We start from the raw sequence: 244,307 nt of genomic DNA on the forward strand, positions 1-244,307 counted from the left end.
CATTGCAGTGAGATGTGAGTGCTGTTCAGAAGGATTTTACTGGATGGTCTGCTGCCTCCTACAGGTGAATCGCGAATGTGTGCGTGGGCTCTGGGCGGGGCAGCAGCAGGAGCTGGTCTTCCTGCGCAACCGTAACCCGGAGCGAGGAAGCATTCAGAACGCCAAGCAGGCCCTGAGGAACATGATCAACTCCTCCTGTGACCAGCCTATTGGGTACCCCATCTACGTCTCCCCCCTCACCACCTCCTACGCTGGGGGACACAGCCAGCTGCGGTCGGTGTGGGGCGGACCAGTGAGCCCACACAACATTTACAACTGGCTCATCAGCAGCTGGGACAGGTGTGTGTTCCGTACTTGACGTGACAGTGAGAAGCGCCAGCTCACACGTGTGTGTCCGCAGGCTCCAGAAGGGCTGCGGCGCTGGTTGTAACAGTGGCGGGAACATCGAGGACTCGGACTGCGGCGGTGGCTCCACGTCTGTCTCTGCCAACCCTGCTGTTTACACTTCTCACAGCACGCCAGCCTCCAGCCTTCCACAGCCACATATCACCACCGTCCAGCCTCCCCTGGGTAAGTTGATGCACTCTGGCCACCGGTAAAGCCAATTACTATGCAGATTTAACTTTTATCTGGTTCTCTGGGGCTTGTGTGTGACTGTTGCCAGCCTTTCTAGTGTCCTCCTTTCCTAAATGTATTCATGTTTTCAATCCAAAAAGGATAAAACACAGCATAAATGTGACTAAGAACCCTCCACCACTCTGCTGTGATTGGTCAGGAGGAAGCCTTCAGCCTGCCTCTGCTCTCAAACAGGAGCCTCTCACTGCACAGTTAAAGGCCATTTAAACTCCATACTTGGAAGTTCAAATGTCTCGCAGCTAAAGCCCCACTTCCCTCCCTTGCACCGTCCTGTCTACGCGCTTGGTTGTTTACAGATGAAAATACACGGAGCTCCTGCTTTGGTGGACAGGAGGACTTGAACTCTAAATAAAGTGATCACCGTGAGCGAGGGACTGAGACAGCAGCATCAATGATACTCTGTCTCCTGAATGGTGAAATGACTGAGACTTGTCTCGGTCTGGTCGCTCACTTCCGTGTCTACCTGCGAGGACAGACACGTTGGACTTATGGGAGATTACTTCTCCACAGAGTATGTTGGTGGAGGCGGAGTCGACAGAGTCCGTTTTTTGTCAGTCCGACTCTTGTAGCGTCTTGTTCGCTGAGATTTCAGATGGGAGAACACAATAACTGATATCCCCTTTTTCACAACATTTAAATTATTTTGAAACTTGTTTCATCTCCATATTACCGTCTTCGTTCATTCATTGTACATTTCTCTTTATTCTTGCTGTTAGCAACCTCAAAATGAAATGGTATGAATTGATTTTTTTTTGTCTCTTTCAGGTACAGATAATCCGGTTGGTCCCACCCACAACTGGCCTCACCACCCTCAACCCCTCCCTCTCGCCCTGTTCAGCCAGTCAGAGGGCCGAATGGAGGCTGGGCTGCTCACGTCACTGCAGCGGACCTCCTCCATCCAGGGCTTGCTCGGCCAGCAGCTCTCCAACTCCCAGCTCTCGTTCAGCGGCTCCGTAGCGCCGCCTCCTCTGCTGGGCCCGGAGCGCTTCTGTTCAGCCAGCCTCCTGGAGAGCTCGGGGCTCAGAGTGGGCCAGCGGGCTGGCCTGGGCCCGGGCGGCGGACTGCACTTTGAAAGCCATTTTGGCAAGTGGAGTTTCTCGGGGAGAAAGGGCTTCAACGGACCGGCCTCGGTCGACGAAGGCGCACCGGTCCAGACCACACGAACCCAGGTGAGTTGGTGGCGACTTGATCTTGGAGAAGGAAACTTAGTGAGCAGAGACACCAGGCGCTGCGCAGGACCCTGTATTGCTCTTAATAAAATCGAGTCTGGGCCGACACGCAGAAGCCAAGGCTTCCTCGCTGCTGCAAGGACTCATTCTGCTGCTAAAAGCCTGTTTGTGTGTTCAGAGAGCCTCTTTAGAGCGCAGACATGATAACCAGGTTACACAACTGCTCCTTGGTGCAGACAGCGCTGCCATATGAAAGGCCTGTGTACAGTGGAGGCACTTGAAGTTCAGGTCGCTCGCTCGTCCTGATGATGCTCTGTCTGTGTTGCAGCTGGTCCCACCAGCCCCTCTGCCAGAGACCAGCGTGTCACAGGATCCACTCGGAGTCACTCAGACAACAGAGCCCACCCCGGCCCCAGTAGGGGACCCCCCCACCCCGAGAGAGGAATCCACAGAGCTGCCTTTACTTGAGCACCTGCGCTGAGTCTGCACTATCAAACCTCCTGATGCTCTCCTGAAGCGAAAGCACACGGCTGTCGACTCCTCTCCGTCTCTCTCGACGGCAGCCCAAGCTGGAGCGACACCGGAGCGGAGCGACTGGCGGCATGTTGCCCGTCAGATCCACCCAAAGGCCGGCGAGGTCGGCGCGTCACGACGGACCTGCAGGATGTGACACTAGCGACAGGCCCGGAAGGCCGGTGCAATGAAAAGGGATTTCTCCCCGACCCCGCAACACGTCGCTTATTTTTCTATTCTGGGATCCAGAGCGACTTGTCCCCAACACTTTTGCAGCAGCAGTTCAGTTTTGGTTTGAACCCCAGGCAACTATAGCGTTGTGAATGTGCGGGTGAATGATTGTGGATTTCACAACAAGCCTTGTTTTGCGCTAACCTCACCCGAGCTCACCCCCCAAGAGGGCTGTCATTGATCCAGAATGTTCTGATGCCCTCAGTTCACTCTCACTCTACCCCCCTGTTAGACTACTGCTTCTGCCCCTCCTCACCCCCCCAACACTGCTGCTGCTCCGTTTGATCCAGCGTTTTAGTTGGAATTAAATATTGAAAGCAAATATTTATTGTCTTACAGATCTCTCTACTGGGTATGTTTATATGGTGTGTGCTCCCCTCCACCCTCCTCTCCCCACCACAGGTTGTGTGTCATGACGCCATCTCACTTTTAGGTAAAACTGGAACTCCTCCTGCAGGTCACAGGAGTGGCTTTGTTTCCCCTACTATGAGGCACTTGAGGTCTTTAAAAAAAAAGAAATTGGACTGAATTATTTCCTCCTCTTGTTGATGCTCATGAGCGCCAGTCATCTTTGCCCCCGACAGTCTCTCAGATAGCATCTCGCGCTCTCAGGGTCCAGTCACTGGGGAAGAAACTGACATGCCAACTTTTACATTTTGCTTTAAGGGAGGAAACTGTAGAAGAAGGGGGGAAGCAAAGATCTCAGTGGAAGTCAAGCTCTGTCCTGCTGTAAAAGCCTTGTGAATGGGGAAAGCCGACCGTTTAAAAGGGACAAACAACTGGAGCCGGATGAGATTCTGCTGGCTTCTCCACCGTCATCAGGCCTTCCTCCTCTGAGCTGCAGGGAGATCCGATATTTTATTTTTAGGGGGCAAGCACAAGTTCAGACCTGGGTCTCACTAAAAAGGGATGTCTTTATCTGGAATGATGTACAGCGTATATGACTTTATATTTAAAATACAGATCTATTTTAGTATTGGAATTGGGCTTAAGGAACATGCAGGACACTAAGTGGAGGTGAGGAGGAGGAACAACACTGTAGGAGGACGAGGCTGAGTCGTGCAGGTTTGATGGTCTGAGGTTTGCACAAATGTATCATATACGCCATCCCACTTGAGCTTTTTTATTTTAGCTGTCCTTGAACAGGGGTCTTTTATTTATGAACTTTGTCAATGTTCAATGTTCTGTACAGTTTTTTTATGTGATCTCCCCCCCCCCACCCCCCTTCTATTTAAATTAAAGGTTTTTGTGTCTTTGTTTGCAACTTGGTCTGAGTCATTTGAAAATATTTGCACTTTATTTGACGCATTTTGCCTTAAAACATTTGGTCGCCTCAAGGATGTCGGATGGATGGGTGCTGGATATTTTCCCATATTTGCATTCGGCGCTATGCATTAGCAGCAAAAGTACCGCTTCCTCACAATTTTCCTTGAACTGCAGGTTCCAGACCATGACAGCTAGCCACACAGCTTATCTTTCGCTGGGTCGCAGGAGGATCACTTTTATCAGGGGCAGACAGGATTTGGTTTTCTATTGCTGCTTCAGTTGACACGATGAAAAAGGTTACTCACACCAGAACGGAGGTCCATTGGGGATGTCATTTTATTATTAAGATTTCTTTTTATTTATAGAACATGCGACAGCCCATACCCCAATTTTAAAGGCCAAAAATATATATGTATGTGTATATATATGTATATGTGTGTGTGTATATATATATATATATATATATATATATATATATATATATATATATATATATACACACAGCAAGCACAACAGAAGCTTTGCCTGTGCTACTGCACCACCATCTAGCGTGCAGCCATGGGTACTGCATCTGGCTTCCGGCGTTTCGTTTTCCTACATACATCTTCAGTGAGCCACCGTTTGTCCTGTTAAAAGGCACATTTACGAAGAAGTGGGGATGGACAAAACTTAATCACAAAATTTCCCACGAAGCGAGGTACAATGTGACGTCACATCTTACCATATATTTAAGTAAAACGTCGTTTCGTTGAACACTAAACTAAACAGTCAAAATGACACTATGTTATTTTATTTTCAAGATCAAACAAATAGATCAGGGTTGGGGAATTCAGTAAACATAGGAATATAAATTATACTTATGTTAACCAACATCCGGTTCCATGTGCCACAGATGAAGCCACACCGCCCTCTAAAGGTAAAGGAGCAGAACAACATTACAGCGGATGTGTCGTGCAGCAGTGTTGAACCGCTTGTCAACTTCCCAGAGGGACAGTGCACCTCGTTTACTCAGTCTCCCGAGACCTTCAAAGTCATCGCTCACATTACATGAGATACATTTAGCAGCAGAGAAAAAGATGATAATAAAACTTGTAATATACAAAGTCATGAATCCACAAAAGGCTTTTCACAGAGGTGTGTTTATTATTTCATACACTGATGAGAAGTGAAGAGAAATGTTGAAAAGTTGAAGTACAATTGTGGAAGAACGTAATACAGATAGCAGTGCGGAGACACCACGCAGCTCAAGGTGTGATCTCGTCATCTATGAATTCAATACGGTGCCACCAAACTGTGAAACAAAAGAGCAGGAAAGAACGCAAAAGGTTTCATTGAAAACTGGAGCAGGATTCAGGAAGTCCAAGACAAACACTGAAGCAGGAGAGTTGTGTGTGGAGCCTTTTCCTTACTGAAGTTACAAATGAGATTAAAGTAGAAATAAATGTTGATAGAACTGCGTGTAAAATGTGAACACTGCTGCTGTGTGAAGTGAATGAATGAATGAGTTAGCTCCTTCAGTGAAGGCGGTTAGAAGAAGGATGAGTCGAGGACGGGACTCACTGAGAGGCTCCGTATGGAAAGTGAAGGAAGGACTGGTCTCACTCCAGCCCACGGCGCTCCTCAGGGCCAGCTTGACCTCATAGGTGGCCCCCGGCGTGAGGTCATCAATGATGAGCTGGGTCAAGTCTGAGAGGTACAGTGATGTTATTCCACCTGTCATCTATAGCCATTCATGAGTACTTACGGCGCTCAGTTCTCCCTGGAAAAAAAAAGCTAAAACCAAAAGACCGTGAAAGTGGGTGTGATGTCTGCATCATCTGCTTGATACCTGGAGACAGAACTAGGAACCTTTACGTTTAAATGATGAGTTTGCTTGACTTTACAGTGATACCACTTTTCTGTGGATGTGCTTCGAAATCGTTCCGTTGCTGCTGTTTCATTAACACATTCTTTTGAAAAGTTGTGCAAGGGAGATGCTTATTCTGGCGGTGGGTGTTTATCTTGTGCTTCTGAAGAGGAGATTCCGCCTTCATCTCACTGTGTAAACATTGACACTACACACAGAATTTCAGTACTTTATGCCAACAGCTTTAAAATCTCCAGAACATACTCAGTTTACTTTATCTAGACGGAACAGCTTCATGTTGGATGTCAACAACTCACTTTCTTCGGTGGTGTATTCTCTGCTGTACCAGTCCTGGCTACCCGGGGTACGCCACAGCAGTTTGTACTGGATGATCGGCTGACCTCCAGAGTACCCGGGGTCACTGAAGACGACCTTGGCTGTGGTGGTCGTGGCCTTCACCTGCAGAATTTCGGGTGTTGATGGCAAAGCTGGAGGAAACGCAGGTTACTTCAACATCGTGCAAGTCAGGGATCAAAAGCTGATACTTCCTCAGATGCAGCAGGAGAGATTCTTCGTGGGAGCTGGTTTACGTAACCAACATGCCACGACTTTCAGCCAGGACGACCATCGACCACATGTTATTCTAGTGTCTATAATCCTCCATAGCTATACTGAGAGCGCTAACATGTTAGCACATGGCTGCCAAATCTCTTGTTATCAGCATAAAACTCTCACAGGCCACAATTCACATTTGTCTCATCTTTCAACCAAGTGAGTTGACTATGAATTCAGCTCGTAATGCGCTCACGAAACAGTTAGCAGCTCTGAGTCTTTGGTAGACACTTGACAATAGTTGTTGTTTGAAAGTAAAAGTATTAAACTTGTCTTTTGGATCGGATATGACGTCGTGTCTCTGTCATTATATGAAAAAATAAATCCATTCAGGTCAGAAATGTCAACATTTTAAAACAATGTATACAATATATTTTGACATTTACTCATAAAAAAGTCGGCCATCAGTCATGCATGTAGCCCATTTAATGCCTAGTGACTTCTGCTTTTTGGCGCAAAAGTCCACTCGTGAGTCGTCGATATTTGATGCTTAGGGATACTTTTGATGCTCATGGCGATGTGGTATTGGCACCAGATTACTAGGCAAAACACAATATTGCAGATGTTCTGTGATAACAGAAGAAGAGTGAGGATGTTGGTACAGTACTCACTGATGGCCTTCATCTTGAAAGTGGTGGCTGGGCTCCTCTCACTGGTGCCCACGGCGTTGCTAGCAGACATCTTGACCTGATAGCTGGTGTCTGGCTTCAGGTCATCCATAGTGATCCGGGTCATGTCTGAGGTGAAACAGCGTTATTCCATAGACACTTAAGTCAGTCGTGTCCAACGATCACTGGTTCAAATCACAACAGCTGAAAACAGTATTTTTTTCTCTATGAGAAGAAAGTCTTATAAAGCACATGTTCATCTTTCATCATCCACTGTCAAGTTTGGATTCAACGCTGTTGATTTTTGGATGCAAAAATATATCTATGAATTTGATAAAAGAAAAAATCTAGTTTCTAAACTAAAGCTCTTTTAATGTCTTGCAAATATTAGTATAAGAATTTCAATGTTATAAGAATTTCAAGTCCATTCAGAGTAGTGGAAACTCTGGCCATTGTGTAGTGAAAAACCTCCCTGAATCCCTGCTGCCTGCAGAGCAAACTGTATTTTTTTTCTTCATTATCATAATGAAATAAAATGAAATTTATGTGTTAAAGTCCCACCACTACTATAAATATGTTTTTAAAATATCTATAGTAAAGCACTGTTGCACTGCTGAGCCACCCGTTCCCCATCAAATTCATGCAACGTTGCTGTTTATGCCAATAAATTCCTTTGAAAAGTGGAGGCAGGGAGATGTTTGTTCTGGCAGCTGAGGTTCATCTTGAACTTTTGGAGGGAAGATATCTGGCTCTGTAAACAGGAGGCAGCTGGAAGCTATCATCCCTTTTCAATCACGAATGGACTTTGACTCACTTTCTTGAGCCACGTAGAGCCTGCTGACCCAGCTCCCGTCCGGTAGAAGCCATTCCAGTGTGTAGTGGATGATCGGCAGTCCACCAGAGGATTCAGGCGGCGTAAACACCACCACCGCGTCGCTGAAGAACGGATCCACCAGCTGAATTGTAGGTGAAGACGGCACACTTGGAGGAGATGCACCTTATTGCCAGTGAAGAATCAATGCATTACAAAGAGCAGCTCTTGAGAGAAGCGTCTGAATGCGATTGAATTCACTCGTCGCTAGCTGTAAATAACCCAGTACAGTGGGACCTCAGTTCTCGGCCACAATCCGTTCCAGACAGCTGTTCGAGAAGCGATTTGTTCAAAATGTGAATCGATTTTTCCCATTACAATGAATTGAAAAAGAACTAATGCGTTCCAAGCCTTAAAACAGGCTTTTGTAGGAGTGAATGTAGAGTGTCTGCTGCAGGTGCGCTGTTCCTCTATGTGTGTGGCCGCTGCATGTGGGAGGGGTTGCCGAGTGAGTGGCGTCTCTCCAGAAGTGAAGAGGTGCCCGGTGCGTGTCCAGCTCTGAATGTGCGCTTCTGTGCAGTTTGGCTGTGACAGAGTCATAAACCAAATAACTTAGCTCTGTCCCAGACTCGCCTCATCCCTGTCCCAGCTCCAGCCCACAACAGGACATCAAACCCTGGAGTGAGCGCTCCAGCCTCGGAGGTGTGGAGAGCGAGCACCTCCCCTGTGACACTCTACCACGGTCCAGTGTGGAGACAGGAAAGGTTTTACACCTCAATATGAAGAAAACACAGTCAGTAAATGTAGCTAACGGGACACGTCTGCATACAGAGGCTGCGTTATACACAATAACAAAGCGTGTCGTGGGTCAGCTGATCGGTCCGCGCACGTTTTTTCCGGCTTTTTTCGGGGGCGTTCCAGTTCTGGATTTTCGTTCGAAATCAGAAGCAAAAAAATCTCAAACATTTTGAGTCCAATTCCGATTTGTTCGAAGTCCAGAACGTTCGAAAGCCGAGGTACCACTGTACACTGATACTTCTTCCTCGTCTCTCCTCCTTGACCATCAGGGGTCGCCACTGCTGCGGGTTAGCAGAGCACCTCTGGTAGAGTCACGTGAGAATGGAAACGGTTGACTCTGAAACACCTATGCGTCAACATGCAATAACAAAGGCTGATGTTTGGGTCAAATGTGGACACAAGGTTGTGCGAGCAAGTATTTTGACACCTTGGCTGTGACAATGTGGGTCTCCCAATGGGAGTCAGGGTGTTGGAATGTGGAGTCAGAGATTGGATGAGACAGCTGCCAGAATATTCCCCATCGGGCAGTTTTCTTTGCGCTGCCAAGGGGAGAACTGAGTGTTTCCATTGGACCAGAGCCTGCTTTCTGTGTTCCAAGGGCTGCGGCAGTAAATGTGTTTTTATAAATGAACATCACTTCAGACATGGGTCGGCCAAGTGGACATTTGTACCAGTCGGTCCACGGGTCGCCTGGAGAAGAAACAAGGTGTTTCATTCCCCTAGACATGACTTGCTTGGTTTTCTCCCAATGTTTTTTTTTTTCTTTTTTACCTGGCAGAAATGAGCTTCCATACTAATTCAACAGTAAAGATACCAGATTATACATTTTTACATAAACTTCCATTTCATCTTAATCTGCTCCACTTTTATTTTGATGTATATATAAAAAAAAAAGCATATAAAATGAAACATTTGTATAGGTTTTATGGCATATTTACACTACTTAACAACCCTTATATTCAATCTTTTTAGGTCCATTTTAAACTTGCTAGTTCAATATAAATATTGCATTTTTCCCGTCATTTTCCAATGTCATCGCTGTCTTTCTCTGGTATGATGGCACCTCACAAGCGTCACTGTTTATAAGTCAATTTATTTGCCTACCTTTGCGTTAATGTTAGCTTAACAACTGAGCAACGGTACTCACTGACTGACTTTGTCTTGAAGGTGGTGGGCGGGCTCATCTCACTCGCGCCTCTGATGTTGATAGCAGACATCTTCACCTCATAGGTGGTCTCCGGCGCCAGGTCATTGATGGTGACTCGGGTCATGTCTGTCAGGTGAAGAGACATACACATCTCGCTGTGGAAAGAGGGCTCAAGTATCCACCATTCCAATGGTTTCCAACTCACTTTCTTCAAAGCTGTGGACGCTGCTGACCCAGTGCTTGCCTGGCAGACGCCATCGCACTCTGTATAACAGGATGGGCGGGCCAGAGGAGTCCGGCTCCGTGAACACCACCGCGGCTTTTTCGGCAAACGGTTCCACGAGCTGAATTTTGGGTGGCGACGGCATACCTGGAGGAAATAAATACTTCAAACTCAAAATGAGCGGCTCATGTTTATATCCGAGTCAGGCCTGTGGGGGGCGTTCTAACATTCAGCTTTCACCACCTGACAACTTTAGCATAATAAACACATTTGGTTTAGATAAAAAACAAACCTGCGACAGTGAGGAGGAATTCCTTGGACTTTTTTCCCATCATGTTGGATGCAGTGCAGGTGTAGTTCCCAAAGCCACTCTGAGAATCTGGGGTGACCTGTTTGTTGATCACAAGACAGAAGCCAGTGAACAAGATCTGAATAATTCTGTGGCTTTTTGACAAGTAAAGTACTCAGACACAAGGTGATAGCATGTTTTCTTTTATATTTATATCATTTTCTTCTTACTTGTCAGTATTGTTTTCTTCCTACAATAATATTTTACTTTGAAAATACAGGGGTTGGACAAAATATCTAATATTATAATATACACATTTATAATATTTTGTCCAGCCCCTGTACATATGATGAATTTTATTTTCTTTTTTTTTTAACTGCATTTATTTTCAGAATACTTTAAACAGCATCATTTATTATTCTTGTTTTTTATTTTTATTTTTTTTTATTCCGTGCGGTGCTTGACATGCAACACACCTCCAGGTAGCTGACATCCGGTGTGTTGTAGATCTTGATGTTGGTCATGTTGCTGCTGGGCAGCTGCACGCCATCCCTGGACCAGACCACCAGCGCAGCAGGGAAAGCATCCACCTCACAACTGATGTTGGCTGGGTTTCCCTCCCAGGTGTAAACAGTCGTCTCTCCCGAAATCTTGGGAGCATCTGAAAAAAAAAACAGAGAAAAATAAACATCACACAGACTCCAACTTCAAGGGAGTAGAGTATAAATGATTCATTTCTCTGAGGTATGAAAGGAAAGCCATCGTTCTTTCAGTACCATCGTCAGTTTATATACACATAGACGTAAGTTTGTGGTAAATGGAGACAGATTCCCTCCTCCTCCTCCTCCAGTGGTCCTCAGGGAATTGCAAGTCCAACCAGGTGACACATTCACCACTGGACCTATACGTTTGAAGCATCTCACCTCAGAAATGTTTTGCAACTAGTGTGACCGTTTTGTCTGCAAACAGTTAGTCACGTAAAAAGCAATAAATAAAAGGCCATTGGCCCACAGGGCCTGCGTCCTACTGCAGTCCAACTCTTCAAGCCAGATGAGGTTTCATGACACAGTATGGAAGGGTTAATAAGGTTTCATGAAACAGTGCCCTCAGTTTCAGAAGCCACCAGAGGGTGCTGTTTTTTTCAATGAAACCTCACGTCATTTCTAAACCATGAGCGCCATCTAGTGGCCTCTGAAAATCAGGGCACTGTTTCACCAACCCTGCAACACTGTCTCACCGGCCCGTCGCTCCCCTATGTGCTTCCCATTACTCATGAACAAGTCTCAACTGGGCCACTCCCAACCGAAGGAATACCATCCATCCTGGACGCTCAAGTGCGGTCACTCACACTCAAATGCCAGGTGCACGCTCTCGCTGCTCCGAGCACCGGGCTTGCTGGGGATGCACAGGTACTGGCCGGCGTTGGCGAACTGGAAATTCTTAAAGACAAGGGAGGACAGCCTGGCCTGGCTCTGTCAGGTGAAGCATGAAAACGTGACTCACACAAATGAAGGAAAAGCTTCACAGAGGTTTTTTGAAAATGTACAAATCGGTGCAATATTCCCAATAACAACACAATATCAAACATTGAATATGAATGACAGATGGTTTCCAGGAAGCTTAAATCAAAGCTGATAGGAGCAGATGGAGGCAAAAGATTTTTGAACATATATTACAATGAAAGTCAAGCAAGCGGGAACGTCACCTGTCATGTTTCCTGGCCAAATGTTTCAACAAACCTGGGCAAAATTCAGACAATAACACCAATAATTTAGAGAAATATAGTTTACATTCTCCTTTTTGGAAGAATATATGATAACATGACTTAAATATGAAGTCAGATTTGTCTTGCTCAAGGGCATTTGCTACTATGTTGCGTAACAGTTGGATTTAAAAGAGAAAAAGGCTCATCGCAGATTGAGGGCTGAGCGATTTTCTGCTGTGTTCAGTGATGTTATCAATGCAATGTTTCATTTTATCTCGCGCTGCCGAAGCATTTGACTACGGACAGGAGGCGAACGGGAACAGCTAACTGTGAAGGTCAAGCTGTAAACACATTCTTCAATGGGCAGTGATGTGCCGACACTCAGCTACATGAAAAGGCAAAACGTGGCGAGGAAAAGAATCACTCCATATTGGAACCAGATCAGAAGTCAACAAGTGGGACTAGTCACTTTAATATGTGTCGAGACAACAGCACGTTCTACTGGACTGTTGACGGTCTGAACGCCTCTTGACTGACAGTGGTTGAATAAAATATAAAATGGAGTCGACCTGCCCGTGGATACCTGTGCTCCGTCTGAGAACTCCACGTTGCCGAGGTTGCAGGAGGTGCACATGCGTGCCGGGTCCACAGAGGCCGCGCAGGTCATGGTGACTGCATCATCCACCTTGGTCTCGGCGGGTTTGGCCTGATCTGAACATGCACAGATGTTCAGGCGTCACATGACGGCAAGGGATTTTCTGTTCACACTCACCGGTCACTCTGACCTCGACCTGTTTGAAGGCAAGTTCTCCCAGTCTCGGGATCCGAGCCTCACAGGTGTACCTGCCCTCGTCTTTCTTCTTGATGCCACGGATCTGCAGGTGGTGGTTGCTCAACTGGCGGAACCTCGCTGCAAAACAAAAAATAGCATACAGGAAATTAAATTCATATAGTGTGTGGTGAAGCCTGCGAACAACAGATGCTGGATAAGGTTAAAAACTCATTTGAATTCAAGGTGAAGTGGTGATTCACAGGATAATATCATTATCAAAATATCAACAAAACTAATAAATAACCCCCTCAAAAATCCCTACAAACTTTTTGTCTTTCTTAGCAACAATGTTTTGAACTTTTAGGAGAGGAATTTTGGATCATAATAGAGCAGTGATTCATTGGGCCGTGAGCGCCCCCTTAGAGGGCCGCTAAAAGTTTTATGTTCTACACCTCTGGGCTTTTGAGACGCTCAGTTTTAATCCATTAACCACTTATGGTCGCAGTAGTGTGTCACTAAATTGACTTGACAACTGCAAATCTGTGATAGTTACCAACTATGGAGAAGAAAAAATAATAAAGAAAGTGATGCCACCTCCACAAGAGTAAAAACTGTTCATGAAAGCACCCGTCGAAGCAGTTTTTAAAATCAAATCTAGAATTTTGTGGCGATACTTTGATTTACACTTCACTTATATCTTCTTTAGACTTTATTTTTCAAATAAAATGTATTATTTTATGATGTTTTGACATTGTTTTATTATATAAATATTATTCAGAATTTTATTCATGATGTACAATTTTCTCAACAGTTTGCATCAAGTGTATTTTTTTTTCTTTTTTTCTTTTGTAAATTTGATGAATATGACTTGCACCTGGTTCTGCTGCTGGTTGAACTTTTCAATGACAAATAAATCTTTGCCATGATCACATGGTTTCATGTCATTTCCCACAAAGGTTTTGGTTTGTTTACATGTTAAGTAGATTAAATATGGTTTACTTGAATGGGCCCCGGTCCCATTAAGGTTACGAACCCCTGCAATAGAACATTAAAGAATGGTAACAACAGCAGATGGTCTTGCTGTTTCCAAGGTCGTTCCACCAGCAGTTTTACCATTCTCTTCCACGAATGTTCCACTTCTGCAAAGCACGGTGGTTTTAGGTATCACAGAGGAAGCAAGTCAGAGTTCATCTTGTTTTCTCCTCGTGAGAGTGAGTAATAAAGACATGATGCCTGCAGCGCCACCAAGCACGTTCTGACTGGGTCTTCTTCAGAAGATCTGGATTGGAACATATAAGAGCAAAGACACAAAATGCCAGCAGCAGCAGCAGCATCTTTCACTATTCTGTCTGATGCATTTCAGTTTCAGTTGTCGAACTCCAACTCTGAAGCCTTGAAAACCTTGTCTTAGTTTATAGATAGACAGGCTCATGTAGAAGACTTTTCATTGGGTGACAGAAGACGGGGCAGTGCGTGCAGGTTCATTTGATTCGGATGGGCTCACTCTGGTTGTCGTAGTTGATCATGGCGTCCTGATAGCGCCAGAAGACGTTTGGAGGTGGCGTGCTGACCACGTTGCAGATGATCTCAGCGTCCTCCCCCTCATTGAACGTCTGTGGACTGGGAACATCCTGGAAGGTGATCTTTTCTGTGAGGAGATGAGGTATTGTCACACACATCTTTCCAGCATGGAGTCTAGAACATGGTGACGCAGAGAGGACCTGAACTTCATCACAAATGCTGATGCCAATTTGGTTAAAAGTTTAGAGGACGATCATGCCGTAAATGAATTGGGACTTCTCTTCACTTAAGTACGTGTGCAGATCACTGTTTCCCAGATAAGGTTTCACGAAACAAGGCTGTTATTTTCAGTGCTCAGGAGGTGGCGCTCTTGTTTCATTGTGGTTGAAGTCCAAACATTACGTGGCTGACAGTGCCATCTGGTGGCCTCTGAAAATCAGGACACTGTTTCACGAAGCCTCACCAGCCCATTACTATCTTTCACTTGTTAGACCAACAATAAATAAAGCGCTAACTTACGGAAGACTTCCAACGTGGCCGCTGCTACTTTTTCCTCGACATCATTCTTTGCCACGCACTTGTATAAGCCAGTGTCATCCAGGGTGATGCGCTGTATCACGATGTCCGACGTGAGTCCGTCGCGGGTCACATAAAGATCTGGATCATGAGGTTCGATGGTCCTCCCTCTAGGGTCGTACCAGGTTATGTCTTTAGCGTCACCTCCGTCCACTGCCAAAGAAGAGATGCACACCATCCAAAACTGTGAGACCAAACCTGACCAACAACAAGGGAAATGTTGCGGTATCTAGGTAGCTACGCATCACTTACCGCTGCAGCGGAAATATGTGGTCTCTCCCACATGCTTGCTGCCTCGAGTGGGGTGTATGTTGACCTGCAGGGCAGCTGGACACAGGCAAGCAGACGGCATTATATGCTTCATCTCAACTGAAATTAAATCCACTAAGTTTCGAGCAGAGTTTTTAGAACTTCAGGGAGGCAGTAACGGACAAAAGAAAGTATCAAAGGAACTGCGTCTCGTGCATGGTGAACTGAACCGCTTGTCATCCTAAATGAACGCATGGTTAGTGACATTAATAGTGGGTGAAAAATGAAGCCATTACTGCACTTGGCGCGGAGGAAGTACAAACGTTACCATGGTGACGAACTTGCTTTGTCTCAGCGCCTCCACATCAGACGCACTGTTCAAAAGGCCTGTCACGACAATAAATTCAACTCTGAATTTGGCCTGAGAAAAGAGGACTCACAGTCACCGGGGGGACGAAGAGAAAAACAAACTAGATGGAGACGAAACATTTTGGGGCCTTTGGTGAAAACCAGCCCTTCAAAAAGGTCCAGTTTTATTCCACAACGTTAGGTGGATTTTGAGCTGTAAATTTTCACCTCAGCTTTTTATTCATCAATATAGCAACACTGTATCTGTGTTTAACAATTATTACTTACAATAAAGTTTCATTTTTAATACATTTCCTGAACTTTAATACGTTTAATATGTTTAAATCTGCATTCAGGTAACTTTAATAGAGAGTTTAATAGAGAGTCAGCGTTACTATGGTTATTACAGAGTGGCTTTTATAGTGCTGGCAGAAACACCAGTGAATCCTCCCTGCGTGACAAAACTGTCCTTTTCACTGGAGCCCATTACTTTCCTCATCCAGGGCTCACACCTGGGTTTCTTTCTCATGAAGTAGTTTGGCATCTGGCGGCGCATTTACTCGAGTTCTTGTGAAAATCGCTCCCCGACCTGCATCATGGTTTTCACCGGCCCCCCGCGACTATCACCTCATGCAGTACTGAGCAACTGTGTTGCTGGACACTGTGTTTTTGGATCAAAGTTAGACAAGTTAACAACAATAATAATAGTTATTATTATTATTATTATTATACATTTAAAAATAATAACACTATTTGTCAATAATGATCACTGAATTTTTCAGGATTTAGCAGCTGGTTACATTCCGACCTTGAACAACCCTGTTCCTGCTGTAAATTCAGACCAACTTACCTGCACAGCCGATTAAAACCAACCCCCAGATGAGGCCCCTTGTGTGAAGCATTGTCGCTGATATTCTCCTCAACCTTTCCAGGAGGAACTGCGCACTCGGCTGGACTTCCTTGTCCTTGTCGCTGGAGGACACACTTGCACAGACTGAGGCTGACACAGACCTGCAACCCCAGCTTGAGAGAGCAGCCCCCCACATGGGGCGGGTTCAAGCCAGCACTGTCAGCAGGAGAGAGAGAACACAGAACAGAAAACATGCACGCACATCTGAAAACACAAGTAGGAATACAAGGAAAACACAAGTAGATATTACGTGTCATGTACACTGAGGCAAAACATGTGGGAAAATGGTTGAGACACTGAGAGCTTTGTACACGGTTGTGTAGCAATGAGGGAATGAAGCTGCAGTTTGGCTGGAAATGGCTGAGAAAGGAAACAGCACAAGCTGTAAGTCGTGGCCACCTGCAGCTCCTGAGAGACGCACTTTATCAAAAATGACTGAGACGTCCTCCAGGTGTGTGGATGTGAAAGACATTATTAGCAGAATTCAAGGCGCTTTTCATCCGCCATGAACAGGCTTTTTTGGGAGGCAACGACTCAACTGTGTACAGCCCTCAAGTACCTGCTGCATTACTGACTTTTGAATAAGCAGCATAATATTTCATCAATACTAGTCATAGTGCATGTCAAACTCTATTATCTGTCTTTTGTAGAAATTCTAACAAAACAATTTCCTCTATTTATTGAATATAATTTTCTGACGGAGCTCAGTCATTGTCTGTGTTACGTACCAGTTTACACTACCCAGAACTGTTCACATCTTTCTCAGAATATGACCAATTGATTTATTTGCCATTAAAAGAAATGCAAGGACAGAGAGTGGTTCTGATAAATTCTCCATTAAATACTGCAGACATGTGTTCAATGAAGTAAATCAATAAATAAATAAGAGTTGACTAGGGTCAGGGCAGCACTATTTCTTTTCTCAAGAAACGACAGTAACAAAATTAGACTGTGGCTTCTACCTAGTCACATGCAGAGAGGGATAAATACGTTGTAAACGCTGACATGATCCAGGAGAGGAAGCAGCACCATCTAGTGAGCCTATGTGAAAACAGCATATATATATATATATATATATATATATATATATATATATATATATATATATATATATATATATATATAATTTTTTTTTCTGTTTTTTGGTTTAAAATGCACTTGTATTGAATCATTTTTCAATAGTTTAAACCTATTGAAGGCTCAACATTTTATGACGTTGAAGACGCTGATTTGGGGCTAAAGCTGTGTATGATTCTAGGGCTCTCAATTGTTGACGTTTATAATCTAAGATATTACATGAATGAAAGTTTCCCAGCGATTCAAAATATGTGGGGGAAACCTCCTGCTGGGTCGCAACAGTGCCAACACTACCATCTAGTGGTTGTATGGAACAACACACTGGAGCTGTTTCCTGCTGCCGTATAAACCAGGCATGGAGGACAGAGTACGGAGGGCTGTGTCTGCTTTAATAAAACGGGCTGTTGAGCTGAGGCTGTAATAAGAGCTTCCATTATAGTCTACTGATATGATTTAGGTCATTTGAATGTGATCTTGGACAGCGTACTGTGGCCGACTCTTCTGTCCTGCAATTTAAATTTTATATTTTCTAAGTGTTGAAATGACTATGGGTGAAATATTCAATTTAATTTTTGAGAGATTTTTTTTTTTTTTTTTTTTAATGACTAGACAAAAGGAAAGTCACTGTAAAGTCATAAAGACCGTGTATCACTATGTTTCAGTTGGTACGTGTCAATGATCCAAACAGGTTCATTCCGGTTCTTCTGTGAGACGCTCAGCTCCTCCAGACCGTAATGAACCTCTGCAGGGATAATAAGATGCTCAAGTCAGAAATTCATTTCACCTGAATCTTCCGCCTAAACGATAATGGCTCCCTGGAGACTGCCATTTAATTCTTTAATGATGACTCTGACCATTACCGTCCACCAGGCCGCTGCTGCCATCACACTTGAATGCTGCTGCTGCTAGAGCCTGGCTTCACTATTCCCTCCTCCAGTGTGATCTGTGGCTGTCTGACATGCAGTACACTACCAGTACCACGAAAGAGATGCAACAGATTTAGAAAAACTCACAAAATAAACTACACTTTAACTCAAATCTTCAATAATAATTTGCAACTGAGCAGTTTCATATGGATTTATGAGGCTGTTTGCTGCGGTCGGAGGTAGAGCACACAAACAAAGAAACACTTTCACCTCAGCCCCAAGAGTGTCAAGTGAAGTCCACGAGCCCACGGAGCGAAATATCACCACCTTTGCTCGTAAATAACCTGCATGTGCTTCCTGATGGGCAGCTCACTGCGTGTCAGCCTCTTGATGTTGAAAAATAGAGGGAGGTTGAGCGAGGAGTCTGGCGACGCCTCGACAGAGCAAGAGAAGGAAAAGGCAGGGTGATGCTGCCACTGACTTTGTGAGTCCAACAATATCCTCTGTTGCAAACAGTTGTGTTCTGTCAAAAACATTATTAAATTCGCTTTTTTCTAAGCATGTATTTTACACTTGTTCTGGCTAGTATCTTTGGATTTATTCATCCTCCTCCCGGGCCATTGGGAGTCATTGTCCTCCACCTCAGTCACACCGATCCTCTCTTCATGTCCCTGAATTCATTTACCTCATTGGTTGAGTTCCTCACCTAGTATCTGAAATGTTCTTCATCCAATAGGTCTATTGTTTCTCCCCCCCCCCCATGTGCTGAAACTTCTCCACTTGCTCACTGATAAAAGTCAGTAAAGATAGAAAGAAACGATCCAATGGCATAAACACAGGAGAAACAAGCTCATCCACCTGGCTACAAAATATAGACCCAACCAGAGTTTGCAGTGAGGACCTGTCAATGGGTGCAGTCACATTTTGGCAATGGAAGTATGGTGGAATACAGTCGTCAGTCAAGCTACAAAACATAGTGATACTTTTTTATGACATCGACACTAAGTCGGTCTATAGTCTGTTTACTGCTGAAATAACCCATACTACGTATACAGGTTGACAAACACGGCATCACTTCTTATTGTCAACAGGTCACAATATATGTTGTCATAAAAAGTTATATGACGTAATATGTTGACTTTTACTTGCTCGATATGTGGCTGGAAAAGGTCAAATATGTTTTGTTGAGTCCATGGTGATGTTCCTCTGCTTCCGACATTTTGAGTTGTGATGCTTCACCCCATCCTCACTCCCGTGAAAATACATTGATGTTAGGAAAGTGGAATTTTGCGTCCAGGAGCTGTTCTGAACCTCTCTTTACACCTCTTTAAATACATTGGACGCCACTACAAGTAACATCCGACTTACGACTGGGATCGGTTTCGACCAAGTGGTCGTAAGTCAGATTGGACGTAAGTGAAATGCCATTCAAAATGGCCGACGCGAGGGTTATCGGTACTGCTGTAGTGGTAGATGGCTGTGTGAGAGTGAGATGCTGGGATACTGTGCTGCCGTAACTGTCGTACGTGATGCCGGGCTGCTATGTGCTGCAGTGCCAGACATTGACTAAAAAATTAAAAAAAAAAAATCTTGGCCTTGGTCGTAAGTCGAGCAGGTTGTAAATCGGGTGTTACTTCTATTTATAACTCCTAACATGGCTCTCTGGTGAGTGAAACACACCGGTGTCTGAGGAGCTTTAAACGGACATGTTGCTAGACATAGAGTGAAAGGAGCACCATCCCATACCTAACGCCGGCCTCCATCTTTTTCTTCACATGACACACTGCCCACAGCGTCTGGATATGACATGTGCTTCTATTGAAAGCATGATGCGTCAACATGCAACGTTGAAGTCTGCCTTCACAGCATCATGACTCTCTTTTTCTTCTCCGACAGTCACCTCCACCTCGCCTGCACTTGCTTCTTCACCTCCCTTCATCCCATCATCCATGACACAGAATATGATGAAGTATTCCAAATCATTCATGTTTTAAATGCTTGACCATATTGAAGCAACTCAATCATGGCGGAAAACACCATTCAGGGAGTCTACAGTCCGGAGTTCTTCATTCAATCGTCCTGCAATAATGTCGACTGCCACAGAAATGTACGTACAAAGAACTGTCTCCCATTGGAAACAGAATTGTATTCAATATGCTGCATAAATTTTGTTATCAGAAACGTATTCTTCTTTCTCCCGGGGGTTCAAGCACTGTCCCCGCTCCTCCAGAATAGGAGCCTGCTATCATGCCCTCCGAACTCTTCATCCTGCCTTGAATTTTCAACACTGGCTTTGTCTGCATTAAATATAATAGAACAACTGGACATACGCTGATCAAAAACAGATTGATATGCAGAGCTTTCCCTCGGCTTATGAATTAAATTTCACTTTCAGGGAGCAGTTTTGGTTTTCTGCTGACGTGTCAAATTTATTGAGCATTCATATACACTGATGTCCTCGCTCACCTCCCGTGGTGCCTTCAACTAGACTTTGAATCTAAATCAACAGTGACAGCACCAAACATTTCTCTGGCTTCACAGTTTGTTTGGCTTTTACTGAGCACAAATAACCAACAACGCACACGGAAACACTGAAGTCAGGCGGCGAGCAGGATATAGAATTTACAGTTAGTCTCCTGAAACTTTTTGTTTTCAGGCAGATGTGCACAATTAGAAACTTTCCAGTTGGAGAATCTGGTGCTTGTTTGGAGGCCCAATTACGGAATGTATGTCAGACCTGAAATCTCCATGATTTGTTTGCCACCTCATGGAGTTCAGCAGCCACGCTGCAGTTGCACCATACGGAGAAGACGCAGCAGAGAGGCTCGCGTTGCTGCGACTGGTGAACGTTAACAGGGGTGTAAAACGGCAAAGATTAAAGCCAGCAAAGCTCCAGAGGAGACACAGACGCTCTTTCAACATGGACGCATCATGCAAAAATAAAAACAAACTCAAGGTCTGGAGGCCACAGCTCGCCCACCAAGTCATCTCATGTGGCTCGCTGTCGATACAGCTTGCACATTCAACACCAAATAAAAGTGTACCATTAACTTCATCGCTAGCCAACACATACCGAGTTATAGCTAGGTTTCTAACAGTGATGCCTACATGAGGTTTCATGAAACAGTGTTTTATCAACCCTGCAATACTGCAACATGTTGGCGTTCTAGCGGGTCATAAATGTCAAAAATTTATTGGATTAGAATTCAACCAAATCCATGAAATATGGTGATGTCCTTTGTTTTCGGATTCTCAGAACCTCTGTGCTTTCTGTTGAACAAACCAGTGTTCATACAAGTTTAAGCGGGACTTAAGTGAGAGCGTGCATGAATCTTTCCTTAGAGCGGTACAGCTCTTGAAACCTGTTGATGTTGCGCTTTGGGTTCTATTAAAGATTTTCCTGTTTATCACTCCCAATGTGTGAAATAGAAAACTACTTTCAAGTGGACTTTTGCATCCAGTATTGACTCCATAGACAGCCTTCTGTGTGTTGACTCATTGCTCTTTCACTGGAGAAGTGTTTCCCCTCATATTCCCCAAAACATAAACTCTGTTTCTTTTTATTTGTTTCCTTTTTTTACTATCTATTGAGTAAATAAATACTATGTTCCTTTCGTCACTTCAGCTTGTTTCTCTGCAACAAGACGGTACCATCTGGGAGTGATGTAGACGACCGCGATAAATGCATGCTTCAAGTACGAAACTGTCCTCTTCTTGGAAGTCGTAGGCTCTTCCATCTCTTCGCTGAACCTTTTCCCCTTTGCAAAGAAATGGCTGTTTCCCCCTCATTTTGATAGCATTTGGGTTACATTTTGGCGCTCAAGTGACTGAGGCTTAACCGAGAGAAGCTGGTCATTTTTCAAAATAAAACGTTTTTTTCTAAATATAAGATCCTTCATACTCGGATCATACACAAAACGGAAAGAATGAATTATTTCTTGTGCGGCCCGGTACCAATTGATCCACGGACCGGTACCAGTCCACGGCCCAGTGGTTGGGCACCACTTCTGTAATAGACCGTTCCAGCAAATATAAATTCTGTTCTGTTCGATTTGACCACACCAAGTTCAAAAGTTGTCCGTAACCTGAGGTGAAAAGACAGAAATAAGTTACAAGATGGTCATTACAATACTGTATCCCAACCTTTCAAACTCATCTTGACATAATAGCCATGGAAAGCCTCACCTGAGGATGACTGCTTATGAACACTATCAAGATCGTGTGCATAAACAGCGCTCCTGAGATAAACTTCACTGATGCCACAGTGACATGATGTAGCTGGAAGCAACAGCAGCAGATGCAGATGAAGATAATCAATTAAAGCTGCAAAGGGTCAATGAAGGGCCAAAGAGTGAAACGGGAGAAGCAAGTGAACAGATTGGAGTCCAGGCCAGATGATCCGTGGCTTCTCCCAGGGGTGATTAGTAAGTAAGGTAGTCGAACCCGTATCGGCTTCTCTCTCTTCGCCTGATGTCACTTGATTTACAGCCTGTTTGTACTGCAGCTTCTGGATGTTTATGAAAATGTGCATTCAGTGCACGGAGGAACTGCATCACAGTTTTGCCTGAGATGGTATGTGCGTGTGTCTCTCTCTCTCTCTCTCTCTCTATATATATATATATATATAGAGAGAGAGAGAGAGAGAGAGACAGCCGGACACAGGAGAACACATTAGAGAAATTGTTTGCGATGAGCATTGAAAAAAAATGAAACACACAGAAGAGCTCACCATGAATGAGTCATTTACTCGCACATATTCCTTATGTCCTGGGGTCTCGCGGACAAATCTCAGCTGTCAGTCATGGCACAAAAGACAAGATAAGATATTAGTAATCCTATTGTGAGGTGACGCAGCTCAGTGGGATGCGAGTATGTGCTAGCTATAGATGTGTAAAGGTGTTAGTCATAAGTTGGAATCCAGACATTCGACAGAATCAAATAGAAACATTGAGGAGTGTTGCTCAGTCCCGGTCAATGGGGTGACAAGTCTCTGACTGAAGGTGCTTTCCATCTGCCTCAGTTCATCAGAGGGAGGTGGTGATGCGTAGGTCGTGAGACTCTCAACTGGTCTCCAGCACCCCTCCACACAGTCCGGTTTCCTTCTGCTTATTTCAATACAGTTCTCGTGCATCTCATTTTTACAGACCAAATATCATCAGGGTGAAGAACAATCTTTGTTATTTTCTCCGTTCCATCTTAAACATGTTGGTCTTTTGTTTGTTAGTTTGTCATCTGTTTTCCTCAGTTTAATCTTCCATTGAACCTCACTTGTGTTCAGTCGCTCCTGCAACTGACCGTTGAAGTTTCTGCTCCAGAGTAGTGTGAAAGTTTTTGCCTCACATTTGCGGGACTTTCCATTTCTGTTGAGAGTGAGTTGCACATTTCGACTGCTCAATTGTAGTCTTATTTTTCCTCCCGGAAATTCAAACTATTCTTCTCTGGTCCTCTTCATCTGATGTGAGTTTGAATAGTCTATTTTAACATTTGCCTCTATCATAAAGCAGAAAGGTTTTCACTCCTAACACTCAGTCACAGGCACCAGAGAAAGCCTGTTCCTGATTGGCTGTTTAAGTGCCAATGACATAGGTCATTGCACGATGCAGGAAAAACCGTTGCAATGAAGTCTGTGGGAATAAAATCTTGTATTAGTCAAGTGCAAAATCTCTTCATACAAGCTCAAACTGCTTGCTCTGGGTAACTACAAGAACATAAAGCTATTTAATATACATACAAGTATTTCAACTCACACATTTTAGTTCAAACTTCAAGGGCCTTCAATGAGGTCTTGTAACAATGGCTTCACAAGCTGTGAGTTATGTCCAATGATCGAGATTGTTCAGGCCGTTTTGCTGAATTTTCACCAAATAAAATGAATATTGCTTTTAAAGGCAAAGGTTTCAGCTTACACTAAGCTTTTAGAATTTCTGTGTGGATATTCAACACCAACAAGATAATTTTTTAAAAATGTAACAACAACAACAACAACAACAACAATAATAATAACAACAACAATGATAATAATTATAATATAACAACAACAATAACAACAACAATGATAATGATAATAATAATAACAACAACAATAACAACAACAATGATAACAATAATAATAATAATACATGAAGTCTTTTCTTTAATCTCTACACAGACATATGCAACCACAACACAAGAACAAATGTTGAGACGGTGCCACTGGCGAGTGATTGACTCTAAAAAAAATGTATTCTAGTATTTACCAAATCAAAAGTGTGAAAGATATAAACCTGCATACTCATGTCTAGCCTGTAACTTCAGTGAAAAGACCACCCTTGTAACAATAATATCACACGAACTTCAAGCGTGGGAGCAGCCCTGCTTCGTGGAGGAGCTTTTAACCAATTATATCAGACATAACAGCATCAGGTGCAATCCAATAACCAGAAGATCTACTTCCTACTGTGATTCCTTCCTCTTACCATCGGTCAGTACGGAGCAGCAAATTGGCACTTGAGCCAACCTACACTTCTGACAGTTCTATAAGGTGTAGATTTGCGTCTGCTTCCATTTCTGTCGTAGTTTTAGAGGCAGTCTTTTTCTTTTTATCTGCCAGAGTCTCGAACAAGTCTCGACGCCTGTGGAAGAGTCGTATTCACACACACACACGTGTGGATGAGCTCATTCTCTAAGTGTCAGTCAAGTTTTTTCTTATCTCTTCTGTGAAGGAAACACATTTGACATCCATTGTAGCTCCGCAGTCATTGTGTGCAAAAGCAAGTTTTATTGTCTTAGTTAAGCTGGCGTCTGAAATAAAGGATAAATATGTCCAAAAGTCTGGGAAGCCCAGTTTGCTGTCAGAAGAAATAACTGACTGGATTTTGTTTAATTTTTTATAATTCTAAACAGGCATTTGACTGCGATGCATAGATTTTTCTGTGGTTCTGATGTTGGAGTTCACACAAGCTTTTTTCGTCATTTTTACATCTTCTACATTTGAGTGCGTCTTGTTTTTAGAGACCAAAAATCATCAGGGTGAACAACAATCACCTTATCCACACTTCTCCTTTCCACCTTAAACAAGTTGGTCCTTTATTTGTTAGTTTGTCATCTGGTTTCCTCAGTTTAATCTTCCATTGATCCTAAAATTGGGTGTGTTTGCATTGTCTCATTTGTGTTCAGTCGCTCCTGCAACTGACCTTTGAAGTTTCTGCTCCTGAGTAGTGTGAAACATTTTGCCTCTAACACATTGTTTTGAACTTGCTCACGTTCACGGGACTTTCCATTTCTGTTGAGAATGAGTTGCACACTTCGACTGCACAATTGTAGTATTATTTTCCTCCCTGTAATTCCAACTATTCTTCTATGGTCCTCTTCATCTGATGTGAGTTTGAATAGTCTTTGTACAGTTTTTGGAGGTTATTTACTTCAACGTTTGCCTCTATCCTAAAGCAGAAAGTTTCAGAGGTCACTCCTTTGATCATAAAACTTCTACATTTGAGTGCTCTTTCTGCGTCTCTGCAGCGTGATGAAGGAGCGCTTGGTTTGATCACCCCTGTCTCAGGTTGTTCTTATGCATTTATCCACTTCCAAATAATCATTGGTTTTCAAAACATCGCCAACAAGCAGCTATCACCGCTGTTGTGACTCAGAACGCTGGAGGAGCGTCTGCATCTCGGAGGTTCTGTCACCGAAAAAACTTTCGCCACTTTAAAGATGACTGAGTCGGGCGCTAACAGAAGCTAATATTAGCGTAAACAGAGGCTAGAGCTCCCTTGCTGACAGGCAGAGCTTCGAACTGAGTGGCTCACTCTTTGTAGCGCTCTTTCACTGCACCTTCCTGTGCAGCTTCCCACTGGGCAACTAGGTGTGGTGCACTGTTTGGGTGCATCGGGACAGAATGAGAGAAGCAGGGGAGACAGGTACTAAATAATGACCATTATCACATTTTCACAATTGTAGGATGACAGAATCATAATCCCGATAAAAAAATGTCATTATTTGACCAGTCCTACTATCCACCTACCTTATCAAAGAAAGCATATATGTTTATATCCTGGGATGAAAACGGACCAAACTAGACAGAGAAACAGAGCCAGAATCATCAACTGAAAGCAAGAGGAGAGATTGAAAATCCTGTTAAACACATTTTCATTTTGACTCCGTTGTTGACAGAGACGAGATGGCACCGATCAATGTTGTGCAGATTTCCATCAAATAAACCTTTTCCTCTCAGTTAATCTTGCAGAGGCAGTAATGGGCAGAACTCTACGGTAGCCAGCAGTTGGCAGAAGAACCGCAGTCATTATCACTCCAGAACCAGAGCCGGCAGCCCCAGATCATGAAGTTGGCCCCGCACGCCGACATTAAACCAGCTGAGACTGGAAGGTGGTCGATGCCTCCAGGGCCTTATTTCTGTTTCTCACTCAGACTTACCAGCTGGATGAAGAAAAACTTTTTTTGCGACGTGGAACGTGATGTTGAGCAACAAGAGGGGAAAACTTGAGCAGTCAGATGAAGCATTTTGAGGTTTACTTTGGTGCATTATGAGTCTGTATTGGTTTTGTTTTCAATTCTACTATTGTTAATTCAGCCGAACGATTCTCCCCACTTTTATAAGAAAGAATATAAAATATTAAAAGCCAATATGGAAAATACTGCTTTTGCTTTGAGTTGAATATTTCAAACTGGCACTTTTCTTTCAATAATTTTCTTTCAATGAAGTAAGTAAACAAAAAGCTTCAGCCCAGCTTGTCTTCTGAAATCCAGGCCTCCTGATATATTTTTGGAGCCCTCAATAAGCATCTCTATCACTTCACTTATGAGTCAGCTCTAAAAAATGTCAGTCGTGTACAAGACACCTCATCTTCCAATCATCTTCGGAGTGAAGCATGAAGCCACTTGAATAGGCTTCTGATGTGTCTCTAATGACATGACTCTGGTAGTGATGGGTGCTATGAAACAGTATTGCAAGGATGATGAAACTGTCTCCTACTTGTCACTTTTCACAAGATGGTACTCTTTGTTTAAAAGTGAAGTGAGGATTCGGACTTCGAACAAATCGAATTTCGAAAAAAAACTTTGAGATTTTTTTGCTTCTGATTTCGAACGAAAATCCAGATCTCAAACGCCCCCGTAAAAAGCCGGAGTGCACGGACCGATCAGCTGACCCACGACGCGCTTTGTTATTGTGTATAACGCAGCCTCTGTATGCAGACGTGTCCCGTTAGCTACATTTACTGACTGTTTTTTCTTCATATTGAGGTGTAAAACCTTTCCTGTCTCCACACTGGACCGTGGTAGAGTGTCACAGGGGAGGTGCTCGCTCTCCACACCTCCACTCCAGGGTTTGATGTCCTGTTGTGGGCTGGAGCTGGGACAGGGATGAGGCGAGTCTGGGACAGAGCTAAGTGACTTGGTTTATGACTTTGTCACAGCCAAACTGCACAGAAGCGCACATTCAGAGCTGGACACGCACCGGGCACCTCTTCACTTCTGGAGAGACGTCACTCACTCGGCAACCCCTCCCACATGCAGCGGCCACACACATAGAGGAACAGCGCACCTGCAGCAGACACTCTACATTCACTCCTACAAAAGACTGTTTTAAGGCTTGGAACGCATTATTTCTTTTTCCATTCATTGTAATGGGAAAAATCGATTCAGATTTCGAACAATTCGCTTCTCGATTGGCTGCCTGAAACGGTACCAAGTACCACTGTACTTGTTCAAATCCAATAATTTTACAGCAGACAGTGCCATCTGGTGGCACAGGACAAAGATCAGAAGGCATCTAACTCCTGTGGCGCCAGGAACACAGTGGGAGGGGAAACGTTGGATTCAGTTGTAAGCCTACGATGCATCCTGGGATGAAGACATCACCTTGACAGCACATGACACCATCGGGGTGGTGTTGACAGGACTCACCCAGTCAGGCTGATGGTACCTGTGCCAGCTGTCCCTCACCCGCCCCTCTGTCGCCCTAATAGGCCCCATAAATGAGAGTCACGCTTTGAAAACATCATCTGCTGTTCTGCAGAAAGGGACAGAAGAGTGAACTGACAGATGTATTTTATAAACTATACTGCTTGATGTGCGTCATCAACACATATTCAGAACAGTGTGGATTCTCCCTCATTAATATCTGAAATAGAAACACATCTACTCTCATTCTTCACATCATGCTTGTTCCCTCTGGCCACTTCATCTTCCTTGAATATCAAGAACTGAAACACATTTAATTACAATGTGTTATCCTCCACAGCAACACCTGCGCTCCTCGCTGTAGACCACACCTGGGCAAAGTGCGGCCCGGGGGCCATATGCAGCCCGATGCTTGTATTTTCGTGGCCCGTTTGACGTCAGACTAAAACTAATGTCCTACTTTTTCTGCCTTTTTCTTCTTTCTCTTTAAGTCACCCCCACTTCAGTGCTAGCATGTTCTTGTTTTTTCATTGGCCATTTTTGTGTTTTTCTCTGTTGAAAGAATACGGAATATGTATACAGTTTCTAATGTGGCCCATTGCTGTAGACCAATGGGTGGTGTAGCAACAGGTCCAACCCCTGGTTCAATCCCAAAACTCACATTGGTTAAGCTTCGAAAAAAAAAGCCAAGATAGAACCCACCACCCCACATGGTGCTTTGTTATTAACCTAATGTTCCATTTGGTTACTTACATAAATGAAGTTTAAAATCTCCACGTGAACTTGCCGTAGTTGTGCTTCATGCTGGCTCTGGACGTCTATGACTGGCCAGGTTTGATCCCTGGGGGCGGAGTTGGGCCTGGGGCAGTGGGGTTGGATCTGGTTGTTCTGCAGCGAGGAACCTCTCCTGCTAGAGGCAAACCAGCAATAAAATATTCATAAATAGGCTGCCCTTTTTTTGTTTTCAAGGCTCAGCGCCTTGTTTCCAGAGATAAATCTATTTTTACGATTGGTCCATTCTCATCATAAACCATTACGAATAAAGCTGTGGTTATTGCTAGTGTCATCATCATCACCCTAAAGCCACCCCGGGGAATTCTCCAGCGCTGTGTTCCGCCAGAGCTGTAAAGATCAATACAAACTCACACCAATGCTGCTTCGCTCTTATGGCCCAGCAGATTAAAGCTCGGGTTGATACTCTCCAACAAGTGCGCTGTAATATCACTGGCGGGGGCTTTTTGAGGACAGCCAAAGAAGCCTGAACAATACGTGGCATTTTCCCATCATTTTTGAGTGAGTTCGGTTTTATGGGCCGTGCTGCGAGAGCCTTCTGACGGCAGGATGTAGCTGTCGAGTGCGGCTTGTCATCTGCAAACCTGAATGCAGACGCACAGCTGCTTCACCTTTATGACATCATAATCTCTTCAACACCATGGAATGGAGAGTGAAGCAGGGCTTTCCTTCGCACTAGTTATAGCAGCCATCGAGGAAGTGACAGTGGCCTCACCTGCTGTTCCAGTGTGCAACTTAATTGGACACCTGGGATATAAAGAGAAAAAAACACCCCCCACTGAGGCCGTGTTCTGTGGGCGAATCTTTTGAGTAAGTCCGATGTGCTTGTTACAAGCGCTGCGAAAACAGCACAGAGGACAATAGAAAAATTCCTTCCACCGTTCTTTAATATTCTAAATGGCCTTGCAACCAGTGAATGTTCTTGCAGACTTATAATTGTGTTTTATACCAGTGAAAAAGACAAGAGGATGTTATCGGGAATAAGAAATTATAGCGTTCAATTTTGAATAAACCTTCAGGCAAATTATTTCACTCCACACCTTCGCTAGACAATGAAAGGAATAAAAATGAATTTGGAGAAGTTGGGAACAGGCATGACATTGAAATACATTTTAAAGAGAAATGTTCATATTTGGTTCCTTGGTTTCCCGGGGTGTACTCTAGGTTTGGTAACTATGGTAACAAACTGCTTTTTTTTTTAGGAATTCAAATGGTATATGGCAAAAATGATTTACTTAAGGGTGAGGATGAAGCAGAGTCAGAACCTTGGGGTGAAGGAAGTGGGGACAGTTTGGGATCGATGAAGAAGAGCGTGGTGAAAGGATTTCCAGGCAGTGGTGTCCAACACAGAAGGCAATTTCAGAGGCAACAAACAGTCCGCTAGCAAACAGTAGGTAAGTTTGGAATGACTCTGAACGGTTTTCATCCTTTTGTTGTAGAAAAAAATCTTACACTTGCAAACATAGATTCAAACTGTGGAGACAGTTCACCTCCTAGTCATGTCACGAGAGATTCAGGTCTGCTGCACATGCTGCTCGCACCTTTGCTGCGTGCCGCTCCACTCACCATCTCCAATTTTCCAGTTGCTCAAGTCACCCTCCACCATCTCTCAATCTTCTCCCACACTGAGATGACAGCATCTGTAACTCTCCTAAGGCGGCCTGGCGTCGTCTGATGATACCTCTCTCTTCCCTCGTGGACTGTCACACCTTTCCTCGTGGTAGCGGCAGATGTTGACTTAAATTGTAGACAGCTGTGGTGGCGCAGCAGAGAGACCACCCAGACCTCAGACATACATTTAAAGCTACATCTGGCAAACACTGTTGTCCAGAACGGGACCAGATCCCTTTACTGGAATCCCCTGCACATTCTTTCTTAAAGCACTCATCTGTCGGTGTGAAATGAAATTTACAGGCCAAACAGGAGTAACATTTGTTTCCGGTTTAAAACAAAAAAAAAAAAAAATGACACGCACACACTTGTGCACACACACACGTTTGTCTTCCTACTTTAGTGAGGACCATCATTGATATAATGCTTTCCTCAGCTTCTCCCCCTAAACCTAACCATCCAAAGCAAATGGCTCAACCTAACCTTTACTCTTAACCAAACTAATACCCTATTATATTTTGTAGTGGTAACCCTCAGAATAAGACTTGAAAATGCCCTCACTTTGCAAAAATGTTCTCACTCCGTTGATTAAAAAGGCTCTTGCAAAGATAGAAATACCAGAACATACACACACACACTTGTGTTTGTATTTGTGGGGACCGGCAAAAGGTCCCCACGAAGACATAAGGTGAGGATAGTGCTTTGTCAAGAATTGGTCCCCTATGAAGCAGCATAAACAACACACACACACACACACACACACACACACACACATATACATATACATTTATATATATATATATATATATGCCTGTTCTTTTCAGCAGTATTTTCTTCATTTCTGCATTTTCATACGCTGCGTGACCTGTGCCCGTGGCGACATCCCTCCGATGTACTTTCCAAATGAAGCACTGGTACAAACCATATAGTCATTATTTTAATCCAGCATTTTGTCTCCACCTGTCTTCTTTTTGAGTCCTCCTGCTCTGCAACACAACCATTACTGACCTCACCGCACCGGCACATAATTATAAATGGTTGCAATGTTCTTCAGAAATGATAATTATAATTGTGTTTTTTTTTGGTCTCTCGATTGTTCTTCTGTTTTGTAATGGCACAAGGCTTGAATATAATATTTGCCTATTTACCTTTCCTCTGTGAAGCCATGAACATGCCTCCCGTGACCAACCACTCTCCATGTACAAAAATAAACATGCTACATGGCAGAAAATGCTCGTGAATTTTAAATCACTAGGTTGATGTCATCTTTTTATGCCTCATAGAACTGTGTTTAAATATACATGTTCCTCCTCTGTGCCAGATTTATGTCCGTGGTAGAGTGTCACAGGGGAGGTGCTCGCTCTCCACACCTCCGAGGCTGGAGCGCTCACTCCAGGGTTTGATGTCCTGTTGTGGGCTGGAGCTGGGACAGGGATGAGGCGAGTCTGGGACAGAGCTAAGTGACTTGGTTTATGACTTTGTCACAGCCAAACTGCACAGAAGCGCACATTCAGAGCTGGACACGCACCGGGCACCTCTTCACTTCTGGAGAGACCTCACTCACTCGGCAACCCCTCCCACATGCAGCGGAAAAATCGATTCAGATTTCGAACAAATCACTTCACGAACGGCCGTCTGGACCGGATTGTGGTCGAGAACTGAGGTACCACTGTACTCCCATTCACCTAAAGAACTGTCTCATCTTTTAGAGTCTTCCAGTGACGCGGTGACAAGCGTGTGTTTCCGAGGAAAAAACCACAGATGCTAAACACCTGCTGTTGATTATGAATAATCAGCAAATGTTGTTTAGTCTCCAGTATTTCCTGCCTCCGTCGCTCAGAGGTGAATACCACAATCTCAGTGGAGTCGTGCCAATAGTGACTGCACTTTCTGTTACCCTCAGTAGTTAACGCAAATGACTTCCTAATGACTTCCTTGCAGAAGGTTAAGCGCCAGTGTAATGTTAATCCAGTTAGATGCTCTGTGTTTACTTGTTTTGTTTCTGACTGAAATAATAAAAAAAAAAGATAATCGTGGCAGTATCACAATGTGGTCGCTGCCATCTTGCAACAGTGCAGGTGCATTATTTTCTCAACTACTCACATTTTCTAGAGGCGAGACTACTGAGCACTTTATTTATTTATTATAATTTTTTTTATATATATTTGTAAGTCCTATGCATTAATGCTTTTCAAATCTAATTCAGCAACAAGTGCTGCTTTGAACACAACAATACTTGTTACTGAATTATTTTCATTTTTTCTCTTGTCCATTTTATTATTGAGGCCATTTGTAGTTTGTTTTTAATGTTGTAGCTTATAACAAGTCAGAGAAGCTGAAAAATAGTTAGCCACCTTTAAAGTACAATTAAACTTGTTTTGAGACTCTATTGTTGATGTCTTTCTTTGTCACTATTGTTGCCATCTATTGTGCCTTTGCTATAGTATATTAATTTAACTTATACTTCATTTAAGTGAAACATTTATTTTAAAAATGCTGCTCTCTTTAGAAATAGTCGAGCATAATATAATACATTACTCCGCATGCTTTATGATAATGACACCAGCAAATGACTCCCGACAAAACGCACTGCACCATTAATGAATCGCTGTGATATGATCTTCTATCTGAGCGCAATCTTCATCATTCTCTTACAACAGCCATATTTCTCAAAGCATCCCTTCTGAAAGAATCATGTTTCGCAGTTTCATTTTGCACATGAAAGCGTGATATTTATATCTCTGTTTCTGCATGTCAGGAGTCGGACGCCTAGTTCAAATATTGCCTCTGACGCGTCTTTTAACAATTAATCTGTCCAGAAAAGAGAAGGAATATTTTTGCAGCCCACTTCTTTGAGCTGTCTTGGAAGAGTTTGCTTTGGCCGTCAAACTCACGACACAAGCTGGTATTTTTAATGTTGTTTGGTGTTTTTGTTTTTTCCTTCACTGTTGTCAAATTTGCTATCCAAAAACAGCAGTAGGAACCCACCGAGCCCTGGAAGTGACATGCATGTGTTTATTTTTTTGGATGTGTCATGCATGACTTTATTTTTTTTTTTTTAGCCCGAGATAACAGTTATCTCGAGATAATTTTGATCTCAAGAAACGATTACTTCCTGTAACCACTATCTCTCCCATGGCTTCGTAACTGTTGTCAGTCTCTGTCTGCAAGTCAGAATATTGCCGACGGCAAAGTCTGTGCGCTTTTAACACTCTGATCAAGTGGCTTCTACTCATAATAATACCACATGTGGCATGCATGACTATATTTTTTTCTCCCGACATAACAGTTATCTCAAGATAATTTGTATCCCGACATAATTTTTATCTCGGGATAAAAAAAAATAAAGTCATGCATGTCGCTTCCAACGACGCGTAAAACATGTAGCTTAGCCACTTATGGTATTATTTTGAGAAGAAGCCACTTGATCAGAGTGTTAAAAGCGCACAGACTTGCAGACAGTGACTGACAACGTTGGCGAACAGTTACAAAGCCATGGGAGACGTAGTGGTTCCAGGAGGACGTATACAAAAAGCTTTGCCAGAGAGGCAGCTACGCATGCGCTGACATTTACCATTGTATCTTGATATAAAATTATCACGAGATAAAAATTAATAATTGTTATCTCGGGCAAAAAAATATAAAGTCATGCATGCCACACCCAGGGCCTCGTAGGAACCGGCTTGTTGCAGTGTATTATTTTACAACTATGTCTACCATTGACGTTTAGCACCCAGTTTTCTGAAACACATTTTCTATCAACAACAAAAATTATTAAAAAGTAAATAACAAATTTGCGTTGTAAATCCTTGTATTTTTTTTAGAGCACTAGAAAATGCATATTTATTCTTAACTTTGAAGCATTTCTGAAACCATTTCTTTCACCCCATAGCCTACAGTAACTCCGCCCACCGTCTAGCTCCGCCCTCTTCACCCGCTGTAATATGCTTCAACCAATCGGCTTAGAAGAGGCGTGGTCGAATGCTTTGAATAAAGCGTGATATGAGCATCATGGAGTATTTCTTAATGCCTATATTATAGTAGCTTCCGCATTAATGCTGGTGTATTATACTTATACCCACTTAAATTTATGTAATAAATTATAAATACTTAAAATATAGCCTGAATCTTTCACAGTTTTTTACTTAATGGGAGTTAATAGATCCAGTGTCTGTTTTGGTTTTTAATTTCTGACACATTTCCCTTTAGGCATTGTAGCAAAGGAAGCATTTAGTTGAAGGCAAAACAGGAATTAGGGTCAAAAGCAGTTATCTAAACTCCCTGTTCGCGTGTCGGTGGCTCCAGCAGATACTTCAGGGCACTACACAGGTGAGTCGTTGGCTCCCAAAAAGCCTGTAAAGTCGTTCATAGAGGATGAAGAGAGCCTTGAATTCCGCTAATTATGCCTTTCACATCCACACACCTGGAGGATGTCTCAGTCATTTTTGATAAAATGCGTCTCTCAGGAGCTGCAGGCGACGACGACTTACAGCTTGCTGACAAGCAATTGCACTAATTCCTTTTTCTGCAATTTCCAGCCGAACTGCCCCTTCATTGGAATGCATTTTCCTCATTGCCGTGCTTTATACACAACCATTAGCAGATGAAAATGTGCCGTCTCCAGCGTTTACGCAGCGATATCTGCCTTTCAACCTTCCCAGAAAATATGAATTTCTGCTGTGAGTTGTGTTTACATTTGTGAAACGCTCAAAAGAAAAATAAATCAAACAAGCACGGTACCAGTTTGGTTACACATTCACATCCATTTTTTCTGTATGTTTACTACTGTCTATAGTGTAGATAACACATATGTGAAGCACAATACATGGAATTATGTAGCAAAGAAGACTAAATATGTTTGATATTTTACACGAGTTCGCTGCAAAACTTTTCAGTTTCCATTTCAGTTACGACCATAGGTGTGGCTACTTTGAAGAATATAAAATATAGAACATGTTTACTACATAAATCATCATCATGTTTTCATTCATAGCTTTGATGCCTTCTCTGAGAATCTGCAATGTGAAAATAAAGACGGACCGTGAAGTGAGAAGGAACATCCTGGTTATCGACTGGCGGTCACATGTTTAAACCTCAAAAATTCTGTAATCTCTGGACTATAAGCTGCTACTTTTTTCTTGCGGTCTGAACCCTGAACAACAACGTTGCAAATATGTGGATTTTTCCGGAGCTCCGCCAACAGAGCCGATCTCCTGGAGGACCGGAGAAGCAGCAGCTGAGACCGACTGTGGTGTTGCAACTTCGGACTCGTGGCAAAAAACAGCGCATTTCGTGCACTTTAATATAAATAAATGATATGAGGAGTTCATGGAGTTCAAGTACAGAACGTTGCTGAGTTTGTTTCATGAGTCAGTCTCAATGCTGGTGTCAAAACTAGTTTAGAAGTGATCATGCATTTTTAAGCCAGATGCACCAATGACCTTTCTACGGTGCAGACAGCACCACTGCCCCTGCAGCTTATGTATGAACAAGATCTGTGTTTCTTCTTAAATTTAGCGAGTGGGGCTAATATTCTGGTGCACTACTGGAGCCTACTACAATAAATGATAGGCCCTTGCTGAATTGACTATGGCTTCACAGAGTACGGATGGGAAAGAAACCACTGAATATTTAAGTTTCCAAAAATATAACAAGATCGCTACTTTGAAAACACAGGGATCTTGACTAAGGAACCAGTTCTGAGGCGTGTGGCCACTTTGGTGTTCAGATAATACTATTTTATATGAAACTGGTGGATGTTCTCTGAAGGAAAATGAAACGCTCAAAACATACTTCATGTTGTATTTTACAAGCGAGCGGGACCTTGTGTCTGTCAACCACATACTTCTACTTTGCCGATGACTATTTGGAGCAAATTAGTGGATAGATGGAGCAGTTGAAATGAATTTTTAATACTCGCTTGTTAAGTCCTCCTCTGGTCAATTTAAAAAATAAAACTTTCTTTTCATGATTTTCACAATTTACAAAAACCTCAGCTCAAAAGGAATGAAGGAAGCTCTGACACGCGTCTTTGAGTTGTTGGAAATAGTGATTTCCAATGAACCACACAAGAGGAAAGAATGGGCTTTTCAAGTGCGTGCAGCCACAACAGCATTCTGGTTCTGAGTTTAGCTTCCCGATATTGACATGTTCAAGCACTGCACATACTTAACCACTAGTATGAAGGCATTCAAAACCAAAGTGGAACATGGTGTCAATCATTCTGGTGAGACACCTGACAGAGACACCTCAGATCTGTGTTCAAACCTGCAACAGTTATTTAATGTCTTGTAGTAACAGGTAGATGAGGCATCATGAAACAGCGTTGCAGTTGATGAAACAGTGTTCTGATTTTCAGAGGCCGCTAGATGGCGCTCTTGGTTTAGAAACTATGTGAGGCTTCATTGAAGTTATTCAAGTCCAAACATTTCACGTCAGACAGCACCATCTGGTGACCTCTGAAAATCAGGACACTGATTCTTGAAACCTCGTCTACCCATCACTACTGTTTAGTCTTAATCTGAGCTCAACAAAACCAAGGCATCATGATTTATATGTCCAGAAAATGTAGAATGGATGGGAGCCGCTACCGTGTGTTTGTTTGAAACATCCACGCCTCTTGGCATTTCTTACTTCATATGACATTTCCCGGCAAAACTGGAGAGGTGGTCCTGAGAAAAGGTGTCTCAGTTCTTTGTTCTTTGCAGGAAAGTAGTGACTTCATTCCAAATATCGAATACATGACCCCAGCCACCAGTCAACTGAAATCATCTTCTACTTTTTGTATTCATGACCTGGAACTGTTAACAGATAAAAATGCTAGATCGGGTCTTCCTCACAGTTAACCTCTATTAGGCTGGTTCTTCTTCCATCCATGTTCAAACTCTCATATGAGCATTCTTCACTTGTAAAAACAGTACGAACAAAAACATATCTTATATAAATGAGACAGGTTTTTGAGTGTCCAAAGCTAATTGTGGTCCAATCCAGTAATGAAGTACTGTAAAAGGTTATTTTACTCTGAGATGCGGCACAGACCCAGTCGCGCTGACCCCTGACCACTGCTGAGACCATTGATGGTGTGTTGAGCACCTCGTTGGAGTCTGTGTGAAATGACTCCATATATATATATATACAGGGGTACCTCGGTTCTCGACCACAATCTGTTCAGGACGGCCGTTCGAGAAGCGAATTGTTCGAAATCTGAATCGATTTTTCCTATTACAATGAATGGAAAAAGAAATAATGCGTTCCAAGCCTTAAAATAGACTTTTGTAGGAGTGAATGTAGAGTGTCTGCTGCAGGTGCGCTGTTCCTCTATGTGTGTGGCCGCTGCATGTGGGAGGGGTTGCCGAGTGAGTGACGTCTCTCCAGAAGTGAAGAGGTGCCCGGTGCGTGTCCAGCTCTGAATGTGCGCTTCTGTGCAGTTTGGCTGTGACAAAGTCATAAACCAAGTCACTTAGCTCTGTCCCAGACTCGCCTCATCCCTGTCCCAGCTCCAGCCCACAACAGGACATCAAACCCTGGAGTGAGCGCTCCAGCCTCGGAGGTGTGGAGAGCGAGCACCTCCCCTGTGACACTCTACCACGGTCCAGTGTGGAGACAGGAAAGGTTTTACACCTCAATATGAAGAAAAAACAGTCAGTAAATGTACGGGACACGTCTGCATACAGAGGCTGCGTTATACACAATAACAAAGCGTGTCGTGGGTCAGCTGATCGGTCCGCGCGCGTTATGTTTTTCCGCCTTTTTTCGGGGGCGTTCGAGTTCTGGATTTTCGTTCGAAATTCGAAGCAAAAAAATCTCAAAATCTTTGTTTGAACTCCGATTTGTTTGAAGTCCAAGACAACGAAAAACGAGGTACCACTGTATATATATATATATATATATATATATATATATATATATATATATATACAGTGTCAATACTGTATATATATACAGTATATATATATATATACAATACTGTATGTATATATATATATATATATATATCATTTCAGACATATATATGTGTATATATATACACATACATATGTATATATATCATGCGAGGGTACTTCATTGTACTTCATTCGCTCATTGATAAAGCTACGCTCTTTAACTCGGGTAAAAATGTACATTTGCGACTTTACTACTTGTTAATCACTGGTCTCCATCATACACGGGACCCTGCCCTCGCTCCCTGCGTTGGTAAACCACCAGCAGCTCCGTTATAAACTCAATAATCCGAATTAGTTGGCCATCTGCTGTCTACTCAGCCTCCTCCGCGCACTACTTTGTTCCTGCGCTCGGTTAAACCCGCCCCCGTGTGGGTGCTGCTCTGTGCGCTGGGGGTTCGGAGACTACCGGGCGGAGTAATTCGCGTCAGTGTCCTCTCAGTCAGTGCGTGTGTGCGAGCGCCTTCTCCGGCTGCAGCCTGTCCAACACGGGGAGCGACAAGGACCAAAAACCCATCCGACAGCGCAGTTCCTCCTGGAGAGGCTCGTATCTATATAGAGGAGAGACACCTCGCTCGAGCGCGGAGAATATCGGTGACTCATTACAATGCTTCAAACAAGGGACATCATCTGGGGATTGCTTTTAATCGGCTGTGCAGGTAAGTTGCAGTTTTAAGGGGAAACAAGTGAGACGCCAGGCCGGTCAGTGTTGATGGTGCAGCAGCATCCTCTGGTCCCGTTGGCGGCTCCACTCTCTCTGTCTCCGGACAGTTCAGCTCCGCTGTTGGAGTGGACGCGTGTCAACTTTCTCGCGTGAAATAGTCCGCCCGAATGTAAAATGTGAGTTTTAAAACGCGTCATCTCGCTTATCTGTGACACCTGAAGTACCGCTCACTCACCCGCGTCTCTGTTTTCCTCGCGCAAATGTGACAGAATCGCTTGGAAAATACAAGGAAAACTGACCACAGAAGCGCATGTAATGTGGCCTCTGGAAATTTAAGGTCACGGGGATGCTGACTGCAACGTGGCTTTTTAGTTCTCCCACTTTACTTCCAGTCGCTGATGCGATCTTTCAGCTTTATTTAACGCCGTATTCCAAACTCTGACCGCGTCCTCTGCATACGCGGGTTGAATCGTGACGCACGGATGTGGAGTCGCGACCGACGCGCTCCTCTTTTTTTGCGCAGACGCTTTGTCTCAAACCGACCAACCTGGTTATGAATATACATCTCCACTTTGGTTCCGAGGCGATATGTGGCGCACTGTCGCCCCGGCTTCCCCTCAGACCGCGCAGGCGTCTGGTCCCCACACATTGGCGTAGTTTTCCAAACTTACGCGCTCGGAGGGATCTCAGCGCCAACACGTTTGAATGACGCGTAAAATGATTTGTAGTTTTCTTTTTTCTCCTTTTTCAAATCTGGCTTGTCGCCATGTATTGAGCGCCACCGACCAGCCATTCAGTGTATACAATAGGGGCCAATCCAATCGCTCCCTTGGCTATACAGGGCGGAGGGGACCACCTCCCCCACAGCCACCCCCACCCTGCCGACCACATCTTCCCTCTCCTGGATGCATCTGCCCTCTCTGTGGTCTCTAACTGCGGTGCCACAACTTGCGTTCAAGGACCCCCAAGAGTCTCTGGAGAGGGGAGGAGTGGTTGATTCCATCCTCATTTATTTTGCAGCTTCAACAACAACGCCCAAAGACGATCATTCAAACCACAGGTTTCTGGTGGTGCGCGCTGCTTCTATGGCAGACATTCATGAGTGCCTTTAATTTTTAAACCAATCCCTGAAACCAAATTATCAAGGCTCTCTTTAGACCCTAAAAGCATTTATACAAGTTCCTCTCAATTTACTTTTTTTAAATTTATTTATTTAATTGATTCGCTGTACGAAGAAACATCCTTTTCTTTTCCGCCTGGAGAGAAACACGTGAATGTATTTCCTAAACCCTTTGCTCATTCACCTTAAAAACAGCACCCTGAACCGGCACATTTGCATAAAAGCCCTGAGAGAACGGCTCAAATGACTCGTTCTGATGGGTAAAATGTGCATCCTCAGTCGTCATGACGACCATCTGGCGTCGCGTAATTCAGTAATTGGTTGGAACTAGTCGGTTAAAATGGACCCATCCATCAAGATGTCTTTCTTTTCTTAACATACATGAGAATATAATCCAAAGTGCTCTCTATAATTGAGTTAATGTAATAGAATTAGTCACCATTTCAAGCATATATTCATTGTAACACACCGCCATGTGATGCATTCAAAGCTGGTCAGTAGATATGAAATAAATATATATATTTTTTTATCTTAATCTAATCTAATAGAAGTAAGAGACTGCAAAAATAAATGTAAGATCAAAAGTGCACTGAAAATAAAGTATGCTGCAGGTGTATCTGGGGGCTTAAAATGTGCATAACTAGCTGAGTTTTAAAAGGATCTCAGGAGCAGTGAAAGGTTGTTTTACAAGCTGGAACAAAAATCAAACAGAGCAGAAGGCAACTTCTTTCCCTGCCACTGTGATTTATTTTAAAGGGTGGACCTGAGCTGCAATGCTGGGTTTTTATCTGCTGAAAAAGGAACTTGTTGAAAGTGGATTTTTGAATGTCATCATTCATGATCATGCAGTTGTGGATCTAAAGTTTTGAAAAAACTTGGCACATACTGGAGCTCATTTATTCAAACTACTTGATGTAGTATTTGCTTTGTGGTGTGTCTCGGTATCAATGTTTAAATACCCCAATGACTATCAACAAACACTGGCAACATTGCTTACAAGCTCCACTTTGATGGCTAAGTGAGATTAATGCTGACCTCACGCCGCACGTCTCTAAAGCGTTTTAAGGGTTGTTACCGGATTATCGGGTTGGGCTGCCACTGAAACACACCCATCTGAGTTGACACCTAAGCTTTAGTGATACCATGGGAATAAGAAAATGCCACTTGTTTTGGAAGAAACTAAACGGCGGCTCAAATCTATGCAGTGTCTTTGCCTGCAATGTGGTTCCTTTGATCACCATCTTCCATGTTCTCCTGTGCAGAGTTCATTGATATATGTGATTCATGTTCTAGCACTTAATCACACTGCACACTGGGGTAAAAGTGAACGGACCTAGAAGCAGATAATTGGACATCAGTATGCGGCGGAAGTGCGGAGGGTTGATCACATTACTTGATAGTTCTGCTTTTTATTAAAAGGATAATGACGGCAGGATCAAAGGACTTGATTCTAGATAGATTTAATTCCACACACTGATCGCCACTTCCCCTTCCACTGCAGTATTGAATTAGTTTTTACGCAAGTAAGAGTCATGAACAACTGGCTCCTATGGTTATGAACCTGCATGGTGTCGGCAGTGCAAGTTAGGGATCACATGCCTTTTGTTAAATCAAGGTTTGCAGCTCCATCGTGGCGGTTTCATAATTTGTTTTTCCATTTGTCCGCCTGACGACTGGCAGTCTTCTTTTCTTTAAAGTCTTTAATTGAATGTTGTGGCAGGCAAATTTAACAGGCCGCGGAGCTTCCGAGCTTGATGTGGTTTAGGGGAGATGAGACAATGCAGGTTCATCGCCATGGCAACATTCGTCATTTCATTTGTCAGTATCAAGTTATTTTCTTTCTGCTCCATGATATGCTATTAACATTGGATTATTTGGTTGCTTTTGTTCATATATATATATATATGATCAGAACTGCGCAGTTTCTTCTGATCTGACTCAATGAAGAGCTGTAACCACCTTTGAAATCCAACTACCTCAAGTGAAATGTGATCAAAAGCAGCAATTATTTTAAGATTGGTTGGTTAAAAAAATAAAACAGGATCAGCTTGCGAAGAAGAGTCAGGATATAAATCTCAACAAGATAGCAGTGTATCCAACTACTAGTATCATGTGTAGCCATGTGTTTTTGCCTCACTTATGGTTTTGGATTTCTGAAAGTGTCGCTCAAACGTGACCTGGCTGGATCAGATTCCCGTCCTTGCTGGTACCTGAGGAGGAGGTAGCCCCTGGGATTTCAGCCCCTTTGCATTGTTCTACCAACAGGTACTTTTCAAGCTCAACGCCAACTTTAAAGTCAAATGTACGCGGTGAGCAACCTCAGCAAATTTGGGATTGTTTTTCATGATATTGGAATGAAACACACAAATAGAAGATGAACAAATTCATTTTAATAAAGGCATTGATTCTGTATTTTTTTATATTTGATTTCTGTGAGTTGCTGCATTCAAAAAAAAAAAAAAAAAGTTAAAGTGACCGCCTGATTTATGCACGTGGGAGTCTTGAGATGACTAGTCACGGTTGTGAACGTAAAGCTGTGTTGGTTTCAGGATTCATTCTGAACAGACTGGAGTAGTACGCTGTCCAAAAATAGTACGATCCTGTCGTGAAAAAAAGCAAAAAAAAAAAATAAACGACTAACATATGTGACTTTAACGGCTGTGGTGAGTTCAAAGCCACTATGAAAATAATACAGGCTATTTTTGTCGGAGAGGAACTGGAAAAAGGAGCCAAACAAGGGGAAATTACAAGGTGTTTTCAGCCAGCTCCACGAATAACAGTGCAGTTTGAATTTCCAGAAGTTTGCACTGTGTGCAACTATCAAGTTAAGATAAAGCCTCGGAGAAAGTCAAAACGCCTTTTTTTCTATTTTCCGTCTGTGTGTCAGATCCGCTTTATTTGGGTCTTACTAGATATACACACTTTTTAAACTTGTTTTTCCAACTTTTTTTTTTAGTCTCAGCACTCTCCAGTGACAATTGACTCCATTGTTCAATGAAAACAATATTCCACCAAACACTGTTGATGCGACTGAAAACCTCAGCGTTACAGTGTGTTTTTCTCCCCAAATATTGATGAGAAAACGTGAACATTTTCCACTATTAATGTTTGAACTCGAGCAAAATTTGACACTACTAAATTCCACTTGTCCAAAGCTGCTTGCGCTCACATCTGGTATTCTGTCCTACTTTGTATTGAAATGTGAGCCATTTGTAGGGAACAACTTTTCAAATAAGATGTTAAAATGACCTTTAAAGTTTTCTGTCTTTCCCCAACCAAACTTTTAAATATGTAACTTGTGCTCCATATTTTCTTTTGATATTTCCTATACGAAAGTGCTGAACTGTTCGACAACCCGTTCACGCGTCGCATCAAGCACTGTCGAGTTGCTCTCCCAGCTGTCTGACTATCGCCGGAAGATTGTGCAAATGGCATTGATACATATATTAGAAACTCCGCTGCAGCACGCGGAGGGATACATTATTCATAAGTGTCTGCCATCTTCCAGTGTTTCCTCATTTTGGATGTTATAGTGCAGGTGGTTTCAAACATCATGGCTCAGAAGTGATTTCTGGTGGTGATATTTCTTCTCCACTGACACTGTAAGATGAAGATGGGATGTCTTTGCATATTAATAAGGGCATGTATAAAGGCTGTTTCATCGCGTCAGCTGTGGGGTGTCCGGTTCAGATTTGAATGAATAGTGGGGTGCGCATGAACAGAGGGAAGTTTCTGGTTTGAGACTTGTGAAGTACTTGTTGCTATCAGTAGGTTTTTGTCGCGGATGTGTTTTGAAAAGTAGCTGGTCATGGCCAACACTAGTCTAGTGGGTGCAAATGTTTATATGTATTTGGATGAAAAGTGGTTCCTGCCAGTGTTTTACAAGGCTTTTCACAGCCTCCTCGCTGATCATACAAATAAAGTTTTTTTTTTTGTTTGACACCCCACCGTTGCGACAGTAATGAATACATTCACACTATTTCTCCCATTTTATTCTGCCTCGGTGCCGGAGGTGCTCCGGACAACATTAGAGCGAATCACACTGTGACGTCGCTATTCTCCTTGAACCGCCTGCAGAACTACAAGCGCACATTTTATTCAAGAACGGACGCCTTATGTGTCAATGTTCCAGTTTCCTTTATTATCCGCATGGGGCCCTGCGTTATTTATAGTCTGCCACTTTTCTGACTTACTTCCCCCAGGACTGGCACCAGTGAACAGATGGTATTTCTGTTTTGAAAGTCAAAGATGCTTCTCAGTGGTTTTGTGATCACCTGCTTAAAATTCACACGCATGCATTTTGAACCCCATTAGCAAACCGAGCCATGCACAGTCATATGAAAATGTGAGCTGTACTACTGCGCAGCAGGGGTAGGAAATGTACTGCTATTTTTTTTCCTTTAACTATTGCAAACTATGGAGCCATTTGTCTATTTTTTATTACTTTAGTTTGCATCAAATTACAGCCACTGTTCTTCAACGAAGCAAAATATTCCTAAATATACATAATACAGTGGTACCTCGGTTTTCGAACGTCCCGGACTTTGAACAAATCGGAGTTCAAACAAAAGTTTCGAGATTTTTCTGCTTCGGATTTCGAATGAAAATCCAGAACTCGAACGCCCCCGAAAAAAGCCGGAAAAAACGTGCACGGACCGATCAGCTGACCCATTGTGTATAACGCAGCCTCTGTATGCAGACGTGTCCTGTTAGCTACATTTACTGACTGTTTTTTCTTCATATTGAGGTGTAAAATCTTTCCTGTCTCTGGACCGTGGTAGAGTGTCACAGGGGAGGTGCTCGCTCTCCACACCTGCGAGGCTGGAGCGCTCACTCCAGGGTTTGATGTCCTGTTGTGGGCTGGAGCTGGGACAGGGATGAGGCGAGTCTGGGACAGAGCTAAGTGACTTGGTTTATGACTTTGTCACAGCCAAACTGCACAGAAGCGCACATTCAGAGCTGGACACGCACCGGGCACCTCTTCACTTCTGGAGAGACGTCACTCACTCGGCAACCCCTCCCACATGCAGCGGCCACACACATAGAGGAACAGCGCACCTGCAGCAGACGCTCTACATTCACTCCTACAAAAGCCTGTTTTAAGGCTTGGAACGCATTGTTTCTTTTTCCATTCAATGTAATGGGAAAAATTGATTCAGATTTCAAACAAATCACTTCACGAACGGCCGTCTGGAACGGATTGTGGTCGAGAACCGAGGTACCACTGTATATCTAAAAAAATGTAATTACTCATAATAGAAATATTATTATTGTAGTTTCAATGTTATCAAAAGTGGTGATATTATTGTATTCATAAGCCTGGCTGCGTTCATATTTGTGTGTCAGAATGTATTTGTGTCAAAATTAGGGGAAAGACTCTGAGGAAACTTAAGAATAAAGGACCGTGAAATGTAATTTATTACTTTAATTGATCAAACGACGGGCGTATCGACGGTTACTGTGGAAGTGTTTGCTGAGCTTACGACGATAAAAACAAACGGCTGGAATAAATGAGATGTTGTGCAAACCTGTGGCCGTCTTGAATAAAGTGAGACGCACTTGCAGCGGTGGGACGTCAGCAAATTGGAGAGAATTTGCATCATTTGATAATGCCATCAGCCTGGGTTAGGTATATTGACTTTAGGGCATAACTCATTGCACGTCCGAGTCCATTAGAACCCAGTAAAGTCTAGCAACCAGTGAATGTCTTGGGTCTGGCAGCACACGATCAATCTAAACAGTGAGCACTTTAGCTCCATTAACACTTAAGCCGCGTAAGCATTTTGGCTAACCTTTAACAGGCTCAAACAGTTGGAGTTCAACAGTAAGCACCTGTTGCCTTCGTCCTTATGTTTGCCAGGAGTCCTTTCAAAACCCTCTAGATGTTTAAGCGGTCCTCTCATAGGTTCCTGCTGTGAAGTTTGAACTTGACGCCTTCAATTTTGGTGTCATTTGGAGGCACATTTGAAGAGGCTGGGCCATCCACACTTTCAATGCGAATCTTTTTTTTAGGAAAATGATTTTACTTAAATATATTTTAGGATAGGTTCATGTCATATCAGATTCGTGTCAAGTCATGATGGGCTGGCAAGGCTTCATGAAACAGTGTCCTCATCGTCGGAGTCCGCTAGATGGCAATGACACCTCACATCATTTTTAAACTGAGAGCACCACCATCTGAGACCTGAAGATGAGGACACTGTTTCATGAAGCCTCACCAGCCCATGACTAGTGTCAAGAGCTGAAGTGAGAGAAGTTCTTGGTCACCATGTTAATAGAAGACCTTAAATACTTAACCCTTCAAGCACCACAGTTGCAGAATTACGACAAGCTGAGATTCTTCAGGAGGAATATTTACTCTTACGTTAAGTTGTACTTGAAGGCAGCACATACTTCATTCAATGCTTTGAAAAAGCATGTGCTTATTGTGACGGCAGGGATGTTAAATAGTGGCAGCTGCGGCTAAAAATACAGCGCATAGCAGTGGTGAGTTACCAGTCATGGTGTAAAAGACAATGGAGCAGACGAACATCTGTTAAAGTTATGTTATTCAATATGGACGCCACCTGGTGATGTCATAACGTACGAATTAGATGAGTGAATTTACTCCCCAAACTTTTACCATGTACAGTACGCCTTTATCTCAAGGCGTTTTCAGGCTGAAACCCTTTGAAATTGTGATTTCAAAACCTTAGTTAACTCACGGTTTTGACTGAACTGAAGATTTATGGAGAAAAGCCACTGAAATGAGCCAAACATGAGACCTTTTTTAGTCTTTATATGCTGCGAAGAGCTGGGTGTTGGCTAGTAATGACTGCAACGCGCTCGACAAATTGTTTCCTGACAAACTTGCTCAGGTGTTGATTCTGTCAAAGGGTCTGATTTCTCAGTTAGACAGCAGTTTCTCCATCTCCTACAAAGCCCCGACTTAATTGTAAAGGTCAGAGATATTTGTGCCGGCGTCTCATTTCCTGCTGCGTAAGACTTTTTACTTTTCGTTCCTATCAGCAATGCTGCAGCTTGGGGATGAATTGAGGCAAAAGTGTAGAGAGTCAAAAGCAGATTTGCTTCAGGATCTCTGCTGCCGTGGAGACACACCTGCTCCATTTGTCTTCTATTCAGGAAGGATTTTCTGTTCTTAAATTCAGCTTTTCAAACCACCTGGAGAGGCAGCTCATTTTCTTGTACACCTGGTGTCTACTGGGTCTAAGTGTTTCATTTAACATTCATGAGATGGTGTTTTTTTTCCTCTCTGTCAACACTACTCATTTCTATTGTGGTGCTGAGCTATTGTTTTTAACTAAATGTCTTTTTATTTGGCTGCGTGGTGAAGTTGTTTTGATGGTGCCATTATCTTCTCCTGCTCACATTACAGGAGTACCTCGCCTGTTATTGCCAATGAGTCATAGAAATGTACATCTAAAAGACCATAAATATCTTGTGTGCAATCCTTATATCTATTGGCATTTTTGAGTCATTTTGTCCGGAGACTAATGGATGTCTGAGGCGCCTCAGTTAATGGGTTACTATAAAAGTTCACTCCCAAGAAAATTACGAGATGGGCTATTAGTGTCCCTAACATGACCTTTATTTTTAAAATGGCTGGGCTTTTCAGCCCTATATGTGGGGGTGAAAGGACCACCGCACAGAAAGAATGCAGCGGTACCTCGGTTCACAATCCGTTCCAGACGGCCGTTCCAGAAGCGGTTTGTGTGAAATCTGAATCAATTTTTCCCATTACAATGAATGAAAAAGAAATAATGGGTTCCAAGCCTTAAAACAGTCTTTTGTCGGCGTGAATGTAGAGTGTCTGCTGCAGGTGCGCTGTTCCTCTATGTGTGTGGCCGCTGCATGTGGGAGGGGTTGCCGAGTGAGTGACGTCTCTCCAGAAGTGAAGAGGTGCCCGGTGCGTGTCCAGCTCTGAATGTGCGCTTCTGTGCAGTTTGGCTGTGACAAAGTCATAAACCAAGTCACTTAGCTCTGTCCCAGACTCGCCTCATCCCTGTCCCAGCTCCAGCCCACAACAGGACATCAAACCCTGGAGTGAGCGCTCCAGCCTCGGAGGTGTGGAGAGCGAGCACCTCCCCTGTGACACTCTACCACGGTCCAGTGCAGAGACAGGAAAGGTTTTACACCTCAATATGAAGAAAAAACAGTCAGTAAATGTAGCTAACGGGACACGTCTGCATACAGAGGCTGCGTTACACACAATAACAAAGCGCGTCGTGGCTCAGCAGATCGGTCCGCCCACTGGATTTTAGTTCAAAATCAGAAGCTAAAAAATCTCGAATTTTTTGTTCGAAGTCTGGAACGTTCGAAATCCGAGGTACCACTGCATTTGAGTGTATCTCCAAAATTCAGGACTGAGCTTTACATCTTGCTTTCTATTAAAATCATTTAAGAAAATATATAATCATTGTATTGTAAATTCACTTTCTTTTTCCCCGGCTGGAGTCTCTACCAGCTGCTTGGGTGGGTTGCCAGTTCAAAATACCGACTGACATCTGACAGTGTGAGTGTAGTGAAGAGTAAGGCCAATACTTATGGATCATCAACAAAGAGCACCAATGGGATTTCTGTCAACGCACATGGATAATGTTCATACATTATTCATATGCATTCATTCAAATATCGTTTAGATGCTGTGAGCCGCTTCAAGACTGACCAAGCCCCGAACCCCAGCTTGACCTCTTGTATGGCTGGATTGTAAAGGATGATGGTACGCCCCCCAGCTCCTTCCGTATTAGAGCGATATTACCCAGGAGAAAAGCCTGTGCGCAGCAGAGCTAAAGTTGTCTGACCTGATTAAACTTCTGCTGGTGAATAGCAAAGCGGATGCATTTACATACCACTGTCTCTACCTTAGGTGAGATCAAAAGCCCGCTGTCAGGTTCGCCAATTAAAGAGCACTTTCGATATCTGGCGAAGGCACCCCGGAAAGTTCTGTCTTTAAAATGAGGATGAGAAAAAAAATAAAAAATGATGGAGAGGACTTTGCTTTGATGCTGGAAGATGCTGTCGCTTCCGGAGACACTCCAGTGTTGGTCAGTGGTTTTTCTCTGTGCCACTCATGCAGCTTCCCATTTTGTTCGGCGCGCGTCTTATTGTCTTGTGATGCTGCGGATTGACTGGGTGTTTGTGATGTAATCCCTGCCAGCAATTTAGCTCATCCTGGAGAGCAATCCGTGATTTGGTCTCTTCCTTGGCTGTCAACCTGTCATGTTTTCCAGTGCACACACACACACACACACACATATATAGAAATTGTCTTTTGGGGAAACAAAGGCAGCATCGCATTCCGGAAACTTGTTTACATTCATTGTCAGAGTCTCCTTGATGCGGGTTTCTGCTGTGTTACAAATTATTTACAGATGTATTTGTTGAACAACAATTTTGCGCTAGTCAACATCATTTAATGGTGAATTCTAATTCAGAAATGTGGTTCATCATTGTGGGCTAGTGAATGTGTTCAAGACAGTACAATGTTATTTACATTTTCCAGATTCTTTACTTGACTTGTGTAATTTCATTTTGAAAGAGTCTCAAGTGTAGATCAAGAGTCCAATAACATGAGGCTTATTTCTCCAGTAATTTGATTCATAAACAATAGTTTGATCATTTGTGTTGCTGCAAGATATGGTCAGTATGTTAGAGAGTAATACTGTATATTGATGTTGGGAAAGTGGACTTTTGCTTCCAATACTGACGATAAAAGTAGCCTTTTTGTGTCGCATAGGCGTTTCAATGGAGAAACAAATGTCCTACATACGTGTACAGTTCGAAAGCTCTCTTAACTGAATCACATTGGATGTCAGTTCCTATGTACATGTATAGCCATCCATTTGCTTACTGAAACCGTATTTTTATGTCAGGATATGCCACGGAAGGTGGATCAATTGGAAACTTAGTGTGTCAACATGCAGTGCGAAAGGCTAACGTTGGTGTCAGTATATAGGATGTGGTTCATTTCTCTGGCTAGAGGGAGCAGTCGTTGCTGTAACTCTGGTTGCAGTGTGTTTTTAGGGAGGTCACCGACGGAAAGCACAGTGCTCATTCTCCTCCGAAATGATGCACTGGTATCTCTATGGTGAACACTTTTTGGTGTGTGGGTGAGTCTTAATAGACTATGCAGAAAATTCTTGTAAGTTTTCCTTTGTTGCTGTGATAAATACATGAGTGAACTCCTTGGCTCCAGCACCATTTCCAATGGAGCGTTTACACGATGACAACCTGTCCTCGAATCTTGTCGGATTTATAAACGAAAACTGACTCTAAACAATAACGTATCATTTCTGTAAACGTCACCTTATTCAATCTGACTTAAAATGTTCCACCTTTTACCCATTAGTTGAAACAGTGCACTGTTTTGCATGAGCAAAATGGGATCTTGGTAAATGGACCCCGCAGTGTGCAAGAAGGAGTGGGGGGAAAAAAAGGGTAGAAAAATAAACACTAATAAATGACCAGGCAGTCACAGGGCGTGCAAGCAGCAGTAGAGGAAACAAGAATTAATGACACATTTGTATGGCAGTTTTTGTGTTTAATTTGTGTTCCTCCAAGCACTTTTGTTGTAGCTATATTAACTTATAAAATACTATTTTGTCCGCCACATTTATCATCCGACGATATCAGCAAACAAACCATCACAGTTTATGTCGTAACAACTTGTACTACATAAACTCGAATAGCCAGCCAGGGGTCAGAAGGGATCCGGTTCGGGAGCCACAGAATTTCATCTCTGCTATTTGCATACAATGTTGATCTGCTGGCCTCATCGGACCGGGACCTTCAGCATGTGCTGGGGCGGTTTGCAGTCGAGTGTGAAGCGGCCGGGGTGAGGATCAGCACCTCCAAGTCTGAGGCCATGGTTCGTGGTCATGGTCGGTGGAGAGTTCTTGCTCCAAGTGGTGGAGTTCAAGTATCTCGGGGTCTTGTTCTCGAGTGAGGGAAAAGGGGAGCGTGAGATTGATAGATGGGTTGGTGCAGCACCAGCAGTGATGCGGTCGCTGTGAAGAGGGAGCTGAGTCACAAGACAAAGCTCTAGATTTACCGATCGAGCTTTGGCTGGGCGCACCCTTAGAGATAGGGTGAGGAGTTCGGTCATCCGGGAGGAGCTCGGGGTGGAGCCGCTGCTCCTCCACATCGAGAGGAACCAGCTGAGGTGGCTCGGGCATCTTATCCGGATGCCCCCTGGACGCCTCCCTGGGGAGGTGTTCCGGGCATGTCCTACCGGGAGGAGACCCCGGGGAAGAGCCAGGACTCACTGGAGAGTTTATGTCTCCGGTCTGGACTGGGAACGTTTGGGCTTCCTTGCTCTGAATGCTGCCTCCGCGACCCGACCCCGGATAAGCGGCAGGTGAAGGTGAAGGTATATATATATATATATATATATATATATATATATATATATATATATATATATATATATATATATATATATATATATGATTAAAGAATATGCGTGTCTATTCTATGTTGACTGCGAGTTGACAACAGTTTATATTGGTTATATTATTGATTTATTTTATTTATTGTCAATGATAACATGCAGGAAAAGCTCAAGCGAGCTCCACTACATTCTGTGCTGTTGTCTCGTCTTACTTTTGTATGTCACAGTAGTACTCTAAATTCTGTCAGAGCAAAGCTGGCAGGTGAAAATATCGCAAAGTAGAACGACGTGACATATTGACTCCAGGCTTGTGATGGATCATTGCAGAGCAACACCTCATTTTCACAGCCTATGGATCAAAACTGCATTGCCTTTTAGTGGCCTGGTGTGTTGTATTAAACAAAGAGGGACTTCAAAACCAACTTTGTTAAATGTTCCGAGGTCTGTCACTGTTGTTTCGACGACGGGCTGCTGCAAATTCTCAGCAGAGCGTTCAAACTATTGTGTCAGATATCATCTGATTAAGTGGTAAAATCCTCCCTGCGATCTAATATTGTGGCCCGGCTGCTGCAGGGAAGCACCTGTGAGCAGCGGTGAGGTCAGGCAGATTAAAATAAATGGTGTTTGTGTCTTGAAGCGGTCGCAAGGTAACATCATCATAGGTGCCGAGTGGGAGGGGCCCGTTGTCATAACAGATGTGAGCGATCACGATTACAGTCAGTGGAATTGAATCATACTGCTATTTTAGGAGCAGATCAATCTTTTCAGAATGTTTGGCAAGTGGATTTCAAAATTGAAAACCTTGGTTCTGCTTTGCCAAAACGCTGCTTTGTACGTGAAATCTTGAGCAAATGAATGATGAAGGTTCCTCTTTTGACTCTGACCTGACATCACTGCAGCTGCTTACAGGAACGGGAGGATACGATCGTGTTTTAAGGAATTATTACCCACCTTAGTTGAATAAATACACTGCATATTTCATCACTGGGATCACGTTCTTTTGCTTATATCTCCGTGTATATCTTTCATCTGAGTGAAATATGATGAACATAAACACCTGGTAAGGAACTGTTCGAGGCCACACTTTTTTTTTTTTTTTTTTTACCAGTTTGCAATACTGAAATAAATATAAACTTAGAATTTAACTGATTTAGAATTCATAATTTTTAACTGAGTTAATGTTATTTTGAATCTGCAGCTGCGGTTTGGCAAAAGCAAATGCCCTTTGTGCTGATGAATATTAGAAATGATATCTGCAAACTGAGTGAGAAGTGCTGATCGCTGCTGTACAGAATCACTTAATATCAATGGAAAATAAGACTCGCAAAGTGTGTTTGTCCGTGTGTACAGTATTATTATTCCATCCCATTCCATTGCAGTACAATAGTATTATTCCATTCTATAGCTTTTTACCACCTCAAGTGTGTTTTATCGAACTGTAAGATGTGTTTTTTTTTTATTCATTCTCATTTCTTTCTCATACGCTTGTTGGTTTTACTGAAGTCATTTTTCATGGGCACTTGAAAAGTTGTTCAAGATGTTGAGTTATGATACAAGGTCTAAGCGCCATGGATAATAACCTGAAATGGTGAGGCCATGTTTCTCATCCAAAGAGACTTGAAATGACAGACAACAGAGCCACAACTTAAGATGCTTTTGTTGCCACGTCGAGGGTGGTTTTGTGGGCCAAAAATGTGACAAGCTACACCAACATCTTTGGTGTGAATATGTTGTGAAGGAGGACGGCAACAACTGAATGCATCTCTGAAACACATTTGCTCTCATTAAGATCTTGGATTTAACAGTCATTTTTCTTTATTGGAAGCAGAGCACAGATGCTCAAGGACGTTATATGACTTCATAAGCTTTGTTTCAGTGTGATGTTTTCTCTCTCAGGCGTGTATATTTGTGCCATCTAGAGGAAGAAAAACAGTGACGAACGAGCATCTGTGACTGACAAATTTACATTTTGCCATCAGGGGTATATTGGGGTTTTGTCCAATCTGGTCCATTGAAGACCATTGAAGCTTTCTCAACTTCCACTGCTGAAGAGGAGCTCCAGCAGGGAGTCGCAGCGAGCGCTGGAAGCGAACAAAGGTGACGGGTGAGGAGAGGGGTGCTGGCTGAAGGTGGGAGGTCGGACACAATATAAATTGTCTTCAAGGAGGAGCTTCGGGGTTGGCGGTACCCTTCAACCTCTGAGTTCATTGTTGGCCTTTCAGTCAGTGGCGCTCCATTCTGTGTGCTAAAGCTCTCTGACAGCGGTAATAGTGTTAGACATGGTGGATGTGTTTTATGAAGTCTTTATTCCCTTTTTTTTCCCCGTAGCACTATTATGGAGAGGAGCATTTTTGTCTGTGTTTTTTTTTTTTTTGCTTTATACAGTTCATTTGAGCTGTTGGCAAAAGTGTTTTAACTTTTATTAGATTAGATGACTATTTTGAACAGAAAAGATCAATTGTAATGTCTGGTTATTGAACCCGATTATTAATGGTCCAGCAGCTTTATAATATCTTACTATTTCATTTATTTTCATTTTCTACTAAGTAGACATCATGACTGAAAACAGTTTGCAAGGTAAAACATTTTGTCAACTTGCACTGTGTTAAGGTTTGTTATTTACCGTCTATTGCAATTATTTATGACAGTTTTATGGAGTTTACAAATAAATGTTTCGCGTTCATTCGCTCAGATGTCTTTGTAAAAGTAAAAACTCTTTTAATTCGTTTCAACTCCACGAGTCAGTAAATGTTTCAATTTTGACGTCATGTTAGCTGTTAGCTCTGTTAGCTCCGTTAGCTGCGTTAGCACTGCAGTGCAGTCTTCGGCGTCGCGGGTCAGACACGGTACACTCCATCTCTCTGCTGCGACGGTGAGTGGTCAAGTTAAAGGCACATTCGGTTAAGACAAAAAGCAACTAGAGGACGCGTTTTGACCAGTGTCTGTAAATTATTTTCTCGGGAAGTCATAGTTTCTCGAGGTGGAACTACCAGCCATTTCCGCCGACAGCTAATGACGTCAGACAAAGTTTATTTGTTTTACATTTCGTGTCAAAAAAACAGTAAAAAACATCTGTTGCGACTTGCTGTTGACGGTTCTTCACTGTTGGTTTTTGCAGTGTAATATATGCGCAATAACATTTCGAAGTTTGCTCTCGGCATGTTGCTTTCCGGGGACTACATTATATAAAACCCCGCTGTTCATGTTAATATATTATCATAATATTTGCTTGTTACCTGTTGTATATCAGACATTGTATTCAATGCAGTATTGTTATTATTTAATGTGAAGAAGCTTTGCTGTTTGTGTGTTCAATTTAAATCTTGTCATCTTGTAAATAGTTTCTGCAAAATTGCTTTGTCTCTCAATTGTGACGTCACAAGCAACACACTGTGAGCAAACTTCTAAATATTTATTTTACATTTCTGTGCATATATTACACCCCAGATATTAACACTGAGTTGCAACAAAGTTGTTCTGCTGTTTTCTGACTTTCAAAGATCGAAATAAATGTAGCGTCAGCGCGTCCCCATAAATTTATAGTTTATAGTGGATTTATAGTAGAATAAGACAAAAATGATGCATCATCTTATATTGTCGTATCGCTCACGCCTACTTTCAAGAATCACCTGACGTAATGTAAAATAGAAGGTAGCACAAGCTCTCAATTTGACACTCATTTGTTTGGTGAGTTTTCTGTGAACAGAAATCCACAGCAGTTGTGAGTCAAAGTCAAAAAAAGGCTCGCACTCTCTCGCTCATATTTCCGTGTGGCCTGATTGTGTCTCGAAAGTATCTACCCTTTTTATTGATTGACAGTTGTCTCATTTAGTCGTCTTTTGCCTCGCACCACTCCGCTACTTTAATTGACCATAGTGAAACTGCAATATTCTCTCGGCATGTAATTATCCTGCAGTATTGACAATTTCATAAAATACGCCTCGGCATTCCAATGAGCCGAAAACCATGTTGTCGGAGAAGAGTTGCTACATTTATAACTCACACATGTTGACAAGCGATAAAGAATTTGACTTGGTTTTCTTGGCACTCCGTCTCAGCTGTGTTTTTCTAGTTGACATATTAGATATGCTGTTTGCATTGTTCATATTCATGTCTAATACGAATGTGCAAAATTTAAGTGAGGCCCGAACATAGGAATTCAAATGAGAAATCTTGCGGACCAGGAAGCCTGACTCTCTGGCTTTGTTGCACCGCTGCACGTCGTGAGAAAAAAAAAAAAGTTTTAATTACCAAACTCCCAACTAGACTCGCTGTAGTCATTTAAATTTTAATATTGCCAATTTTCCACTAGCGTACTTCCGGATTGACGACTCCAACTTTCCCATTGTTTAACGGAAGAGAGAGCTGGAGGTTTAAAGAGTTTACCTTTATTGACTTCAGCACAGACTGGATTGTGTTGCGTGTGTTTTACACGTACTGTACTGGTCATGAAAGATTGTGGTCTGTGTAATAATACAGTTATTCTAAGACACCCACCACCCCAAAGTTGGATTTGTGTTTTTCATCTCTGTAATATGGGTTCAGTTTCGCACCATTTGATTCAATAAGAAATGTCCCTGGTGAGTCCTGCATTTGGAAATCCACCAAAAGACTTGTTGTACTAAATAACTATGTATTGTTGATAATGAATTTATGAAGCTGCAGATGTTGGTTTAAGTGGTCATATATTGTCATGGCTTATTAGGCTTCTTGCCTGCTTGCTGATAATAACAGTGTGAAACAGAGTGAGCTCCGTTTCCATAAGTCCACAACATTTATCTGACAAATTTTACAGACAAATCTGATCTTACTTCCGCAGCGCCTGATAAAAGTGATTTCCTGGCTTTCTAACTTCCATTTAGCTCTTAATGTCACTGCAATAACTTTATATTTTTTTCCATCTCAGTTGAAAGAGAAACCACGCTAAGCTGCCATTTTATCAAAATAATATGTTTGGTCGTTCCATATCTAAAATTATCATCAGTTAGGTCCTTTGTTGCTGATGAATGTATCTGAATGGTGATCTGTCTTCCCAGATACAAAGTAAATGTCAAGTGAATGCCAGTAGTCTTTCTCCAATCAACAAAAGGACAAACTTTATTTATCTGTTTTCATTTTTTTCAGGGACAACAGTTTGTGTGTGAAACTCTTTGATGGTTGACAACCATAGAAGCATCCAGACCTGGATAGCTGAGGCCGTGTTTCTGCTCCTATTTCTAAGCCAGGCTTTTAGCTCGGAGGGCGTCTGGGCGTCTGCAAAACATTAAAAAAATGGACGCACGATGCCCAACTGTAGTTTGGTCGACCAAGCTACGATCGAGAATCGGGCCTCCACTTCTAGCTAGAAGCCTGTTTAAGCCCAACAATTCACAAACATTCATACCTCTGAACATCAGTCTAAATCATCACAAGATAAAGTGGTTGGACGAAATAACGGAAACACCTTAAATCTTTTTTAGCTTTAAGGTGTTTCCATTATTTTATCCAACCCCTGTATGACAGGTTGTTTACATGAATAAGCCTCTGCTGAACTCAATGATTGTTTTTAACTTATCTTTAAATATGCATTGATACGATGAGGTGTTTTTATAAAGACACGAACGAGAAAAACGAAATGATCATTGCCTATTTTGAGGGAATATCATCGGTAAAGTAATTACTTTCAGCTTCAGTGTTGTTCAGGCAAGTCTACGGTGCTGTGTTTTTATTAATGGTTGCTGCTGACAACATGCGTGTACAGCCAGATGCTGAATATTAAACCACTTTGGACTGTGTGCAGCTTGGCAGAACTGACTGATATTCATCAGAACAGACTGCTATTTTGTTACGGATATTTACGATGCTTTATTCGATTTTTAACTCTGGACTGTGACATAGTTCTGGATTATGGACCCAAGTGCAGGGAGTGTTGGCCGACAGAAGGCACGAGAGATGGGATTAAAATTTGATCAAAATTTATATATAGACGGACAATAACTACGGGCGCCGGAAGCCAAAAACATGGACCGGGATAAAGACACAAGGAATGGGTTGAAAATCTGCAAAACAAAAGAGAGGCGGATTAAGAAATCAACAACCTACTCTAAACTGGGAGAACAGAAAAGCACACCAGTTAAGCTTTACGCGGTGGCGGCAAATTGAAAGCGCTCGGTGGTGGTGATAACACGCACGCACACGAGGGTTAAACTTGATGGAGATATATAACTAAAAAGTGAGACTTTAAATAACAGCTCACAACGCGGACTGAATTGAAACTGGGAGAGAAAACGGAAGTGGAGCGAGGAAAGTTCAGGGAGGAAAGCGATTACACAGGAGTCCTTAAACGGAGCGGGAAGCAACCATCTAGCAAACGTAACTGGCATCACGGGGAATATGTCCTTGGAAGGACTTGATCAGCGGATGAGCGCCAGCTGCGTTTGCCTGTAAAGCTAGACAGAAGGCGGAAAAACGGAAACAGGAACGACCGGACGTAACCAAAATAAAAGCACACGACAGAACGCGGAGATAAATACAAAAAGTAACAGAAAGAAAGAAAGTGCGGACATAACAGACTGTATTTCCTCTGAGATTTCAACAATATGTTCAGTGCATGTGACTTTGCTGAAGACAAATCCACAGGTAAAATTCTCGGAGTTTGAATGGAGCATGTATTTTGCTTTTCTTTTCACACTCAAAACATTTTTGTTTTTTCAAAATCCGATGACCTGACTGTTTGTTGAGGAAATTTTCATGAGCAAATCTGCCGTCCCGAGGAGGAGGTGCAGATCATGGTCATTTCCATGGGAAATAGAGAACAGAGCGGGGAAACAATGACAATGAGGTGGAGAAGAGAAACCAGCCAGGGGGAACTGACTATGGTTAGAATGGCCTGGTTGTTAGTCCTGAGATGCATGGGACTGGGGTTTTGATACAGTGTTCGCTGACATGGCCGGATTCCCGGGGACAGAGCCCTTTTACAGAAGCATTCGCTCATTAGAGAGAACCTCTTGCTTTGTTAATGGACTTTAATGAGCCATGCCGCAACTGAGGTTAGAAAAACAAAGGCCAGAAAATATGGGCCGGCCAAGTCGCCGTGTCCTTCTGGATGGTACCGGATTCCAAAGAAGAAAAAAATAGACTTTAATACCTGCTCTCGCTGCTTGAATCATCCATCTTTTCTGAGCGCCGCGTCTTCCTGCCCTGCGCACCCTCCGCCCTCCGTCTTTCTGTCTCCTCTTTTCCTCATTACCGCTAATGCAGAGAACAATTTCAGGGCACCGTTTTTCCAGCGACATCAAGGTTCTTAATTAGTTCATTCATGGAAATGGCTCCTCTTACTTGCCCAGAGGCTGAAGTGACTCTGGAGGGCTGTAAATGCCAGCACCTTCTCGCGCAAAACCCCTTAAACTGTAGAAAATAAAACGCCTGTCAGGTTGAAGAGGGAAAGAAACCCCTCACGCACCTGTTCACCGTTCATTTATACAATTTGTTACCGGCATTTCTTAGCAGAAACCTTATCATTTCCACAGATATACTGAAAATAACACAAGAAATGACAGGATAAATATCATTATTGTACTAGCAGGAAAAGCTTATGGTTTTTTTTGCAAACTGGATGGTTCCTCAGTTCGAACTGACCAGTTACCTCTCATGCTGCATCTCGTAGTATGATAAATTACATGACTCATAATTCCATACACATAAAGAAGATTAATGGTGGCATGGGAAATGATTCTGTAGCAGAAGTTTTCCTTTATGACGGTGCAATTATGCCTCCATTTGAAGATGCTGAGGTTCTCTCTGGGAGTGAGCAGGATGGATAGGATCAAGAGGCAGCAGATCTGATGGACAGCACATGTGCTCAGGTGTTTAGGAGACAAGGTCGGAGAGGCTAGATGGAGATGGTTTGGACATGTACAGAGGAGAGAGAGCCAGTACATTGGTAGGAAGATGTTGAGGTTGGAACTGCCAGACAGAAGGTGGAGAGGAAGACCAAAGAGGAGATTTATGGAGGTGGTGAAGGAGGACATGAGGTTTGTAGGTTTGAGAGAAGAGGAAGCAGAGGACAAGGGGAGATGGAGGAAGATGATCCACTGTGGCCACCCCTGAAGAGAGAAGCCAAAAGAGAAAGAAGAAGACTGATATTCACCAATATATCCACCGGCAGCAGAAGTTTTCCTGTATTACAGTGCAATTATGCCTCCATTTCTACTCAGTTCCTTTGAAATCTGAAATGCCATTAAAGCTAGGAGGCTCACAAAGCACAGAAGATGCGTGGAAGCCGTGGTGAGTGCTCAGAATTAAATTGGAAAATCAGGTTTGGAGGCTTAGGGTGGCTACAGTGCTTCCTGTAACGCGATCCGGTTGGTGGAATGGCGGGTATTCCTGAGATGACATCCAGTTTCTGGGCAACAGCGCGGCAGCTGTGCATATCTTTGTATCCAGGGGGGTTGTGGTGCGATAAAAGCCCATTGATGCAGCTGTGTTTGAACAGAGAGATTGCAGTTCGATCATGGCTCAGGGGATTCGCTGACCATCGGAAGGCTGGACAAGAACTTCACTTGAATCTTGTCTAATGATAGAGTCGCACAATGGCATTTTGTGCAAGCTCTTCACTATATCGTCTTCAAAAGACGTCCTGAGAGAAATCGCAAATTAAGATTATAACAATCACGCACCTGCACACCTGTAATTTTGTCAAGCTGTGTAATTTAGTGAATTATACATAATTACATAGCCATTCATGACTAATTATCTGCGAAACAATTAGAGATAGAGCTAAGAAAAGCATTTTCCTGCCGTGGTTTGGTGCCTGTTGAAGTTGTTCAGGCGTCTTGAAAGGACTGACCTGATGGTCTTCTTCTTAGACACGTTGGACTTTGCGTTGGTATTGCTATTCACCAATATAGAGGGAGTCAGGTCGACTGGTGAAGTTAGAGGATGCAGATATAAAGAAGGTGGAGGATCTTAAGTACTTAGGCTCAACTGTCCAGGACGATGGAGAGAGTGAAAAAGAGGTGAAGAAGAGGGTGCAGGCAGGGTGGAATCATTGGAGAAAAGTGTGTGTGTGACAAAAGGGTGTCGGCAAGGATGAAAGGGAAAGTGTACAAAAGGCTGGTGAGGCCAGCAATGTTGTATGGTTTGGAAACAGTGGCACTGAGGAAAAGACATGAGGCAGAGCTGGAGGTAGCAGAGATGAAGATGCTGAGGTTCTCTCTGGGAGTGAGCAGGATGGATAGGATCAGGAAGCAGTAGATCAGAGGGACAGGACATGTGGTCAGGTGTTTAGGAGACAAAGTCAGAGAGGCTAGATGGAGATGGTTTGGACATGTACAGAGGAGAGAGAGCCAGTACATTGGTAGGAAGATGTTGAGGTTGGAACTGCCAGGCAGAAGGTGGAGAGGAGGGCCAAAGAGGAGATTGATGGAGGTGGTGAAGGAGGACATGAGGGTTGTAGGTTTGAGAGAAGAGGAAGCAGAGGACAGGGTGAGACGGAGGAAGACGATCCGCGGTGGCGAGCCCTGAAAGGAGAAGCCAAAAGAGAAATAAGAAGACTGATATTCACCAATATATCCACCGGGGGGCCAGCCCACAGTCCAAGGTTTATGACAATGACAATCTCCCAAACAAACATGGCGACTGTGGAAGAAGTATTGATAATGTAGCTCTTGCACAGAAGAGGAAAATGGAGGCAGCGTTGTGGGAGGTGGTGGTCGGTGAGGCTGGAGAATTTGTCGTTGTTTTGTCATCTTCGTGTCTCAGAGCTACTAGTCAGGTAGTAACAGCAACACTGCCCCCATGGTTTCCAGTCGCATTACTGTTTGGTTCATATCCGTAAGAAACATGCAGAAATACTGACAAATGTACGGACAGAAGGCTCCGTCCGTATCCGGATCTGCACGTAAATGAGCCTTAAACCTGCCAATTCCACCGAGTAGGGATACAGTTTATTCTTTCTTGACATGCCACCACCAGGGACAACAACAAGCCCTTGTCTGAAGTTGCACTTGCCTGTGTGACGTCAAGATCTATCTTGCAGCATCACCTCAATTTGATTTTTGGAGTGTGGGACGTGTGAGCTTTGCCTCAATTTTCTCCACCTATCGCTAAATTCCACATTTCACATCGGTGTGAGACTGATAGGAAATGGAATGCATTTAGGAAATGTGTAACCGAGGACATCTTGGCAGTCATTAGTCGCTTGTTGACACTCTCGCTGCTGAAGCAGAGACAAGAGTGGCGGAGGATAACAGAGCCACTCTCTTCTGGTGTGGCCTCATTACTCACTGTCCTCTCACTGCCATGGGTGGAGGGGGTCCTTTGGCAATGTTTGGAGCATTGTTGGATTGGATGCAGTGCTTAGTAGTGGTGGCCTTCATCCCGCTTGGTGTCCAGAGGAAGATGGCTGGAAACGAAAGAGTGCAGTAGGACGTTTTGTACTCTCCATTTATGGGGCACCAGTCAAATCACAGCCTAAATTTGGGCTTCATTAACCTACATGGAAGCTGTGTCATACCAACTGTGAATACGCAGATGGGTTTTTGACTTGCAGCGCGCTCTGTGTGACATTCACTCATAACCCAATGTTTTAGGAAGCAACACTGGTGTTTAATAATGGTGCGAGGCTTGGTTTCCATAACACCGTCATGGCTGTGTCTGGATTTCAGGACGTGCTGCTTTCAACAAGTTAATAATACAGTAACACAGCTTTTTGAATTTTTATGAGACAAATGCAATATGTCATTATGTACTAAAGTAATAAAACTGGTTTTACAAGCGCCAAAACACATTTTCTATTTCACAGCCCCTTTGCCCATTAAGTATATATACAATTCTCAAAACTTTGTTTTTAGTTTGATAAAATATAAAGGCATTTTAGACATTTTTGTTTCATGTTGCTTTATATTTGCCCCTGGAGTAAAATAATCCCAAACTTTAAGCAGATGCTCAAAGTAGTAACTCAAATTTTACTGACCGAAGGTTAAGAAATATCGTGCATACCTGAAGTTGTGATTCAGTGTCATATTTTAGGGGGATTGCTTGCCGATTTTTTTTAAAAGACCCAACAAGCTGATACCTATTTTTGCAGATGTTTTTTTTTTTCCTTTTTTCACAACTAAATCACACTAAGTCACTATTTTTTAATGAAAAAATACTGAACAAGAGTGTATCGAAAACTTTTAAAGCAAAATAAACTACGAATAAAAACACAAATACAAGGTGTTAAATGTAAAAAAAAGTTTATTCCCTGAACAGTGAGAGCACTGTGAGAGTTGTATGTAGAATGAGGAAATGAAGGAGACTTTACGAGACAAAACTAGCGTAATAGTGTATTAGATAAAAGGTCAGCAAAATACAGAGCTCTGGTCATGACTGGCAAGTATGTATCACCATACAAACTCTAAGAGACTGGTGAGTGCTTCGATCACCCTTGTCTTATATTGCAGAAGTGGAACATACTATGATATGGGTGTCAAAATTCAGAGAAGTAGAGCATCTAGCTTCTGTCTTGTTTCCTTAGCAACAACTGCTGATGTGATAAACAACTTCTGTTTGCTTTCATGATGAACTTCTGCTTAAGAAACCTTACCATACATACAATATTCTAACAGACTACATGCCCAGGGAATTAGTATCTGGGGTCGACCTTTGACAACAGAAACGGCTGCTTGTCCTAAACAATAAGCTCCATTAGCATTGGGTTCACCGGCGGTTAGCTTGCAATCTGTTAGCCTCTTGGTAGCTCTCAATTTTGGTGCTGTGACTTAGAGGCCAAGTGCCTTGTTTTACTGCAGAAGCTGACTCAAATCGTAATTCAGATGTCCTTGATGGAGAATTATTGCTAATATCCGCAGACAAAGTATTGCAAATATCCGCCATCATGGCTGGCTCTCTGCAGCATCAGAGAAACGCCTGTTTTGTTTTGTCATTTTTACGTCATGATGTAAATGTAAAAGAGCAATGACACGACTCATCATGTAAGAATGTCAATAGCATCTTTTTTTTTTAAATAAAGAAATAAAAAAAAGGGCGTGATGATGTTGTGAATACCCATATCGGCACCGATAAATACTAGTGATTCATGATAAACTGCAATGCAATAATTTTCTGTTGCGTCTCTGATAGTTTCAATCATCATTGTTTTGGTTTATGTGGTTGACTGCATCATAATGTATACCACTCAAAGTCTGACTTTAAAGCCCTGAGAGTCAGTAACTGAATAAGTGCTATTGATCAACAGCCCACTTCTGTCCCACTGGGTACATTATGGTCAATCTGTGCACATGATTACAGCGTATGGTTCCCAACAATTCGACAGCGCAAATGCGTACATAATTTCTGCGTGTGTGTCTGTTTCCAACTTATTTCTATTGCTGCTTGCAGTGCGAAAAATACAACAACATCTTTGAATTCATAAAAGACATTTCATTTCGGAGTGAGAAGGTTGAAGATTGAAACTGTCTCCAGAGTTGTTGAATAAATTCTTTGGATTAATGTGGTTAATATAAAGCGGTAATTTATAATTTATCTGCACAGCCGTCCACTAGCGTCCAGTGTCCCAGATGCCCAAAACACAGACATTTTTTTTCATGATATTGGGTTTCATTTCAGTTGATAGCATGTTTCCACGGGCGTCTATTCTCTGTCAGCAACGTTACGTAATTTCATTGATCGCAAATATAGATTTCCAAAGCTTTCTTGGCAACCCTGTCTGTTGAATTGTCATGTTATTGAACCAGGGAAGATTTATTTATCATCCCAGCCTCCCATGTCTGAAATTTCACTCGACGCTGTGTGGGATATCCAAGAGTATGGTATGGTGATTTCATAGAAACGTTTTTGGTGGATGAGGATGGTAAGTGGTGGTAAGTGAAGGCGCCTTCCTGTATCACTGGTCACACCACCCATAAACAAAACCCAATTAGAGATGTGGAAAACCGGATGGAGACAGTGGGATTGATGAAGTGGGCGTCCAGTGTCATAACAGATACGACTTCCCGACTGCTCCTCCCTCGCCATGATAGCTGTTGAATTATTATCATCTATATGAACCAGTGACTGGTAGGCGCTGGCGTCTATGTCTGTCCTCCCCTGGGACTGCTGATGTCAGGCGGCGCGAGGTGTAATCTCGGTATTCCCCGAGCAGACACGATGAAAATACTGGAATCCCAGGAGTCCGACTGGTGAGGTGGGGGGTGGGTGGTGTGTTTATATGTGAGCTGAAGGTGGGGTTCAGGAGGGGCTGGGTCACCAATCTCTTCTGCTTGACTTCACATCAGACAGTGAGTCAGTCTGGCAGATTTGTGCCAAAGGGGATTGGGGAGGGGGGGCAATAGGTGAAACATGCGGCGAATACAGAAAACATCTTGTTTTCTATATGTTCTTAGAGGTACAAATAAACCCATATTCACAAATGGGAGTAACATGATATGTGTTTGGAAATGACTTTATGTGACAGAGCTCAATGGAGTAATTCCTCGCAATGTAATGCAAAGGAGTCTGTCTGCATTACAGGGGTAATATATGGCCACATCCCATCTGGGGCTTTGAGATGCAGTTTGCTATCAGAGCTTGTATAGGTTTACACCAGAAAATATGGCACTTGTCCACTTCCATTTCTAAAAATCATTGCCGTCCACTGGAACTGAAGTTCCACTATCTAAAATAAGTTCTTCAGTGGTGCATGTGACAGGCTGAGAAGAAAGTATATTTAACCAATTTAAAAGGCATTTAACCAAACAGCAGTCAGCAAAAAATACATTTCCCCTGTTTTCACTGACAGACATCAATATGAGCTCTCCCACTATAACAGGGCCCCACCTAGTCATCCGTCTTCTTTCACTCCGTTCCTGCCTTTGTTATTCGCTCCCCACCTACTGCGTTCCATCTGACATTTTTCTTCTGTTACCGTCATCTTTCTCTCAGGATGGTTCCCTCTGGCTACACTTCGTCATGGTTCCCCCCCATGCTTCATTTCTTCATTAGTGGTTCTTCACGTCGGCAAAATAGGTTTTCACTATCAGGGATCCCATGCTGGTTTGGGTGGATGGAAAAAGTCGAGACAGTTGGAATCAAGGCTGCCATTTCACCTTCACATTAAGAGCTGATGTGGGGAGATGAATGACAGTCTCAAATGCAGCGCGTGTTTGCTGCTTTTCTGTGTCCTGACAGATGAATAGGTGTCAGTTTCAATCGCAGTCTCATCACTGGTGAAAGGCATTTTTTGGCTGCTCAATTATTACAACCATTTTTTATAAGAATCTCTACTAGAGTCATGGAGCAGCTGCACCATCATGTTAGACTTGTCCAAACCAATGCAAATGACATTGAATTGGCTAAACTGTCTTTTCTGTCTGATAAATGCAGGCAGACGTCAGCCGCTAGCGCTTATGTTGTAGCTCAGGCATGGGCAAACTACGGCCCGGGGGCCACATGCGGCCCGTTAAACGTTTTAATCCGGCCCGCCGAACTTGAAAAAATTAAATGAATAAACCTTGTTAATGTTTTATTTTCCATACAATTCTGATGTTTTCCCACTTGACGGCGCACTGTGGTTGAGGTGAAGCGTTGGCCTATCACTGTATATATATATGTATGTATATAAAATCTACTTGTTATATATGTATATATATATAAGCAAGGCGGAAAGGAGGAAAATTTATTTTGTTCATAATAGCAAAGGCCAGCAAACGTCTGCCTGGAGGCGAGTTTTTGAAAGAATATATGGTGGAGACAGCAGCAACAAATTTGAGAAAATCAGTTTAGCACGACGGACAGTGACTCGCCGTGTGGAACTAGTAGATGAAGATATCACCTGTAGCTTAAAAAAAAGACAGAGTCATTCACATTGTACTCTTTAGCACTGGATGAAAGCAACTACGTCAAAGACACTGCTCAGCTCCTGCTTTTTATCCGAGGTATCAACCACACTTTTGAAATAATGGAGGAGTTTTTGTCAATGAAGTCCCTGAAAGGACAAACACGCCAAATGTTAGAACCCATTGTGGCCCACGAATCCAAAAGTTTGCCCAGCCCTGTTGTCGCTAACCTGTTAGGCTGCCTATATCTACACTATACGGACACTGACACGTTTGTTAGCATCTCAAAAAGTATGTTCTCCATTGATAGCACGCCATCACAAAGAATGATTTGGAAGTCCGGTACAAACACTGTGGTTTCATCATCTGAGCCTTCACTCGCCCTCAGTCCTCAACAGGGTGCGGTCCGATGTCTCTTGGTCCGGAAACAGTTTCTTCTTCCTCAATCCTTCAATGAATGATCGCAGATGAGTTGACTTAGCTGCTGTAAACTTGCCTGGTGGTCACATGGGGGGCTGTGGTGTTCCTCCCAGGACACGCCCCTTTTTGGGTTACGCTGTCTAGAGGTTTGTCATACTAATAGCTAGAGAACCAGAATGATTTATGTGAAGCCTACCATCACAGAAAATATGAAAATATTATGTCAAGATATGATTTGTTGCTGTTCAAGCGAGCCGATCATTGTATTTCAGTCAAGACAATGATGCATCTATTGCTTTTTTGATTTTCCTGTGTTGTGTTGCTGCTACGACCCCAATTGGGTTGGGTGTGGCACATGCTCCTGTAGGAGCTGCGAGACTCCAGAGACATTAGAAAACCCCAGATGGTTAAATATAAGATGATAATAAATGACCTGACCTGGAACAAGCAACATTGAGAAACCTAATTTCAAATATTATTTTCTTAGAATCTACTTGTTTTCGGTTCCATTTAGTCCGTGAAGACTTTCATTCTTGTCTCTCATTGAATTACAGGCTGCTGTTTGTGGGACTGGCAGCTTGCTGCTAAGAGTAGCATTGATTTCTCCCCCTTGGTGGCACTGAATTTTGATGACTATGACCATGCCAGTTTTTGAGTAGATTTGCTGCATGCAGCAGTCAGAGCCCTCTGTACATAAAAGGGGCTGAATGACTGAACCACAATGCACAGTAGGAATAGTGACATTTATGTGAAACACTGCTTCTTTCTAAGAGATGTTTTCTATTAATGGTACTTTAGACAGCCTGCCGTGTGTGCTGTCGCACAAAAAAGTACAGTAATTGGTTGTTCTTCGAACATCCTCAGACTCATTTCTCTCAAGCAAACTGTGAAAATGTACTGTCTGGGCTTCTGACACAGTCCAGTGAACCCAAAAAGGGATAACAGTTGCATCTTTTTTCTCCATTTATAAAGCATTTAGTGGAAGGCTCAACTGAAATACGAAGCACATGAAAGCAGATGTGCTCTCTCTTTCTTTTTCCTTAACTTTGGAGGCTAGTTAAAACAAGTTTTCCTTGCTATGAATTGAATGTGCAGTCAAATTTAACAGGAGGTTTTCCTCGCACAAACAAAATTCCGCTTCAATATTTCAGTGGAGAGAAGCTCCTGTTGGAAGAGAATGACTGGTGAAATATGTCTGGCCGGTCTGGAAAGCTGTCAAGATTGTAAAAGGAGATCAGATCACCAGTAGGTGGTCCTTACTCCAGTTGATATGGGAATGTCAGGCTTGCTCTGGGAACGTGCTCTCTGTGTACACTAAAAGGGGTGTGAATGCGTCAGTTGTCGTGGCAGGAGCTCAATTTCCCTTTGGAATGCGCCGTCAGTATATTTATGCTGTTATTGAGTCCTAGAGCCGTGACAGCTCGGCCTGCGTCGTCTCAACTGTTGTCCTCAGCTCGTGCCATCAGATAACTTCTCAGTGCTTTAATCTGATTCCACTGTCTCCATTGATGCCTTCATTGGAGGCATGCAAGGAAATCTGCTGCTATTATTTTAGTCATTTATTCTGACCCCGTCGTGCAGCTTAGAATAACAGACTTACACGGCATATATCATATGTAGCCATGAGTCAGTAGCCTTAAGCGCCTAGGTAGCCTGATATACGATGACTGCGCCCCGTACTGAATAGCTAAGTTCACTTTTTCCACTCTTTATTTAACTTACTTGACAGAAGTCAATGTCACTGTGTCGGACTGCAATATAAATAGAGGAGAAACCCAAGATGTTTAAAAAGAGATAAGGAAAGAGCCGCACTCTGTGTGGCAAACTAACGAATGGCCTCACCTTCTCGGTTGTGAACAGGTTTTCTTTGACAGAGAGCTCTATCATTGAAGAGGGCATCTACAGTTACAGTGTGGAGAACAAATGGCATAAGTCCGTTTGAGTTGCTGGGAAATAAAAGGCTCTCGGAGAAGTCTCTTGGGAGTCAAGATAAATGGACTTGTTTCGGTGCAGCTGCTGTCTATTGTCCGACCAGACGACGAGTGGAATTTCAACCCCGATGATGTTTCCTTTCGTGTGGAGCTGCCTGTCCGCAGCACTCTCTTAAATTGGCCTTGAACGTATGGAAGCCTCCCGTCCATTTTTGATGGCAGCCGTTTAAGGCTGCCATAAGTTTTAGGTCACCGCCATTAAAATATGGACTGAGAAATGAATTTAATTTTTCTTGCGTCGAAGCTGCAGCGTGGCTCAAGATTTATGTGCGCTTGAATGTGACTGCATTTCTATAGCAACAAAGTTTGTCTCTCGTGGTTCATTGGCTTTCTATTCCCTCCGTTTCACAGCTGTCTTTGATGGTGTTGCGTGTGTGAATGAAAGTGACCTCCATTGAAATTGTTATGCAAATCATCTTTTTGGAAGGTTTGACTTGTTTTGACCAGAAAAACAGTGGACTTTTTAAGGGTACCAACAACTATGTTGAGCATATATATATATATATATATATATAGTTTTAGTATCATAATAGTTTAGAAATGGAAAAAAGTTTGTATATATTGTAATATATGGCTATGTTTTTGTCACGCTAAACTGAGTCTATTAGAATAATCCATGAATATTTCAATGCATCTTTAACTCTCTGATCTTGGGATATGAGCTCAGGAGCAACAGGCGGGGATCTTTCCTCTGAAATAAAATGGCCTTTGTCATTACTGATAAAGTGAGACTGAAACCTGATGCGGTCTGACTGTTCAAGGCCATTACCATGACCACAGCCACATCCCTGCATCCATCTCCACTTTATTCATACGCGTTTGATGGATGGGGCTTTACTACCTGATGTGGTGCTGTGTCATGGCACGCTGCCGAGGGCAAGGACTCGTGTTGGAGGGAAAGAGGGGGTGGAAAGTGTTGGATGATTCAATGCAACCACAAATCAGCGGACTGAATTTACACCTGAAGGAATGGACGAGAGTAAAGTCGCAGCCCTGGACAACATAATGGTGGAGCAACCAAGTCAATAATATATTAGGGAGTGTGGCCTGAAGTAAATACTGGGCTTAATGAATTTAATCCAAAATGAATCGCTGTGCAACTGGGAGAGACTCAAACTTCCTCTTCCATGAAAGCAATGAGATGTACATATGTTCCTTATTTCCACTGAAAGTTTCTGCTTCTGCCACTGACAGTCTCACATTTTTATTGGTGTCTGACCACATGAAATGGAAGGAGACTACTGCTTCCATTCTGTCTGCACGATGTCTCTGGACAAGAGGGGAAAGTAAGAAAGGAAGTTAAACCTTAACTGGCAAACTGCCCCTTCTGTTAGACTGAAAAAAAGTCATGCAGTTAAGATGTTTAAATTTTCTGCTTGAGTTCTAAGAATTTTCAACGCCAAAACTCTCGCAATGAATGTAAACTATATCTTTTTTTACGAAGAGTACACAAGATATTTAAAACATTATGGTGGTGTGAGACCCAAGTACTAGAAACCTGGAAAAAGAGCTGTTTCACCTGGCAAATCTTTAACGGCTGACGCGTTTTGTCCGCGCTGGCTGTTAGCAAATGATCCCCCATGTGTCTGATGTGGTGCAGAATGGCTATAAAAAAGTGTTCAGAGAGACATGGGCATGCTGTCAGTTTTGTGTCTGCACAGCCCGGTAAACAACACATGTTGATGCGCTGTGTGTTCTGACACCTTTCCATCAGGACAAGCATTCGGTTGTTTTCCATCAAGTCGAGCTTCCCTGTTTGATCAGAGCACACAGGCCAGACATTTGCTTCACCGAACCTTCCTCACCGATAATGCCGTCCGAATCCTTTAGAGACAGGATGAGGGGCTTAGCAAGCTTAGTTAGAAGAGACAATGCCTCATGATAAATAGATTCAACTTCCTTTTTTTGTTTACTTTTTGAAAAATACATGGAGGAATTATTCTATGTTCCCACTCTGCTGCTTAGAGATTACAATGTGTGAGATAATTTTAAACAGTAAATCCAGATTTAGATTTTATGTTTTTTGCTTAAATGCTTCCGTCTTTTCGTTATTGTTCAGTACATACATTGGAAATTGTCTGAGATGCTTAGCTGGGAATGATATTCAGTTCCTCCTGGAGACTGAGTCATTTCTCTCAAGGATGGACCATGGCTGTTGCCTTGGTGACCAGCATGTTGCTCTTTAAACCGATGCTGCAGAACCGCCATCGATACCAGATTGCTTCCTGCTGTGGGTCATGTGACTGATCTGTAAACCTTAATCACATGCAAGCTCTTTTGAGGAGCGCCTCACATGCATCGCTGCTGGGGCCATGTGACTGAACGTCGAAGGTCGCTGGAAAGCCTCCATTTAGATCCTTTATTCATTATTCTAATTCATATTATGGTCTTATAGGCATTATTATTATCGCGCCAGACACAATGACGTATGGATCATATCACACTGATAGTGGTATCAATCCATTCATGTTGTTGTTTTCTTTCATTCACATGAGAAGAGTGCGATAAACAAACAAGGCGTTTTCCCTTTTACCACCAGAGCCTCATACAAGTTGATAGTTTGGGACCATTAATCACGAAGTGCCGCTACTGTAAGTCACTTTCTGCTCCAGGCGACAAGGCACAAACACTTTCCCATTGATAGCCACATGACTCGCTCCCTCAACAACATTATCAGCCTGGCTTCAGATCAAGAAACTGGCTGTGACATTAATCAGAAAACTCATTTGTTAGTCACCAAGGCTTGTCGCTGCGTCTTAATCATTACATCCCTGTACCGTGCTGCTCTTTCTCTACAGAATAAAACAAGAGCTGATGCATGCTTCGGTTGTTTTTGCTCGCCGAACATTTCCTCCGAAGTGCGAGCTCAGGCGGCGAGGTGTTTGTCCCAGTCGTCTATGTTAATAACAGCCGCCCCGAAGCTTTGTTTTCATGGCCCTGATCAAAATATGGCATGTTCAATTTCAGCAGGAGCGCCACTTGAAGTTGACACCCGAGGAGAATAAGTGAAAACAGTTTTCAGGGTCACCCCATGAATGGACCTGAGGAGAAACTCAATCTGCCTGAGCTGTCAAGAATGTGTCAATAGAATTCACGAACTTGATGCTGAAGACTAGGTCTTTCAAGATCAGGAAGAGCGGAGGGTCAAGCTCACTGTTGGTGGTTGTTTCTGATATTTATCATCATTAAATTAGTCAGAGGGATTTCTCCTTTTTTAGCATTTATAGTTTGTGTTTCTGTGTTTTGTGTTTTAGTGTTTTGTGCCCAAAGTGGTGGAGTTTAAGTATCTCGGGGTCTTGTTCTCGAGTGAGGGAAAATGGGAGCGTGAGATTGATAGACGGGTTGGTGCAGCACCAGCAGTGATGCGGTTGCTGTATCGGACCGTCGTGGTGAAGAGGGAGCTGAGTCACAAGACGAAGCTCTGGATTTACCGCTCGATCTACGTTCCCACCCTCACCTACAGTCACAAACTTTGGGTAATGACCGAAAGGATGAGATTGCGGATACAAGCGGCTGAGATGAGTTTCCTCCGCAGGGTGGCTGGGCGCACCCTTAGAGATAGGGTGAGGAGTTCGGTCATCCGGGAGGAGTTCGGGGTGGAGCTGCTGCTCCTCCACATCGAGAGGAACCAGCTGAGGTGGCTCGGGCATCTGATCCGGATGCCCCCTGGACGCCTCCCTGGGGAGGTGTTCCAGGCATGTCCTACCGGGAGGAGACCCCGGGGAAGAGCCAGGACTCACTGGAGAGTTTATGTCTCCGGTCTGGCCTGGGAACATTTGGGCTTCCTTGCTCTGAATGCTGCCTCTGCGACCCGACCCCGGATAAGCGGCAGAAGAAGGTGAAAGTGAAGGAAATTTGTGTTTCATTGCAATGGGTTTCCATGCGCTTTGTTTGGCTTGCTGCTCTCCACTCCATCCTTGTAAGAGACATTTTACAGGCTGTTAGTTTATTATATGCAGCGCTTGTGACAGTAAACAGAATTCTTGGTGCAAACACGGTAGATAATGATTTTTATCACACACCAATGCATTCAATCGCCCTCTTTAAAAGTGGAAATCTAGAGAGACTTGTCAATAAACCTACACCCAAGGTTCACTTGAGCACACGCTCCCACTGTCACATTTCACCAAGGCGCCTTCCCTCGTGTATCGCTTTAAACAATGAAGTCCAAGGCTGCCTCACTATGAAGGGATCAAACTCACCGTCTGCCTGGCCAAGTCACATTCACTGCATTTTGCTTGGTCAAGCTCCGGGCACATGATTTCTGGAGAGAGGGATTACAGCGCTACTAAGCTCCAGATACTTTTTTTCCCATCTTCTATGGCTCTAATTAATCAGGGCAGGCTTCTACCAAGAGGCTTAGCTGGCCCCTTGTCAATTTGCAGCTATCGTCTTGCTGAGACAGGCCCAAACAGCACCAGCATCATCGAAGACGGCACCTTTTAATGAGAAGGCCTTCCGTATTCATTCGGGGTGAGATGCTGAGTTAAGGAAACCTTAGAATGGAAGTGTCATATTTGAATATTTGAAGAAATGCAAGTGATGCTTTTAAATGTTTTGTTGTCAATAATCTTTGTTTTTTTTATTTTCTCATAACTTCAAACTTTAACAGAGAATTCAGGTTGTGTGACTTAGTAACTCAATGCTAGTGTACGTATTAAAAAACTATTCAAGTGAACTCGCCAAGTTGTTGGGATGTACAGTAGGGCTTCAATGTTCTGAGCAACCAACTGTAGAGACTGGACAACTTCAGCCAAGTCGGGCGATGTGGACAAAAAAAGTTATAACGATAAGTGTAGTAATTTCAGCGAGAACGATAATTATCAAGATAAATCCATTTTCTCTTTGGAAACTGTTTCATGATGAAAATTATTACTGGAGTTTGAAAATTATGACTGGAGTTTGTCTCCAGCATCATTATTTGTTGATGTCTAAATACAATAGTTAAGTGTCGAGATGAGAAATTCAATGTTTCATGTTTCGTGGAACCCAGTCGTTTTATTTAGGGGTCAGATCATTTAGTCACATTCTATTCTCAGAATCACGATACAAACTGTCAGTCCTTTCTCTTGTCTGATGAAAAACACTTTCACAAACATTTTTCTTTGCCTTATTTAATATTTCACGAATACTTTTAACGTTTTAGAATTTGTTGATGGTCCCTAACTGATGCCGGGTTGTAGCATTAGCGCTGCCTGTGTGAGTGTGTTCGCGATCAGTGAACCCTAATGGGGACGTGGAAGAGCACGCCGCCACTAGTACCGGTGCGGAGCTCCGTCCAATATCCAACTATTTTCACCATGATGCTTCGCAGAGGCGCTAGCGCAGTGGGAGACCTGTATGTGTTGATATGAACAAAGGCAGACGACCGTGCCAGAGAACCTATGAGGACCACTCCATTGAATAAAATGAACACAGATGGTTAATGGAATAAAGGTTCCCTTCATTAAAAATAACTTAAAAACTATGATCGTGAACCAAAGTCCACCACACTCTCCACAGCTGTCACACGCCGCGCAGCTGGAGAGTGCGGCGCGGCGTCGTGGTCTCATCATGTTCATGTGTTCAAGTATAGTGCAGCGAGTGAGTCACGTGTTTATCGTAAGATGCAGAATTGTCGTCGTGGAGAATGTGTTTGGCGGTATATCGTGTACCATAAGTTATCGCCCATCCCTAGTGTTCAACCGTAAACATTACCCAGGACTTTCATTTATTTCAGCACCTTTCCTCGCTTGCATGTTTTAAATGTCGTGATGGATGAGACACAATTAACCGGGCCTCTGAGAGGCGCCATTAACTTTTGTCACCTATAAAGGTCAATTTAGCTCATTAATAGTCCATTAATTGTTTCTATTTAGCATGGCTTCAAGCTGGAGCCTAAGAAATGTCAGTCATGACGTACTCCCATTACAATTTTAGGGCTTTTGAGCCAACATTAATGTCATAATTTAGTGCTGCTCAAACTACATTTTGAGGCGTGGGGGGTTTGCAGATTAGTTTTATTCACTGTATTTGCAGTTGTGATGGCCAACTCAAACCCTCCCAATAACTAGGTGTCAAAAAAAAAAATCCATCCAAAAATTCAATGTCCAAATGATAAAAAAAAAATAATAATAATACTTGATCCAGATGGTTTCATGTTCCTTTTCTCATATTAAAACGTGGCCACACTTAAGATTACTGTAAAAACATGTCATTTGTTTATAACAGTTAATGTTTTACCAAAAATTTCAGCCACCTCTGACTATAACTTTTTAAGTTATTTTCAACTCAGATACCAGACAAACCAACATCATCGAAAACACCACCTCATTGGCGGATCTGATCATGTTTAGTGTAGAACTCCTTATGGTTACGTTGCGGTCTATGTAGCTGACATGGTTGTTGAAGCCATCAGTTGTGCCATCTCATCGGCAAACATAATATCAACTTACATGATTTTATTTTGAAGGTTTAAATGAACATTAGGGGTCTGTTTTCAATCCCTTGCATGAGATAATTCCTGCTGCATTTATCTGTAGATTTCAGCGGCGTCTTCAGCAGCCAACTGTGATGGTTCATTGCGCATGTCAAGTCAAACCGGCTCGTGTTTTCTTTGGCAGAATCCTTCTCAGGGCTTCGCTCGCTACTGAAAATCCAGTTGTATGTTTCAGATTTGCTGCTTCATGTCGCGCCAGACGTTGTATTTACACAATTTGAGATCGCGGGATTTGAGGCGAAAGAACATCTGTAAGCAATTGAGACTTAAGGACAGGACCTCAAACACCGCTGTCATGAGGCGCCCTTTCTACTGTAGTCCGCCCCTGGCACTGTGGCATTCTCTCGGAAAAACTGTAATGCTGAGCCGCTACCGGAGACATTTAAAGAAAAAGAACTGCAAAGGATTAGTAGAAAGGGTCTCTTTTAAACCTGCGTGAGATTTGAATGCACTCATAGTGTTAAGCCAATATCTATGTAGACAGGAATAGACTCCTGTTATGGCATATTTTAGAATACATTTCCCGGGGGCAGCAAAAAAGTAGTTCTTGTGTTGATGGCAGATTTAGAGAAAAAAAGGTCGGCAAAAGGACCAAAGTACTCATGTGTACCAGATGGGCTAAGATACTGAATGGCTTTAGGCTGCGTCGAAAGATGAAGGGATTATAGGAACCAATCTTGTGTCAATAAATGAAGCTCAGAGTTAAATCAGCTGATGCTTTTATATGTTATTTATATGTTCTTTCTTCAGTAAATATGTAGTACAAGAGGAGTATATCATGTGATACCATGTAATACCTTTGATAAAATACATTCAAGTCGGCACGTACCCGTCGGTACATTTACTTCAGTTAACTGTAAATAAGATGACTCTATGGTCCAGGACAGGTGGGATTTTGCTGTGTATTATACAGAGAAATACGCAACATTATCGGCACTAGGGACAGAAGGCATTCAACCCCCCTTCCTCTTATGTCTTATACATTAGAAACCTTGCCATTGTTTACCAGTCTGGGCAGTGAGGAGAGCGTGCAGGAGAATGGGATGCCTTTATCTAGTAAATGGTAAAATGAAATAGTATTTTAATTTTAGTTCAAATGTATGAATAAGTGACCAGAATAGTTATATTTTCAAGGTGACGCAGAGAGAAGAAATGTAATGGCTACATGTATGGAAATCACGTACAAAAACCAAGGTGACAAACTGTTCTTTCCTGTACAAAGCGATTCATCTTTTTCCTTTCCCCCATTGTGGCTGCACACATGCTGAAGAAAAAGGGGAACACTCTTGACTAGGCAAGCATTAAATGAATATAGAGGTGGAAATACGAATGGAAGGATTGTTAGCATAAAGGAAACTGTGAAATTCCGGAACATTTTGTGACAGCAGTCATGATCATGAGTCAACATGTTTGCCCGGGCTGCCAGTGACTATGTACCTCTAGAGCGGTGTGTCATTATATGTGTCAGGTGAAGTGGAGATGATATTAAATTGAGGTTCCTCAACCGTTCTTCACCGGCGTCTGACAGGTTACTGATGAAAACTCCAAGTATTTCATGTCTTTGCCCAGCAGGAATAGATTCCTCTGGGGGTAAAGGAAAGGAGCATCTATTTCGACCGTTGAAAACAAGGGCTGAGAAATCACAATGGCTCTCTGCTGAGTTAAGTTTTTTTTCATGCCGAGTCCAAAACTTTCTCTTTAAACCGATGCTGTCTTCAGAAGGTACAATTGAATACAGAGTATTAAGCGCCTTTACAATGTTGTAAAAAAAAAAAAAAATGCTAACCACACCATGCCACAAAACTCATTCAGAAAGATGCACACAATATTGTTTTGTAAAGGACTAATCTTCCTCTAATGGATTTCTGGCTAGTACACAATAGTACTTGCATCTTCTTACATATCGAGCTTCACCACCTTTTACAGAGTGCTTCAACTAACAACAGAAACATTTCAAGAGAAAGCAAGTTTACAAAAGAGACATCATCAATCACACTCCTTAGAAAAGAAAAGAAAACAACACCTTAATACCGCATGACATCATGAAGACATTTCTCTCAAAGTACAAAAGCAAGGCAGAAAAACAAGATAAGAACGGAGAGTGTAGTTTGTTATCTATGTAATTACCGCCCAGGGTTGAGACTAGCGCCACAGATTTACACTCCTCATCGTGAAATTGTGAATTGGTAGACAGTGGAAAGACGTATCACTATCGATACTGAGATATGAACATTCATGATGTTCGTATCGTAAAAGCTGAACCAGTGGCAAACGTGACCGTCTTTCTCGGCACAGCAAAGACCAGCCAAGCACAAACAGCGTTTCCTGCTGGCTTCAGCTGCCACTTCTAAATGTTTCCTGCTGGAAATTGTAAAGCAAAGTCTCCATGATGTGTGCACTCTTTGTCATCTGGCCTTGAAATCTTCCTCCAGTAGTTGCGACCGACGCTAAAAGCCAGCCATTGACGGTGTTTATCAGAAGGATATGGCAAAGTGTGTGCAGCCAAACAAAAAAAAGAACATGAAGTAGTTCTATTTTCAACCTCCTTTGCTTGTTGTGTACTTTACCACGGCATCAAACCTGGTGTAAAAGATAACCCTTCCGATCTTGTAAGGATTTATCGGAAGTCACGAAGGTCGGCGGCCCTATAAAAGCCTCTAATGAAATTACAATTGAATACAGGACAAAGGAGAGCGCGGCCGAGATAATACAAGTTACGATTAGGGCATCTGGTCGTCTGATATGTAATGAGATTGGCAAGGTATGAGTTGATTATGCTGTCATATTGATGAGAAATAATTGTGTTTTCACCGTCCCGGAGAGGGCTCCAGTTTCAAGAGATGGAAGCTGATTTAATTGTGCTTACATAAGAATTTAGACGGATGGACTTGGAAAATGCTTTTTCTTCAGTGAGAAAATCGCGGACAGAAAACAGATCTTTGAAAACACGTCGTAACTATGTTATAATGGACTGGAGGTTTTTTCAAGTTCCTTGTGGAAAGTGTGTTTTATTGACATTTGAAAAGATTATTTTTTCCCATTTCCTGTGTTGGATTTCTTGGTTCGGTCTTTTTTACCGAAACATCAAAGGTTGATTTCATGTTTTATTGAGCTGTTCCTCATAAGCTACGTGTCTGCTGAAGCTTTGTTTAGCTGGATAGATTCACAGTTTCACTAGCCCTTGTCTTGTCTGTTGGGAATCAAAAATACACCACCGAATATTGCGCGTGGAATGCTTCAGCATGGCTGTTGAATTTACTTCAATACTCCGCCGTGAGTTAAACAGCAAAGTCATTTGAAACAAACATAATTGGACCGGCTTTGATAATCACTTACAGAATTTCTACGTTGAAAATAGACTTCAGTCAGTCAACAAAAGGAACTAATAGAACAGAGAGAAGTGGGTAATTCATTTAATCTATCGCTGATTGTTTGAAGACTGCAAATGCACTTCTATAAAGTCCTCGCTGCGCTGGGGAGCGTTTTTTTTTTTTTAGCTGCCACATAATTACATTCAATATTGTGACAACATAAACGGCAGCTGTTTGACGTAGATGAAAAACTGTTTGGAAACTTTTAATTAAGCTTTTCAAACACGTTTGGTGAAGCAGTACGAATGTAAGACACTTATAAAGTAAGTGAAGTGCAACACTATAAAGCAGAGGGATTGAGTTTAGTGGAGCTGGAGCTGCTTCATTGCCTTTCTTTTATATTTGTCTGAGACCAAGGAGATATTGAGCGACAGTTAATGTTTAGCACGTCTTTTGGATCTTTATCTGAGCTGTTGTATGAGTTGTGCGCTGTGTATTTTGGCCAAAAATAACAGTAAAAACAAAAAAAAGGTTTCATTTTAATCCGTGGTTTGGTTTTCTTTTGGTAAACTTTTGACCCAGCTGTGTGACAATAACTTCCTGGGATTGAACTGTCTTCCATTATCACAAGAACTCATCTTGTTTTTTGTCTTGAAAGTCAGTCACAACACAGAGAGGGAGAGTCCAGCCTCCAGCCATAATTGTTGGATCCAAAACCCACGTTCTCCCTTTGCAGTTCACTTGCAAAGCAGTTGCATTTCTTTTCAAATGAAGTCCCAGTTTGAGTTGCAAGTGAGATGAAAGAAATACACTTGATTCTTAATTTCCATACTTCCGCCTAGATAACATCTCCACCAGGCTTTTAACTTGCTTTTTGAGAACAGTGTCAGAATCTGGGACTCTTGAAGTCAGTTTGATGTTGAACTGTTTATTCAGTGATGCTTAGGTGTTAATACATTTGTACCGCACTCTTTGTTTTAGGATCAGTGTTGACAGATGTGCTTCCATTATCACTATCATTCTTTTCTGGTGACTCATGACTTACTGATGGATATATGTTTTTACCCTCACAAAGAGTCTTGTCGAAGATGTCTTGACTCTCTCTTAGAAGTGGGTTGAGTGGCTCTGTTATTCCGAAGAGCTTCTGCTCCGTCATATTGTGAAACGTCAAGTCAAGATGCTTCTTGAGTCACTTCCTGAAGAGCTGTTCTAGTCATTTCTGACTAGCGGCGCTCTCAAATATACAACTATTATGCATTGCAAGCAAAATATTTTGTTCAGAATCATTCACCACTTCATCAAAGTTTTGGTACATTGTCGTACCATTCACCAGATCGCCGTAATATGGACTCATATTTCTGACTGAATATCCCTGACATCCTTTAAACAGTCTCTTTTCTGGTGACCCTGAACATGGTGCCATTCAGTGCTGAGCCTTTGGCTTTGCTGGCAGAGCAGTGAAAAAGTTACTTCTTAATACTTCTCAGTCAGTGCCTAAGCCTGTTATCTGTGCCCGCGCGCCATGCCACTGGCACTCACTGTGTTGTGCTTGTTTTGAATGGTAAGCTTGGACACCACCTCACAGTTAGTTAGGGCTGTAAAGAACAGACATGGTAGTGATTCCTTAAAACCTTTAAAGTCGAAAGCCAGGGGCTGTTTGTGTTGCTGGAAGTCTTGTCGGGTTCATACGAGGAAATCATTCATTAAAAATTCTCTTCAAGAGGAGATGCCTTTAGTTTGGTATGACTGTTGTTGGGTCAACACTCCCGGGAAACAAGTCATATACATGTGGAAGCCAAGGGAGCAAACAGTTTCATCCACTGGATGTGAGTCAAGACAAATACATTTTCCACTAAGCGGTGATGATTCCACAGTTGCCATGAGAATCATTCCATGCATGTGATATTTTCACAATATAACTCGAGAAGATAGATATTAGCTGAAGGTCATTTTTCTTTTTTAAATTCTTTATATATATATATATATATATATATATATATATATATATATAGACAATAATCCAACATTGAACACTCAAAGACAAAGAAAGAAGACAACTAGTTTGAGTCAAGTATATTTTGTTTCTCATTTTATAATGTCTAGAATTTACAATTCTATTTTTCATGACACACAAACACGCTGACCAGTGTTTGAACTAGGCATTCAATGTAACTCATCACTGACCTTTCCAGGCACTTCATGTTACTTTTTTATCCCTTCAAAGTAACTCTCCCTCCCCTGTTTGTCCTTTGCCTGACTCCCCCTCTCACTGAGATGATTACCACTTAAGGAATGTAAAAAGGAGAGCACTGCTTTGCTTCAGATAGATTGATAATTTGACCTTGGCGTCACTTCCTCCAACTTCTCTTTCATATTGAGAAACTCGCTGTTGTTACAGGGCATTAACTGAAAGGTAGTTTCGGGTGATCTGGACAAAAAGATAAAAGGCAAACGCATACTTTCCCGCTCAATTGTTGGTCTGTAGCGAAACAATTGTGTGTTTCCGGAAAATAATTAAATCTCTATCAATTATAGGAAAACATCAAACGCTCTTTGGTGGCGATAGCTTGTCTTTTAATGGCTGCCTGTTTGCTTTTTTAAATAAGAAATGGAGAGGCATTTATGAGAGCCATTTATTCTCATTCGTTCAAGCAGGACGACTGACCTTCTAAACAAGACAGAGCGTAGGAGAAAATGCGTTTTTAATGCCCAGCATGGCTGCGATCGCACCACTATCTTGGTCATAAAAAGGCGCCGATATAACCTGAGACAGTGATAATCCTATAAGCGGACTTCATTTAAACAAGCAAACAATACTGGGGCAAACCTCGGGATTTCACAGTTGGGAAAACACGGCGGCGCTATCATCGGCTGCTGTTCAAAGGCGCGGCTTCATGATTTGAACAATGCTTTTGCACCTTCGTTCGCTGGCTGGTGTGTGGTTATCATTAATGCAAAGCCATGATCATCCTTGTGAAGATGAAGTTCAAGAGTATGGACCCGTCGAGCGGAAATTGCAGAGCACTCTGGCTTCTCAGGAAATGATTCAGTGATGTTTGTGAAGCCGTGTCACTAACACCGTCATTACCAGTCTTGTAACTTGTTCTCTTTTTCTGTCTTTTCTCTGCCCTTGGATCCATTGGCTCCCTTTCTCCACTAGGTGAGTTCAGTGTATTTTTTCAGTCAATCTCATTGGTACACTTCACAGTATATACGCTTACACACACAAGGCACTGCAAGTATCATAATGCTATAAGGATGAACGGGTTAGATCATATGAAAGGGAAGTGTTTAGATAAAGCAAGAAGTAAACCTGCGACTGACCTGATACAGATCTTCATTGAACTCCATATAGCCTGTCTGTTTCAAATGATCCTACTGTCACATGCTTGCATGCATTGGTATTGCTGTTCACCAATATATCCACCAGGGGGCACAACCTAGATTCAAAAGATTATGACAACGACAAACTCCAAAACAAACATGGCGACCGTGGAAGTAGAAGGACAAGTGAGACATAGCAAATATATCATGCCGAAATACACACAGCGTCGTGTGTTTATCTTTGAACGATCACCTGCAATATTTAACGGCGGCATCTACAGTTACTCAGACGGGTTTCAATTTATAAAATAATATGAACTTTTCTGGTATACAGCATCACATAGCGCTATCACAGAAGCAGCTCTCGGTCCTGATCATATGAGTTAGGTTGAGGGTGTGTCTTGGTGAGGTGTTTCAGGCAACTCTCTGCTCTGGAAATGCAACCTTGTCATGGGAGCATCGTCCCTGGAAGAGCCCTGAGGAAATGATGAGAGTCAGGTCGTGGTGTCTCCACTTCAAATACGCTCAAGAATGAGTATAGTGTTATAAAAATGGACCATGCACTGGCTCTTTGTAAAGCATTGTTCATTGACAACCTGAAGGTTTTATTCCTCAAATAACCTCACAAAAAGCGTCTGCGGAACATCTCACTTCAATTGTTTTCTTCAAACCCAGAACATTTGCATGAAACTCATCAAAGTCGGTGAGTCCAAGTCGAATGTCAGCATGAATTAGAACATCTGAAATCAATACGACGGCGTGGTGCGGGTAATCGCATCTCTGCACCCGAGTAAATAATGCTGAAATGAGAATGTCATGCTTAAATGGAATAAGAACATGACAGCCAGTGTGGGATACAGGACCAGACAGTAATGACTTTCCTGGAGATAATATTACACACCATAACATTTTACAGGACACACAGAAGTATAGTCATTGGAAGCTCGTGCAGTTGCTGTCTCACCTTCCAAGGACCTCATAAATTTAACAGGCTTTTTCAGTTTTGTTTTCATCCTTAAACTTCCAAATGTGGTTGTGATTAAGCTCCTCAGTGAAAGTCTCTGGCTACTGTCCAAGGCCCTCGCCACAGTGGTCCCTCCTTAAATGCTCCCGTCTGCTGCCGGCTGGTCGCCACTGTGCATTTTTTTTTTTCTTCAGAAAAAGAAGGCCCCCTATCAGCATGCTAAAACCACTGTCCCAGGATCCGTGGGCTCCTCCACAGGGAGTATCCAGTGTCAACCTTCTGCTTTGCAAGGTGATGCATGATGGATTTCTATTTAAAGAAGCAGCTTGGAATCTATCTTTTTTTTTTTCTGAGCCAGCCTCGACTGGTTTCATCTTTGTCACTTGGTAGGGAGACCACTTATGTCTAAAAATGCATTTAAAAAGGGAGGACTTTCTACTTCTTTTTTTTTTACTTAAGCACTTTCACTTTCTAAGATCCTATTCTCATTTTCACAGTGAAGATGTTCTATCAAGGCTCTGCCTACACTCTAATGCCGTGGTGTCTAATGGATTTCGATGGAGAGTGTACTCCACTGTAGCAATGTGTTCAAGTAAAGTGACTCGACTGCAAGATCTCACAGCCCAGTGGTGTGTCTGTAATGGCTGGCAGGAAAAAATAGGGTTTTTAACAAGACTCAAAAGCAGGTGCTGAGTAGAAATAATGAGCTGTGTGGGTTGCCGCCTTTCTACTCTTATGGAAGTTCATCTGTGAAATATCAGTTCACCACAGGCACCCATCTGCATAAAAGACAAACAAATGTGATGTGAAGTGGCTCCGTTTGCCATGTGACTCGGTGTAATATTTCGCCGTTAAACTTCATGGTACGGAAAGGAGTGTGTGAAAAAGTGGTGATCAATAATGTAGTGTCTTTATTACTGTATATATTAGGGGTGTAACAGGACACATACTCGGGCAAAGTCAATTTCAGGGTCTTCAGTGGAGTTTGGTCCAATGAACCGACCCACTTGCAGTGATGTCACACCTGGAAGCTCTGCTCAGATTAAAAATAAAAGTAATAATAAGTTCATGAAACTGAAGAATGAAGAAGATGCTTTTAGCAAAATACAATATTTGTCATCATAAGTCTGCAGAACTTCCCGCTCTGCCGATGATGACGGAGGCTTATATGTATTACTTTATTGCTGGCATTTATTTACCATCGCACAAACATCTGACAACATCAGGAAATTATAGTGAAAAAGGTGCGTCTATAAACCTGGTTTTCTCCCATTTAACTGCATGTTGATGCACGAGGGAGTCACGAAACGTCACTCATTTTTCCCCGGCAGCAACCCTGTGCATATAGTCCATGTGTTTGACCACAAGCAGCCACAACAAATCACGCATAGCTGTTGACATTTGGAGCGTAGCAACCCGCCGTAACCGGCTGTAACCGTGACCGGTTCAGGAACTGGATCGCATGGTTAAATTCAGATTTCAACGGCAACGAAACACGACAGAGATCCCTCATTGTTGCAGCTCTCACTCTGCGTTCACTGCTGCAAAACAGGAGCGATGATTCACACACACACACAACAAACTTGTGAGTGTGGAGGCAGAGCTGTTTACTTTCTCTCCATTACTGGAATCTTTTCCAAAATCAACGAAGGATCATTTTGTGTTTTAATATTGGTCCAATGAAAAGCTTAGGCTGAAATTATCATTTAAGATTGAGTGATATTCAAAGGAAACCATATGATCCTACACTTCGAGAAAGAGAAAATATGGAAATTCTAAATGTCCACATGGATACAAAAGAAGCATGTTACAGTCCTGTCACATAGTGCGCTTTGTGTAGTGCTACACCCCTAGTATTTACAGTACACACATGGTCCACCCGCGAAAATACAGGATTACAGGTCTTTAAAGTGTAATATAACACGCACGACTTGTTGAGTCTCGATTCACAATTTAAAGCAGGAGCAGGAGACATGTCTTAAATGAGAGCTTGCAGGCTTCATAGTTTGCAGCAGGGTGGCTTTGTCAGGCAAAACAGGACAACAAAGACCACTAGACCGTGAATTCTTTCCTCCAGTTCAAAGACCTCCTTGATCCAGAACAGAACAGACAGAAACTCTTCTCATTTTCCGAAATTAGATCAGATAAGAGCAAATTCATTGATCGCACAATGGGATATGAAGAAAAGCAACTCGCCAGCGTACTTACAAATTTGTCAGAGTATCACGATAGTGTAGTTTTGGCCTCTGTCTGAGTTTGTATATGTCGGATTCGATGCCTCTCCTGAGTTGTGACCTCTTTGCCCGAGTGATGTACATGAACAAGCCAACAAACGCAGCCATAATTGAATACTGATCACAGGCCCCTTGCGTCAGTCGGTGCTGTCATCCTTGCTCAGGATTGACAGCTTCCTTTTAGGATCACCTGCGCAGCACATCAGCATGCTCCTTGATGCTCACGGACTCGGCTCACCGCCGGATCATCTGAGGCAACTTAAATTCAAGAAGTAAAAACATCATGAAGAGCAACATGAACTGAACTAACATCTGCTTATTTCCTTTTATGAATCAAGTAGTTTTATCATCCTATGTGGACCATATATATATATATATATATATATATATGGATCTATAGGGACCATCAACAAATTCTTAAACGGTTAAAGTATTAGCGAAATCTTCAATAAGGCAATGGAAAACAACCGTTTTAGGAGAGAGAATTGTGAAAAGGTTTTTCATCACTCAAGACAAAGGACTGACAGTTTGTATAATGGAGAATAGAATATGACTGAATGATCATTTATTCACATTATCTGTAATATTTCTTTAATAGCATCGAGGAAATAAAAAGTTAAAATAAAGTGTTAAGAGACATGATATACAGCAGACAGACAACTCAATTAAACCCCTGAATAAAGCTGGCAGAGCAGTCTGTCAGACACAAGCGGCTTCTACCAGAGACGTGAAACGTTGAATTTCTCATCTGTCTATCTATCTATCTATCTATCTCTCTCTCTCTCTCTCTCTCTCTCTCTCTCTCTCTCTATATATATATATATATATATATATATATATATATATATATCTCCATGGGTTTTGGGGGTTCTCCTCGGACCTCCAGCCAACGTGACAGCATTCAGATCCCTCCGTTATCAGTCAGTCGCAGCGCTGTCTGCAGAATGTGAGCAGTGAAAATGTTTCCTTCTCTTTTCACATAAGCTGATGTTCCCACTTTGCCTGGTATTGCCCGCCCTTGCCCTATCAGGCAGCTGTGAAGGATTGTGCTGGTTGCTCACAACACATGGCTTTTCCCTCCTCCATCTGCTGCGCCTGTACTGAGCCAGTTCCGCAGCGGGGCAACTCAACCAGTTTTGGACCACATGGTGTCCTGAGTGGCCTCTGTATGGCCTCAGTTGGGCAATCCCACCGTGGCATCCCTCCATCCTCCTTGTCTGACTAGCAACAAACGCATATATCTGCCAGGAGCTCCTCCAAAAAGACCACCAATCATCCCTTGACATTTTTAGGGGATTTATTATTAATGTAGAAATAGTTTCCACTTGTTTCTCTGCTTTAAAATGTTCACTGGAGTCTATCATCTTTGTGCCCACAGGCACTGTATGGGTGGGTTAGTTGCATCTTTCAAAGAACAAAGTCAAAGGTAGATGCAGACAGTTTTGCCAAGCTCTTTGTGCCGGTATTCATTTAATGTCATGACAGTGAATGACTTAAGTGACAATGTCAAGTAAATTCCGGAGTATAGAACGCACTGGAATGTTAGTCGCACACAGTAAATTAAAGAGGGAAAATAGATCTTGTTCATACACACTTCATCATGAACTCCTCACGTCTTTTATTTACAATAAATAAAAGAAATTGTACGGTTTTCGCCTGCATGTCCGAAGTTCCGACACCACAGCTGGTCTCAGCTGCTGCTTCCCGTCTCCGGTCCTCTAGGAGATCGGCTCTGTTGGCGGAGCTGCGAACACTCAAGCGAAAACAGCGCATTTTGAGCGCTTTAATGTAAATATAACACCTGTCATTTCATCAGTTTGATGTGACAAGGCGCAATATTTCGGCAAGATGACGCTCTCCAGCCTGTAAAAATCCATCGATTTGCCGCAACGTAACAGCAAAAAAGTAACAGCTTATATCCTGGAAATTATGGTATTCTTTCTTTTTCATTTTCATATAGCCCCCTGTCATTCATGGAAATGTCCAGAATGAAGCTGCCCTGACAATGGCTTCTTGAGTTGAAGGGAGAACTTAAACTGTTCCCTCTTAACCTTCTGGGGTACCATTTCAATTCTGCTCCTTAGAGTATTGTTTGGCACACCATATTTGGCTTTCTGGAGTGATTTCAAGTGACCATCGGAGAGGATTGCTGTCAGTATGGGTTTCAGCAGCTCTGAATACATCACATCAGTTTCCTTCAAGCGTGGGTGTAGACCGCAATTGCATGGAGGCTAATGTCAGGCTAATGGAAAACAGCTGCCCAGGGGGGCTGACTGACAGAACACTGCTACACAAGTGCTGCATCTTCAAAGATACTCCTGATATCAACGCGCGGAAGGGGGTAGGGGGCGATATTAATATTAAGAGTAGATTAGGCTCCTCTTGTCGGCTTATTATTTCATTATTTATGAATCCCCCGCCACTGCTTTCCAGAACATTCACCAGATTAGATGCCTTACTACAGCTACCGAACATTGTTTAATGGCCGACTAATTCAAGATATTTTTGAATATGAATGTGTAATGAAGTGAAATCACATAAATATCCGTAGTGGTTTTTATTCCTTTCACAGTTGGAATCTTCAGGTACACTTATTATAAGAGAATATATATATATATATATATATATATATATATATATATATTTATTGAGCGCATCATTATATAGTACTGAGTAGCGTCTTGTCAACTGAAAGTGCGCTATAAACACTGTAATTACTGAGTATTACCAATAAATAACATAGTCATTGGTTATATTGGGTCATATATTCCAAAATCTGAAGTGCTCCTGAATATTTGTATTGAACAATGTAAATGTACTGCTGTGAGATGTATTCCACTTAAGCAGCTGACACTGGAGTGTGTGAAGTTACTATGGTTTAGGTGAAGACATCAGTGGCAGAACGTCGTCCTCTCTCGCAACAAAAGTGAGCGTAACCTTGCTATAGCAGAATTGCTACTTTCTCAGACTGAAAATAACACAAAAAAATCCCTGGTAACAGCTGAAGATTTCAATCACGGTAAAGGAGAATGAGCCAATCCGTGTGTCTGGTCGATTATTATGGTCTGCCGTGGGGACTGGCTCTACTCAGTGATGCCATATGGTGAGAACGTTTGGACGGTCAGTGTGTTTGCAGGACGCTCCTCTCAGTCTTGTACTTCCACATCACATAGCAGTGGGATAAAGTCGGGAGAGGATGGAAGCAGAGAAGTTGGTGCAGCCATTCCCACCCACATTCATCACTGAAAGCCCCGTGTCTGCATCTAATAAGATTTCTGCTGAGAGCCCCACCAAAACTTGATTAAAGACCTCACTCTTGCCATTTTTACAAGCTTTCCCTGCCACTTAACCAGCCTTTCACCACCTGCCCCTGTAAATGTATCCCTCGCTGTAACGTTTGTTTATGTGTTTATGGGTTTGAAGCCATTAGGAAAGGTCTGTGTCCCCTTCAACCTCTGCTCCCGCCAACCATTTCCCTCTCATAAACGGCACGATTCGTGAAATGGACATGACAGATGTGTTCTCTAAGAGTCCTGGGTTGAACTGTTCAGCTCTTTCACTCTTTCTAAGTTTAGCTTCTAATATTGCTGTTCCTCTACAGACAACTTTGAGGATCGCAATACAGGAGTAATTACACTGTTACTACTTCAGCTCAAGAGTAATAGGCTATAGTAACCTGTTGTATTATTAGCTGTCTGGAAAGAATGCAATTTCTAGGGTCTCTTTAAACAGACGATCTTAGGAATTAATTACGGATATCACGATGGTGATGCTCATCTCTGGTCAGAGGGCCAGTTGGACAGATGGCAGGTAATCAGTGGTTGAAACTGTTGGATAAGCAGGAGGAAGTGCTCCCACGACGGAGGGATCTGCGCCTTCACTTTTATGGACAGGCTGAAGGATCTTCATAATACGGTGGTACTTCCGTTCCCGACCGTTCCAGACGGCCGTTCCAGACGGCCGTTCGAGAAGCGATTTGTTCGAAATCTGGATCGATTTTTCCCATTACAATGAATTGAAAAAGAAGTAATGCGTTCCAAGCCTTAAAATAGTCTTTTGTAGGAGTGAATGTAGAGTGTCTGCTGCAGGTGGCTGTTCCTCTATGTGTGTGGCCGCTGCATGTGGGAGGGGTTGCCGAGTGAGTGACGTCTCTCCAGAAGTGAAGAGGTGCCCGGTGCGTGTCCAGCTCTGAATGTGCGCTTCTGTGCAGTTTGGCTGTGACAAAGTCATAAAGCAAGTAACTTAGCTCTGTCCCAGACTCGCCTCATCCCTGTCCCAGCTCCAGCCCACAACAGGACATCAAACCCTGGAGTGAGCGCTCCAGCCTCGGAGGTGTGGAGAGCGAGCACCTCCCCTGTGACACTCTACCACGGTCCAGTGTGGAGACAGGAAAGGTTTTACACCTCAATATGAAGAAAAAACAGTCAGTAAATGTAGCTAACGGGACACGTCTGCATACAGAGGCTGCGTTACACACAATAACAAAGCGCGTCATGGCTCTGCTGATCGGTCCGCGCACGTTATGTTTTTCCGCCTTTTTTCGGGGGCGTTCCAGTTCTGGATTTTCGTTCGAAATCCGAAGCAAAAAAATCTCAAAATTTTTGTTTGAACTCTGATTTATTCGAATACCGGGACGTTCGAAAACCGAGGTACCACTGTACTGTCGACCACTGTCGTAAATTTATATCTCAGTATCAAAAGCAAGGTCAATTTTGCATTTTGTGATTTTTGGTTAGGGAAATTTTAATGTATACATACACTCATTCGCTTATTTTGTTCAACGCATGAAAGACATTTTCACTTTTTTTAAGCATGAAAGTTATTTCCGGGAAGACAAAAAAAAAGTGGCGTCCTTCACAGCTGTGGAGAAGGGTCGTTCATGAATGAGCGGAACGAAACTGATGAATACATGGGGAAGAGAATAGTTTTTGCCCTTCAATTGTTTTGAACGGCAGTGTTGGAAAGAAAGCCTTCTCAAGATCCAGCTCCCTCCATGGAGACCAAAATCCCATCCTGGTAAAATGAGGGAAATCATTCGATTAAAATGTATTTTACGTTTCGATTAACTTTCAGTACATTCAGCTTTAATTCACCTTTCACTCAGATGTAGCGTCTGTGAGGGTGACCGATCAAACCCCTTCTATAGTGAGGTATTGCAGAGTGTTAAAAGACATTAGCTGTGTGTGTTAGGGCCAGTGCCAGTTCTTAAGTAGGATACCTTTCTTTCTTCAATCTTTCATTCCGCCGTTGATGGTCACCGCCATGGAAATGTGAGTGCGAAAACTCAATTTCTCCAACTCACACGTGCATTCAAGAGGACTCCCTCAATGTCTCAGCTAGAAAAGTTTAGAATGATTGCTATCGACGGATGGAAGAAAGAGCAGGATTCCAGCAGTGACAGCAAATCCCAGGAGCAGCTCAAGTTTGACTCAGACTGCTCCTGAACTCCTGCTGAGCTGCTCGTGGGTGAAGGTGGAAGAGTTCATTTGCGCTGGAAAAACACTTCAAGGGCAATTTTGCACGGACATAGATCACTGTTCTGCATTATGGTTGGAGGTCACTTTATATTATAGAATTGTGGTCAGTGGGATTGACGTGAGCTTCTTCTTCTTCTCTTTTCTATATGTTTCAGGATCAGAATCAAATTTATTGCCATGGTCAGTGTGGATCCCACCAACTAGGAAAGTGCTTTGGAATAAAATAAAATAAAATAAAATAAAATAAAATAAAATAAAATAAAATAAAATAAAATAAAATAAAATAAAATAAAATAAAAACTTTGGTTGTGTTATAACAGTTATCCAGCTGTTGTTATTGTTCGTAATGCCTGCAGCTTCGTGAGTCACCGGGTGACTGGTGGGTTTCGATTTCAGCAAAAGAATGTCACCGTACTGCCCTTGTCAAGTCGGGCACTCAATGAAGATGCCCCATGAGTGGAGTGCTGCAACTTTTACATTTATTTTTATTAGTAGAACTGCAAATCTCAATGATTTCTGTTGGATTAGCTTTCGCATCGAGCTGTTTCCTCCTTTGGCCTCGACCTGATGAGGTGCTCTGCGGATTTGACGGTGAGACTTGGAGAATATTAAGGAGACTCTGTGTCACTCTCTGATGTGGTCGAGCCAAATAACAAGGAAAACACATCCAAACTTGATGCATCATTCAATGCGGTCCAACTGTCCATGTGCGTTTCTGAGGGATTCCACAGGTGCCACTCCGAAGAGATGTTTGTTCTTATTGTGATTCAGTCTTCTGCTGAAGCTATGCTGTTGGTTTCAGCGGATATTTCTGACCAAAGGCCTCGCTGCTTCTTCAGTGAATGCTTGAGCAGAGTAAGTTAGAGCTCTCCTGCGAAGGCTTTGAGACAATATCAAACGCCATGAATCAATGTCTGTCTGGCTTTGGTAGCATGGTCCCTGGTGGCTGGATATGCAGTGACGGTAGCGTACGTTGTCGAAAGCAGCTGAGAAATGATTTCGAAAAATAAGTCAGGATTATTATTATTTTTTTTTTAGAGTAATAAAATTATGGATACTGATTTTTGCCAATTGCTAAAAATAAAACAAAGCCCTTTTGTAACTGGCTACGGAGGTAAAAACAGCTCATATTGAATCAAAATTTGCCTTGTGTCATATCATTTTAGAATCTGTCATTTCAAATTTCTCGCTATAATAACAACATTAAAGAAGCCACGTCGATCTACAAACCATAGGATATGAACCAAAGTTGAAAGACAATTACGAGTGCAGCGATGAACTCATTACTATGCAGTGGAAAGTGTGAAGGAAACGGGTGATTGCTTTTTAGGCCTGTCGGATGTGGTATTGTGGGGGATTTGAGAAAGGCAATCTTTTATTCCATAGTGTGAGGGATTGTTTCATAGACCAACAATCCAGGCTTGCAGCCACAAAAACATAATCTAAGCATCATGATTAAATATTTAGGATCGCAATTGCTTCCGCAGACTGAATTCATTTACACTGCAAACCTTTTCATTCAGTCTTTTGTCTGTATAAACTTGACTTTCCTCTCAAATAACTTTCAGTAACTCTTTTAAAAAGAGGCATGGCCTCCTTTGCTTTACATCAGATGGACTGTGGATGTGAGTCGCTCGACTTTTTAAGACCAAAGGCTGCTCTGTTTATGCTGGCCGTGCGCTGGCTGCAAGCTGGTGCTGTTTATGCGCTGAAAATGATTCCGCAGCGGACTGGACCGTTCGTACCAGATGAGCTGACGGTGCTCATTCCTCAAACCTAAATTTAGATTGTGATTCAGGTGCTTATTTTCTCTCGGCGTTGGGGAAGCGACTAATAAATCTGATCAGTAAGACGCTTAGAAGGCAAACAAGGGGTGGCTGTTGACAGTTCTCCAGTTTGGATGTGAAAGTTTGCTTAAGCACTTTGTGCTAATGGGATAAGTACTTGATGCGTTTAACTCTCAATTCGCCAGGTTTACAATAACATTTAGTGTTGCTGGATGCCTTGCTAAATATTTTCAGAGCACTTGTTTGTTTTCAGTGGGCTCTTGACTTTACACGACTATTTGATGAAAAAAAAAGGTACTCAAAATCCATAACTAATAGGATCAAAAAGATTGTGCTGACTATATGCGTATAAGAGCCCTGAATAATCGAGCTTAAGCACTGAATCACAATGCTCTCATACTCAGTCGAGGCTAAACCACTCCTGTATTGGTCAACAACCGTGACCATAAAGTCTCATAATGTCATTTAAATATAAGGAATGTCTACACAGCTCTTTAAAAATACATGTAATGTCCGACTTAGGACCTGCTCGACTTACGTCCACCCTTACTTACGACCACGGCCTGCAGATGTTTTTTTTTATTTTTAAATTCAATGTCTGGCAATGTGTACGACAGTTACGGCTGCACAGTATCCCAGCATCTCACTCTCACACTACCACTACAGTAGTACCTATAACCCTGGCGTCGGCTATTTTGAATGGCATTCGACCTACGCCCAATCCGATTTATGGCCGGTTGGTCGGAACCGATCCCAGTCATAAGTCGGATGTTTCGTGTACTGTAAATTCCGGACTGTCATGTTTCTGTATTCTGTGCTTTTATTTTGGCATTTCCCGCTTGTGTGTTGTTCTATTTCGTGTGCTCCCTTGTCACACCTCCTCCAGCTTCACAGCAACACACCTGGCACCAATCCTCCAATCAAGCCATGTTGATTTCAACACCTTGGTGCCAGACTGTGTTGCCAGATGGTCCCTTGCATCCACCGATAAGATCTTCCTCTCGAATATTTGTTCCCTTGTCATTTATAATTTTGGATTTTGTGTGTGTGTTTATTATCTGCCACCTTCTTAGTTGCTTCCTTGTTTTACTTTCTGGCATTCGTGTGTGTGTGTCTGCTACTCACCTTTAGTTTTCTCTGGTTAGTTTTCTTCCTCGTGTGTGTGTGTATGTGTCAAATCCACCATTGAGCGCTTTTGGTTATTTGGGCCTGGTGAGTTTATCTGAGTGTGTTTTTGTTGTCCCCATTAGTTAGGCTTGAGTTTCCATTTGCCTATTTTCTTTTTCAGGTTTTTCCGCCTTCCCTGTGTGTTGTCTTCTTCGCTGCACATTTTGGCGTCGACTTCCTTGTTTCTTCGTTCCTGTTCGTGTTTGATTTTTTTGTATTTGTATGAAATTTCTTGCTTTATCTACTCTCATTGTTTTGAGTCATCTGTACACCAGCAGTGATTTTTAGCATTTGGGTCTGTTCCCCTGAGCCACCATAACACGTGCACCAAAATGTTGACAAATTTTAAGAAGATGGTTGTAGATAAGACCCACCAGTCTATAAGCCGCAGGTGCAGTGGTGCTGTTTGCACCGTTGAAAGTTCAGTGGTGCACCCGGATTAAAAATGCACAAGGGTCAATTCTAAACAACTTTTGAAAAGCATCGAGACTGACTCATGAAACAAACTCGGCAATGTTCTGAACCATGAATTCGTCACATCTTTTATTGACAATAAAGCGCTCAAAATGCATTGTTTTCGCCCTTGTGTGTAAAGTTCCAACACCTAAGCCAGTCTCAGCTGCTGCGTCTCATCTCCAGTCCTCCCGGAGAACGGCTCTGTTGGCGGAGCTGCGGACACACGAGCGAAAACAGCGCATTTCGAGCGTTTTAAGGTCAACAACACGCCTGTGATGTCATTCGTATTTTGGCAGCATGACACTTTTTAGCCTGTAAAAATCTGTATATTAGTCACATTGTTGTATAAGCCGCAGGGTTCAGAATGCAAGAAAAAAAGTGGCTTATAGTCCGGAAATTACGGTAGATGTGACCCTTTGATCGTGCCTCATTAGTTCCCCGCCTGCCACGTTGCTCCATGACCAAGTTTCTAGTGCGTGTTGCTGTTTTTCTGTTAGATGCTCAGTAGCCTGTCCAGTGCTTTCCTATTCTCTTTTATGTGCTGCGTTGTTGTTGTTAGCACAGCTTGCCTTGCACCTCGCTCCTCATCAAACCACTCTACTGCCTGTGTAGAGAGGAGCCCACAACCATGTGTCAGAGAATAAGGTTTGCTTTAGGACATCATACAGCCTGTCAGGATTCATTAAAGTTGTTTTTGCTTCATAAGTCAGTGAGGCTTTTGAATTACATTTCGCCCTTCTATCCTGGTGTCCGGCCATTGGCTCATTCCCGCCCAGCCTGTTGGGTATTGTCTTGACAGTTGTGCACCGTTGGCGGGGAGACATCCCATATGCTACCAGCTGCTCGACACATTTGCCTGTAACCTAACCCACCGATGAGAGGTGAAGCCTAGCTTAACCACTCACATAACTACATTAGAAGTCCATAAGAGCCACGACCCTACATTTCCATTTAGAAGTGTCTCGGGCATATAGGGTTCAGGATTGATGGGGTGAAATAGTGAGGAATTCAATAAATTAGTTTTGTATTGATTCATCCGGTGCTTTCGCTTCTTGCTAACAGACAGATCTTGCCTTTGGCCTCATCTATATTCGGTAAGGATGTTTGCGAAAAAACCAGGCTCCATATAAGGTTGCATTAGCCTGTTTGTAGCAAAGATGGCCAGCTGCACCAACCGCACTCCCTTTTAAGAGGCTGCTTTATGGTCAAAGACACCCCTCTAATATATCTCCCACATGGGCCCCTGGAGGAGCATATGAACCTGATACACATGGTGTTGATGGGGCATTGAATCCCTCCCAATAGATTTAAGACCATCCTTATTTGTGGCTTCGGGGAACAGAGCATGAGTCTGGAACGGGTCAAGGACAGTCCCAAACCAAATTAACCAAAGGCCAGAGCCTCACCCTGGATGGAAATAGTTTTTCTTCCAGCAAGTTTTTACTATTGGAAAGCCGTAGTTTGTCTTTGTTTTTTAAAGAAATATTTTTCCGTAGAATGAATGAATATAGTGCTTTTCTTTCAAAGCATTTGCCTGTAGAAATCCCTACTGTAGCCACTTTCTCTGATTGTAATTTTAAAGTCTTATCTCCATAGTGTGGGCGAAGTTGCTGGGAGAAAAATCATTAGCTGTGGATAAGAGTTTTGATGAAATCTGATTTTAATATTTAGTGGCTTGGATCTTAGAGGCAAATTTAAAAATTCAAAAATGTTCCTGCACTGTGGCTCCTCCTCCTTCAAGCACTTCGATATTATATCAATATTGTCAATAAAGTCCTGCCTGACATTCATAATCTCTTCTTTTGGTATATATATATATATATATATATATATATATATATATATATATATATATATATATATATATATATATATATATATATATATATATATTTTTTTTTTTTAATAAAATAATGACAAAGTGAAATAAATGGTCAGAATACATTTCAGTAAGAGTTTCAGTCTCCGAGTTTCAGACTAAAAAGTAAATTTCATAGCAGTGACATTTATTAAAGTGTCGTACATCCTTGAGAGCCATTGTAAAAGCTAATTGAACCTCACTAAATAAAAATTGTGAGACCATGCAAGTGAGAAAAAGAATGATGTCCCACCACTTGAATTATTGCTGTACTTGGGGCTTTGTTTCATAAAGACTATAGAATAGGCTTCGAATATCCTTCATGATCATGCTGTGTTGGCACTGACGCTATTTTGAGGGGACTTGTTTGAGTCATTATTCTGCTGTGTAGTTGTCATGAAAGTCTTTTCATAGACTAGATTTTTTTTATTACATTTTAATAAACCATGGTTAAAAAGAAACTGTGTATTTCAGTGTTTAGTTTAAGTATAATGTCTCAGCAATGAGACATGAAAACGATTTCCTTAGATATCTTTAAGTAAATCAAATAACTGGAGGATCAAAATGAGAATATATCTTGCAGCATTTACACTGTAATGTGTCTCCAACTGATGTATTTTTGTTGTGAAACTTCCCTAAGAAGTTGGTGTTTTTGCGATGGTTTAAAAATAAAAGGAAAGAAACGAATTTAGAGTGCGGAGTACGCCACAGAGCAGTGGGCTTTTGTGTAAAAATAGCTTCACTTGGCTCCTGTTTTGTGACCTCAGCTTCTCCCTACTATCAAAACCAGCTGTGACCACATTCAGTTCTCCTTGATGAAAAAGATTATGGGCCCCCAGCTTTGATGTAAACACACCCGTGACATGTCTGCTCATCTTGAACCCACTGTTCTTTAGCAGTGGCTGGCAACAACAAGAAAAAAACGCTGCCAATCCAAACCCTTCTTATGAGCTTTGGTTCGAGATTATTCTTAGAAAAACACTCCACGCAGCTTCATGAGGCTCATGGAGAACGTCATTTGTTCACCAGACCCTGACACGCTCTGATTTTATATGAGCGAGCCTTGCACTGGATGAGACGCCTCATGAGAATTCCGTCTTAAGAGTTTAACAGATGTCACAGAAGAAATGAAATATATGTCTGCTCCATTGAACCTGCGCGCTCAAAAGTGAGTCGGAGGTGGGGGGAGGAATGGGCTCTGACTTCATCCACACATGCTTGCCTCCAATTTCCATGTGGTTTACACTGAACTGTCATTTGGCCAGTCATGCGCAGACGGCATTCAACCCTGACTGTTGCTCGGCGATGTTTCCTCCCTTGTTAATAAAAGAAAAAAATATGTGTAAAAGAAGAGGAAAAATATAGAATCCAACAATATATTATGGTTGAAATATCAGCTGAAACAGTTCATCTTCAGATAGTTGTGTGGTAATATTTACAGCAAAGAGGAATATTTTTGGTTTGTGTATGAAATGAATTTCTCTGCTCAAGATGTCCCTGTAGTTTAGATTGCATGAGATATATGTCATAAATCAGAGATGTGTTTGGAATTTGCCCTTGTGGATTCAAAGCATTTTCTGAACAATGTTGTGTTTATTTGCTTAGGTTCAGACGTCTTTACGCCACATTCTTGCTTAGAGCATCTTGAATGAATCAATTTGTCTCCTTAGACCCACAGGATTTGAATGCATTGCTAAGGATTTGCTGGAATCTTTTGATAAAAATCTGATAAAGCAGTGGTGAGTCACACTGTAGAAGTGGAATATTCTCGGCGTTGGTTCTCAGGGGAGTGGCTCTCGTGAATAATTCATCGGAAAAATCAGCGCTTGGCACTGTGTGTTGTATTAAACTGTCCAATTGGAATACAGAGAGTGTGAGAAAGTCGCTGCGATATAGAGTCACGTCAACTTCAGATGGTCTCCAGCTGGAAGGAAATTTAAGGGATACCCGGGCAACAATGGCCCAGCCTCGAGGAACAAAGGCTCATCCAGACATCCTTGTAGTTAGCAGGGTTCCCATGGTGATAACACTTAACCTTGTTGTCCTGACAAATTTTCCTGACAGAGCAGTAGCACCCCGCTCCCGGTGAGCTGAATCTGACTTTTGTCTGCTTGGCATAGAAGTGTGAGGCACCCATGTAAAACCGCTCTATGAGTCTGGAGGATGAGGGGTTGTGTGGGGGTCAGCCTGGAAACCTGTGGAGCGAAAGGGCGCCAAACATCTCTGGGAAAGTGCTCCAAGAGAATCGGCCATTTCAGCGGCAGGACAATGGATCCGATTGTCTTCCCACCTCTGACCTTGGCTTCATTAACAACAATGAAGACCATTAAAGGGATCTAGCTGAAAATGATTTCCCTCTCAGCGTCTTCTCCAAGCGCTTGTTTAAGTTGCTCGGCTGAAATTGAGCCACTCCATCAAACGGCTTAATTGGGACTCGGTTTTGTCATTTGGAGATTCTTTTCCAGGCGTCTGTGGGAAGCGATGTCAAAGAAGAACCATCCAGATTTGGTCGACGCTGGATGTTGCGAATGATTGATCAAAAGCAGCACAGATTAGTGTCGCCGAGATGAATGGCTGTATCTGGCCTTGTGATGAAAAATGTGGTAAAATAGCTGATGATAAATCTGCACATGCGGGCTGGAAATATTTTTGGCTCTCCAGCTAATTTGCCTCCTGAACCCTGGCTGGTGGCATTCTGTTTTTGGTTTGTGCATCCATCCGTCCTTCTAATTCGAGTCTTGTGACTGTGGGGGTTTACTTCCTGCCGCTGCTCAAATCTGCTTGAGTCATGGAAATGATCATCTGAAAGATCATTTTTGGACTTTCTCCACCCCCCAAAAAAGAAACTTTGCTTTTATATAAAGCTGCAGCCCTCAGTTTGATGAGTCGAAACTTATTTCTTCTTCTTTTCCCCAAGTTAATATTCTTCTTAAACTCATATCTCCAATTTTGGAGCATTGAAATTTAATGTGTGAGTGATGTAGTTCATATGGTAATATATTTGATTTATCCGTTTCATTGAAAGTAACATAGGGTTCCTTAAAATAAAAAACAAAACAACTAAAAAAATAAAATTAAATAAAAAGAAAATTGCGTCGATTAACTTTTGTTCCTGACATAAATATAACTGAAAAAAAAAATATATATATATATCGATTTTTCAGGTGCGATCCACACTTGTCGTCCATCTGGTAATATTATAAGTAATTCTGGATTCCTGAAAAGAAAATACAGTTACATTAAAATAATAATAAATAATCAATAAAATAATTAAAATAAACAGCTAAATAAATTAAATAAGAATAAATTATGTTGAATAACTTGCCTTTGACATAAATATTATTTTAAACTAAATAAATAAATAATGGATTTTCGAGATCTGCTCCACTGTCACACCTTGTTTTGTGTTTTTCCATCCAAGTTTCCATTGCTTGATCATGGTTTCTTTTGAATTGCATTGGCCATTGACTTAGTGGGTTTGAGGAGAAGAAAACACGTCAATTGCAGTGCGTCATCTTTGTCTGCAGTTCCTTCAAAGAGGTGGTCTTTGTTTTTAGGACTCTGGTCGGCAAAACACAGCACTAGCCCGAGCTTTCTTTCCTCATGTCGAGGTTTGTGAAGAATAAAGTTGACTAGGATATAACCGCGAGTGAATCCAGCGGGGCATTTAGCGAGAATGAACCCGAGACATTTGGCAAGGCTCTCAAATAAACAGGGCATGAAGAAAATACTGAATAACAGCCAGCACTAAACATCCTGAACTTCCATGGCGCTCAATCGCACCGGTGCCAAGAAATGGCTCCACTCCAAGAGAATAGTTTTGCCGCATAGAAAATGAAACTTTTTTTTTTTCTGTCAGTGATCCTCAAATTCTCTCCTGTGGGATCTCTGTGCTTGCCAGTGCTCCGAGTTTCAGCCTATGCTCCTTAGCACACATTATTTTCTTCACGCTTCACAGCATTGTGAGCCTTAGCAGTTGGTTAGTTGTGAAAACTTATCTTGCTTTAACAGGTGAGGCAGGATTCCACAGTCGTGTGCTTGTCTCTGACAAATTTTTCCACAGCCCTGTTTGCGTTCGCTTTCCTTTGTTCAGGACTCCAGCGGTAAATATGGTGCATTGCTGCCTGTTTCAGTTCTGTTAACACCCACTGGTCTGGGCGTTTGTTGTGCATTTGTCATACATGACTAAAAGCTTTGCTCTTCTTGAGTCACTTCCTGCTCCTGGAAGTGTTTATGCCTCAGATGGATGACCTATTCTGAGGAAACCTGAGGGCAAGAGATTCCCATAGCCAGTTGTACTCTTGCTACCTGTCATCAAAAACCATCATTGTAAATGTCAGCGCTAATTGGCAGTGCAGCAACCTTTACAGCGGAAAAAAAGTTTGCCGAGCCACTTGCGACTTATTTAATCCTAAACATGACTGTCTTTCTGTCAGTAGGGTCTTTTAACTGCTCAGTAGAAGCAGAGAATATTATCACTCCAACTGAAATGGCACTCAAGAGAGTGCATACCTCCGCCGAGCCGCTCACTTTTTTTTAACCCTGAGTTTTTGCACTTCATGACTGTGTTTTGTTTGTGCACTACGACCGACTGCTGTGAGCTCACTTGGACCTGTGGAGCCAGACACATGAACACAGGCTGCGTGAAGAAGACTCTGAAGGTGCCGCTTTCACTGGCAACACAGCAGAATAGAAATGAAACTTTTGGAATGTTTGTGAATCCAAATGAATGTGCAAAATAGGCAACACATTCTCACATGCATGGCGCAATATATTGATGTTGGGTAATGTGGGCTTACGTACCATTTACTGACGCTATAGTGGCTGACTTCTAGCGATAGGTTTTCAATTGAGGCACATGTTTCGCCTTATGTGGCTTATCATGACACCATGGGCAGCGTGCCACGTGAAAGAAAGACATTTTGGGTGGGCTTGTCATTCTTCACATAAGAACATGTCCCAAACGGCCATCTGTTTCCGTTGTGGAGGCATCATAAAAAGCAACTGACTCCCAATGCAAGTCTGAACGTCTTCGCCAGGCACCCTCTACCTGGTCAGCAAAAACGTTTGTATGCCATTGAAATCCATATGCGTCAACATGCAAGGCAGAATGCTGCCTTTAGTCCACTTTCCTAATCCGTCACTATATGACAAGGATAGGTTGAGAATAACACCAAAATCAAACGCTAAATTTTGTCCTTTTCCAACCATCCCTAAAAGTACCTATCAGGGTTTTCCGAGATCTTAGTAGTAGGCAGCTCCTGTGGTTCGATTTTGTTCCCCTACGCTGAGATGTTCCCAGTGCAGGCAGAGCTGCTTGTTTATCGATATGTAGTCATGTTGAAGGTGGAAGAGCAAATGGAAGCGACTCCTGATGTTTATCAGAAAGAAATCCTGGGGGAAACCGGGCCACATAACTCCATTACAGCCGTGAATGACTGATCACAGTAAATACATTTTCATTTTATTCCCTGTGTTGGACACACTACAGTCTCTCTTGAAACTGTTTTATGATAAAAACTTATCAGAGGAGTTTGTCTCCAACATCATTAATTGTTTATGTTTAAATATAATAGTTAACTAAGTGCAGAGATGAGAAATTCAATGTTTCACGTCTCTGGTAGAAGCCGCTGGTGTCTGACAGACTGCTCTGCCAGCTTTATTTAGGGGTTAAATTGAGCCATTGACTTTAACTATGGACCAGTCTGGACACATTTCCTCGATGTTTATTCAAGAAATATTAGAAATCATGTGAATAAATGGTCATTTAGTCAGATTCTATTCTCCAAATCATTATACAAACTGTCAGTTCTTTGTCTTGTGTGATGAAAAACCTTTTCACAATTCTCTCTCCCAAAAAAAAAATTGATGACTTCACTAATACTTGAAAAAAGACGGCTTTAGAATTCGTTGATGGTCCCTAACTGATGCCGGGATGTAGCATTAGCGTTGCTTGAGTGTGCCCATGATCAGTGAATCCTTATCGGGGATGTAGTAGCGGATACCGCCACCAACACCAGAGCAGAGCTCCGAACCAAAAGCCCACCACACTCTCCACAAGTGTCACATGCCGGTGTCGGCTGTCAAGCGCCATCATGGTCTCGTCTTGTTCACGCGACGAGTGTGTCACGTGTCTATCGAATTTATCGTGAGATGCAGAATTGTCATCGTGGAGATTGTGTTTGGCCATCGCCCATCCCTAATTCAGAACCTATGATGAAGCACCAAGTTCAATTGCATCTGCTATTATTGATAGCAGCAGCCGGTGGCTGGGGCATCAAACCACATGATCCATGATGTTCATCACGTGGCACCAGCGCGCCAACTGCTCTCTTTGATGTAGCGGATCCATCTTGTGTGACAGGACGTTCTGGATGGCTAAGTCATGACGGTGGGATTCTTAGTGTCCATGGTGCGGGATTGATGGTGTTTGTCCTCAGCTGGCTTCTCTCTGGTTAATGGGTGATTTAGTTGAAGACCGCATGACTGATGGGCCTGCATGACCGAGTTGTCAGTGGTGAGGAGCCTTCGGCACATGAGTCCCGTATACAGTATACCTGAGTTAGTTATTAAGCCCTGTACGTGAGTCAGCATTTTGCTCAGCCACACGAAGCACAAACAAAATGCTAGCAATATAAGTTGGCCAGCTGTGATAAGCTGTTGCATGGAAGTGTTATGTGCGAGCAAGTTCCCTAAAGCTGCTGTTAGTATCATCGGCAGTGCCTGCAAATCTGTTCCATATCTGGCCAGTATGTGCAGGTTTATATCCGTCTAAGTGTTTAAATCTGACCATAAAGGAGGACTTTGATGTTGAATAGAGCATTTGAATCCATGAACCCGTCTACCTTTCACCACATTCCTAATCTTATTCCACAAAAGTCTGCAGGGGAGTGTTTTTCTTACAAAATCTTTCCCCCTTCTGTTTAAAAAAAAAAGAGCGGAGCCAGGCCTCAAGACTGTTTCACAGCTCAAGTGTAGACCCCTTGCTCCCCCCTCAGTCATCTCACTGGAGATATTAGGAAAAATCAATAGCTGACTTCAAAGCCGCCACAATTTACCATAATATTTGTAACACTTTTGCGCAATCAGAGGATATGAAATACGCTGCGTCCGTGCATTCCACCGAGAAAAAACAACAGATCAGGAAGATAACTTCAGATCCGACCTGAATAAAGACAACTTTGCTCTGCGTGAGAGCTGCGTGCAGAAGTGGAGCCAGCTCAGTGGCAGCTGTTTTTGTTACTCCGTCTTCATTTTCACAATAAGCTTGCGATGAGTTTTATCTGCACCATCAGCCCTTTTTAAAAAATGATATCAGATTTATGGTAAAGTGGACTGGTTTCCTCGTGTTTGTCTGTGAGGAGAAATATGATGCTGAAATACGGCACTATATTTATGCCTCAAACTACGGCGTGTGAAAGGGGAATTCATTACCTTTGGACCATTATAGTCGGGAGGGCAGCTCAACTGAAGAAAAAGTGGCGCTGGAATTTGATACGAGTGGCTGCTGGAAAAGTGGGTTATTATATCCTACTACTTGTAAAAGGAATAGAAATGAAATAAATGTGAAGGAACCAATTTTGTGAACATGGTATGACATATTATCGGGGTGTCAAACTGGTCCTGAAAGGACCACAGTGGGTGCAGGCTTTTGTTCCAACCGATCAAGAGGAGTCCTTCTCACCAATGACTGTAATCCATTGATAGTCAGTCTGGCGCTGTTTGTGTCCGCTGACACCTGATTGGCTAACCTGTTGTGCTTGAAGGGTTGGAACAAAAACCTGCGCCCACTGTGGCCCTTTTGTGTTTCAGTTTGACGCCCCTGTATTGTAAGGAAGAAGGGTAGGAATGTTAGTGTTAAGACACACTAGAAAGTACAAGGAAAATGTGTTTATATCACTTGTAATCCAGACTATGTAATATATAATAGTGGTTATCTTAGTTGTAAATAGGGAATGCGCCAACACATATGCTTGTCATCTTGTAAATAGTTATAAAAAAAGAAAAAAAACAGTTGGATATGGTTGAATGTTGATTTTCAATTGCTTTGAATGTTTCCATTGTGGAACTGTTACAAATAGGGACCCAAGTGCAGTGGTGATAGAGTCATTGGAGGCTGGAGCAAGTCAGTACAGTTATTTAATAACAAGTTACAAAAATATACAACAAAAACTGGGAAGAGTCCACAACGGAATTGTGAGAAAGAATGCAAGAAGAGTCTGTAACAGGAGAACAAATATATATATATATATATATATATATATATATACATAGTCAACACATAATTTAACAGTCGATTACAGTTGACTATACTGCAGGGTTCTCCGCAGCGCTTTAGCAGCATAGACTTATGGTAGATGGCTTAGGAGAACCAAGGGTCCACTGACCATTTTACCACCCCTCCACACCCCGCTCATAAAATGAAAAAAAATAATGGAACGCAGCCATCAAGAAGCGATAAGGCAGCGGGAAAAGTTTTGATATTTACTGAATTGGTGACAATAAAAATGGTAGTTTTCAATCATGAGGAGTAAATCTCACACCTGTCCTCCCACGTTATGTCTCTCCATATTTTCAGACGGAATGTGCGCTTGAGTTCTGTGAACATTATTTCTCAATCATTATTTGTCTTTTGGGATTTTTCTGCGACAAACACGCCGAAAACCGCCATGTTTATGTCTGCCTCTATTCCATTTATTTCCATGTCTCCACTTTGTTTTAATACATTTGATCACATATTTTGTATTTAAAAGTACAACTTTTTTCTAAAGGTGTTGTGAAGGTCTCACTGCCACAATTGTTTACATGTAGAGGAAACTCTGGATATGCGACACTTATGACGAGAAAGACATCACACCTCTAAAACTCTCAGGCTCAAACTTGAAGAGTTGACTGGGAATTAAACTATCGATCATCCGTCTCTGTTTGACCTGAAGAGTTTTGTCTTGGTTTTTTTTGCTTTTGCTTTTGTTTCCCTTACATGACACGAGACATTTTAAAGGACTTATTGTCCTGTCTTCTTGCTTACTCTCTCTTTCTGATTTATGACGACCTTATCGGACGCCAAAAAGCCGAGGACAAAAGAAAGGCTGTCGCATGCAAATTGACTTGAAGATTTATAGACTTGCCACCTTTCTGTAATGTCTTGAAAGAATCTGACCACTTCTTAAACTTCTTCATAAAAATCTGTCTGAATGTGTTTTAAATATAAATACCAGTAACATTAGAAATGATAAGTAAAACATTTATTTTTCTTATATGTACCGTGTGACCAAACCCAGGCTAAAATGTAGCTCATTTTTATTTGACCGTGTCTACGGATTGAAGAAACCCTGTAGTGGCACTGAGTTCTGGGTAGAGAAGCCAAAATTGGGGTCACACCAAAGGATTTCCTGAACACCATCAAGGGTCTGACTCCATCATGGAAAAGTGTATTTCACATCCAAGTCTGGAAGAGATACAAATCTCAGAACATGATTAACAGCTAACAATAGGCCGCACTTGTCACAGCTGCTTCGCTCTCAAATTATATTGTTAAACAAAGTGCAATAACTTGGACAGTTCTGGCTCAACTACAAAGTGGAACTTGAAACATTAGCATGGTGTTTTAAAGCCGGTGGAGAAATGGACATGTGTCAGAATGTGCTTTCTTTAAATGCACAACAGGAATGTAAAGTGTGTAATTTGCAGTTAATGGCCTCCACCATTTAAAGTTGTTAAAGTGTTCACCCACCGCGCGTGTTTAAAGTGAACTCCCTGTATGTGTGTGCGGTGCTTCATGAACCATCACTTGCTCTTAAACCCTGCTTAACAGTGATGGATGCAACTGCCCTGCATGGCAGCCAAAGGCTAAAGGAAATCAGTAGCCAGTGTACAAAACAGTGGAAGTCTGCAGTTTAAAATACCAAAAAAAAACTTTTGTGTCATATTGTAACTGTGAGGTGACCCAAGAGCAGATGTTTTTAAAGTACTTTAAAGAGTACTTGAGACAAGCGAGGTTTCTGTTAAACAGTAGACTTATTACACTAAAACACAAATTGTACAGAAAGAACTGAGGGTGGCGACACCAAAGTGGAGAGCGGTGAACGATGGGGGAATAACCTACAACAGAAAACAGCGTGAGATACACTGCGCTGTAAAACGGGGAAAACAGAAAACAATGCACTCAGTATAACTACTTACGAAGCTAAATATAACAAAAGACGCTCGGTAGAGGCACAAAACAAACACTCTAACCGAGGAGAAACTAGCGAACAAGCTAACAGAAAGAGCGAGTAGACAAACACTCGAGGAAGCTAATGCGCCGCTAAGGAGAGAGTAGGCAGACAGTGGCATAGACGAAGAGAGACGCGGATCGAGAACGAGAAACAACAAACCAGGGACAAGAGAATCAGAGTAACTGCAAGAGATCATACCACGTATCGGCAGCGGACCATCTAGCGACAACACAGTGGGCAGCAAGGTACATATCCATGGGAGGATCATCAGCGGAATGAGTCCCAGCTGTGTGTCGCCATTAAGCTGGAGCAGGACAGATGAAAACATGGAAGTGGGGAGACAGGAAGTACCACAATAAAAGCACAGACAAACACGAAACCTAACATTTTGCTTGGTCTACCATCGTTTTTACTTTTCCAAACTACAGGCTGTGTGTTTGGAAAACAGGCTGAGGTCATGCTATAAATCCTTAAGCTGGCACTTCACAGGTGGATTGTAAATTACAGCGTGCGAAGACACACTGGCTGCGATGTCGACATGATTCCAACCCTCTGGCTGATTAAACAGAGGGTATGCAAGGGTTCTAATTCCACTAATGTACTTTCATTTTCTCGCTTCCCTTTCATGTGGTGATTTTCTTGACCCTGAATGGCCTCTTCTGCGTTCAAATCAAGGTAAGAGGAAGCTTTTATTTCCTCTAACGTTCGATATATATTCAGCAAATTCTGAACCACAGTGAACCAAAAGATATATATATATATATATATATATATATATATATATATATATATATATATATATATATATATATATATATATATATATATATATATATGTAGAACTTCACTCTCTAATCTCACTCTTTACATTTGCATTGCATTTACATTTTGTAGAATGTTGGACATGATCCTTCAGGCAGTTGGGGGTACACACTCACAAAAGAAAGCCTTTGTTTCACAAACCATGGAAGCTATTTGTGCCACGGCAGAGACGCAACAAATGCACTTTTCTGGAGTTATGCACAGAGTGTTCTATTAATTGTGCGTGGTCATGATTCCAGTGTAACTGTTGGCAGAAGTCAGATAATTCTATAAGATAAAGTCGTGGTAGAGAGCAGCATCTTGGGGGCTGGGAAGAAGCCTGCGCTTACAGACTTGCTATCCAGTTGATGCCGGCTCACAGAAAACCAAGTTTACATCAACACACAAAAGTCTAAGTGGAAAAGTGCTGTTTTCTAGTGCACCTTGTTTTCCAAGTCCAACATACACAGGGAGCAGAATCACAAATTAGCATTAGCAGTTAGCGGGTCATTGTAGATCTGTTTATGCTAAAGTGAAACCAAAATGGTTCCTATCGCTTCTATGAAGCAGGTGTTTATTTTTAACCGAAGATTTGTTCTTTGGAATTGTATTTCTTTGTTATGGTAGCAGGCGTTGACGTGAGCGATTGAAAGCAGGTGCGTCTTCTAATGGACTTGCTTGACCTAGATGTTTGTCCTCATTCTTGATTCTCCAAAGGTTGGAATTTGGGTTAGGTTATCTCTTGATACATGCCAAGTAAAGATTTATTGTCTCCAAGAAAGGGCAAAGCTTCTGATGAGTTGTTCGTTCTGAAATGCGTGCGGCAGCATGCTACGTTGAAGGCTTGAGAGTTGACATTCTGCCACAGCCTTCATCTTAATGTCAGGTAAGAAAATAACGATTGTTATGTAGAAATGCAGTCATAAACTCTCACCACATCTAGTGCCATATTATCTCCTCTGTCTGGGTTAGTGAGAGAATAAAAGGCAGGTGAGCGAATGCGCTAGCTGTCAATATGACTGCTCACGTCCCTGTGCTCTTGCAGATACAAGTCTGGTTTATGTTTGACATGGAGCAGTAGTAATCCATACCCAGCTCGACCGCTCCTTCTCCAAATATATATTTCATGTCATCCAGGAGCAACAAGATGAAAGAGAGCGGCCATCATTAGTTGTGAGGTCATGTGTAACATGATGTGAAAAATTACTAAGAGAATGGATTGGAAATGAAACGCCGCTCATATTTATCAACTATTACCTTACGCAATGAGTAATTATAATTTAATTACATATTATTATTCTGTTGACAAGGCACAGATGCACCGATAGATAGATAGACAGATAGACAGACAGACAGATAGATAGATAGACAGATAGACAGACAGACAGATAGATAGATAGACAGATAGATAGATGGATAGATAGATAGATAGATAGATAGATAGATAGACAGATAGATAGATGGATAGATAGATAGATAGATAGATAGATAGATAGATAGATAGATAGATACTTTATTAATCTCACAGAGACAAATTCACACTTGAAAATCCAATATATCTTGTAGATGCTGCTGCTTTTCCGTGTGGATCAATACATTTCAAAGCTGGAAGCGCAAGACTTATTGACGCGTGTATCTGTCTGCCTTGTCATCTGCCAATATATTTATGCCATTACTGTATGTGCAATACAGAGTCATACTCAATCTGTATCAGTAAAATTGCTTACCGTGTATACTGAAAATAGGGATGTGGGATACTACGATTCAGATCTAGGCACCGTTGCCTTTGTTTGATTGATTTGATACGCACATTTCTATCCATTGTCTCCAGTGAGTCATTGTTGGCTGCCTTGGAATAAGCTCACACAACTCTGTTTGGCCTCCTGGATAGCGGCATCCCACAGATACTGCTTTCTCTGGTTTTCTAAATTCTTCTTTCTTCGTCGCAAAAAAAAATAAAAATGTTAAGATATCTTCTACAAAAAAATTCAGTGTCAGATTTACTTGGTTGTCAGGTGGAAACAGACAGGAGGGAGCAGACAACTACCAAAACATAAATAAAATAAAATAAAATTTTCAATGAAAGCGCTGGAGCTCAACCCTGGCAAGACTGAGGAACAAACTTGAAGGGTTAAAGAATATGTTTGGTGGATGGAAATCTCTGTGTTTATTGTCAAAATACTGAAACTCAGATGTCATTTTAGGTGATTTGGTTTCTGTTGTGCTTCAGTTCAGTTCCGTATAAACCTTTGAATCAAGCGTATGCAGGTCAAGGTCCACATGAAATGACTGGTTTTACATCCCGGGTCTTGAGCAGTGCACATGTGTCGAAGTTGGTGATTGCATGACAATTAAACGTACTGTATCGTAAAAGAAAATGACTTTTTAAGTTCTTTTAGGAATACAGAGCGATGCTTCCGTGGGATAATGACATTTAGATGAAGACATGGTGTTCTACAAAGAAATTATTTAATAGATTAATTCCTCTGTCTTTAAAGGAAAAGGAACAATTGTGCCGCAAGAGAATCCGAAGGATCTCATCTGTCATGCGACGATAATACTTAAATTTTAATACCTCTAGGTTCACTTTGGCTGGCACTTCTCATCACTAAATTATCGCACGCGGTTATGAAGAAGGAGGCAGAAATGAGGCCAAAGGAAAATATGTTTTCGCCAAGTCGTGCTTTTTTACATGGGTGTATATCAATGGTTCATGTTTCATACATTTGAATGCTATTTTTTCAAGAACTGTATGAGAAATAGGAGTCATAGAGTCAGCGCTGAAGCAGGTTTGGTGGTATCTATGAAACCCGAATGCAAAAGGATGTTCTCGGGTTTTTCGCACAAGAGTCAGGCTTTTCATGGTTGTGGCTGCAGGGCATGGCTTTTGTTCGACTGGATTGAGTTATCGGCTCCTTCTGCCTTGTTGTTCACTGGAGGGAAAGCTGTTTGAAACCCTCCATCACTGGGTGTAAACCTTCAAGGGTGAATTAAGTCCCTGAATTGTTTTTATATTTTGCTTTTGTTGTGTTTTAAAAAGCCTTAAAGTCCCTTCAAACCAGAGAGCAAATCAGGAGTTGTATAGTGAAATGAATCTTTCAACCTGTGGTGAGAAGCAAAATTGGAGTGACTCAGAAGATACACATTTAAATCCATTAGTTCTGGTCGAGGTTGGGTCGCTGGGATGAAAGCTGTGATGGGTTGGTGAGGCTTCATGAAACAGTGTCCTCATTCTCATCGCTCAGAAGGTGGCGCACTTTAAAAATGATGTTATGTGTAATTCCACATTTTCCAACAACAATTCCAATTGTTTAAAGTCAAATATTTTAGAGCAGACAGTGCCACCTAGTGGGCTCTGACGATGGGACACTGTTTCACGAAGCCTCGCCAGCCCGTCACTTGATGAAAGCCTTAGTCACTAGGTCCAGAAAATATCTTCAACATGTCATGGATCATATATAGGGCCACGCTCCCGTTGGACATCGCAACAGCTCAACATTCTCTATCGCTGCCTATGGTGGACAAGGTGTTGTGGCATTACTCTGAGCCTCACTTGGATGACAGAGCTCCTCAACATATATCTATGAAGCGGCAGAGCCTCGCTTTGGCTGCTTATGTCCCTCGCAGTTTAAGACAATAAGAAATGAATAGCCCTTTTTCTGCACCAACTCCTTTCCACTGTGAACAGATTTATGAGGTTTCGAAGGAAGGGGTTTTTTGCCTGAGAGCAACTATAAATTGTGTGCATTATGTTGCTGCATTGTGCCTTTACGTTTGTGTGGCCAAGTGTTTTATGCTACAGAAATTCATATGGCAACACATTGTAAAAACTCCAATATACTCACCCTATACTTGAGAGGAGATGAGAGCGACAAACTAGGAATGGAATGGTTCATTGTCTGCTGCTGTGATCGGCACACGGGTTGGTTCTGAGGAGGCGAGGGAGTTGTCCGTCACATGGCATGCGTTCAATAACTGGCTGCTGTGAAGTCCCCTCCTTGTCAGTCTCCGAACTCTCCAGAGGACATGGATTTTCATTTGGATTCCTGCATTATTGCTAAGCAACCAGGAGTCCAACACAAGTGAAGTCACTGTCCTGGTCCAAAGACCCCCTGCATTTTGAGTTTTGAAAGTTTCTGTCGACAAGCAGAAGTGAAACGGTTTTATCAGTCCCTTGTCATTGGTTTTTAGAGTCAAGCCGACACATTGAACATCCACTGTGGTTGAAGGATCCTATTAAACTGTGGGGATTCCATATGAAATGAATAGCGCTCTCTACTCAAGTAGGCCTTGATGATGTTGACAGCAACATCCACAAGTAAAACCCCTCAGACAAGAGATTGATCGGCGTCTCCGACGTGAAGATTTATTGACGAATTCTCATGGAATACTTGAAAGTTGAATTATTCTGAAACAGTGTGGAAGAAATCAATACAAGCAACTGCACATCATTGTAACGTGAGTTTTAAAAAAGATCATTATTTTCGCCGTTTCATTGGGGTACCAATTTATTTTCAAGTGTATGATGAAGAAGTAGTCTAAAGGCCGCCTTTTTTTATCTTTGTGAATCACTGTTGTCACCCGAATCTTACCGTGAAAGGCGACACAAATGGCCACTTAATTCTCCCCCACTTTATTTCATTTACACCCAAAAGAACATCTGAAGGCCTTGGTTTTCAACATGTATAAAGAGGTGAGATCTGTATTGGAAACAGGTTCCCTGCGTATCCAGCTTAACAAAGGATCGTGGAGAGACCTATGAGACAGAAGAGTGCCATAACCATCTCAAATATGAACATTAATTTTCTGTTGACAGAAGAAACATCTGGCCTTGTCACACATGCCACTGTTTACCTTATCATATCTTACATTTGTAATATCATATGGGTCACTCAAGTTTAGCTAGCTATGAGCGCAATACTCAATAAACATATTCAACAGATCGGTTCAAAATATTGGTACTGGTGTGCAAATAGATTTTCATTCATTAATCTACAGTTGCTAACATGCATGCTAACCCAATCGGTTCCAAAACCGAAACTGGAGAAACCAAACTAACTCTCGCCAGCAAGGCTGCTAAAGTTAAGCTACGTTATTGCTATGACCACAACACGAGTCGGAGCTTGTCCTTTAATCCGCATCCATGGTGACTGTGGGTCTCTCAGGACTCACACAGGTGAATTTGTGTACATTAAGTGATCATCTGGAGCCACTAAGGAGCCCAGGATACGACCAAGTGTATGACAACTGGTGTTGGCGAATATACAATGGATCCATTTTTATAGATGAATTACCGCTAGGAAAAAAGTTGGTTGTGAAAGTGAGGTGCACGACTCTTTTGTGAGTGGACAATTGTGTGTCACTACAAAGACAACATAACTTTGTACCCTTATGTTCTGCTTCTCCCTGGACCTTGGCATCATTTCTCCCTCTGACTGTCCTCCATCTGTGATTTCCTTGATCCTTTAAATGAGTCCTGCGACTCACCGCACTCTTCCCAGGTCTTTGCAAATGTTACGGAAAAATACGGAGGAAAGAAAGCTACATCTGACTCTGCATTCGGGTTCTTTTGTCGTGATTCACAGTCTATCAGCACACCATGTATTCCCTCCCGCCAGTTACTTGGTTTTGTGCCTGCGTATCTTTGTTCTGGCCTTGCTTCTCTGTACTTTAACTCTCACTTTGTTGGGCTCTTTCTTCTGCTTTTCTTGCAGTCTCCTTTTTCCTTTTGCTTCCTCGTCCCTCATTTCCTCTCTCTGGGGGAGTTCTGGATCAGAAGGGCGTCTCGCTGCCAGACTGCGACAATACTTCATGCTAATAAAAAGGGTGCCTGGGAAGCGCAGTGGGAATAGCACGTGACGCTGTTATTCAGTTTGCCACATTTCGGTGCGCTGGGAGAGATCTCGCATCTTAATTCCACCAAAGTGCTTTATAATCTGGAGAATTGTGTTGGTTGGACTTCAGTTAGTGTTGCTGGGGATTTCTTTTAGCAAGATTAGATTTTTAGCTAAACAAACAGACAAACACAAAATAAATGTGTTTCTTCTATGAATAATGTATTTAGCCTTAGCAAGTAGTAATGTGGCTCCTGGAAAGTAACTGTAGTTATTACGCATTGACACGCAACACTAGTTGCACCCTAGATTACGACATTTGCAGCTAATGACTCAGTGAATTTTATCACTCAACGTGAAGGGAACAAGCAAACTCTTTCAGTGGCCTCCCTATTTTTAACCAGCGAATGTTATTGTTCGTCGAGAGTCTCCCACTTGGGGTCCCTCATTATTGAGGTGAACTGAGGACATGAGCAGCGTGTTATGTAAATGAGCTACATTGTCTACTCAACTTCAGGACTACACTACAGCTCGGAGAGGTTTAAGTACGCAACAGGGCGTCTTGACCTTGGAGTGATCCACTTGTGTGGTGGAAAAGATAAACAGATGAGTTCTTTTGAGAAAATATTAAACAGAATTTAGAGTGCAGATTTGAAGTCAGACATGCAGGGATCAGCATTTGTCAACCAAAAAAGGAATGCATTGCTTTTTATGGTATTACACTGCAAGCCTCATAATGCAACATTTGCAGCTTCTGTTAGTGTTGCAACAGTTGCTGGGTGTCCCTTCGCATTTTTTTCCAAAACATAAATAATATTTACTCCGCAAAAATCTGATAGTTTTCAAGACTGAAACATCATGAAGGTGTAAAAACTTTTTTTCTTACAAATCTTTTAAGACTTTTCAAGTTTCAAATGTTTCCATCAACACTATATTATAGTGATATTTGTGTTTTGCATGTTTCCGATAAAAAAAATAAAAATAAAAAAAAACTACAGTGGACCTGGATTGACAAATGGATTCACATAAAAATGACGGTTAAAAATGTCAGTCACCATCATAAATCGATGATGGTGAAGAAGGAGATCCTACCTGCTTTGTCTTAGCTAAAAACTAGAGTTTGGCGTCATGTTTGGGTTTTACAGAATTCCTGAAAACACCAAGCTGGACGATGCAAACAGTGTATTGCAAAACTGAGATCATGCACCTTGGCAGCACATGGGCCTGGGCTCCAATTGCGAGGCATAACCTGTAGAGCACAGTCACACAAGGGTTGAGATGGAGACACTTGTGCCACAGCTTTACCAAAAGACTAAAAGAACAGCTCTGTTTAGCACCCACTAATGGAGATCTTAGCACTCCCAAGAAGGTTTGAAACAAATTTGTTCAATATTGATTCAATATTGTTTGTTGTTCGTGATATTTTATATTATTATAGTATATCTGTTCATTGTCGGAGTCTTGTCTTTATGTACTACTAAGTTCAATAGGCTGAAAAGGGACTTGTTGCTATTGAGATTTATATTTTGTAGGTGCAAAGTTGTGTCTTCTAATACATTTAGAGATACATATTTAGAGAAGCAAATAAAATTGATTTACTATTCGAGGAAACAGACAAGATCTTTATTTTAATCCCGCCTGTATCACCCTTTAATGTCCAGTGTTTCTTGTTTGGATTGTGAAGTTGACGTCTGATCGACCATGTCCAAATCTGACACTGAGGACAGGGTTTCGGCAGGGCTGTGTTTTCAAAGAAGAGATTTCAAAGATACCCTCTCAGAATGCAGAGCAAGAAAAAAACCCTCTCACCATCATTATTTGAAATGAATGATTTGATTTAAGCAAGAGGCCTGGTGGACATGGTCAAAGGCAGAATCGAACCATATTGTTATTCACACTGTGTTTTCAAGTAACTGAAGGAGTCGTCATAGCAACCTGCAGATCTGTTGTTGCTGACGTTTATTGAGACCACTTGTGTGTGTGTGTGTTTGTGGAGTGTGTGTGTGTGTGTGTATACAGTGATGGTTGTGTCTGGTGCTTTAGTATGAAATAGCTTTTGACTGAATCACAGCAGTGCATCACCTCCTTCCTAACCCTAAAATAAAGCATTATTACTACCTCAAATTGTTAGGAAGTAGAAGTGAGGAAAACAGATTTGACACCTGACACTTTAGGAAATCGATTTTCAGATGACATCGCCTCACATCGTCCGTGCAAAAAGTAGCGTGTCTCGCCTCGGCTTACACCCCCAGTGCCTGTGTGAGTGAAGAAGGTGGCGCCGCTGAACAGTTCACCTTTGGTTCTGGTCAGATTGCATTTGAAATGACTTGTTGAATTTATGTTTGTAGGTGTTTGAGGCACTAACAAAATTAAATTACACCCAACATTTTTTTAAGATGGACGAAGGAGACAGGTGTGACACAAAAAAAGAAGAGTGTTCATCATTTTCTCATTGAAAGTGCATTGTTTGGCAGGAATTTCCTCAATTCCCATAGAGAAAAGCTTCACCCCAAACCCCAAAATACAGTTGAGTGCCGCCCGCTCCAGTTGGTGTGCCGTCAGAACAGTTGTCCAAAAAGTTTCCCACCAAGTTGTGAGGGCAGAAAAGTGCATTTGCAGTCCAATTACAATGCTCAAGACCCAAAAGGGAAACATCATATCAAATCAGATGCTTGATATATGTATGAAAAATTGCTTCATCCTCAGGGAGAACAACAAGTGTGAATTTTTTTTTTGAGCTTTCGAGATGCAATTCATCACCTGGCTTCCTTCATGACACCATGTGGATTTTGAGATGGATTGCGATGTGACACAGCCCACTTCTCCCAGATTGTTTTCTGAGAGTAGCAGAAGCTGTTTACTGCTCCCCAAGCCTTGAAATGTGGGGGAAAAAAAGGCTTTAGGACAGAGTGTTGAAAACTGTAAAGGCCCTGTGGCACGGCTCAGCTTGGTCGTGACTTGGATGGAGCGTCGGAGACGATTCGAAGGAAAACAAAATTAAAATTTACTCTCCAATGCTGCTTCTCTATGTGAGGAAAGAGTCTGTCATCACAAGTAAGCTTCAGCTACTAGCTAATGCAACAGTCTCCCCTGTCTCCCAGCAAATAAAGCCAATAGCTCCACAAAAAATGTTGTAAATAAAAGAAAAAAAAGCTCAGAGGCAGATTATGAAGGTCCCAGTTTGTGTGTGCTAGTTACTGTAAACAAGGGTGAGGTACATTGTATATGATTTACTAAGCTTATATGTGTTCAAAATTCAGTATGCCATTGGACACAATAGGCAACTGAAATTGTAATGACAAAAGGTTTAATGCGCCGCTTTAACAACCGTCCTATTGCTACTGTCATTTTACAGTTGGTTAATATACGTGTCAGCCGCACAGATACTGCTGATTCGTTCTCATTTCTCCTCACTGTCCTCTCAAAGGTTGTCCCATGCAACGTCGCCTCAGCTGTCAAAGCAATAATGTCCTGAGCCGAAACAAATAAAAAATGGAGGAGTGTCTCCCAGAGGCGTGTGTCGTGATCGGTGTGTGGTGTGCCTTTGTGCATGGGCAGTTTATGATAGGAGAAGATCCTCCTGACTTTAACCTTCAGCATCGTAGATCTGTCAGCATTCGGTTGCCATGGTCTATTGACCTAAAGCACCATGTAAGGCCTCTGGAGTTTGTGTCTGAAACTGCATTTGTTGAAATTAAAAAGGAACTGGTGGTGGAGGACATCATGTTTGAGATGTTTGGCGAAGTGTTATGAGATTTAATGGACTAGCAGTGGAGTTCAGGTGGCAGCACACGGCTCATAATGAGTCGCCAAGTCCCCCAAATACCCCGATCAATGAGGAACAAGCCGGAGGATCGCTGCAGCTTCAAGCTGCTGTGAAACACTCGCTCAGCTTCGCACACTGCAAAGACGCACTCGCACACAAGCCTTGCGAGCGGCGAGCTGCAGTTATCCACTTTGTCAGATGAATCAATAGCTGCTGATTTGATAGCAAAACGCGGTGCTGATGATCATCCATCCAAAAGAACGCAAACACGCCCACACTGATGCCTCGCTTCAATTCCACTGAGGCCCTGGACGAAGAAGCGAGTGTGTTTCTGTGCGCATGAGAGAAAAATATTAAAAAAAGAACAGGAATAGTTTAAAGCAAAAGCCTTATCGAGGTTAATTCTAAATTGGGTTCTGCATATTTTCACTCTGAAAACGCAGAATAGATGAGGTGATACTTTATATCTTCACACTCTCTGAAGCAACCAGCTAGACATTTGAAGACAATATAAAGAGCTCTTGAGCATCATTTGCTTCTGCCTTGACATGAACACGCTTGGAATCTTGAGTTCTCTACTCTTGGTATCAACACGTGTTGAAACTTTTTCCAAGGTTTCAGGCTAAGTCAGAGTCGTGTATCATAGCTTTCTTTTAGTAAGATGCAGTACCTGTCTGTATCAGTAAAGTGACCCCAAAACTATATGCAATGTTCAGAACAAACCAAAAGGAGGATATAAATGGTGTCCAACACACTTATATGTAAGTACAGTGGTTTGTGTATGTGTGTGGCCGCTGCATGTGGGAGGGGTTGCCGAGTGAGTGACGTCTCTCCAGAAGTGAAGAGGTGCCCGGTGCGTGTCCAGCTCTGAATGTGCGCTTCTGTGCAGTTTGGCTGTGACAAAGTCATAAACCAAGTAACGCTCTGTCCCAGACTCGCCTCATCCCTGTCCCAGCTCCAGCCCACAACAGGACATCAAACCCTGGAGTGAGCGCTCCAGCCTCGGAGGTGTGGAGAGCGAGCGCCTCCCCTGTGACACTCTACCACGGTCCAGTGCAGAGACAGGAAAGGTTTTACACCTCAATATGAAGAAAAAACAGTCAGTAAATGTAGCTAACGGGACACGTCTGCATACAGAGGCTGCGTTATACAGAATATCAAAGCGCATCGTGGGTCAGCTGATCGGTCCGAGCACGTTATGTTTTTTTCCGGCTTTTTTCGGGGGCGTTCGAGTTTTCGTTTGAAATCCAAAGCAAAAAAATCTTGTTTGAACTCCGATTTGTTCGAATTCCGAGACGTTCAAAAACCGAGGTACCACTGTATTAGTCTTTTTATAATACAAGAAAATTGACTTATCAGGGATGAAAAATAATATTCTTTAAGCAATGCAATCTTACCAGACACAGTGGAACACAACACTTCAGGCATGTTGAAATGTTTTGCTTATGCACGGATCCAATTGGCGTTCATTTATTCCAGGTGCAGTCGTGCATCAAAACAGTTCTGATATGAGAAGCAACTACGTTGCCACGATACGAGATTCCAGACAGAGCTCCTGAACCACTGGGGATGTAATGAAAGACGGGTGAAACTAATCACGGAGAGAGGTATTAGGAAGAGTGCGATCATGTGGGAGAACAAGAAATTAAAGCAGGATTCGATAATTGGACAACATTAAAGCGTGTTTAAGGAGGTCTAATGAATCATTACTAGACAACTTTGGCTGCAGTTGTTGGACAGACATGTTGGTAATGACTTGTGTAAGAATACCGACTGATGTGGATTATTAAAAACACAATAAGCAGCATGAATAATAGTGAAAATAAAGGTCAATTGTGCAAATATATAGGAAAAAGCCCCTTTTTTAACAGGTAAAAGCAAGTATTTTAGGTGCATTATTATTTGTTTTTGACAAACCTGGTTGTCAACTTTAGCATATGTTATGTCTCTATTGTCCTGGATAGATGCTTCTCCATCAAACAGTCAAATTTGTAATCTGTAAATCGACGCGCTCGTGAAAATATTCAAAATTAGAAGGACACTGAAGGGAACTCATGCTGCGAGGCGAACTGCTCTGAAGAACATCGGGTATATCAGCGATAAATGAACTCCAGAGCAACCCAGTTGCATATAAAGCAGATCATAAGTATTCAGAATTGGCTTTGCCACTGCTTGAATGTGGAAAGTGATGACACATTAGGCAATTGTTGTTCGGCATGGTTGTCATTTTGAATCTATTTTTTTGTGGACACGCTGTTGCACACTCATGGTGAATCAGAAAATCCATGTGTTTAAGTGTGGCATTCACTTCAATGGCAGTTTTACATTTGTTTTTACCAATGAGTTTAAAGATCAAATTATTTTTATTATAGATTTACAATTTTCCTTCCATCGATCAGAGACGCGGCAGGTACAAACACATGGATATATCATCGTCTTGATACGGTGGAGCCTCCGAGTCGGGAGGAGCATATTAAACAGCAGCTGATTTTGAAATTTAAAACAAAGATTGACGTCATGGCACAAGGTAAACAAATGCTAATGAACAAACCGGACGTCAGGGAGTCAATAAAATATCCACCTCTGGCTGCATTCATCATAATAATATCAATCAATTGATATTTCTTTGGGCTCACTCACCAATAGACTCAGCCATGTTGGAACTTGGAGCGGCATTGACTCGACTGTGACCCACTGTTTCCCCCCTCTTCCTGAATATGGAGCACATCGAATCGATACTCTCCCATTAGTGCGGAGAATGGACGCGTGCCTCGCCACAAGACTCGGCCTGTGGCTGCAGCTACTTTGTTAATCGCGAGGTTTTTGCTATAATTTCACCCCAGAGAATCGCAGGGTGGAGGTGACAAGTCTTTAACAATAGAAATAGCGCTGGAGTCTCAGCTTTTTTAATTGGAGGAAACTCTTGTCCCCTTTTTCTTTTTGCCTTTCAGCACAGTAATTACGCAACGGCATCAGAGAATAGCAGGAATATTCACATGGAATTACACATGGTTATGAAAAACCTGGTGCAAAAACAGCTTGTCTTCATATCCCTGGCTGTGTTTTGTCATTCATTCAATTATTTCAAATTCAATTCTGTTGTAGCCAAGGGAGGACTGAGTTATTGTGGCATCTCAACGCTGTTTATTCTCCAAATTTTTCTAAGTGTTGAAAAGGATTATTCATGCTGATACTGTAAATACACAAAGCAGTTTGTGTGCAGTAACATATTGTTTATACGTCATATCGAGATCTCTGCTGAGACACAGCTGAAGGAAAAAAAAATGACATAGAGTAGAAGCAACTTCTTTATAAACATGCGCTCTGTTTACAACTAGAAAACCAGACAGATGTAGAGGAAACACAAATTTGCTTAATACGTTTATTTATTTCAACGCAGGAAGCCATCCTGGAATGTGTATTGGGGTCGTGAGGATTCTGTCGCTGGGTAAATGGGGTTTTCTCAGGTCCGAGAACAGGGCTACCACAATTGGCATGTGCTAAGTGGCAACAAGTCCTTGCTGTGTATTGACTTGTTTCATTCGTGTTTCAAAAGAAAAGGTTTTTCATTGGCTGCTCTGATACCTTCAAGAGACGTGATCAAGACAGACCTGCTATAAAAGGCTATGGTGGAAAGAGAACTACAAGAAGGGGAAAACCGCAATAGCAAACACAGGAGTGTCGTGGTGGTTTGAAGCTCTAAATGCTGATTTATTTATTTATGTTTCACTTCATCTAACTGCAGAAGAGTATCTAATAATAACCCCACACTACACTAGATGCGCTCAGTTAACTCGATATAGAGACCATAGCCTCATATTCATCTCAGATTTGCGTGCTTTTGTGAGTATTAGAAGGAGATTGCTTACATGCAATAGACAAAAGAAAGAAAGTTTTAGAATATAAGAGGAAGTAGAGTGGTGTATTCATAGAAACTATGGTCTGTGTTTGTAAAGTCGAGGAGTTGTTGAGAGATCAAGAGTAAGGAACACTTTCTAAATACTAAAAAAGACAATAAATTGGTCGTAAGAATTATTGTGGAAAAGACATCTGAATAAGTAGGTAGATCAGCTTGGAGGTCACTGCGAACACACTAAATGCCGCCAACAGTCTGCAGGCAGCGAACACCCATTGACAGATCAGCAACTGCAACTTTAGCTCTGTGTAGTCGATGTTTTCCAGCAGGCTATTGATTAGAGGTCACCTACTTTCCTGCAGCGACCAGACTGTAGCACTACCACTGTCCCACGTGTACTGTGGGAATATCGAAGTATAACTTCTGTAGCCGTCACTCAAAGAGGTCTGTGTTTGGACAACAGCCACTAGTTGGCCCTATAGAGCAATCTGTGGCGCAACCTGCCATTCAGAGAAACCTTATAAACTGGGCAGATGCTTGAACGTAACCATCTGCTTCCTCTTCTTCAGGCCGGAGGAATCTCTTAGGAAGCTTTTTTTTATGTCCACGCAAATAAGCATTGAACAAAAGGTTTCATTCGAAGTAGTTGGTTTTATTCAACATTTCCTTCAGCGGTTGCCACACCAAGTGGACCACCCTTATCTTCATGCCCTCACTGAACACATCCCTCTTCCATCTTTTCTTGGGATCTCCATTCCCATCCCACTTCTTGAAACTCATCTCTCCCTTCCTCCTGCCTAAACCTGGCCTCCTTCATTTTGACTCCTAAGTTCTTTGTGTTCTCCACACTTATATAGCCGCTCAATGTCAAGTCTGAGGATGGCGAGAAGGAGACGTTTGAGTGTGTATCTTCAAAGCAGTAAAGGATGATTTGATGCTTCGTAATAGCAATATAAGTGGGTTTTATTCTTGTATAAAAATCTGAGTGGCTGTTTCAGGTGCAGTAAACTGTTGACGTTTGTGGCGATCATTAATGCCGAACATTTGATATGTTTTATACCGTTTTCTTCTTCAAAGAAAGAGTCATCTTCTTTTCGTCCAATATTACAGCATCATCTTCATATATAGGGCTTTCAATGTACCAAATACGGCACCATAAACATGGATATCTGCATTAAGATGCATGCATTAGATGTGAAAAAATAATCATTTTACAAAAAGTGATGTATCAAGACAGCATGGTGGGCACCTCTGTGTCCTCCAACTGTAAGCGCGTCGACACAGAACTGTCTTTATAGCGCTGCGATGCTGCACCAGATGGAATGATGGCACTAAATGTTTCGCCACGAGACTGATGGTTCGTTGAGAATGAGCTGCTCACGGTGTGGTATTTTAAAATCTGCTCTTTTATTGTCTATGTACAAGCATGGCGGAGGTCTTTTAAATTATGCAGATTGTTTACACATGTTCCAATGGCAGATGCTGAATCTGGCACACGTTCCTGTTTAGTCCACAAACAGTTTCCAACTGCTGTAACTCAGGCTTAATGATATTGTTTTGATGTGCGGAATGTAGTTAATGCACTTTTTTTGGAGAAATGATGCTGTTATGTTAAGAATCTGCTTCCGCGATGAAACATGCTTTCTAATTCTGTTTTTTATTTTGATAAAATTCTGTATTTTTTTGTCCCCTCCACCGAATTCCAGTGGCTTCTACTACATCTGCCGTCCGAACGCATTCACTGGCTCCGTGCCTCACTTCAAATTTGAGAAAATGCTCAATTCATTTGCCGAGTCAGATGGGTACAACTTCCTGGCGCATGTTCAGCGAGGGCTCTGAAAGATTTGCTTAATTTTCCCCCCGATGTGCGCAGGGAAACTGAAAAAGAAATATTAATTCAGAGGCAGTTCCATGCGCTCGAGCTAATTGAGAAAGCAAACACTTTGCCCAGTGAATTTTCTTACTCTAAATACTTGACTGACTTGCCCCAGGAGTCGCCTTAAAAATCATGTATTGATCTTCAAATGATTTGATTCCAAAACAAAAATCGATACTCTCAATGACTTTAGGATTGAAAGTTGTTGATGAATGTTGAATGAAAAAGCGTGGCGAGGTCTCTGCTGTCAAAGAGAGAGCTGTTTGTTATCACGCTGCTTCCTTCCAGCAGTTGCCAGGGTTTATTCTATTTCATCTGCTGCTGACCTCCTGCTCTTGTTGCCTTATTGAGGTCCAAAAGTCCTCACCGCAGCACAGAGGTCCTTCAAAGAGTCCATGACCAAATGAATACAACACCAGACCATCTTCAATATTTACTCTCGGTCAGAACTGTGGGTCACATCAGGTCTGTGCAAATGTGCGCTAAAGCCAGGACTGCAGATCATCCCAAATTCTGATCCTGACTGCCCCCAAAAAATCCACTGACCAAGTCAAGTTATCTGAGAGTCTGCTTTCTAATGTGACAATGAGGGTTTAAAGTTTGCTTAAATGGCATTTTGTGGTGTGAAGCTGTGATCTATTTTTAGAAGTTAATTTTTCACTCCCGAGATACTGATATATTGTCGAGCAGGAGATGTTGCGGGGGGGCATTTAGTGTGTGCTGATGCAAAAATACGCGTTGGCATTTGCTGACAATTGAAAAATCTGGTTGGTTTGATGAGCTATTCTGGGGGAATGAGGGGAAGGCTTGTGTGATTATCTCCCATTCATTCCTCATCTGCCTGCAGGCCTGAATTGAAGTTTGTCATTGAAATATGCAGGACTTGATGTCCCATGGTGTTGCTAAGCAGCATTTCAGCGAGCAGCCCTGGTCTCCTTCGCGTGTTTCTCGCAGTAGACTGTGGAAATAGAGTACGTCGCTCCCAATTGGACGTGTGTTGTCATGTTGGCTGCCGTCGCTGCGACACAAGAGGAAGCCAAAAATATGTCTCAGTCACTCTAGTAAGGAGGTTCTGAGCCAAAGTGAGCTGTTCCAGTACACACTTGGGTGACAATATGGCATAAAGGAACTGATGGAGACGCAGGAGCATCACAAGGGACAAATGAGAAGTATGATTTACTTAAAAAAAAAAAAAAAGCTAACAATAGCAGAATGCAGTTCAAACAAAAGCCTTTAGTGTCCAACTGGGGAGAGGCGTGCACAACCAGTGGGTGGAGCTGAAAATAACAAAGAAAACATTACAGGAAAAAATGATCAAATTCTAGCTAAAAAAATTTTGTAAATTAGTAAAAAAGGCGAGAGACGGCACTTTCATGGGAGGAACGCGTTCTGGGATTTCATCCAAGCATCAGACCGCTGCGATCGAGCGTCAACAGCTGAGCAAAACAGGAAGTGGCCAAACTTATTAAACTAGCACAAAAGGGTACGCAACACCTAAATATGTGTGTGTTGATGCCAAATTTGTTCCCCGTAGAAAGAGTTCCGTCATAAACCCTGAGGTGAGGGAAACCGCTCTTCAGTTCAGATGGTGGCTGCAGGCGGATATAGTTGGAATTAACAATACCAAGTTCATTTAAACACATGTGTACAATGTATGACCAAGAGGTACAATTACCGTTCTACTGAAGCAGCCAGCGTTCAAACAAGCTTAAGTGGAATTAAAGTGTAAGGGTGCCACAAAGTGTTAGACACCACACCACACCAGCCAAATGACCTGTTGCACCATTGGTTGCCGTAAAGCCCATTTATTCTCAACGTTACATACGGATCTGGATACGGATGTAGCTTTCTGTCCCTGCTCTGCATTCATTTCCTCCGTATTTCTGCATGTTTCCACAAAGCTTATGGATACGGGCCAAATGTAGCAGTGCCACCTGAAACCATGGGGGGCAGTGTTGCTGTTAATACCTGATATGTAGCACTGACATGACATGAAGAAGACTCAACAATGGCGGAAATTCGCCACCCTCCAGTTGTGATATACTTAACCAACCACCACCTCCTACAACGCTGCCTCCGTTTTGCTTCTTCGTGCTCCGTCTGTCGCCATGTTTGTTTTTGAGTTTTGTTGTCATAAACGTTTGACTTTGGGCTGCTCCCCCTGGTGGATATATTGCGTTCATCAATAGCAACATGAAGAACACAGCGAAGCACAGAGCCACGCCACTGTGAAAGTGCTGTCTGAGGAATGAAACCACAGTCATGGAAAACGCTGTCAAGCTCAAACACCAGGATCAAATTATATAGTACAGTAGAGAGGCCAACTTCCAAGTGTTGACTGTCTGGCACACAACACTTGAATCTGGAGGCGTATCTACTGCAGGTGGTGATGGACGATTGATTCCAGGTGTCTACCATTATAGTGGCGAACAGAGGAACGGAGAGGGGAAATAAAAATAACACCAAAACAAAATACAAATGACGCCACGTTCTTCTGGCAGCGCTCTCGTTGATGCTCCCTGTAAGATCTCATGTGGCAAGGTGTAGCTATGTTGACGCATTGGTGTATAAAAATGGGCTTAATACATGTTTTCCATGCAAATGAACAGCTTGAGAATAGCTATCTGTATGATGCCGAGTCCCCAGCGAATTTATCTCCACAACCCTCACAATGCCGTTTCAATTACATCCCTGAGCAGACAGCCATATATAATATCTGCTGTCATAGTTGTTGCTTTACATTTACATCCGTGCGAAGCAACAAGTCGCAACATGCATCACGAATGTCAACGAGCCCCTTTTGGTTTGTCATTTTATTTATCCTAGATTATTGGCATGAGAGAAAAACAAAAGTCAACTTTACACTGGGTCTGAACGCAACAAAAAATACATGCAAATATAAATGTCTTAATTCAGACAGTACCTGTAAAACCACACTGTTTTTATGAGCAAATTTGCATGTGGATGACAGTTTGGAGAAGCTTTATGCAGCACCACCTTGAGATATAAACTGAAACACTTTATGGACTTCACTCAAAGCCGTAAACTTCATCTACTATTTCCAAGACCTGTCAGGATCAAGGGTCTCTTTCTGCCTCAGACATTAATATATTTTGAATACAAAGAAAGTAGCGATGAAGGAGAACAAAACCAATCTTGAGACACTTAAAAAGAACCATTATTTACCTGCGAAATCCCAAACATCGTGTGGTATTGAATAATAAATGCCTGCCTACTTCAGAAAGAAGTCAACAGATTCCAAAAGCAGATTTCCCCAGACCCTATTTTGCAGACACTGCGCTAATACAGCCATCTGTTAAAATACTCCTCAGGAAGATAATTTTCTTCCGTACATGTCTGCCTTCTCTGTATAGCTGATCCGTTTCATTAGAAACAAATGGTTGGTCGGATCAGGGGAGGGCAAACGACTTAAACGGAGCCTGTAAAAGTGTGGACTCGGTTGCAAAAGACAGATGACGGCTTTCATTGGATGGGAAAACCTACCTGTGAGCGTTTTTCTTTTTGCGATCATATCCCAGCGGCATTTATTTTTCAAAGTGGGTTGGATCGCCTTTGTTTCCTACTGCTACAAACACATTTTGAGGTGTGTTTATTTGGCGTAGGCCGCCTAGATTTGATCCCCCTCGACTGTTTATCTTGGTTCAGTGTTTCTGCTGCTTAGATTCGTGCGTCCGGGGGAAACCTCTGTGTTACCTTGGCTAGCTAGCACTTAGCCAGTTTAGCGGTTGATAAGCTGTCAAGATGATGAGAAAGAGTTGCTTAAATGGTCGGAGGGATTGAAACCTGAAGCCTCCATGTTAAAATAATAAAACAGTCCTGGCTTCAGATGAATGAACCACTCGGTTTATCCTTATTAGAGACGTCCGTAGAATTAAATGTAGGTATCCGGGTCGGGCTACGATATTAGTGGCTTTCACATGACCAGATTTCCTTTCATTCCTGCTCTTTTAACTAGATTTCCATGACAGGAACAAGCAGCTGAATTGGACATTTGGTGCTCCTGGACCATTTCAGCTGTAAAATAAATATGGTCTTTCTTGAAACTTCAAAGCCCACGTTTTGCTCGGCTGGAAGTAGTCTGTGGCCAAACTTGCGAGCCCTCTGTGGTCCAGATAAAAAAGTGATGCAAAAAGAAAACACTAGGAGTCTGTTGGAAAAAATGGAGATGGTATGTTTCTGCTGGAATTTTCTATTAAATACAGAGCATATTTTTGCTAATGATGTTAGATACATGTGCACAGCCGCATGGGATCAGATTCTAAATTGAATCTTACAGGGAGGCTATTCATGTTGTCCATGTTTGTGAGCGGTACAGTATATGGCCTGAAATTTGCTGTGCTTGTTTTCAGTATGGCAAGAGAGGTTCGGAGCTTAGTTTAATGAAGTGTTACTATGTTTGGAATGTGCTCGGTGCATATTTTAAGAGACAGATATGTTAATACCGCCGGGAAATAAATGTTTGTACTTGTAATCCCCAACATGGAGGCCACATATATTTGGTACCAAATACAAACAGAGGGAGACAAACACTTTCAGATTAATGCTCTGCCGTTTTGTCTCTAAATAACTTGCCAGAACAAAAGCAAATAAATCCTTTCTGCCTCAAAAGTCTGAGTTCAGTTCCAGTCAAAATATTGTCAGATCAAGTTCCAGGATATTGAGAAAGTGTTTTCCTGTTTTCACTGAAGTCCTCCTGAGATCGCACATGAGAGAAACTTTAAAGGACTTTGCTGCGCAGCACGGGGGATTTATGTTCTGGTTTTGAGCGACTTACTCAGATTTGCTTTGCACGTTTTCCCAGGAAGCTGCAGTTGCACTGGGAAGCCTGTGGTGGCAGCACTCTGTGTCTCAGTCATAGGAAACACGTGCGATATGAGACAGCAGAAAGAAATTTGTGGGGGAAAATTATGTGGAAATGCCACATCTTCACATTTTCCCTTTTTCATGCTTTATTGATTTTTCCAGTGGTGGAGGGAGAAAAGTGTGCGCTGAGGAAATCTGAGACCCACAAGTGGTCAAATCTTTCAAGCAGAGCCCTTGTGCTCATCACTCTGCTATGTGGATTTACATAAGGAGATTCTGAATAGAGAACCAGCTGAATCAGCAAAAGAAATATGTCGAGTGACAGTTGTTGAACCGCTTCCTCACACAATCCCTTTCTTCTTTGAACTGCTTCAAGCCTAACCATGCAGGACAGCAGATGAAGTCACATCTTGAGAGTGGAGTAAACAAGCGATGACATCATGCTCATGTTGAGCAGCCTTTTAATGACCCTACGACCACAGTTGTTATCCGCAGCGCCCTCCATCCCTCACCATGTAACCGCATCAACCACTCCTGAGGGACCACATTAGTTACGAGCGGGAATTTGAACCCCTGGCCACCTGTCCACGGCTTGCCTTTTAGTAAAAGCAGCCATGACAATGACGGGTGTCGACATTGATAGTGGCGATGACATCACACTGCAGTATATTTATGTCATGTATTCTTGTTTATTCTTCAGGCATAAGGCACTCTTTTACCTCTTTTACTCAGTGTCCACTCTGCAGTGTTTTCACTTAACAAAAAAGAAAAATATAAATGAGAGAGTTTTTGCTTCTATTCTAGGGAATGCCAGGAGTGCCAGAATGAAATGATAAAGGAGGAATATAGAGATTTACTGGAAACAAAGTAGAAATATATTTGAAAAATGCGTAATGATTGACATAAATATAGTCATCTATGAAGCGCTGGGGACATAAATGCACTCAGATATAAGAATAAAGATAAAGAAATGCATATTTCCGCATTTCCAACAAGTCAATTCCCAACAACTCTTTTACCCACTCCTCTTTTTCCTCCTCACATATTTCCAACAAGCCTATTTCAGGAATTATTGCCAGAATTATATATGTGTTTATGTCCCTATAGGGTAATAAATGACTATATTTATGTAAATATTTATGTATTTCTAAATATATTTCCACTTTGTTTCCAGTTAATGTCTCTTATTTCCAATCCCTTCTTTATTATTGAATTCTGGCACTCCTGGCATTCCATACCATTCAGTACAGTACTGTATTTACAGATCAAATATTCCAGTCCTTCCAGTTCAGCAATGTCTTCAGAGTTGTCGCCCGTGGTGCATTAGAATGTTCAAATGTTTTAGAGAGGCTGTGGTATGTTCAGTTGACAAGTGCGTATCCTCATAAAAAAGCGCGATTGTCCCGTTGTTCTTCGCCAAAAAATCAGTCACTTCGAGTCACTAAAGTATTCACCTAACTAAAGATGCCCTTTTTTGGTTCTCACAGTTTTGTCTTGTAATGTTTATTGCCGTTTACTTGGGAACTCAGCTATCTGTAGGCAGATGTCCACTGGTGTCACTTTGGTAACCTCAGCGCTGGCGAAAATGCTGGACTGCCGTTGTTGCACTTAGGAACATGCACAGATATTGTAGACTCCAGTGGTGCTCGACACCCTGTCTTATTATCCCTGCATGAGAAAAGTGTCCTTTCTGGAGCCCTTTTGCATTTATTTTAATTCTAGAGGGAAAAAAAGTTCTTCCCAAATGTATTGTGGCTGTATCTGAGTTCTTGTGAGAATCATTGTTCCCTCCCACTCCTCCTCATGCCACGCAGCTGAATCAACTTCAGCTATACTGTTGCTACTTTTTTTGTTCCGAACTTTTAGATTGTCCATTTTATTATTTGGTTTTTAAATAGCACACAAAGTGCCCTTGTTATTGAGTTTTATTGTTGGAAATGAACTGAGGCAAACTTTCAGTTTCCAGGGACGTGCTCTGACCAATATTTTTTCAGTAAATCATTTACAGATAGAGTCAAATTTTCTGGCTTGTCAAGTGACCGTAAATAATAGCAATGAATGGCGACATCTTTAGAGCGTTTGTGATCTGGACAACAACAACAATAATGATAAGAGTCCACACCATAAACACAAAATTCTATCATCCATCAATATATTGTTACATATATTTGCTAGTATTTGTCTTGGTTTAAACATGAAAAACACTGCACTCTTAAACACTTTAAGATACTCAATGAAATCTATTGATCTCTCTCTACATTCATCCCTGTGATGGGGGCCACTGTAGCTTGTTGTGTTCAACCCTACTTTCTAACAAGAATGAGAAACACATCAGCCTCTCCTGCCACTGATGGAACATCTTGTCAGGTGAGCAGATTTATGCATAGTCACTGTTGGCACCTACATTCAAAAAATGCTTGGTAAATCCCATTTCTACTGGCAAAAGTTGCCTTCAAATTGCAGTTACTGTGTATACCAACCCAAGTTTTCGCCTGACTTGCTTGGTATCTTATAGAATTCCCATCATGATCATGTAGTTTTCCAATGTGGGATTCTCTGTGTGTTGTGCTGCGTTGCAGTCTGTGCCATTCTCTCTATCTGGGAAGCTCTTCCAAACAAGAACATGGCTGGATTCTTGCCGTTTCTTTCTTAGCAAGAGGCTGAGGAGTTTGTGAAGAGGAATGCAGGCCGAAACATTAAGCAGCCAAAAGCTGCCACATTTTTCTTTCAAAATGAATTACAAGGTAATGACATGCTTGTGGCCATGAGTCTTCATTTGTCTAATTATTAGGCTCCTACATTTTCCCCCCGCATCCAGCACCTCACACCCCCACGAATCGTGAACACCAAGTGCGCTGTTACCAGTGTTTGTTGCATGTCCAATTTGATCCCCTCAGTATATTTGGAATATGTTCTCACCAGCCTGTTTGCATTTGAATGATTCGCCTTCAGCGCTGCTTAATGAATATTCAGCAAACAACGCAGACTCCAGAAAATATAATATTCAACACTGCCAGTGTGTAGCAATATCCTTGATGCACAGTTTAATACATAAGTGGAGACACTGAATGCTTCAAATTTCAGGTTCAGCTAAGCGATTTATTGACATTTACTATCTTAAATAAGTGACATTGAAATCATATTCTCTGTGAATCAACACATTTGTACTCGAAGCATTTGCGTCTGGTGAATCACTTATCTTGCTCCTGTGTTTGTTGTCTGGTACTTTTCACTTTAAGCTTAATATAGTGCCTTAACAGCATCATGGCAGCAATATTTCCCTTTGGAGTCAATGACAGAGTGTTTCCCCCCCGGGCCTCACTCTGTCCTCGATGGCAACTCCCATATTTGAATTGCAATTTATTTGTTGACGCAATCGTTTCTGTGATTTACATTTTACCTCTGGCTATCACTCATGTTTAGCTTTTGCTTATCAAACAGAGATGGTGGGATATATATATATATATATATATATATATATATATATATATATATATATATATATATATATATATATATATATATATATATATATATATATATATGTGTGTGTGTGTGTATATATATATATATATATATATATATATATATATATATATATATTTTTTTTTTTTTTTTTTTTTGTTTTGTTTTTTTTTTTCCTGTTGTCTGGAGAGCAAACTCTTCAATTAAGTTACAAAAAAAAATGTAATTTGAATTTAGTTTAATGTAGCAGTTTGCTCTCCAGACAACAGGGAACCTTTCTAAGTGCAGGAGTTCCTGGTCCACAGATCACACTGACGCACAAGACACGTGGCAGCTAGGATGATAACAACAACAACAAACATGGAGGAATCCCTGAACAAAAGCAAACAAAAGCATCTGTTTGCTTTTGTTCAGGGAGGTTTTTCGCTGCACAATGGCCAGGGTTTCCACTACTCTGAATGGACTTGAAATTCTTATAACATTGAAATTGTTATACTAATATTTTCAAGACATTAATAGAGCTTTAGTTTAAATAAGGTGAGGTGATATAAAAACTTGAATATAGCCACCATCGTGATTTATTGTGCTATTGTCAAACTGATGCAAAATAAACAATAACGAAACGAAATCGAATCCCACCCCTAATTTATATATATATATATATATATATATATATATATATATATATATATATATATATATATATATATAATTGTAAAAGGCTAACTGCCCTCATCTTAGACGTGAGCAAACAGACCCTGAAAATCAGATTTATCTCTGCATAATCAGGAAGGTGAGACGCGACTGCACTCTGGCTGATCAGACATTGTTATCACATCAATGGAAATGTGCGAGTGAAGCTTCTTCATGCATAAAGCAACATTCGCCAAGCGAATGCGAAATCTCTTTGATCACCAACAAAAGCAAAGCTAGTCTCGCACCAAATACAAGTCCAATGGATTTGCTGCCTGATTCCGTAGACTCCTCACTGATGTCTGTACACGGGACATGGCCACGAAAAAACTTAGCTGAAGTAGTACTTTTAAAGCCATTATCTGGCTGCTCAAAAGACTCTGCAGACGCAACCAAGAAACGCAGACAATGACACTTCAGTGAAGGCTAATATGTGCATTCATAAGCAGCATATATTAGACAACATGTGTGCTGATGTGGGTGCGTTATTGATCTTTCATGGACGTGCAGCTCCAGAAGCAACAAATGACTTCCTGTTATTAGTTATCTGTAGTGTCTCGACATCTGGTGTATACGTGAACGGTAGGTCAGTCATCCAAATGCACGCCACAAGAGAGTTGATGGCAACCTTTGTAATAGTTGTGTGTGTGTGTGCGTGTATATATATATATATATATATATATATATATATATATATATATATACACTTCTACTTAATATTAACACTTCGATGTTTGTAAAGCACTTTGTGACCTCTCAATGGCGTCAAATAATACCTATTTTCACATGGGCTTTGTATCCATGGCATAATGGCAAAGGTGTTTTAGTGGATTCGAATGTTTCCCCTCCCATGTGAAGACGGGGTGAGTTGCACGCGAGGGTGCCAGTCATGACCTTTCATATATGTAGCAACTTATGTGACTCCCTCCCTTAGTGATATTGACTGAAACACATCCTCTTTCTTTCTTTTACATGACACGATACCCAATGTGTTGTTCCAAAATGAGGGGTTGGTATCGGTGTAACTTGGTGGATGTAGCGCTGCTCTTTATGTATCATTTGAGGTGCTATATATTTCAAAGAACCGTCACCCCATGGGTTCAGCTTAATCTCAACCACTACATAATGCACTGCCCACAATGTCAGGACGTGCTGTGGGAGGAAAGTGTGCTTTGGTGGAACATTTAATGCGTCGACGTGCAGAGGGGACATCTGACTTCTGTGTCAGTCTGGGATGCAAAAACCCATTCTTAAATAGCTGTAATTTCTCTATAATAAATGCATTTGTTGTTGCTCTGGAATGAACAGAGCTCTTGTAGTAACTGTCCGTCTCACTTGTCTGATGTTTTGAAGCATTGCAGTGATGCTAGAGTCTTCATTGGACATGGAAGGATGCAGTCTTTTCCAGTTCAGCATGCTTCTCTCCCATTCAATCTCAGCCATCTTGCAGTCTCACACTCCATCCTTTGTTTGTACAATTATAAGTAGAATATTTGAACTGTTCCTGTGCTGGTTTGCAAATTGAGAGATACTTTTTAGGGAGCAACACATTTCTGAATACTAGCATAAATATTCAGCCAAATATATGCACTGTTTTTTTTTCAATTCTCAAACATAGTGAGGCTGAGGACAGAAGAAGAAAGAGAGAAAGTGTGTTGTTTGACAGCATCCAGGGGTGAGGAACGCACACTCATCACAACAGGAGCTACACCTTCTTTGTTTCCCTCTGTCACGGAGGCATCTGTCTTATTTGTTTCCGGAGGAGAGTCCCAGCAGGGGCAAAGCACAAGGATGTATTCCGGAGTCACCTGGGTTTCACCAAATTGTCTGTCAGGATTGTTAGGACATGTGCTCAACTGACGCAGACTGATCCCTGGAGATTTCCAGAGGAGAAATTACAAATAAATGGCTTGTGGCTATGAGGATATATATATTTTTTTTATTTATTTATTTTTTTAATAAAGATTTCTATGATGCAGGTAGAGCTGGGGAGTGATGCTGTGTGAAGTTCCATAAATAAAATATTAATTCTTGCCTGGAATTGACTGGAAATAAATATTTAATTTGCTTATTAATAGTTGATAGTGTTCCCCAGTCTCAAGTGTGAACAGTTTAACATGAGATGAGTTGTTTCAGTAGTGTGGTGTTTTTGAAAATGATTCGAAATGTTCAGTACTCCTGGATTACTTGGCAGGAAACTAGCCATTTGCTGGTGTAAAAACTGACCTGCTAAACAAACGCTCTTAGCCACTGACAAACTCTCTTTGATGGCATTAGTCATATTATAAAAAAATATAAAATATTATTTAAATGTTTTATGTATGACTAAAAAAGCTCCTTGAAACAGAACAACAAATAACTTATTCTGTGGTTCCGTCAAGTGTCCGTTGCTCAGTATTAAAAACGCATTTTGCTCCTCACATACGTGGTTCATCTCACCACTGTTTGAACTGATGCTCATATGATCATATGACTCACATAGATACACGGAATGTGCGCAGCATGTGAACAGTCTTGTGGACAATTCCATCATGTGAATTTGCTGACCCAAACTCCCATTGGTCTGGAAAAACTATGTATTTCGCTGTGTAATGAACATCACACACATACACAAAATGTTGCACTGCATTTGAAATATTACTCTTATTACTCTTATGAACCCCACTTGTCCTTCTTAAGGGGGTTTCTTTATTTATGGATATATTTTGGCTGCAGCTGGTGGCTGTTGTCATAAATGCTTCCCCTTTAAATCGATATCCATCACCATAAGTAGGCACAGCTAAATGGCAGAAGTTGGAGCCAAAAAGGGGACTAAAAGGGTTGTAAATAGTGCACTTATACAGTTGTGCAGTGTCCACTTAGGAAAAAAAAGGGAGCAGTAGGAGAGGAGCACTTTCATTCAGTCATTGTCTAACGCTTATCTGGAAACAGGTGAGGGCTGCTCATCGCTGGATCTCGTCCCAGCCAGATTTGGACGAACAAAATACATCTATTAGAATGTCGGTCCCACACTGACGTCAGGAGAACTTCTCAGCGTGTGAGAGAGGTGAAGGGAGGCAGGGTCAGATGCAGGCGAGGTACTTTAAAGTGTGTTTGTTGCCAGGTTAAATACAATGGCATGGAATGGTCAGCATGAAACTGGAGGCTGCGGTGAGGCTTTACAATGAAAGTGGACCAGGAGCAGAACCACTGAGGTGTGTTCAACTATGCACCATCAGCAAAGCAAATAATAATAATCTCAATATTCAATAGTGATAGTTAAAATCTTCTATATTCCCATGTATTGCGAGATTTTATGTTTGCTAGGACGAATCCAAATGATCTGTCTGCAGTCTTTGCTACTGACTGTAAGGCTTGCGGCGTTTGTTGCCGTTACTTTCTTGAAAAATACTCCCTTACTGTCTAATTTAGAGGGATGAGTTTCGGGGTCCCTGGGATGTTTATTGACCCACTAAGTACATCTTGAAACTTTGTGGGAGCCTTTAGTGAAACTCAAGTTTGTTTCACAGCTGCTTGGACTGGACTGCTGCTGGTACTTTGAGACCTCTGGCGTGAAAACACCATCTATTTTTGGCCATTTTCTTGGATAATTAAGTGGAATTGTTGACAAAATGTGAAAAATGTAGATGTGTCCTCTCTGGATTCAACAGTCCCTCTGCCTTGTGCAATTTAAGACATTGGCGTCTCAGAATGATAAAAGTACAGAGTCACTTTCCCAGTGCCTTGCATTCATATTTGGCTGCTTTTTCTGAGAAGGATAAAGCTATACACTGTTTTTAATGATCTCGCTGCACCCAATGGCAAAAAACAATAAATCACAATGAAGAAAAAAGGTCATGGATACAAGAGAACAATATCAGTTTGCTTAAACCTGTGGTGCTGGAGATAAAGCGAGGCGCTGTGCTTTGGTAGCAGGAAGTGGCAAATAAAGCCAGTACTTCTCTGAGTGCAAAACAAGCTGTCCAGCGGCTTGACAACCTGATGGCATCCTCTGAAGGTTTTTTCATGGGCATCAACGTTTGGGAAGATGGAGAGGACCACATTGTCTCTCAGCCACCAATATGGCGGGGTTAGTTTTATTGGAACCTTTCACTTAAGGCGTTGTTTGTCCAATGAAAACCTGATTTAAATAGCAGATAGCAATAGCAGATTCAGAGTAGTGGAAACCCTGGCCATTGTGTAGCGAAAAACCTCCCTGAACATAAGCAAACAGATGTTTTTGTTTGCTTTTGTTCAGTGATTCCTCCATGTTTGTTGTTGTTGTTATCATCCTAGCTGCCACGTGTCTTGTGCATCAGTGTGATCAGTGGACCAGGAACAAAGGTTGCCGGTTGTCTGGAGAGCAAACTATATATATATATATATATATATATATATATATATATATATATATATATATATATATATATATATATATATAGATAGATAGATAGATAGATAGATAGATAGATAGATAGATAGATGGCGCTGCAGTGAGGATATATTGATTTTATATGGTCAGCTCTTTTAAGATCAGTCATGAAGCGATGAGTGTATTAGATCATGAATCATACACAGGGCTTCCCTTAAGCCGTGAAACATGCAAATACGATCATGAATCATAAATGTATTTGTTCTCGCTCTGTGAGCTTCCTGTCTCTTTTTTTTTCTCCCCTCTGATAAAGCCGTCTGTGTAATTGCAAACAAAGATGTTCTCCAAGAGAATCAGGAGGTGACGACGGCTGTGTCTTCACAGCGATGAGATTTCACCAGATTAAAAGACAAATACTGCTGATAAAGGATTTATCAGCCTTGTCAGCAGCGACTGGAGTTGAGCGATTCCGCACGTCCCTGTTGTTGCTAAGCAGTAAAGAGGATGCCGCCGCCGCCGTCCTTTCTCTCTCATTGTTGCACTGGCTTCAGTCTCAGAAGCTGCAGTTGATCATCAAGGACCTGCATTTCTGTTTGGGAAATCGCTGCAGCTGGTTGAACATCTCTTTAAACCTCATTAAAATTGACATTTGATGAACGGTTCCAAAAGAGCTACTTCTTATTTATTATCATCATCATTTCGATCATTACAGTCCCATTATATCCTACCAAACCTGTCAAATGGTACTCACTCACCGAGAAAAAATATTATCACACATTGTCTCTGTTTTTAAATATGATATGTGCATACACTTAATATAAGTTATGGCACAATAGAGAAGACAAGGGCTCAAACAAAATCTAAAATAATCATTGTTTTATTATTAATAAAATAAAATTTTACTTTAACTTGCTTAAAAATGGAAACAAAAACTGGCTGGAGATATAAATACTAAAATAAAACATTTTTTGACACCTTCAATAAAAAAAAATTCATCCATTCAGAAGAACTTAGGGTGTTTCTTCAATTCCACTAAATACTTCTTTTGTCCTGACTGAATCACATGAGTATAGCTGACCCAGAAGTCAGCAGGTAGCAAGCACTGATAAGTTTGTTAGTGATGTGGGAAAGTGAAGACGAAATGAAGCTGGTGCAGTTACTGAGCCGAGTCAAAGCTGAAACGACTCATCAGAGACAAAGAATATATAGAGGTTTTTGCTTGTGATGGGTGGATGAGGCATCATGAAACAGTATTGCAGGGTGGATGAAACAGTTGAATCATTTTTAGAGACCACTAGATGGCGCTCTTGATTTAGAAATGATGTGAGGGTTTATTGAATAGCTGTTCAAGCCCAAGCATTTTACAGCAGACAGCACCATCTTGTGGCCTCGGAAAATTATCACTCTGTTTCATGAAGCCTCATAAACCCATCAGTAGTTTTTAGGCTTCGTGACGGCTGGTCAATGAAGGCCTCAGGTCCGATCCTTCAAGGATGAGATACCCTCCACAGAAAGCTCATGCCACCGATTGTGACCGTGATCTTGCCCTTTCGATCGCCACCCAAAGCTTGTGATCGTAGGTGTAGATCGGGCGGTAAATCTAGAGCCTTGCCTTCTGGCCCAGTTCTCTCTTCACTAAAACAGAGTGGTACAGTGCCCCCATCAATGCCAATGCCACTGTGATCAATCTCTCATGCCCTTGTCCCCTCACTCATGAACACGTCCGTGAGATACTTAAACTCCTCCCTTCCAACCTGGAGCCCACCCTTTTCTGGAACAAGAAGCATGAGCTCAGACTTGGATGACAGAACAATATTATAGCATGGGTTACTCTTATTTGAAATGTGTGTAAGGTGCCAAAACGTCATTTGACTTGAGTGTGTTTTCTCTTTGGCTAGTGCCCAATCTTCTTTATCTGATGAATGGACTCATATTTCTTTTTGAATCTGATGCACCACTATGATGCAGGGAAAAAAAGATATTTGAGAGAGAAGGAAGTACAACTGAATTGGAAGAAAAAAAACCATAGCTGTAAAGATGACAAAGAAAAGTCGCATCAGCTGTAAAGAGTCATTGACAGTGTCAGATTTGGTGGAGCTTCTGAGATGACTTCGTGTGGCCATGATGAGAGCTGGGAGAGATGCTTCACTGTTGCCCCACTGAATGGCGTGTTAAAAGCGCGCCCTGACATCAGTGCAGTTTCAAAGGAGCTTGAAGCGTTGCACTCTGAACGTCTGCACTGCGTGTTGTCCGACTCTAGTTCCACACTACTCACTATACCGGACAACTGTTCCACTGAATTTCCCTTCTCAAGTGATCCAAAATAAGTATTATTCTAGCATGTACCGTGATATATTTGAATTTCAAAATGCTCTTTAGGATTTTGTGCTTATGTTCCTGTCTCAACAACTAGATAATACAGCATTTCAGGGAGGTAATTTGGCTTTTTAAAATCCCTCACGCTGCTCACCAAGATGCTTACGTTACGACATCAGACCCTTTTTAATATCATGTGTTACATTTTAAAGCTGGTGACTAAACTTCAAAAGAAGCAAATTGAAAAGAAAAAGGATCATTCTCTGTTGATAACTGTTCGGGACTGTGTAGTACCCCCCCGCCTCTGTCCCTCGAACCATCATCCCTCATCCATGTTTGTGTTGGAGGTGGAGAAGCGCTGGCTCCGAAGCATCTGTCTCTCCTTAGGTTTGGGATTTTCGTTCTCCCTCTTTTTTTTCCTGATCCCGTTTCTTGTCACGTATCCAGCCTGGCTCATCCCTCATTCGCACAAACACCACTTCACTTGATATCCCCTCCATTCCTTAGCGAATTATACCTGCCCGCTCCCGATGGAGGCGAACGTGATCTCAGGCTCCTGGTTCTCACGCCGAGGGAGCGCGTGCCCTGCCTCCACAACGTGCGGCCGGATTAGCGACCTTCAAAAAGTGAGACGTGGAAACAAAGCTGCTAATTAGTAGCGACATGCTACGGCGCCAATTAAGTGCTTTTCAAAAATGTGCGTGTTAATAGCTTTGGTTTGAGTCGTTGTTGGCTCATTAACTAAACACTTCGTGGTTCAAGAAATGTCTTGGCAACACTGTTTTTGATGGCTTCATACAAGCGTTACAGCAATTCTCGCTGCTAGGTGCAGTGTGGTACTGAGCTGGACCTTTGCTAGGACTGTGGCGCCCACCGTGCTTCATGGTTCTCACCAGGGTTTGGACTCTGCCTAGGGGGCGCCTTCTCACTTGATGTAACACGATACATAACAACACACAGAGCGGTTGTGCTGGATAACTTCATAGTACGGCTCTCCTTGCCATGGCTTCTCTTCGATAAAGTCATACGAAATACAGCGGGTCCTTGGTCATAATACACTGGTGTGAGTGTGTCTGAGTGGCTGAGTGCTCAGAGATGGACTGGCCAGTGTGTCACCTACCTATTGACCTGTGCAGCTGGGATACACTCCAGCACCTCCAACCACTCGATGGGAATGAAAACACATTTCAAATAATAATAGTAATTTTGCAGAGGCAATGGAGAGGGAGGTTCCCGGTTGAACATGAATATGGAATAAGACATAATATTAATAACATATGTGGCACAACTTAGTACAAATATAAGTAATATAATATTTGAAAATGGTTGTATAATTTTGTCTTGTTCCATATTTCTATTCTTAATTTTTTTTTTTTTTTTCAGAAAAGAAATATGGAAAATATATATGGAAAAAAATAAATATATATAATTTTCCATATGTCTTTTCTGAAAAAAAAAGTATATGTTTTTTTTTCCTGATATATATATATATATATATATATATATATATATATATATATATATATATATATATATATATATATTTTTTTTTTTTTTTTTTTTTTTTTTTTTTTTTTTTTTCTTTGGAACTACTAACTATGGACTATTTTTATTTTATTTTATTTTTTTCAGTTGATGGAAATACTAATCAAAAGCATTGCACTTTGCACCGTTCCCTCAATTGCATTCTACTTTCCTCTGTAAAACACTCCTATTTTCAGCTGGCAGTCTTTCTTTACCAAGCTCATCATGGCTCCGATGGAGTCGTCACCTGGTGGGGGGACATCTCCTTTTTAGCCCTGTGACATGCTGCCTCAGCCTGAGGAGCTTGCTGCTTTCTTGTTGTCACTGTAAACTGTCCTTGATAGCCCGCTGGGCATTGTTGAGGTGGCTGGTGTGTTGCGGAGTCATTCAGAGACGTACACGCGACAAATCACCGCGACTTTCACGGACACTGCCGTGACAGAAAAATACCGCATCTTGGTTTGTTATTGAAAAAAAAAAAGACTCACTGCTATGTCGAGTTCGTAGCGATTGAACATCATTCAAATGTGTTTTGTGGAGTGTGTTGATAGTCTGGCGGAGGTTTCCTTCAAAATGAGAGTGCGGAGCAAGAGTGCTTCACCCTTAAATACAAAAAATATTGCAATGTGTCAAAGAAAAAAATGATAATGGAGAGAGGAAGGAATGTGTGTGTTAAAGGGCAGTCGGAATAACCTGCGTTGGACACCCTGTTGTCAACGCTGGAGAGGGATCTGTCAGGGAAAATTTGCTAGTGCTGCAGTTGTGTCTGACATGACAGCTTTCATCCCCGGGGTTAAGCACCATTCATATTCATGAGGGCGTTGCTTGAAAGCTTTTGGGAGATGAGCACTCCATGTAACAACTGCTAGGCTTTTAGGCCTTGTCCCTATACTCAACATTTTTGACAATGTGTTCTTTTTTTTTTCTGCTGCTGGTGCGACAAAAACCTGTCCAAACTGATGGTGGAATTCATGAGCTGAATAAGTAGAGACGGTGGGAAATAATACATGGAACAAGAAAGGATTGTTGGACAGCTAATAATGATTTCTTGCTAAAAGGAACCTGGTTTCAGAAACAAGTCTGCGGTAAAGCTAAAGCAGTTGTGTGTGTTTCAGTTGTTAGTCAAACTTCGGAGCAATTGATGAATGACTCGGTGGTGGGTGCAGATGTCTTGTGTTGAAACATATGTGTCTACAGAGTTTATTGAAACAATGCTGGCATGGAAGATGAACGATCGTCATTTGAGAGGGTGTTTTAAAAGTTTTAGTAAGGGGTGAAATAAGTTATTATTTTTTCATTGCACTCATAATGCGGAAATCCTATACTTATTATAAGTAAGATCCGACTTGCGACTGCGATTGACTCCGATCAATCGGTCGTAAGTCAGATTGGACGCAAGTGGAATGCCATTCAAAATAGCCGACGTGAGGGTTGTAGGTGCGACTGTAGTGGTAGATGGCTGTGTGACAGTGAGATGCTGGGATACTGTGCTGCCACAACTGTCGTACCTGTCCCTGGGCTGCTACGTGTTGCAGTGCCAGACATTGAGGTAAAAAAAAAAAAAAAAAAAACATCTGCTGGCCTTGATCGTAAGTACGGGTGGACGTAAGTCAACCAGGTCGTAAGTCGGATCTTACTTGTACTGTTGCTGTTCACCAGTATATCCACCGGGGGCAGCTCAGAATTGAAAGTTTACGACAAACTCCAAAACCAATGTGGCGACTGTGGAAAAAGTATTGACAATATACCGCTTGCACAAAAGTTATAATGGAGGCAGAAGAATAAAAGAAAAAGGATAGATGGCTATTGCGCATTTGTCATTCAGATGCACCGACACGACAAAAAACAGACCCTCAAATCCCATCAGAAACTCCTCAGTTAGACAGAAGATGAAGATTCTATCTGCTGTTAACAGTCAGGAGGCAGACTTAAGCAGCATTATCTTTCTTCTGTTAACAAAAGGAGAAGTATAAACGAGAAGCGAGCAGTATATTAGAGACTCATATTGGCTAGAAGAGACTTTTTTCTTTAATCCTCCAATATATGACTCAGTGAGTTATGGAGTTCTGAGGACGTTCCCCAAAAGGACTTGTCAAGTGACTTCGCTATTATTTAAAAAGTGTAAATGTGGGCGCTGTCGGAGAATCCGTTTGTCGGATGAACGAGCCGATCAAGCCGACTGCAGTAGAATTGTTGAATTCAATAATTCAGAGGGAAATTACTCCTCTGAGAGCGTCTGTGAATAATTTAGTGTATTAAGACTTAAAATAACTATCAGCCGCATACAAAGGGCTGCGGAATTATTCATCCAACTTGTGAATTAAAAGTGTTTCAGTCAAATGTCGTTTTAAATTGCTGGGATTTCTGGTAAGCTGCTGTGTTCTGGGCGAAGGGAATGGAATTCTCCTCAGCCGCCGTTTTGCAACATTTTGGGGGGACTTTTTTTTTCTTTTTTACAGCAGTCCACTTGCTGAACTCAGCAGCAGGGGGAAAAGAAAACAATTGATTGAGCTCCAAGTAGAGGAGCTTGACTCGTGGGTGATGGCACAATGCAGTGCGCGCAGCCTGCTGTTCTCATACTGAGATAATCGAATGAGTCACGACTTCCCATCTTCCCCACGACTAGTTGTGCTTTCATCGCTTTGTAGATTTTGAACGCAGGCTTCAAAAGGTACAGTCAAACAGGCTGCGACTTAAAATCGGTGAAATATCGAATGTCTTTAAAGACGTCTGCGGCCAGTAGAATGAAACTGACCGACAATGTTGTGTTCTTATGGGACTACATGGCGTATATGAAAATTAAAATGTGGCTCGTGGCTTGCCAAAATTAGCATGCAACTGAGCACATTCACTGTAAAATGGGAGAAACTAGACGGCTGCTCCTGGGACCGACCCCAGAAGCACCTCATTTCACGAGTTATTTCAGCTTGCTATCGGCGACAATCGTCTGCGCCCCTAAAATTACATCAAAAAGGGCTGATGCTTATGCGCAAAATGGGGTACATTTGGGGTGTTTTGTGCACATGGGGATCCATACAAAACTGCCCCCGTACATAGCCTTTAAATACACAGGGTGTTTGTTTCCAGTGCAATCTTTATATCCTCATTTCACCAAAGGTTTGTTTCCTTAATGAAAGATAACTGCCTCATTTTATAAATGACTGCTTTTCTGAATTGTGTCTGCGTGCATTACCACGCCGCGTGTCCCAGAGCAATTTTGACTGAAAAGCTAATTTACTCTTTTATCATGAGCCTCCTGAATACAACAAAATATTTCCAGCATTGCATCCATTTTTGTGAGCGGCAGCTTAAGCGTGTAATGCCAAAGATAATTGTCTGCATTCGCCGTTGCGTTTGCGTATTGATGCTTGGGACACGAAGGGTTGCAGCGCCCAACACAAATCCAATTGTTGGATTTTTGTGTCCAGTTGCTGTGAGAGAAACAAAGGTAATCAATCGCCCTACTTTCTATCAGCTGGGAGACAACATCACATGCTTGCTCAGTGTGAAAGTGCTTTTCCAGGACTGTGAAAGGCAGGCTGTTTCAGAGGTCACTGTGGCTCTGCAGCACTCCAGCTCAATAACTGTAGGATCAAAAGCAAATCTGCTTTGCATGAATTATGAGTCTTAACTTTTTTTTTCAATATTATACTTAGAATCTGCATTTTTTTTCTGGTGTACCTCTTGTATTAAGCTTTCAAATAGGTTGGTTTTGGTTTAAGAACAAGCTCTTTCTGCGTCTCATTTGTGAATATACATGTAGTTATATTTAAAAAAAAAACTCTCCCTTTGCTGCCACATTATTTTATTCATTTTACAATTCAATTGTGGATGATTAATTTAGTAAACATGTCAGAAGCCCGTCTGACCACTGTTCTCTCTCTGAACTCCTTTGTTCCATTTCCTCACTGTGCAGTTGACAGATTCGCTGCGACAGTTTGGTTTGAAACAGAATTCCTGAAGGCTGGAAATGTGCTCGGCGTTATTTTCGGGCTGTCACCAGCTCGGCGCTGCCAGAAAGACAGTAATTAGCTGTTGTCCTCTTTCGTTCAGTTATTTCGGATGTGTTTTATTGACAGAGTCTCTGGTTTGCTTTGTAAGGCCTCACATGGTTTGTCCACGGATCTCAGTCTTTATCAGTCTCAGTATAAACGGAGAACATAAAGGAACTAGAGCAGGCGGTTAAGAGTTGGCCAGCCAGATACAAATGGTCTGGAAAGAGGGAATCTGACACCTCAGACTGGACCGCAAAGCTCGATCTTGAGAAAACATTTACAGTTCAGGCTTTTTAGCGGGTTTTGTGCGGTTGTTTGTGCTCAGCAAAAACAAAACCTACCCAAAAGGGTACTCTTCGGCTGTGTCCCATTTGTCACCCTAACACTCGTTTTTGACCCTGACACTCGGTTTTGCACGTTCACGTGGAAGTGTAGTGTGTCCCAATACTCCTAAGACCAAGGGCAGCTCACCACTTGAAATGATCCCTTCAAACCGAGGGAGCTCCGGAGCTGATTTGAAACAAAGTGGGAGTACGAAGTGTGGATAGATTTCCCTGATACCAAAGTACTATATATAAAAACAATGTTGGATAGGACAACAGGGACATTTTAGTTACAAGGACTACTCTTCAGTTTGTTTACTTTCTCTCTTATCACACGCGACCCAAATGCTCTGTCGTGTCCGACGTCATGAACAATACAATGTGTATGTACAACTGTATGTTTTTATTTCTTCTGAACAAACAACATCCAGGCTAACTTTAACATCGCCATACCGCTAACAAATCTATCATGCAACATAGCGCCGAAGCCAGCTCCGCCCATTTCTTCTCAGCATCTCAGCAAAAGTGAGATTATCAGCGCCGATGCAAGATGCTGCAAAAACGTTGGAGCTGGCATTTCCAAAACATCTCCAACACTCGATATGCAGGAAACAAAACACAGCCAATGACTCTTGACGCGTGACGTCATGAAATGTTGTCCCAAATTCTTAAGGACGTCAATAACTTCACTTCGTCGTCGGAGGGCACTTCATAGTGGAGGGAACTCAAAACCAAGTGCTAGTGTTCGGGTGAGAAACGGGACACAGCCTTAGCATTGTGCCAATACTTTATTAAATAGCAAAAAAAAAAAAAAAAAAAATCCATCCATGTATTTCTTGGTCTGGGTGAAGGAGGTAGCAGACTTAAGCAGCTGGACTTTAGCCCCATATACTCTACCATCTCTTCTGGTGGGTTACTGAAGCAGTAGTGCCAGAGCTAGAGTTCTAGTTGGTCTCAAGACCACTTTTTTTAGGCTCTCGGTCTCAGTCTCAAATGCAGTTTTACTTGGTCTTGTTTCCATCTTGGACTGGGCGGACTCAGGATTTCTATTCAAGACCGGCAGAGAAAATTGTCATAATGGGTAGGCATCATTGGGAAAATAAGGATTCTGGCTTGTTGTTGAGTTTTGTTGTGTTGTTATGATGTAGAAATGAGATGCAGTGGATGCAGGTGTGTGCCGCCCTTTTGGGGATCAGTTTGAGACCCTTTTAATAAACTGTCTAGAACTTCTCTTGGTCTCCAATTATCTTGGTCTTGTCTCCATCTCAATGCTCTCCAGTCTCGATGACATCTTGGTCTCAGGTGGTGTGGTCTTGACTATCCAGAACAGTGGATCTACTCTCCCTCGGCTGACCAAGCGTCTCACTGTGTCAAACTCCAGGCCTTGGTTCCAAATCTGGGCCGCTGGGGCATTTTCTGCGACTCTGATGGCGAGTGGATGTGTGAAGAGGCAGCAAAGTGAGAGCTCTAAATGCATGTATTTCAAGTCAAATTCCAAATGAATTTAAAGCACACCAGAAGGTCCATCATCAGCCGAAGACTGGGGTTCATAAGATGGAAGGCAAGAAGAGAGCCACACTGTCCCCTGAGCCAGTGGTTTGGAAGATAACCACAGGGAAGATGGATCCTGAAATTAGCCTTTAATAATTAAAAGGTCACTGATTCAATTGCAGCCGTCCAAAGCATGGCAGTGACCGACTGTTCTGTAAACATGAATTCTGCGACCTGCTCTGTGTTTGAAACTGTGGATTGAGTTTGACACGCTGGAGATTCCAAGGGATTCCAGACACCATATAGAATCTCATTTGTGTCCTCAGTCGTCTTGCGTCACTGCACAGAACCTGTGACCATAAACGGTGGAGTTTCTCGCCGAGCTGAAACTAAACATATCCACCGGTTTTTCCAGCTCTCAATCCGTCTCTCAACTCCTCAATGATTCATATTTTTTCATACTTATTATAAGCCATTCTTTCTTTTGAAGCCATTTTCACTCAGTAAACGTTCAGGACCTTTGACCTTCTGGACCTTCCGGTCAGTACCTTGTGGTAACGTCTCACTTGGAAGAGCAACCGCTCAATGTTTTTGTCCTATCCAAATGATTCTCGTACTGATAATGTAGCAGACTTCATTTAAATAACATTAAACTTTCTCTCTTAGCCCTGAGCAATGAAGCTGCTGACAATGGCTTATTCATTAGTGCTCATTTACTGTATTAGAAAGAGAGGAGGGGCGAGACGCCTGCAGCGGTTGTTTTAGCAGTTTCATTTTCCTTCCACTTTTTTTTTTTTTTTGAAACCATTTTTCTCTCCTCATTTAATCGGAGCACCATTTTATCCATGTGCTTTCTTCTTGCTGTCTGCGCAGTAGATTCAGCTCCCAGCTGACCAAGTGTAGGTTATGAGAGCGACAGTCTTTGGAGGTTAGACATTTGGGCTCTATTCTGTCTCTGCCACCGCCATCATTTCTGCTTTTTTTTTTTCCCCTGCCAGTGAAAATATTCGGAAAATCTCTCTCCTCCAGTCTGCCTGCTCTCAGTTATCTAGTCTTTTAAAGACATGCCAGAGCATTACGCAGTGTAAGTCAGCTGTAGACATGTTGTGTTCATTGTGCTGTCCTTGTTAGGCACCTCACATATGGTTATCCACATCCACAGTGCTAAAGAGCATCGTATAATTCACAGCGCCAGCATGTTTTCAGGGCTTGGCAATGAGAGCACTACTGTTTTGTTGGCTGCGATTTTCCGTATTGTTGTGCTTTTAGGTGAGATTTTTTTTAACTAAAGCAGAGCGTCTTTGCTCCCCTCAGTTTGGTCATTTGCTCATGAGCGTGATGCACAATCCCTGCTGTTGAGTCATGGACTTTGTTTTGTGCTACAACTATTTACCGCAGCCGATTTTCTTTTCCCACTTTGTCGCTGAACGTACTCGTTTTTTATTAATTTCATAAAACTGAAAGACAGAAAGTAATTCTGTTGTTAGCTCTTAAGTGTACTGGTTGAAAACAGGGTTCCCTTTTCTTCACCTGAATGTGGTTTTGTAGCCTTGAACAAAGTTTGCTGCCTCTTCACACAGCCACTCGCCATCAGTCTCATCTTATTGGATGAGAGGAAAATATCTGACAAACACTATTTTGCTGCATAAATAAAAACTGAAAGCGCATGTGGAGAAAGAGTCACTATATAATAATAACCCAAAAAGTAGCTAAAAACTCAGTTCAAGACAGAAATAAAATGAAATAATAATCTAATACTGTACATTCTGTACTATAGAGTGCACTGGAACATTAGCCACACCCACTAAATTTAAGACGGAAACTCTGTCAGCCGCAGGTGCAGTGTGCAGTCTGCACCGTAGAAAGGTCAGTGGTCTTAAAAATGCACGACGCATCTGGGATAAGGAACACTACAACTAAAATCCTACTGAAGTGGCAATGGAAAGAGTTAAAGATAGGAGTCAAAACAAAACAAATTGATGCCGTGTGAAGCCTGGAAGCAGATGGTGAAGTAGATTCATCTTCAGAGAAATCTCGCCGATTAGCCACAGTCCCGCTAAGAACGTGTCTCTGTGAAGCTATAAACAAAAGCAGGGCCGAACAGCACACCGGACCTCGGCAATATTGTTCAGACATAAATATGGAGAATCAACCGAGGCACAGTGAACAGCATGCAGCGAGGTCCCCAGCTTCGTCTCAGTGATTTATTTAGAGCTTTGTGACTCCAGCTATATTTTGCTTTTTTTATGTGTGAAATGGCAGGAAGAATGAGAGCATAACCATTAAAAGGTACCCCAAACTACTTTGCCAATTTCAAACAATACATTATTCAGAGCCATTTACTTCATTTATGAAAACATTTTCAATATATTTCAGCTTGAACCGGTCAAATCCTTATTTGGATGAACATAGTGAAGTGATCCTATGATGTGGTTTAGTAGTATTTTACTAGATCCTTCCGATGCTGGTATTTATTTTTGGTGGATCTACTCATCTGTGAATGCTCGACCATTATATTATACCAATTGTTTTCTGCTTTGTTCTCACAAACTGCTACAATTCCATGGCCTTGTTTCAAATATCCATAGAGCCTGAACCAACCGGCTCCTCATTCATCACGAACATCCTTATAATTATGCAACGGAATATCAATACATTTTCCGCAAAACATCGCGACTACACAGCAACATATTTGGACTTTCTTCCATCACTATAATGGCACGCTCAGTATGTTTCTTTTTCAGAGGTCTGATCCCAATCTGCTCATCGTAATCATAACATCCATTAATGTCTAATATATATTCCTATAAAGGAGCAAAGTACTCATCTCCAGCTGTGACTCGCAGCCTTTGTGTGATGATGCTCACTTTGTTTATTGTGCTTTTCTTTTGAGTGAGAGAAACATTTAATTGAACCACTTTACAGTGCTTTGTTTGCTCTTGATGCCGATACTATTAAGCTTGTATTGAGACGTGAACTCAAGTGAGCTAATGTAATGTTTCTTTTCTCCATTTCTCTGCTTCCATTGGCTGCTGCCTGGTGATTCCCTTCTTGAATGCTACCATCACATCTACTCACAAGGTAAGAGATCAGTTTCACAGAACATATTTAGTTGATATTCATTGGAAATGTGACCTTCTGCAACTCAATATAAACCTCCTTTTATAATTATATTGATTTACCTATGTAGCATTTGGAGATCAGGTACAAACAATCGATAAAAATAAGTATAAAAATGTGTCACAAAGAAGCACATAAAATCATAAGCCAGTCTGTAAATATGTGTTTTGAAAATTGACTTAACCTCTTCAAACCCAAGCGTCTACCTGCCTACATATCTCTCTAGCTAGCTAGCGAACTAGCTATCTGTCTACAACTGGAATGTCAGATTCCCGAGTCTTTCGAGTCTTGAATGTTGTGCGTGCTTGCGTTCCTTCCGTCCTGCTCTCAGATGTATTGGTGTTAATATAGATCAACATTTTAAAAAGACAAACATGGCATCGACTGGCAAAAACACAGGGAACCCAATTGTTTAAAAGAAGGCGCCGACTCGACCAGTCTTATCTCCTCGTATTCTAAAGTCCAGGCTCCTTCTTGGAAAACCCTCCAGCCACTTTAAATTTCACCCTCGACTTTTGGAACAACTGGTATGTAGCCGCCTGAGGAGCTCAGGCTGCCAGCTGCTTCATAAGTGGTCAACAAATTACCAAACCAGCTTGAACAAAAGGGCCACTTCCTCTTGTAATTTAATTTGCTGCAGTCTGCAGCCCCACAATCGCTGTGTAAATAAGGGAAGGGATCAACAGATTTCACTCAGTGATGCAGATGCACATTTCAGGATCTTCAGTGGACTTTATCTTGCTCCTTTGCGTCACTAATGGGGAAAAAAAGTTTTTTTTTTAATCAGTTTTGGGGTTGTATTTCATTGCACAATGCATATATTATACCATTTATTTGTAAAGCACTTAAAAGTCAATACAAGATTGTTACTAAGTGCTGTACAACTGTAAAATCAGGATAAAACAAAAATACATAAAATTTAAACGGGGCAGACACACTAAAAGTGGACAGTGATGGTGCCTGTCTAACATGGGGAGGGAGGACATTCCATAGCTGGGGGCCACAGACTAAGAAAGCCCGGTCTCCTCTCATCTTCCGCTTAGTTTTAGGTGCAGTGGTACCTCGGTTTTCGAACATCCCGGACTTAGAACAAATCGGAGTTTGAACAAAAGTTTCGAGATTTCGAACGCTCAGACAGGGATGAGGCGAGTCTGGGACAGAGCTAAGTTACTTGGTTTATGACTTTGTCACAGCCAAACTGCACAGAAGCACACATTCAGAGCTGGACACGCACCGGGCACCTCTTCACTTCTGGAGAGACGTCACTCACTCGGCAACCCCTCCCACATGCAGCGGCCACACACATAGAGGAACAGCGCACCTGCAGCAGACACTCTACATTCACTCCTACAAAAGACTATTTTAAGGCACGCATGGAACGCATTATTTCTTTTTCCATTCATTGCAATGGAAAAAAATTGATTCAGATTTCGAACAAATCGCTTCTCGAACAGCCTTCTGGAACTGTACCTGCAGGAGCAGCTGGTCAGCTGACCTCAAAGACCGCGGAGGAACGTAGGGGGTTAAAAGCTCCACTAGGTACTGAGGGCCGAGACCATTTATAGCTTTAAAAACAAACAGAAGAACTTTAAAATCAATTCTAAAAGTCACGGGGAGCCAGTGGAGACAAGCTAAAATGGGGATGATGTGCTCACTTTTGCGTGACCCCCGCAAGCAGCATTCTGGACCAACCGCAGACGGGACAAGGCATTATTTATCTATCAATATTGAACATGTTTTTATTTTATTTTATTTTATACCAGCTGAAAACATGCTCTACACATGACTTCCATTCTGCCAATGTCCCCGGCCTGGATGGGTCACTAGCCTATAGCCAGGATCACATCCACTCATTCATTCACTCCCAACTATTAACAACATAAAGAATCAACTCAACCTCAGTATGAGTCGGGACTCTGATCTAACCATGTCACACTCTTCCACAGCCGTCACACTGCCGCCTTCAAGAGCAGTGAAGCCTGTTCGCTGCTGTTGTCGCGCTGACATATTTCCCGCTCATAAGCTGGAGATAAATTTATCAGACTTGATTATCCCTCTGATCTTGATGTAAATTAGAATCCTGAGTGAATGATGCATCTCCCCTCTGTTTTTGATATTCGCTCTGTTTTGAAGATAGCGTCTTAATAAGCGCACGATTCAATTAAAAAGGAATTGCGGAGGATGCTAATGCGGCGGCTAAATCCGCTACTGTAAACATGATTAGCCGTCTTCTTAAGCATGCAGTCGGGATTATTATTATTATTATTATCATCTTCTTCCTCTTGCTGCTCCTAATGCAAACTCCGCATTAACCTGAACATCTGTGACACATCATGAAGTGGGAAAAAATAAAATCTGTTGGGTTCTGACTTGGAGTAAAAGCAGAAGAGACAGGGCTGGAGTAGTTATATCTGTTCAGTCGGGTTTCTTTGGGACGCGTATTGTTTCCTTATTGCTGACCGTGGCCTTTGCTGAACTGTGTAATTTGCGGTGGAGGATGGCAGGAAGTCATAAACAAAACAACTGAGGCGCTTGGATAGTGCTGCCAAACACAACACTGCTCCCTGAGCGGGAAGAAAACCAGAGTAAAAAAAAGTACTATTTAGCAGTTCACATACGTTTACAGTTCTGTTGCATCCAAAATTACAAGCTTACAATGAACATTCATGGAGGCTGATCTGTGAAACAAAAGAAAACAGGAAGCATCAGTTGGCTTTCACGTTGTCAGAGTTCGCACTGCACTCTTTTGTTCGAAATTCTTTTTTGTTGATAGTATATTCAGTGAGATGTGGATTGCTGGCTGTTTGGGCAAGAGACATTGAAACATTAAGGAAGGAAAAATAAGCCTGGATATCTCCCACATTCTCCTTACAAAGGCTTTTTTATTGATTTTTCCAAACAATTGGAGGGCTGGTGCTGGATTTGGGTGCTGCATTCTTCCTCTGTACCATCATAAAAATGTCATTCACGCCGGATTTAGAGTTGCTCTGCCATGATATCAGTGAGGGCTGTAGCACCTGCAGTCTGCGGCTGGTTCTGGAGGAGCAGCATGCAGGGAATACTTGAAATGAAAACATTTCTGAAAAGAAATGTGGAGAAGTTAATCTTCCTAACCTGTAAACGCCACGGCGAGGAGGAAGCCATTACTCTAAAATCTATCAAAGCTGTCGAACCGCTGCATTCCTTCGGAAACCCGGGTTTTATATTGTCCGTGTCTGGGCCACCTTAAATATCTGGCTATTAATTCACTGAGGCGACGATTTACTCCAGAGGAACAGGAAGATGGTTGGGTTTTCATCCAAGCCACTGCCAAAAAGTGGCTTTTGATGAAAAATAAAATTAAAAATTAAAATAAAAATAAACTGAAACTGAGGCAAAGGTCAGAACAAGCTGTTCCCCCCACCCCAAAAAAAAAAAAAAAAAGAAAGTGAAGGGCACCCGGACTCATCTGGCTTTGCCTCCTCGCTGTTTCTTCTGACTTGTTTTCCAGTCTGTATTCGTAGGTGCGCACACATTATCTAACACTGTCAGTGATTGTCGCCTGAGGTTTGACTCATGCATGGTTTTCCATTTTCTGCCGGCCACAATTTGTCATGCAGCACAACACAACAATTATCGCCTATCTCACAACGATCAAGCCAAGAGCCGCTGCTGTCTTCTTTGTGTGATGATTAGAATTTCTCCTCTTTAAAAAAAAATAAAAATAAAAATAAAATTCAATTTATTTGGCCCAGTGGGGCCTGGCGTCTCAGCCACTTGATCACTTGACAGAACTGTTGATCTGTGTCGTGCTCGCGAGGCTGCTGGTGCAGAACATGATAGGAATAGAGTGCCGGCGCTTGAAAACACAGTGTTGACTAAAACAGAGCCTCAAGAGAGATAAGTGTCTGTCACCACCTGCTGACATCAGGCCAGGAAGACTCCCAGCCAAGACAAGCTGCTGTGTGAAATTAACAGGATGCGTTCCTCATGCTCATCCTCCATTCTTCTGGAACATTGTGCTTTTTCGCGCAGACAGGGAACTTGCCAAATAAGGAGCTAAGATACTGTACAGCTGCATCGGTGTGTGGACATCCTCCCTTTTCATATACGTGACATAAACACTGACCTTCTCAGGCAGTTGGAGGATAAATGACGGCGGTGAAAGCATGTTCTTGGTATGAGAACACTGTTCTGATCCTGGAATCTTCTTGAACTTTTCACTTGGATTATTAACACAAGGTGGTTCACACACCGGCTGCGTTTTCAGCTCACACCTTCTCTAGCTCAGGTATTGATTTTAGCCTTTAGGCTTTACACGTGGACCTGGAGACAGAGTGTCGGAGGGCGAGCACTGTTTGTGATGCAGCACAAATCACCAGCTCTCACAGCCCATATAGGACTCAACACTTAGGGGACCAGGCGTCTCACATGTGGTTGCAGCATCACGAGAAGGTTCTGTTGTTGTGGGCAGACTGAGTCAGCCACACTTCACCTGAGGCTTTTGATGAACCAACACCAGTCGTTGGTTGTACGTAACCGTGTCATGAGGTTTGGATTCCATAATATGTTTTATGTGAGTCACTTAACTTTAGTTTGCACGATTTATTACATGCAGATTTGGTGGGTTAGGTGAGGATTCATTTCCCTGAGAGAACCATTCACATGTCCCGACCATGGATGGAAAACGGTGAAAGAATTTCTGGACTATAAGCCGCTACATTTTTCTCTCTGCCTTATATCTAGGCCTTATCGATTTGGATTTCCTCTCCTTCACCTCAACTATTCGCTAAAAGAAACTTCCATGACTCAGCAAAAGTGGCATTAAAAGTATATTTCAATGAAGCGAATAAAAACTCCTTGAATCAGCAGATCATGGAAATAATAAAATAAAGTCAGTCGATACATTCGAGTGCCTATTCAGACGCGCTCACTTTATCCTTCTGGAGTCATGAATGAAATATCAATCGGTCGAATCCAATGTCGTGGCTTGATGTTTACAAATATTATTTGGTATTAACTTTGCAGTTCTTCACACGCAAGCTGTCCATGAAGCGGACACCTGGTGAAGTGATCTGATGTCGCCGTGCAGACTTGAATGTGTCACTCTGGGATAAACACACGAGTCCCAGGATGCCACAGCCTCCACCTGTTGTTGCTTCTGACAAACTTTGATTTCATTCCCGGTCCGCAGATGGAGACCAAGATGGTGTGTTTTCGCTGTATTGTGTGTGCAGATTTGATGTCGGCTGGCTGCAATCTGTTGAAATCTTCCTCGCCATCGCTCTGGGGAGCTATTTGTTGAGGTTTTTCTCCAGTGATTGGAAGATTTCAACTCATAGTCAGAAAGGACAGAACTGAGCTTGTTGCATGGAATGTAGTTTTTACAAAGAAATATCAATTTCACACATATGTTGGTATTGTCTACAAATGAATTTTTGATATTATTGATGATGAAGTCTTTTCAAATGATACCTGAATACATTTAGCCTGGACTGTTTACTGAGTCAAAAGTTGATCCATCAAAACTTCTGAAAGTTCCTCATGAAGAAGAAGAAGAAGTAGAAGGGAAATGGATGAGATGTTGACTTAACATGAGAATCAGTCACTTTTAACCGATACAAAATACTTGGTTTGACAGCCTGCATTTCACTTCCTGTTACTGTTATTGACACCTTTTCCTTCATCGAGCAGTAGATGGTGTACATGTAAATTTTGATTTTTGTTCTGACTGTAAAATATACATGGTACAGTATATTTAACAGAGAACTCTGATTTATATATTCTGTTTTTTTTTTTTGCTTTTTATTTTTATGTTTTCTAAGAATTTAAGCAGATAACTGTTTTCTAAACAAATGATTTATTATTTTATATGATGATAAAAGATGTGCAACAAGTTGTTCAGTTTGTTTTCCTCCTAAACACCACTTAGTCCTTTTAAATGATCCTTTTAACCAGGTGTTAAACCTGAGGCCCAGGGGCCAAAGTTGGTCCAGTGGGTAGTTTAATGTGGCCGGATACAGTTTGAAATGCATATTACATGTTCAGATCAGATTAAATAAACTAAACTAGATGACCTCTTTGGCATGCTGCTATCGTGATCCACAAAATGACATTGTTGAAATATAAATGTAAACAATGAATCTTTGTGTTCAAAAATGCATATTTTGTGCAGAGGGATAGGAAATCAAGTTTGTCTCAAGGGACTCTCTTATCCGAATGGATTGCGAATCTCTAAACACCGATAAAGATGGTACATTTTCACAACCCCAAGAATTGAAAGGCAGTCTTCTATTGTTTTCTGAAATGTTCGCTCCACCTGCTAGAGTGTTTTGGAGATGTTGGCCCATTGTGCGACTGAGTTTGACATCCCAAAAAAGTGCTGTGATATAGAAATGGGTGGATAATAGTGGATGGCTGTAACTTCTGTAGCGCTTCCCTGCTTCTCCAGCTACCAAAGCACTCTGCACAAAATCACACGCTGAGGGCTGCGACACTGTGCACCATCTGAGCCGCCAGGAGCAAACCAGGGTTAAGTGCTTGACTCCACGTCAGGATCGAACCGACCACCTACTAGTGACAGGCCGACCGCTCAACCATCTGAGCTTTGTCACCCAGTAATCTTTAAAATAAATAAAGATGTCTAATCCCACACTTCACAGACTTGTCTTCAGTAGCCAAATTACAATTTGGGACATATTTTGGAAACAAGTCATCCCGAGTCAAGTGCCCTTTCGACCGACATCCCTCAGTTTACTGTCACCACCTGCCCCCATGTTAAGCTGCTTTTCACCCAAAGCACTATTCATCGGATCCTATTCCCAGGATTACTGGAGATGCAGGTGTTTCCATAGCAACTGCAGTGCAGGCAGAAGTGAGTGGACTCTGATGAGGCCTGGTGGCTGGAATGTGTGTGTTTGTGTGTGAGTGTAGGTGTTTCAGAGTGGCAGTGAGAATAACATATTAGATGAAAAAGAGGAAAGTACTTCACACTGCATCTGCTTGTGAGAATAAAAGCGAGGTAACAATGACTGAAGATTGAGATCTGAAAGCGCACACTCACACCACACACACAGCAGTGTCCATTTAACAACGTTTTGTTGCCAACTACCAGCCTAAAGTGTATCTTAAGCAATCCCATTATGTCTAAGATTCATCTGTTTGTTGAGCTCAGTCAATCTGATTTGGAAAAGTAAACAGTCTGATGCAACATGCTGACTGCGGATGACTTACAAGGATTTTCGTGAAGAACATGTGGCGCTAATCACCTCAGCAAACCGTCAGTGTGTACGGAAACAATCCCCGGTCTTGTGAAATGCTGTCCAAGCTGGCAGGGTATTAGTTTAAAAGATGGTATCAGGGTGTTTATGGGCAGCTGCCTCATTGTCATTCAGTCTCACCAAATCAGGCTTAAGCCGCACATGTACCGTCAGATGGAAGGTGTCGCTGGATTTTCTTCAGTTTTCACTGTTGCTGTATATATATATATATATATATATATATATATATATATATATATATATATATATATATATATATATATATATATATATATATATATATATATATATATATATATGGTATATGGCATGGTATATAGAGTGGAACCTCAGTTTTCGAACGTCCCGGAATTCGAACAAATTGCAGTTCGAACAAAAAATTCAATATTTTTTTGCTTCGGATTTCAGGCGAAAATCCAGTACTCGAACGCCCCCGAAAAAAAATAACGTGCGCGGACCAGCTGAACCGCTCTCCACACCTCCGAGGCTGGAGCGCTCACTCCAGGGTTTGATGTCCTGTTGTGGGCTGGAGCTGGGACAGGGATGAGGCGAGTCTGGGACAGAGCTAAGTGACTTGGTTTATGACTTTGTCACAGCCAAACTGCACAGAAGCGCACATTCAGAGCTGGACACGCACCGGGCACCTCTTCACTTCTGGAGAGACGTCACTCACTCTGCAACCCCTCCCACATGCAGCGGCCACACACATAGAGGAACAGCGCACCTGCAGCAGACACTCTACATTCACTCCTACAAAAGTCTATTTTAAGGCTTGGAACGCATTCTTTCTTTTTCCATTCATTGTAATGGGAAAAATCGATTCAGATTTTTACCACAAATCGGGAAAAAAGGGATTGTGGTAACACTGTGTATATATATATATATATATATATATATATATATATATATATATATATATATATATATATATATATATATATATATATTCGATTCATTCAATTGAGTATGGATTCAATTGTCTTCCGATAAACCTGATATATTTCTCTGTCCCTATATTGTACCTATATATTGTACCTATTTCCTATGACATAGAGAGTGTAGCTCTCACACTGTATAATTGAGAAAAATGTGTTAATTTGCATATGTTTTAAACAGCTTAACACCTCTGTAGCACCCTCTCACACCCCATATTAAACAAGGTACGATAGAACCGGAGTCTCTTTGAGACAAACATCCACCGCATTGCATTTTATCACCACACAATTTTTATATTTGGATGAAATGAGCAACTTTGATTCCAGAACCTTTAAATCAGGAACAGTGTCAAGAACTACAACATTTCATGACGCTAGAATATCGGTATTTTGGTGTATTGAAAATTAGATTCCGTTTATATTTGAATAGACTCTGGAAAATCTTAATGATCATTGCATATACAGTGTTATTTCACTGTGCTAGGGTTCAGAAGGAAGTGCAGACAAGGGTGAATGAGTGAAGATGGGTGAGAAGAGAAGCAGCAGGAGAGACGATAACACGAAGAGGGAGGAAGTGCGACAGGCTGAGGTGAAAGAAAGCCACCACGAGGAACTGTTCTTTAGCGTAGAATCAATTAAAACGGCAAGTAAACCATGATGGATTATTGTTTTCCAGTGTTGACTTTTCACACTGATACCCAAGTGTTGCTTGATAAATATTGACAAAGCAAGCCGCTCTGTCTGTTTTGAATGTGCTGTAATAGCTGCTGTGTGCGGGGAATTATGAATTTTTAAAGGGAGGTCATGTGACTGAGTGGAGGAGGAGCCACGAGAGCGAAACAAAATGGACATGGATTGCTATGAAACGCTTAAAAGCGCTACATGCTTGTTGTCCAGTCTTGTTTTCCGACAAGACCATGTGGTAAACCCAATCTGGAGAATCAGTTTCGGCTCTGGTGCTTGGAGAAAATCTGCTGAACTGGCATCGAACAACAGTGTTAGATTAATACTTGCCTTGTTGTGGCCGAGTGTCGTCCAACCATAAAGGCTCTTGCTTGTTAATAGCATTAGTTGGCATTATGTAACTGTATCTTTGTGGCTGACTGGCTCACTTAATGCATTTTGCAGTAACAGTCGAAAGTCTCAAGTTAATCTAAAATGCTTTGCACAATTATACCCTCGGGCTCTGGTGAAATGGTTACGAGAAAATGAGTCTGTCTTCTTTGGCTTTACTGAGCACTGCAGAGAGAATAGAAGGAGGAGAAGGAGATGGAATCAAGGCCTTCAGAGAAGGAAAAGATCATTCGTGAAAAGATGTGGGCTGAGGTCCACGTGCTTAAAGGTGCTGTTATGTGTTTCCTCCTCTTTTTAAGACAACCTGGGTCAGATATAACTTTTCCAATGTAATGGAATCTGCTTTTGGCACCGCAGGCCTTTGAGCATGAATCTGAGTGAGGAACAGTGCTCGCAGGCAGCAGGGTTAACTGGCTGGCTTGCTCCATGAAAGCTCCAGTTCTGAAGGCTGGAATCTGTTTAGAGAACAGACCCATTTGGAATCTATTTATCAGGTATCCACTGGGCAGCGCACGGCTGATTTGAGTGGGTGTAGGTGTACAGAAGAGAAAATTTAACCCTCCTTCACATCCTGGCGTTTCAGTGCTTTTCCAGAGGGCCTTCTTTTAAGTGATTGTTTTTTTTTTTTTTTATGAAACATTTAGGGGAAAAAATGCGTATTCTCCCGCCAGATTCTTCCTCTCAGGACTGAAGTGAATTCAAATAGTGGAAAGCATTTGTGGAAATGCAAGCATATGCCTTATGTTGTAGTCTTTTGGAGCCAAAGAAAATGATGGTTACTCACGTAACCCAGGTTCTATGAATATGTGCGTAGCCCTCTAACGGCCTTCGCTGTTGGTTAATCCACATCGTGGCACTGGCTTCGGCCTGAGACTTCGATTGAGTGGCTCTCGCCCTCGTCCACCGCACCCAGGTCGTCGTTGTCGTCTGGGAAAATTTTCAGGTGCACCTCCTCCTCAACCAGCTTCGCTGGAGCTGGTTTGGGAGCGGGTTGAGAAGAGAGGCCGACTCCTGGTCGACTCCCTTCCAGCGTGCTAGGCCTGCCCGCCTGCGGCACTCTTCTCCTGGAAGAGCCACACAGGCGGGACAGGAGTCCAGCAGTCTCTGGTGATCACATTATAATTTTCATGTTATCCAAAGGAATTCATTACACAGTGTTTTCTAACTGACATTAGCCACAGAGGCCCTATTGGGGCCACACTCATGCTGCACTTGGACGCGGACCACGATACTGCATCTTTCAGCGCTTAAATGGCCCACTGGCCGCAGGTTTGAGAGCATAACTTTAGTGGCTCCTCTGGGCTGCTGTTGAAACGTTTCATGACGTGAATTGTTTGACAAGGAAATGAAAACACTTTGACTTTAATTTGTATTTAAAACATAATTGGTGGAAAGAAGTTGCCATAGAAACTCTACTTTTGATATTAGTCGCTGTCAAAATAAATAGCTCTGGGAATTGGGACGAGAGCTACATCGCAGAGAACTGGGCTACGTTTGTCAAGGAAGCTGAACCAAAAAAAGTGTGTCCCTGGATAATAACAGACAGATTTTGCTCTGATATTTTGAAGAACCAAATTCACACAACGTAAACTAGTAACTGAAGACATTTTTGTATCACAGTGTAGATACATGTAGGGCTAAATAATACTTTTGCTAGGACCTGGAATGCTGTTTTCAAATCAGCAGTCTCCTCTGTGTACATTGGGGTTAAAGAGAGTCTCTTTGCCTGTGTGGCCACATGAAGACAATAGATATTCGGAGGAAAAGCACTCCGGCAAAGGTCTCTATTTTCCATGACAAAGCCGAGGGCCACTCCATGGTCGCTGCCGCCACAGACTGAGGAGCCCACCTACATATAAATCCTTCCCACAAACACAGAGTTCCATAAACCATACTTTATGTGTACAGGCAAATATGCTGAGACGTAGACATAAACTGAACGCGCCGCCCACAGACAGCCACAAATATGCACTACACAGGAAAATATATTGGACGTAGCCACGGCGTGCGCAGCGCTTGTCCTTGTCTGTTCTCCCTGTCCACAACACATTTTTAGCACAAGTCTTTTGCGAACTGGGCGAATTCTGAGGACAACAGGCTCAGCGCCGACTGAAAAGCTCCAAAGCAACTGCCTGAAAGAAGCTCTGGTTATTTGTATGTCTCCAGAGTTCCACTCTGCAAGCAGCAATATGCAATTAAATCACTTTTACAATGTCTTTGACTCAGGCCAGATCTAATGTTAACTGGTGTTTTGGGGACATCCATTGCTCAACAACACCTCCAGCAATCCAATCCCCAACAGCAAACAGATAACCCCAAGTCAAACGTGACCGAGATTCCCTGAATTTTATCAGCCATGGCCATGTTTTCACTTCTTCTTTCTCTTGGAGAATATGTTAATTAAGCAGGAGTCACATCTAAAAAGTCATTTCCCCCAAGAATCTCAGCATACGGACTGTCACAATTATCAGCCTCTCCTCATGGATAAAAGAAGCCTGATAATTTTCCCTCTTTTTGGTTGATAACTCTGGTCATCGGAGGCTCTGCAGGCTGGCCGCGATGAAACTGGAAGCAGTTGGCCTCGGGCCCGAGAAGAATGATTATTTTTTAGTCGCTTCAGGGTTTGTGAAGTCTGTGTTTGCTGCCGACTGCTGATGCCTTGTGTGTCGTCATATTTTAAATCAGGGGTCTCAAACTCAATTGACCGAGGGGTTAGTGTCTCGGTGGGAAGGGGCTGCAGACTGGAAGGATTGTTGGTCAGAATATGTGGAGCAAAGTTTGTTTTAAACTTTGTTGGGCAAGGTTTTGGGTTTCACTGTGTTGTAAGTTGGACTGGGCTCTCTCTGAACACCTGAATATTTGTCATGATACACGATATATATGTATATTTTGGGAGTGCGACCACAGTACTATGTCAGCAGCAGATGCATGGCATTGCAGGTATGACAGAATGTGATGGACATAACTGGGTGGTACGGAGAGATAAGGTGTTTTCAAACACTTAAAAGCAACTGAGTTACAAAACATTCTCAAATTGTACAATGTGTTTCATACATTCTACAGTGGAAGCATATTGACATATCGCTCTGCTTTTATTTTTGTTTTGTGTAGTGTCTAGTTTTAGGCATAAAATTCAGAAAATTATAATATTCATCTTTTTCTTCTTCATTCATGCGGAGACATGCGCAGTGCAGGTCACATCTAGTGAGCAGCCATTGAAAATATTTATCACAAATATATCAGTAAAAGAATGAAGCTTACTGACCCAATGTAAGTAATGTAAGGTAGTGTAAGTAAAAAATAAAAAAGCAAGCAAATTGCCAATGAGATATATATATATACACACACACAATATATATATATATATATATATATATATATATATATATATATATATGTTAGGGGTGGGATTCGATTAAAAAAAAACTAGTACATTAGTGAATTTGTGATCTCAATGAATCACAGTTTAATGGTATAAGAATATTTGCCACAAGAAGCCACATTTTTCAATTTGAATGGGTATATCACTGGATCAAATGATGGACCCATACATACATTTAAACAACAAAATATTGTTTATTTTGCATCAGTTTGACAACAGCACAATAAATCACGATGGTGGCTATATTCAAGTTTTTATATCACCTCATTGAAACTAAAGCTCTTTTCATGTCTTGAAAATATTTGTATAACAATTTCAATTTTATAATATTATTATTTATTGACTATTTATTATTAGTAGTTCACTTAAATCATCCGATGTAAAAATAGAGAGAGCCGGTGTTTCCATACATACCAGCTGTCGGATTGATACTGCGCCGCCATGAGGCCGAGCTCCTTGATGATGTGCTTCTTGCAGCTTTGTTGATAACACTGGTCAGCCTTGGCACGCCAACAGACCGAGATGAGGCTGGCAGAAGCAGATCAGTTGGTTTCAGGGCCAAAGGAGAGCGCTCCTATTTAAAATCTAGCTCCAGGGCTTTTTCTCAAATCCACCTGGACTTGCTACAGAGGAGTGGTGTGCTGCATTCGTATCATTTTCTGTCCAGCTAGGGACGCCAGGCTCGAGTGTCGGGGTTTTTAAAGACCAAATGGCTGGGATGTCTCGTCACTGACGTAATTCGCCATTTTAACCTTCTAATTCAGCAAAAAAAAACAAAAAAAAAAACAGCAATTACCTCTGTGCAAAGAGAAAATGGCGTGTTTGTCATAGCAAGAGCATAAAGACGAAATGGTATGAATCATTTCAACAGGCTTTTTATTGTTCTTTAATGGTGCACAAGGAAAATAGACCACATATTTTTGCGTAAAGAAGAATTTCTTTAGATTCACCGACTCCAGAGCTATCACCTTGTTTGGAATTGGTTAGCTTTGTGAAGGATGAGCCGGCCAAGGCATTTAGCAATAACAAAGCCAAAAATATCTCAAAAACATATTGTTTGTGAACAACTTATGTGTCTGCAGTCATCATGGTCAAACCCTGAATACACATGATTGTTTGAGAAATGAAGGTCTAAAAACAGAGGCTGGAGCTCTCAACTTACTTTGCAGTGTCATTTGTACATAGCACTTTTAAAGTCATTTATTTGGATCTACAAACACATTTATGTCACTCAAGACTGTTTACTGGCATTAACTAGTATTAAAAGGAACATAACTGGTGTGTGCAGTAATTGTAAAATACTGTGATAAGATTAGAAGTTTGTTATTATTCCTGCAGTGGGGAAATACCAAAGGCACAAATGGTGCACTGAAACTAATCTAAACAGCTCTATGTATTTAAGATGAAAACATTGAAAGGGTAACTCTCTTGAAACGTAGTCAAGGACCCACTGCGCTCTGCTTAGCCTTGCCATTGGAGAGGTCTCATCGGTGACACAAAAGACAGTCACAGGCTTCCACAGTAAACTGCTGATTCAAAATATATCTGAACTTGTGCCGCTGATTCTGTAGAGCAGAGAAACTGACCGTGTATTTATTTCAGAGTGCGTCCGTTGACGTATGCCCTGAAGGAAGACAGCAACCCTCAGCTGTTGGATCTCACCTTGCACCTGTCATGCGAAGCAGTTTAACATCGCACAAGTCACTCTGTAATGAACAGTTCTTCACATCAGAACCATGTGTACCGCGTCTCGCAGGAGTCGGCCTACTTCTTTTCGCTTGTCCCCTTTTTCAAGGGCTATTATTTCACACGGCAGTCGCCAATACCCCGGCTCTTCTACCACTGTCTGTCGGGCTATTGCTCTCTCCTCTGTTTTTCATTTGGGTCATGCGCTCTGTCTTCACTCCCTGCTGACTTATATATTGTATATACATTATTTAAGGATTTGAGGAGTGAAAAAGCTATAACAGAGTGTCTCAGCATCCATCTAGACCACAGACATGGGATATTTTTACCAGGTTTCCTCGGACCGAGCGGTTAAATAATGTATATGGGAGCAGCACAGTCACTCAGTCGGGTTATGTAGATAGAATCATCTGTATGCCAAGCGTATCATTTGGACAGCACCCCTCACTGGCATATCGAGGATTTGGGGCGAACTTCTGCATTCAATATAGCTGTAGAAATGAAAAAGCTTTTGGATGGAGAGATGATGCAGAATCCGATTTTCTCTCCAGAACCCCCACTTTGATTGTTTCCACTCTGGTTCACACTGTTGAGCTTTCTATTCCTTACTCTGGCTTTTTATTGAATTTCACCGCCAATAATAGTTCAAGTTTCGGAGTTTGTTTTCTCTCCCGTTGGCTTAGCCTCAATTTGCAGCAAAAAATAAATAAATAAAATCTGGGATATTTTTATCAGCTCTCATTTAATAAAGTGTTTCTTCGCCTTCCCGAAATCCCTAGATCCCGAGCTCCACCGCCGGGGCATTGTGCTGTATTCATATGGAAATAAGTGAAACATAAATTCACACTGACATCTTGAATTAAAGAGCATGTCCAAATCCTCCTCCCTAAGAATACGCTAGCAGGAACGCAGAGGTTGACTCTCATTTATATTCATCTCTCCACCTTATTCGTTGTGTTTACGGCGCCACACAGGGAAAGGTGTATTTCACAGGACGCGACAGTGGGGCAAGTCTCGCCGCAGTGAGCTCAGTCATTGTTTGTCTGCTGACGGATGGCTGTGACAACATGTTTAGCAAGTGAAGGACCTGCTGCGTTTGTTGTCTCAGTGCTTTTTGTATGATTGCTTCTTGGATAACGGCAATTTTTCCTGATTCGGAATGGCCTGCTCTGTGGCAACATCATCCCTCATGATTAGTTCTGGTACTGGTTTCTATGACCCGCCATGTCAGCATCACCGCTTGTGCAGTTTTTTTAAATCAGTCTCCAGCTGCTGTTTTTTTGGCCAACAGTTCAGTTAGTAACAATGATAACCTTAAGGAGTCCTGATAATTCCCGCCGAACCTTGGCTCTACCAATATCGAACTTTTCTGTATTCGAGCCATTGTACCTGACTGCTCTATTTCAAGTGATACACGGACGGTAACATGCTGTTTTTGGCAACACGTCCGATGGTGTGAAAAAATGACGTTGGTAAAGTGGATTTTTGCGTTGCATTTTGCCACATTAGTTTTCAATTGAAGCACCTGCCTTCCGCGGAATATCCTGACACCATGGGCAGTGTCTCACGTAAAAGAAAGAAAGAGGTTGAAGTTGGGTAAACCATGGGATGGTGCTCCTACCTACTCAAAATAACGTGTCAATGCTGATTTAAAGCCCCGATGTAGCCAGTGACAGCCAATATAATTCAGTGAAGAGAGGTTCCACCGTCCGCACTCCCTGCTAACGTTTTTGCATCCATTGAAACGCCTGTGTGTCAACATGAAACTCTGAAGGGTGCCTTTGACACCCACTTCCACTTCCCAAGTCCACTTCCCAACATCAATATATTACGCCATGGGAGTGAGGATGGGTTGTTTTTGGGTGGGTCGTGTCCTACTGCAGCTACTGTTTTGTTGCTGCTGTATGAAAACCCAGCTTGCTTATTTCCCTCCAGTCACTGTAGTATTTATGTCTACTGCACTTCCCTCAGCTCAACCCTTCATTCGGCTGTAGGTGAAATTTGGAGCAGCTCTGGTGTGAGGATTTCACTTTTGATTCAGGACTGTATTCCATTTGTGTTCTATGAAGCATGTGACTGCGTTTGACATGACTTATATTTTGTCTTATAATACTGATACTGTTTCTCATCACTGTGTCATGGACGGATTCATTGGTTCTCCTGGGGCAAATGGTTTCCAATCACTAGCTTCCCGTAATCCAAATGCCTTCTGGAACAAATTAGCGTGGAGTTTCAAGGTGCACCGGAACCTGAATTCGAGTGATGCTCAATAAAAGTGATGCAATCATTACCCCGGATTTCCAGCGAACAGAGGAGCAGCCTACAGGCAGAGCGGCACCTGAAATTTTATTTAGAATCAGTGGCAGCCAATTTCATGAAGCAGAGCTCCACTCCTTTTGTCCATTTTTTTTCACGCTCTCCACGGCAGTACGGAGTCATCCAGTCGAGAAACCAGTCAGTGAAAAGTGACATGGATCCAAAAATAATACACAAGTAGAACTGATTCACATTTTACCGTTAAAGAGCATAAGTTGGAAAAGCAATTGGACTCACTGGTTAGGATAGTTGAACAATTCTTCAGTGGGTTATTGATCACTTCAAATGAAAGTTTTGCACGATGAAACCTCGCGTACTACTACTGTAGTACTGTAATATCCATCAATCAAGAACTCAATCGTGTTTTAGTTAAAACATTTTCATCTTTTTCTTTTTATTCCAAAGATAATTTTTGTTTATTCCTTCCAGTTGACTTGTGTTCCACAGCGAAACTAGGGTATTGCATGTCGCAGTAGCAAACATCCTGACTGAATGAGTCTTCAATGTAACTTTGCTGATAGAAATTTTCCTACGATGCACAGTTGTGCATAGATGAGTGGCAGCATTGTTGCATCATAGGGAGGCAGGCTTTATGGAAGTGAGGAAATTTTAATGTCATTTATGGGAAAGGGGTTTAGGAGAGGAAGAACAAGTCGAGAAAAGCATGAATGCATGCAGACTGTGTATTAAATAGTGGACGCAAATGACTGCGTGCTGCTTATCGAGCGGAGGAGAGCGCCATCAACATTTTAATCGATGGTTTGCTGTCCTTTGTTGATGATGACAGATGTCGGAATCCGTGTCCTTTGGAGAAAGATTCATTCCAGTTAGAATCGAAATGAGAAATCCAATTAAAATGGAGTCTGTCAGAGAGAAACTCCTGTTCAGAGGAAGCGCGGGAATTCAGTGGGACTGCCTGCTGCCATATCTAAGACTTGCCAGATAACTTTGCAGATCACACTCTCTCCCTGTGTGGACAAAATGACAACGCTATATGCTCTACCCACCGGACAGTCTCTCAGCTCATCGCCCAGCAGCGGTCCTCTGAACACCACACTGGAGGAGGAGCTTGTTTTTCTGTACTCAGGATCATGTTTGAGGAACCTGGCGGAGTAGTAGACACATGGAACAGCAACATGGCCAGTTTCTTCAAGCATCTTACGGCTGATTTACTCTGGTGAGCAAAGAACCAGAGGAGCATAACAACAGCCACCCAGAACCACAAACATTAGCTCCGTTTAGGTTTCCATTTCCTCCACCTTGATTGTTGCTTCGCTCCTATTCCTCTGCGTCAACCAATTGCAGGCGAAGCGTACATTTAATTTCCACATTAAACAGTCAAATACCCTGGTGAAATCACTGTTTGGTTCCGAAGTAAATAGTCTTAATCGATGACCTATCCTGCCGAGGGTGTTCTGTCATTCGAGCCGATAAACACATCGAGTTGTTGCGGAATTCTCGGGTCCAAGACGGAGGAATGTCGAGCTTTGCATAGCGAAAAAAGCAGAGCCACGGCGGTGAGCTTAACAATAAATGAATCGGCGTTTTATTTCCATGGCGTGTATACGCTGCTTCTTATCAACCCGAGCTGAGGTTACTGTTGGCCTGAGGAATTCTGTCACTTGGATTACACAGATGTCATGAGAAATAGAGTGCGGATGAAGAGCGAATACTTGTTCGGAAAATTATTCACAATGGAAGTCAGCATTACGGTACGGACGTCATTTAATGTTCATTGACCTGTTTTAGGAATTTGTAAAGGCTGAATGAAATACGCTTTTTAATTCCGATACTTAAGATGTCACGAGTTGACAGTGTATACAAACGACAGGCTCTGCTCCCGCGGGAGATAGAGGAAACAGTCCCAGATGACTAAGAACACAAGCTTGTGCTCATCACAGGCGCTGGCTTGATCTATTTCATCCACGGAACGTCACACTGAGCATGAAATCGTGGGCTGATAACAAGAAGCGATGGCAAAAATCATCTGCGCTTTGTTCTTTAATCTTGATTCGCAAAGCCTTTAAAGATCAGTGTGACATTAGCCGATTCCCAAACCTGCAAGGCAATTATTAATTTGACAGTTTTATCGGAGTCCTTTCTGTAGGAACGCTCCAGTAAGTCTGTGGTATCATTTCCCATGTCATGTGACTCTATGTCTTTAGCCAGGCATTTTAGCATATTGAATGAGTTATTATCATTCTCTTATTAAGCACTAGGTTAAGTTTAAACTGCGTCATGTCTTTGAACTGGATTATAAATGACGGCCACAGTTAAATCGGCACCACCCCTCCTGAGTGCTGCTCCTCCTGTGAATATTTCAACGGGCGCGTCTGTCGATAGAGATCCTTCGTGCTACTACAGCCACTTACTGAAGCTTCCGGTGGCCTGTGCGATGTTTGCCTGTCTCTTATTTGGATTAAACATGGGGTCCAAATTGAGAGTTGAATTTAGATCCCCTCAGAGGGGATATCCGAGTTTTGGTTGCAAGGACAAGCAGTCTTTCGACTGTGTTAAACACACAGCAACGGTCAAGGAACTGCTAAGGGAAAGTTCTGCGTGCGCTAATCTGTCTGTTTTGTTTGTGAGCGACTCTGTCGGGGTGTAAGGGAAGCGACTCCGGAGGAATGTGTTAATGGACCACTCCGACTTATTAACAGTTGAATCTTATCACGAAGAGTCAGCATCTATTCGAATTCCAGATCCACATCCCAGTGGTTCAGGGTTCTCCATATCTACCAGAGCTCCCTTATATCAGGCGCTGGTGCGGATTTCAATGCCTATATCTGTGAGGAGATGATACTCCGAGAGCTTAGCTGGAGAAGAAAGTGTCCTAAGAGTAATAGTGTGAGGGATGAACTGCAAACTGGCCAGCGGCTGTTAAGCAATTGCTCAAGATCCAATTGGATTTAAGGTTAGCCTCTGTTCATGGATTTTCCAATCCTCACTGGAAGCTTAGCTTGACTCATTGGAGTGAAACGACCGACTCTCCTTCTGACACATGGTCTTTAAAATCTTAAAAAGATGCCGTTAAAAGTTCCAGTTGTTTCAAAGGGGACATCACGGTGGTTTTATGGCCACAATTATCCGGATTGAACCACAAAGTGGCTGAGTGAAAGTCCCGGCTCAATAGCTCTGTTGGTGCCGCTGTTTACCTCAATCTGAATCTCTTCCTCTGAAAAACATCGGTTCATGTTGCAAGGAAAGCAAGCTTGACCTCGATCTCATCTCTTCCTCTACCGACTTGTGTTGTTTGAATGATACAAAAGCAGATATGGGCTCATTTATTTTATCGCTATTCCTATCACAGAAAAGAAAGCACTGCTTTTTGAGGTCACTTCAAATCCGAGTTCTTGGACAGAGAGTGACATATAGCCGACAATATACTCATTGTATTGTTCATATTTTTTTTACTGGTTATAGCAGAGCTATATATATATATATATATATATATATATATATATATATATATATATATATATATATATATATATATATATATATATGTGAAGAGTTGCCTCAGCATGTCCCCCTCCTCCGCCTGAACCTATCATCCTCCGTCATCACACCTCTCCCTTCATGTCCTCGCTTGTCTTGCCTCATCTTCTTTTCTTCTCACCTCTAAACCTGACTTATCAATTCACCCTTCATTTTGGAGCAGTAACCTACAGTATATGCTCTAAAAATGTTTTTGTCTTCAAGACACATCAGTAATTGACAACGTCAGAAAACACAGAATCATTTACATTATAAAGTATTTTTGAACCAAAGCAGGAGGTTTCTATTGACTCATTTATTTGAAATTGTTTTATAATAGAGGCAAAATTTTATATGACAAAATGTACAGCAGTGATGCGTGAGTCAGACATGCAGATGCCTCTATTAAAGGAGAGTATTGCGTAGATTGATATATGATGCTAACAACTACCCGAGCGTTGTTACCATGCTGCTAATGGCTACGGCTCAAACTGATTCACTCATGGAAATATGTGAAGCTCAGAACCCAAAAGTAACTTCCCGAAATGTCCCTTAATACATCGGCCTGTTTGTGGGTTACACAACTAGATTTGAATGGATATCATTTCATCATGCCAGCTAATGCGACAATCTGAGCTATCGCGTGTTCAGGGTTGTTCACTTAAGAGTTATTGCACTGACAGAAAACAACTTCAAGTTTTTCCTGTCTTCCTGCTCAGTTGATGTTGTTTCCTGTAAATGGAACAGGTCAGTGCTGGTGAAGAGAAAAGAGCAGCGAAGAAACGGAGACTGATGTTGTTCAACTTTGTGCTGTTCTATTTTTACTGACCTGTGTTTATCATGAAGTTGACTCGCACAGCGTGCGCTGGCTCATCCATTAGCATGCCAGAGAGTGATGCTGAGCGGCGATGATCAGCACGGTGAGATGCAGGGTCGCCCCAGGGTCAGATGCAGAAAGATGATGGAGCAGAGGTTCAGCAGCTTTGACCTCATTAGTTAAGTTATGCGCAGACTGACATATGCGCTCATTGCGGCTTTCATATGGGAAAACACATGTGGAATATGGAACATTTTCTTCCGAATACATTTCTGAGATCTGGCATCATTTTTAAATCCCAGTTGGGACCTAAGGCTTTCTAATGAGAGACATCGTCTTAAACTAGACATATATGGTTTTACATACTGCTGCAATAAATTGTGCAGTGAATGATGAAACTTTTTTTTTATTGACACCCAATTTATTTTATTTTTTATTATGTTTTCTTTACATGCTACAGAAGGAAGCTTGCAATGGAATATACACTGGTTTTATAAAGCATTGGCTCTCACTGCTAGGAACTGCAACTGCTGCAGTGCATCATGGGATGCAGTACCACTGTTGAAATAATTTTCTAAATTCAAATGCTAGTTATATACGGTGACTGAATGCGCCTGGCAGGTTAAAGCAGCACAAAGATAGCACACATGTACGATTCAATGTGCGTGCAGTTTACAAGTGAGGGACTGGTGAGGCTTCGTGAAACAGTGTCCTCATCGTCAGAGTCCGCTACATCGGGGGTTCTTAGCCTTTTTAAACTCGGGGCCCATTCAAGTAATAGTACTGAGTCATTACTCTTGATGTCATTTTTGATCAATAACCATATTTAATGTACTTACACGTAAACAAACCAAAACCTTGTGAAATGACGTGAAACCATGTGATCATCACAAAGATATTTATTTGTCATTGAAAAGTCCAACCAGGTGCAAGTCAAATTTACTACAGAAAAAAAGAAAAAAACAAATACACTTGATGCAAACTGTTGACAAAATTGGAAAACCGGAATAAAATTGAGAATAAAATAAATATAATAAAATATATATATATATATATATATATATATATATATATATATATATATATATATATATATATATATATATATATATATATATATATATATAAAATTTAAATTAAAATTTTTGTTTCAACTCCAAGGAAGATATAAGTGAAGTGTAAATTGAAATATTGCCATAAAATTGCCAAAACTGCTTCAACAGGTGCTTTTAAGAACAGTTTTTACTGTTTGGTGGCAGTAGTTTGGTGACACACTACTGCCACCATATGTGACTAATGGATCAAAACTGAGCATCTCGCAGCCCTTACAGCCCATAGGTGTAAAACAAAAAAACTTTTTTTGCAGCCCTCTAGGAGGCGCTCGGGTCCAACAATAGGCCCCTGCCCGATGGTTAAGAATCACTGCACTAGATGGCGCTCTCTGCTCTAAAATATTTGACTTTAAACAGCAATTTTTAAAAGAAGAGCGCCACCTTCTGAGACCAGAGAATGTCGACACTGTTTCATGAAGCCTCACCAGCACATCAGTAATATCTTCTAATATCTCCCACTGACTGGATTGAGTTTGTGATTTGAAAAAAATGTCTCGCTTGAAGTAAGACATCCCACTTTTAGTTTAAGCTGTTGCTATATAGACTGAAAAACAGCTACAGTTTAATTTCATTGACGTGCGACCTTTATGAATAAAACAAAGGATTTAAAGTTCCGGTGTTTTTTCAGTGGACACAAAACACAGACAGCAACAAAGAAATATCATTGAATAACCTTCAGTTTCGTTGCATAAACATCACCGTTTGCGTCACGCCCAAACAAAAAAGTGATTCGCCGAACCCAAATAAGCGTTTTCATTCACCTCTCTTGCACGTTTGTGTAATTTTTGCTGCAAATGTGAGGCTTGGAAATGACACGTGTAGCTTTAATCACAAGGTTGGAAGTGTAATTTGAAGATTGGACTGTTTCATCTTCATAAAGATTGACACCACTTTCCCAAAACTACAATCTTCTCCTCACTCCTCGCCTCTAATTATAATTTACCTGAAGATGTGACCTCGCGAGGGAAACATGGGCAGGAAGTTAATTGGTGGAGGACGAGGCGGATCCAGGGCCGACCTTCGTAATATGCTCTCGCTGAGCGGGGCCCGCTGAGAGGGCGACACACACCGCCGTACATCCAGTGTTTGGAGGGGAAGACGAGAGTGAATTATTGTTCCACTGTCTCAAACCGTGTTGCGTCTACTCCGCCGTGATAGTCGATCTGCACCACACGCCGATTACTGTTCAATTTCAAAGGGTCAGGGTTTGAAATATTTTAGCATAATATTGCAAATTGGCTTCAGGTGCGTCTTCGTCGTGCAGGAATGTCGAGTCCCTTGTTCAGTACGTGGTTACAAAGCAGAGCAATAGACAGAGCGTTGTGCTTGAAAACACCACATTCTTTTTAGAATGGTCTCATAAAACAAGTCATTATAACTTTAAAAAGCCCATTAGACAAATTAATAAATTAATATTATAAATGAATAATTACTGTGACAAAATAAAGTAATAATAATAATGAAACGTAATGCTTTTTAACTGAGTAAAGTGACTGTACCATCAAAGGTCCAAGTTTTATTACGTTATCTATCTATCTATCTGTCCGTCTGTCCGTTCATCTATCTGTCTATCTCTCCATCCATCCATCTATCTATTTGTCCATCTATCCATCCATCATCTATCTATCTGCCTGTCTGTCTGTCTGTATATCTATCCATCTATGCATCCATCCATCTATCTATTTATTCATCTATCCATCCATCCATCTATCCATCCATCCATCTATCTATCTATCTATCTATCTATCTATCTATCTGTCTGTCTGTCTGTCTGTCTGTCTGTCTGTCTGTCTGTCTATCCATCCATCATCCATCCATCCATCCATCTATCTATCTATCTATCTATCTGTCTCTCTGTCTGTCTGTATATCTATCCATCTATGCATCCATCCATCTATCTATTTATTCATCTATCCATCCATCCATCTATCTATCTATCTATCTATCTATCTATCTATCTATCTATCCATCTATCTATCTATCTATCTATCTGTCTGTCTCTCTGTCTGTCTGTATATCTATCCATCTATGCATCCATCCATCTATCTATTTATTCATCTATCCATCCATCTATCTATCTATCTATCTATCTATCTATCTATCTATCTGTCTGTCTGTCTGTCTGTCTGTCTGTCTGTCTATCCATCCATCATCCATCCATCCATCCATCTATCTATCCATCTATCTATCTATCTATCTATCTATCTATCTATCTATCTATCTATCTATCTATCTATCTGTCTCTCCAGGTTTGTCTGTTCGACCCTAACTTTGATAAGCAAATATTAATCAGACTGTCAGTGGCAATAAGAGAACAATATCAAGATCTACCTTGTTTCTGAATGACTGCAGTAAAAATGACGGTGCCACGCGGGTGAATGAAAGTTTGAAGCGAAGCGGCTCACACTTCCATGTCAGCTTCATGAAGGCTCACGCCCACACGTTCAATCTGACACCCAGGAATTAAGCAGTGAAATCCTGCAGGTTAATGATACATGTAAGGGATGACAGCGACGGGTAACAAAACATTTTGGCTAGCTCTTTTGTTTTATCCATTATGTGCTGTTTTTTTTTTTTTTTTTATCATATTTTTCATTGCCGCACAGCACTGCATCCACGATTCCTAGTCCCTCCTGGTCCTAAAAATATATGTGGAATCCATTCAACTTTGCTTACACACATCCAGATGGAATGTCATGTCACTGCGAGACAAATCTATCAGGTTTCAATAGAGTAACTCGGACCTGGACCTGAGAAAGACTTACACTCCTGAGCGAAGATACTGCTGATGTTTGGAGATATAACAGTTTATTTTTTTATTACCCATTAACCCATAACTGCTAGAGGTTTTTGTAAAATTTTGATTGTGAAAATGTCGCCATTTTGACACGAGGCTATAAGTGTTTTTGTCTTCTCTAATGCTACCTCATAATTTGGCCAATGATAATGAGTAGTACTGTGTCTGCCGAGTCAGTGAGCCGCCAGGATGTAAACTGTGACTTCATGAGTGCAGTTTATCGAAGATAGAGAGTGCAGGCCTTCAAAATATCTCTTCAGATGTCCATAACCTTCGTCTGTCTGCTGTGATTTGTAGCCTCGATGCACCTCGTACCTGGACCCTCTCCAAAGGTTAATAGGTTCTTCCCCTTGATCGCACTGACTCCACCACTTTTCCAGAAATATTGCTTGGATGCGGAGAAAAGAAAGTCAACAAAAGAAAATTCAATCTCTTTTGAATTTGTCAGCAGCTCTTATTTTGTAAGTGGAGGTTCTTTTCTCCCCCATTTGGACCAGTTTGGCGTCATGAGTAGTTTATTCTGGCAAGACGTAAACATTGCTTCCTGCTGAGTCTCCAAAAATACAAATACACCCAGAATAAAATGACAAAAAACACTGTAAGATTGACGTTTGCCTTCTTTAAACGCTACACACAATTCACTGAACCCTTAGTCTCATTCCAAAATTACAAAGTCGCCAAAAACAATTAAATTACAGAGTCTCATACCATCAGCTACCCGCATGTTGATGTATGATGCAACTAGCTAACCACTCGCAGAGTTCACAGAGAAGCAAAGATTTTCAGTACTTGTGTTGCTGAACATTGCTAACACAACAACCTTCGTGTCTGTCTCCTGATACGAACCGAACCCTCAGCAGTTGCGATCTGCTCAATAAGCATATCACCAAACAATGTTTCATAGGATGTGTTTCCCAAGGTACATTATGTTGCAATATCCACCAATATAAATGGGTTTTATGTAGATTTCCGCATGAAAACGGCTCGTGGAACGCTCCACATATACATATTTATTCGATAAAACATTCCAGATTCTAGTCTGCTGCATTCAGATTAGCGCCCTCACCTTCCATTAAAATTTTATCTTAGGTTCCCTGGCATCAAAAGCAGAATGTGAAATATATTAACCCTTTTTATGGACCTGGCAACGCGTCTAAAAACCGGATTCAGTTGGGATATAAATGCAGGCCTGTTGGTTTTCACCTATAGAGACTGAGGAGTCAGGAAAGATTCCCTCGATTTGTGACTCTTGTTTCCATTATTTGAAGACCACATCCGACTTATGACCTTCTACGACTTACGACCAAGGCCAGCAGATGCTTTTTTCAATTTTTTAAATTCAATGTCTGGCACCGCAGCACGTAGCAGCCCAGCATCACGTACGACAGTTACGGCAGCATCTCACTCTCACACAGCCATCTACCACTACAGTAGTACCTACAACCCTTGCGTTGGCTATTTTGAATGGCATTCGATTTACGTCCGATCTGACTCATGAACGGTCGGAACCGATCCCGGTTGTAAGTCAGATGTTACTTGTACTTCCAATGGAAATAGGGAGCCTAAGTCTCCGCCCATTCTCATTCTCATTCAAGTTATTTTCTGGTTATTTTCCGCCTCATGCTGCGGATCACACATAGGCTGTGCCTCAATTTAAATGATAAATAAAGAAGTGAGTTTCGCCTCTGTCTGTCATGTAATTTATGATTTATTTGCTTGTGAAAATACGTAAATGTTTAGACGACACGTTGCACGTATGACGTCGCAGCAGAATCCGACTGCATGCAGCACTAAGGCAGATAAACACTTACTGTGACAAGTACTGTAGTTCGCGACTCCTTATCACACAAAACCTAAAGTAACTTTTGATGCCGGTCAATGGCATGAGAGTGTATCTTTCAAATGCATCAAACATCATCCATTTATGGCATATTTCAAGCTCGATCAAGCTCAATTGACCGTTCAACTGAACTTCAGTCCCATGAGAGGGAAGTAGATGGGTGTGACTTAGGTTCTCAGAAGATTAAAAAAAATATATATATTAAAAACACCGCACATTGGCTTTTTAAAAACCACTGAAATGAATGTGTTTGTTCATGCATTTGATGGCTGCTATCTAAATAATGAAAAAGCATCTTTGATAAACCTCATTGTAATGAAAGGCTGCTGATGCGGAAAAAGACACACAGAGAAAGACATTGACATATATTGCAGGAGTCAAAAAGTTTTGGACCCTCTAGTGAGGCTGTTATAATATTCATATAAAAGGGAATATCATTACTTTTAAATCAAAATGGCCCCATAATATCTCTGTAATTAATTCATGGAGTATCTAGTCCTTGCTTGGTGGGATTTAGCGGAGATCCCCGGATTGGAAAGAAGCAGATAAAAGAGCGGTTTCTTCGGGGAAATCGCCTTGAAATGTGACAGAATGTCGAGGGTAGAATTCGTGTCCTCCGATCGGGTACCAACCAACGCGACCTTTTCCAAGTCTCCTTGCTTTAAAAGCAGCTGTGCTCAACAATCGAATCTACACGCTGGACCAGGAAAGTTGAAGCACGGCGAGCGAAAGGTTAATCCGATTCTCCTCTCGCGCAGACATTTGCTTTCGAAGGCAGTACGACGGTCCCAGTCTGGCCCTGTGCTGTGTGTGTTTGGACTGACATGACTTGAATGCTAAGCACCAACAGCTGACTGTTGAAACCTCCTTGTAATGGAGCCAGTCACCGCCGGCTGCCAGGCTCCAATTAGGCATGCAGACCTCCTGACTCAAGATGTGAGGGGGAGCTGGCGCAAAAACCGCAACTCACAACCGAGTCACGCTGCCCTTGTGGAAAAGATAAGTCATAACAATATTGTTGATTTACAAACAAGCATTTCAAGTGCTTCACAAGCTCCTTTTCGTTTTCTCATTAGCCGTGCCAACTCGGCACATCATGAACTCATCGGAATAAATAACAACAGGGGGCACATTAGAGTCAGCGCCATCTGAACAGCGCAAAGTGAACTGTTTGATTCGATCTGCCACAAACACTCTGGTGAGGCAACACATTGTCCTTCAGCTTTAAACTTGAAATGTTCCTCAAGATAGCCTATCACTCACTTGTCCCACTGCAGGATTAAAACAGTGCGGCCTTTGCTTCATTTATTTCAATTCTATTATCATGGAGTCCAAATCTTAACAGGTCGTATTTGGCTTCTTTGGAGTTGCTGGGTCTTAAAATAAAACCTCTTCTCATTTTTTTCAGTTTAACGGCATAATTCAAGTTTAGTGGCGTGTTTTGCATTTTTATGATGTAAATAAACTTTTTGCTTGCATTATGTCATAACTGTAATGACATGTTTAATGACATGACGGAGCCCATGCAATGAGTTATGATGCCGGGCGTATACAGTGGTTATGTGGCTTCAGTCAAGCTTAGAGTAGGGCTGCAAACACTTTTGATCGTCGACCAGTCACTCCAGCGCCTGAAAGACGAGTCGACTAGTCCGCATATGGATGTGCACGGGCTGATGAACATGCCAACATGTCCTCCCTTGTGTAATGCTCCCACACTGATGATGCAGCCTGCCACCTCTTCAGGACGTGTATGTCTCCAGGTCACAGAGACGTGCAGGTCGGATCAGAGAGAGAGAGACTGTTTGTTCCTCTTCCCTCAGGCAGGAGGCTACGGTCCATCCAGACCAGAACCTCCCGTCACAGGAACAGCTTCTTCCCCTTCATATTTTATTTTATTTTATTTTATTTTATTCCGAAGCACATTCCTAGTTGGTGGGATCCCCAGTGACCATGGCAATAAATCAGTTTCTGATTCTGATTCTGATGTCTTCGGTCGCAATGGCCCCGGAGCCTCGGGCATTTCTCCTGACGTCATGACTCGTGACATCATGACTCGTTGACATATGACAGTTTTGTCTAATGTGACCTCCTTTTACCGCCTTCTCAGAGTAGTCATATTGTAATGAATATTACGAATGGCTCTCCAGTAGAGAGCACTCCACCACTCACACTACTGACAAGTATTCCCTGCAACAGTTCATTCTCCTGGAATTTCAAACCAATTTAACATGGTTTGCCTCAGAAAATGGGAGGCCAACATGTCTGTGCTGTGAAATGTACAGTATTGGTGTAGGTTTGGTGACACTGTGCTTAATTTTGCAGTTTATTCTTCGTCTTGTTTTTCTTTTTCTTGGAATAAATTTGAATAGAATCGATTTCTCTGAGTAATTTCCCAACACATGTATCCCCCCTTCATACCTTGAAAAGTGGTATGATGAGACAAGGATTTGTTTTGCTGCGCTACGTAAAATTAAAAGGAATTTTTATCCAAAAAAAAGGCAGGTAATGTTGCCTCAGCAGCAGAGGGAGGAGGACCAGGTATTGAAGGCGGGATTCAGGCTGTAAACATTGTCTCTATTGAGAGAAAAATGTGTGTATTATTATTGATCGGTTGTTTAAAAAAGTTATTTACGTTGCTATTACAAACTGGCTCACACTAGAAAGCATTAATAAAAACAAAAAAAAAATAAGAAAGAAAGAAATGAGACACATGTCAGACGGTGAACCAGCAACCTTACCACTGCTCCCTGGTCAAACCTTTCCTCTTCATGTCCTCATTCACCACATCCATGACCCTCATTGGTCGTCTTCCTCTCCCCACCGTCTCATTTAAAGCGAGTGCCTTTTTTCCCCATTCAACTTAGTTGACTGTAATTACAGCGAAGGCATCCTTATCCTAATGGCGAAAGTGCCATTTGGCAAGGCTCAGAGCGCAGAGGTGTCCTAAGAAGTGGCGTGAGTGTGAGAAAAGGACTCTTAAATGTTGATAGAGTAGCTTTTGCTTCTTTAAAGAGGATTGAAAGTGATGCAGAGATATACTGGACTGATATGAGATTGGTGTCGTGGCATGATAGTTTCATCCTTTATCTAATCTCCCCCTTCACCATGTCAAGTACTACGTCCTGTTATTGAAGCCAATACTCTATTTCTGTTAAATAAACACTCGGAAGTGACTCAGTGTAATCCTCCATACTATATACATTGTTTCTGTGTCCAGCGTACCACATCTGCAAGGTCAGAAGCCTTGTCTGAAGTGAGGAATTGCTGTTGACATTGAGGCACTTGGCCATGTTCGACTTCTGTCAGCAGGTTTGGCATAAAATCGCTGTCTGAGTGGCCTTACACCGGCCCAAACTGCATTACACAATGTCATTTTATTGGTGTTCTGTGACAGACAGCCAGGATGGCTATTGTTCAGTAAAGTGCACTTTGACCCACAGCAACTTTAGACAAAGTGTTGGCAGGTTGCTCGCACAGTTTTGCCTTTATATTTCTGCGCTTCCTGGACACCAAACAGTTGAGTCCTCTAGATCAAATCAGTTGCTTCAGCAATTGTGACTTGGATGGAATGGAATTCTAACACAAATCGTTTTCAAACATTTGTATTGGAGTTTGTCATCGCCATAAACTTTTGACTGTGGGCTGCTCCCCCTGCTGGATACCTTGGTGTACAGCATTACCAATGAAAAGAATGGAAACTTGTGCTCAGTCATGGTTTCATCGCATAGATGAGCCTTCATATCTAAGACGCTTTGCTGATCTCAACTTTTCATGTGAACCATTTCAAATTCATGAAGGTCATGAAATGATTTGGCTGGTGGGATATTGACCTTGGCCATTGAAGGCCTTGTTTTCTCATCTCGCCACGCTTGACCTGTTTATGTGCTGTTCTGCTTTTACACTGAAAAAAATGTAAAAAATAAAATGAATGAAACTGAGTTGTATCAAGTTTGCTCTGTGTTTACCAAAGAAGAGAGTGACGGGATGTTTTCTTTGCATCTCCCTCTCAACCTTAAAAGCAAGAATGCCAGGTGGATGTGGTTTCCTCGGTCCTCAGGAGGCGTACACAGCGCTAACTGGATATCAGAAGTTGTACGATATCCTCTCAAAGGTCACATTGGGGGAGGAATGTTTTCCTGAATGCGCTGTACAACGACAGTATTTTTCTTTTTAGCCTGTTTTGCTTTGAGGCCTGTTTCACATTGAGGTTTTCTCAAGACCAAAAGAAAGATAGAGTTGCTTGTTTTGTCCCCCAGCCGGAGCGGAATCCCAACATGAATTCCTTATTGAGCCGCGGAAGATTGCCGCAGAGATTTCTGGTTCAAACCATTGCTTTTGGAGCTCTATTAGAGGGGTACCTGTTGCACACGGACCCAAGGAGTTTAAAATAAATTCTGCTTCTCACTCTCTGTGGTGTTTTAACATTTTTTTTTTTACGTTTTTTTTTTTTTTTTCCTATTATCTTAACCAATGTTGCCACCATACATGACTCGCAAATTTGAAAAAGTAAAAAAGAAAGTTCATTCTGTCCTTGATTTTTATGTGGATTATAAGTTACTCTGTGAGTTGCTTAAAGCAGCAACTGGCTGCGAGCTTTAACAGAAGTGCAACCATGATGTCAACAGTCGCATCTGACACGATTCTTGCTAATTCAGCTTGTGTTTTTGAAGCCAGTTAACAACACAAACTGCCCATTTTTTGACTTCACCGTCACATTTCATCATAAAAACTGGCCTTGTTTGGTATAATTCTTCAGCGCCGCCGCAGCTCTTCTTCCATGGTAGCTGTCATTGAATGTAAAAGTCACTCAAAAATGTCAAATCAGAGTCAGAAAAATAAAGAGTTCTCCTATTGTGAAAACCTCAAATATGTTCAACAAAGCCACAGCCGGTCTGTGTTCTTTCTTCCTCCACCAATGATGATGTAAAATAGTCAGGTGGATGGTTTGAATTAAGTGGTATTTTACTTGGTCTCTTGAGAAAAGTCATATTTCCCTGAGTCCACATTTTACATACAAATGGATAATTTGTGAGTCTGCTTTTTATTGTGGTCTTCAATCTGGCATTTCCCTGTGTCCCTGGACTCTGTAGGGTTCATATTGTCACCGGTAGTGGACACGACTCTTGGGCACATGCCTCTCACTCCTCCCGCCCTTGTTGTTTACGCTAGTGTTGTCGGCTGCTTGGCTCGTGCTAGAAACCTGACTCGCCCCCACGTGATGTCAATAGGAAGGTTACTTACAATGTAACTCGGTGACACACTACTGGCCTTGACTAAGACTGAAAAGTATTGTGATGTGTCAGACGAGTAGCTGTTCACTGTCTTCATTAAGAAATGAAAACACGGATTTGTGAAAACAAAAATGTCAAGTCCTCCATCAAAAACTTGACCACAAAAAAACAGCAGAAACCCGATTAAAACCAGGCGACATGGCAAGCCTGAATAGTCCATAAAGGATAAGGCATGAGGTCAGTGGAAATCTGTGCAAGTGATCCTCACTAACCTTTTAAATAACAGCCGGGGGCCACACTATGGCCAAGTCTGTGGAAGATTCCCTGTGTGCAACACTAATTTACAACAGCATCGTACCGATATGCACTGCCATCTGGAATCCCAGCACCGTCTTAGTCAATATTCCGATATGGATTTATAGCTCACAGGTTTCTCTATCGTGAATTCCAAATGTCTCACTGTGATATGACTTTTTTGTCTGCCTCGTCTTCCCCTTCTCCTGAATGTCCATGTGAGAGCTGAGCTGAAACTGAATTCCACATTGGTGTGAAGTGGCGACACGTTGCAACCTCAATGGGACTTCTCTGTCAAGCTCCAGATCACAGTCCGGCATGTGTGTCTGTTCTTCACGAACACTCAAACCCCCCATCCCGGAATCATCATCTGTTCCAGTTTCATTCCGTCGCACCTTTGAGGAACAGCATGCTGACGTTTAAGCGCCTGTGCATGTGTTGAGTTAAACCTCAATACAATTAAAGGAGAGCGCGGCATGTGGTTCCAGAGCGCACTTGTGATTCCGATCGGAGCTCAGTCGGGGGGTCGTCTTTGATTTCTCTCCGCCCACAAAAGGGGTTGATGATTCGTAGTGTGCTTCAGAAAACAACCTCGAGCCTCTATTTAGTCATTGAAAGCACTAGTTTAGGTGAACTGCTTCAATTCCCCTGCATGGGTTTATTCATCCGCCACATTTTTTTCTTTCCAGCGTACGATTGTTATTCCCTGTTATCACACTGTAGCCAACTTTCTGCACCAAAGCTTTATTCTAAACAGGATTTTAGTTAGTTAACAATTCACTGTGTTAGGTTCCGGTACGGAGATGAGGTCGTACACTAAATCGAGGTGGGAGATGCACTAAGTGCTGTAAGGGATGTAACAGTTTAAGAGCTAACTGTTACATCCTATGTGGTGTTTGTGTCCCCCAGAAGGCTTCGCAGCCAAGTATGACGGATGAAGCTGTCATCATGGGAAACGTTGGAGTTTTGGAGTCCACCTATGATAAAGCTTTTGATAAGGAAAGAGTCTTTGGTCATAATGATGATGTGGATGCTCAGTGCTGAAGGAGGCTGCAGGGCAGATCCTGGAGGTGCTGGAGAGATTATAACTCCTGGCCGGTAATTCCTCAGTATTTCCTAGGAGAAGATGGAGAAGGTGTCTGAAGAGCTGGGAGTCTGCTGCGTGAACTTGGCTCATATATATGATCATGAATTAAAATAAAAACATATACAAAAAAAATAAAATAAAATAAAATAAAATAAAATAAAAAATAAAATAAAAAATATATATATATATATATATATATATATATATATATATATATATATATATATATATATATATATATATATATATATACAGTATTTATTTTTATTCATGTGCGAAACCTTGTTACATGTTCCACTCCATTCAATAAAAAAAATCTCACACATCATTAACAACAACATTACAATACTTCCTTCCTTGGAAAATGTACACATAGTTATAAAAATTGACTTTTGGTGAAGCCTACTAAAAACCAAAATGTACTGTAAAGGTCTTCAAATGCCCATAACCATGGCTGTTACTTGTCGGACATCCGCGTCTACACCACTGCTGCCCCAACATTAAATCCTGACTCAAATCTGCTGGTGTTACTTTTGCAGTCCAGTCAGCTTGAAAAGACATTTTTCCCATTCATTGAGCATGCGGCTGAAAAATGATCCCTGGTTTGAGGAGGCACAGCAATTCGATTTTGAGCCTTATTGTTATTGCGCCGCAGCCCTTGTCGCCAACAGTCCTCTCGCTGGAACAAGACTAATGTGTCTTTGGTGCTGTCTCCTTTTCTCTGTCCAGCTGCCATTCAGGTCGAAATCACCCCAACTCAAGGAGTCATCAGCATCGGAGATTCCAAGTTTTTCCTCTGCGAGGGTAAGTTGTGTCAAGCACACTACTTAACTTTATGTTAGACAAAAGACACGAAAACACTCTCTTTTCTTTGGTCTTTTATTTTGACAGCATTCACAGAAGCAATGGGATCATTTTAAATGGGTTGTTGATTCACTTCTGAGTTCATAGCTGACCGTTTACCTCCATCACTCACTATTTCATGATCTGCAAGCTGCGTTTCAAGCTGCCACGCACTGGTCATGTGACTGTCCTGCTCTATCAAGAGATGTTGCTCTTTGGGTTGTTGAATCCGAGCAGAGGTCCAACCTTTCCTGTCTGTTCCAGATCTTCCGAGTCCAATATGGTGGCCGTTGCCCTAGTTCCAGTTCCAATGGGACTTGGTCTCATGTAGCGTAGTTTAAGGCAGAACTGGATACATATGTCCAGTAGTCAGGGGAGTCGCCAAAGTGTAGTTTAAATCAAGGGGTCTTAACCTTTTTGGTCTTGGGGCCACCTTTCCCAGAAAAAATGGGCCCAGGGCCCAAATCAAGTCATCCAACTGAGTCATGACTCTCAATTTCATTTGTGATCAATAGCCATATTTAATCTACTTACACATAAACAAACCAAAACCTTGTGAAATGACATGAAACAAGTCCAACCAGCAGCAGAACCAGGTGCAAGTCATGTGCATCCAATTTATGAAAGAAAAAAATAAATAAAATATAATATACTTCGTGCAAACAGTTGAGAAAATTGGAGAAACTGAATAAAAGAATTGAAATAAAATAAAATAAAACCATGTCCAAATATCATAAAATAAAAATAGTATATCTTATTTGAACTCCAAAGAAGATATCAGTAAAGTGTAAATGAAAGTATCGCCATAAAATGTTCCAATTCATTTTCAAAACTGCTTCAACAGGTGCTTTCATGAACAGTTTTCACTGTTGGAGGGTCAACGTCACTTTCTTTATCATTTTTTTCTTTTCAAGAACTGCTCCATAGTTGGTAACTATCACAGATTTGCAGTTGTCAAGTCAATTCAGTGACACGCTACTGCCACCATATGTGGCAAGTGTATTTAAACTGAGCGTCTCGCAGACCAAAGGTGTAAAACAAAAAACTTTTAGCGGCCCTCTAGGGGCCCTATGGGTAAGAATCAGTCGTTTAAATGCAGTCAATGCAGGCACAGTTTTTAACATTTTCTGAATGTGTATATATATATATATATATATATATATGGACAGAGAGAGAAGCTTTAAAATGAAATGATCATTAAAAAACATCAGTTATTATAATCTAAAACTGTAGCTCTTCCTTTTCCATTCAGTTGTGTTCAGTATTAAAAAAAGATTGGTTGCCAACCTCTGCCTCCAGCCTCGAAAAAGCGAAGTGTTTCTATGGTGTGTTCCTGTTAGTGATGACTTTTTTGTGCTTTTGGGTTCCTGTCGTTGCGTCCCGAGACAGATAGAGAAGATGTGCACCATTAACAGTCCACCAAGACTGGTGACCGCATCATCCTTCCTGCCTCCATGTGGTACTTGGCCACCCAAGGCCTTACATCTCTCCACCTGACAATAATGCACTCTTTATGTGCAGCTGATGCCAAGTTAAAAGTCACGGTACATTTGTGCATCTCCCATAAGCTGCTTTGCTTTCCCCAAGCTGCACCAAGGGAAATATTTGTGAGGCCTTGCATTAGGAAGGAAATGATCAGGACTGGTCATTCCAGAAACCAGTCATAGACATGGCCACCTACACCTTCATTCACATAAAGCCCATCGTCCTTGAATGACGGTCGTGGTAAGTGCACATCTGAGTGCGTCTCTTTGCAAAGGCTTTTATCGACCCAGAAGACCAGCCTCAGTGCTTATTTAGAAAATATGCGCTGTGTGTTACTGTGCTCTGCGGAGTTTATCTTATCCACCGAATGTCCTCAGACTGCTGAGTTTTGTTTAGACTCCTGCAGAGTCTAAATATAACCCACATTAAATACTTTGCCCGTGAGATTTCACAGGTGGAAAATTGGCTTCTTTGTTGTGTTACGCTATTAAATAACAGTGAAAGCTCTTGTAATATTAATAAAAAGCTGAAGCACCTACATGAAGCACAGCCTCCTCCTCCCTCGGCGCTACGTTGTCCCAAACTATTTTGCGTCTGTCAGCAAAAAAACTGGGAAAGTTATGAACAGATTCAATGTGGGACGAAGAACAGCTCCGGACTGCTACTAGCACACGCTGTTCCCGAGTGTGTTTGGGTTTGATTTGTGAGATCAATGATATTTCAAATGCTCTCGGGGTATCTAATTATATGAAGTAAACGCAGGATGATAATATTGTGTACAAAAAGACGCAATGTGGGCTGAAAATAGCAGAACAACTTCTTGTTCAAAGTTTCTCTTTAACCCATATGTCTGTTTAAGTGAGTATGGTTTCCTTCTTATCGCCTCTTTTTAACTAAAAACAATGTCAAATGCGTATTTCCAAAAAAAAAAAAAACAAGACGCCTGAGCCCACAGTCATTGTTATGAAACATAAATGAGGTGTATTGTTTGATTTTGCTGCTGCCGTATTCCCCACAATGCATCAATCATTTATAACAACTTTTTTCATACCATTTTGCCTTCGTTAAAGATTGTTTTGATGGAATAACTTTTGTGTTTTCAAACTAAAAAATCAGGCTCGAGAGAGAACAAGAAGCTTCCAGTGAGGAAAACAAAAGTGGACCTGCGATAAAACAACGTGCATTATTGAACACCGATGAATTAGCGTCCAAAATGTGTTTGCTTACTTCAATGTTTTCTATATTTGTTGCTGTTGCAGTGGTTGGAGATGCTAAAGACATAGACTGGTACGACCCCAGAGGGGAGAAGATCGACCCCAACCGACAAGATATTCTCGTGACGCGCAGTGAACTCACGTCCGTGCTCACGATATACCACGCCAGCTTGGACAGCGCCGGCTTCTACAAGTGCGTGGCGAAGAACGGAGATGAGGAGGCAGAAGCAACAGTCCTGGTGGAAATCTTTCGTAAGTTAACTCCAGTTGTTGTCGGTCCCCTTCTAGTAATCTAGAATGCTTCTAGGCTTCTAGAAGTAATGTTAAGGCAGTGCTTCTCCGCACTGTCTGTTCCGCTGCATACCCCGTAGTCACAGTCGAGCTACTCGGCTACATGCTAGCTGAGTCAAGTGAGTAACCCTTACCCAGGCCAGGTAATCTGACTAAGAGAAATTCAAATTTCTCTGACTGAGCTGCTGATATGCATTTTTAAAAGTCCGAACTTTGCCAAACTACTACAAAAATTTGGCTTCCTGAGTCGTGCTAAATGTTTTTTATCATTCCACTGTAACACAGTCTGTAGATGAGTTCCGGTGCTCTTATGAATGGCATCCAAAATAATAATGCAAACAGCTTTCCTTTATTCTTTCACATTCATTTATGTGTTTGTTGTAACGTCTATACACAAATAATTATCTCGCTTCTCCAAGATAACAAATAGTCTGATGTTCGTGGTCTGTTACTTTTCATGTGTCTCACGCCAGAGCTTTCTCTGATGAGTAAAAATATTGCTGATAATTTTGTGCTCAGATGCAGTAACACAATTGACTCCATGTTCTCGATGTGTTTTCCTGCCACAAATATGTTCTTAACTGGAAAAGAATGTAATATATGCAGTATCCATTCAAACCTTCCTGTCATGTTACATGACAATATATGACAAGCAAGAGGAGTCCATTTATTTGATATGAAAGTTGACTGCATTTCCCAAAAGTTTGCTGAGGTTCCAACACTTTTATTTTTAAGAAGTTTAGTGAAAACTAGGTGCTTCCAAGCTGGGGTCGCCCCCGGGCTCAGCGTGTTGCCAAGACAGCCAATAAACGGTTTTGCTGGCGGTGTTCACCATATGGTGGTATTTGCTTTGCTCACTGCCTGATCTGTCCACAGAAAAGATCACATTCCAGGACGTCCCCAGTCCACAGGAGTTTAATGAGGGCGACGACGCCGAAATCATCTGCAATGTGGTCAGCTCACCGCAGCCAGTTGTCTATTGGCAGCACAAGGGCTCCGTGATCAACTACAAGGAAGACGGTGAGCTTCGCCAAATCAAATTATACTGCGTGTACTCTGCCACCCTTCTGACTGCCAACACACTTTCCCATGAAACAGTGTTTCTCTTCCAGCCTTCCTGATGCCCTTCGTAGATGATGTTTGGTTTATTACTAACAAAACAACGGCATCATTATCATCTGTCTTTCATAACTTTGTGAAATGGAGATTCTGCTGGGGAGTTCTCAAGAAGATGACAACTTTGTCTCCGCTCTAGTGTCTCCAAGTGACAATCCTACTCTGAATATATTGCCTCCGTGTGTTCCGAAGTGCTGCAGTATCTCAGGCGTACTGCCGTGGTTCGCATCATAGAACTAGCATTTGGAAAAGTTGAGGACGCTTGTTTTTGTTCAGGAACTGTTTGACAGTTACTGTTTAGCTTTAAGGCCTTATGACATGAGTGTGCACATAGTGCTGCATGTGGGATGCAGCTGATGAACCTTCTCTACATACACCTTCTAGTACTCAATTATTCAAGAGTCAAGACACTGCTCCATTTATCGGATTGTGAACATAATGGAAATAAATTGATTGAAATAAAGGAAACTATTGGAATTTACATGGACCTCAATTTAAACTCAGTGAGTAAGTAATTTACAGTAAATAAACTTTTTCTGGAGAGTATGTTGACTAGAATAAAATGCAAAAAATAAGGATTAAAAAATGATTTAAATACTTTTTTCTTTTTAAAAAAAGTTGTGGTGATGGGCTGCTGATACTTCAAGAAACAGTGTCCTTGTTTTCAGGGCTCAGAAGGTGCCGCTCTCCATTTTGAAATGATATGAGATGTCATTGCAATTGTTGTTTAAAGTCAAATATTTTATAGCAGAGAGTTCCATCTAATGGACTCTGACAATGAGGACACTGTTTCACAAAGCCTCGCCAGCTTGTCACTACTAGTACAAATCCTCTTGATTCCACTACGGTAGTCGATTCTTTATCTTAAATGTTCAAACTGAAATCTACACTTGAGTCAAGGTTAGACGTCACTCTGCAACTGCTGATACTGTTGATGCTCCTACAGTTGCAACAACAACTGCTAAAGCTGTTTAAAATATATTCAAACTACAACAACAATTACTTACTTATACTTGAGTTACTGCTCCAACGATTTCTCCAATGACATCTGTAACTTTGCCTGATACTTCTGGTGATACTGTTGCACAATGTACAGTAGGAACAAGTCATTTATCTTCTTCTGAGCTTCTGCAGCTTTTTACTGACTCCCATTTAGAGTGGGGAGTCATTGTGACGCATTTTAAAGACTGCACAACAATGTTGCTGTGCAGTTTTCATGACTTATTACAGCTGGTTATTCTTAGAATCATGACCATATTCGTCCAAAAGCTGCTCTGCTTCGACGTGTGAAAGTGAGCTTTCAGAAGAGTCAGAAAGGAAGCAGGAAATGTATGTTTTGTTTTACGCCTGGACTGGATCTTTTTAACCTCAGTGTGACCTCACCGTCTGTGACAGCAGGGAGCCAGGAGTCGCCACAGTGTTGTGTTAAGTGAGCTTTTATTCTTGGACTCCCATCAAGGAATGTCTTTTTCCACGACCAAACCACTCGTTCTTTATTGAGACGACAGAAAAAACTGCTTATGTAAGGGCCCTCATAGGAAGCAGTTGTTAATGAGAGGTCAGCACAGGGCATGAGGGACTCGTATTGTTGTGTCATGTACAGCAGGGTTGGGCAGCTTTTTGACTAAGAGAGAGTCGAAAGAAGAAGTCGGAAAAGTGCGGTTAGCTATGACGGTATTTCGCACTCCAACCTCTCGTATCAGAGAGTCAGACTCCTTGTCGAAAGAGCCACATGCAGCTCGCGAACCAGGTTTCTGACCCCATATATATATATATATATAATTTTTTTTTTTTTTTTTTTTTTTTTTTTAGTTGTTCAAGTGTAAACATTTTTATAGCAGCCAGCGCCATCTGGTGGCCTCTGTAAATCAGGCCACTGCTTCATGAAACCTCATCGACCCATCACTGCCCTTCACTGACACCATATGTAGTTTGAGTCGCATTGACAGTGCTACCTATTAACAGGCTCCTCCCTGAATGAAGACTGACACTACGACACCAATTTGCATCATAGGAGATGTAGTTTTATGTCTGTTTATATTGGACGTTCGTGTGCAGTTTCAGACAGATGAAGGATGAGCCACTGCTAGTTTGGGGATTAGATCAGAGTTGAAGGTGCTGGGTCTTGAATCCGATGTATCTCGGGGGGCTGCAGGAACGGCTTCTTGGGAGACCGAAAGTGAAACAGAACCAAAATAAACCTGAAATTCCTCTGTAAAATAAATGTTGCTTCTACTGACGGAATACCGTTATGAAAACAGCTACGGTTCCTCAATTTCACAGACGTTTAACTTGGCTTCCCTCCACATAGAAGGTTCCAGTCGACCCACATAGCTATAAATAGTGGGGACACATTTCATCTGGTCTATGCTCCAACAGGTCTTTAAAAAAACTTGGCTTCCTTACTCATTATTCAGGTTCAGATTTAATAACCTGTGGAATGATCGCCCCCACAAACCACCTGGTTTCAGTTAAAACAGCTCTCCTTTCAACTGTGTGTTCATTGCTGGTTCAATTAGAGGTGCTGCTTTTATGACTGGTGTTATATCCGTCTGAGACGTGTGTGGGGTGCCGCCATCGCGTGGCACTCTTCCACTGCCTTTGCTTTTCAGGTGTTTATGAGGTGGATATTCACTGGGTCTTCACTTGTTCTGTTGGAATTCAAAGCCTTTAGTGTTCAACTTCTCCTCTTCTGGAGTGATTCTGTTGTTCACAGGAAATGCAGAATGGAATTAAACTGCTTTAAATCTTATATAAATGTATCTCTCTTCCAGTGAGGTTGCGTCTGTTGAGCAACAACCACCTGCAGATCCGCAGCATCAAAAAGACAGATGAGGGCATGTACATGTGCGAGGCTCGGGTCATGACTCGTGGCGAACTTGACTTGCGGCCCATCAAGGTCATAGTAAATGGTACGTATTGCTCTCCTTCACAGGAACCTTCTCAGACCTGACTTTAGGTCAGATGAATGCTCTGTGGTTTATTCTCTTGTGGCTCAAATTTGACAGAGATTTTTCATGTGTTGCTTGTAAATGGTTGCATTGTGATATATTTTAATGTACTATCATTCATCCCCTTTTTTTTTACTGTCCATTGAGTCCACATTGTTTGAAAAAATAGTCAATATATATTTTAAAGATGGATGGTTTTTTATTGTTTTTAATTTAATTTGACTGCATTGTTGTTTTTCATGCAAACGGGAGAGAGTGTAACAAGCATTACATTAGCTTTAAAAAATACTTTAAACACAATGTGCACACTTAAATGGAGTTGAATATAACAGCAGAATCAAAGCAATGGAACTTCTATACATTGTATTTTCACACTCAGGGCCAGTTTGGTTTCTGTGGTTGCTTGTGAAAAGCAACTGTAACAATCTCTAATTCACTCCAGTTTTGATTCAATGTAAAGCTAATGTGCCAGACTGGAAGTGTGGTGACCTCTCACACTGATGGTTTAAAGCTTGTTTCAAGATATCAGGTTCTCATTCATAGTTTTGTGTTTCAGTCCTTCCCACCATTCGCACCCGGCAGTCAGAGGTCAATGCCACAGGTGACGTCGGCAGCTCTGCGCTCCTGGCCTGCGACGCAGACGGCTTCCCTGAACCCACCGTCACATGGACCTAGTGCGTGCTCTTTTTCTCTCCTTGCTTTGACGGGTGGAAACGAAAAGATAAAAAAAAAAAAAGGTGCTGGAAGATGGCGTGCGCAAGAGGCGGAGAAGATAAAACACAGCAGCACCAGGGGGATTTAAAAACTGCAAGCCACAATTATGTACCTGAGACCTTCATGTTGGAGCAAAACAACATTTATTTTAATGTAAATTTAAAGAATAATTGCAGATAGAGTTGCTGAGGCAAATTCAACACCATATGAAAACAAGGAGTAAAGGACTTTAAATGCATTCATCATCAGTTTAAAGCACTGAACAGTCAATAGTGTGAATGTAGATTGCTGCACGTCCGCTGAGTCCCTCATGAACTATCAAGCTGCCGCCCAAAGCATCACTAAAAACAATAAAAACATATTGATTTGTGGCCTTTTTGAGACCAAAAAAGGAGGAGAGCTCCTTGTTTGAGGATAAACGACGCCATATTTTTCCTTGAGCTGCTGACTAGATGTCACTGTCTACACCTACTTGAAGAACACTTCTCTAAACTCTTTGAGGAGTGCGTGCGTCAAAAGAAAAATGAGGCGTTTGAAAAAGTGACAAAAATAAAACGCACAAATCATCATCAAGATAACGTATGACCTTGACAAGGACATGAAGGGGGACGGTGTGGAGGCAGACATTTGGGTCCCAGCAAGTTGTCTTCCAGCTGCTACGACTTCAAGATAAAAAACATTGTGAAGAGCTTTGTATGTCAGTGAAGCCTGGTGCCTGGAGCTGTCGAAGCAACTGCATGTGTTCTGAACCTGTCTCTTTCACTCTCCTCTCCCTTGGCTACAGCAACAACATCGTCCTTGAAACAGGTGATAAGTACAGCCTGAACGAGGACGGCTCCGAGTTGGTCATAAAGGATGTCATAAAAGTGGACGAAGGAGATTACACTTGCATCGCCAAGAACAAGGCAGGCGAGAAGCGGGAGGAAGTCAGCCTGAATGTGTTCGGTAAGGGACTAACTCAATTGGCGCACAATAGAATAAGTAACGCCGCTGCCCACTTTCCCCGCGCCGAGCCTTTTCCTCTTTCTTATTTATGGTGCCCTGCTGCAAGCGCCTCCACAGGTGCCTGCTTTATCCTGTGAGCAGTCAAATTCAACCTCATTTTTTTCCTGGTAAATATTCCCTTCCCTGTCGCTCGGCTTCACAATATATTATTTTACTTCCCACCCATGTTTGCTCGCATCTCTAAAAGTCAACCCTCTTAAGCCTTGAAAATGATTCATCAGCCCGAACATTAATGACTCGCCGATGATGGCGATATAATTTCAAACCACACAGAATTACCAAGCAGCACTGCAAAGCCCTTTAGCCTCTTTCATCTTTTTTTTTTTTCAGTTTCACAGCCGGCAAACTCCAGTCCTATTAACGCAGCATCCAGCAGCCGCTAGGCAGCTGTTTTTAGAAAACAAGTTTTTAATAACCCGCCGTACACTTACCGCCAGGCAGAGGGAAGCATCTTGAGGAGCCAACTAGCTGAAACACAACCAATTATTTTTCATCTAGCGTTGGAGAACAATGTTTATCAAGTGGACATAAACGTGGAATCATTATGTGCATTGAAGGGCTATTTTATGAGCTCTTTAGTGAGACTGGTGTTGTCCTATTTAATCCCTTTAACTTCCTCTCGCTTGGATGTATCGCCTTTATGCGTACACTTCTCCAAGTATTGAAAGGTAAAACAGTTACCATTCAAAATAGGGAGAGATATTGGAGTCTGGAGCGTTTGGCTTAGTTGTCTTGCTCAGGGCAGGTATTTATTTAGTGCTGACTAAGTTATGGCTTGTGACTGTCACCCACTGTTTGAGTGAAGAGTTGCCGGCAGCTGACACGTGATTTTCGGTTCTATATTCCCACACAGTGATTTATTCTGTCAATATACAGTGGTACCTCTGTTTTCGAACGTCCTGGAATTCAAATAAATCGGAGTTCGAACAAAAATTTCAAGATTTCTTTGCTTCGGATGTCGAACGAAAATCCAGAACGCCCGCGAAAAAAGCGGGAAAAAACGTGCACGGACCGATCAGCTGAACCACGACGCGCTTTGTTATTGTGTATAATGCAGCCTCTGTATGCAGACGTGTCCTGTTAGCTACATTTACTGGCTGTTTTTTCTTCATATTGAGGTGTAAAACCTTTCCTGTCTCCGCACTGGACCGTGGTAGAGTGTCACAGGGGAGGTGCTTGCTCTCCACACCTCCGAGGCTGGAGCGCTCACTCCAGGGTTTGATGTCCTGTTGTGGGCTGGAGCTGGGACAGGGATGAGGCGAGTCTGGGACAGAGCTAATTACTTGGTTTATGACTTTGTCACAGCCAAACTGCACAGAAGCGCACATTCAGAGCTGGACACGCACCGGGCACCTCTTCACTTCTGGAGAGACGTCACTCACTCGGCAACCCCTCCCACATGCAGCGGCCACACACACACACACAGAGAAGGCAGCTGTAATATCAATGACTCGCCTCACTGACAGAACCTCTACAGGAACTGAAGCCCCCAGAGGGGGGCTACAAATCTGCCTCTCCAGCCCACCGTGTTGACTTTTCACAAACGTCACACCTCCCCCTGCAGGATGACCTTTTTCAATGCGACCTCAGAGGGGGGGGAAGTCGCTTGCGTCGCTGCAAATGAACGACCACTTGGGTGCGAGTAGGACGACAAGTGTTGGCGTATTGGTTTGGAAAACAATGGAGAAAATGTGTGGCATGAAGTCAGCCGTGCTCGTAGATGTCCAAGCTTCACTTTTCAGACAAGCATATGTCACTGGCATGATCAAACAGGTAGCCATCTCAGCCTGATGTTCCTGGCTGGAGGCATGCTGAGAGAGCCCCAGGGGTTTTTCATTATGAATGGAAGGCTCAGAAAAAACAACCATGCTGGTGTTTTAAATACGATTTCAGCAAAAATTGCTGAATTCATCCAGAAAATGAAGGTGAGAGCTTGAACACAACCAGGTGAACACTCCAAACACTTTGCTGGTCTATGTGGAAATGAACGCATATTCCAAGCAACAGCTATTCATATGAGATTTTTTTAAATTTTTTTCGTTATTTTTGAACTTGTACTTAAACTCACACGCTATTACACCTTGCCGCTGCTACTCGCTCTTTTGACATCTGCCTTCTATTTCACCAAGATATTTTTGGTCCTTTTTTTTTTTGGTTTTGGTCCTCTCTTCTCTCAAAAAAAGGATATTTTGAATTCCTCCTTAACAGCCAATCTCTTTGTTCCCCTGTTGTTCAGTCCAAGCCAAGGTCACCTACCTGAACAACCAGAGTGCCACCGAGTTTGATGATGAAGTCACGATGACCTGTGAGGCATCCGGTGATCCCACTCCCACCATCTCCTGGAGCTTTGAAAACAGGGAGTTCACCGAGGGAGAGCAGGTACCAGCACAGGAAAATCATTCAGCAAAAGCGAACACAACAGGAAACAAATTCAATTCACACATATTTTCGTTGATCATTGGAATCTTCATGCAGCTGAATGGGTCCTTCATGAAGCCCTCTTTGATGATGTTGATGGTCAAGAGGAGGCCATCTTTTTTTAGTGCAGACATTGTTCAATTTTGGTCTGAAATGAGGCTCCAGTATTATTCCTGTCCTAGTCCTCCAGTCACTTGTCCTTTCAGCTGCAACACCGCTGTCGTTCTTGCTAAGAGGAACAGTGTGTTCTCCTTTCACATGTCTCACTGAAGCTCAGGGTTAAACACAGGCTGAAAACTATTACATAAAATTCTGCAAAAAAAAAAAAAAGTATTTATTTATTTCTTCGTCTGTAAATGAAGGAAAACAGTGTCACGATAGATTGTCTATTGCAAAATCACATGTTATAATTCTACAATTTAAAACATCATTACAATAGTTTTTTTGTTTTTTTTTTCAATTGTTTTGCATTTCTTTTGTCAGGTTATTTTAAATCAAATTGTCATATTTATTACAACGTATGGACCAACATTAAAACATTCATTTTAATGACAACCATTTCAAGATAAACTGGTGGCGTAATAAGTCAAAATGTAAGTATAATGTCATTACATGTTTTATTATCACAGGCAAAGAAAGATAAATAACTGTGTTCAATGAGCGAGAACATAAAATCACTCCTGAAACTCCATCCTTGACTGAGGTCACATGATCAATCGACAAGTCTTGACAACTGAATTGAATCCATCGTTCTCACACATCCACTGCTGATTCCTGACGTGTTTCGTCGGTGAAAATGATGTGTTCCCAGGCTTCGCGCCTTGCATATGCGTGTCATATTTAAAACACTCTCGCAGATTCACACTTGCCGTGATGAAACGGCACCGTCCTGCCTCACGCACCCCGGGGGTCTCTCTCTTCATCATGTGACATCACTTCGCCAGCCACCTTCCTTGGCACTTCAGAAGTCATACACCCACACCTTCACTCTCTTACTTAAATAAAACATGATCAGCCTGTGTACTTCTTTACCTGCACCTTATGCTTTATTTTGAATTCTGACTTCATAATGGAGTAGATACAGTAGTTCTAATTTTTTACACCCAAAAACAACATTAAAAAGTCTTTTTTCCTGTTGCCCATTACTTTGGCAATCGAAAGGTGGATTGTAAATGAAGAAAGTTCCGCTAGATCCACCATCGTAGCAACTTTTGTGATGAAGGCGCCCCCTGTTTTACATAAAGGACGGCATTAATCTCTCTCCCGATGTTATTACCATCAACTAAACTCCCCAGTTTGTCACCAAAAGAGGGCCATTTATCATCATCCATCAGCAGAGGCGTTCACCCGCTGCAGGCCTTTCATAGCGGCATCACCCGCTGCAGAGTCTTATCTTCCACCTGTAAGACAGGGATTGGCCGACACCACTCTCAATTGTATCCCCTGCCCATTCAGCGTCTGTCAGCATCGCCACGTGTCCGATCCATCACTGTCACATGGCATCCTGAGATGACGCCGCTGCGCCGTTCATTTAGCAATCGCTGTCGTCATTTTGAATGCAGCATCATTCATTTTCCGCCTATTTCGCGCTGGCTCTCCTCACTCATCCCTCCATTCATAGATAAAGTACGAGTGCGCGCGCTTTACTCAGCCAAAAAACACGACACCTTCAGGAGCCGTCAGACATATTTCACACAAGTTTACACAAATGAATGAGGCTGCAGGAACATAACACGCCATGAAGAAAATGTTCGACGCTCTTAATGGCGTATTTGTAATTGCCATTACTGTTTATTCTTTTTTTGCTACGCAACATTAATTTAATGTCAACTGAGAAGCACAAACGGAGCTGCTGGATGAGCCAATCTTGAAATTCTCTCACTGCATAGCTTTTGATTTGAGAGTGTAAACCCTAAAATATGTTTGATATCAAGCAATCCCTACAGTTCTGGACGTGAAAACATATTCATAAGTCATCTGGACTCAGCATTCCACACTCACACTGTGCAATGGACAAGAGAAAGCTTGTGTTTTTGTTTCCTCCAGGCATCATGGACTCGACCTGAAGTGTACGAGGTATGGCTACTAAACACCGTGGCCGTAGTTGTCATAACCCGAACTGACACAGTAGAGCACCTTCCTTCTCTGTCTGCCACCGAAGTCTTTCCTTCAACCCAAGTTTAGTCAGTTAGAAAAGTGAACCACGATTTCAGCCACGTACTTGTTTAGCTAGCAGTGAGTGTTCTTTTTATTGTCTAAAAGAGTTGTTGGTTAGCGGTGATGTTTACTAAAGAATAGGGCTGTCTATGGATATACTATTTTTAGTCTGGATCGATCGCACTTTTGCTGAATTAAGTCAAGATTACTGGCAAATAAATGTTGGGTTGTTAGCACAAACACATTAGCAAGAGGAAACCTTCGATAGCTACTCTTGTGTCGATAATATCTTCCTTTAAATTGCACTTACTGTCGAACAGATAGAAAATGAGTGATTAACTTGCCATAAATCGCGAGTTAGCTCAGCTTTAGTGCGATTAATTGAGATTAAAATGATGATCTATTGACAGCTCTACTAATCAATACTAAAATGTGTTGTAATTTCTACTTTCTCATGCATTTGCAACCACTTGCTATGTTTTTTTCTCTATAACGTTTGGTGACAAAAATAACCCTGTGTCATTCTATGCTGCTGTTCTCGATAAACACATTACTCTGAATACTTCCGTCTTTTTCAAGGTGATTTGTACTTTTAAACTCCATGAAAAACCTGTCATTTTTTTCCCTGTCTTTGTATTCATTAAACTAATATCGTGTTTCGAGAAGACCTTGCTCCGCGGAAGGTAACGGTATTGGCTAATGGAATGGCATGAATTGCTTCTATAAAGGCCTTTGCTTTTTAAGGGTATTGCTGCGTTTCATTTCCCACACCGCAGGTTAAAGACTTTTTGGTGAATAGTTATCATTTAACAAGTCAAGGGCTGTAACTTCTTAGCTCAACACCACAAAGTAGGAACCCTTTAGTTCTCATTCCACCCCGCAGCCTTTTGTGGAAATAGGGCCAGTGAACATATACATTTCTGTGTCTTCAAACTAGCTTAACATTTGACTTTAACTTGATGCTTTAATGTCCCCCTTATTTGGTCTGAGTTTGGGGTGTTTCCTGAGAATGAGCAATTCCTTTCCTCCTTCGGCGCCTTTGTCATTTGACGGCTGTTTAGCCTTTTCATGTAGCTAAGCATTGCTTTGTCGGTACATGATTGCCCATTGAAAAATGTGTTTAGAACTTGACCTTCGCAGTTAGCTGCCTCTCTTCGCCTCCTCTCCCTGGTTAAACGCTTCTGTAGGGCACCGAGAGTGAGATAAATTGAAGCACTACATTTCGTCCTGATACAGTAGTTTGTTTCCGGCTCTGATGATAACATCACGGAACACATGGAAAGCAGAAAAATAACTGGCTCCCTAATCTGTAATGACTACATTCTTTTAAATCTCAGTGATTCAGGAGCGCAGCGAACCCAGAAACACAGCCGTGTTGGATGGTGTCGCCCTAGAAAATCGCTCTCCAGTTAATGCGCTTCGCTCAGGACAGCATTGATCATCCATAATCTTTCCTCAGTGCTAATAGTTTGGCCTGCGCTCGCCGGACAATTGCTGAACTCTGTGTAGAGTCATAAATAGAGAGTGCCGACAAACTGATGTTATATGATCACTTACAAGAAGTGATAGTATTAAGCTCAGATACCTTGCTGCTTATCTCATTTCCTGACTCAGAGAACTGTGTTTATCTTAGTACAAGCCACTAATATTTATTTTTAAACCAGATTAAGTGCACCTTTTGTCACGAATAAGCCTCTGAAATATCCGCTACTGCTGTTCCCGCTGTCCATATAAATATGAATGATGGCTCCTCCAAAATACTCAGTCGGACTCCTAAGAACTGCCCCCTTCGTGTGCAGATAAATCACCATCAAGATCTTAGCCTGACGTTTATCTAGCAACCTAAGAGGTGAAAACGGAGCGGAGGCTAATGTCCTCGGAGGTGTAGGAGTCTTTACTTTTCCAGACAAATGAGTCCTGACACTGGAATTTTCCGATGGAAGCAGCATTAGGATGGGCTCAGTGACTTTATTGCCTTCTATATAGGTCAATAATACACATGTTGCTGATTTTAATTCCAATACTGAACGGATGGAACGCTTTAAATAATTCTCTCAGATGAAAGGAGCAGCAATATTTATCTGTTGTAATAAACCAAGGGCCCTGACTGGCACTTATCCAGTTATGTAAGGCACCGTCTCCAGTAACATTGTTGTGGCGCCTGCGTGTTGGCGGCTACTGTTATGATTCCACCTGCTGAGCAGCCTGCGAAAACTTCCAATCCTAGTGATTCATTCGGAGACAGATCAGCATCCTGTAATTAAAATGATTAATCCCGACGAACAAATAAATTCCGCTGAAAAGGTCTGCTTGTTCACCCTGTGTTGTATCATCCGTTTTATTCTCCATTAACCTTATCCCTGTTGATATTCTAGCCGTGTTCCCAATACAACTCCTGAGTGTCACTGCAGATAAGATTAATGCTGCCCTTTCAAAATGTTCCCGGACACGCCCTCATATCTTCAGTAAACAGCAGAAATATTTCTGCCACATCTGCATCCTCCTGTTGGGGAGAAGAATGTGTCGCGCTGCTAATAGGAGAGACGCTCCTCCATTATTCATTCAGCACGAATGCTGAGGCCACAGAACGCTGATACATAGTTGTGTAAACGTAGGTGTAAATATGTGGTTAGTAAATGAGAGCCATTTTTAATGTGTGGCCCAGTTTCTTTTTTTTTTTTTTCGCTGTAGTATTTTAGTCCCTCAGTTTAGTGAAGGGTGGATGAGGTTTCACGAAACAGTGCCCTGATTTTCAGAGGCCACCAGATGGCACTGTCTGCTGTAAAACGTTGACTTGAACTTGAATAACTAATACAATGAAACCTCACGTCATTTCTAAACAAGAGCGCCATCTAGTAGCCTCTGAAAATTATATGTTTTATCAACCCCGCTGTTTCATGATACCTCATCTACCCATCACTACCTCAGTTGCGTTCCAGATACACCTCTATGTCTGTGGTCACATCTCTTTCCACACTGTTTGAAGACATTTAAAAACACATTTTAATAAATGATTTTTAAGCCTTGCATGAGGTAAACAGCCTGGAGTTCCTCTCTGCACAGGCTTGTGGCCTCCTACCTGTAGCAAATGCTCCAGTCAGGTCTAAATCTAGTTGTAAATTTCATTGGTTTTCACTCTCAACCTAAAACCTAAACAAAAACTAAACTTAAAATCTAAATCGATCTCATCAAATTTTATTAAACATTGTATAGATATACAAATAACTCACTAATAAATCAATTTATGAGCGTAACATTGACGTCTATATGCATAATAAAGGCCACTCACTCCTATTTGGGAAAGTGTCTTTCTGGCACGTATTTGGTGCCAATATAGACAAGCAGCCATGTTAAGTTTGGGCAAGGTAGCCCTTTTTAAACTTAAACTGTTGGTGTAGTCTAAGCTTACATTTTATCATCATAATAAATCATTTATAGATCATGAATTTAATATTTTTAGCTGCCTTTTGCTCATAGTTTACTGTGAATGGTTCTTAGTTTGAGCCATTGTTGCTTACATCACGACACTTAGTGACATTGAAAAGTCTGAATCAAATTCTTTTATATGCTTCCTGAAAATGTGGCATTCCCCAGGTTTATTCAATAACTGTGCACATTATTGCTGCCAGTAAAGTTATTAAAATCCCTCCCCCCCAAAAAATCCAATAATCGTCCTCAGCCTAAAAGCACATCGCAACTGTGTGAAGAAATTTTGGCCACCAATTTTCATAAAGTGGACGTTCCGTTTTCACCGATCCGGGACTCAGAAATGAACGATGGGGATCATAAACTGTTATGAAATACTTTAGCATGGCAGCAAATCGTGTGTGGAGAGTGCTCTGTTGTTAATGGTCCTCTATATATTTGACTAACCAACACCAATTACTGTCAAAGCGTCCTTGAGCAAGACATTTCTGGCTTTGTGTGGAAGTCGTGTCCTCGGATGCTAAGAGAGGAACAGTGTGGATTTTCTTCTGCGCACTACGGACACTGCACTTTCAAAGTGTGTGTTTCATTGTGTTTGTCTTGTCAATTCTAGCATGCAAATTAAGCTTGTTTCACAACAACACTGTAAAGACAGTGAATCAAACAGGTTTTTTTATGCACTCCTCAACATAATTTCTTTGCTAAATTGCAAGACTGGTTCTTCAAGGAAAGCTGTGTTCAAACACTCGCTGATGGAATTACATGGAATAGCTAATTAAAATTATGCGGGAAGGGATGCTCTCCATCGTCTCTACCTCCTCGCATAATAGTACAGAAGCAGCGAGACAGACTCTTTAATTCAGAAAACAGACTTTACAGTGTGACTTAACTCTGTCGCAGCTGTGTGAAAACTTCAGCAATGGCTCAGTGCAAATCATTTACATGAGAACTCAGACCGTATGTATCATAAACCTGGCCAAAGGATCCATTCTGACTGGTCAAACTACCAGTTGTCTAGCAGTTAAAAATGCAATCCAGGCTCCATTATTTTGAACTCAATGACGTCTTTAACTTGATTGAGTTTTCAGCGGTAACAGGCTGGGAAAAAACAGACACAGAGATGGAGTGATTCCACTGTTGTCTGGAAGGGCTCCATGGCTCTGAGCTGAAAGGAAAATGGTGGATCTGATGACTTTAAATTGGGTCTAAGTGATCTTTTGAGGGGGGAATTGACTCTTAGCATAAAGGATAGGCTTGTTTCTAAGGCCACCTGAGCTGAGATCAAGACGAGACCTAGTCTAAAACAGCCAAAGTCAACATCAGGACTTCAATTCTCAGCAGAAAATGTGGTTCTACGTGGTGCCCTCTTGCTCACTGAGTAAGTGACAAAAGCATACATGACCAGTTTCCCAATACTTGAATGAAGATAGACCCCAAATAGCTAAGTGATGTGGAGCTTGACTTTGTTCATATTTTTGCTCTAAGATAGTTTTGCAGCTTGCAATGCTTTTTCTTGTGTGTTCTGCAAAACAAAGTGCATAACCGAACCGAATGGTGCCGATGATCTTGTCGACATGCTGCGTCCTTAGTTGAGCTCAGGGCAGTGAGGAAGTGTGCATATCATGAAAAGATGAAGGATTGCGCTGCTCTATTATGCTTTAAACCAGGGGTTCTTAACCTTTTTGATCTTGGGCCCCACCTTTCCCAGAACAAATGGGCTTGGGCCCCATTCAATATAACTGATTCATTACATTGATTTCTTTTGTGATCCAAAAATGTATTTAATCTGCTTACACATGAAACCACGTGATCATCGCAAATATATTTATTTGTCATCAAAAAGTCCAACACGCAGCAGAGCCAGGTACAAGTCATGTGCATCACATTCACTAAAGAAAAAAAGGGAAAAAAAATACACTTAATGCAAACTGTTGAATAAAATTCTGAATAAGATAAATATAACAAAAGTATAAATATTCTAAAATAAAAAGTATATATTTTATTTAAACTCCAAAGAAGATATAAGTCAAGTGTAAATGAAAATATTCAAATTAATTTTAAAAGCTGCGTCAACAGGTGCTTTCATGAACGGTTTTCTTTCTTTACTTTCTTTATCATTTTTTCTTTTCAAGAACTTCTCCATAGTTGGTGACTACCACAGATTTGCAGATGTCAAGTCAATTCAGAGACAAACTACTGCCACCATATGCGGCTAATTTATCAAAACTAAAAATAAAACTGAGCGTCTCGCTGATGTAGCCCAACCATGGGCCCCGGCCCTATGGTTTAGAATCACTGCTTTAAACTATTATGGCAGCCGAGGGTGGGTGAGACCAGGACCGTAGACCACCGAGGCCAAAACCAGATCACAGAACTAAACCGTCCTCCAGAAGCCGAATCAAGGACAATTGAATTCAGTGTTCTCTGCTGCAGTCCTTATCAAAACTGCAGGTCTGGAATAGCATCTGAGCAGTTGTCCAATAAATATGCTGACAGCTTTTCGACCATGGAGTCCCGCTAGCTTTACATCGTCATGAAAAGTAAAAACAGCTCGGCACTTTCTGCTTCTGTCACTCACAGCTTTTATATTGTCTCCATCTGGCTGCTCCAACCGGCTTTGATTGATGCTGCCTATAAAAGCATCGGCCATTAAAACATCACTTGTTGCATCTGAGCGCCGGTTTGGGTTTGTGTTGTCCATGTGAGTATTGTGTCCTAACAAACTAGCAAAATAACCCCCTTTGTTTTTCTAAACCTCTCTTTGGATTCTTGGAAAGTAGAGCGACGCCTTTTTGTCGTGCATTGATCTTTGTCTTGTGCTTTGTTTATAGAGCCACGACAGAAACATTGTGGTGCGCAGCCATGCCCGGGTGTCCTCACTCGTCCTGAAGAATGTGCAGTTCACCTACGCCGGCCAGTACCTCTGCACTGCCAGCAACTCCATTGGCCAAGACAGCAAGAGCATGTACCTGGAGGTCCGCTGTGAGTAACAAAACCCTCCCTCTTGTCAGTGTTGATGCAGTGTGATGCACCTCCTTGTATCTACACCTCTCTTCTCCACATAAATCATTTTGTTGAAATGTATTTTAGCCCTCCAATGAGTGACAACTGCAACTGTTAGAGGATTTTGCATCTCACCTTTTGTGCTGTGCTGTGAGATGAGGTGCGTCTCCCAAGTTCCAGGAGATTTTTTTGTTTTTTGTCACATTTTTTTATGGTGAAATGAATGTTATGTGAGTCTCAACCAAGGGTGAAGGGTCATAAGAGGCTTCCAGTGTGTGCGTGATAACTATGAAATGGATGTGAAGACTTAGCGTATGAATGGACGTTTATATTGTGAAGGAAATGATCTGAAGGTGCGATGTCAAGAGTGGAGCTGAGATCAGTTTGTGACTTGTGTAAAAGAGGTGACCAGGCTAATGAATAGTTTGATGTAGTCATGTTTTTATACGGTCAGCCAGTGTCACCAACAGGTTTAAAAAGCTTGCTGGTCACTGAATCGTAACTTGTACTGCTGCAAATTTCAGTTCACTTCTTCTTCGTGTTTTCCGCCCCCAAACTTGGCTGTAAAGTCTTGGCCGTGACTTAGAAACGTAGAAATTGTGACTTAAAATGCGTGCACATGAAAATGAGCAGGGATTTTGACTGCGATGGGGAAAAAGTACTAGGACTTCTCAATATTAGTGTAATGATCTGATGGTACATTTATTTTGACCACAATATTTGTTGTTCCTTGACCTTGATACTGATAATATACACTCAAATATCACGATACTTGCCCGATATTATATTGATATTTTTGCAGAAATATCTGCAGGTCTTGGCCGTGACTCTGTAAAATAAATTTTGACTCTACTTTAGTGCGATTAAACAAGATTAAAGATTTGAATCGATTGACAGCCCGAGTCTAAGTGCCACTAAAGACCACTTACCTGACTCACCAGATGGTTGGTAAAGTTAAGCCTGGTACTTGGAAATGTTTGGTGAAAGGCCGCAAACATAGTGGACCAACCGTGTTCTTTTTTAACATGTAAAAGAAGGATATTTCTCAGGATATTTTCTCACCTGAGGTAGTTGTTTTGCCAGATTTAGATTTTTTTTAAACTTGCCACAGTTGGTTATCCATCTGATGGGGCTTTTGTGTGCTGTCACAACTCATTCAGGCTGAAGCTGCTTCCTCCAACTGCTAGCAGCTCTCCATTAAACACGGACTAACACATACTGCTGCGGGTGTAACTTGATGACTGTCAGGATGGATCACTGGGAGGCAGCTTGGCGAAGACACCGCTGCGTATCCCGTGATCCAAACGCCTTCGTCCTTTCACGCACTTGATCTCATTTCAAGAATTGCAGAACTCCCCCACGATAAGGTTGCAGTTCCAGGGGGAGATTTACCGATCGATCTACATTCCCACCCTCACCTATGGTCACAAGCTTTATGACCGAAAGGATGAGATCGCGGATACAAGCGGCTGAGATGAGTTTCGTCCGCAGGGTGGCTGGGCGCACCCTTAGAGATAGGGTGAGGAGGTCGGTCATCCGGGAGGAGCTCGGGGTGGAGCCGCTGCTCCTCCACATCGAGAGGAACCAGCTGAGGTGGCTCGGGCATCTAATCCAGATGCCCCCTGGACGCCTCTCTGGGGAGGTGTTCCAGGCATGTCCTACCGGGAGGAGACCCCGGGGAAGACCCAGGACTCGCTGGAGAGATCATGTCTCCAGTCTGGCCTGGGAACGCCTCGGGATCCCCCAGGAGAAGCTGAAGGAGGTTTATGCGGATCGGGAAGTTTGGGCTTCCTTGCTCCGAATGCTGCCTCCGCGACCCGACCCCGGATAAACGGCAGAAGAAGGTGAAAAAAAGAAGTGAAAAACAACATCAATGGTTGTCCAAGTGAGCGAGTGCTCCTTGCTGTCATGGTGCCGGCTATTTGCTGCGAGATATAATCTCCATGCCACGCTGATGGACTTATTTCAGAGCTCGCAGTTAGCCGGAGTCATCCGCCAGTAATAAGCTAGCTGATTCACTGTTGCCCGGCAATTATCGATAAGAGGGGCGGCTTTGTCTTGTGCGGGGCGCTCCCTCGCCGCCGTCTCCGCTCTCCCTCGCCCACTCACGCACAATGAAGACCTTATCTAATCATTGAACTTCCTATCTACTTCACAGCATGATCCCATTTGCTGGGCTGAGAGTGTGTCGAGGTTTGCTACTCGAGATGTGATCCTGGCCGCGGCTAACCTCTTTCTCATCCGGCAGAGGTGGAAGTCGCCTAAGCAGCGAGCTTGTGTCATGAAATTACAGTTCAGCTCACAGCAAGTTGCTTTTCTTTATGTCCAGGACCGGTGCAACTCAAGTGCTCAGATTTGTATTTATTTTTCAGAGCCAAATTAAAGCCGCTTGTTTCATGGTCAAAGGTTTGCAGTGTTGCATCGATTCCCTCATTATTACACTTTTAAAAAAGTCTTTAGGGACTATTATCAAATTAGCACCTGTCAATAGCAACTCCCTGTCCCGTCCCTTTAATTAAAAAAAGATTTATGAATGTAGCGTTCCCAACGACAGCTTCAGTTCAGGGGGAGCAACTCCATGGGTAGAAGTTGTGACTTTAAGGTGCGTGCACATGAGAATGAGCAGGGATTTTTACTGCGATGGACAAAAGTGCTCAATATTAGTTTGACATTTATTTCTTCTTCAGTTTTGACCACAGTATCTGTTGTTCCTTGACCTTAATACCAATTATATACACTCAAATATCGCAATACTTGTAGTGATATTTTTGCATCACATTTTTGTATCGCAATACTTTTTTTTTTTGGTCGGATATATCAGTATTTAATACATAGATGCCGCACTTCTGACCAACATTTTCTCTTGGTATGCTGGAGTCATTTTATGGATTAAAGGAGCGACCTGTCAATAGCAACTCCCTGTTCCGTCCCTGTAACTTATGAATATAGCGTTCCCAACGACAGCTTCAGTTCAGGGGGAGCAACTTCATGGACAGAAGTTGTGACTTTAAAATGCGTGCACATGAGAATGAGCAGGGATTTTTACTGCGATGGACAAAAGTGCTCAATATTACTTTAATGATCTGATGGTACATTTATTTTTTGTTCAATTTTGACCACAATATTGGTTGTTCCTTGACCTTGATACCAATAATATACACTCAAATATCGTAAAATGTACGTAGTGATATTTTTGCGTCACATTTTTGTATCGCACATTATGTATTTTTGTATCCTTTTTTTTTCAAGTCCAATGTCAATATTTAATACATAGATGCTGCTCTTCTGACCAACATTTTCTCTTTGTATGCTGGAGTTATTTTATGGATTAAAGGAGCGAGTCATTCCTCTGCTGGGGTACGAAATTGAACTCAAAGGCTAACTGGACTGACCTCTAAGCAATAAACCCCTTTTCATGCACATCATATTATACTGCATTATCTGATTTTTCCCTCCTAAAATAATGGTTCTCTGTTGAAACATTATCACAATATATTGTTATGTATTGTGTCCCCACTCCTGTATTGGGATATCTATCGTATCACATGATAAGAACATATATTACTGTAATAATAATGAATAATAAATAATAATAAACTACTTCATTCATATGCGTGTTAGCAACTGAATGTCACCATAATAACTGTGTATTAACAGTTAACAAGCAGTTTATTTGCTTATTAATAGTTAATATATGTTCCCCATTCTAAAATGCTACAAAAATTACATATATTTGTTTATTGTTTACAAGAGAAAAATAACAAAACTAAACTGTTGACAGTTTCAACATGTCAATTCTCAGTCACACTTTATATTAGGGACCATTTTTCACCCCAAATAAACCACTTACTACTTACTTTCATACAAGTATTTGGAGCATGTTAGCCAGTCATGTCCTGTTATGACTTATTAGATTACAGCTTGTAATAAATTACACCATAATTACTGAGTATTAACCATCGATAAGCAAGTAATTACTTTATTAATAGTTCATAAGTGTTCCCCCGTCTAAAGTGATATGTTAAGTATTAGGGTGCCACTGCAGTGTGTAGGAAACATCGAAGAGAGACGCACATATCATCTTCGTTTCACTATGGAATTTTTATCAAAATAGATCTTTTGTTGACACAAAACGTAGGTGGATTCACCCACAGCTGGTACCAGCGCAGCGGATGGCAGGGCTGTCGGTCTCAGGTGTGTGCTGCAATGCGCTTGAACTGCGTGCGTGTGTGTGTTTGCGTTGGCCGCTTTAACATAGTTACCTTCACTTGTATCCGTGCTACAAACTAAGAAACAGCCAATACCTTTTTTTCAGTAGGTCTCCTGACCCTGAGGTTTGCCCCTAAATCTTGTTGAACACAGACCCTGCTGGAGTTTTATTTTGGCGTGCAGAGCTTGACTGCTGCATTTCACTGCATAGAATTTGTCTTCAAGGTCTGAGAACACAGACTTCAGGCCTTCTGAAAGGACGTGTCTCTTATCTCCTTGACATGGTTTGGAGACCACATTAATCCAACCAACATGTCAAGGACACTGTAGTAGGTCAATGAGACCCGGGGAACAGCATGATGGAGAGGAAGGGAATACAAAAAAACAAAAAAAAACAGCTGCAGGTGTCCGTCATTATAGAAGTCGGTGCTACGTTGAGTTCTAAAACAAAAAAATCTGCCATTTTTTTAATGAATAACTCTGACTAGTGTGTGAAATATACATGCTAGGACTCAAACTCCAGAACAACAGTTTTAAAAAGTATAACTCAATTGTTTAATTCTGATGCTTTACTTATTTTAACAGATTTTGTTTTTCAATCTTATTAAACTTTCAGTTCAACTGTGTTTCTCTGCAGTGGAAGAGAGCTTGAGGAAGTTGTGTCGCAGCAATATGTTTAAGCTCACGCCGGCAGTTGTGTAAACACACAACTGCCGGCGTGAGCTTAAACATATTGCTGAGCCATAAAGCTGATCCGCTGGTCGACAACCAACTTCCGGGTGAAGCGCTCACCCTCGTAGGGGGTCACCCGTCTCATTACACAGCAGAATGAATCGGCCTCAGTTACATGAGACAGACGTTAATGAAATTCACTCTGTCCATAACATCTTGTACCTGATTAAAGTCATAGATCCTTTCAAAACAGGCAGCGGAGCGTGTAAGCTGCGCTAACTGCATTAACACCTTTCCGCCCGAATGGAGCCTTATTTTAGGTTGTGCGGCCCGTAGCACCACAGGGGAGTGTTACTAGTACGACATTTGAGCAGGAACGACCTGAAGTCTGCAATGTGGTTCAAAAAATGTTATCGCCAATGACAGGTTTTTGTCTTCATTTAATTTGTTTTGTTTAATAAGTGTGTGATGACAATTATTTCATTCAAAATGAAGGTAAAATACAGTGGTACCTCGGTTTTTGAACGTCCCGGAATTCGAACAAATCGGAGTTCAAACAAGATTTTTTGTGCTTCGGATTTTGAACGAAAATCCAGAACTCGAACGCTCCCGAAGCCGGACAAACAAGGCGCACGGACCGATCACCCGACCCAAGAGGCGCTTTGTTATTGTGTATGACGCAGCCTCTGTATGCAGACGTGTCCCGTTAGCTACATTTACTGACTGTTTTTTCTTCATATTGAGGTGTAAAACCTTTCCTGTCTCCACACTGGACCGTGGTAGAGTGTCACAGAGGAGGTGCTCGCTCTCCACACCTCCGAGGCTGGAGCGCTCACTCCAGGGTTTGATGTCCTGTTGTGGGCTGGAGCTGGGACAGGGATGAGGCGAGTCTGGGACAGAGCTAAGTGACTTGGTTTATGACTTTGTCACAGCCAAACTGCACAGAAGCACACATTCAGAGCTGGACACGCACCGGGCACCTCTTCACTTCTGGAGAGACGTCACTCACTCGGCAACCCCTCCCACATGCAGCGGCCACACACATAGAGGAACAGCGCACCTGCAGCAGACACTCTACATTCACTCCTACAAAAGACTATTTTAAGGCTTGGAACGCATTATTTCTTTTTCCATTCATTGTAATTAGAAAAATCGATTCTGATTTTACGGCCGTCTGGAACGGATTGTGGTCGAGAACCGAGGTACCACTGTAGTGTTATTAATTGATGTAAATGCAAATTATTTCAACATTTTGGGTGATTTTCAGATATATTATGTATTGTATAATATTGGACCTTGAGTTTATCCTATGCTGGCATTAATAGGAACAGAAATTCTGTGCTAAATGTTCGATATTTATTCTCCTCATCTCCTCAACATTTACATTTAAATCCACAGGCAAAGCCTAGGAGTCATCGCACACAACAGAAGTGAAGTAGAGAAGATCCTCACAGTGTCTTTGTTTGTTTTGCTTTTGGATTACAGTTAATCCCTAATCCTTCAATCCATTTACCTTAATTATTAAACATATAAACACTGCTATAAATAGATCTTTTCTCTCGAGCTTTGTCCACGTCTTTGTCACTGGCCAGTTTGTCCTCAACCCGCCTCTTGGTTTAGCATTATGGCGCCTTGCAAGTGTCTCTGTTGAAGAAAGGTTCAGCGACTATTGTTGGAGTGCAGCTGCCCCACTAATGTATTGTGCGTTAAGCGTCGCTACAGCATCAGGAAATCATTCGGTGGCACTCGCGAAGGCAACTCTATTCAACGCTTGACACTGCTTTCAAGTGTCGTGTTAGCAAGAGAGAAAAAAAAAACGCTGTCACGGTCTTTAACCTCACAATATCGTTGTCAAAAATGTAAAAATGAGATGAATGTTTTCCCTGTGTAATTCATTAAGCATGTCATACTTCTCAGCATCGCGCCTCCTAATGTTGCCTGCCTGAGCGGCTGCAGTCTTATTAGCATTTGTAAGTGAGCAGAGCTGCGGAAGGAGGGGAAAGACAAGAATAATAAGGACGAATATTCATCAAACCCCAAATGAAGAGGCTTCATTTTCGGCTTTGGTCGGCGTCCCATTGTGTAATTTTTGTTGACTCGTTTTCTCTCGGAAGATCACAATGGTGCGTCTATTAGACACGCTGCGCCGTAATGACTCAAGCCTGTGAGACGTTGACATTTTGGAAATTGCCGAGGTTGAGCACGTCATTATAAAACAAAGTTTTATTATAATTGGGTCGATGTTGCACGAGTCCAAATGATGAATCAGAGCTGTCTGTCGAAGCATGTGCATTTTTATCAGAGGTGAAGTGGGCGCACTCACACATACACCTCTACGAAGCTCAGGATCTCTCATATTACTCCTGTAGTAATCGTCTTTTGCACATCTTGCACTGAACTAGTGAGAATATTTCTGTAGGGAAGTCAGTCAGTTTTGTGTATGTGTTCCTTTTTGACATGGATGTTTGGATTTTTGTGTGAAGTCAGCAAGAAAGAGGCTGCTGTACTTTATTCTACTGTGTCTGAGTTACACTGTAAAATGCAAGCGAAAGTGTTCTATAATGAGGGATCTATAATGACAGCTCGCGATAGTTTACGTCTTTTAAAGGTGTGAGTTTAGTCGGAAAAATTGCAATTTGGGGCACATGATGTTGCATGTTGTGCAAGGAGAAACTGCCACCCAGAATCAAACTTGACAGCAAGTTTGCAGGAACAGATATCAATTGCTATTAATGTGTTTCTTTACCTAAACAGTGAAGAGTACTTCATTCTGGTGTACACACTAAGCAGAGGAGGAGTGTGTCCGCTATTACAGTATGAGGATGAAGAACTGCTTGGCTTGATATGCAATATTGATTTTGCTAAAGTTTCGGTTATTTTTGTTTTTGCTAAGTGATAGCTAGCAGGGTGACTTGGAAATCTCCCGCACTGAAAAGGAAAGGCCCGACTTGGTCATTTTCTTCTCCTGTTTTCCACTATGGCTTCAGATTGTGATCAGAGCAGAACAATTCAGCCCCTGGTTTCTCACCAAAATGGCCACACTACTTCCTAGCTAACGTCCTGTCGCGTACATGTGGCAGTGGCTCCATTGTCCAGCTCAGTAGTTGGTACAGTTGACATTTAAAAAAAAAAAAAATTGGGGAAATTTATCGTGCAAAATCTGTTGCTCCACGAAGAGCCTTCTATTGCCGTGGACCGTGAGCCGACTGAGACAGAGGGAAGCAAGGTGGCGGGGTCAACCTTCACTGGTGTCCACAAGCAGCCACCCAATCCAACCTATTGCTTGTTTGTGTCGCGGTTTCCGTCACATGTTTGTCCCTGCACTTGTGAGATGAAAATGCCATGACATTCACAGTGAGCTTTTTGGCTTTGCGACTATCTTGAAGGAGATCTTTTCAGTTTCATTCCTCTCATAATGTGGCCTGCAGAGGTATGTTTTTGAATGTCCACGCTAAGGAAATACGTTTTCCGATAAGCCTTTTGATAAGAGGACTCAGAGAAGAAGGAAGGGTTGCCATTACGACGGGCTGAATGTACTTCTCCCAGTCGCCTTCCTCTCAGGTGTCTGCAGCATTGTAATTAAATAGCTTTTTTGAAAGGATCTGCATAACAGACTCGGCAGCATCTTTATTTGATTCCGGAGACAAACACAAAAGACTTGCTGCTGCAACGCTACACAAACATATATATATATATATATATATATATATATATATATATATATATATATATATATATATATATATATATATATATACTTGGTTGATGCAATGAATTTTTTATTTACTCACGACCCCATTTTTGTGCTGGGTCAATCCCAACCAAACTCAACTAACTCCCTCATATCAATGCCAACTGCTGTGAATTTGATCATGTAAGAGGTTGGTCAGTTCATGTGATGTTTGCTTGTGTTTGTCACAGTTGCTCCAAAGATTTTGGGAGAGGTGGCTGTTTACACTTGGGAGGGAAACCCAGCCAACATCAGCTGTGAGGTGGAAGCCTACCCTGGCGCATCAGTGGTCTGGTTCAGCGACGGTGCACAGCTGCCCAACAGCAACATGACCAACGTCAAGATCTACAACACACCGACTGCTAGCTACCTGGAGGTTTGTAGCATGTGCAACATTAGATATTTGTGGGGGAATTTTTCTTTTTTTTCCCATGTCTATGACTATTGAAATGTGAAAATTATTTCACTTTATTTATTTTTACTGTGATTTATTTTTACAAAGATAATAATGGGGAAGACATTTGGAAATATAGATGCCATTATGTGTTATGTTATTACAAATATGTCATTTTAAACTGCTCAAATGTTATTTTATTCTGTATGCTGCTTATTGAAAAGAAAAACAATAAATAAGATAAATAACAACCAACATGCAATTCAAGACAGAAAATCTCATTTAGCCTTGCAGTTTGATCTCTGAAATAGAATCTTAAAATGAATTCATGTGGAATGGAAGAATCTTAAATATACAATGCTAGCTCTTTGAAGTGCAGGTGTCAATCTTAGTTGAGGCATCTTAATATGAAAACAAGAAACAACAATAACAATAATAATAATACTTGTTTTCAGGAGTATATTGTTCTTTCCATTTCTATTTAACTCACCAGCAGCAGGATGTACATTCAGTGAAACACAGCTAAAGATATTTCCTTGAATGTTATGACTCTCATGAGATGGTTTTCCTGCCTTTAGTAGCAATCTACAACACATATTTACACTAAATATGGCACAGGTTTCTCCACTTTCTCCATAAACATTTTAACTCCTTGCAGTGTATTTACGGTCTTAATATCTGTGTCTCTGTTTTTTTCTTTACATCCTTGTTTTATTTTTATTTGTAGACAGGCATGCGAAATAAAGCAGCGCATAGCAGAAGCGTTCTTTGAAGTTGTTTCTTGTCAGGTTTATGGCTGTTAAAAAAGTGATCCCATGTCAAGTCAATTCTCAATACACCGGCTACTGTGTGACTGGAATATTAGTCGAGAAAAGCTGCTTTCCCAAAGTGTTCCTCAAGAAATATCTTTGACTTACTTTCGCTACTTGGAATAAATGTCATTGCACTTACGTCAAATGTGGTACATTAGTTGAGACTAGAAATGCCTAAACCTTTAGTGAAAGTCATGGACATACATGGAATCTTTAAAAGTGTGAGGCTGCGGATACCATGTTCCCAACACTGTCAGTTTTGTGTATCTGATGTTGAAGATGTGACCATACAGTTATTGAAATCATTCAAGCGTGACTTTTGTTTGGCAATCTTGTGACTTACTGTCAACTTTGTTCGGAACAGGTGACCCCAGACTCTCAGAATGACTTCGGAAGCTACAACTGCACTGCCACTAATGTGATGGGAACCGAGTCGAAGGAATTCCTCCTCATCCCAGCAGGTCTGTTTCTCATTCCAAATTCTCAAAAAATAAAAGAATAATAATCTAATGAATTACTGAATTTGATGGCAGTTTAATAGTAAAACAAGAAGCCACATTTTTCAATTTGAATGAATCAAATGATGGAACCATACATACATTTCAACAACAAAACATTGTTTATTTTGCGTCAGTTTGGCGATAGCACAATAAATGGTGGCTATATTCAAATTTTTATATCACCTTATTGAAACTAAAGCTCTTTTAATGTCTTGAAAAGATTTCAATTTTATAAGAATTTCAAGTCCATTCAGAGTAGTGGAAACTCTGGCCATTGTGTAGTGAAAAACCTCCCTGAACAAAAGCAAACAGATGCTTTTGTCTGCTTTTGTTCAGGGATTCCTCCATGTTTGTTGTTGTTGTTGTTATCATCCTAGCTGCCACGTGTCTTGTGCATCAGTGGGATCCGTGGACCAGGAACTCCTGCACTTACAAAGGTTCCCTGTTGTCTGGAGAGCAACGTGTTCCATTAAATTACATGAAATTAACCAGTAAATTATTTGCAAAAAGCTGCAGTTATATCCTGAATGCAGCAGAATTTATCGTGAGGGTTTGAAGATGCGTACACAAATCACAGAGTTCAGCGTTTTCATTCTATTAAAGAGCTCAGAAAAGGGTGTTTAATTCATGAAATATAGAGCTATATTTACAGTGAAATCGGGAGTGGAGCCAAAAACCTAATGTCTCCGGGGTCAGCATCCATTCATAAGAATGTGTTGGGTCAACTGTACCATCACTCAGGTCAAGATGTCTCCAGACATCACCTCAAGAGCCTCTTCAGTCGCGCTCGACCCGACCTGATATTTGATCGCTGCTCTACCTTGAAGGAGACGTACGAAGGCAAACAAGTCAAGTATAACTGTTTACTAGCCAGCTGCAGGAAGCAAGTGAAGCAAGCGGAGGAGGTTTCCTGTGAGGAAATGTTGGCAGGTTGGCGTCCGCTGGAGCTGATGAGGTCTGGCAGCGCAGCCAGGAGGGAGAGATTGTAGTCGAGCTTCTGTCTTAATAATGAGCGCAGTCACTCATTTAGTGACGGACATTCTAGCCGCATCAAACGCAGTTTATTTGAAAGAGTTGTCTGAGAGCTCAAAGTCTGTCGGGCCTCCTTGATCTCAGGTCCGTGTCGTGCAGATCTGCAGTCATCTCTGACCAGAGGTGGTCAGGCCAGCAGGCGCAGAACAACAGCACAATGTGGCTGATTATCAAACAAGTGCAGATGGCGCTATCAATCAGGGGCAATTCACGTGGCCTGTCCTGTCAAGGCTTCCTGTGTATAACAGGTGCTCTCATGTGCGCTGAGGGACTCACTCGAGCTGTGGGACTGCCTTTATTTTGGGGGGGAAATAGAGGGCAGTAACAAATGTATTGTATTTCCAATACGCTCATTTGTGAAGGTGAACGGTGCAGTGAGCCCAAAGTCTCTCTCTCCTGGGGGACCCCTGGAGTACCAGGGTTCAGGAACACTTCAGGTCTATTCTCTCCCGTGATTGGCTGGCGAGGCTTCGTGAAACAGTGCCTTCATAGTCAGTGACCACTAGATGGCACTCTTCGCTTTGCAATCTTTGACTTTAAACAATTGCAGTGATGCCTCACATCATTTTAAAACCGAGAGCGCCAACTTCCGGGCAATGAAAATGTGGACACTGTTTCACGAAGCTTCACCAACCCGTCACTAAGTCTCTCTTTCTGGTTGTAGGTCTGTCATGTGGTCTTTCTCGAGTTCTTCAGAGGAATGTCTTTACATAAAAAAACAGGGTTCAGGAACACTTCAGGTCTATTCTCTCTCGTGATGGGCTGGCGAGGCTTCATGAAACAGTGCTCTCATAGTCACTGACAACTAGATGGCACACTTCGCTTTGCAATCTTTGACTTTAAACAATTGCAGTGATGCCTCACATCATTTTAAAACCGAGAGCGCCAACTTCCGGGCAATGAAAATGTGGACACTGTTTCACGAAGCTTCACCAACCCGTCACTAAGTCTCTCTTTCTGGTTGTAGGTCTGTCATGTGGTCTTTCTCGAGTTCTTCAGAGGAATGTTTTTACATAAAAAAACAGGGTTCAGGAACACTTCAGGTCTATTCTCTCTCGTGATGGGCTGGCGAGGCTTCATGAAACAGTGCCCTCATAGTCACTGACAACTGGATGGCACTCTTCGCTTTGCAATCTTTGACTTTAAACAACAAATAAAAGAGAGTGCCACCTTCTGAGCGATGAAAATGTGGACACTGTTTCATGAAGCATCACTGACCCGTCACTAAGTCTCTCTTTCTGGTTGTAGGTCTGTCATGTGGTCTTTCATGAGTTCATAAGAGGAACATTTTTACATGGAAAAAAAAACCATAATAAATAATAATTTCACAAATAATTTTATGTATAAGGTGAAAAAATTGATATGATGAAGCATCAGACATAAAGTCTGGCAGCATAAAAAGATATGTAACCTTTCACATAAAACAATTTCAAGTAAAAATGTTTATGTTTCATAAGATTTTGCAGATTAAACTACAACACTAATGATAATAAATCCCAAATTTGGGTTCAGTAATATCATAGGAATAGATGTTCCCTGTTTATCTGTGTAGAGAAAGAAGGAGCTGGAAGAGATGTTGGAGATGTGGAGGTGTGAGCTGGAGAGAAGCTGAGTGAAAGTCATGTGTGAATGAGACGAGGCAGGAGGAAACGTGAACAGAGATAAAGTCTGACAGAAGCAGGAAACTTTCTGGAAACTTTCTAGACCACAAACGTGTGAACTGCAATTTCCTTTGGTTCAAAAAAGTGCTTTGTGTTTCTTCCAGATGTGCCATCGTCACCCAAAATTCAGACTGTGGAGCCGTTCTCCAGCACAGCAGTGGTGGTCTTCATGGAGCCCGAATCCTTTGGAGGCGTCCCCATCATCAAGTACAGAGTGGAGTGGCGTTTGCCGGGCAGGGACTGGGTCAGCAGGCACTACTCTGCTGAAGAGTGTGAGTCTCAGTGACCTTCATCACCTGCTTCATTTAGCCTCTAAACAGTTGTTCTGATCTACTGTGACTATTATACTTCAAATGCTGGACATCTGAATTCTGCATTTGGTTCACAAAGTTATTGGAAAGTACCTTTTTCTTTCTTCATTTCCACACTTCTTTTCCTTCACTCTCACCACATCCTTCCAAATTAAAGTGAAAAAGTGGTGTTCATGTATTCTGAGGAGTCACTGCTTCACCATCAGTCTTTGCCAAAAGGTACAGAAAAATTGCCTGAAACTGCAGAGCCGATGATAGCACTGTCCTCCCCGTCTTAATATTTACAGTGTCTGCTGAAGGCTGATATGGCCTCTTCAAAAGCTGAAGATAGTCAACCCACTGCCAAAATAAACATCAACCTGCTGCAATTTTTGGAAGGAATTTATGGAAAAAAGAGCAGCATCACATATATTTGACGGGTAACGGATAGAGTAGCAGCGCAACAGTGTTTTGCTATTTAACACTTGACTGCTTTTTGATATTATAACCTATCCTGATATCAACAGCATTAAATCCAAACTTGACAGAACAGGAGGAGAGATGCATAACACTGGTTTAAGAGACAGCAGGACACAAATATCCTCATCCCACTCAGGGCATGGAGCGTATCTGGGTACTTCTTGTCTCCCACATTGGGATTTATCGGTCAGTGACTGTCTGGCTCTCCCTATCTGACTGGAATTTGGATTATACATAAATAATAAGATAACATTGTGACTCCAGAATGTCATGACCTCAATTATAAATTCTCAAAAGTGTGCTGTTATTATTAAGTGAAGCAAAGAGACTATTGAAATCTGACAGGTAGTGTTTTTGTGACTCTCCAGCTCAAACATAAGTACTTGTCAAGTGTTTAAGCCAAGGCATGATGGAGTTTTAAATCATGAAACTTAGATATTTGAATGAAATCATTCATTCTATAGATGAAAGAGATGTAAAAGATCCAAAGTGGACTTCAGTATTCATTATTTATCCTCCGTTTTTCACTTAAAAAGAGGTTGAAATGTGTGCCACGACTGAGTAAAACGCAATGTGAGTGACTCATACTAAGTATTTCTACAGTAAAGGCAGAGCTGGATTGCTGGATTTTGTGGACCTGGATTGTTATTTGTGATCACTTATTTGTATCTTGCAGATATGACCCGGATCACCATCGCCGGCCTGAAGCCGGAGACCACCTACGAGGTCAGGATGTTTGCTGTCAACGGCAAGGGCGAGGGCGACAGTAGTCCACCCAGCACTTTCAAGACGGAGCCAGTCCGTGAGTACTCTCGCTCCGCTCTCTCCTCTCCCGAAGTCCTGTCGCGCTGCTTCCTAACTGAGATGGTTCTCCTCCTCATGCTTCATGAAAGCAGCCAAGCTAACATTAGCACGCTAAAGATTTCCCTGTATTTAATGGTATATTTTCATTAGTTAGCTGGTGAAAATAATGGTGAAAATCCAAGTCATAACTCAAAACAGCAGAAGCAGTGTTGGGCTTTTCACACGGGGCCTCAAACAACATACGTTCATATCTTTTATCCGAACAACACACAGAGTGAAGAAGCACTTTGTCTGCTGTTTGAACAGAAAAGAGCGGCTATAAAACTCTTCCGTCAGTTTAATGAAGCACACAAGCACAACCCATCACATCTTGGGGACATTGGACGGGCCAATTACTTTTTTTGGCCTTGAATACATAACAAAGTGAAGCGGCACGCGGCTCCAAGAGTGTCCTGGTGTAATGCTGGCTTAATGATGCACCCCAGTCTTCATTGCCTACATTTTCATTTCACTCTTTGTTTCTCCTCTTTTCCTTTCATTTCTTCTGCCATGCTCCTCTTTTCATCTTTTCTGTTTTCCACTGGACATCACAGGGTTTTCCGTGGAAAGTAAGTTCCTCTGTTCAAGTCTGTTTTCATGCTCCCTCTTTGTACATCCCGCCACGCGCCATCTTTCATTACCTGCTCCGCTGTTTTTTTTTTCAGATGGCAAACCCTTCCGTTACACTAATGTGGCTTCAGGTTTGTTCTGTAGCGGAGAAATGACAAATACCTAGCAAGCGAAGTGCTACTGTAGTTGGTTGTCTCCCCCGACCTTTTTAGTTCTCCTAGCTTTTAGCGACTTCCCTCCGTGGAATAGTTAGCATCTGTAGCGTGGCAGCAATCGGGCTGCGGAGTATTTATGAGGCAGTTTACTGCTTTGTCCACAACAAAGCTAGGAGTTGTAATTTTATGTGCTAATCAATGTGGAATGCTAACAGACGGACGTCTTAAACTCTCCCCTGAGAAAGTTAAATATTTAGCAGGCACAGTCTATTCCCAGAAATCTTCAGTTAGTGTTCATAGTGTGGTCAGAGTGGGGGGTGGTGTTCTCGGTTCTTATGTGGCGTTCAGACAGCTGTGTGTGAGCTGTGGAAGAGATGGAAGTCCATGGAGATCAAGGCCATGTTTACACGTGGCCAGCTATTTTTGGAAACAAAGAAATATCTCTTTGATTGCACACTATAGTTACCGTATTTTCCAGACTATAAGCGGCAACTTTTTTTCTTGCGGTCTGAAGCCTGCAGTTCATACAACGATGCAGCTAATGAACATGAAAGGCTGATCTCGGCGTGATCTGTGAATGCCGATCACTGCCTGTCATACAAAATCTGATCACGCGTGACAGCCGGAGTTCATGATTCAAGTTCAGAACACTGCCGAGTTTGTATCATGAGTCAGTCTCGATGCTGGACCCTGTTTTCAAAACTAGAACTAGAGGTGATCCTCATGCATTTTCTGCGGCACAGACAGAACCAGTGCACCCGCGGCGTATGTACGAAAAAGATCTACTGTTCTTAGATTTTGTGGGTGCGCTCTATAGTCCGAAAAATATGGTATATGCAAACACAGGATACGTCTCTGGAAATGGTGCGTTTTCCAGAACTTCAGCCAGAGTTTAAATCGTGAAAAGTGCGACCGCCTCGGATTCCATCAGAGTCGCGGCAAAACTTATATTAACTCATGTCAAATACCGATGCTCTTTTATAAGAGACGGTTTGCTGTTTATGGTTTCTGATTGGCCAACATGGGTTTCAGCTTCTTGTGGCACTGCCACTGCAATGTTGTAGCAGCAGACACATACGGGTTGTAAACAGATAGAGTGCATGGTTAGTTTTGAAACCCAGTGGGTGAAATTTTCCGAAACTGGCCAGCTGCGTCTAAATGCAGCACAGAGAAAAGTGGCGACTAAACTGGAACTAAACAGTGCGGTCCAGTCCGTGATCTGATCATGTGATACAGATGGTTGCTTCTGCGCACGCTCCACAAAAATCCCACATCACTAACCTTCTCACTCCTCAGATGTCAGACAATGCCAGTCGTCCAGTTTGTGTTGTTACATGTCAACACATGAGGCACTACCGTAATTTCCAGACTATAAGTCGCTACTTTTTTTCTCTCGGTCTGAACCCTGCGTCTTATCAAACGATGCGGCTAATATATTGATTTTTACAGGGATATTCCAATCAATCAGCCACCGATTATGAAAGGCTGAACTGGTTGTGATCTGTGAATGCCGACCACTGCCTGTCATTGCCGGTCACAAAATCCGATCACATGTGACAGCAGCCGTTCTGATGAGGCACTGCCCGTGGTTTGTGATGCGTCCGCTCCTCCCTGCCGACTCGCCACTCGCTTGGCAACGGCGTGTCTAATGCGGAAGCTTTTTTCAGTCTGTCATGTCAAGTTTGCATCCTGCAGCACATGCATGTTAAAAGGCGTCAACGCCACGAATTCAATACGATATTTAAAACACCAGCACTTGACGGAGCACAGAGAGTTTTCTGGTGCTCATGAAAGTGAAGCTGCAGGAACCAGCGGTCACTCGCAACAGTCGCCGGTCTGAGCGTGGCGTTCACAACGCGAAGCATATTGCCCGAGAAATAATCATTAATTTCACCGCGCCAGATGAGCAGCCTTTCTCAGGTGTCGTTTAAAGACGGAATCAACCGCGGCCGAATCCGCTGCAGTCTTGTGTGTGTCAGATGCAGCGTTCGCGGTCCACCACCTGAATCTGAAACGTTTGCAACCGTCCAGAGTGAGAACTTTCATGAAAGAGGTTGAAGACAGCTGCTTCAGCTGAGTGCTCTCCCTGTCTCTCGGAGCATCCCGAGTTTTTACAGTCTAATGAGCATGCTCTTTGCTGGCACAAATATTGAGCTTCGTCACATCAAACCGATGACATCACGGGCGTTTTATTTACCTTTAAAGCGCTCAAATTGCGCTGTTTTCGCCCGCATGTCCGCAGCTCTGCTAACACAGACGATCTACTGGAGGGTGAAAACAGCGCTTTCTGAACACTTTTAATGTAAATAAGATGTGAGGAGTTCATGACTGGAGTTCAGAACATTGGCAAGATTGTTTCATGAGTCAGTCTCGACACTGGATTTCAAAACTAGTACGAGAGGATCGCTAGAAGTGATTCTCATGCATTTTCTGTGGCGCAGACAGCAACGGTGCACCCGCGGCTTATGGACTGGTGCGGCTTATGTATGAAAAAAATCCATTTTCCTTCTTAGATTTGGTGGGTGCGGCTAATGTTCCGGTGCGCTCTGTAGTCCGGAAAATACGATATACTGTAAATACTAGCAAGCAAAACAATGGCTTAGTATCAAAATAGGATGCAAATAGTCAATAATGGGAGAAACATTTGATTCAAATTGAAAATCGAATCCAACAACAAGCAATGTGCCCAATGCATCAGCATCAACATGGGATGCAGAAGTCCCCTCATTGACCGTCAATATGTGATGCTGAGGAGTGAGAATGTGTTGGTTAAACCAGGTTTCCTCGCTGGCAACCCTTATCGAGTACAAGGTGATGGATTCATGGATTCACAGTAATAGTTGTCATTTTTTAAAAATTAAATCATGAACTGTAGTGCTTTCAGTTTGGTCTCAGGCTTGGTCTCACCATCGGTCCTCGGTCATGCTCTGGTCAGAGTTAAAATACAGTTCAAATTGTGTGAGTCATTCGCTGCAGTATGTTCTCTGAACTGTCTGAGTCCATGGTCTGGATTGAGTCTTCACAGATCCATATCATATCCGTGAACTCGAACTGCGTTCTTTTTTCTTTTCTTTCTTGGTGTAAGCCAGGAATAAGTGCCTGCTTCTCTCCTTTCATATTTTCATGTAATGATGTTTACACGTAAACGATGTTTGAGGGCGCCTGAAGTCTTTCAATAAACAGTAAACAACTTAAAATATTAAAGTTCCCCTGCCAACTCTCTCTGACTTCTACAGCGGATAAAATTATTGAGCTTGACTTTTGAATATATTCAATTGATTTTCTGACATTTTTTGATGAAATTATACGTTTTAGTTGGTTGTTTAAGGTCAGATTTATTTTTAAAAGATGAGTTAAAGGAGCTGGAAGCCACGCCTTCAAATAACACCCTACAGGATTGTATTGCTTTTTTATTTTAGATGAATGCGCAAGTAACTAAGATATAATTATCGCATACTTGCAAATTCAAAAATATATTTTTTAGTTAATGTAACCTGAACCTTGAATTAGAACATGTTCAGTCCATTCAGTTTCATTGTCACTGAGGAAAATAGAAAAGTTTTCCAGAAAATGTGCTGTAAATGATTAGCGAAAGAACTTCTCCACGTGCAAAAAAACATCCCTTAAAGTGTCCTCATGAGTGTGCGAGAGTGAACAGGACTTGGATGAAAGAATGTTCCCCAGTTAAAACAGATGAAGGAGCATTCCAGCCAGATCCTTCTGAGTCAGCTCCATTGTCACACAAGTAACCGTTTAAAACAGCCCACTTTTAATTCTGCTATTCAATTGTTCCCTGTCTGCTCCTCATTGAAATGTCTGACTATTTTGGTGCGAAACACTGACTACGCCAATCCAAAAGTGTTTGGTCTTTTATCTCGCGCACCTGCTTTGTCTGGCGGTCACTTCATTTGTCATTAGTGAGCGTAATGACTTGGCTATTTGCCGGCTCTGCTTACAGTGCTGAATCTTAATAGACATTTCCAACATTTGCCTCCTCAGATCAAGACCTTGGAATATTTGTCTAGTGTGCGGCATAAAACAATATTAGCGTAATGGCTCTGCTCATTAAGATGAATCAATGTCAGTTTGCAGCCTTGAATTTTGGACCTTGAATGGGATCATACCTGCTATTCTGTCTGGAATAGCTCGCAGTGGCTAGCTGCTGTTTAAGCTATGAAAGCTTTATGAAGGCGGTGCGTGCTGGCAGTTTGGCTTCAGTGAAAGGAGCCTTATTATGGTTTTCCATATACAGTGGGACCTCGGTTTTCGAACGTATCGGAGTTCGAACAAAAATTTTGATAATTTTTTGCTTCTGATTTCGAATGAAAATCCAGAACTCGAACGCCCCCGAAAAAAGCCGTGTGTGGACCGATCAGCTGACCCACGACGCACTTTGTTATTGTGCATAACGCGGCCTCTGTATGCAGACGTGTCCCGTTAGCTACATTTACTGACCGTTTTCTCTTCATATTGAGGTGTAAAACCTTTCCTGTCTCCACACTGGACCGTGGTAGAGTGTCACAGAGGAGGTGCTCGCTCTCCACACCTCCGAGGCTGGAGCGCTCACTCCAGGGTTTGATGTCCTGTTGTGGGCTGGAGCTGGGACAGGGATGAGGCGAGTCTGGGACAGAGCTAAGTGACTTGGTTTATGACTTTGTCACAGCCAAACTGCACAGAAGCACACATTCAGAGCTGGACACGCACCGGGTACCTCTTCCCTTCTGGAGAGACGTCACTCACTCTGCAACCCCTCCCACATGCAGCGGCCACACACATAGAGGAACAGCGCACCTGCAGCACACACTCTACATTCACTCTACAAAAGACTATTTTAAGGCTTGGAACGCATTATTTCTTTTTCCATTCATTGTAATGGGAAAAATTGATTCAGATTTCGAACAAATTGCTTGTCGAACGGCCGTCAGGAAAGGATTGCGGTCGAGAACCGAGGTACCCCTGTACTGGGTTAACAAGATGAAACACTCAGTGAAACTGAATCTTCATCTTGCAGATCTTATAACTGATAGAACTTATTTTATGGAACCTGCAAAAGATCATGGGATCAATGACCCACAGAGCTCTATGACAGTAGGACTTTGCAAAGCAACCCTGCTCTGTCAAATAGTGACGATTTGTCAAGTGGACTTTTGTGTTTCAGTGTCACAGAAGACGGGCATCTGCGTTGCATGTTGACACATCAGCCATTCAACTGAAGCAGACCTTGCCAACCTCACTGTTAGCATGGCTAGTAGTTCCGCATCCAGCTCTCTGAAAACTGTAATTCAATTTATTTGTACAAGAATAATCACAAATAACCGGATAACTTCAACAAGAAAAAAACTGAGGATGACTTTATCTTCTGCTTTGTTATCAGAGCTAACACATCCAGAGGTATTTTCAGTGCAAACGTTTTTGCCAATGAATGCACTGAGGCCATAAATGTTGTCTCTTTTTCTATCCATTTCAAAGAGTGATGAGTCAAACGTCCAATTTGGAAACCGTAAATAGATATAACTTTGCTGTTCAAATGTTTACATTTTGATGTTCATGCCCATCTTTAAAAAAGAAAAACAAGCATCATAGGGCGCTTTTGAATATTTTTTAACTCACCCGTTTCACTGTGTTGATGTGTAAAAGCAGTGGCAAAAAATAGTTGGCTGCACCCGGAGGTGAAGCTCCAAATTAATAGGTGCAAGTCTTTTTAGGACTTCAGTCAAAACACTGGCGAAACTTTGGCTTGCATTTTGCTGTATAAAGAGTTCAAACAAGTCCTGCCTCCCTCTTGAGTGGACGATGTACTGTGAACTTTGATCTGTTGCAAAAGACACTAGAAATTGTAAAAATAATTGCTTTTCTGCCAGCAGTCCGCTCGCTGCCTCTCCAACATCAATCATTAGTTAGGAATCGATCGCCTTCCCGATGTTTTTCCTCGATGTCCGGACTGTTCAGACACACTTAAAGACAGTCCAGCAACCACACTTGACTGGTGGATTTGTATCATCTAACAAGCAGAAATGTTTTTTTTTACTTACCGCTCTTAAACTTCCAGTTCTGTATCGACTCAACAGGATCATCCTGGTTGACGTCTCGACATAAAATGTGCCCTCAAGTAATTCACGTCATGTTTAATGCCACAAATCTGCCTGTTTAGAAGTCATTCAATGTCTGTGCTTGTAGACCTCATCCCACTCTGCCCTAGTTCCTCCTGACGTCTCTTGTGCTTAACTCTTGTCTCTAATCCATTGGAAATCCCAAAGATGCACTTTTCCTCTGCCTCAAAATTCATGCTCATTCTGTATTGTGTTTTTTTTTGTCAATTTTTCTTTTAAATTTATTGCCAAGATCACATTATTTGTTCACTTTTTATTGCATGAATTGAGGCTAGCGAGGAAAAACATCATCTAGAAGCAATTTTGGTTAAGTTTGGTTGGAAATTTTTTATTATTAAATCGGCACCTGCTTGCAACCAAAACATCAAAGCCTGCTTCTCAACTCAATCCCTTCTTTATTATTATTATTTATGCTTTGTAATGTGTTTTATTTGTGTTGTGCTTCCATGATGTCTTTTAACATTTCTTTGTTTATGTTGAGGTTTACATGATTTCACAAGATGTTTTGTGTGTTTCCCATCGCCCAACCTCCCACCCCGCCTCTCCCCCCCGGTGTTTTCCTGTCAACCATGTCATGTGCGTGCGCATCATGTGACTCTGTCATGTGACGCTTGCATGGCACTGATGATGTCGTCCCTGCTGGCCAACAGAAGGTAATTTTGTTTTTTCGTTTTAGACCTGCGATGGCAGCTGAGCATGATAGATAGATTAGACCGCGAGTTTTGGAAATCAAACAGCATGCATCCGTTTTAACAGCTGTTTGTGAAGCAGTTGTGAAGATGTAGTTTAAAAATGAGAGACAAAAGAATTCTACAAAGCATAGTGTGGCAAGGTAGCGAATAATAAATAAAAGGTCAATATTGTTTCATGATATATAAAAATATATGATTTAACTGAACAAAAAAATTATATGTATACAATAAAATAAATAAATTACAGTACCTCTATCTAAATTATTTAGATTGTTTAAATAGTGAGTAAATAAATAAAAATAAAATAGTAGTTTAAACATTCCAAAGAGAGAAACTGCCAAGAACTTTCTTCGGGCCATAGTGTATGTGGCCCCCTACGTCGCTCTTCTCCCCAAATAAAATACTTTTTTACACAAGAGGTGAAAAGTTTGGACAGTTCTTGAGAATAACTTTCCTCCTCAGCATGTTTGCCACCCTCCTGTCCTCTTCTATATCTGAATTCCTACCCAGTGCTTTATCAAATTTGGCTCCATGTTTGTCTCTGCGAGGGTGTGCTCACCACTCCACCCGCTGCCCTCTGACTAAAAACGTCCCCTGCATGAAGTAGCCGAGCGCTCGCCCACTAACAACCCCGTCTTTCAGTTCTAGCCCGAGAGAAAATAACCAGCTAACCCAGAATGGTGCTCCTGGATAGTCTGGATGCTGAATGTACCTGCCACCACGTGGCTCCTGCTGTTTCTAATCCTGTCTGATTCGCTTCCAGCAGCTGTCGCACTCACTCCAGTGGTGTGGAAACCTGCTTTCACGTGTGATTCAGATGATTGCAATTGATTGGGAAAAAGTGGCTCCTTGCAAAATCAGATAGAAACGTGGATGATTGGAAAGTTTGTTGTCTTTGTTTGACGGGTGTTTCAAAAGCATGCGGGTTTCTTTGGATGTCACATTGTCAAGACTTCACCCTGCATTGTCATAACAGGAGAAGACCGAGGGCATCGCAGTGTTTTAGGTCACGAAAACATCCCAGATGATCAATATTTTTCATATCCACGGCAAGAATCTGTAGAAGCGTCGGGTTGGTCAATAATAAAATGGAGCACAAAGTCTTATTTATCCAAACATAATCTGCACTAAATTTCATAACAAGACAGAGATAACTCGGCGATAAGTGAGTGGTCATCATGTTTCTGTTTATAAGCATCACTTCACCTGCTTCAAGTGACTGCCGTGCAACTACACCTCACCAAACCCTTCCAACCAGACAATTGTTATTAAAAGTAATAGAGTAACACGTCCAGTCCGAGCCAACAGGCTCATTATCCTGCGACCCGAAAGTCATTACGCCAGAGATGTGAGCGGATAATAAGAAGCCTCAGCATGAGCAAAACTCCAACCAGGGATTCAGCTCCGTGTCCTCCCGTCTATGCAGGTTAATAACATGTTTATTATCGTACACACAATCGCAGCGAAGGGAGGAGGCTTGGTGGACAAATAATAAAGTCTCTCGACTGACTCATAATGGCACCAGCCCTAACTTGTTTCTTCCATGAGTCGCTCTCATGCTTCTCCAAAATAGGATGACTGCAGAAATAAAGTGTTATTTTTGTCTTTATTAGGGGAACCCGCCGCTCCAAAGCTGGCCATCAAGAATGAGAAAGGCAACTCCCTAAAGGTCAGCTGGATCAAGCAGGACGATGGCGGTTCACCCATCAAGCACTACCTGATCAAATACAAGGCCGTGAGTATGCTAGGAGTCCAAGCAACAGGCTGAAGTGTCGGTTGATGCCGCGGTATGTCATGCCCCCCGCTGCGTGTCTTCCAGAAGCACGTCTCTGACTGGAAGCCAGAGGTGCGTGTGCCTCACAGCAGCGACTACGCGGTGCTGAATGGCCTGGACTGGGACACCGAGTACGAGGTCCGCGTCGTGGCGGAGAATCAACAGGGCAAGTCTAAGCCCGGCGTCATCTCCTTCAGGACGTTGATGGAGCCAACTGCAGTCCCAGGTACCAGTCCCTTCATCTCCCCCTCGGCATCCACACACTCTCTACAGAGGTTTGCTCCGTGACCACGGATGCTCGATGACTAGGGGAATCTCTCCACTGCAATAGCATGCAACCACCACATCCTGAATTTGAGAAGTACCTGAAGAGGAGTGCTCACTATTGGACTCCAATAAATAGCCAAGGGGGGCTTCAGCTCATTTTCCTGTAGTTTGGTCCCCACCGCTGGTGTGACTCACTCCCCTGCCAATATCTGCACTGGCATCTTTAGAAGAGGCCAGCGAGACAGGCAGGGTTCAGTGAGCAATCAGATCTGAGCAAATACAAGTCTGATCAACCACTCTTTGCCCATTTAGCACTAAATTCAGGGCTCGTCTGGTGGTCACGGTCGGCCTCGCCTCTGTTGTCGAGCTGTGTGAATGATGCACATTTCAACTTGGGCTGCCTCCCCACCGCCCCCCGCTGGTCTGTGAAACTGGATCAACGCTCGGCAGTCATTTTGGGTTTCTCTCTCTTTGCATCAGGTCTCGCACACACTCTCTGGTAAATCCTCCTCAATTTAAACACGCAAATACAAACTGAAAATATGATAAACATAATATCACTTTTTCATATTGCTTATGTCAGCTTCATAAGCATTAGAATTGTTTTATCGCTTGTGTTCATACGTTCAAACCCCAGTGGAATATATGTGTAGGGTCTGACCGACCAACTCATTCGATGTGTAGAGTTGAAGATAGCTGTATTTGAATATTATTTTTTACTACCATAATTTCCGGACTGTAGAGCGCATCCACAAAATTTAAGAAGGAAAATAGATGTTGTTCATACATAAGCCGCATCAGTCTAAAAGCCACGGGTGCAGTGGTGCTGTCTGCACCGTAGAAGGGTCAGTGATGCTTAAAAATGCACGAGGATCACTTCTAAACATGGTCCTGCATTGAGACTGACTCATGAAACAAACTCAAACAAACTGTTCTGACCTTGAATCATGAACTCCTCACATCTTTTATTGACATTAAAGCGCTCAAAATGTCCTGTTTCCGCCCGCATGTCCAATGTTCCGACACCACAGCTGGTCTCAGCTGCTGCTTCTTGTTTCCACTCCTCCAGGAGATCGGCTCTGTTGGCGGAGCTGCGGACACGCTGGTGAATTTTGAGTGCTATAAGGTGAATAAAACACCTGTGATTTCAGCGGTTTGATGACCAGGCTCAATATTTTGGCAGCATGACGCTCTCCAGCCTGTAAAAGTCCATATATTAGCCACGTCATCGTATAAGCTGCAGGGTTCAGACTGCAAGAAAAAATATCAGCTTATAAGGGCCACTTTGCGGGCCACTATATTTTACATCCAAATGTTGCAGCGGAAGGCGATTCATACTGAGCAAATTTTGTGTTGTCTCTGTGCTACTGTGGGCGTCCTCCATGCTCTGCCGCAGCCACATGCGGGGGGGGGTATCTCACTCACTCCCCAGCTTCACTCCCTGTGTGTAGCGGGGAAATTCCATGAATAAGCAGCCAAAAAATGAAGGAAAGCCCTTTGAAAATATTTTGTTTAAACTCACTCTAGTTCAAAGACACCACGAGTTTAACTATTTGGGAGGAAAAAAAATGCATGACAGTGATAAAATAACATTTATTTTAAACCACATTATTCACTAACAATTTCCACACTCCTTCTTTCCTTTTTCTGTGGTGACTCTCGACCTGTGTCACTCCCTCTGCCAGTGACTCCAGTCGGGTGGGGATGCAGCCCTTTGCCTGTATTTGATATAAAACCTCAAGCAGCCGGTGCATGACAAATAATTAATCCTCTTCATGTGCTTGCTGGACAACAGCCATAGAGCAGTGGGAGGTTTGGATCAATTAAAATACCAGCAGACCAAGTTCAGATGGACGTCTTCCAAACACCCCCCCCCCCTCCTTTAATGACACGAATTACTCTGGAGATAAATGAGTGTTTTACTTGGTTCTTATTGCTGATGTTGAATCTGTTGTAGCAAAACACGCATTGGTGAGCATCCAAATCTCCCAAGCTACACAGGAGACCAAGTGCAGGCTTAATACAATAACATATAGTCATTCATATCATGGACTTGAGCTTCATGACTGTTTGCATGAGCAGCTCTCTTTCTCCGCCATGACCAGTGGTGACACACTTTTTTTTTAAACTTTATTTAGCGCTCAGCTCCATGTTACAGGTCGGGTGCATGTTGTGTGACAGCCTGTATAGCCAAAGCATTGTGTATGTATTTCACAGTTGCCACTCTAATGCGATTTTAAAGCCTGAAAAAGAAGGATTACATTGACTGCTTAAACCCTGTAAACCAAAGACACACTGCTTGGTTTAATTGATATCTTGTCTTGGAGATTTTTTTTTAATCAAATGAGATGCAGAATTCAATTTTTCAAGTCACACCTCTGGTCATAATGAAAGAGAGATCCGACCCTTCTGGTTATGGATGTTTTTTCTGCATCCAGGTTTTGGTACCAAACTCGGCTCTGTGACTGCTCAACTGAAATGTGTGTTTGTGCCGAACCATAAAGCAGAAAAGTCAGGCCGTTTGAGACGACTCCCTTCATGTTGTCATCCCTCATTACCTTCATTCCTTACACCCTCCAGCCCATGCCTGCTATGATCCCTCCGTCATCTGAATTCTTTTTATGTTCAAACCTCTAACTTCCTTTTTTGATTATCCTTCGCTCCAGCCACTAATAAGCTTTCAGACTTGGGTTTCGGTGTTTCTGACCAGTTTTTTCTATCTCTCCCTCTCTTTTCCCTCCTTCTTTTCTTTGTATTTGTTCCATGTGTGGTCTTTTTGGGCACCTACGGACCATGACATTGCCATAAACACAAATTTCCTCTCTTTGTTTTTTGTTTTCTTTGACCGAAAAACACATATATATATATATTTCGATGTGTGTGGGTGGTTATTAGCCCCAGCAACCCTGGGTTGCCGATGTGTGACGTACAGTCTGGCTGCTCTCCTCGCGTCCATGCTGACTGCACTCTGGCTCTCATAAACTGATCCCAGCCAAGCAGAAAGGACAGTCTGAGCCTTTTCAATCTTTGGGCGCGACTCCTCTGCTGCGGATGCCTTTCTGACCCTTGTGCAGCCACACACAAGATAAAAATAAATTAATGTGTCAAGACATTGGATCATGATGTTGTTACAGGGTGCTCACACGCATCATTCGGGGGGATGTTCTGTTCTCATTCTCTTTATTTTTGTCACGACCTGAAAAAACAAAAGATATGAATGGAAGGTTATGTCGATGTGGGGTGCTATAGCGGGTGCAATGTAAGCAAAGCGTCGCAGCTTTGTTTCCACTGCAGTAAATAACACATTCATAATGCCTTAACACGAGTGGAAAACAGACCAAAATATCAGTGATGGTTACCACAAAGAGGGTTTATTCGACGCATCCCTCCACTCCGACAACAGCATGAACACTGCATGAAGGCATGAGCCAGTATTCATGAACGCTATGCAGCTGCCGTCCCCAGTCAAGCATTATGAATGTGTTAAGAAGGTGGGGAGTTACAAATGCTGTGCCTACTTCCTGTTCGTTTTTTGGAAACAAGCTTGAAATGTCAGCGGCGAAAACGCACAAGGACGATTGTTCACGGAGAATTTAAAACCTAGGGAAATAGTCATCGAGCGCTTTTCTTACTTCACGGCGGTTTCATTATAGAGAGAAGAGGAGAAATGTCTAGGGAAAAAAAAAACAACTAATCATGTTTTGTGAAAACGTGTACATACTCTTTTCAGATTGAAATACAAGAATCAGCTGTACGACAACCACTGATGTTCTCTTTTTACATGGAAGCAGAGAATTGTCGAGACAACTTCAATGCAGCAGCTGTATAACATAAAAAACTCATTTTCAATAATGTGATATGACTATTCTTTCAGACATTTTTTGTAATTATATATATATATATCTATATATATATGTGTATTTCCATGTAACCATTGTAGGGTTGAAATAAATGGTTTCTTTTTCTTTCACAAACGTAATTGCTTTTTGAAGCAATAACGCAGACGTGTGTTGCAGCGACTGCCGATGGCGTGAAGTGTGACGTTTATCTGTCCTCTGCTTTAATTCTACCTTCAACAGCGCTGTTCGATCAGTCAGTGAAGAATCAGTCATATGTCATGTCTGGGGCTTCTGTGCAGCAACGTACACATTTAATTTCCTTTTTTTGTTGTTGTGCCTCAGTAACTATAGAGCCGTATTCATGGGGCCACATCAAAATAAAACCCTAGAAATGTTATTCAAGTATCTAGGTAAAGTAAATGGATAAAAAAGTGCCATATATACAGTGTTAGTGTTAAATATATATTGAGACTGGAGGACGGAGAATTTCCTCCATTGTTACTTCTTCTTGTCTTATTAGAGCAAGGTAGTAACCGCAACACTGCCCCCCATGGTTTCCGGTGGCACTGCTCTGTTTGGCCAGTAAGGTTTGTGGAAACGTGCTGAAATACGGACGCAATGAACACAGCACACGGACAGAAGGCTCCATCTGTATCCAGATCCGTATGGAACATTGAGCATAAATGGGCATTAAGGAGTCACCTCAACCAGTCTCAACACAGCGAGGGACTGTTGGTTTATCATTTGCATGGCCTCAAAATTGTGTCCAACGGATGTTCAGGAAAAAGTTGAGCCTTGTTTCATCCCACACTGCAGTTTATTGGCAGATAAGGGAAGGACGCCCACTCAAGTATCTATACGGTCCATGGCAGGCGTTCTTACTCTTTTTGATCTCGGGGCCCATTCAGTAGATCTGATTCATGACCCTTGATTTCATTTGTGATCAATAGCCATATTTAATCTACTTACACGTAAACAAACCAAAACCTTGTGAAATGACATGAAACAAGTCCAACCAGAAGCAGAACCAGGTGCAAGTCATGTGCATCAAATTTACTAAAGGAAAAAAAAGAAAAAAAAATACACTTGATGCAAACTGTTGAGAAAATTGGAAAAACTGAATGAAATTCGGAATAAAATAAACATGATCTGTATGATGTAAAATATGATGTCTAAATATCATAAAATAAAAATAATGCGTTTTATTTGAACTCCAAAGAAGACATAAGTAAAGTGTAAATGAAAGTACAGCCATAAAAATAACTTTCAAAACTGCTTAAACTGGTGCTTTCATGAACAGTTTTTACTATTTAGGGGCCGGCATCACTTTCTTTATCATTTTTTCTTTTCCAGAACCTCACCATAGTTGGTAAGGTTTGCAGCTGTCAAGTCAATTCAGAGACACTGCCACCTTTCGTGGCTCATGTTTTAAAACTGAGCGTCTCGCTGCCCTTACGGCCCAAAGGTGTAAAACAAAAAAAAGTGTAGCGGCCCTCGAGGAGGCACTCGCGGCCCAACCAAGGGCCTTTGACCCTTTGGTTAAGAGTCACCGGTCTATTACACTAGTGATGGACCTAAAGGTCATTTGGAGCTGATCTTTGCAACGTCTTCAGTGTGGCTCATCTGGAAGGACGAACTGAGGCTTAAAGCAACAATAGAGCTACATTCCCTCCCTCACAGGTCTTCAAGGCAAGTTAAAGTGACTCGCTGACTCACATGACTCACAGACATGCCCTGCTGGGACCCTGGTTCATGGGGAGTGTTCGGCCTCTTCACTGACCCGACTTCAGATACGCTGAAGGACGGATGAGTTGCGCTAGAGCAAGCTTATATATTATAGGAAATATCTTGTGAAGAATCCACTTTGCAGCAGATGTAATACTCTTTTTAGGCTGCCAGACTTGGTGCGCGATAAGCTCCATAAACAATCAGCAGGGATCACCGTCGCTGTTCGCGTGGGAGTGTTGGCTCTAATGAAGTGGAGGAAACAGAATTCATGATCCGAAATTCAACAGATCCTCTTCAAGCTAATCCTTATCGCATCTTATTGGAAATCATCTGTGTGCATGAAGCTCAGTGAGAGTAAATGCCTGCGCTGGAATGTGTCGTAATGAAAACTATAATGGCTCCTCGACCCAGCAGGTATCATCTCCCCACCAGTTATGATGAATTGAAAAATGCAGTTTTTCTGACCGACACTCATGTATGAGTGCTGGAGCGCCGGCCGCCGAGTGGCTGCTTCTCTTGAGGAACAAGAAGGAACATGATGTTCATTTCTGACTGGAGCTTTCTCTTAGCTGGTTTCATCTCTGACACCTCATCAGTGTAATCTCATCTAAAGTTCAGTCGCAGGGATAATCACAGCTTACAACACTCCTGAGATTCTGGCAGACTCATTTGTTTTGTCCCTGTAGTTGTTCGCCAGCGCCTCCTCTGTAATGAAGGAGCCGATCTGAGCCCAGTGATTTTTATTGTTGCTAAACAGCGTCTGAGCTCGATGCTTCCTGGCACAAAATGTTTTGGAGCAAAAGTTATTATTTAAACTGCTTGAACAGGCGTTGACAACGACATAAGCAGAGGCAAACAGTTATTTCTCCCCAAATGATGTAGGCATAAGATTGTGTTGATGATGGTATAGCGCCACACTGTGGCTGAGCTCTCAATAGACACCATTGGGAGAGTGAGCTCTCCCTGGGATTTCATCCCTAAAGAACGTTTAAATGTGCTTAATAATGTTAGAATCTAATAAGCTTAATTCAAAGTTTAAAGAATGTTTATTAAGCATTAATTCCACATATAAAATAATGTAGGTGGAAGGTGTTTCCATTATTTTCCAACCCCTGTATAAGCAATAGAAGTAACGTGTGAGGAACAAAAAAAAATAAAAAAATAAAGAAGAGCTACATGAATAAATAGCCCAAAACTTTTAAGCCCAAAAACTTTTTCATTACGCCGTCTCTCTCTTTGCTCTGTCTGTGGTCAGTGATGTGTGCTGGGTGTTTGCAGTCTGTCCTCTTTCAGGTGTCCTTGTTGGGAGGATTTGGTGTGGCCTCATGTCTGTATGTCCGTGGAGCTCATCCTGCCCAGCTTCAGTCTGTCCTGCCTTTGTTCTTGTTTTCCCTGTGCTGGAGCTCATGGCTGCCTTTGAGAAACTGTCTCACCGGCTGTTGTTTTCAGCAACATTAGCGTCGGTCCCTATTTATAGCAATGGCGGAAATCAAGTATAAATAAAAATTGTCATCGATAAAAGGAGACTAAAGATAAAATAGAGGCTTCTCAGTGTAAAACACACCATTTTGTATCTTTAATGTGTGACTGTAAAACTGAGCATTGCTTCTTGCGTGAGTTCGCTGCGCTAAATCTATTTTGACATTGCACTCTGCAGGGCATCTGTGAGTGGCGCCGCTGCCCGAAGTGCCCCTTCACTGATACTGGGAGATTTACTGAATTTACTAAGTCATCTTGCTGAAGGGTCCTAACCAAGAGTTCCTGTGAGGGAAAGCCAAATTTAAATGGCAGAAATATATCAAACTCTCTGAATAATGGATGAGCTGTTTCAGTAGCAGGATGTTCTCCCTCTTCGGTAGCAGCCTGGGGATGATATGGGTCGTGCCACTTGTAGAGTTCGTGCGCCTCCGCGGGGAATTCCGATGGTTATTCCGCAGGACGTGGTGGACAAAATGATGTCACAGACCCTCTGTCTTCTGATCCAAGATGGCGTAACATGCCCTCCAGCAGCCTGATGCAACACAGTGTGTACAGCAGGCTCTGAGTTTCACACACACTTCAGGGAGGGATACTTTGAGATGATGTATCTGTGCGACAGCTGCACTTGGTGTGTGAAGTTGCCAACATTTTAGCGATTTTTTTCGATACCTCAAATGTTACTGTTATTCCGTGTATCGCCCATGTCCGACACGACGGGACCTTTTTCTTATAAGCCGCTATAGCTGCTGGTACGTGTGGTTACGTAGTATCTCCAACACACATATAACACCAGAAGTCACCGCATTAGTACCCAAGATCAGGCGGCTCAACACGTTCTGACTAATGCGTCTTCTCACACATACAATACGTGGTGTGATGGTGTTTCCCAAATGATCAGATCACACGGTTCGCGACACTCTATTTTGCCGATGCCTTTTTGAATTGCTCCGAGATGACTGCCTGGCAAATAGACCAGTAAATCATCGATAAATATACACAGGGACATGTTTCCCTGTTCGCCCAGGCCGCTGCGCTCGAGGAGACGCCATTCGTGCGGATCATGTCTCGTAAAGATAGAACATAACCGTGATGGTTTTGAGGGTTCATGGGAAATTAACAGTATGTAAATGACCTGCCATTATGAGTCATTCTCCGTCACTGCACGACCTGATCCTCCGGAACGTCTGTTATCGAGGTGCTGGTTTAGTGGCCACCCAGCTGAGGACAAGACGAGAGTGAGAGAAATGTTTGTCTAGTGCATCGTGACACGCAGATTTACTCTTCCTCTTCCAGAGCGAACACGGCATAAAAGCCCTTTCAGCTCTGAAAACATAGCACATGATTTATTGTGCCTGTTAAAATGCAAATGAGGTAATGAGCAGGGGAGAGACGGCGGCGTAGCCTGGAACGCTGTCATCACCTATAGACCGGGAGAGCAGCACGCGCTCGCCATTTTGATTACAGCCATCACAGGGAATTAAAGGTGACCTATTATGTTGATTCGCGCCGGAGCAACTCTGTGTGAGTCGCAGTTCAAATCATTTCTTTTTATGCCTCGCCGCCTCCTGTGTCTGAACTGAGCTTTTTGTCTGGTCGAAAGTTGGATTTGTCTCCCTGCGAACGTCGCTCTTATAAGTGGAACCCAGTTAAGTGACCTCTGGAAAACAGCTGGAATAATCACCTTCTTCTCATGAAGTAAACCACATTTCCACTGCTTTTCAAGCTTGGTACTCTTTATTTTTAGGGTTAGCCAACGTGAAATTTACCTGAATATACCGTACCTTGCCTTTTCAACTGTCCAAATGTCCCTCATATAAAAGCCAATGGCAGTAAAACAACGGTTTGATTGTGGAAACACGGGATCCCTTCAACACAACAAAGATGGCCGCCCATATAAGGAAGACTATGAAAGACAGCTCCATCTTCAACACCACCACATCATCTTCAACACATCATACTGAGTTGGACAGAAGCAGGTTTATGCACAGACATTTTTGCCAGAATAAAAGGGCATCCGTGGCAAATAATGTGTGGTTGGATCGGGTCATTTGTGTTTACAAACATCCTAAACATGTCCCTGGTTATTTCTCTTTGTCCTGGTCGTGCAAAAAAATGTTATTATGGTTCATTTTGTGACGTCGAACCATTAGCAATGCTGTTTTCAGCAGTGCTAATGTGCTTCGTACCCTTCCAACATGAGAAATGCTGAGGAAGAATGTGGCGAAAAGGGCACTTTCCTCAACCAGGGCTGGTTTTTGGGAACTACTTTGGGCCTATCTGTGCGCATGCCTGGATACAAGTTAGAAAAATAAACTTTTTAACAACATCAATTCAAGTTAGAATTAGTGACACTGAGGAAAAGGCCAGTCCTGAGTGGTGGCAACTGCTTCACCTGATGCTGCTGCTCTGCATGAAACAGAAACAGGACAGTCATAAAGGGCAGGATGACTAAGTGAATGTGAGTGATATTTTAAACAGCACAGACTTCACTTTAGGTCGACACGCTGCCATGTGGGACCTGTTTAATCTATGCAGTGCTTATCGCCCTTTCCTTTAATTTCAATCTGGATTCATCTGTCTCAGGAAGTACTTTGTGACTGAAATGCAATTAACGAAAGGTTTGAATAGACTCCTTCAAAACGTCTGGCGGCTCCTAACCTCTGACTCGCGCCAGTCAATCACTGCTAAAAGGTATCAGGCAGTGCGACGTGAATAAAGAGAAAGGTCAAAGCCGACGTCCTCTGACACACACGAGTTACATCTGATCACACTTGATTTAATTCCAGGGTGACTTTTTTTTTTTTTTACCCAGAGTCCACTGGGGCTCGCAGCCTCTTTGGCGAGACTTGATATGTGCTTCTGGGGTTTGAATCAGAGAAATGAGCGCTGAGTTCTGGGTGCAGTGAAGGTGACAGCTTCAGAGATGTGGCTCTTAAACTGTCAGCCTTTAATAAGGGAGGCAGCAGAGTACGCCATGTCAGCCATGATGGACGGATTCTCCTGGACTGGCTACATGATACAGTGCACTGCGATGCAAGTGTCAAGAATAATAACATTAATATTAAGAACTCTCCATGTGCTCCATTCGCTGGTGAGTTAGTCCAAACGTGTTTGTCAGAAATAAGTCCAAAAACATATTGAATATTCATGTGATAACCCATAGCTATTTTGTTTCTCTCTTGTAAACCGAGGCAGAGACGCATTAACCTTTTATGAATGCAAAGCTCAAGCCCCAGTTGCTTTGGACCCATTTAATGCAAATTTCACTTGACACACTTTTCTCATGTTTGTTTTTCTGAAATAATATTCAGGACCGCATAACTGCGTTTTCCCCTTATGAGTCAAACTAGTAATGTGATGACTTCTTTGCTTTGCAGTAAAGTGCTGCGCTACTAAAGTGCTTGAGAAATCCAGCCGTAAACACTAAATCTAAATCTTTATTGATGTCATATCAGAAGCACCTTTAAAGTTAGTTGGGCCTCTGTCTTTGTTTGCTTTTCCAGCTCTTCCCTTCTGTTTGTAGTGTAGCAGGTGCAGGTTTTAAAAAAGCAATTGAACATTACCGCCACAAGAGTGTGGTAGTTTGAGGGGACAATTGAGTTTCAAAAGGTGACGGATTCATTTGTTGTGGGATCGTGTCAGTTATGGATGATAAGATTCCTTTTTTTTCTTGTTCAGTAGAATGTTTTTCTTGTTGCTTCTCTCGCTCCTGTTAAATGAAGTGTGGAGTCAGTCCTGTTATTCCACGCCAACTTAAAAATAAAACTATGTTAGTTGAGATGTTCCCTTATCACAACCTTTACAACGGAATTATTTTTTGCCTTCACCTGAAAAATCAAACTTTACGTACACAGTCGCCCTCATTGCTTTCTCTCCCTCCTTTTCCAACTTTCTGTCTCTCCCGGTTTCTTCACGTGACACCCCCGCCCCCCCTTCTCTTTCTTGCCTGCTTTGCTCGTCTTTGTCGGGTGTTTTTTTCTACACCACCAGGGGGCTCCGGCCTGGGCACCGGGGCCATCGTGGGAATCCTCATCGTGGTGTTCTTCATGCTGCTGGTGGGCATCGATGTCACTTGCTATTTCCTCAACAAGTGCGGCCTCCTCATGTGCATCGCCATCAACTTCTGCGGGAAGGCCGGTCCAGGCGCCAAGAACAAGGACATCGAGGAGGGCAAGGCGGCTTTCTCGTGAGTAGTCACCCGGCGAATGTATGCATGTCCACTGGCTTTATGTTACTGCTCTAAATATGTGAGTGTTGCTCTCAGGAAATCAATAACAATAAGGACGGATGCAGTTTGTCTAGCTGTTTGTTTCTGCCTTACGCTAAAGAGTGTTCTCCATATACCAGCTCAAGTCTGTGCACTATTCCGGTTGATGCGAGCAGCTTTAGCCTTTATGTGACTTGAGTATTTGGGACCTGCCGTCCAGAGAGATGAGCTGAGATCAAGTGAGGCGAGGAGGAAAGTGTAGGCAGGGTGGAACCGGTGGAGATGGTGTGAAAGGCAACTTTACAGCGGCATTTTTCTGATGCCTTGTTTAGGGAGAGTAGCTTTGAGTGTTGGAGTAGGAAGATCGGTGAAGGTGGAAACTAACAGCAAGCAAATATCCCATAAGATACTACAACAGTTGACACTCCTCTTGACTCACATGAGCCAAAGGCTGAAATGAAATTCCTCAGGATTTTGGGAATCTTCTGACTGATGCAGTTTCCAGCTACGCTCTCTCCAACTCATTCTTTCTTCGCTCTTTGTGGGAAATAAGTGATTAATTTCAAGGTTGTCGCGGAGGAAATCAGGCTGTCGTTCTTGTCGCAGCAGACGAAAACACACAACAGGTGGCATTTGGTGTCAACACCGACGCCTCCGCCTTATTATTCAGCCTCTTCAGATTTGCCAGCCACTTCACTATATTTACGTCCTCTTTTCACAACAGCGATGAATGTCAGCAGCGTGAATACATATTTCAACTCGATGGCTGCCGTGAGAGGGATTTATTTTGGAGGGAGTGTGGATGTTTGGCGTGTCAGCCACAATGTCATCCGCTGTAAGCACTCACTTTCAAGCTCAGTAAAACCAGTGGGCGATGACAACAAGATGAGCCTGCAGGGAAAAGGAAAACCTTAAATCAGACCCTGCAGGTGCGAGATAAGAATATGAAGTTTGTGCTTTTATGATTTGTTTTCGCTTAACTTTTCTAAACTTTTATGTTTATCTTCTTTATGTTCCTGTGTCACTGCGCTCAACCTGTGTCTTTTTGTTACACTGGGCACTCCAGTTTCCTCCCACTGACAGCTTTGTCCCCCAGTACTTGGACCCCAGAACATGAATAAATGGCTCTCTTGATCCCAACAACACTGTACTGACTGTATCGCTTCACCATTTTTAGGAAAGATGAGTCAAAGGAGCCGATCGTGGAGGTGAGAGCGGAGGAGGCACAAACCCAAAATCAAGAAGGCGTGGCCCCCACTGAGCCAAATGAGACCACACCACTCACAGAACCTGAGTAAGTCATGAATAGATGCCCTCTAAAAATCTGTCCACTGCTATTTACTCTGAAAGTACAAGTCAAAGTTCTTGGTGACTGTTTTTATCATAATGCTGCAATGTGAGCTACAAACGTCTCCTCAGTCTAGTGTAATGTGTAAGTCAGTAGACAGGGGGCGCCACTCCCGATCCTTTGTTTTCCCCCACACTAATGTTGTTTTGCTAACGTGTTGACTTGTTCCAGCACAGTAGATCTCACTCTTCTTTACCACCCTTGCATCCTTCCTCACCTCTTCTTGGTTCCTCCCTCGACCCCTCACTCTCTCTTTGTCCTGCTGCTCCCCCACTAAACAGGCCTGCCGTCGCCGACCCCCCCTCCGTCGTGGTAAACACGCTCCCCGAAACTAACTCGCTCCCTGCTAGCCAGCCAAACCCCAAAACTACCTCCAGCCCCACCAAAGCCACCACTGAGAAGTCCTCACCCCAAAACAGCCCCAAAGCTAACCCCCAGCCTGATGTGGGAAACCTGGTGGACCTCAGCGACACCCCTAAAGTTGCACCCTCATCCAACATAACCCCCTCACAGCATGACCCAGCCAAAGCCCCAAACATCACCCAAAGTAAAGACTCGCAGGTAGACGGCCTAAAGGAAGACGCAGCTCAGACCCCGAGCACTGAGACCACCACACCAGCCCCGACTGAGTATGAACATTTCCATTTGCACATCACTCACTATCTCCTCTGCTCTGGTGACATCCCATCATCGCAAACATGGCAGTCGTGACCTAAGGTTTCACCGTAACTGATGACTTCTTTCAGCCGAGCGGAACCTTCCGTAGGCACTTTTTCAGATAAAAATCAACTACTGCTTACATCCGTTTTCAATCGTGAAGAGGACATTCTATTAGTAACAGACAAATGGAGTGAAAATAAAAATGGATAAAAATAAACATTATGTTATTTTACATTAAAGAATAAAATCTAAAATATATTAGTAAATATTTCAACAAAATGTATTTTTAAAAAGCTCATGAAAACTAAATAAATTATTCAAATAAATCTTTCCATATATTATGTTATTTATTCAAATTAGAAACAATTTATTCATCAAAAAAGATCAATTATATTTCCTGGCCATAATGTTGAAAATATTTATTTATTTATTCTTATAAATATGAATACGCCTTGCTATACACTTTGAATTTACAGAAACCAGGACAAGCAGGAGGAAACACATTTCTGAGAGCTACTTAAATGTACGAAGTGAAAATGAAAGGTGAGTTGCAAGTGAAAGCATCATTTAAAAATAAACACTGACTGGTTCCAACAAAGTTTGGAGGTCAGACTTTAAATGAATAAAAGCTTGCTTCGCGGCTGTGGTTGGATTCTGGGATGTCACCAGTGTGTCACTGTCACCGCTCCACTTCCACCTTGTTTGTCTGCTCACATCAGTGAGTCACCCACCCGCCCTGCCTCCTTCTCACCAGACCTCCATCCAGGCCTCGAGCTGTGTTGTGGGGGGGTGAACCACCGACGGTTTAAAGTTATACAGGCTGGTTAAAACAGGTGATGGTGATAGAGAAAGTAGAGAGTACAGACAACACACGCAGCCGGCCATATTAATCCATCATGATCCTGTGTTTGGACCGGCAACTTTTAACTTCTCTCTTGAGGCTTCATTTAGCCTCCAGGCTTTTGTGCAGGCGGCTAATGTGGACGTCTCGATGAAGGAAAGTCATAACTGCTGAAGAACTTCTCTTCTTTCATGTTGTTCAATCAGCTGTTAGTTGGACATTTGATGCCGTCTTATTTGAACTCATAACTCTTTGAACCCAGCTTTGGTTTCGCTCGTGTTTCCTCTCTGAACTTTCCCCAGTCGGCAGGCTTTATTTGATTCCTTGTCTCAGGAGTTGAAATGAAAGCGAGAAGCATAATGTTCAGGTCAGTCTATTATGTTAGCTTTAAAAAAAAAAAAAAAAAAGAATTGTGGATATCTGAGACAAATATTTGTTTCAGTCATTTTTAATGCGTAATAAATAAATAATAATAATGAATTTACCACCACTGACGATTTGAACATGTATGAAAACAAAAGTAATTTCTTTCCCCAATATAAAACATAATTGTGGACATGTTTTATTCTGGGCAACACTAAAATTACTTTTTGGCAAAATAAAAATAAAAATAGCCCAGATAAATTATTAGAGCCAATAATAACTATTGAACATTTAGAAAGCTGTCAGGTATTATCTAAAATGTCTGTTTTAGTTTTGATAAAGCACTCATATTTGAAATATATTGTTGCTTTTGTTTGTTTTTTAATTATTTTTTTTTATATTCTGTATATTTAAGTTACAAAAATAATAATTTGAAAATACAGAAAAGTCACACCGCTATATCAAATTGTGTTGTATATTATTGTTTATAGAAAAACAATTGGTATCTTGGAATATAATATACTTAAAACCCACTTGTGTGATTTTTGTCTTCAGCGCTTGTGCTCAGAAGAAACGCTGAATAGCAAAGACTGTCTTTAGCATGTGAGATCCGCGGCGTCCGTTGGGATCAGGTCGGAGGTTTGACTTCCTCTCCCATTCTAGCTAACAGTGTTAAAGTTATTTTAAATACGAAGGTTTCTTAAAATCACTTCAGCTGGAATTAGGAAAGCAATTTCAGCTCAGGGTCGTGGGAGTTGAACGTACTTATTGAGGCCTCATTTCGTTCGTCCCGCCGAGAGAAGGGAAGTGTCTGCTGGACGGGGGAAAGAGTATTGATTTCAAATTTTGGAGGAGAAGATTGTATGTGATGTGACGGGGTGGAGGGTGTTTGAAACTGTTTCGGGGACGAGCAGAAAACGTTGCGAATGAAGGTGCGAAGTTAGTGCTTTTGTGTGGAGGCCAGCTTCAGACAGCATGTAATCCTCTTGTGTGTCGGGTTTGTGTGCTGGTTCTGCCTCGGTTTCGGGGCTCCTCGCGCATTGTACCTACTGTACCGACTCTGCCTCATTCCGCACCGGCGCTCATTGTTCGTTGAAAATAGCAGTGACATCCATGTACACTTAGTTGATGCACAGCTCGGATAGTAAGCTTCATCCCATTATGTGTGAAATGCATTCAGTTCCAGCTGGGAAAACAAATTCCCTCAAAGCATCTTGCATGTTTTCCACCCTCATTTTCTCTCCTTTTCTTTTGAACTGAAACACAAAAGCCAGCGCCATAGCAGACATTTTAGCCACGCAGACTGAGACTTAGGGATTTGCCGCTCACAGAATATCCCTTTTTTCTCTCTCCTCCTGTTTGTCCATGTAGCGGCAAAACTGTGAAGGATGATAACACGAAAGGAGAGAGCGAAGTGAAGGACGAGACGGCGGAGGTGAAGACGGTCCCGAACGAAGCTCCGCAAGCCAACGGCAACGAGAGTAAAGCGTAACTCCCTCGGCGTGGAGACGGCGGTCCAGTTCGGGCGGGGAGTTTGAAAGTTTCTTTTTGGGGGTGGGAGGGGTCGGGGGTCACAGTCACTGAAACCTCAAATCAACAACACCCATAAATACAAAACAAAAATGGGTCTCTCTTCGTGGGACCTCATGCACTTCAGTTCATTATTTGCCACAAATAAAAACGAATCAGTAAAACACAAATCTTGTTAGAAGAACTGGGTTCGACTGTCTTTACTTCACTGATAGCTGCCTTCATGAGCACCACTATTGTATGCAGTATCTCGTGGTAACCCCTTTTTTCCCCTGTGTCTATCTTCCGTTGGGTTTAATGTGACTTCCTGTGTACCGCTGTTGTGTTCAGGGTTCCCGTAAAGAACACTCACATCTTTTCGTTCGCTGCAAACTTGAAATATCTGCCCGATATGTCATGTATTTTGACGCGTAAGTAGACCCACAAAACTGTGCTATTTTTATTTTATTTCTGCATTTAAAAATGATCCACGCACTCATAACACGCCACACTTTGTTTTCAGTCTCAAGACACGGTTTTGGTTTCCAATTTCACAGCCAAAATCCCGATGAAGGGAAGCTAAGTGGCCACGGTATTGACCCTTGAGGTACACCGCAATCCAAAAAAGTTGACAGGAAATATTGTCCACACTACTCCAGTCGTACAGCAACGTCAAAAAAAGCAAATCGCTGAACACACGTTACTGACTTGAATGAACTGATGTTGAGATCCAAGCCAAAACAATTCACGTGAAGCAGACTTGAATAGGAGAGTGTGTTTATTGTCAGTGCTGTCGGTTAGCTTAGCCGTCGTCGTACACACCTGCTGGGATTCATGATTATAACCGTCACCCGTCGATACTCAACAGAAACCCGAGCGTCACCTTTCCTTTGTCACCGCAAACATTGCCATAGTGCGCTTCGCTCACCGCTGCCTCAGCTGATTCACACTTGTCACTGTTGTGCGTCGAGTTTAGCGACTAAAATGTTATCATTTCCCCACTGCCAAATCATGTTACTTTCAGCTGGCTAAAGCAGTGGCTAGTATTTTATACCGCTGTGTCTGTCTCCGTACATTTTGAGTGACTCAAATTCAGTCATTGTAGTGTAAACATTCAGCTGATGCTAATGCAGCTACAGCAGCATACTTGTGTTGTATGTTAGCTAGTGACGATATTAAAATATGGCGCTGAAAAGATTCACATTTGATGATTGACTCAAGAAAAAAAAGATGCTATTATTGTTATTAAATTAATTCAATTTGTCATCTTAGCTGAAGTGTAGCTAATGCTAGTTAGCATCTATCGCTAATGGCGCGTTCCAGTTCTTCTTGGAACTGGGAATTTCCCAGTAGGATAGTAGGATTTCCAAGTCGTAGAGTGGGAGAATCCTCACCACCTCGCAATCCAAGATGGCTCCCCCGAACGTTAACAATTAGAATGTACGTTTCCTTTTCATCCTGCAGATTTTTGTAGGTGCAAACTAGAGTAGCAAGGTACATGAGTATCTTTCACTCTCTTCTTTTCTGACTAACTGGAACACACTTAATCCAGCTGTAATGTCATTTCCAACTCCCACTTCCGAGGTGGTCTGGAACGCATCATTTCTCAAGAAAGATGTTCAATAATAGGACCATTTCAATAAAATAAAGAGCGCCACCTATTGGGATATAGAAGAACACTGCTCCTAAGTATTTGTTTTTCAAAGTAAATTTACACTTCAGCAAATAAGGTGATGAAGGAACCTGAGACTCCAGCATTATATCATGAACTAAAATTCTGTCAAGAAGAATCTTTGTTTGAAAATGAATGTGCTCATCATGAAGTGCTGCAGTCGTTCATGGAGAAAGAAGAAAACTTGTCCGGTGACCGTAAATATATTAGTCTGTGCTATTTAATTCTCTTAGGAAG

General features: G+C 42.1%; 3 protein-coding genes across 17 annotated transcripts in view; 2 read left to right on the plus strand and 1 right to left on the minus strand.

The window, feature by feature from the left end:
• The window catches only part of LOC128748603 (pecanex-like protein 3), a 15,914-nt gene extending 12,118 nt beyond the window's left edge, over positions 1-3,796 (plus strand). For all 3 annotated transcript variants that reach the window (XM_053847527.1, XM_053847528.1, XM_053847529.1), the window contains exons 33-36: positions 65-339; positions 401-570; positions 1,402-1,805; positions 2,134-3,796. In XM_053847527.1, the coding sequence (XP_053703502.1) occupies positions 65-339; positions 401-570; positions 1,402-1,805; positions 2,134-2,286 (1,002 nt within the window). In that variant the 3' untranslated portion in view covers positions 2,287-3,796. The remainder of the gene's footprint in view (positions 1-64; positions 340-400; positions 571-1,401; positions 1,806-2,133) is intronic.
• A 1,142-nt stretch (positions 3,797-4,938) lies between these two features.
• On the minus strand, positions 4,939-16,328 carry LOC128748470 (neural cell adhesion molecule 1-like). The gene is made up of 16 exons (XM_053847292.1): positions 16,171-16,328; positions 14,976-15,050; positions 14,667-14,876; positions 14,131-14,274; positions 12,627-12,764; positions 12,438-12,565; positions 11,498-11,621; positions 10,626-10,810; positions 10,153-10,249; positions 9,843-10,007; positions 9,638-9,763; positions 7,696-7,878; positions 6,885-7,010; positions 5,979-6,149; positions 5,376-5,501; positions 4,939-5,106 (listed from the first exon to the last, which is right to left on the minus strand). The coding sequence occupies exons 1-16, from the start codon at positions 16,220-16,222 to the stop codon at positions 5,060-5,062; spliced, it is 2,097 nt and encodes a 698-aa protein (XP_053703267.1). The 5' UTR covers positions 16,223-16,328; the 3' UTR covers positions 4,939-5,059.
• Positions 16,329-38,820: 22,492 nt separating this feature from the next.
• LOC128748282 (neural cell adhesion molecule 1-like) lies at positions 38,821-242,440 on the plus strand. Of its 13 annotated transcripts, XM_053846905.1 has the most exons (22): positions 38,821-39,072; positions 182,340-182,414; positions 185,198-185,404; positions 186,320-186,463; positions 189,334-189,471; positions 190,067-190,184; positions 191,009-191,169; positions 193,466-193,608; positions 195,694-195,723; positions 202,062-202,212; positions 211,036-211,220; positions 212,415-212,511; positions 215,348-215,515; positions 216,690-216,815; positions 217,411-217,425; positions 217,522-217,557; positions 225,997-226,118; positions 226,203-226,383; positions 237,461-237,656; positions 238,855-238,971; positions 239,307-239,654; positions 242,261-242,440. In XM_053846905.1, the coding sequence occupies exons 1-22, from the start codon at positions 39,021-39,023 to the stop codon at positions 242,379-242,381; spliced, it is 2,931 nt and encodes a 976-aa protein (XP_053702880.1). In that variant the 5' UTR covers positions 38,821-39,020; the 3' UTR covers positions 242,382-242,440. The 13 variants fall into 13 exon arrangements, with proteins under 13 accessions (XP_053702880.1, XP_053702886.1, XP_053702883.1 ...); XM_053846911.1 differs by lacking the exon at positions 239,307-239,654; XM_053846908.1 differs by lacking the exon at positions 217,522-217,557.
• Positions 242,441-244,307: the final 1,867 nt, after the last annotated feature.

This window comes from Synchiropus splendidus, chromosome 17 (assembly GCF_027744825.2).
Source record: "Synchiropus splendidus isolate RoL2022-P1 chromosome 17, RoL_Sspl_1.0, whole genome shotgun sequence".
NCBI classification, from domain to species: domain Eukaryota; kingdom Metazoa; phylum Chordata; class Actinopteri; order Syngnathiformes; family Callionymidae; genus Synchiropus; species Synchiropus splendidus.

Coding starts and splice junctions, on each gene's coding strand:
- LOC128748470 (XM_053847292.1), bottom strand. CDS start 16,222: ATGCTTCACACAAGGGGCCTCATCTGGGGGTTGGTTTTAATCGGCTGT. Junction 11,622..12,437: donor AGTTCTCAGACGGAGCACAG/GTATCCACGGGC, acceptor TTCACCTGACAG/AGCCAGGCCAGGCTGTCCTC. Junction 10,008..10,152: donor ATTCCTCCTCACTGTCGCAG/GTTTGTTTTTTA, acceptor TATTTCCTCCAG/GTATGCCGTCGCCACCCAAA.
- LOC128748282 (XM_053846905.1), top strand. CDS start 39,021: ATGCTTCAAACAAGGGACATCATCTGGGGATTGCTTTTAATCGGCTGT. Junction 189,472..190,066: donor CATCAAGGTCATAGTAAATG/GTACGTATTGCT, acceptor TTTGTGTTTCAG/TCCTTCCCACCATTCGCACC. Junction 212,512..215,347: donor ATTCCTCCTCATCCCAGCAG/GTCTGTTTCTCA, acceptor TGTTTCTTCCAG/ATGTGCCATCGTCACCCAAA.